We start from the raw sequence: 288358 nt of genomic DNA, 5'->3' as shown, positions 1-288358 counted from the left end.
TACCCTTCACCACTATGTGGGAGGGTATTAAAAGTTGGTTTTGGCCAAAAATGAATAACTCGACGATCTTCACCAAATTTTGGGTGTTGATGGTGGTCCCGTTTTTTCCAAAGCGAATATTTCAGCATCTATAATGGGTATACCAAAAGCAAAACCTGACAATGAAAGTAGTAGAACATATCGCCTTTCTAACGATGTAAAGTAGGTTGTCGTAAGTGTTCAAACCATAGTTTCGGAGTCGGAGTCTATAAAATTTTGTTGGAGTCGGAGTCGTGAAAAAAAGCTCGAGTCCGACTCCGGACAAAATTCTTTTTTTCTTCTAAATTTATCAAAAGAATTTTTGTTTTATTTTTATATGGTAAAGTGATGGGCATTAACAAATTTTGGGATTCGTTTATTAATTTTATAAGAAAAAAATATTATGTAAAGTTTTCAAGCACCTTATTGGAATTCCAAAAATTAAGCCGATAATATATTTTCCTTTTAGTAAGGACCTGTAACATGTATAGTATGGCAATCGCCTCTAAACTTCCTCCAAACTTTCTAACCAAAAGTCCGTCCGTCTGTCTGTGGTAATCACTCAAGCATCCACAAAAATGAAGATAGGACGTTGAAATTTTGGGAAGAAGTTCTTCACGGAAACTTGTCACCATTGAACAGTGGTCCCACTCGTATGAAAAGGAGGGCCAGATTTGAAATGCAATTTAAACAAAACACTGTTAAAACACTATAAAATGGGCCAATATTGGCTTTGAATCCATATTCATGTATTGTCATCTAAATCTGAAAAGTGTGCAAAGTTTCAGTTCGATTGGTCAACTGCAACTGTGTTAAAAATGAGTTACCAGATTTGAACTAAACTGCCCAATCAAGTTAAATAAAACACTGTAATAAAAATACTTACCTTTTTTACAATTTTTTTAACAATACATTGAATAATAATTTCGGAATGAAGTACAAGAAAATAAGAAAAATATTAATGTTCGCAAAATCTTTTTGGTATTGTTGTCCAAAATTTACTCGTGCGAAGAAAAAAAACCAAAACCGACAAAAACTTTCAAAATTGTAATTTATTGCTCGTTTGGAATGTAAGTTAGATATGAATGTTACTTCATAGTTATGTTCCGTAGTTGAGTACTAATGCCCTTTCTAAAGAATATGTTAAGAAAAGCCAACAAATTAGCAGATATGCGCCAAATATAGGAAAAAGTTAAACATTTGTGCAAATTTTATTAATTTTGGTGGTATAATTTACCCTCGGAGTCGACTCGGAGTCAGAGTCGGAGCCGGAGTCGTGAAAAACCGGTCCGAAATCGGAGTCGAGCCAAAAATACCGCGACTCCGAAACTGTGCTTGATCCTGCACAGAAATTCAGCACTGATATCTGGCTAGCTCTTTACAAAGTATGGTCCAAGTAGTTATTTTATTTTTTGTGTAATAACCGTTATAAATTGGGAAGTCATATTTCAATCGGCAACTTAAATCGCGTTTTTCTCGAAATTTGATTTTTCAAATATGTATGTGGTCTTAAACTATTATTTTAATAAGCCTCACTTTTGATAGTGAGAATGGCTTTATTCTCTCTGGAGCCATAATGCTGAAGATGTATCGAATTAGGAATTTTATTAAGTCTGGAGCATTTTACCCACATATTTTCCATTTTCAGACAAGAAATCTATTGAATATAAACATGTTTTGTTATTTGTTTTTAAATGTTTTTGTTCATAATAAAATTCTCAAATTTTTATTTCTGATTAAATGACATTAAATAACGGATTATCTTAATCCAATTATCATATCAGCAACAATCAAATTGTATTATTATGAACAAATCATTTGCATAATTACTCGCAATTAATAATTCATTTAAAAATTTAAGATTTGTTTTGAAGATTAGACTAAATTATCTGAATTTGATATTTTCAAATGCCTTTGTCGAAATGCACTGCCGATTTCTTAATAAATTGTTGTGTTTATTTGGCCCTTTATTGACCTCTAGCAGCAATAAAACTGTCATAACTCAACCTTTGATGTTTATCATTGCACGATTGTATGTATGTACGTACCTTCCATTCGAAGTCGTACATCATGATAAATATTTATGAAAAAATCTAAAATGCATAAATTTCCATCAGTCGAAATTATTGTTGACAGCTATAACATAAATAATTGATTAGAAGGCCCTACAACAAGAAGACGAGCAAACGTGATTGTGATGCAGACAGAGTCATATCTGTGATAAATGTGATATCGTTATTTGGTGTAGTTATGTATTTATGTTTCACATTAAATACGGTAGTTTTTGTGGTGGTGGGAAGCTTCCAGTGGTCTTTTAGGGCAAGATATATTCCATTAATTAAAAATAAAGTTTATTCTCAATTTTTTGAGAGAAATCTGACAAACAAATTGGAGCTTCTACATCAAAGATAACTTTATTTTATAAATTTTGCAATATTCTTTAAAGAACTTCATAAAGATTTCAACATCTTACCTATACCCTATTGCCCCTAGCCCCAACCCCATAAATGACTAATCCAAAATTATCTTATTACTACAACTATCAACAATAAATTGCGTATTATCTATTGCAAATTTAGTTATACTCATTTGCAGGGTTGATTGTGTGAAATCAATTTCTTAGTTCTGGCCAAACTTAACTCATAAATTTGACGTGACCAAAATCACAGTTTCACATTTTGTCTTTGAAATTAAACGGTCAGAAGCATTCAGCAATGATTGATGCCTTAAAGGTAATTTTTCATATCAATTTGGCATACATGATTTCTTATGTAAATCTATGATGATAACGATCACCTACACATCAAACAACATACATACATACATAAATCGTTTCTAAGATTGGATTTATAATTCTTGCAAATGCATACAAGTATATGTTCTTCATATATGGTGCTATTGTCTTGGAGTTTTTTTTTTTCTAAAATTAGTGGGTGTGTTTGAATACAGTCATTTCAAAATGGTACTCATATAAGAGATTTGTAAGCTATAATTTGGAAGTAAAACTATTTCGAACATTAATAATAAACAATGGGTTATAGGTGACTTTATATGAGATATTTAGATATTTTTTTAGTAAGTTATATAGTTAAATACAGAAATAAGCGTATTTTATTTTTATTTGTAATGTTAGTTACGGTAAATTGATTTGCCTTTGGGAAAGGCAGAGAAGACTATAGTTTCAGATTTCGCCACAAAATCCTCAAGATTTCTATTAGCTATATTCTAAAACACAATGTTGAAATATTATTATTAGATTTATTTGAACAATATTCATGCGATATGTGCGATATATTCTTCTTAGATCCACCCACCTTTCGGTACACAAATCTTCATATCGCCCACCAGACAAACAATGACTTCTGGAAGCAAAATGCTCAAAAGTGTATTAAAGATTTTCCTATCGTACGTTCTATAAGATATAGTTTTGAGAATATCAGAGAATCTCACTTAATTACGGTCTAGTTATTACCATCACAAGAAAAATCAATCGGCTTTACCGACAAAAAAAACTCGCATTCTATAACTGCACAAAAAAGAGTAGTAACAAGAGTTGTGGGCCTATTGCACTTGTATGGGGAGGTGCGGCAAAAATATTTCTAATCGTCGGATAGATCTGCTTTTTTCAGTAAATGCTTAAAATAACACTATGCAACACTGCAAATGCAAACAACTTCCAGTATGCATTTTTGAAAGTACATACTGAGACTACAAAAACCCTAGTAGGGTTTTGTCCTTTCAGATCCAGTTCAGATTTTATGGCCTCATCTAAATCGGGCTAAAACTACAGTTTTTTACATTAATCGGCCCTTTATCTCAGAAACGAATAGGAATTTGGCCTGTAGCACTTATCTTTTGAACAGACTACATAAGAAAAACTCCACCTAGGTCATCAAAATCGATAAAATATAGAAAATTTTACATAATAGCTAAAATTCTGGCCAGTATCAGCTAAACTGTTTGGAGTTGAACCAAGTAACCCTTTGCAAAAATCTTCCAAATAAAGTTCAAAACATTCTGAAACTCCAAAATGCTTACTTCATGTTGTATCAGTGGTATTTTGCACCATACATCATGTATTTCAAACATAGTTCACACCAACAGTTTATTCTTGCATTTCGGATTTCATCACATTACTGACATATTTATAAAAAAACTGAAACAATGTGATAGAGGCGTTTTACAACAATGACATGTTCTGAACAACAATGACATGTTCCCGGGATTTCCCGGGAAATTTTAAAATACGAGAGTGGATCAATATTATATCGATTAAAAACGAAAAAATATGGAAAAATGCACCATGTTGCCCGGATTTTGCCCACACTGACCATTTCCAACAAAAATTGCGCCGTCGTAACAGGGCAATCAAGTAGAACTTTTTGGACTTTTTCTAAATTTTGTGTTGGATGTACCCGAAGGGCTGGACCGATATAGTCCATATTCCAACCCTGAGTTGTTGCCGTCAAGGTTTCTTGGAGCTTCTAAGACATTATCTCAAGAAGTATAGACTTGCCCCCGACAAAATTTGTACCGTCGTAAAGGGGGACGTAAAGACAAATTGCTAAAAAAATTTCAAATCGATCCGAGGGGAGCTCTAAAACTTCACTTTTTCCGAATTTTGTGTGGAACCGGTTCTATGCCTGGAACTTATATTACCATATGCAAAATTATGACCGATTCGGTTATTCCCTTCGAGAGTTATTGTTCGCACCATTTGCTAGCGATAATTGTTGAACTTTTGTGGGGAAGGTACCGGAAGTAGTGGGCCACCGATATGGTCCATCTTCGAACTTAAACTAAGTTTGAAAAAAATCTCGAATGCCAAATTTTTGACCTGATCAGTGGCTTCGTTCGAAAGTTATCGTGCGCACCAGCCAGCAAGTCGGACCCTCTTTAGCCCAATGACTGAGGGTATAAAAATGGGACTTTAAAATAGAAAATATTCTTTCGCACTTAAAACAGAATAAAAATGTTTTTGTTATAACTTTTCCCTGAAAACACTTTTTTAGATGAAAGTTTTTTCCAAATCTTTTCTAATTTCTTGCTTCTGTAAAATCTAATCGAATTCTGATTCTATGGTATAAAAGTGATGGGCATAGTTTATTCATTCATTCAATATTAGTTGTGATAAATGTAAAAAGATATTTCCCGATTTCCCGGGAAATATGATTTTGATTCCCGGGAAAATACCGTAACCAAAAAGCCGAGAATTCCCAGGAATTACTGGTGAGGGATTTCCCTACACAAAACCCTAACAAGTAAGAAAAGCATTAAGTTCGGTCGGGCCGAACTTTTTATACCCTCCACCACAAATTTCAGCCATCTCGGTGTGATAATGAGGCCAAAACCTTTAAAATACCGAAAATCGGGAGATATCGTCCTATGGGGGTTATATCAACACGTGGGCCTATATAAACATTTTATGGTAGAAATGTTTCTTAGCCTCTAGAAACACAAAGTACCAAGTTACAACCGATTCTTTGGTCAAATTGGTCTAATACATTCAAAATATATTAAAATGACGCGTACTTTATAAGGGGCCTTATGTGGGGGCTATACCAAAACGTGGACCTATATAACCCAACTTTGGTACGAATGTTTTCTGGCCTCTGAAGACACAAAATACCAAATTACAACTAATTCTGTGGTCAAATGGATCTAATACATTCAAAATATATTAAAATGACGCGTACTTTATATGGGGCCTTATATGGGGGCTATACCAAAACGTGGACCTATATAACCCAACTTTGGTAGAAATATTTTTTGGCCTCTGGAGACACAAAGTACCAAATTACAACCAATTCGGTGGTAAAATGGGCCAAATATCTTAAAAATTCCTTAAAACGACGACGCGTCACGCGTCATTTTGTATGGGGGCTATACGAAAGCGTGGACCTACATAGCCCGCTTTCAATACCAAAAGTCCTACGTAAATATAACATATTTTCCCAAAATTTCATCAACCTACGTCAATCCGTTCGGACGCTAGAGTGATTTCCACAGACGGACAGACGGACAGACGGACAGACGGACGGACATGGCTATATCGATGTAGAATTGCACGCTGATCAAGAATATATATACTTTGTGGGGTCTACAATGAATATTTCGAGTAGTTACAAACGTAGTGACAAACTTAATATACCCCCATCCTATGGTGGAGGGTATAAAAAGAAGGCAATAAAGAAAAGTTAAAGTTTATAACATTTGAGGCAATAAATGTAGTTTTTCGAGTTCATTATTTCTACAAATATTTTATTACATCACCCATTGAGGGGTTTTTTCGTTTGGGTCTGTACTCTCAAAAAATCCTCAGCTTAAATTGTTTGCACAAGATTACCTTAAAAATGTTGCACAGTGTAAGTAAAAAATACTTCAGCTAAAAAAAGCATCAATATGGGTCCAGTTTTTCCTATAGCACCCATATAATTGTACCACCCAATTTTAGGTAGTTTGAAGATTTTATCTATATTTTCGGTCCGAATTGACTGTAATTTCGTACTTAGGGTTACCAGTAGTCAGAAACCTTCTGCACTAAAAATTGTGGACACATGTCCAGGTTTTGGTATTGCCCCCATATAGCGATAGATCCTGATTTCAGGTATTTTGAAGCTTCTATCTATACTTTCGACCCGAAATGGCTGTAATTTGATATTTAGCGTTCCCAGTAGTAGGGTTCCTAGTAGGTCTAGATTTTGGTATAGCCTCCATATAATGGTACCTCGCGATTTCAGTTGTTTTGAAGTTTTTATGTACATTTTCGGCCCGAATTGGCTGCAATTTAGTATTTTGAGTCTCATTGATAGGGAAACTTTCCTTAAACATAAGTTTTGGTATAGCCCCCATATAACGGTACCGTAAGATTTCAAGCTCTTTGAAGTTTTTATCTATATTTTCAGCCTAAATTTGCTGTTATTTGGTTATGGGGTTTTCGGTGGTCAGAAAACGTCTCCGGCTGATATTGTGGATAGGAAAATAAACTAATTACAGTATAATCTCGATAATCCGGACACCACATATTTCGGCGGTGTCCGGATTATCGAATTGTGCGGATTACCGAGTAATAACAAAAACAAATAATTTTGTACGTTTAAATCATTATTGACGGACTTTTACTAGATAATATCCATATATATATGGTAAACAAAATCATATTAAGCTAATATTATGGAAATTTACTAACTACAAATTTCCTCCAGCGAAATTTAGGTGAATTTTGCTGATAACTTTTGTTACCTAAAACTTATCTACAACTAGTGTATATTTATGCATAGTTTTTAAAGATATAAACTTTGTAGCCCATGTACACAAGGGAAATCAATACCCTTGTATACCGATAGAACTTTAGAATTCAAATGCACTCATCTCGTTATGGGGAATATTTAGTGGTTTCTATGAACATCACCAAATGACTTCATCAAAAGAAACATAGTTTTATATAAATTCTATAGCTTACGAATAAGACAAAATGTAATTTTAATCTATTGGTTGCATAATTACAAGAATGCAATACAACAGTTCTTATTAACGGTGATTTGAATGTCAAAGAAAGAAAATAAAGGGGGTTATACTTTTTATGCACTTTGTTTAAAATTCATATATTAGGACTCTACTCGTTTCCTCGTTTAGCTATAAATCGCAATGAAAACTCACCTTCTAATCACAACGCCTTAAGTTATTTAAAAATTTCTAGGTAAAATATCCTTGGAATATATTACATGCCCCAAGGGCCATTGTCACTAATAGGAGGGCTAATGAACTTATTCTTTTAGAGGAAAGACCACTCAAAATCGATTTTTCAGGGAACCAGGCTACCCAAGCCTAGGTTTTTAAATACTCTTGCTTATCATGGCCAGCCATCAATGTTTGAACTATAGGAAAATTATAATAATAATAATTGTTCCACAAACATCCCAGATGGGACAAGGGAGACTTCTCTCATATCAATGAGTGCACGCCGATTCATATTGGCTCAATGATATGGGACCTACTTTTTATTGCCGAGTCCGAACGGCGTGTCTTACGACACCACTTGTAGAGAAGTTTTTCATGGCTTAAATACTCAGGAAATGTCGCCAAGCATTACTGAGGGGGAATTTTGCCACCGTTGAAAATTTGATGTTGCTTGGCCTGGGATTCGAACCGCAGACCTTCTGAGTGCAAGGCGGACGTGCTAACCATTGCACCACGGTGGCCCCCAAATTTTTGACAAAATTTGACAAAAATTCAGATAGCTAATTCCATATTGACTGTATAACTGAGTGAATACCTAGTATGTCGAGATTTGGACTGAAAACTTTGAAAAACTTAAATTTTCTTATTTATACACCAACTGATATTGTGAAGAACGAAAATTTCAATGAAATAACAAAGAATATAACGCTCAAGGTAGGAAAAAATATTGATGTCAGGATTATCGAGGTAAGAAAAATATGTGATGTCCGCATTACCGAGTCTTCAATGTAAAAAATTCTAGTGCCCGGATTACCGCGTTGTCCGGATTATCGAGACTATACTGTATTCCATTTCAGGACAGAATATTTCATGTTCGGCGGTATAATAAATTTAGGTCCGACCGAACTTAACATTTTACTTGTTTTTCACTTTGTATAGAGAATCATATATCAAAAATATGTACACGTGTGAAAAAAGCCACTCATAAGTAGATATCTGAACTAAAATATGTAAATCTTGAACGAAAAAACCAAAACAAACAGTTAAAACACAAAACAAAACAGCACAACCATACAACATATTCACTAAAACGACCAGAGGTGTCATTTCACACACGGAAACGCAAATGTATGCAGCTGGAACCAATTTTTGTATACCCTCCACCATAATTTGTATACCCTCCACCATGGAAATATTCATCGGATACCCCATAAAATGTGTATATTCTTGATCAGGGTAAAATTCTAAGTCGATATAACATATAGCGGCCTTCATAAACGGTCGGAACGGGATGTGTTCAAAAGTATATATGGGCTGAAAGTACATATCAGACATCATTCTGCGAAAACGAAATTCTTTTCCATGCTGTTTTCTAAGTATTTCTAGTCCCCTAAATTTGGAATTACACTAAAAATTAGTACCTGAGAAAAAATAAAATAGCTCACTTTGTGTAAACGCTACGGTTATTTATTCAAACGGTTATTAAAGACAACAATCCTACCTACCTAACAAAAAAAAACAATGAACACAATATCTGTTATAGTTTCCGAGAAATATGTATATAGGGGACTAGAAAAGTTTCTGGCATAGCCATCACATTTTTCTGGAAAATTTGACAGTTTATAGGCCAAGCATACTCAGGACAGTTTGACATAAGACCATGTTTTGTGTAGTTTACAGTGACTTGAAAAAATCAATTTGCAAAGAATTGAATTTACTTGAGAACAATTTCGTCCTATAATTTTTCACAAATTTCGGCGTGGATAATCACGGCAAGAGTGCGTCGATCAAAGTCAATCTTTGTATGTCGATAAAGAACCATCCTATAGCACTATGAAAAACTGATTTAATGAATTTAATCGTGGCAGATACTCGCCAAAAAGACGAAGGCCATGAGGGTAGCCCAAAAGCGTCGTTGTGCAAAAAAATTAAGGCGTGCCTGAACAGGTAGTGCTGGATTGCCATGTTATAGACCATCCTTGGGCATATCTTCCACCAACTAACATTTGATATTGCATGAATATCTGGCCGCAAAAATGGGGTTTTCTCTTTAGATGCAGCACAATTTAAAAATTGTTCAAAAAAGGTTCTTGTCGATTGATGCAAAGAAATTCTGATTAAATACAATCGCGGTGCATAAAACAACGTTTATAAGATCGTCAAGGATGACGAATATTGGATATATGCGTATGAGCCCGGAAACAATAAAACTAATTTTGAAACTTTTCTAGTTCCCCTCGTAGGTATTTCTTTCTCCAGATATATGCAAAAATGACGTATTTTTGTAAAAAAAGTCAAATGTGAAAGGTCGATTTTCACCGTTCCTGTTGAGTGGACGGTCGTCTGTATATTCCACTGCCGTTAACATTCATTTTTACATACACTATACACATAAAGGGCTGTTTAAACGCTTACATGTGAACCATTAAAAAAAAATCTCGTTCCGACGGCCAGCGTTGAACACACATCCCTATGACTTGTAGTCCGACACACACGTTCTGTGCCACCGTACTCATTACTAAGTAAGTAGTGAAGTAACTTGTTTCACCTTAATGCATTACTTTGTAATGGGTTACATAATGACTATTGGATCCGAATTTTTGCTGGGACAGTTTTGCTTACATTAACATTGTCGCGAACTGAACTAAATGTCTTGCAATCAGCATGAATGCCTCATATACATTGTCATTGTTCTTTTATAAATATAACTTGGCAAATTATTATGCTCACCTTAGAAATTACATAAGAATCTGTCACTGATTAAATCTTTCATTGAAAACAAAAAAAAAAACGTCTACTTCATCATCTTCGATATGAAATATCTTTGGCGGTCAAATAGTATTTATATCCACATGCAGATTCATATGAACGTATGTATGTTGATGCATTTAATTGCCAGTTTATGGACATTTATTTTCACAACATAACGATTAAATGGCGACGATAATATAGTAATTTTGTAAGTTTAGTTCATTTTAAATGACTAATAATTTTCATACACAGGTCATATTCTATGTTCAAGATAACTATAAATTGCAACAAAAACAAACTTTACGAGTTGGTGCCGAAACTATAAATTGTGCCCAGACTCCGACATAGTTTTTTTTTTCACCTAAACTACAAACATTTAATTTAAATGCATTTTTAAAGGCCACATTTGTCGCCCTCCGTATGATGCTTGCAAAGCAATTAATTCCACAAATTTCATTTATATTAATGTGTGCAGACAAAACAACTATTAGCATAGTTTAATTTCATTATTTGCAAAATAATAAACCGAATCCGGTGGTGCTAATCATTATTCTAGTAGATCAACCTGCCACCGAAATTTATCTCAGATTTCAGCTTCTTGACGCCATCCATGTAAACAAAAAACGTCACGCATCATTGTTTGTTTGGTTGGCTGGGTGGCGTTGAAATTTATTTATCATCTGTTCGTGTTGGTTTTCAATAACCCGTGCCGAAAATTAATTAATGCTTGATTCTTTTCAATAATTAATGATCTTTTAATTAATACATTAAGCTACTTTTATGAATGGAAACAGGTGTCAACTCTTTCTAAAACAAAAAAAAAAACTGGGTTTTTTTCTGTTTCTAAATTTAGTCGATATTTGAAACAAACAAAAACAGCAGCTACACGAATTAGAAACCTATCATCTAAAGTATCATAAAAATGTCGATGATTAAATTTGTTTTTAAATTAATGCAAATATCTTTTGTCCATGATCAAACCAATAAAATCGGTTTCTGTGTTTTTCGAAATGTCACAATATTACTTTGAACAAAAGTAAACCTATTATCAATGGGGAGTTGCGTTTCAAGCCACACCCGCCTTTATCAGTTCTGTTCTAAAATCGCCCGACAGAAGGTTTAATACAAAATGTCTTCCTTCACGGACAGGTGAGATGTGTGCTAAGCGAATATTTAGCAAATTGTGGAAAATTTGCATTTTGTCATACACGGGTCAAAGCGATAATCATAAAAGTCAGAATTAGTTATAGAATTTGATTGTACGACTTTATATTTTATGTGAAAATTGTGTTTACGAAGTTTTAATGAAAAATTCTTGGTCTGGAGAGTTTCAAAGTAGCAGGTCAAATAAAATTTGTTCGATTGATATCAATTCAGTACAGTGATGAGACAAGAGATTACATGAAAATTCGTAAAATTAAATAAAATTGAAAATTTCTGAAGCAACATCAGAATACTTTGAATATATATTTATACCTAGATAAACAAGAGTTTTCGCAAATAATAGTAACAGATATTTTATTTTTCAAAAAAAAAAACCAAGTAAAAAATTTAAGTTCCACCATGAATTATTCTGAACTTTTATAGAATAATTCATTTGTACAATTTTATGTGGAGAATTTTTGAGTACTGGGAACCCCAATTACCTAATTTTAGCTAATACGATCGAGACGATAATATCTGGCGTCACCGTTATGTGGGGGCTATATCACAACGTGGGCCAATGTTCACAATTGTTGATAGTGAAGTTTTAACCACTGGAAAACAACTCTACCAAAGAACATACAATTTTGCCCGAAAAATTAGAAAAAACAAGTGAGCAAAGGCTATAGTCGGGACGGGACCAACCATTCGATACCCTACACCACCACCCCTGTGCATAAGCTTTTCACTGGTAAACATTTCTTTTAGGGAATATAATCCGACTACCACCAAACATAATATGCCTCTTTCTCTCTGGGAACCCCATAAGCAACCTAAATTTCGTGACCATCCGATCAAAATTACGACCTGTATCGTGATTGCAAAAAATGGAAGAATTGGATGCATTACCGACTATTGTGGTATCTCCCTTGTTTGACCGCCTTCGCGAACCTACTTTACACCAATGTAAAGGTAATATTTTCTTCTTCCTTTGACAGGCTTTGCCGTTGAAATACCCCTACTAGAAGCCGATATATTCACAAAGAATATAGCTTTGAGTTTGTCTCCACATGAGTTTTTCCCCATTCCGACCCTTAAATATTTTCCGACTATCACCAACATCAATAGGCTTCTTCCACGGTGAGGCCCACATCTACCCCCCAAACAAAATTTCAACCTGTAGCGTGATTACAAAAAACAGAAAAATTGGAAATATTTCTGACGTTTACGATATCTAGGTTGTTTGTCCACTTACGCCAACATACTTTGCATTAATATAAAGGAGATCTTTTCTTCTTCCATTGACGGACTTTCCTTTTGGAATACTCCTTCCAGAAGCGGAGACATTCGCATAGGACAAAACGTTGACTTTTCTCCACATAAGCGTTTTGCTTATTCCGACTCCTGAATATTATCCGACTATCACCAAACTTAATAGGCTTCTTTCTCTGAGGGACCCGCATCAACTCCCAAATACAAAAAAAATCGGAAAATGGGATGGTTTACCGACTATTGCGATATCTCTGTTGTTTGACCACATACGACAACCTACTTTACATCGTTGTAAAGGTGATATTTTCTACTTTCCTTTCCAGGTTTTTCTTTTGATATACCTCATAAAGAAACAGAGATGTTGGCTTTGAAATAAAACGTTGACCTTTTCAACAAATAAGTTTTTGCCCATTCCGACCCCTGAATTTTATCCGACCATCATCAAAGTCAAAAAGCTTCTTCCTCTGTGGGACTCCCATTAAATTGCGACCTGTAGCGCGATTTCGAAAACAAAATGAAAAATGAGATGTATTACCGACTATGGCGATATCTCCGTTATTTGGCCACCTACGCCAACCTACTTTGCATTATTGTAAAGATGGCATTTTCTACTTTCATAGTCAGACTTTGCTTTTGGAAAGTCGCCAACCAAAGCTGTGATATTCGTCATTATAACTAAAATCGCAAAAATGAAAAGTTAGATTTAATTTACGGCTATTGCGATATCTTCGTTGTTTGACCACCTACGAGCTCTTTTGCATCGTTAGAAAGGTGATATTTTCTACTTTCATTAGCAGGTTTTACTTTTGGTATACCCCTTATGGAAGCTTAGATATTTGCTTTAAAAAAGCGTTGCCTTTTCTTTAAATAAGTTTTTTGCCCATTCCGACCCCTAAATAGTATCCGATCATCACCAAAATAAATAGGCTTCTTCCCCTCCGGGACCCTCATCAACACCCAAAATTTGGTGACGATCCGATCAAAATTGCGACCTGTAGCGTTATTACAAGGTTTAGATGGACAGACGGACGGACACACATAGCCAGATCGACTCAGCTCGTCGAGACAATCATTTTGGTATATATAAGTATGGGTCTACGACCATTATTTCGATGCGTTAAAAATTTTTTGGCAAAACCAACTTATAATACCCTTCCCACATAGTGGTGTAGTGTATAAAAATAAAATTCTGAAATCGGTGCTACCGTTTTATGGGACCATATCAAAACGTTGACCTACATATGTTGACAATTCTTGAATTAATTTGTTTTTAAATTGCCTGATGATCGGACTTAACCTCCCGTGAAACGTAGCATAATGGTTAAATGTGCGGGACTTCGGTGGATTACTAATTTTTCAATGTACCTCTTAGGTCATAACAGCTCAACTCGAAAATTAATTAATTCAAATATCACTTTAAAATGAACTTTGTCTTAATAAGGCAAAACAAAAAAGTTGACAATTCTTGTTGGAGAAGTTTTGTGACCACTGGGAAACTCAAATGTCAAATTACAAGTAGTTCGATCAACAAATATAGCTAAAATACTAAATCGGGAAACATTAATTGGCAATTTTTGGAAAATTTTGGTGAATAATTTTCGTGTCTGCAGGGAACCTAAAATTTCAAATTACGGGTAGTTCAGTAAAAATTGGGAAGTAACGTTATATGGAGGCTATACCTAAACACGTTCAAAATTTTTTTTTTTTTTTGGTGGAGAAGTTTTCCGACTGCAAGAAATCTCAAATGTCAAGTTAAGGATAGTTCAGTCAACAACAATAGCTAAAACTCTCAAAATACCGAAAATTGAGAGGTACCCTTTTATATGGGGGCTTTACATAAACATGGGCCTATGTTGACAATTTTTGTTGGTGAAGAAGTCCAGTGACTCCTAAGAACCTCAAATACCGAAAATTGGGAGTTACCGTCATATCGAGGCTATACCTAAACATGAATCTATGTTGACATGTCTTGTGGACCGCTAAGAAACTCAAATGTCAAATAACAGCTAGTTTAGTTAAAAATTGTAGCTAAAATCGACAAAATACTTGAAAATCTGGAGGTACTCTTATATGGGGGCAATACCTAAATATGAATCTATGTGGAAAATTTTTGGTGAAGAATTGTTGTTACCTAACCTCACCTCAAATGTGAAATGACAGCAAGTTAGGTTAAAACTTGTTGCTAAAACCCTCAAAATACCAAATAACGGGAAGTTCTTGACCTGCCTACGGAAAATATACTGTGGTGCAAAATATAGCGCTCTAGATCAATTTTTGCGGACGCTAGAGTGATTACCCAGGTCCCCCGAGCCTCCCCCTGGCTACGTCGATGGCTACAGCTGCATCTTTAGGCGATGAAAATCATTGTCTATTTATTTTTTCTTCATGTGCGGGAATAAAATGAAGTCAGTCAGGGCTGTACGGCGAATGAACCAACAATTCCAAGTTATGACCGGTCCAAAAGGCGGTGGTTTGAGTCGATATGTCATGGATCGCAATGATTCGTCTTCTTTTGTTCGTTTTTCGAATTTATCTGAAAATTTCAGGCAAACAAATTGATGTTTACCACTCAGAATTGACCTCCTACGTTGCTCAAGCGAAATGGATTTGTCTCGCCTTGGAAGACCCAAACGACCAATTGCTGTTTTGTTTCCTGTTCACACGCATAGATCCATCATTCGTCAACTATCCTAGGAACATCTTATGAAGCAATGCGATCTTATGTTTTCGAAATTTATTTGCAGTAACGACACGAGCATTAGTTTGACCGATTTCAAATTGTGCAGGATTCAACGAGAACAAACATTTGACGGTCAGGGTTTCATGCAATATCTAATTTTAGCTGGTGAAATAAATGACCAAAGATGTCCCTATCTCACAGTATGTCGTATCTTGCATTATCGGTTTAGCGAGCGTCGACAACGAGTTAATTCGTTATACTAGTATACACAGTTCTATGGATGGTGTTTCAACGCCATAGACAGAGTTAAATTCATCGATGCAATCTTCTTGTGATAATCTACTCCAATTCAATCTTTTGAAGTCACTGTAAGCAGATACATATATATACCTGAACACATATTTTATGTAACATAACATCGAATCACAAACACACAAGATAGTTAAATATTCCGTTGTCATTTGAGAGCATGTATTCTTGCGACAGGATTTGTATACGCCTTGCATAACTTTAATCACACTCTCACATCACTAGTTGCTTCGGGCAATGCCACTTGGAGATTCATTTCTTTCATTTGAGAGTTTTTGGCTAGTCATTCAGAGCTATAGATAATTCTTCAATAATTTCAGCGTGAAACAATTGACTACTGAACCAATGATCGGCTCTTGAGTAAGAAATTAATGAACAAACCTGTTCCGATTTCAGGCATCGAATAAACGCAAGAAGAGCTAGAATGCCAAGAGAGTTCCAGCGTATTTTGCAAATGTTTGGGATCTGCTTAAATTTTACAAAAAGAATCTCACTCCTCTGAGAAAAGTTACAGAATAGAAACATCAAGCCGCCTGCGCAGCCGCTTGTTTCTTTTATCCCAATTTTACCATGGTTAAAGGAAGCATTATTGCTCATCAAATCCTGCACAAAGAAGTACTCTATGTTTGGTGATTTAGTCAACCCTTGGAGTTCATCTTCCATGACAACGCGAAGAACACGACCCTGCACATGATGCTGAACTTGGTGGGGTATGAAAAGCGACATTTTTCTTCGAACATTTGCTGGAGTCGAACTACAACGCCTGTCATTTAGCTGATATTCACGCATGTTGTAGCGGCAACAATCATCACAGGTTGAGCACATCTAACATATTCTGGAGTCCTTCTGCGACTTTTGAGCACAGCAAATTTAATATCTTTAGATTCATTCATGAGGACCACCGTCTGATTTTCAAACCTTCGAAGTTGTTTGTCGTCAAAGTACATGCTACATTTCTAAAGAGTGCATACTCCTTCACCCGAGCACCCTTGTGGATTCCTGACTGACATTGGGTTGCAACTTCAATGTCCTCAGCGAAAAGGTAATGCTACAGCGTTGCTGCTATAAGCTTATAACAAAGCGTCTTACAATTCCTGTTGGTTTATGCTTTCTTTTACTAATTGATGCTGCACTTTCATTTTCACTGACAGGTATCTCTGAGCTGATAAGCGGGGATAAAGTCGCTTCGATGGGCGAATGATATTGGCACCAGCAGGCTTGCCGCTGGAGTAACCAATATGACATTTGCTCTCAATTTGCAGTTTGCTGAAGATCTCTTCTTCTTTGCACATCCATTCACCTTTTATCTTGGGGATATTAAACAGTTCCTTCAATCAATCAACTTTTTTTAACCGCTCGTACATTTCCAGAAGTTTTTTAGTTTTGTACAAATCAAATATATGCGGCATGTTCAATGGTTTGCTTCATATGATTTTATGCTTTACGAGTGCATAATGCTTTAAGTAATGTCCGCTCATAAATGTAAAAAGTCTCATAATTCTGTAAAAAGTTATCCCTTACAGGTAGCAAACTGAAAAACGCATATCAGTAAAATTGCTCTTCCTTTCCCCCTGAAATCGAACAACTTTAGTATATTCCAGAAAGAAATGTCGATCCATTAAAAACTTATGCTCAGTGGTGGTGGTGTAGGACCGCGTGTAGCCGCGGCAAGACTATAGTCTTGTTCAAATGTTTCTAATATAATGTCGGTATAGGTCCATTATTCCAATAAGTTAAACACTGTTGAACGACAACTCACTTATAAAACTCTCCTTAGGGTAAAAAAATGTAATTACTGAATATTGCCCAAAGGATTGGCTACTTCCGTCCTTGGTGTAAACTTTTCCATTAAGATTTTTGTCTTTCATGTAAATATTTATTTACATTGCCGCCTCACACATCCTTCAACTTTACTGTGACTGTGAAACCAAATTTCGATGTTGTATTTAAATCGAAGGACAATAATATTTTTCGCAAAGTTTTCTTCGGTTCTTTCTGCGCAAATACATGCAGAGAATCAAAACAAAACAAGAAAACAAAAAATAGAGTTTTGTAACTTTGTTGTTTTTTTTTTTTTTTTTTTTTTTTTTTTTTTGTCTACCAGTATCGTGTTAAGGAAATGGCAAAATAAATAAATAGATCATGTTGTGTACCGACATAACGAACAATTGTCCAACGTTGTATGGTCAGACGTCTGTCTGTTTTGCTTATTATATTTCCCAACGCTCTGAAATGATGCGACTCGCAAAAATATTGCAAGCTTTGTAAAAGCCTTAAAGTCACGTGTTTTGTTTACGCTGGAGCGAGATAAATTCACTTGTCAGAGAACCACTTCTCTAAACAAACAAATGCAAACAAAATGCGCGCGCACCACGTGCATTCGTTGATATACGAAACTTACATTATAATAACAACAATAATAACAGCAGTAGCAACAACAACAAACAAAAAACATCAGTAGCCTCAGAAGTTCATATTCAAGTTGGAAGGATACACCTGGAAAAAATAAAGATGGATCTTGAGGAAAATTTGTGAATAAAATACAATTTATGTGAAAATATTTACATTGCAAAATTTAGGCCAAATGAATTCCTGACACAAATGTAAGATATTAGAATTATACATAAACAAATCTAAATGTTTCACACGAACATCTATCTTAGGGGCACAATAAGAACTACCACATAAGGCAAGGCCCATCCAAAACTAATTCATACATTAGTGGATTAGAACTACCAAAATCTAACAAAATGCCAAGCAGATTTGGTATACCCACCCGTATGTTTTTAATGTTTATGAAGTTACACAGTGTGAAAAATGCTTTTTCTCTTTTGTAGTTAGTTTTGGTCAAAATTTGTTTATATTGTTATAGGTTTTTTTCTAGCTATTTGACCTACGATGGTTTTAGCAAATAAAACAAAGAGAATTATTGCTTTTCATCCCTACGTTTCGTCACTTTTTTGGCGACTTCTCTTATTTTATATTACACGATTTTACAAACAAAGCAACATCTCATTCTCAGCGGTGGCATATCCCGACGACTACATTACTGGAGTGTATTCAGCCACGTAAACTTTTCTATCAGTGATGTCGTACTATATTCCAAACACAATTCGGGCCCTGCTATATTATTATGTTTTAATATGAGCCAGTCTGGACTCATTGATACAAGTGAAATAGTTAAATCGGATTATCGAGCATTCTAAGATGAGCTAAATGTAGGTCGGATAGAAAACGAGAAACATGGTTTTACGCCCTAGTCGTCCACATGGTATGTTGAATAAGATGTTATAATCGAGACTTCTACCCCTGTATTTGGAACATACAGTTTATTATCTCCTTTTTTGCGAACGGGGCAGAGAATGCTTAGATTCCAATAATCGGGTATGCGTTCCTCCTGTTAGATTGTACTATTTGAATGCGATCTCAATGAATCCGATCTCATGTTTCGAGGTCTGTCTAAAGTAGAAGACATCATAGGTCCACTTTTTTTATAGATATGTTCTGTATGGAAGAAAATTTCTGTGTAGAACGTGACCTCATTGGTCGATGTTTGTATGAAATGAGACTTCATTGATGGACTCCTGTATAAAAGACTACACCATAGGTAGAGTTCTGCATGGAATAGGAACTCATAGGTCAATTAGAAAACCTAATGAATACAATAAGAACGTTAAAAACTTGGGTTTGGGCGTCGGGTTAGTAACCCTCCCCTAGAAAAAGCAGCCTACTTTGAAAAAAAAACGAAAGTAAAGAAAAACAAATCCCTCAAAAGTTGACGACCCCCGCAAACGTTTAAGTACCATGATCTGCGAATCTGCACCTGGAATGTTCGCACTCTTTATAGAGAAGGTGCAGTTTACGCGTTGGCAGATGTACTTCAAAAGTACAAGGCCGACACTATTTCCATACAGGAAATACGATGGATTGGGAAAGGCGTCACAACAACACCTAAAGGTGACGCACTGTATTGTAGCTGCCATGACACAAAGCATGAGTTTGGTTGCGGTGTTGTAGTTAGTCGGAGGTTAAAACCTTTAGTCTCCAGCTTCACCCCAGTGAACGAAAGACTCGCTGCAATTCGATTAAAATCAAAATTGGTCAACATCAGCTTTATTTGAAGAATAAAGAAGACAAGGACGAACAGACCAAAGATATATTTTAAGAGCGCTTGAAAGAAACTTATGACCGTTGCCCTGTCCATAACATTAAAATTATTCTAGGGGATTTTAATGCCAAAGTTGGAAAGGAGAATATCTTTGACCCAACAGTCGGGAAATTCAGTCTTCGCAGTGAAACATCAGACAATGGTATGAGACTGATAGATTTTGCAGCTGCAAAAAACATGGTAGTTAGCAGTACCAGATTTAAGCATCTCGATATAAGGACATAAGGACACCTGGCTGTCTTCAGATCAAAGAACATGTTGTGATAGATGGAAGACATTCATCGAGCGTGTTCCGATGAGGAAGCATAGATTCGGACCACTACCTTGTTGCAGCGAAGGTACTTACCCGTCTAAACGTTGCAAATAAAGCACGAACAGATACAACGCGGAAGTTGGACATCGGTAATCTGCAAACACAACAGATAGCTACAGCATATTCCACTCAATTAGCCCGATTGCTTAATGAAAGCCCGATAACATATCAGCCCAATGGCAAAACATTGCCTACTCCATGCAAACAACCGCAAAATCCATACCTGAGACCTCCACCAAGGAATCCATGGTATGACCAGGAGTGTCATGCTGCTACCCAAGACAGAAATGCGGTATATAGGGCTACTCTACAATCAGTAGCAACGCGTAGCGCACGAGAGAGGTATTCGGAGAAAAGGAGAGAGAAGAAACGTCTTTTCCGCAGGAAAAAGAGAGAAATGGAAAGACGTGAGTGTCACAAAATCGACATCTACAGGAGTCAGAATGAAGTCTGAAAGTTCTACCAAAGACTGAAACATCAAACTGATGGCTATGGTACAGCGCAAGGTAATTTGGCAGCAATGTAATTTGGCAACTAATACAGATAGTGTGCTCAGGATATGGAAAGAACATTTTTCCAAACGGTTGGTATCCGATAGTAGCGAAAACGCCGAAGATATCACAGATCCAATCCCAGAAGATGGTATTGAATGTATACAGCCCAGCCAAGATCATGTAAAGACCAAAATAAACCGGCTGAAGAATAATAAGGCAGCAGGAGCCGATGGCTTACCAGCCGAGCTGTTCAAAACCGGAGGCGTCACGCTGATAAGGGTTATTCATCAGCTAGTTAGCACCATCTGGCAGGAAGAACGAGTACCCGACGATTGGAACCTGAGCATCCTGTGCCCTGTCCACAACAAAGGAGACAAGACTGTATGCTCTAACTATAGGGGCATAATTCTTCTCCCTATTGCATACGAGATAGTGTCAGGGATAATGTGCAAACGAAGCCTATTGTCAATCAAAAAGGTGGGCCATACCAATGGGGCTTTAGACCAGGCAAGTCAACCATTGACCAGATATTTACCCTGCGACAAATCCTGAAGAAGACCAAAGAGATGCAGATCGACACTTACCACCTTTTTGTCAATTACAAAGTAGCCTTCGACAGCCCCCTTCATTCAAAGGAATTTCAAGCCATGTCTGAATTTTGAATCCCTGCAAAGCTCATTCGGCTCTGTAGAATGACTTTAACTGATATTCGGTACTCAGTTAAAATAGGAAAAAACCTCTCCGAAGAGTTTAGCACCAGAAGGGTTTTTAGACAAGGTGACAACATTCTGCTGGAAAAGGTTATACGAGATGCGAAGGTCAAAAGAAGTGGTACACTACAAAGCTACATCTCTTCAAACAAAAACAAGGCTTTACAAAACCCTGATACTACCTGTGCTGATGTATGATTCCGAAGCCTGGGCACTTGCGCTAGGCAGTGCTTGGTGTGCTTGAGAGAAAAATACTTCGAAAGATCTATGGACCAATCTGCGTTGACGGTGAATATCGACGTCGTATGAATCACGAGCTGTATTTGATATACAACGAAATCAGTACAGATAAACATATCGAGATGAAACGTTTGCGTTGGCTAGGCCATGTTATAAGCGATGATGAACCCGCTAAAAAAGGCATATAAACTCGTGCCACATGGCGGTGCACGCAGAATTGGCAGGCCTAAGCTTAAATGGAGCAGTCAAGTGGACGAAGAGATGAAAAGGCGCGGTATTCCAGAAATCGAAGCAGTAAACAGAGAGAGTTGGAGATCTTTTCTTAGTTCGGCTTATGGAACAAATGTTCTGTAATGGGTCAGCTAAGTAAGGAAGTATTATTTTAGAAGATGTTATTACCTAGTGTTATTCAATGTAATATGGAATTTTTTAGTAGTTTTTTCAAAAGGTTCTTTATAGTCAGTTTGATAGTTGTGGGCATGAGGGTTAGGCCGTTTTGGCGCTGAGCGTCTCATATATCGCACATTTACTCAAAGAGTGACACATCTCAAAAATTTCAGTTTCGAGATAAACGTGTTTTAAGCAGGCGATTGAAATTTGATTTTCCAACTTAAAAATACCGTATTTTGCAAACAGCTAGGCAGGTGTCAGTGCTAAATTTTGAATGCAAAATCAAACATGATTTAAAGTCTTTAGGACTTCATAAACTCAAAAAAAAAAAAACTTTTTTGTTGAAACCGTAGTAAATGAGCCGTAACTTCTTGAGTTTAAGAGATATGAACATGCAAGTTTGGCACAAGATAAAGTAGAAGTCGCAGAAAAAATAGAAATTGCTGACTCAGAAAACGCATTTTTTGAGTTATCCCAATCTTTGAGTAAATGAGCGATACGTTGACTTTAGTATAGTAAACGACCTCTTAGGTGGTTCTTCAACGACCTACGGCATCGTCTTCTGTACAAATGATGACCTCATTGATCAGTTCCGTGTGGGAGACGACTCTATAGATCGACTGTCTGGGACAGTCAGCATAGAATGGTCAGAATAAATCTTGCTTTTCCTAATAAAACGGCAATAATTTTCACTTACATATATAGTCCATTAGAGAACATTATTCTTATATGCCGAACTAAATATAAATTTTCAAAAATTTTAAAATTTGTTTGTTTTGTTTATTGTTGTTGACATGTTGCAGAATATTTTGATTTTGGTGTTTCTTTGGAAAAGCCGAAAAGTGAGTGTGATTTTCATTCATATGGGAATACTAGACACGTAAAGAGTTCGGTTTTTGCTAAAAAGGCATCATTTCAAAAACTGAGAAGCCAATTGATAATTCCTTTCGCCGGGATGAAATCATGATATTGGTAGAGATCAGTAAAATTTTGCAAGACTGTCAGTTCGTTTTGAAAAACATTACTCTCTGTAATAGAGGGTAATAAATGAAGTTGAGCCATTGGGGGAATACTCCAACTCAAGCAATTCTAAAATTTTCTAAACTTAAATCATCATATTAAAAATCTGACCATCGAATATATATTTTTTTCTCCAGTGTACATACGCGAAACATATAAATGAACAAGTACTCCACCGACATTTGGCAATGGGTCAAAATACATAACGAACAACCTCAAAACTCAAACTACCTACCAATAACAACTAGCTGTCAGTTGAATGGAGTCGACGCTGACGTTGTTGATGTTGTTATAGTTGTTGGCAGGCTCCAAAAAGCACGAAACATCCATGCCGAAGAAGAAAAATTAAAAATAGGAAATTTAAGCAGTGTCCTTAGTCAAATCAGTAGTAAGGGTGCATGCAGAGTATTCATATCACATTCGGCTCGGTATATAATGACGAAACAAAGGAAGAAGCATAGCCCATAAAGTTAACGAAAAGTGCAAAACAAAAAAAAAACAAGCAAAATTAAAATAAAATATATATTTTTACTGGTCCAAAAGCAAACCAAAATGCAGGATTTAATTTGGTGACAAGAAAATCATAATTACCATAATCTTTTTACATTCGGAAGGCAAACAAATAAAACAAAAATTGCAGACAAACTCCATGTTGTGACGTAAATAGGAGAAATGTTTGTTTTTCGTTTTTAATTTCATGATTACGACCTCCTTCTGCACCATGTGCTGCCATGCACACAAGAATCATTTAATAATAATATAAAATCCTTTACGAGTGTATGTGTGCGTGTGTCTGTGTAAAAGTCCGTGTAAAAAAAGAGTGCACCATATCCCGTGTGTGAGTTAAAAGTCTGATAGTGTATAACATTTATTTTGTGGCATAATTGTTGTTGTGATTGGCGTCAACCTTAAAGCGATTGCCAAGGACCCTATCAACAGTAGTAATACGGCATGAGACAATAGGATCTGCTCCAACTCCAATAAATAAAGACACTAACGTGCTTCTGCTGCTACAACTTCCTTCCGTCCCTGCTGACAACCACAAATACAAACAAAGGCTGTGCCGTGGAGCCATCAACGTTACAACGTCTCGGCTGTGCCGCGTTTTGTTGTTCCTTAAGCAAATACAGCTTTAGTGGAGATTTTAGTTTATTGGCAAATCTCAAGTAAGTTTTTGCTCTTTATTTAGTGTGTGTGTTTGTTCATTTGTGTGTAATTGTGAGTTTGTTTTGATTTTTTTCGGGGTTTGACTTTAAGTTTTATGACTTGGCTAGACGTATGACTGTAATAAAGAAGTTTTAGTTGTCATCAATTTCGGTTAACGAAACAAAAACAATTATTTTTTTTATAAATAACACCCTCATCTGTGGGTTTTCAAATCAATGAACTAGTTGGCTATACACAAAAAGAAAAGGGTTAAAAAAGTTCAAGTGCATTGAAGAGGAAGACATTTCAGATTTGTTATGGCCCCAGTTGTCGCCATTGATATGATGATGGTGATTGTTGTCCATTCAAGGATGTTTTTAATTTAACTTCGTGAAAAATTGCTTTCAAATTTGGTAAGCAAAATTAAGACAAACTTCTTCTGCATGATTTAAAATTTTCGGTAAATACTATAACAAAATGGAAAACATCGATTTTTAATACAGTTTCATAATGTAGGAAGCAAAATGTTCAAAAAGTGTATGAAAAATATAAATTTTGAAAATCTACATTGCGTATGCCCCTCGAGAGTGAAAATCGCGCGAGTTCGAGCGGGAGTACTCCAGTATACTCCATTTTTACTCGTCAATCGAGAAACATATTTCAGACTCGATTTTACTCGCGAGTGAAAAGTGTTTGCGAGTACGAGTACTTGAAGAGTACGAGTTTTGCTGAAAAAATGGAATGCTCGAAATAGAGTACGAGTTTACTCGAAGAGTAAAATCTAGTATAATCGATTTAATTTATTTTTTGACCGTGTGTGTGTGGTAGCGAACAGGTTTTGATGTTGCTGTGGACTGAAGGTGAAAAGGGTGCTCGGAGGTTCGGAGGAACTTGTTTGGAGGTTCGAGGGAGGGTGGTCGGTCCAAACAACCTCCTCTGAACACCCTCCTCCGAACTTCCGAACAACATCTTCTGAACCTCCGAACACCTTCGAACAACATCCTTTGGACCTCAGAAAACCCCTCCTCCGAACGTTCAAACAACTCGCCCTTTCCATCTTCAGTCCACAGCAACACCAAAATCTGTTCCCTACCACACACACACGAGCACATAAATGGTAAAAAATAACTAAATTTTTCCTACTCGATTATACTCTTTGAGTAAACTTGTACCCTATTTCGACTATTTTCGCTCCCGAATAAAACAAGAGAGTGGAGAGTAAACTTCCCTCCCTTTAAGAGTTGTTGGTGGCGGTAAGGTTTTACAGCTTAAGGGTAATTATCTCTGTCTGTATGGACTTACACCGATAAAAATTATATTGTCGTAATATAGCCGCTAGAATTACCTTCTGCGAAAACGATCAGAAAACGGTCCGAGGCATGTCCTTAAATTGCACATCTGCGAAAAATCTTGAAATTTTGTGTCGGAGGTACTTGTAGTTGTTGGCCGATTAGTCCATATTCGAACATGAAGTATTACGATGTGCAAAGGTTGAACCAATGTCAATTACTTGCAACAGTTACTTTGGATTTTAGGGCTTTTGGACCATTATGTCGGTATGCATGGACTTGCCCATGAAAAACATGATATCCATTAAAACAAAGACAAGAAGACGAAGAATAAGTTTACAGGATATTGCTGTGTTACTGATCGATGGTTTGTACTAGATATACAGAAGAAATATGAGTAGTTATGTGTTTTTACATGATAGGTTATTGCCAAATATAACTAGGATAACGGAATCGATGTCTGTTAAAAATGTGAGAGTCTATCCAGTGTTCGGCGTCTTCATCTGCGGAACAAGGGACACCTGAGTAGATGTTCGACCGTCTCTATTTTTCTACATCTGCACATAAGCCACAGTAATCGATGCCACTGTCATCCCATCTTGTCCCACAGTGATTATCATTCCTAACATATTATGTCCTTTAACCAATTCTGCTGCTTCCCTGATAGCAAGGATCTCTGCTTGAAAACGCTACACATATCATTAGGCTGGGGAATGTTTTATTAATGGCTTTTCGAATAGACGTGGGTGTCAGTGCCTTACTCCACCTTGTATATTGCCAGACCGTCTAGAGGAGAGTTACCTTCCGCTAGAACATCCTCGATTAGAAAAATTATGAAGAGTGAGTCAAACCTGAAAGAGGTGAACTATCAATTAAGTTTAAGACCGTCGGTTGTCCCAAAGGTGAAACCCGCCACTGGACCAGGATATCGCTAGATTTCAGATGCAGGATCACGTTTAGAGCGGTGTGAGTGTTGCCTTTAATTGCCCTTTGCACACTTGATAGTTTGGACAGTAGTGTCTTATTTCCAAGTGCTTAACACCAAACGATTCCACGAGTTAACATGGGCAGAACCGCGTTTACATACTACCAGCGTATGACTTGTGGTTTGAATCCCCTAAAGGAGTTCTTGCAGGAGAAGGGATCGTATACTACTCGGTATTCCTTTCCATGATAATCGATGGTTCAGGAGGTATTTAGCATCGAAAGAAAATTCCAATGCAACTCAGTCCTGAGCTTATGGTTGGAATTCGTGAATTTTACGTCTTCTGGTGAAAAGTACGCGTTCCTTCTTCTCCGTGTTGACTCCACGACCATTTCCATGGGCCCACCTAGACATTCGTACCAGAGCATCTTGCATTAGGCCAGACAGCGTTGGTAAAATGTTTACACTTATCAACACTACTACATCATTAGCATAAGCCACCACATTCGTAGTCATCTGGTCAAAACACTCAAGAATTTAAGTTATCACCAGATACGAAAGTAGAGGTGAGTGAACCCCACTCTGTGGTGTACTTCGTTAACAGATTTCCTCACGAAACTCTCTCCCATGTGCGATCCAAACATTCAATATCTCATCAATTCATTCCACTAGCTTAGAGGAATTTCGAAAGATGTAGAGCGTGATGGTTGGATTCAAGCTTTGCATTCTTGAAAGTCCCTCTATATCGTAAACAGCAGACAAGGTATAGTTTGAATTTTACAAATTTTTCAACGTCCCCCATCACCTCATCTAAGGCGGTTTCTATTGATTTCCCATTTATGTAAGCGTGATCTACTGATACTTTTCAATTCTAATTATGCACTAATTTCATGATTCAATAATCTTTCCATCGCCCTTAAACAGAGAAAGAGGTCTGTAGTCTTTAGGCATACATATATCCCCAAAGACGTAACCCTCAACGTAACCCTTTGAGAGTTACGTCTTTTGGGCATTTCAAGATATATATGTAGGTTATAGAAGAATATAGAAGCGCAGACATGCCTTACTAATCTCAATTTCTGACATTTTACCATCCGGTCCTGGTGACCTATAAAGCTGAGAACTGTTAATCGCCCATTGAAGTCTTGGGATATTAGATAAACTATCTATCAGCTGTTTGTGCTCTTCTGTGCTGGTTTGATTATGGCTTGCTGATGGCAGAACACCATCTTACCCCCATTATTACAACTGGCCTTTTGTTATTTTTTCGATTTAACGAACAGATTTTTAGCTTTCTGTTTACCCTAAAATTAAAAGTGAACATTAAATTTGATGGATATTTGTATGATTAATGTTTAATGTGAAATTTGTATTTTAAAGCCACAAAATTCTCCATTTTTGCTTTTAAAATCTAACCTTTAGCAAAAGGAAAGATATAATAATGGCCCATAGTCTGCCCAACCAGGGAATTAAAAACCTGATAGCAGATTCAGAGTATCTAGTTTAGAGTTTGTCCACGAATCATCGCTCAGCTTGGTTTCCTTAGATAGGATCTTGCGAAACCTGACCGCTTCATTTATTACCCCTATAGACTCACTAAAACTGACCAAAGACTTCCGCTTAGATTTCTTAATTTTACTCTTGTACTTATTAAAATTATCCTTGTATCCATTCCATCTACTACAATTAGATTGAAGGATTAAATAAAGGTTATTCTTAGCTAATATACACTTTCTCACCTTGTCCTCATTTGAGACAAGGGACACTGCATAGGTCTTGTCGCTTCACGCAGCCACCTCATTTTTATGTTATGAGGTTCCTGGGCCACGGCAATGTCGACATCTAAGTTCGAGGGAGTTTTGCAGGAGTTCAGCAGCAGCAGCTTTACAATAATATACATTTGTCTGTACAAAGCTAAACTTTTCTGCTAAACTCGCGCTTCGGAGAGATTTGGAAGCATAACCTTTCCAATCCGAAGTTTTGCATCCCCCTCGACTTCTCACATGGTCTTCTGCTGTTACTATTCGGTAGCAAACTTTGTGACAAGCCCCATATTCTTTGGAATCCAATTTATAATCCTCCAACTTCCCATCCGAGGACCTACATTCTGTTCCTCGACTTACATCAGTATCCTTTCCAACTCCGTGGAAGGAGGAGGTACCCATGCTGAGGTTATCATAGCACACGGAAACTCAACAACAAGTTCAGTCGCAATGTTACTGCCTTTCCAAAGTGAGGCAATGCCAGTAACTACGTGCATAAAAATCCTACCAATTCCTTATACCCACGGCTAATGACCTTGACTTCTTTGTTCAGGGCTGACTTGCTGAGCCGTACGTTGCTCTAATCCACAACGTCTGAGATGAGGATGTCCCTGAAGCGACCCTCGACCAGCGACAAATGATGACCATTGAAATCAGTCGTGTCAATGATTGCCAACCTGAGATCACTCTCTCGGGACAATTGGACGCACAGAATTGTCAACATGCCTCAAGTTGTAGGAGCATGGTTTCTGAGCAGAACTAAGCTTCAACTGTCCTCTTCCACGATTATGTACCGTCCAACCTTATTCATCACCGAGGCATACAACATAGACGAATGGACAGACTGTGACAGTATCATCTCTTCATTCCCATCAATACCACCGGTTGTGATTTCGACATACAGAGGACTAGTGACCTTTAAAGTGTTTAAAGCTGTCACAGGTCCATCAGTGCTCCGTCTGTTAGCGTCTTCCATTTCCATCACTCTAGTGAGGGGTTTTGGAGTTAGGGCAGATGCGGAGAATTTAGTTACAGTCTTCATCTTTTTGACTGCTTTTCAGTCTTCTTAGAAGGCGAGGCCAAGGACGTACCCTATAACAACAAGGGTTTCCCCCGGACGACAACCCCTTAGAGGCTTCTTCCTGTTCTTGGAATTTCACTGCTAGGTAGTTACCTCTTACCTACAGTGCTGCTCAAAACATTTGCAACTGGAATGACTAGTTCATATTTTATATAGTTCTGAGGTAGTTTGTGGATTTGAAATGCCAATATTTTTGTATACTGACTGTTTATTGAATCCTTTTTAAAGATTTAAAAATTAATTTGCAAAAATTTCACTTATTTTAGAAAAAATATACAAAACAAAGCTCGAACTCACTTTTGGTTCTGCTCAAAACATTTGCAACTGAGAAAATTTTATTCAAAATCTGAAGAAATTATTTTTGTTTTGATAATATATTGTGAATTAAACATTTTATTTATTATCTGGAGACATCGTAAAGGAAACCAGTTAACTAAATAAATTAATATATCCTTTGGAATCCTGTGCTCTAAGGACAATTGTTAAATACCAATGTTTTATTCGATATTTAATAGTGTAGAGTCCAGATTAGAGTCCCGGATACTCCTATATGAATTTGGATTACTATAGATGATTGCGCCCGATAAGAACTTAAGCAGATTTTCAAAAAAATGACTACTTTTACGTGGTTATATATAGGATTAGAAGCGGTATTATGCCAAAACATTCTGTTATACGACAATTCTGGAGTGTACATGGTGAGATTTTGACATGCTACATGTCCTGTTTGTTCTTGGATCTGATAATTATCTCGACCTCATGTATCCTGTACCATTTTCGTCCATAAAAATACCTCCAGGACAATATAAAACAACTTCTACATTTTGGGTCAACTTTTTCGTATAAGGGGACTAATTCTATTATCTTTCGTTCTGGTGATCAATCAAATTTTTTTCAAGTCATATAACTTAGATATTGATTTATATCGAGGAGAAGTACTCGGTTTTACTACTCCAAGAATATAACCACACATTTTTTGAATAATTTCTATGAAAAATTCCATTTTTACTGGAAATTACTGTTTTCCCAAAATTTGTCTATTTTGGTATACCGGTGTCTTTGGTATGTATCGGAGGAGTTTGTATAGATTTATCGGTGTCAAGTCCTTTTTTAACATCTGTTGATGACCTCTGAAAGATCTGCTTAATAATTCGTATAATTTTTTGATCATCCCCTGCAGTAGATTTTGTTGTCCTTGCATCTCCTTCCCATTTTATGGCGATTTAGGTTCTTTTTACGCGGTATTCAGCTCTGTTTTTATATTGTGATGTTCATATGTTTATTTTTGGACCTCCTTGGATCCACAATTTTCAAAAATCACCATTTTAGCAAAGCGTTGATAAAAATTTCTCGTCATAATTTAAGTTTTTCTTAAAAAATTGGACATGTCTTGATTTGGGCATACTTGTCTATCAAAAGTAAATATATGTGGGATAAAATGTACTCCTCATGAAAGCTTTTTGCCCCCTTCTTCTGATTAAATTCAATTTGACGCCAATCAATACAAAATACTCGTCAAAAATGAACTAATAGATATTCGTAACACGGAGTTGCAAATGTTTTGAGCAGGCTAAAACATGTGTTCCTCCGATATTTCACACATTTTTTAAACATAAGTGTTCATAACTGAATAATGCTTTTTAAATCTTGAAAATATGTTCAATAATAAATCTAATAATAAAAACAAACATATTTCTAAACTCAAAATGTCCCTAAAAATAGCTTGAATGTGATATAGGCATCTGAGTTGCAAATGTTTTGAGCAGCACTGTATATTTCTCGAACTTTTTCACAAACATTAAGTTGAATCTTATCAGTGTAAATTCCATTTCGCTGATGGTATTCGGATCTTTCGGTATGTAACCGAATGTAATATGTAATAGCCTTTCGGTGCGCTTTCTTGCCGGTGCTTTTAATGGAGATGGCGACTTCAGCTGTGTTGCTTTACTTACCTGAGGTTACCATTTTTAACCTGCAAAGCGTTCTTTAACCCCAAAAAGTGGTAAAACTTCCTCTTCTACCACAGGCTACCAGACAATTTTCTGTAGGTAAAAGTCGGTAGATCTGATTTTTTGATATTTGTTTGACGATTATTTCACAATGAATAAAAAATTAATGAAAAGCAGAAGAAAAAGGCGAACGCCGACAAAACAAAATTAAAAACTGTGAAATAAATGAAGAAAATTGAATTTCTATGTTTCTTTTTGACATTTTTTCGTTCCTTTACTTTTCTGGTAAAAATGTTCATGAGAGAGCAATTTTGACAGTTTTCTCTTTTACCACTTTTACCATTAAAAAAGTAAAGGAACAAAGCTTTCACCTTGCTTTTCAAAACTTTCAGACTTAATGACATTCTCGTTAATCAATATTTTATTAAAATTACATTTATTTATTAATGGCATTTGCATCTACTATAAGGATTTGTAAAGCGTTAATTTATTTCCCATTTCATCACCAATAAATTTTATTTAATCTAATTTCAATTCATTTATTTTCCTATTTTTTTACATTTCCATTACAGAAAAGTTGCACAAAGTGTAGGAGATATTATTGTACAATTGGACGTATTCGACGAGCAGAGAGAATGCGACGAAGCCCAAAGCCTACAAGGCCCAAATGGCATCAATCTAAACTCACATCTTGACGTCTTCTATGCAATATTAAGACAGGTATGTAAAACAAGCCTTTCCCACCCGATTTCCCTTGTCTTGTCTGGCTAAATTCATTGCACTGTGTGTCAGCATGTATATCTCCCTCCTACCTTAACTTAATTACATCGTATGCAATAAATGCAACAAGTGTCACTGTTCTTGTTACTAGAAATTTTCGAACGTTTCGGTTGTTTGTTAGACATACAGAGAATCAAGCTTTTTTGCTGTTGATTGGCCATTTGTTGATTAATAGCAGATATAAAAAAGCAACTACAACAAAAGCAAATAGCTAGCAACAATTAAAGTGGTTTTGCAATTTATTTACCATATTTGTACATAATTTGTCAAGGTTGTTTGTAACAACAGTGTTGTTGTTGATATTTTTTGTTCGGTTGTTATTGGCGACCAACAGGCAGTTTAAACTTATGTGTCTAATGTGTAGTTGTTTTGTCTTTATATTTGAATGAAGTAAAAGTGTGTGTATCATGTGGAATAGAAGTGGTGTATAAAACAACCAGTATTGGTTATAAGAAAGTTTTCGAGAAGCCTAGAATTACCATTGGATAGCATACACAAATATCGAAGTATCATTATACCCTCCACCATAAGATGGAGAATATAATTATATTTGTCATTCAGTTTGTAACAAATTGAAATATTCGTCGGAGCCATATAAAGTACAATCGAATCTCGATTATCCGTAACGGTCGGGAGTGGAGGCATTACGGGTAATAGATTTTCCCGGATAATGGAGCATCACTGTTTCTCATGTATTTTCAATCCCAGAAATATGGGTTTTTGCAAATATTTACAAATAAGAGCAATTATGTATTTATTACTTACTTAGCTTGCCCATTACAGAACATTCGTTCCATAGACCGAACTAAGAAAAGATCTCCAATTCTCTCTGTTTAGTGCTTCGCTTTTTGGAATACCGCGCCTTGTCATCTTTTCATCCACTTGTTTGCGCCATCTATTCTTTGGCCTGCCAATTCTGCGCGCACCGCCATGTGGCACGAATTTATACGCCTTTTTAGCGGGTTCATCATCGCTCATTCTTATTATATGGCCTAGCCAACGCAATCGCTGCAATCACAGCTCGTAGTTCATATGACGTCGATATTCACCGTCGACGCAGATTAGTCCGTAGATCTTCCGAAAAATTTTCTCTCAAACACGCCAAGCGCTACCTTATCTGCTTGCGCAAGTACCCAGGCTTCGGAACCATACATCAGCACGGGTAGTATCAGCGTTTTGTAAAGCGTTATTTTTGTTTGACGAGTTGTGGCTTTGTTTTTAAAGTGCTTATTTAAGCCAAAGTAGCATCTGTTGACCAATATAATTCTTCTTTTTATTTCACAACTGATGTCGTTTGTTGTGTTTAAGGCGCTGCCGAGGTATACGAAGTCTTTTACTACCTCAAAATTATACCAACCAACTTCAACAGTTGGTCCGATGTCATGATGTCTATATCATAAGCAAGTAACATGTGGCTATTGGTGTAGATTGTGCCACTTCTTTTGACGTTTGCCTCTTGTATACCTTTTCTAGCGGGCTGTTGAAAAGATCACACGAAAGTCTGTCTCCTTGCCTGAAACCTCTTTTGGTACACAGCTCTTCGAACAGGTTCTTTCCTATTTTAACTGAAGATCTTGTGTCAGTTAGAGTCATTTTACAAAGCCGAATGAGCTTTGCGGGGATACCAAATTCAGACATGGCTCATGGCTGAACGTAGCGGGCTGTCGAAAGCTGCTTTATAATCGACAAAAAGGTGGTAGGTGTCGATCTGCATCTCTTGGGTCTTCTCCAGGATTTGCCGCAGGGTAAATATCTGGTCAATGGTGGACTTGCCAGGTCTAAAGCCGCATTGGTATGGTCCAATTATTTCGTTGACCATGGGCTTTAGTCCTTCGCACAATATCCCTGACACTATCTTGTAGGCGATAGGGAGAAGACTTATGCTCCTATAGTTAGAGCATACAATCTTATCTCCCTTTTTGTGGACGGGGCACAGGATACTCAGGTTCCAATCGTCGGGTACTCGTTCTTCCTGCCAGATGGTGCTAACTAGCTCATGAATACACCTTATCAGCGTGTCGCCTCCGGTTTTGAACAGCTCGGCTGGTAAGCCATGGGCTCCTGCTGCCTTATTATTCTTCAGCCGATTTATTGCTGTCTTTACCTCATCTTGGCTGGGTTGTATACTTTCAATACCATCTTCTGGGATTGGGACTGTGGTATCTTCGTCGTCTTCCCTGCTATTGGATACCAACAGTTTTGAAAAATGTTATTTCCATATTCTGAGTACACTATCCGTATCAGTTACCAAATTACCTTGCTGGTCTATACAGGAGGATGTGCGCTACGCGTTGCTACGGATTGTAAAGTAGCCCTATATGCCGAATTTTTCTCTTCGGTGGCAGCACGACATACCATGGATTCCTTGGTTGAGGTCTCTGGTATCCAAGTATGGATTTTGCGGCTGTTTGCATGGAGTGGGCAATGCTTTGCCATTGCGCTGATATGTTATCGGGATGAGGATGTTTTGATTAAGCAATTGGGCTAGTTGAGTGGAATATACTGTGGCTATCTGTTGTGATTGCAGCTTACCGATGTCTAACTTTCGTGTTGTGTCTGTTCGTACTTTGTTTGGTACGTTTAAGCGGGTGCGTACCTTTGCTGCAACAAGGTAGTGGTCCGAATCAATGTTTGCGCCTCGGAACGATCATACATCAAACACGCTGGATGAATGTCTTCCATCTATCACAACATGATCAATTTGATTTCTTGTTTTCTGATCTGGAGACAGCCAGGTGCCCTTATGAATATCGAGATGATTAAATCTGGTACTGCTAACTACCATGTTTCTTGCAGCTGCAAAGTCTGTCAGCCTCATACCATTGTCAGATGTTTCACTGTGGAGGCTGAATTTCCCGACTGTTAAGCCAAAGATATTCTCCTTTCCAATTTTGGCATTAAAATCGCCTAGAATGATTTTAATGTCATGGGCAGGGCAACCGTCATATGTTTCTTCTAAGCGCTCGTAAAATATATCTTTGGTCTGTTCGTTTTTGTCTTCAGTGGGAGCATGAACGCAAATAAAGCTGATGTTGAAGAATTTAGCTTTTATTCGAATTACAGCAAGTCTTTCATTCACTGGGGTGATGCTTGATACCAGATGTTTTAGCCTCCGACTAAATACGAATCCGCAACCATGCTTTACGTCATGGCAGCTACAATACAGTGCGTCACCTTTAGGTGTTGTTGTGATGCCTTTCCCAATCCATCGTATTTCTTGTATGGCAGTAATATCGGCCTTGTACTTTTCAAGTACATCTGCCAATGCAAAGACTGCACCTTCTCTATAAAGAGTGCGAAAATTCCAGGTGCAGATTCGCAGATCATGCGGTGTTCGTCAACTTTAGAGGGGTTTGTTTTTCTTTTCTTTCGTTTTTTCATAGTAGGCTGTTTTTTCTAGGGGAGGGTTACTAACCCGACGCCCAAACCCAAGTTTTTAACGTTCTTATGGGTGAAAACGCGGCACATGTTAGCTCACTACCTTTAACGGGTGTTAAAGGCAGTTCCCCAGGTGACACCACGGGGAGGTCAGTGTCCACTTGAGATGAAGGAGGAACCAAGATGAATCCTGGGCTTTGCCATGTTAAAACCGGTCAGACCGTTCCTTGGTATCTCGAATCCCCCACGTCAGGCTTTCCTAATCGAAAGAAAACTAATTGTTCCACAAACATCCCAGGCGGGACAGGGGAGTCTTCTCTCATATCAATGAGTGCACCCCGATTCAGATTAGCTCAATGATATGGGACCTACAGTTTATCGCCGAGTCCGAACGGCGTGTCCTAAGACACCACTTGTAGAGAAGTTTTACATGGCTGAAATACTCAGGAAATGTCGCCAACATTACTGAGGGGTATTTTGCCACCGTTGAAAATCTGATGTTGCCTAGCCGGGGAATCGAACCCACGACCTTCTGCATGCAAGGCGGGTGTGCATACCATTGCACCACGGTGGCACTAATTGTTCCTTTTTACTTCAATACGGTATGTTACGAAGGGTATAAAAATTTAGGCCAAACTTAACGCCATTCTTACTTATTTTCTTATAGCCTATAATACACGAAGGCAGAGATGAAATGGCCATAGAAATAGTCTACGAACATCCAGAGAAAGCATATGGAGCATACTTTGATACGATCAAAAATATGCCTCATCGAAATAATGGTTTTAGACCCCATGTATGTTTGGACGAATCCATCTCACAATTTGGAGTCGATTTAACCCTGTCCGTCCACAAGAATGTATATCTGGTTGCCTGGCGCCGTAAACTCCCCAACGGATCAATCGACTTGGTCCAAAATTAGCTACTCAATATTTTTTTTTTTAAAAATAGATCAAGTTCGAAGTTAGGCCACCTCGGTCTACTCCTACCGCAACTTCTCCTACAAAAGTTCAAAATTTTCGCTCTCACGAATCAACAAATTTTTTCCTCGTTATATTTCTTCTACACAGGTCAGGTTTGATAATGGATTATGCTGCGCATACACCCCACACTTTATGTCCCCCACTGTAATAGAATACACTGCACACCTTTGCACCTAATCGTACATGCATATACTTGTATATAATTTATGACGTACAATATATTTTCATGCATGACTTGTTAGTGGACATTATCTGCTTTGTAACATTACTCTATTCTAATAAAATCAACTCATATACATATTAAGAAGTTTTTTCTGCCCGAGTAATGTGTTTCTAAACAAAACTGGTTTTTCTATTTTCACCAAGCGTTCATGTTCCATAATACAAACAACAACAAAATGCTTTAGCCCCAAAAGCGTTACAAAGTAACAAAGAACAAACACATTCAATGACTTTCAACTTTCCATTTTTTTAGGTGGCCGATACACCACAGGAAGTGCCATTCCTTAGTATACTGCAACATTTGTTACGAATTGATCCAAAAGAACACGTTAGTGATGTTGTCTGGGATACAACCGAAAAACTAGTACACAGAGCTACTTTATTGGAAAGTCATGAAGATTCGGTGCGTCTGCTGCGCACAACGACCGCACAAAAATTTACCTGTCCCAATTGTCGCAGTGATGCAGTGAGTCCGACACGTAAACCAAATGCCACGACCATAGCTCCACCTCCGCCACCACCACCGGCTCCAGCTCCACCCCCACCACCGCCCGGCAGTGGTAAGGTGGGCGGATGTGTAGCAGGAGGAGCTCCACCGCCACCACCTCCCCCCATGACAATGTGCAATGGAGCACCAGCACCGCCACCCATACCAGGAGCACCGCCTGCTCCACCGCCTGTTGGAAATTTACTCTCTGCTAAAACAACAATGCCTGCCCGTTCACTAACGCCGGAACCACGTCTCCATGATGTGTTACTGCCGCAGCAAGACACACCGGCACCAAAGGCAAAAATGAAAACTCTTAACTGGGGCAAAATTCCGCCCCACAAAGTCATTGGCAAACAAAATCTCTGGACAATTGTGGCCCACAATCATCAGGACACAACAATGGAAGATATCGATTGGAATGAAATGGAAGGTCTTTTCTGTTTGCAATCAACCAGCGCACAGGGTTCGCCGAAATTGGGTAGAGCTGATGGTTCGACGGGGGCCAGCAGTAGTGGCTACGATACACTGGATCGTAAATCGAAGAAAGAAAGTACCGAGATCAATTTACTCGATGGCAAAAGGACGCTGAATGTCAATATCTTTCTTAAGCAGTTTAAGGGGTAGGTTTTTGTAGAAGGTTTTGTGAATGGTGATATATTGTAAATGATCCTGTTTTTTTCTTTCCCACAGCTATAATTCAAATGAAGATATTGTACAACTGATACAGGATGGAAATCATGAGGTGATAGGCGCTGAAAAACTTCGAGGCCTTTTAAAAATTCTTCCAGAAGTTGATGAAATTGATTTGTTAAAAACATTCAATGGTGATCGTCAACGTTTGGGGAGGGCTGAAAAGTTTCTCCTACTTCTCATGGAGGTTCCAAGGTAAGTGTACAACAAAAAATATTGTTTATTAGTAAAGAGAAAAACGGTGATAATAGAGCATTTTATAAAGAGACTGCAAAAATCGGGAAAATTACTATTACCTACAAAATATCTGGATTATATGAGCGTCCGAATGGAGTGCCAAATATAGCATGCGAACATACATTGAAAATAAAGTTAGGATTTCAGTGAGATATCTAACCACGTTTAAAAATGGGAAGACATCCTGTTGTATTTCGTAACAAAAATTCATTACAATAAAAAACTTTCATTGGTTTTTATTAAAGTAAAACTAATGAAAATGTTCATAAATTTGATAAAACTTTTCATTAAAATTACGAAACCGGGCCATTAATAAAATACAACTATTTCATTAATACTCTGAAACAGCAATAGAGTAAAAAAAAATTAAAAAAATACTTCCTATTTTTAAAATAGACACATAGCACGGTGGACGATTTGTTTGTTGTTATTTTCGACAAACTATCAACATGGTTATGATGAATGATTCTCTGTATTGTGGAGACGCATAATAGTGGGATTAGTTAATTTGGTTTGCATATGCGGCTACGAGAGTTTTTGAATGTTTCTGTTGAATTCGCATTTAAACGAATTCGTCGGTCACATTTATTCTTGAGCTCGAGTCGTCATAAAATTGTGGAAGAGTTCTTTGCTTCAATGCCCTTCCCTAAAGTAAATCAATTTTAACTACACCCACTTTAAAAACTTGTTGTTTTAAAAATTTTAAAACAACAAATATGTGATTAAGCGGGCTTACTTTAGAAATAAAAAGTAAACACACATCACAACAAAACTGCCAAAGTGAATCCAAAAAATAATTCCAATATCAGTGAGCTAATATTAAACTTCGCTTGTCCATTCTGGGATGTTTGTGGGAACTATTATATACATGTGGAACAGATTTATAAAGGCTATGAATCTGTTTCTCCAATGAAACAAAGCAACTATTATTCTCTATTATCTGATAATTCGGAGACCAACGGTTTGGAACATTCCTTCCACCTTCATGAATGAATTCGTACGTTATATCAATGAAATTTATCGTTGATTTTGATTCGTTAATGTAATGAAAGTATTTCGTTCAATGTAAGAAAGAGTGTCAGGTTTTCCTTTTTGGAAAGGCAGCATCATAAAATGAAACGCACATGACAAACTTTCATGGGAAACTTAGGTGACATTGAGAATATTTAAACGTTGTTGGAAGAGAGGAGTTAGTTTATTCATCAGTATAATTTAGGAAAGTACCCGAAAGATTTCTAAGATGAATCAAATTATTAAGGCAAGAATGCTAGAATTGACAGATTCGCATACACCACATATCAACATCGGTGAGATGTGATGTATTGTAGGGAACGGATGCACCTCAGAGGCTGCTCCGGTCTTCGCCGCCTACAGAATAACTGTGATATGAGTTAAGTTGTTGCTAGCTTCGCCAGACCTAAAATGCATCGTTCCTGCAATTCAATTGCAACGTCTCCGCAATAAAGTCAGCGAAAATATAGACTTTGTGAGTTGGAGGAACATCATTGCCGCCCCGATATAGGAAACAAAGCTCGCCGTCACCTGTAGCTTGCAACGTTGCGATGATTACAAATTTCTGCGAAAGGATCGTAGTAGATGGGAAGGAGGCGGACTTACCTTCCTTATAAACCAGTCTATCCAGTATCTCGAATTAGCTTATCTGTACATGGAACGTAGGGTGTAGCAGTAATGTGTGGAACAGTCGAGGTAGAGTTGCTCGCCGATGAATAGTTGTCTTATGTATTATATGCCTTATATTTTAGGCAATAACCGCTTTTGGAGGCAATAGACGTCTGGTGCTAGAGGAATTTCAATGCTCATTATGAGCTTTGGAATTTCTTCCTAGGCAATTACCAGAGCGGTATAGTACTAGTCGAGTAAGTTAATAGTTCCACATTTTGCCACAGCTCGCGAGACATTTTCCATTGCGGAACCCAGTCTGATAAATTACGTGCGGCTTATACCACCTACCTGCCAACCAACTTCATAACCACTGAGCGCCGAACTTGTCAGAACCATGGAAAGCTGATTTACAAGGGTGCAGAAAATTTACCAAACGTCGCTTTAGAGAGCTGTCCATTCCCTCATAGCCTTGGGTAGCTGAGAAAACTTTCCGGGACATCATCACAGCTGCAGACGCTCGTAAAATTCCTGCAGTTCAAATCCCCGAAATCAATCCGTATTTCGCATCAGAAGAGACGGGACTGGTCACTGAACCTGATCCCTGATAAGCCACGAGTTAGGGAATTTACTCTTGAAGTCAAAAGTGCCTAGACTTGACTTGAAGCAATACAACATTTCCTACTGGATTATGTAAATTGTGGTCAGCTGTTAAATCACTCTCGAATCGGGAAAGAAGGATGATACAATGGCTGTTACTTTCAATTACATGGCAATGGCATATCCGAAAAGGAGCGCATGTTATATTAACCGGTAGTTTATAAATCTCCCCGAAGAGGACTGTGATACGCCTTCTCAGTCGAGTAGGTACCACCACAATTTACAATGAGCGATGTTGCAGACGTTATCCGAAAGCCGAAATCATCTAAAGTGTTGGGCCCACACGGAATCTCAATGGTAATGTTTAAGCAACGGGAGGAACCCGAAGTTGAGTATTTGAAAAGTTTCCTCAATATCCCAGAAGCCAGGAATGTTGGCACTGCTAAAGCCAGACAAGTATGCCAGCAATGGTGAATCCTACAGACCGATCTCCCTCTTGTCTTCTGTGGCGAAGATCTGAGAGGCAATACTCAAATCCATAATGAGAAGGTGCTTCCCAGTTGCACAACATCAGCATGAACCAAAGCAGACCGTGTGACCAAACTGTTGTGGTGGCTCTTGACCTTTCAAAGCCAACCAGGCAGGCTTGAATATCATGCGGTTGCCCAGGCTGTACAAATGAACTGGAACTGTGTATTGACGTACTTGGAGACCACCCCCTCCATCGCAGGAGAAGGCAAACGATTAAGATAAGGACGATGCAATTCGTATTAAGCCAGAATAAATGGCATGATACCCAACACATACGCCAATCTTCATTTCTTTAATTGCCCAGTTAATTCTCCTCATCTGTCTCCTGATTCGTAATGAACACAGCCAGTCCAGGTTGCAGAATTTTTTTAATTTGTACACAGAGAAACGAGATATCTGGTTCATATATTTGTGTTGCTGCAACAACAACGTCAAGTTTGAGGTATATACACTTTCATACGGGTAAAATGTCCCTCATCGAAATAATGGTTTCAGACCCCAAGTATGTTTAGACGAAATCCGTTTCATACAATTTGGAATCGATTTAGCCATGTCCGTCCGTCTGTCTGGCTGGAGCGCAAGACAACTCTCGAACGGATCACCCGATTCGATCCAAAATTTGGCTTTCGTAATATTTTTGCAAACTTAGTTTAATTTCGAAGATGGGTTATATCGGTCCTCCTCCTTCCGGTACCTCTCCACATAAGTTCGTAAATATTCGGAAAATTTGTGGGCCCGATAACTTTTGAAGGGAGTAATCGATTTGGTCCATACTTTGCACATCGTGAAATTTCTACCTCACTTTGATGAGATTGCAATATGGACCTAATCGGTCCACTCCTTCGGTTATCTCCCACACAAAATTTCGGAAAAGTTCAGTTTAAGACCTGCTCTATAATCGCTTTGATTTTTGTTGTAACAACTTATATTCACTGCGCCCCATACGACGGTACAAATTTCATCAGGGTCAAGTCAATACTTATTGGGCAAACAGCCTGAACGTTGCAAAAAACAAACCCTATGACACCATGTGTAGTGGTTCGATCGTAAGATAACACTCGAACGGATCTACAGACTCGGTTCAAAATAGCCTGAAATGACACGGTGTGTAGTGGTTGGAGCGCAAGATAACTCTCGAATTGATCAACCAAATTGGTCCAAAATTTGGCCTTCGTCATATTTTTCCCAACTTAGTTTCAGTTCGAACATGGCTTATATCGGTCCACTCCTTCAGGTACCTCCCCCTTAAAAGTTCAAAAATGTTCGGAAAAATTGTGCGCACGATAACTCTTGAAAGGAGTGACGTATTTAGTCCATACTTTACATACCCTAATATATCTACCAGACTTAGATCAGTAGTGCGATTCTCTAACTCATTCTTTGAGTTACCGACAAAAATCGGTAAAATTAAAATGCTTATAATTACGGTAATTAACGATATTTTTCTGTAACGATCAATAAAAAGTAGTCGTAAAGTTCTACCGCTAGAAAGAGTGATGTCAACTTTTATTGATACTTTTCATTCATAATTTTGCGTTTTTCGTCGGTACCGATTTTACCGATTTTCGTCGGTAACTAAAAAAAATGAGTTACAGAATTCCACAACAGATTCGATTATGGACTATATTTGTCCACTGTAGAAGCAACTTGCATTCTCTGCCTCAATTACGACGGCAAAAGTTTTTTTCAGAGGCAAGTCCATACTTCTTGAGAAAATACCCCGAAAGATGTAAAAAACGCCTATGGCTTCATATGTAGTGGCTGGAGAGCACAGTAAATTTCGAACTGATCAACCGATTTGGCCAAACATAGTTTCAGTTCGAATATGGGCAATACCGGTCCACAACTTCCAGTAATCCCCCCACCCACTTTTTTTAAAAAAGGTAACTAAAATGATATGCACGATATCTCTTGAACGGGGCAACCAATTTGGTCAACATTTTTAATCTCCTAATATTTTGTTCAAATTTATGTAGTTTATCTTCTAAAATGGTCCTTGGGGTACCATATTTTGATATAGCCCTCATATGACGACAACAGCAGATTTCAGGATTTTAGCCAAATTTTTGACCGATCTATATGTAATTTGATATTTGAGGTTCCCAGTGGTCACAAAACTTCTCCGCCAAAAATGTTCATCCTAGGTCCATGTCCATATATATTATAAATATTCTCATGATAATCTTAAGGAAACAACCAGTATTGCCATATTTTAGAACTTGTGAAGATTCAAGGAATTTCCTTACATCTGATTTTAAATCATTCTCCATTTGTTTTAGCTACAAATTGCGTATTGAAAGTATGCTGCTAAAGGAAGAATTTGCTGCCAATGTTACATATCTAGATCCGTGCATTAACACCATGATCGAAGCAGCAGAAGGTAAGAGGAAGAAGAAGAAATCATTAATGTAATTTTAAATTTGCATTAAAATTTTACCTACTTTCAGATCTCATGAATTGTCGATCTCTACAAGAAGTTCTCTATTTAGTTGTGGTAGCTGGTAATTTCTTAAATTCCGGTGGTTATGCTGGTAATGCTGTGGGCGTCAAACTCTCCTCACTGACCAAACTAACCGACATTAGGGCGAATAAGCCTGGCATGAATCTAATACATTTTGTGGCTATACAAGCAGAAAAACGTGATGCCTCATTACTGAATTTTACCAATGAATTAAGTAATTTAGAAAGTGCTTCCAAGTAAGTTGTTTGACGAATAAATTAATTTTAATTTGTTGTTAACAATCGTTTATTGCCACCCGTTTAGGACCAATCTTGAACAAATTGGCATTGATATTAAGAATCTTGATTCTCAGTTGCAAAAAATTAAGCGACAAATTGAAATGCCCAATACCGATGAAGACATTAAAGATCAAATGTTGGAGTTTTTGCACAGTGCTGAAGGTGAAATGACAGTATTAAAGGCCGGCATGGATGCTGTGGATAGTATGCGTTTAAAACTGGCCGACTTCTTTTGCGAAGATCCGGCCACATTTAGATTGGAAGAATGCTTTAAAATATTGCAAACATTCTGTGATAAATTCAAGCAAGCGGTCAAAGAAAATGAACGTCGTCAACAGTTGGAGGAACAGGCTAGTCTGAGGCAAAAGCAGAGAGAAGAACAACTGGCCAGAAAGGCTAAATATGGTAAGTGTTTGTGAAATAGGGATATGGGTGTTTGTGCGTTTTTAATGTGTCACCTTTTATTTTCACAGCAACCCTCAATGGAACCCCCAGCTCAGATTTTGATAGTCAATTTTCATTGGATTCTCCCTTTGATCCTCGAGCTAGTCCAGCATTGTCACGCAAACGTTATGGTTCCTTTAACAATGGCAGCAACATGGAGGTGAATAATAGCTTTATACGTTCAGAGGCTGCAAATGGCCATTGTGATGGCCAATCGCCGGACATTACGCCCAATGGCAGTATGAGAAGACGTCGTAGTCGGGTACTAAACGAAGAAGATGATCTAATGGAATTTTTACGCACCTCAGGACATGAACGTAATAGTCGTGAACGGAAAGCAGCTTATGGTAGTTTAGGTATGAATAGTTGCATTGATTTCATGTTTTTTTAATACTATATTTATTTAAAAATTATTTGTTGTTTTAGACCGATCATGGGCCCGTCGTGCTCGTTCAGGAAGTTCTAGTCGCAAACGCCCGGATTTATTAAATATTGATTTTGGAGCAGATAGAGAGCGTGCCGCTTCTCCCCTACCCATTCAAGTGGCTGAGAAAAATTCTCCACTTTCGCCTAGCAATGGAGACATTGTGCAAACAAACAATGATGAAACAAAACCAAGGTAAGTAGTTTTCTTCTTCTTCCCCTCTGGCTAGACTTATTATTCGGATGATTGGTAAGACTCAGGCATTCGCCGTCAACGTAGATAAGTCAATCGAACATTCGTAGAATTAGGTATCGTATTACCTATTCGGGCCCAATCGGAATTGAAGTGGCTGCATCGGCCGGATGTTAATGAGCTCAAATCAATCGCGTTTGCCTTGGAAGCTGGCCTTCTTCTCCTGCGATGGACGGGGGTGGTCACCGAGAACGAATTCACATTGTATTTTTGTATTGTCTGCGCAACTGCAGCAGAATAGAACGTTACTCACAATATTTGTGGCCGGAACCAATTTCTTCAAGGGGAACCTGATTTATGCCGCCCAGGTGAAAGGACATTTAGCCGCGGATATTTTCATATTCTTCATATGCAATAACTGCACTAAGCCAGCTATGTAGATATTTAACGTACCAACTATCTCTATGCCGCCTGAAGGGTGCCCTGCTCTTCCTCTACGGGTCTAAGATTTCTTATTTCTGAATTCCAAAAACGACTGGCTTCCGCGCATATAATTGTTTATCCATCGTTCAAAACACAGCTATGTTCTCGAACAGTTTGGCATGGTTGGTCCTATCAAGCCGCCATGACTATTCGGTTGCACGGCCTGTTCTGGTTCAGTTTTCGGCTGATATGCGTGGATATGGCGTGTAATGCTGTTGTGGTGCTGTATGCATTTCCGAAATCAATGTTGATATTGAGCAACTGGGAAACTGCTTCTTATCATGGGGAGGAGTAGTGCCTCTAAGATCTCCGCTACTGGCAAAAGAAGGGAAATCGGCCAGTTCGATTCGCCTCTGCGGAGATCCTTGTCTAGCTTCAGTAGCGAGACTACCCTGTCAACATACCATGCATATGGGTAACATTCGCAATAAGGCTCATCCTCGACTGAGAGAGCTCTTATACGGCGTAGGATTCTCCTCTTCGCCATATCACTCACGGAGTGACCTACAAATTGTAGATTTAAATATCATGCGCATATCGGATCTGTCACAGTCACGGTTTTCATTGAAAGTAACTGGTGTTCTATTATCCTCCTTGCGCGGATTCGAGAGTGTTGAAACCATTGTTCACTATTTAATTGATCCTATATCAATGTTGCTTTGCCTCAGATGGTCTTGTCACTCTTTTTCCGCGTAAGCTCACCTTCTAGCCTGTTGACTTCAACACTAAGTTCCCTAACTGTTGGTCTTCAGGCATCGTACGACGAAGCCCATGACGCTCATTTCCTAGTCCCGTCACCTCTGCTGGGATATTTGGTATCAATTCGTGAATACAACTGACAGGTATGTAACGAGCGGATGCAGCTGTGATGATGCCCGTAAAATTCTCCCAGCTAGTCGAGGTTCTGTGAGAATGGACAGCTGTTTCAACTCTTGCCAATCAGGTTTTCCATGGTTCCGAAAAGTGCAGTAGTCAGACGTTATGAAGTTGCGTAATCCGTTAACGGAGACTATGATAGGGAGTTGGTCAGAGCCAAGGGATCTGACGGTTTGCCAGAACAAGTCATATGTCAGACCGGGTCAAAATTAGAATTTCTAGTGAGCTGTGTCAATCCCCTCTTATTCTCGTAGAAGCGTCTTCGTTCACCGTGCAAAATAAGGAGCTATTAATTTTCTCGACCAGCTCTGTACCCCTCTGCGTATTGCCTAGGACGGAATTTGAAAGCTCATGATGAGCACCAGACGGTTATTGCCGAACAAACGCGAACTAATACCAGGCAAACACATGTATGTGGAATTCAGGAACAAGAAATCCAAGCCCCGTAGAGTGAAACAGAGAGTTCCCCAAGGAGGGGTGATATCTCCGGAACTTTTAGACCTCTACCTTTCCTGTATTCTGCCCCCTCCAGACGACATTGAAATCGTAACGTATGCGGATGATTGTACGATCCTGGCGTCAGGTACCTACCCTGATGACATCTGTGAGAGACTGAACTCCTATTTAACCGATCTTACCACCTTTTTCCACGCGAGGAATATGCAGATATCCGCCACTAAATCGACGGCCACTCTGTCCTCCACATGGACGGCGCAGTATAGAAGAGAGTTGAATATCAGGGTCGATGGTAGCAGGATTCTGACCACAAACTGCCCCAAAATACTAGGGGTCACATTCGACACCACTTTCATGTAGAACGCGCATGCCACAGCTATCTGCGATAAACCGAAATGTAGGAACAAGGTCCTCAAGTCCCTAGCCGGCAGCACTTGGGGTGCAGATAAAGAAACCTTTTTTACCACGTATAAAGCGATAGGTCGGTCTGTGGTAAGCTAAGCGGCGCCAGTTTGGTTTGTCAGAACGCCAGCCTGTGAACAGCAACAGGGTGCCTCCTCAAATCTACAGTGGACCATCTACATGAGGAGGCAAAGATTCTTCCAGTACGACAACATAATGAGATGCTATCGTTGCAGTACTTGCTCGGGTGTTACCGTGCGAGCCATCCCAATCACCATCTGCTGGCCACCGATACACCCAGACATATCAAGAAGGATATTCATGCTCTAGAGACGACGGTCCAACAATATAGGAGAGAACCTCTAGATCAACAGGCATATCAGGCAGGTTTGAACAGCATTCACACGGACACAGTTGCTAAGACCATAAGCAATTATTGTGTGAATGCATTCATCGGAGCACATCCCCCATCTATCACAGCTAAAGAGCGTCAGTAGTTTTGGCTCAATTACGCTCGGGATATTGCAGTTGCCTAAATTCCTATTGGGCGGGAATCAATCGCACCGTGCAAGACATCTGCCGAGTATGCGGCATGGGCCCACACGATACTAAGCACCTATTCAACTGCCCCGCCAAGCCTACTTATCTGACTCCAGTGGATCTGTGATTACATCCCATCGACGTAGCCAACTTCTTGGAACTGGAGATGGACCCAGAGCCAGATTGAACAGGAGAACGAACATACAAACATAATAATAAAACACTGTTACAACAACAACAATACCAGGCAAAACTATTCATCCGCGCTATGTACAAATTAAACAACTCTACCTCGGCAGTATCGCATTTACTGTTCCACATTTCGTGTATAGGTGCCTAGAGTCAAGCTTAAGTGCGATAGGTCTGAACTGGAGAGACTGGTGTATAAGGAAGGCAAGTCCTCCTCCTCCGCTTGCTGTACGATCATTTCGCAAAAATTGTAAAAACGTTGCAAGCTACAGGAGACGGTGAGCATTGTTTCCTGGATCGCGACGACCATGACGTCCCTCCGACTCACAATTTCCCTGACTTTGCAGCGGAGACCGTTGCAATTGAATTGCAAGAACGATGCATTTCCGGGGCTCTGAACAACAATATGCGGTGTTAGATGCTGCGTTAGTGTTTGTTGGAGAGAATGCGGGGTTGGCTGGTATTCCTACTACGACCAAGTTGGAGCCACGCTGGGAGATGTTCTGGTGCAGCAAGCAACAATATAAAACCTAGCGCAATAGTCTTGGTAGCGGCTAAGACCAGAGTAGCCTCGGAAGTATGGAGAACTGGGAAACGGAACCGATCCATGATCCGGGGTTCCTCTCTATTCCGGTACGGACGAAAAGAGCTCTGAGCAGGTATTCTGGGATATATTACCGCTACCATAAAGCAAGAAGATATACGAACACAAACACATAACTACTGATGTGAGGGTCGCTGGTCAAATATTTCTTCGAGTCAATCCGGTGCATAGAATCGGCCACCTTTAGATTGGATAATGTAATTTTAATTTGAGCGGCGATAAAAAGTAGGTCCCATATGTATGGACATGTACACAGTGTCCTTGTGAAGTCTATCCTGTCCCTTCGGGTATGTTGTGGGGACATATCTATGTATGTGTATGTAGTAGGTTGACCTGAAAGTACTTGTGACGAGCTTTTGCTGGGGTATTTTACATCAGTAATCTAACTAACTTATATTTTGTTGTTATTGTTTTTTAGAATATCTCGTGAATGGCGTCAAAAAATCGAAAATTGGTTACAATCGAACGAAAACGATGAAAAACAAGACGAGGAATACAAACGTAAGCGACGTTTGGTTAACATAAATAGACGGTCGCTTGAAAACGAGTCAGGTGAGTTTAAAATATTAAACTGCTACTGAAGTTAACCGATTTTGAATTTACGCAATTTTTTGTTTGTGTACTGTGTTTTTTTCTAATTTTATAGAAAGCGAACGAAAATTGGATACATTACCCGAAGAGAAATTTGTACCAACAACACCGAACTCTTGTACTAAAACATCATCTAATCCACAACTAACCAATAATGCTACTAATTCTAATAATCGTGACAGCTATAAACGTGTCTACCCCGACTGGAAACCATCCAAGACATTGGAAACGGACGTTGTTGGTACCATAGAAGCCATTGCAAGTATGTATATATATCCATATGTTATGATGATTCAGATCAGTGGTGAACCTCACAAATGTTAAACTTAAACGCAGATGTGTGTGTTTTGTCACTATGAAGCATTAGAAAATCATTTGTCTTAGTCAGAGTATGCAAATAAACGAAAAATCGCAAACTTTTCATTTTTCAAATCGTATCTTATTTAAACCGAGTACGAGTACATTTCGGCAAAGCATACCACGGTAGAGCGTTTAATAAGTTTGCAATGAGTAGGGCAACACTGGTGCTCCTTCACCAGGGCCGAATTTATTGATGCTACATAAAGATTGTCCAAGGGAAAGTTTTGAGTTCATCGAAGATCTACAACTTTCCCTTCGACGATCTCCAATGAAATGGGTACTGATGAAGGCTAACCAGTGACGAATCTTATGAACACAACTGTTAAATTTTGAATGTGTGGGTGTTGTTTTTACTCACGAACAAAAACGATCGAAAGTACGACACAAACCAATGTAAATGCATAGTTTCGTTTATTTGCGTGCACTGGCCTTAGTACATGTGCTTTTGAGAATTGAAATACAAATACAATGCATTAGGCCAATTTGCTTGTGGCTATTTGAGCGATAAAAGGTTACCATTAGCCTCCTTCCACTAACAGGGAATTACAGCAAATTATTGTCTAATATAAATTGGGTCTACCTATACGCATTATTTTCATTATTTCTCTATAATTTCCAGATGTCAATGAAGGCCGGGAAAGTTGTAAAAAACAATTGGAAAAACCAAGCATATCGGAATCGGATTTATGCCCCACAAAGCCCCATACGCAACACAAATACTCTACACCCTATTCGAATACGGAAGAAGTTGTCTACCGAAGACAACGTTCAGTTGAGAATAATCCCATGCAATTAGATCCCATTGCCGAGGAGGATCGTCGTAAATCATTAATCGCCCAACAACAATTGGTTGAGAAAGAGGCCAACGAACGTTTACAAATCTATATACGTTCACCAGCGACGAAGACGACGGAACGAAATTCCTCTGTCGAAAGAACACACATACTCACTCAACCTGCAACAGTATCACAAAATCCGATGACTGTCATCGAAACAGCAGCTAGTAGTACCAAAGTTAATAATGTCGATAGACATAAATCCAAATCGCCATCGCCATCATTCCAAACAAATCGTTTACATTCTGATATCAATACCTCACTGAATTGCAGTAATGATATACACACCTCGAAACGCAAAGAAATCGATGCAGACAACATTGAAACTCCACCTGTATCGAGGAGAATTATTTCTAGTCCCACATCCACATTGGTAACGGTTAATAGACCGGAAGCCACACAAGCTCAGGTCGAAACAGGCACCACACATCAAAAGACGGAGAGAAATGTGACTGGCAATGATTTGGAATCTTCGGAGACACCCGGTCATTTTGATCGTTATTCGATTGCCAGACGCACACGACGCTATAAACGACCCACTGACTATAGCAGTGGAAATGAAGAACTAACTTCAGCCAAAGATTCCAGTGAAGAAAACTCCCTAAACCAAATAACGAAATCCGAAGAAATCGCCAAGGAAGTGGCACCCATAGTACCGGTGCCGCCAAAAGTCGAGGAGGCCACAACAAAACCGGAGAAACCAAAACGTGTCTCGGCCAGAACAATAACCAAATTGGAAAAAGTTGGACGTCACATTAGCTCCATTAATCAGGAGGATGTCCAAGAAGCATTGCGTAACCTAAAATCACCCACTGATGTACCCGAACGTCTGTGGAGTCCCCCGCGAGAAATACTCAGTCAAAGATCATCAAATCTGGCCACAACAACGGCCAATGGTAGCACCATCATAAAAGTATCGAATCATGAATTGAACGATGAAGGTTTCGAAGAAACACAAAGTCTAGTCTCAGATACACCATCTCAAGGTAAAGAGAGCATAAATTCCTCTTGTAATGAAACCAATGAAATTAATAAATTGTCACAAAAACCAGTATCACAAAAAGTCACACCGATACAGAAAATCTCCAGTCGCCTGGCCGATAGGTTGCAGATCTCTCGTTTACGTTCAACGTCATCCAAGTCACAAACAAATGCTTCAGGTTCGGCAACAACGACAGCTGGTACAGCTCGCAGAACCCCCTCGGCCTCAGTGGATCGGGCGCGATCAACACGTTTATCAAACGGTCCTGCCGTACATGGCCCAGCAAGTTCTACAGCGGCGGCCCACATGAGTAATTTCACCAATAATGCCATCAGAAGAGCCACTTCATTGCGCAAGACCCTGCCTCAAGCCGCTGAAGCTGCCGCAAATCCATCCATCAAACGTGATGTTGAACGCAGTAGTTCACGCAATAGTTTGCGTTCCTCACGTTCATCGATAAACAGTGCCACCTCTACGAATACCGTAAAACGTATGCCATTGGGAATTGGCAGCAGCAGTAAAAGTCCCCTACAAACGGTATCCGTAGATTCATCGCCCAGTAAACGACCATTAGGTGCACAAAATATGAGAACCGGTGTTAATCGTTTAGGCAGCACTGGTGTACCAGCTAGTCGTTCAAGTTCTAGTGGTTCAAGTGTAGGTCCTAGTGTTGTTGTTGTCAGAAATCGTATGACCCCAACAACACAACGTCAACCCTCACATTCCAGTCTTGGTAATAGTACAAGTTTCAAGGAGAATCAAACAAATATTGGTTCTGCGGCAAGGCAACAATCGGCTCGTTCGGCAATTTTGGTTAAGGCCACTCTTTCAAATCCATCACAATCTGCAGCGCAACAACAGCAGCAGCGTGGTGCATCGTCGCGCAGTAATTCAAGTGTACGATCATCGAGTAGTTTTATGCGTCCAACTGCATCCAGTGCTACAAAACGTTCAAAATAAGAGTTTGACATGTATAGAAGGAGCATCTTAGCGTTGCAGTGGGGCGAAAGGTAACTGGCTAACGACAGAATAATACAACAATAGTCGATAAGTGTATTTTTTTAATTTATATTTAACGAATATTGTTATCAATTTAGGCAAACTTGTGCCTAAGACCTAACATTAGCAACAGTGTTGCCAACTTTTTTAAACTATTAAATCAAAACGGTATTTCTAGCGATTTCTGTTGTTAACCCAAAAAAGAGTTGCGAAACTCCACTACAGCGATGAAATATTAAACAGGGAAAATATATGTAAGATATTGGTTTCCTATTAGACATTGATTGGATAATTTTATTTGCAAAGTAATTTTTAAAGATTTTATTTTCAATTGCGGTGTTTTTGTTGGCGAAGTATTTTGTCATTCTGTTAATCAGAAATCCACAATATGATTAGTTATGGTGTCACCAAACACTAGTAATGACTATGAATTTTATTTGTACCCAGAAACGAATAACACATTACAGAATAATATAAACAAGCTATTTTCTGCATTACCCGTATGTTAGAAAATAATGGGTTATTTCTTTAAAATTTTACAAGGCAACATTTATTATTTTACTCATTACTAAGTAGTGATTAACGCGGTACAGAGCGCGTGTATCTAACGACACGACTGAGAATTGTGAGTTTACCGCTTATCATTGCACTATGGTCTAAAATCCCATTTTCCTGGTCAAAACTATTTCTATGTAATTTTTGTATTGACATTTATTATGATTCATAATAATTGCCCGAAAATATTGATTCAGAGTTATTTTCAGCCAAAAAAACTAAAATTTTGAGCTATGTTGATAGTTCTTGGTACGATGTCAAAATGTAAAAGCAGAATCGGCTTAAAAATTTGGCAAAAATCTTCAAAATACCTTTAATTTAATTTGGGTTAACCTTGTGTGGGGGCTATATCCAAACGACTGTGTTTGGTAAAGAAGTTCTCTGGTCACAAAAATTACAAATTGCAAACTATCAGGAAAATCGGTTCAAAACTGTACCACCCAAACATCAAATAGTTCTGAATTTTATATACATATGTGCCTTGAGAAAAAAATTATGCTTCATTTGTGGCAAAGAATAGCAACTTGAAACCAGTTTTTTATTAAAGTACACACAACAAACTAATTTTGATTTTTTTAAACACCATTCACTGTCACTCAAAATTATTTCTGTCTAAAACAATTATTGAAATTAATCAAAAAATTAATAATTTAAGGATAATAGATAAATTCATTCTAAAAAATAGCTCAAAAGTCACCACCAGGCGATGTAAATCATCCTTGTCGATGTCACATTTTAAAGAATATAGCATAATTAACAACTCTTTGCCCATTGAGAATATCATCTTCATAATATTTGGAATCTACTAAGGCGACTATGTTTGAAGTAAGAAAAAAGTACCTTGGAATATCTAAAGCGTTGTATCAGAAAGTAACGATTCATTAATTTCTAATAGTTACCTCTTAAAAGATAATTCTTAGTCACAATTGTAAGTTACTAAGTTCACATTTGAAGCAACAAAAAGTGTCTTCTTAGTATGTCCAGTGAGTTTAGCCAGGTATGATCGCTTTAGAAAGTTCTAATAGGCACGAAAATGATAATTTCAAGAGGTAACGAATGTGTGGTTAATTCATCTCAAATGTTTTAAATTATTCTTCAAAAAAATGCGATGTTGCCGTAAAGGGGTTTTTAATTATGTCGGACGTGCCATTTTTATGTCGGACTTCGACACCAACCCATTTTCATTCCCTCAGCCTTTTGACTGATACGATAAAAATGTGCTTCATCGTAATAATGGTTTTAGAACCTGCACATGTTTGGACGAACTCCGTTTCAGAAATTTTCGATTCGATTTAGATAACCCCGTACGTCTATCTGTCTTGCTGGCTGGAGGGCTCGGTAATTCTCGAACGTATCATCCGATTAAGTTCAAAAGTTGGTCCTCATAATATTTTGTTCAAACTTAGATCAAGGTTGAATGTGGATTATATCGATCCACTCTTTACCTGCCACACAAAATTTCAATATTTTTCGAACAAGTGCAGTTTAAACCCAGTTTTCGAATCGTTTTGATTTTTTGCAGCAGCAGCTTGCCCTAGCATCTATTACGACGAAGCTAGCTTTTTCAGGGCAAGTCCATACTTCCTAAGAAAACAGCCCAAACGCCACGATAGCTCTCGATGGCATATACCATTTTGTTCAAAATTTGTTTCTCGTAATATTTCATCCAGACATGGATCAGTTTTGAATATTGACCATCCGTCATCTTCTTTGGGTACCACCCTTACAAAAGTTCGAATTTCTTCGCTGAAGTTGTGCGCACCATAAATCTCAAAGGGAGTAATCGTTTCTGTCCATACTTTGCACATCATTATATTTCTACGAGACATAGACCAGGTTTGAATATGGACTATATGGGTCCACTCCCTCGTGTACATCCCACACAAAATTTCACAATTTTTAGCACAAGTGCAGTTTTGGGACACTTCTCGGATCGTCATATAATTTTTTGCAGTAGGCTGTCATCTCGGACCCAATACGATGGCAATTTTTTTCTTTTAAAATTTTTCAAAATGTTCGCATTAATGCAGCCTTAGGCAGTTCGAGGACCGGTTTAAATTTTTTACCGCAGGTATTTCCTATAGTCCTGTTTACAGCGTATACTGTTTTTCGTTGGTAAGTCCATACGTCCTGATAAAATGGTATAAAAGCTTTAAAAAATCATTCGATGACCAACAAACATGTTTGGTGGCCGCGGTAATTATTATTAAAATTTAACAATTCGGAACTTCCGCCATATTTAAGATAAATTACCTAAAAGTTTTTGTCGGCAAGTTTATACACTATTATTGGAAGAAGGATTTTGGCCCACGGTCAATATATGAAAGCTTGAGGGTATATCTCCGTCGCCAAAGGCGTTTGATACCGTTTTTGAAGAATTTCGGTACACTAGTTTAGACTTAGCCACCAAAATCAGTTTTCAGTTTGTCCACGGAAAACATAATATCTCTGTAAAAGGACCACAACGAACAGCATCGGTATACGTTTCCAAAGGATCTTCGAAAGGACCTAAACTGCACTTCGACACAAATGTTGTTGTATGTGGAGGAAGTACCCTAAGGAGAGGACCGATATGGCCCAGTTTAGAAGTTAAACTAAATTTGAACAAAATATTGGGAGATCCAAAGTTTGGTATAAATGGTCCCTTTCAAGAGATATCGTGCATACCATTTTTAAAATACTGGGGAGAAGTTTCCATCTTCAACTGAAATTAAGTTTGGACAAAATATGACGAAGGCCAAATTTTTAACCAAATCTGTTGATCAGTTCGAGAGTTTTCGTGCTGTTCAGCCACTACATATGATGACATGGGGGGTTTCTAAACCTCTCAGGCTGTTTTCTCAAGAAGTATGGACTTGCCCCTAAAAAACTTTTACCGTCGTATTTGAAGCAGCGAATTCAAGTTGCTTCAACAAAAATCAAAGAGATCTGAGAGCAGGTCTTAAATTCAACTTATCCGAAATTTTGTGTGGGAGTTACCCGAAGGAGTGGACAAATATAGTCCATATTCGAACCTGATCTATATCTAGTAGATATATTAGGATGTGTAAAGTATGGACCAAATCGGTTACTCCCTTCAAGCGTTATCATGCGCACAATTTTTCCTAACATTTTTGAACTTTTGTAGGGGAAGTACCTGAAGGAGTGGACTGATATGGCTTTTCTTCGAACTTAAACTAAGTTTGGACCAAATATTACGAAAGCCATATTTTGGACCAAATCGGCAGATTCGTTCGACAGTTATCTTGAGCTCTAACCACTACACACGGTGTCATATGGTTTTTTTTAAGCAACTTTCAGGCTATTTTCTCAGGAAGTATGGACTTGCCCCTGCTGAAACTTACACCGTCGTATGGAGGGCAGTGAATACAAGTTGTTACAACAAAAATCAGAGTGATTCAAGAGCAGGTCCTAAACTGAACTTTTCCGAAATTGTGTGCGGGAGGTACACGAAAGAGTAGAGTCCATATTGGAACTTCGTCTAACTGGGCCAAATCGGTCACTCTCTTCAAGAGTTATCGTGCACACAAATTTTCCGAATATTTTGGAACTTTTGTGGGGGAGGTACCGCAAGGGTTGGAACGAGTTTGGACAAAATATTACGAAAGCCGAATTTTGAACCGAATCGGTTGATCTGTTCGAGAGCCAGCCAGACAGACGGACGGACAGTGCTCAATCAACTTAAAATTGTCTGAAACGGATTTTGTCCAAACATACTTGGGGTCTAAAACCATTATTTCGATGAGGCACATTTTGCCCGTGTGAAATAATAAAATTGCTTTGTAAATAAATTATCCAACAGAAACTTAATACAAAACTTACCTTATATAAAACAATTATTGAAACAATACCTTAAATAAAGCCAAATAATGAAAACGTCCTTTAATAATCCAAACCACAAATAAATCCGAATACAAATAAAACCGTCCAAAATTGTTAAAACTTGTTCAAATCAAAAAGCAAAAATTTCTTTAGATACATTATGTGAAAAAAAACAACTCCATCCCAATATTGTTGGCATTGGGCCATTGAAAATTTACACCATAGCGTTATATACAATGTGTGTTTTTATATAAAAAAAAAAATCTACAATTAACTGCAATAAGAGAACCCAAATGTGCAAAAAGAGTTATAGGACAATTTTTTCGATTACTGGAGAACATGATTTCCCCCTCAGTTTCCAATTTTACGATGTTATCACCTCTTTGTTTATGTTTATTTAGGAAGATAAAATAATCTCATTTTATTTCTTGAGAATTCGGTCGTTTTAGGAATTGTGTTCATAATATGCATGAATCTGAACATTGGCAACACTTTTTGATCATTTTTTTGTGTATAAAATATGTGGTCTGTTCCAGTACTGCAAGAATCTACTAATTTTTACTATTTTTGTCGATAACATAAAGGAAAAAATTTTATCGTAGTAAAAATAGTAGCTTCTTGCAGGTTCTGGAACAGAGCAATGGATTTAACATTATTCATTGTTTGAATGAAAAATTTTTTGTCTTTGTATAAAACATGGATTTAACGTTAGAATAGAATTTTTTTATGTCGAATTTGATAGCTGATGTATGCCTTCAATATCATCTTCGCCGTTGCTATATCCGATTAAAACATTATTTTTTTAGATACTTGCAAAATAGGCATTGAAAAAAACAAAAAGCAACACTTTTGAAAGTTCAAGACATTGTAACAAAATAATTATAAAATTAAAAATACAAAAAAAATCATGTAGACGAGGTTTAGACATATTTTCCTTTTTTCTTCTTAATTACATATGTATGTGTGATGATGATATATTAATTTACAAGACACACTGGGATAACTTTCCCCATGTTGTAGAATTGAACTACAAGTCCAACGTTAAAAAAAAGTATATTACTTAACTTCTATGCCATTTGGGTTTTCTTATTCCACTTAAGACAATTTTGAAACAAAAAAGAAGCAATAAACTTTAATGTTATAGAATTTTTGTATTTAGAAAGAAAAAAAAAACAACAGAAAAATCTACAATTATTATTAATTAAAAAAAATCTATGTGGTGCAACACGGGCAATCTCCTCCAAAGTCACAAATACCAATCAACCAATTGTTGTTAAACAGGAAGAAAATTTACAAAAAAATAGTTTATACAAAACAAAATAATTGTAATAATGAACATACTTTCCATATGTAAAAGACATTCTTATATTTATTATTATACAATTATTGTTTTCCATTTTTTAACAGAACGAAAAATAAAACTGATTTCAAACAGTCTATATTTAGATTAATATCTAACAAGTATTGATATTTTTTAGACTCTAAGAATACCATCATAGTAAAAGAAATTATTTCAAATACACAAATAGTTATAGGCAATCTAAACTAAAATATTTTTACAAAAAATATAATACCTATTTTGTAATTAAATAATTAAATAATTTGTTTTTATTTACATTTATTTTTAAGAGCTAATTTATATTCGTTTTTTAATAAATTTTTTTCAATATTGTTTTAACCAAACTTACACAATTTTTCAACTTATACTACTAAAAGAATCAAATAAGAAATAAGTTACAATTACAACAACTAATTAGAAATATTAAAAGCAATTAATTTTATAAGTAATTTTTAATATATTATAAATTGTAATTAGTATTAGCTCATCAAATGGAAACAAAATCAAACACTCACCTCTTTTTCAAACCATAACACCAATCGAAATTATTTTAGTGATAATTAAAAAAAACTAAAACTAATAAATTTAATCAACAACTAATTTAACAATTATAACCTAATTTTTAAACTAAAAACCAATTAATGCAATTGGTGTACGTTTTTTCTTAAATTATTATTTTCTTAATGTAATTAATTTTTGATACAATTTCCTTAATTTGTAAACCTGAACCTAATATTAATAACAAAGAAGCAAACAAACAAAAATTCTTTAAATCGTTAAAATATGTATGAAATATAATACAATAAATTTCAATTATACATAAAACCAAATAATAAAAAAAATTTGCATTTTTTCTGTAAAAATAATTAGATGTCTTTGCCGACAGCTATAATGCAAAGACACCGTCAAGATAATAAGTACCATTATAGTCAGATCCAATAAAAAAACATTAAGTTCGGCCGGTCCGAACTTTTTATACCTAAAACATTTTGAACTAAAATGGAATAATTAGTTTCCTGTTAGGTGCAAAAATTGTTCGACCACGGATACCCCAAATAAATTAGGACAAACAAGTAAAAAAAGCGTTAAGTTCGGCCAGACCGAACTTTTTATACTCTCCGCCATAAAATAGTCTTAATTAAAATGGATTAATTATTTTCCTTTCACAATTTTAGGTGGAAACATTTTTCGACCATGGATACCCCAAATGCCTAAATTATCTAATCTAAAACAAGTAAGAACGGCCGTGCCGAACTCGTTATACCCTCCACCTCAAGTTGTATTGAAGTAAAATGGAACAATTAGTTTCCTTTCGTGTATGAAGGAGACTTAATACTAAATTTCAGCAATTTCGGTAAAACAATGTGAGGCACCATTCTATGGGGGCTATTTCAAAACGTCGATCTATACCGACAAATTTCTGACGGAAAGTTTTTAGGCTCAAAGAAGACTAAATACCAAATTTCCTATATTTCGGTAAGAGAATGTGGCTAAAACTTAAAAAATACCGAAAATCAAGAAGTACGATTCTATAGGAAGACGTGGACCTATACTGATAATACTCTTCTGGAATATTTTATAACTCTTGGAAGACGAAATAACGAATTTCAGCCATTTCGGTTGGATATTGACGTCACAATCTTCAGTATTACGAAAATCGGAAGGTACCTTTCTATGGGGGCTATATCGAAACGTGGACCTATACCGACGAATTTTAGTCCGAAATGGGGTAATATGATAGCGTGGACCTCTACAGACATATTTCTGGCGAACAGTTTTATATCACATTGAAGACTAAATACCAAATTTCAGCTATTTTGGTGGAATATTGAAGACACAACCTTCAAAATACGAAAAATCGGGAGGTACCTTTCCATGGGGGCTATATGAAGGCGTGGACCTACATCGACAAATTTAAAGGGAAAGTTTGAGTACCCCTAACGAAATCTAAATACCAAATTTCAGCCATTTCGGTGGAATATTGAGGCCACAACGTTCAAAATACCGAAAATCGGGAGGTACCGTTCTATGGGGGGCTATATGAAGGCATGGACGGATACCGACAAAGTTCTGGGGAAAGTTTTATACCACCAACGTAGACTAAGTACCAAATTTCAGCCATTTCGGTGTGATAATTAAGCTAAAACCTTCAAAATACCGCAAATCGAGAGGTACCGTTCTATGGGGGCTATATGACAAAATTCTGGGGGAAAGTTTTATACCCGTAAAGAAGGCTACGTACCAAATTTCAGCCATTTTGGAAGGATAATGAAGCTAAAACCTTAAAAATACCGAAAATCGGGAGGTACCGTTCTATGGGGGCTATACGAAGGTGTGGACCGATACCGACAAAATTCTGGGGGAAATTTTATACCCACAAAGAAGACTACATACCAAATTTCAGCCATTTTGGTAGGATAATGAGGCTAAAACCTTAAAAATACCGAAAATCGGGAGGTACCGTCCTATGGGGGCTATATCAAAACGTGGACCGATATATCCCATTTTCAATACCAACCATCCTGCAAGTAATAAAAACTTCTGTACCAAATTTTGACTCTCTATCTTTAAAATTGCGAGCTGTATCTTGATTTCAACAGGCAGACAGACGGACATGGTCTAATCGACATAGAATTTTATGCTGATCAATAATATATATACTTTATAGAGTCTCCGACGAATATTTCAATGTGTTACAAACGGAATGACAAATTTAATTATACCCTCCATATGGTGGAGGGTATAAAAATGTGTTCAGCCATGGGGCTACATCAAAGTGTCTACCTATCCTTACAATTTTTGGTGGAAAAGTTTTATAACTGCAGGGAACCTCAAAAGTTAAATTACGGGTAGTTCCGTCAAACAATGTATGTAGGTAAGACCCTCAAAATACCGAAAATCGGGAGGTACCGTTATATGGGAGCTATAACAACACATGGGCATATGTTGACGATTTTTGGTGAAGTTTCGTAACCACTGAAAATTCAAATGTCAAATTACAGCTAGTTCGCATATTGGTGCTAAGTTTCATGACCACAGAGAACCTCAAATGTCAAGTTGCATCTATAATAATAATTGTTCCACAAACATCCCATAAGGGACAAGGGAGAATTCTCTCATATCAATGAGTGCACCCCGATTCATATTAGCTCAATGATATGGGACCTACAGTTTATCGCCGAGTCCGAACAGCGTGTCTAAGACACCACTTGTAGAGAAGTTTTACATGGCTGAAATACTCAGGAAATGTCGCCAACATTACTGAGGGGTATTTTGCCACCGTTGAAAAGTGTTTTGATGTTGCCTGGCCGGGGAATCGAACCCAAGGCGGGTGTGCATACCATTGCACCACGGTGGCGACCAATTACATCTAGTTCGGTTAAAAATTTTAGCTAAAATCCTCAAAATACCGAAAATCGGGAGGTACCGCTATATGGGGGCTAATACAAAACATGAACCTATGTTGACGATTTTTAGTGGAGAAGTTTCTTGACCACTGAATACCTCAAATATCAAATTACAGCTAATTCGGTTAAAAATTATAGCTAAAATTCTCAAAATACCCAAACTCGGGAAGTACCGTTATATGAGGGCTATACCAAAACGTGAAACTATGGTGACAATTTTTGGAGCAGATGTTTTGTGAACACTGGGAACCTCAACTGTCAAATTACAGGTAGTTCGCTTAAAAATTATAGCTAAAATTCTCAAAATACCAAAACTCGGGAGGTACCGTTATATGGGGGCTATACCAAAACGTGTACCTATGTTGACAATTTTTGGAGGAGATGTTTTGCGGGAACCTCAACTGTCAAATTACAGGCAGTTCGGTTAAAAATGTTAACTAAAATCCTTAAAATAACGAAAACCGGGAGGTACCGTTATATGGGAGCTATACCATAACATGGAGGTGGTGATCTTTTGTAACCACTGTGAACCTGAAAAATTAAATTACAGGTAGTTTAAAAAAATGTAGCTAAAATTCTCAAAATGCTGAAAATCGGGGTGTACATGGACCTATATTTATTTATATTTGGTGGAGAAGTTTTGTGGCCACTGAGATCCTTAAATGCCAAATTATAGAAAGTTCGGTTAAAAATTTTAGCTAAAATCCTCAAAATACCGAAAATCGGAAAGAACCGTTATATGGGGATATACCAAAACATGTACCTATATTGACGATTTTTAGTGGAGAGTTTCGTGGCCACTGGGAACCTTAACTGTCAAATTACATGCAGTTCGGTTAAAAATTGTAGCTAAAATCCTTAAAATAACGAAAATCGGGAGGTACCGTTATATGGGAGCTATACCATAACATGGACCTATGTTGATGGTTTTTTGGTGGAGATCTTGTGTAACCACTGTAAACCTGAAACATTAAATTACATGTAGTTTTGTAAACAAATGTAGCTAAAATCCTCAAAATCTGGAGGTGCCGTTATAAGGGGGCTATACCAAAACATGGACCTATATTGACGATTTTTGATATAGAAGTTTCGTGGCCACCCAGAACCTTAAATGCCAAATTACAGATAGTTCGGTTAAAAATTTTAGCTAAAGGCCACGGAAGGAACCGTTATGTGGGGGCTATACCAAAACATGGACTTATATTGACAATTTTTAATGGAGATGTTTTGTGACCACTGGGAACCTTAAATGTAAAATTACAGCTAGTTCGGTTAAAAATTGTAGCTAAAATCCTCAAAATACCGAAAATTGGGGGGTATTGTTATATAGGAGCTATACCATTATATGGACCTATGTTGACGGTTTTTGGTGGAGATGTTTTGTAACCACTGTAAACCTGAAACATTAAATTACATGTAGCTTTGTAAAAAGTTTAGCTAAAATCCTCAAAATACCGAATTTTAGAGGTACCGTTATATGGGGGCTATTCCGAAACCTGGACCTACCTTTAAAATTTTTAGTGAAGTAGTTTTCTGACCGCTGGGAATCCCAAACGTCAAATTACAGGTAGTTCGCTCAAAAAATATAGCTATAATCCCCAAAATACCGAAAATAGGGATGTGCCGTTATATGTGGGCTATAGCAAAAAGTGGGCCGATATAGCCCATCTTGAGCCTATGGAGAAAAGACACTCGGGTGCACAAATACAGCGCTCTAGCTCAATCATTGTAGATGCTAGAGTGATTACAACATACGGACATGGCTATATTGACTCAGAATTTTATTCTGATCAAAAATATATGTACTTTGTAGGGTCGAAATGTATATTTCAATGCGTTGGAGGGTATAAAAAATGTATCTAACAATGCCTTCACTCTGTTTCACCTTTATATGGGGGATATACCAAAACATGGGCCTATGTGCACGATTTTTGGTGGAGGAGTTTCGGGACCTTTGAGAACATCCACGGTCAAATTACAGCTAGATCGGTAAAAGAATTGTAGCTAAAATCCTCAAAATACCGAAATTTTGTAAAATGGTCTCAACCCGTGATATTTGCTTATTATGAATTAATTTACCTTTGATGTGAGGTTGTTGTAATAATAAACGTCAGTTATTAATTGTTTTAACTTACAAAATTACATGTTTTTGTAAGTACACGGTAATCCGGGAAAACATGTGGTGTGCAGATTATCGAGACCATACAGTATATTTTATGTAGTTGGTTGTTTCCTTGCATGGAGGTGCCACCGTAGTGCAATTGTATGCCCACCTGTATGCTTGCACGTAGAAGGCCGTGGGTTCGATTCCCCCGGCAGGCAAAACAAATTTTTTTCATTTTACGGTGGCAAAATACCCTTCACTAATGTAGGCGCCATTTCCTGAGTATTTCAGACATATAAAACTTTTTTACAAGTGGTCCCTTAAAACACGCCGTTCGGACTCGGCGATAAACAGTGATATGGGACCTCATTGGGCTTAATATGAATCAAGGTGCACTCATTTATGTGGGAGACGTCTACCTTGTCCCGTCTGGGATGCTTGTGGAACAAAAAAAAATATCTATATACCAACACAAGAGAAAAGATTGTAAAAGAAATGTGACCTTGATTGTTTTTATGTGTTAACAATATGACAATAGCAGCAACTTTGTCTTAGAGAGAAAATCCAAATTCTTAACGGTTTTCAGGAATGGTTAAATCTATGCGTTTTTCACTTACTGTCAATTTTCTGAAGTGACTTTAATTGTTTTAAGTGCAGTTTAATCAGATAAATATCTTCATTAAAGCAAGGGGTTTTACTTTATTTAAAGTACATTTATACTATCATCTAAGAAAATATAATATATCGAAAATAACATTGTAGTAAATGCTGATATAAATGTAATCTAACCCCGCTGTTGGTAAACTATTATAGTATGTTCACACTTACTCCAAATGGTTCTTGTACGTGCTAATGATTTGCCAATGTGTCGACTACCCCAATAAAGCAGTAGTGTTGCTGAACTGGCAGCATACTTTTAGGATGAAAGGAAAACAAAAATTAAATGAAATACAAAATCAGATTTAGATGTCGCTACACACAACCTTCAAACCTTAACACATTCAAGCTTTGTTCCTTTACTTTTTTAATGGTAAGAGTGGTAAAAGAGAAAAGTATCAAAATTGCTCTCTCATGAACATTTTTACCAGAAAAGTAAAGGAACGGAAAAACATAAAAAATCAATTTTCGTCTTTTATTTCACAGTTTTTAATTTAGTTTTGTTAGCGTTCGACTTTTTCTAGAGTTTTTCGTCCATTTTCTTCTTCATTGTGAAATAATCGTCAAACAAAAGTCGAAAAATCAGTTCTACCATTTTTTACCTGCAGAAATTTTGCTAGTAGCCTGTGGTAGAAGAGAAAGCCATTTTCGCTCTCTCCTCTCTCACTCTCTTAAAAATTGCTTCCAGTTTTGCCACTTTTCGGGGTTAAGGAACGCTTTGCAGGTTAAAAACGGAAACAAATGGTAAAAATGGTAACCTCAGGTAAGTAGAGGAACACAGCTACAATAAACATTTAGTAGAAGTATTTTCCTATACATACTTATTTCTTCTACATTTATGGGATTAATTCTTTTCTATTTTTAGTTGAATTCTATATTAAAATGGGACATTGAGGGAAATAAATAATTCTCCTACTCTACTGGCAATTTTCAAATATTAAGTTTTGTACCAAAAACTTAAAAATTCAAGGTACCACCACCAGGGGGCCTATTCTGTAACTTTTTAACAACTTTACTCATTGTTTATTTTACAACAATTTCATTTGTTTGTTTTGTAGTTGTTACAAAAACAAAAGAAATTTTAACAACTTTTCAATCGATAAAAGTTACAGAATTCCTATACAGAAGTGCCTAAAAGCAACTGAGTTTGAACTACTATGCCTCGCAGTGTTGCCGCAGTGGACAAAAATCGAAAAATGTGATGTTAACTTTTACATATGTTTACGTTTCTTTGCCAAATACCATGGTAGAATAAGAAAAGGTAGCAGCAATACACAGCTGACTGAACTGGGTTGTAACGTTAGTGTCAAATTTCATATGACATTTTATACATTTCTGCTATGCTTAAATACGACCGTATTCCAAAAACGTATGCGGTGAAAAAAGTAGAACACATGTATTCTTATGAGAACTACCGAAATACGTCGAGCGTCTACTTTTTTAAGTTGAACATTTCCAACTTTGACAGAACGTACGATATGTTATTGTATGTATGTACATATGTGTGTGTTTTGTATTTTGAAAACAAAAGCCCAACAAAACAAACAAAACATGAAATACAACTTATTGCAAAGGAAAAATGTTTGTTTTACGAATGAAAACATTTAATAATGTTTCTGTCGCGGTTTTTGTGTTTTAAGTGGGATTTCGGATTTAACGTATTTGGGTAATTCGGACGCTCAGAGAGCGTTGTTGTGGTAGGTAGGTGAATATTTTTTGTACGTCACGACTTAAATTAGGTATAGCTGTTTATGTCTATTTCTATGTACATTAGGGATATATATTTTTTGAAAAAAAAAAAATATATCATTCGGAAAAAACCATTTCCCAGAAAGACTTCTTCATATCAATGATATGTAACCTCCTCCAAGTTCGGACGATAAGCCGTAAGCACAAATCCCCGCTTGTAGAGGAGATACAACGTTTGTTAATATGTGAGCTATTTTGTTAAAATTTAAAAAAATAAAGCCCTAATAAACATGTTCTTCTTTGATTTCTAAAACAAAACATTGAAACAGCTTCTCCTTTTTCTATGAATTTCCAGCGACCCCAAGAATTCTACTTTCTGCGAGAATTTATGCATTTAGTGGAATAATGTGGAAACATGAAAATTAACAAGTAAGAAAAGCGTTAAGTTCGGTCGGGCCGAACTTTTTATACCCTCCACCACAAATTTCAGCCATTTCGGTGGACTAATGTGGCCACAACCTTCAAAATACCGAAATTCGGAACGTACCGTTCTATGGGGGCTACATGATGGCGTGGACCTATACCTAAAAATTTCTGGGGGAAAGTTTTATACGCCTAAAGAAGACTAATACCAAATTTCAGCCATCTCGGTGTGATAATGAGGCTAAAACGTTCAAAATATCGAAAATCGGTAGATATTGTATTATGGGGCCTATATCAACACGTGGACCTATATAAACATTTTATGGTAGAAATGTTTCTTAGCCTCTGGAAACACAAAATACAAAGTTACAACCGATTCTTTGGTCAAATGGGTCTAATACATTCAAAATATATTAAAATGACTCGTACTTTATAAGGGGCCTTATGTGGGGGCTATACCAAAACGTGGACCTATATAACCCAACTTTGGTAGGAATGTTTTCTGGCCTCTGAAGACACAAAATATTAACTTACAACCAGTTCTGTGGTCAAATGGGTCTTATACATTCAAAATATATTAAAATGACGCGTACTTTATATGGGGACTTATATGGGGACTATACCAAAACGTGGACCTATATAACCCAACTTTGGTAGGCCTCTTGAGACACAAAGTACCAAATTACAACCAATTTGGTGGTAAATTGGGCCAAATATCTTAAATATTCCTTAACACGACGACGCGTCACGCGTCATTTTGTATGGGGGCTATACGAAAGCGTGGACCTACATAGCCCGCTTTCAATACCAAAAGTCCTACGTAAATATAACTTATTTTCCCAAAATTTCATCAACATACGTCAATCCGTTCGGACGCTAGAGTGATTTCCACAGACGGACAGACGGACGGACATGGCTATATCGATGTAGAATTGCACGCTGATCAAGAATATATATACTTTGTGGGGTCTACAATGATTATTTCGAGTAGTTACAAACGTAGTGACAAACTTAATATACCCCCATCCTATGGTGGAGGGTATAAAAATGTAACGAATTTTCATTCATGTTTTCCAAAATATTCAACCAAATGTGAAAAATTATTAGTTTTTTAAATTCCAATAATTTATAGACATTTCCTTGTTTTGTTTACAAATACAACTGGCAGTAACGTTACAAACAAAAACAAATTCCTTTGTGGTTGTTGTTCGAGTTGTATTTGTTGTAGTATTAACTTTACCATATATTTGTTCTACCATGGCCAAATACGTAGAATCTGAAAGTATTTTGTCGATATGTACATCAATAATGAAGTTATAGTTCTTTAAATATAAAAAAATTTCCCAGGTAATCTAAAGCGATAATCAAATGAAAATTAGACGAAATTTAAAATAACTATTTCCGAAAATTTTGTTGATAGTATTGATAATATTGAATGAGGATTTGATGGGTGGGCTATAAATATACAATTTTAGTACAAAGAGTTGATATCAACTGGACATGGACAAAGTACCGTTATCAAGAATTAAGAATTTAAATTTAAAAAATAAACAATAAATGGCTCTTGGTTTCCGATAATTGGACATCTCTTTCGAAGCGAAATGTGTAAAAACTTACCGCCCATCACTGCAACCTTCTGAGATGTATCAATATTTTAATGAAGGGTCAATTTGATAGTAATGAAAAACTATGCCTTTTCTTTTATTTAATGACTGTGTTGCAGCTTCATTTTAACATAGAAAGAGTTAACCTAGGTTGACGAATTTGTGAACGGGAATGAAAAAATCAAATTTTGGTCCATATCGGTTCAGATTTGGATATAGCCCCCATTTATATCTTTCACAGCCTTTGCTATAACTTTGTCAATTTTAATTAAATATCCTTCAAATTAAATATGCGATATTTGCTGTTCAGGTTTGGAGCTATACCCTTATAAAATTTCGGCCGATGTCGCTCAATTACGAATAATTATGTCACATTTTCCAAATGTCATACATGCATCGAAAATATACAGTTAGGCAAGAAAAGTATTGCAAAAACCAAAATTGTAGAAAATTTCATATTAATTGTTCGTTTATGGCAACAAATTATGTAAAAACTATACGGGTTTTTGTGCAAATATCTTGCTATAGGTCCTTACAACAATATTCCGTCAAAACATGCAAAGGTTATTTGCGACTTATAACAAATACGGTCAAAAATAAGAATTAACTACTACTTGGGGGTGACAATAAAAGTATTGCAAAGGGAAAATCAGTACTATAAAACTATAAAATTTTTGCAAATTTTTGCGGTCATTATGCATTTTTATGACTTTTGCGGCTAATAATAGAATAACAGTATTGAATGTAATAAAGTTCAGTGATAAAAAATGCCGTCCTGGAGGGTCTTCAGACAGGTAAAAAACGCATGGGACCATATTAACAATTAACTATGACGAATAGGCCACAGGCAAGTAGGCAAAGAATGAATATTTGACTCAATATATATTGTAGGATAATGGAACAATGCAAAACAGTCCGATTTTGGCTTTGAGAAAATCGAAATACCTCTGGAAAGTATATGGAAAAAATTTACACCAGTGTAGTATTTTGGAACGACCTACGACAGAGCACTATTTCGTCTCCCAATGGTATTAATATGATTTAATTTTTGCTAAGTGGATAGATATTATCCTCTGCTATCATAATAAATCCAAAAAATTTCGTCAAATCCAATAAAACCCATCAAATATGGAAATTAAACCGCTACTGGAGAAGCTGGAATACCGAATATTTGCGTACTATATTCTTTAACATGGAAAATAGTATGCAAAATTGGGTTTACGGATATAATAATAATTGGGAAGGCATTCCTACTGACATTATTAAGAAATATTTAATATTCATTAGTCTGAAAGTCAGAAAAATCGATCCCGAATGATCAAACAAAGTCAACTACCACCATTCCAAAGACCAGATAATTACATGTTAATCTTATTTGTGTAAATTGCCGATGTAATATAACAACACAAAACTCTTAAATGCATCAGACCAACATCCTGATATCAACCCTCATAAAATGTTTGGGCCCAATTTAACAAAAAGCTCCAAAAACATCCTGCAACGTAGGATCAAGATTTACTAAAAATTGGGAACCAGTATCCTTAGAGTGGAACATACCGAGCCTTATTTTTTGGTTTAAATAAGCTCATTAATACTCAAATGAATGTCCAAAGTGGAAAGCAACTCATTAAAGAACACATCTTTGGTAATTCTCGAAGAAACCATCGATTTGGTAATTTTTGCAATACTTTTATTGTCACCCCCAAATAGTAGTTAATTCTTATTTTTGACCGTATTTGTTATAAATCGCAAATAACCTTTGCATGTTTTGACGGAATATTGTTGTAAGGACCTATAGCAAGAAATTTGCACAAAAAACCGTATAGTTTTTACATAACTTGTTGCCATAAACGAACAAGAAATATGAAATTTTCTACAATTTTGGTTTTTGCAATACATTTCTTGCCTAACTGTATATAGTAGCTATATCAAAATTCAAATGATTTTTTTTTTTCAAATCCCTTGTTAAATTTGAAGGGTTTTTAGCCTTTAGGCTAAAGAGGGTATATACACTACGACCAAAAATGTGCCTGATCGAAATAATGGTTTTAGACCCCAAGTATGTTTGTACGATATCCGTTTCAGACAATTTTGAGTCGATCTAGCAATGTCCGTCCGTCTGTCTGTCTGCTTGTCTGGCTGGCTAGTGCGCACGATAACTCTCGAACGGATCAATCGGTTCAAATTTTTGGTATAGAAATATTTTGTCCAGATTTGATTTAAGTTCGAAGATGGGCCATATCGATCCACTCCTTCAGTTACCTCCCACACAAAAGTTCAAAAATGTTCGGAATAATTTTCAGCACGATAACTCTTGAAGGGAGTAACCGAATTAGTCCATACTTTGCACATCGTGACATTTCTACCAGACATAGACGAGGTTCCAATATGGATCCTATTGGTCCACTCTTTCGGGTACCTCCCACACAAAATTTTGCTTAAGTGCAGTTTAAGGCCTGCTCTCGATCCGCTTTGATTTTTGTTGCAGCCACTTGTATTCACTACCCCCATTACGACGATATAATTTTTTTCAGGAGCAAGTCCATACTTCCTCAGAAATCAGCACGAAAACTGCAAACAACCCATATAATACCATGTGTCGTAATTGGAGCGCACGATAACTCTCGAACGGATCAACATATTTGGTTCAAATTTTGGGTCTTTCAATTTTGGTTCAAATATTGGTCCACTCCTTCCTGTACCTCCCCCACAAAGGTTCAAAATTTTTCGCCAAGATTATGGGCATTATAACTCTAGGAGGGAGTAACCGAATTGAGCCAAACTTCGCTATTGCTAATATTACTTTCAATATAATATTACTAATATTAACTATATCGGTCCACTCATTTGGGTACCTCCCACACAAAATTCGGAAAAAGTATAGTTTAACAACCCTCTCTGATCTTATTAATTTGTGATGCAGCAGGTTGTACTTGCGGCCCCTGTTACGACGTTGTAATTTTTTTCGTGGGTCTATAGTCTATATAGCCTATATTGTCTATACTTCCTGACATAATGACCCAAAAACGTCCAGAATATCCTACCGGCACCACCTAAACTGGCTAATGTGTAAAATTACCCTTCAAGAGAGAAAACGATTTAGCTCAAACTTTGTAAATTGAAAAGTAAAATTGTAATATACATATTAATATATTTAAATTAATAATATAGTCTGTAAGGAAAATATCCATAGACTACACCTTTTTCAGATGTAATTCGAATCATTTTAGTTGTAATTCGAGAATTCCATTTGTAATTCGTAACATTTTATTTGTAATTCGAGAATTCCATTTGTAATTCGCAACATTTCAATTGTAATTCGAATTATTCTATTTGTTATTCGAATTATTCCATCTGTAATTCGAATGATTCCATTTGTAATTCGAATTATTCCATTTGAAATTCGAATTATTCCATTCGTAATTCGAATTATTTCATTTTAAATTCGAATTATTCTATTTGTAATTCGAATAATTCTATTTGTAATTCGAATTATTCTATTTGTAATTCGAATTATTCTATTTGTAATTCGAATAATTCTATTTGTAATTCGAATTATTCTATTTGTAATATCAATTGGAATAATTCGAATTACAAATGGAATAATTCGAATTACAAATAAAACAATTCGAATTACAAATAGAATTATTCGAATTACAAATAGAATAATTCGAATTATAAATAGAATAATTCGAATTACAAATAGAATAATTCGAATTACAAATGGAATAATTCGAATTTCAAATGGAATAATTCGAATTACAAATGGAATAATTCGAATTACAAATAGAATAATTCGAATTACAAATGGAATAATTCGAATTACAAATGGAATAATTCGAATTACAAATGGAATAATTCGAATTACAAATGGAATTCTTGAATTACAAATAAAATGTTACGAATTACAAATAGAATAATCGAATTACAAATGAAATGTTACGAATTACAACTGGAATGTTTCGAATTACATGTGAAAAAGGTGTAATAAAGAAAAAAAATTATTTCCTACAGATTTGTATTAGGTCCGAATATGTACTACATTGGATCACTCCTAGGGGTACACCCTACCCAAAGTTTAAAAAAATGCACTCGCCGTGGATCATTCTGAATTTTGTTGCAACATGTAGTTTTTTGCGGCACTTTCCATCCTGGAAATTTTTCCCAACAGCTAAAAAATCTACAGAAGTATTGTGTTAACTTTTTTTCTCGGGTACGTGGCTGAGGGTATATCTCTGTCGGCTCAACTGACTGATACTTTCTTACTTGTTTTATCAACAATTGACCGATTTATAGCAAAATCGGTGAAAGATAGATATGGGGGCTATATCCAAATCTGAACCGATATGGACCAAAATTGAAATAATTCCTATGCCATCATAAGTACTTATGCAAAAATTCACCAATCTAGGTCAACTCCTTCTATTTTTGGTCACTTTTGTATGGAAGCGGCGACACTGTGCGCCGGCTAGGACATACCATGAAAATTAAAACTTCCAACTGAAAGAGGAAACAAAAACGAGTCATATAGAGGTCATAAAGTAAAGCAGGCTATAAACAGAAAAACACTGAACACATCAAACAAGTAAAAAAGAATTATGTATGTAGTTGGTTATGTCGAAAGCTAAATACCATCAGCCTTCGACTGTCTAAAAACAATCCGTAGAAATCGAAACGAAAATGTGTAAGCATGAAACACACCAAACCTTAGTTTTGGAAATATTATTTCCTTTGCGTTTGCTTCAAAACAAAAAGCAAATTAAAAAAAAACACATTCAAATGTGGTTGTATTTCTTACGCATTAATTTTCTTATCGAAATACATAAACTGTTTATGATAAACAGGCCCTTATACCCCACACCACGATTTGTATTGAAGTTAAATTGAACAATTAGTTTCCTTTTGTTCTGAGCTGTTTTCTTTAAGCAAGGTTTAATACCAATGAGATGTTTCTTTTTTGTCCATTCAGCATCCGAAATACTAATGTACATTCATTCCATTTGGACGATTGTACACACAATAGGGTTATGATGAATTATTTTGATGATTTTTTTCCTAAGATTGGATAAATTTTAATTATAAGGTGATTCGATCAAAAAAGGTCACGCACAAAGTCATTTATTATATGTGAGCTTTTTTGACAAACTTTTGAAATCACTATAAGCAGAGATATAACAGAGAAAAAGCTTCAAGATGCGCCTGAACCAACTTCAAATGGAAGGTGCTTACAACTGGAAAGTTTTGGCGGATTCTAAAACTTCAATATTCATAGATCGGAAAAATCAAATAACAAAAAATCGCCGCAGATTTTTTTAAATAAATCGCGATCAAAGTTCACATATTTAATTTTTTGTTTTTTAATTTGTTGATTTTGCTTGGAAACCGCAAGTCGCATCGAAATGGAACAAAAGAAAATGTTGTAGCAGTGACTTTTATGACTTTTTTCTAGGTTTTAGCAGTTTTGAGATATAGATGTTGAAATTGGGACAATGCACTGATCGCCTCTTTATAAAACCTTATATAAGGTCTGAAAATGTATCAAAAACTGTCTTCAATCGGGCGCCACCCTTATATGACTATATCAATGTGTGGACCTATGATGACAATTTTTGGTGGAAACATTTTGTGAACACTGGGAACAATGACAAATTACAGCTAGTTTGGTTTAAAATTATAGCTAAAACGCTTAAAATACCGAAAATCCCGAAGTACGATTACATGAGAGTGTACCAAAACATGGACATATGTTGACGATTTTCGGAGAAGAACTTTCGTGACCACTGAGAACCTCAAATGTCAAATTACAGCTAGTTCGTTTAACAATTGCAGCTAAAATCCCAAAATACCAAAAATCGGGAGGGTACCGTTATATGGGGGCTATAAAAAACATGGTCCAATGTTGACGATCTTTGGTGGAGAAGTTTCGAGGCCACAGATAACCTCAAGTGTGAAATTACAGCTAGTTTGGTTAAAAATTGTAGCTAAAACCCTCAAAATACCGAAAATCGGGAAGTACGATGTTGACGATTTTTAGAGACCACAGATATCATCAAATGTCAAATTACAGCTAGTTCGGTTAAAAATGTTAGCTAAAACCTCTAAAGTACTAAAAATCGGGATGTACCGTTATATGGAGGCTATACCAAAACATGGACTTATATTGACAATTTTTAGTGGAGATATTTTGTGACCACTGCGAACCTCAAATGTAAAATTTCAGCTAGTTCGGTTAAACATTTTAGCTAAAGTCATCAAAATACCGAAAATCGGGAGATACCGTTATATACCAAATGAAAATGGGACTAAAACCGTCAAAAGGCATGCAATCGGGAGGTACTGTTATATGGGACTATACCAAAACGTGGACCGATATAACCCATCACCATACTTGACCTGTGGATGCAAGATTGATTACCACAGATGGACGGACGGATCGGACATGCATAGATCAACTCAGAATTTTATCCTGAGAATAAGAATATATAGGGTCGCAAATAATTAATTCAATGCGTTACAAACGGATAAACAAAGTTAATATACCCTCCATACTATGGTGGAGGGTATAAAAAAACCAAAAATCGCCGGAGGGATTTTTAAATAAATCACGGTCAAATGTCACATTTTTAGGGGTTTTTTTAAATTTTCAGACGTTTGCTTGGAACTTGGACTAAAGAAAGTGTTGTGGAGACTTTTCACTGCTGCAACGTTTTCTTTAGTCCCATTTCGATAGGACTTGCCTTTCCAGAGCTAGAATTCTGAAGTTTGGAATTAGAGTCACTGATGGAGAGCTAGAAAGATGTACAAAAGGGTTTTTGGAAACTCGACCTCTAAGTGTACGAAAAGTACTAAAAGTTACTGAATTTAGTACCAGTTATATATTCTGAACGGATATAGTTAGAATTTCGAAATTTGGTATAGGAATCGAAAATGGTACTAAATTTGGTACAATTTGCATTTTGGTGAACGGATAGATCTGGAAACCTGAAATTTGGAATTAAGGTAGCTGTTAGAGTGTAGGATAGATGTATAAAGGAAAATTTGGAAATTCGTACTTATGTGTGCGAAAAGTATTAAATGGTACAATTTGGGTGAACGGATAAAGCTGGAAACTTGAAATTTGGAATAAGATTACTGTTGGACTGTAGGATTGATGGAGTTTTGCAAATTCATACTATGTACTAAATGGTTCTAAATTTGGTACAAATTGGTTTTGGACGAACGGATAGAGCTGGAATCATGAAATTTGGAATTGACATTACTGTTGAGGGAGTTTTGGAATTTCGTACTTATGGGTAAGAAAAGTACTAAGTGGAACCAAATTTGGTACAATTTGGATTTGGGTAAACAGATAGAGTGTGAATCTTGAGATATGGAATTAAAATTATTGTTGGAGTGTAGGATTGAGATGGTTTTAGAAATTCGTACATATGTTTACTAAATATGGTACAATTTGGATTTGGTTGAACGGATAGCGCTGGAATCCTGAAATTTGGAATTAATGCTAAGTTTACATTTACGAAATCCACTCGATTTCAACTGTCAAATCCATAGCTCAAACGTCAAATGAAATCTCATCTGAAATCCATTGGATTTCATTTGACATTTAACCTATGGATTTGACAGTTGAAATCGAGTGGATTTCGTAAATGTAAACCAAGCATAAGATTACTGTTGGAGTGCAGGATTGAGGTTTGGGATTGACTTTTGGAAATTCGAAATTATGGGCCCGGAAAGTACTAAATGGTACTAAATTGTGTTCAATTTGGATTTGGGTGAACATATAGATCAGGAATCCTGAGATGTGGAATAAATATTACTGTCGAAGTGTAGGATACAGGTAGTTTTGAAAATTCGTACTTGTGCCCAGCAAAATAAATTGGAAGCAGTGCAATGTAGACTACTTCTATCACGGCATGTTTTGATGCAGTTCAAACGGAGTCATGAAAAAGGCACTCCATTCCTCACATTTTAACCGCTTTTTGATGCAATCCAAAGAATCACATCCATTTGCAGTTAAAATGCAGTGCCAAGGGTCAGTTAAAATGCAGTGCCAAAGGGTTAGTTAAAATGCAGTGCTATGGAGTGCATCTTTCAGTAGTCACGCTCTTGTAAAAATCATGAGTGAAAATGCATAATTGGATGCACTTCCAGATTACTTGTACATATAATTTAAATGCTTCTTTGGAGGCAAACATTTTGCTGGTGGGTACTAGACTAGTACTAGATGGTACTAAATTAAGTATAAATTTTGTTATATTTGGTATAAATTTTCTTATAAAGTTTATAGTGTGAATATTGGTATATAATTTTTGAAACGTATACCTATTATAAGTATTAAATATTGTACCATTTTTGTATTTGTATAGCTGGAATTTCGTATTTTTGTATTAGGGTCAGTGTTTGGTTATGGTACTAAATTTGGTGTTGTAAAATTTGAGCTAAAGTCCTGGATTTGAAAAATTGTACTGAATAGTGTTTATTCATCAATTTTTTTATTCCGAACGTTTTAATAAGTTCGTTTGAAAACGTAGATCTATGCGACAATTGTTTTACATGAACAAAAAGGCCTACATTAAAATGTCTCAAACAAATTTACTTTGCATAAGAAAGGACCATGTCAAAGCGTGCACCTTAAGTAACATTTTTGAACAAAGTTTTTCTACACTTTGATATCAGAAATTCCGAAATTACAACTAATTCCGTTGGAAATGCGGAAAAAAACTTTAAAATATCCTTAACTGGGGTAAGGTTCTAATAAACAAGTAAAAAAAAGTATCAGTCGGCTTTGCCGACAGAGACATACACTCAGTCTGTGTGCTTTTATCACACTAGCCTACCAGAAAACATAATATCGCTGTAAACAGGGCCATTAGGAAAACCTTCGGTAAAAATGTCCAAATTATCCTCGAACCACACAAAAATGTTGAACATTTGTGTTGGTGGTACCACAAGGATTGGACAGATATGGCCCAAATTTGAACATAAACAATATTTAGAGATCCAAAGTTTGGACCAAATCGGTTTTTCGAAAATGTTTGTACTTTTGTGGGGGAGGTACCTGAAGGAGTGGACCGATATGGCTTATCTTCGAACATAAACTAAGTTTGCACAAAATATTACGAAGGCCACATTTCGCGAGTTATCTTGCGCTCCAACCACTACACACGGTGTCATAGGGTTTTTTGTACCTTTCATGCTATTTTCTCAGGAAGTATGGACAGCAGGACCTAAATTGAACTTTTCCGAAATTTGACTTTGATTGAATCCATATTGGAGCCTCATCGAAGTCTGGTAGAAATTTCACGATGTACAAAGTATGAAACAAATCGGTTACTTCCTTCAAGAGTTTCGTGCGCACAAATTTTCCGAACTTTTGTGGGGGAGGTACCGGAAGGACTGGACCGATATAACCCATCTTCGAACTTAAACTAAGTTTGGACAAAATATTACAAAAGCCAAATTTTGGACCGAATCGGTTGATCCGTTCGAGAGTTATCGTGGCTCCAGCCAGACAGACGGACGAGCATGACTAAATCAACTCCAAATTGTCTGAAACACATTTCTTCCAAACATACTTGGGGTCTAAAACGATTATTTCGATGAGGCACATTTTGCCCAAATGAAATTAAGTATCAATTAAAATAGGTATTAAGACAATATTCAGTACTCCCCATCCTGCAAGCAAAAACTATCGTGGAAGTGACTAGACGTGTCGCCCAGGGCGATGAAAACAGTCGCGGAAGTCACCCTGAAGTGACCTCCGTTGTGAAGAAATGAACCACGGCGGCGTGTCGTCTTGGAAATCACACCAGCGACACTTCTAGAAGATCATTTCCGCGATAATTCTTGGATATAAAAAAAGTATATTTTTATTTTTTTTATTAATTTTAATTTTTTATTAATTCTTTTTTTATTATTATTTTTTTATGTACCCTCTTTTAGATGAATTATTCTTTGGAATTTCCGCTTATAATGTTTTGTTGCCTGACTTGGGAAGCGAACCCGGGCCTTCAGAGTGCAAAGCGATTATGCTTACCATTGCACCACCGTCTCATACGAGTATAATCATCAGAAAGAAAAATGTTCTATATTTGTTCAAATGTGTTGAATTCTTAAATAAATGTAAACAATCGCCTTGGAAGTCATTCAGAAGGACCTCCGAAGTGTCGGCATACGTGATAAGAGGTAATGACAATGAGGCTTTAGAAATTGTTTGTGTAATTCACCAACGATCTTCCTTGGCGTGTCTCCGGAGTGACTTCCTAGGAAAGGGAGTGAGAAACTCACTTCCAAATGCTGGCAGGGCATTTCCATATTAAATATTGTTTGTATTTTATTTCTTTTTCGCATAGGAAGTAGCGGGCATTTTGCTCGTAGAATATAAATCGTATGATGGCGAGTATTTGGGGTTTACGAATCGACGAATTTACGAATCGGAGTAGATAATGAAACCAAAACCGCAGAAACGCTTGGTTTTTGCATCCGTCATTACAACCACATCTACATTTTTCGAAATGCCATTTCTTGAATAGGATCGTCATTTTTTAAATATTTAAATTGAATCGATGCTATTTTAGAGATTCATTCGTGCAACAGGAAATATTTTTTTGAGAAAAAAATAAACAATTTTTCACTTAATCGTATTTTTTCACAGAAATGTACTTGAAATAAACGTTATTTAAGTCATCAATAGACAGCGGAACTTTATGCAACTCATATTTTTGGTCCGATTCATGTCAAACTTTGGGACCGGGCATATTTTTGGCTCCTGAATAAATTGCAATCGAAACATATGACATATGCAAAATGCATAAAAATTTGCATATGCAAAATTTTTGCATTTTACATATTTTCTTATTCAACAAATATTTCAACTATAGGCACAAAAATGTTCAAAAAGTCATAATCCTAGTGCTGATATATGAAGAAAGGACAAAATTTTTTAGTTTTCCATAAAAAAAAATTAAAATTTTTTTTTTTAAGCTACATGAAAGATTTTTGGTACATAGATTGGGGAAAAAATGCCATTCTTAAATCTGTTCGTGATACTAATTTTGGTTGTTGCGCGCAAAAGTTATGGCGGTTTCAATTCTGATAAAAAGAAAAAATCTTTAAAAGACTCTAATCATTATATTGAGAAACTCTCTTAATTAGGGGCTCCCTACATACTATATGTTTACTGAGGTCCCATAACTTTAGTGAAAAAGTTGTGCATTTTCGCGGAAATTAGGAAAGAATTCCAAACAATTGGTAGTTTGCAACTTGTTTTAATAAAATTCAACTTGCTTATGCCTCTGAAAAATATATAAAAAATATGTACGTAATCTATACATCGCGAAGATTCAAATGAAACCAAAACTATACAAATCCGTTTAGTGGTTTTCATATTATAGCGAAAACAAAAAAATATATTGAGGAAATTTATAAAATTTTTGTAAGAGAAAATATTTATTAAAATTTATTTTGTGAGTTAGTTGAACAAAATGTAAGAAAAATATGTCGGAGTTTTTCTTCTATTTTAGTTAAATTTCACGCAATAAATCACATTTTTTATTCTAATCACATCTCGAAAACACGCTAACATCTAGCAGAAGATATGGATATCTTTCAAATAAATGTTGGGTTCCTTTAAATGGGGTATAATCTTGAAATAAAATTGTATCGGGTAATGTTCATTTTGAAATGTGTGTTAATCGCGAAATCCATAAAATCACTTGATGCGCATGCGGTTTACTACTACAGCGAATTCTTCTCTTTTAATTTGTACACATTTGCCAGGATTTACTTTGGCCGCTAAGATGTAGCATCGTCTGCAGTTTAGTGTGCAACAAACTGTATAACGCTTATATTTTGCACAAATTGCATACACTTTTTATGCGCATCAGATTTCACTATCAACCGTGAAAAAATACATCGATCTAAACATATTTCAATAAAATCCATCAAGAACCGTGGATGTAGCATCACACAGTATTTTTTGGATAAATCGGATACAGCTCCCACGCCACTAAATTTTTCAAACCGCTGTTTTCGCACAAACGCGAGTGATGATTCACTTTCTTCATTGAAATGGAAACGATCCACATAAAACGCGAATTAGTCAGCGATATTTTAAAAAACATTTTTCGCAAATTTTTCAATTTTTGCAGTAGCCATTTCCGCCGTTCTAGTAGATGGATTTTTATGATCTGTGATTCATATGATCCGGATCGTCGAAAAACAAAAATATCGCGGGGTACCAGCACACTCAAAACGATATTGTAAATACTGTACCCAAAAAATAGGTTTTTTTGAAAAAATATCACACTAAATTTTGGTCTTTGGCAGTAGATTACTCTGCTGCTGTTTAGGCTACATACTCAATATACATATCAGATTATGCGAAATCGCGAGTTCTTTAATCCTATAATTGGTTTTTCGAAATATCCGAATGCGCGTCCCAGTTACATAAAAAATACAAAAAACACCTGAAATCCGGCTTCAAAATGTCAGCATCCATAAAAGGTGGATGCAGGGGAAATTTTGGAAAGTGATACATTAGAAGTGTAATCTTCATTTTGTATTCTCCTACTTTTACTTTGGACAGATGTCCGTCATTTGAATGGTTTAATCAGAAATCGAATAGCAATGTAAAAAACCTGTTTAGCTTCAACGTGTTTTTACCTATGTTTTTTCCTTTACGCGGTCGTAACTACCACGTAAATTAAATTTTTTTGCTAAATTTTTGAGCTTTGTACAAAAACATCTAAATTAATCCAGCAATAGTCATAGTTACTGGCAAACTACAATAGTTCGCGTATTATAATAGTGCAAACCTTGGCTTCATGGAAACTAAAAAATTTTGACTTTTCCTCATATAGAGATGGGAAATGGGTAAATACCCGTAAATACCCATTAAAATGGGTATAAATGGGAAAATATCCAGATATTTACCCAATATGTGGGTATACGCTACTGAAACTAAAATCATTAAATCAGATGCGAAAACGCATTGTTTTATCAAATTTTAACTGACTATGAATATAATTACCTTTTTTGGATATGGGCAAGTTAAAATATGACCAATTTTGGTAAATCTCTCATATATTGTGAAGGCATAATTTTAATATTTGAGAGCTTTTAGAGCGGTTTGTTGTAGTTCTCTATGCAGAAAAACATAAGTGCTGGATCGAGAACCAAACTTTATCATATATCAGATGGATTAACCCACTATTTCAGTGGATAAACTTGAGATTTAAGTCCTCCTCGACAAACCTATAATTTTTGCATTCTTCGTTAACTTTTTCGCACAAGCAACTCCAACGAACGACTTACATAAAAAGTTTAGTCCGCGTGGATAAAACGGTTTTCTGGTATTCTTTTTGATTTTCTGTCTGACAGAAAAACAAAATTTTGATTTCAAAATAAAATTTTATTTACCCAAAAAAGAAATTTATCGGGTATATACCTGGTATTTACCCATGTTTTGGGTAAATACCGGGTAGAATCCCATCTATATTGATATATAAATATTCAAAAAAAAAAAAAAAAAAACAAGCATGTATTGTGTTTTATTTTATTTAATTTTTATTTGTTATATCAAATTATTACATAAATATAAATGTAGTTTATCGCATTAAAATTTCAAAACTGTATATTTGAAAATGTATAAATATTTTAATTGGATTAAAATAAATTTGGAGCAGTTGATGTTGTGGGTCCAAATAAAATTGAATTGATTTTCATTTTATATTTAATTTAAAACTTTAAGGCAAGTCTATTACACATCTCAACGAAAAATGTATTATACTAATAAATAGGGGTGGGGACAAAAAAGCGTCTTTCTTAAACAGAAACTGTGGATTCCTTGAAGTGTTAAAGCTTTGGGGCATTTCTTTATGGTGTTTTGTTCTTACAAATAAAAGAAATGATTAGGAACCACAAATTTTTGAACTTGTTTTTGTGTTTTTGTTTATTTCTTATGGATAACAGCCATAAGCTTGTAGATAATTCTAATAATTTGGAAAAAAGCTATTAAGGGGATAATAAAGAGGGAGGATTGTGTTGGTGTTGTCTCTGGTATTTAATTTTTATCCTGAACTATGTATAAAATAAAGGCTACTTAAAAAGCCAATAATAAGCCTTGCTGCTGTTAAAATTATTTTAAAATAAATAGCGTTAGTAAAAAAATGTAGGCCAAGTCAAAAAATAAATTTAAAATTCTTTTCGACTTAGCCCTTGTCTATATCAATTAGTTCTCGGGTTAGGGTTCTCATAAGTTAAACTACAATTTAATTAGCAAAAGGTACTACGTTTTTGTATGTGTGTGTGTTTCTTTTTTACTCTAAGGATACTTAATTCAATTCAATAAGATATCTGTGGCCTTAACTAGATGGCCATATTTGTAGTTTGAGCCAATTTTTTGTTTTATTATTTTAATATCTCTAAAAGAGTTGTCTTTTTTGTGAATATCTGCCCTGAAAAAAAGTGCACAGACATCACAGTCATTTTCAATTAGAACTTAAATTACTTATCAGCTAAGTGTAGACAACAAGAAAATCTCTCGATTTTATGGTCATTTGTATATTTTGGTTAGATTATTAAAAAAAAAACATCTGAGTTGGTTAGTTCTTGATGATCCCTGTGGTTTTGTTTTTAGTGTTTTTTGTTATATTTTATAGAATTACATAAATTATTAAAATTACAGTTTGTTTTGTTAACATTATCAACTTGCTACTTTACAAACTATTTAAAATCATAAAATATATCATAGAAAATATCATCTCATACAAAAACAATGAAACAAACAAACAAAATAAGAATGAACGAAAAAATACTCTAGAAGACTGCTCAATTACTGAATTCGGCATGGAACTCCAATATACTGACATAGGTACCGGTTACAAAACCAATAATACCGAAGCAAATCAAGAAGATATTTTTCCACAGGCGCCACTTGCAACGTCCATAACCGGGATCTTCGTGATAGACGGCCAATTCGATAATAGATGGTACTATCATACCCAAAGTACTTAGGCACACAGCACCAATGAGGGAAATGAATGGACCCAAGTTGGGTAGAGCAACGGCAATACCACCACAGAGGATCTGAAAGAAGACAAAAAAACACGGACAATGATAAATAAATGATTAGTAAAATTATATATATTTGTACACTAGGGTTATGACTTTTTTACAACCTCGTATCTCTGTATGATATTTTAATGAGTTATTCCCTAAGATTACATAAAATCTTAATTATAAAGTGATTCGATAAAAAGCTTCCGCACAAAAAGCTTTTATAGTTTTTACTTTTCAGTACTTTTGACAATATTTAGAAGTCACTGTAAGCGAATATTTATCTGAAAACTAGGTATGGAATTAAAAAATATCCATTTAAAAAAAATGGTGAACTGTCAATTTCTAAATTTCAATCTTAACTAAACACTTCATAGTTTTTTAGAAAAAGTCCCCCCCTTAAGGACGAGCTTTTTATGTGTATAATAATCCTACAAAACATATGAAGATCGTATCATCCATTTTCGATCTACAGTGGACATCGCTTTCAGAAATCCCATTTCGAGAAAACCGCGTTTAGAACTCCGATGTTACATACAAATCACAATGAATTTTTTCCTTTCACAGCGAAAATTCGGATCCTTTAGCCATTATGTAACCCATTACAAAGTAATGTATCAATATAAAACTACTTACTACACTTCTTAGTATGTAATGAATACGGTGGCACAGAGCGTGTGTGGTGGTGCGCATGTAACCGTTTAAAGCAGTGTTCACCAGCAACAACAAATTCAACAGCTGCGTTTGTGTTTGGCACACACACGATATTATCTTTCCCTCTCTCGGTAAACATCGTGTGCTTTAATTCATTGCTAAAACAAAGAAGATGATCGGTGGTGAGAGCAACGTTCAAACTCACCACAATTGAGATTGTGTGTGTTCACACAGACACGGCACGCGAGCCCAGTGGGGATTAACATTGGTTTAAAGCAGTGTTAATCACCACTGGGCACGCGAGCCGTGTCTGTGTGATCACACACAATCTCAATTGTGGTGAGTTTGAACGTTACTCTCACCACCGATCATCTTCTCTGTTTTAGCAATGAATTAACGCACACGATGTTTATCTAGAGAGGGATAGATAATCTCGTGTGTGTGTCTAACCCAAACAGAGCGGTTGCATTTGTAGTTGTTGGTGAACACTGGTTTAAAGAACACTTAATGCAGCGATCGGCAGCGTGCCCTTACTGAGAGCAAAAGAGCGTAATTTTCATGAATTTTACATTGAAATTTATGCTCTTTTGCTCTCAGCAAGGACACGCTGCCGATCGCTGACTTAATGTTCGTATGCTTGGCACAGTCTGTAGTGGTTCGGCTACAAATTAGAAGTTCGCTAATCAAATGCAGCAGACAGCAAATAAAATAAAAACATAAAGTGTGTTGAAATTGAAAACAAATTCCACCTCAACTGTTCTAAAAATAGAACATTTGTTTTTTAGCTGAGTTATTGCAGTGGTTATAGAAAAACTAGTTATTTAGAGCGACATGCCGTTGTTAAAATAATGGGTTAGTAGGGGGTTTTGTAAGTAGTTACGACTTCCAAAAACCCATTTTTTGGTAATAATTTTTTTGCTGGGTTCTAACGCTCATATCAACCAATTTTTGTCCGATCGACTCATATTCTGTCTATTCCATCTGTACTTTAAAATAAGCCAAACAATAAACAAGTGGTCATAACCCCTTAAGCGGTACCATTATGTGGGTAAACTAATTAAAATTAACCCAAAGAAGAAATAATACCAAATCCATATATTTCGGCGTGATATTGAGGCTACACCCTTAAAAATACTGAAAATCGGGATGTACCGTACTATGGGCTCCATATCAAAACGTAGGAGTAATAAAAGCTATGTAATAAATTATAAAAAAATATCAAGTTTCAGATATTTCGGTTAGATAATGTGGCCAACCCTTCTAGCACCAAATAAAATGAGTGACGAGTACTATAACATACGAATTGAGTATCCGATTTGGCCAAATTTCGTACAGCGTAACATTTCTTCCTAACCTAGATGAAATTCCAAGAAAATCTATATCGTACCATACCTTTAGGGAAGGACTGTTCGACAATTGTTTTTGTCCCCAATGCGTTTTTGTCAGTTCACCTACCGGATGCGTGCTCTGAACTATGGAAATCACTTGTGATATGAGGTGATTACAGTAGAGTACTATGATCACCTGCCTCTGGAAACCATCGAGTTTCCCGTGGACAAAAAAAGAAAAGGAACTTAAGGAATTAAAATTACAGTACATGGCCTAAATAACCCAGTACACACATCGTGATAATCCCGCGATCATGGGCAACTATATTCCCACAGATGTGGGTGTCTTGATATCTGTGGTCGAAGTTAGGAAGTTTGGAAGCGGTGAAGGGGATATGATGTCCTAAAGAACAGAAAACTGCTTAACCGTCGAAGAAGAGCTTCCCAGCTTCAAATATTCCGAGTAACCCCGTCTGCGAGTCACACCTCATCGTCATCATGGGATCGTGAGCAACAGTATCCCACAGATGTGGATGGCTTGATCTGTGTTCTAAGGGACGGAAGATTGAAAGCGATGAAGAGGATAAGAGCTCCTAAAGAATAGAACCCTGCTAAACTATTGAAGAAGAAATAGAGTTTCCTAACTTCAAATGTACCGAGTAAATCTGATCAAGACCCACGTAGAGGGGACTGTCCCGAATATCCTTTGGCAGAGGGCAACAAACTGAGTATGGACAAGATGAGGGTGTATCCAACCAATTAATATTCTGGAATGACTGGGGATTCGAAAAGGAAATGCCAGACCTTCCAGAAGACGAAGATGTCGTCAGGCGCCATCTATTTACGCCAGCTATGAACAAAGCAGTACTCTAGCGTCGATTCATGGCACAAATACTACAGTCACACATATTATTTTGTGCATCATTGATTTACGCCGAGGTAGTCAGGAAATCATTGAGAGAATGGTTAACGACAAATTGTTGAGCGAGGGTAAATAGCAAAAATCAGCACTGAGCTTAAGGGAGACCTACTAATGTACCACTTGGGCCCGCATGCGAAATCTGCAGCTCTCGGGGGGAATAGTTAGTATCCTTGGGAAGGTGGCAAATTGAAGTTAATGAGTAAGGACGAAATCCCTCTCCTGCGTCCGCATGCAAACTCTGCCGCTCTTGGGGAGAATTATTAGTAGCATAGCAATTATCCTTGGGAAGTTGGCAAATTTAAGCTGGTGAGAAAGGATTAAATCCCTCACCTTACCAATGTGATGGTGTACGTCAAAGAGTATAAATGCAAACTCGAGGCGGAACCCATGTTCCAGGTATTTGGCAACCAAAACTAAACCGAAGAGATTGGAAGTCTTTCAAAGCAAGAACAAAGAGTGTGACGCCCTCCTTGTTGTGGAACTACCCATTAAACCAATCGTAACGAAATCGGAACAAAATTCGGACGATACGTCTGATATCTGATCCGAAATCGTAACGATATCTTAACTAAAGTTGTATGAAGTGGTTGACATAATTTCGAAACGAAATGTCGGAGCGAAATCGGATCGATTTCGGTCCGATTTCGTATCGAAATCTGAAGAAAATTCTTGGAAAATTCGGAAAGGAAATTTTTTTCCGACATTCGTTCCGAAATCGGAACAAAATAGGTACAAAATCTGAACTATTTCCTCATCGAAAAATCGTTTAGAAATCGGAACGAAATCTGAACGACTTTGCTTCCGAAATTGTTCAGACATGTCGGACATCAGACATTTGGTTTGCTGGGTACCCGAACTCTCACTGGCCAATCTGACAAACACAAACGCATGGCGAACTACGTGTCAGACAATCTCCACTTCAAAATTGGGAGAGCAAGAATCCGTGAGCCAACCAGGAGGTCAAAATGCCGAGCGAAAAATGAGAATGACCCGAAACCAACAGTGACTTCCAAGAAGACATCCCGATAAACTTCCATCGGAGTGACCGCTGGGAATCCTAACTACCAAAACGTTAATCTATGTCCACGACTTTAGTGGACATATTGGCCAATAGGAACCCTTATTACCAAATTACAGGCCATGAATCTTAAAATGTGAATTACAACACAAAATACCTGAAATCGCATGAAATACGGGGGCTAATATACAACTTGGACCCACATGTATATGTCCAAATTTCTCGTAGATAAGTTTTCTGCCAAATTCCAGCTAATACGATCAGAAAATAAATATAAAGCCTTTAAAAAACGAAATCTGGCGGTGTATAAGTTTTTGGCCATTTTTAACTCTAAATGCCAAGTTACATCGAATTTCAGTCGAAAGGCTATACCAATACGTGGGTCGCTATAGCCCATCTTAGAACTTGGTCATCTGTGCAAACTTTTAGAGTCATATCTTCTCAATTTGTCTTTACGCTAGGGTGTTTAACTCAGACGGACGAATGGGTATGCTCAGATCGACTCACAATTAGGGATAGGTAAGTCTGATCGATTTTCGATTTTAGTTGACTTTGGCGGTTATATATGGTTTGTTCCCGAATGATATCGCAAAGGAAAAAATGTTATCGTAGTTAATACTAGTAGCTTCTTGCAGGTTCTGGAACGGACGTACAGTTTTCTGATGAGTAGTTACACATACAAATAGCGTTTTTGGAAATAGGGGTTAGGGAAGAGGGTAGAGGAGCTCTTTCCTTTCCGCTCTTTCCCAGAACTCAAGTTATTTTACCGAAAAATATGTACGTGTGACTACTGAGTTCATCTGTGCATAGCTTCCGCTTATTTGATTTTGTGACTGCCACAGAATTGCTTAAATGTTGGAATGAATAAATTAATTTATATCGGCTTAAGTTAATGTCCAAACGGACATTTCGCGATATTTTATGGCCATTATTTTCAAACTAACATAGCCATTCCTACAGCTACCTTATCCGCAAAGTTCATATCCTACTTTCCTTCGCGAAAGGCTGGGAAAAAGGTTTGAATTTTTTTTTTTCAAGATGTCCATAAACTTGTGCCGACAAACGTCTATATTTTATGTTAACTAAATTATATAACTTACCACCAAAACAACTCTCAAAGCATATTCCGACCAGTTTTGTTTTTCAGGAGCGATTTTATGTTGGATACCCTTCCAGATAATGCTCATGGGTACATAAAATTGTAGCGTGAAAGTGAAGAAAATTGCAATGGCAATCATCAGTTTCACAGATTGGGCCAATCTGAAAACAAACAACAAAATATTAATAATTTCAAATAAAGAATTTAAGAATTCGTATTAAGACTTACTTATCTTCAACGGGCAAATTCAATGTAATACTGCCAGCAGTGTCGGAGCCATATTTCAAATAGCCAAAGAAACCAACAAAAGTGTACAAGGTGATGACAACACCCATACCCAAATTCAATACCGAGGGGCAGCCAATGAAGTGAGTGGGATTTCTCATGTCATTTTCCAAGGACATAACTACACCGATGCCTTCCAAAGCGAAGATGACAGTACCGAAGAACAAGGGCCATTGTGCAACATCAGCCACTCCAACACGTTCAGTTGTAGCTGGTGTATCCGTGAAAAGATAGGTGCATGTTATAATAATACCAACAAACATCAGCAAATTGGCAACCATAGAGAATGGTGTCAAGAATTTCAAATTTCTAACCAAGCACATAAAGATCAATGGCACCGTTACAATGACAATCCATAATCTGATACCAATTTCAGTTTCTTCTTCCATATAGAAATCGACAACTTGCTTAACATTGGTACCAACGAACACCAAATAAATACAACAGCATCCAATCAAATCGATAACCAAGAATGTGTTCACAACAAAACGTATAAATCTGGACCAACGCTGTAGGCCAGGTGGTCCATCGAGGAATGCTTGTTCAGCGACATCAGCAAAACCCATCATGGGAATTTTACGCCTCCGACATAGAATGTGAGCGCACTTGACCAAAATATGTACACAATAGGTACACAGTGTACCAACCAAGAAGGTAGCGACCAGACCGAACCAAAGACCTGCATTGAGGAAGGCCATTGGCATGGCTAAGATGCCAGAACCCAGGGAGCCCTTAAGCAGATGTACAAATGTTTCCAAGTCACTGTGAATGAAATTAAAAAACAAAAGATAATTAAGAAATTTTGAAAAACAAAATGTTAAAATAAATTAAGGACCAGAATTGCGTAGCAAAAATGTGAATATTTTCTTTGGCCAAACTTTAAAGGAAAATATAATTTTATTTCTGATACCAAAAGAAGAGGACCGATACATATGTAGTATGTACATCGTGTGTTTGGCATATTGCGATGTGCAAAGTTCGTCCTAAATCCTGTACTCTCAACGACAGTTAAATTGCTTACCTGTTATATTAGTTGGTTAATGCAGGTGTTCTAACATTTAACCTGTTATATCAGGAAATTAAACCTGTTATATCAGGAATATAATCTCGATAATCCGTACACCACATGTTTCGGCGGTGTCCGGATTATCGAATTGTATCATTTAAAACCTGGCATCTAAGGTAAACGAATTAATTTTAAGCAAATAACACGAAATCCCCTTTCCTGGCTTTCACATTTTTGTTTATATTCATTAAAGTTAACAATTCATAGTTTTATATTATGCCTCAGCGCCAAATGGCTTTACAGAGGCTTGCTAGGCACATTTATTTCTTATATTCCTCCAGTGTAATTTAGGTGTCATTACCTATGTATTTTGTCGTCTTAAACCTCAATACAGATTTTCAAACATATAATCCCAACGCTTTAAATGTTTTAAAAATGTCTAGGTAAAATATGCTTGGAATACATTATTTGCTCCTAACACACATTCACAATAATCGGAAGGCTAATGAACTAATTCTTTTAGAGGAAAAGGACATTCAACATCGAGGTGTCAGGGAATAAGGCTACCCAACACTAGGTTGAACGGTAGAAAAATCATTCGAATCATTCAGACAATTATTTCCACATTGACTGTATAACGGAGTCAACTGTGGCTACCTAGAAAGTCGAGATTTGGACCGAAAACTTATTTTTTCTTATTTATATTCCAATTGCTATTGCTAAAACCGAAAACATTACTGAAATAAATAAGAATCTAATGCTCACGATGGGAAAACAATCTGATGTCCGCATTATAGAGGCAAGAAAAATATGTGCTGTGCGGATTACAGAGTTTACACTGTAAAAAATTCTAGTGTCCGGATTGCCGCGTTGTCCGGATCAACGAATGTCCGGATTATCGAGACTATACTGTGTGTAGAATATATGGCTTTGCTCACGAATAAGTATATCGTTGTTATCAAGACCTTAAGACTATCGGCGATAAAAAACCAAACCTATTCGTTATAAAGTTTAAACTAAGCATTGGACAATCCTAAAAAAATCCTGATCCTTCGACTTGAATTGAGAAATTGTGGATATTTCGTACCCTAAACACAGTTTTAATGGTAACGGAAACATGAATTGAACATCCAAACACGTTTAAGACTTTATTTTAGGTAGATTTTCTAGTTCTCAAAGTGTGGTGAATTTCCATAAAAACTCACCACACCTCCAAAAAAGTGTAAAATTCAAGATATGATGATTCAGTCAATGAAAATATATTACTTTTAAAATTTCCTCATAGCAAATCAAATTTATTGACCAAAAACCATTATAAAATGTGGTCCTTCGACTTGAATAGAGGAATTATGGAAAGTTCATAGCCTAAACTAAGTTCTTAGAATAACGAAAACTTTTTTGAAAGTTTAAACCTCTTTAAAGCTTTAGTTTTTGCAAAATCAGCAGTTTCCAAGGTGTGGTGAGTTTCGAATAAAATTCACCACACCTCAAAAAATGTGCCAAACTCATGGAATGATGAATTTTTGTGTGGGTGATACCGGACGGAATGCATAAATATTATTTTTTTTTTTCTAATTTTATCTATGTTGGGCAGAAATAACTCATAACCGTTAAGGCGTTTCTTTTATATCTAAAAATGTGAAAAAATCAGTTGGTTTTTGTCGACAGCTAAACACCATCAGCTCATGACTCTACAGAAACACAATAGCAGGAGTGGTGGACCCACAAAAAATCCATAATCCTTCATATATTACACAGAACCACTTGGATGGAGGTTTTTGGAATGTCCAGGCGGATGTTTTAAAGAATACACTTAAAGCGTTGTGATCCACAAACATCCCAGACAGGACAAGGGAGACTTCTTTCATATGAATGAGTGCGCCCCGAATTAGTATTAGCTAAACCACAAAAAAGATCGGTTGTAAAAACCCGTAGTGACCCTAAGGTTTCTCCTAGAAAGGAATTATGACGTTGTAGTCACACATTTTGGAACAAATCATTTGCTCCCTTCGAGGGATATAACCTTTTTACCTAACTATAAGGCTGAGGATATATCAGCAAAAATTTTTAAAATCGTCTTTTCCATTTCAAAAAAATCAAAAAACAATTTTGATACTACATCTATGATTTTTGGTACATAGATGAAGAAAAAAATCGTCATTCCAAATCTGTTTTCGTTACCAACTTTGATCGTTGCGCGCAAAAGATATGACCGTTTTAATTATGCTAATTAGAAAAAATTCTAAAAAAATCGCGGCTTAATATAGTAAGCAGTTATATCCTATTATCGTTAACTGAATTCGCACCCTTTGCGATGATGCAAAAAAAATCGAAAAGCTTCAATGGATTCGCGAAAAATAAAATTTGTTAAATATTTTCACGTATTTACAAACATATTTTTGAAACAATAGCGCTTATACTTACAAAAAAATATATAAAAAAATTATAGCAGCATCCAGACATTGTGAGGAATAAAATGAAACATAAGTCGTGAAGTTTGGAGCGATAGTATTCATGTTATTTGCAAAAATACAAATAAAATATGACGAAAAAATAAAAATCATGTTATTCTAATTTTATTTTTTTATGTTTTTATAGGAAAGGTTGAAGAAAAAATGTTTCAGTTCTTCGTCTTTTTCGTCAAGATTTCGCCCAATAGTGAAGATATTCCATTGCAAAAATTTTTTCGCTTATAGTTTTCCTATTGGCGAATATTTTTAGAACATTATATTAAATCACAAGGAATTCCAATTGTGGGATAACATTAAAATAATGTTATATTGAATATTACAACATTTGAAACGCATATTAACCGCGTAATAGTGAAAATGACATGATGCGCATCCGATTTTCCAACACAGCGAATCAATCCCTTTTATTTGGTGTACAGTTTGTGAAATTCCATTTGGCGACCACGATGTAGCATAAGTTGCATGTTAGGGTGCAAAAAACAGTAAAATGTCCATAATTTCCACGAAGTACATTTTCATTTTATGCGCATCCGATTTCAATGATCACCATTAAAAAATACATCATCCTATGTCATTTCAATGCGATCCATCAAGAACCGTGGATGTAGCATCGCACTCAGTTTTTAGAAGAAATCTATTATATCTCCGGATTCGCGAACGTTTTTCAATATCTGTTTTCGCACATTTTAAATATGCGTTTCGCTCTATTTATCTAAGTAGGAATAACACATCTAAAACGCGTCTAAATACGCGATATTTTCAAAAACATTTTTTGCAGATTTTCGAAATTTGAGGGGTATCATATCCGTCGATCTAGTGGATGGATTTAGACGCGCAAAGGCTTGTTAGATTCAGAACGTAAAAAAACTAAATTCACGCGGGTTTCCACTGAAATCGAATGGCATTTGTAAATTTTGAATCCAAAAAACTGGTTTTTTAGAAAAATTTACGCACAAAAATTTCGACTTTAAGCTGAGATTGTTGTGAACCTTTGAAGGCTACACGCCCGAGTTATACATCAAAAAATGCGTAATCGCGAGTACTACAATCTCATAATCAGTTTTTAAACGTGTACAGTTGCGCGTCCCGATTAGAGCAAAAATTCAAAAAACCCAATTTTTCAGTCTTCAAAATGTCAGCATCCGTTTGAGATTGATGCATTGGTTATATTAAAAAATCATACATTTGAAACTTCATCTCTGAAGTGTATTCTTTAACTTCTTCTTTGAACATTATACTCTACATTGTATTGTAAAGCCACTAATTGAAAATTGACTTAAAAAAAACTCGTTTCCTTCAACGATTTTTTCCTATTTTTTTACATTAAAACGACCACAGCTTCCGCTCAAATTACTATTTTAAGAAACCCATCGGTGAATCGGGCTAAAACAGTTTATTTTACCGAAATGCGTTCAAAAGTTATGGTATAGTACAACTGTTCGCGAGTTACAGTACCCCATACCTCAGTTTCAACAAAAGTTAATTTTCTACAAAAAGGTCGATATATAGACTGTTATAACCCGGTCCATTAAATATTCTTTTAGAAAATATGAATTGTGGTGGGGAAGTTTTTTAGCACTGAAGTTTTTGTCTATATTTTCGGTCTAAATTTGCCGTAATTGGCAATTAGGATATCAATTGCCAATTACGGCAAATTTAGACCGAAAATATAGACAAAAACTTCAAAATATCCGAAATTGAGCCTTACTACTATATAGGGGCTTCATCCTATGTCCACAATTATAGGTGGAGATGTTTTTAGACCTCTGTCAATACCTAATTGCAAATTTTAGAGAATGTAGGTAAAAAATTCTGAAATAAATATATCACTGGAAGCCATAAATGCCAAATTATGGCCAATTTAGGGCGAAAATGTAGATAAAAACTTAAAAATACCTCAAATGGACCCTTATACCCTTATTTGGGGGACACTGGGTTGACCGGTGTCCATGATTTTTGTTGGAAATTTTTCTTGAGCTTTGGGAACCTTATGTGTCAATTAATAGCTAATTGGTCAGAAAATATAGACTCAAAAATGACAATAGTTAAAATCGAGCTGTGCCGGTATTTGGGGCTACACTATAACGTAGAGTTATGTCCCCACATTTTAATTCAGAAGTAGATAAAATCGTTTAAATTTATTATATCGGGCAGTAATGAAGGCTATACCAAAACGTGATCCTATATCCACAATTTTTGGTGGGTTTTGAGCCACTGTGAATCTTAAATTCAAAATTACAGTTAAATTCGAAGGAAAATGTTGTTTAAAAAATGAAATCGGGCGGTACCGCTATATGGAGCTATATGGGCGCGATGCCAAATTTGCGGACTTACATACAAATCAAAGTCATTTTAGACTGGAAATGTATATTCAACATTCAAAATACCTGAAATCGGGCGGAATCGTATATGGGGCTATACCAAAACGTGGTCTTATGTCCACAATTTTTGGTGGAAAAATGTGGTCTTATATCCACAATTTTTTATTGGAAAATACGTGGTCTTAAGTTCACAACTTTTAGTGGAATATGTGGTCTCATGTCAAAGTTTTTTGAAAAATGTGGTCTTATGTCAACATTTTTTTGACGAAAAAATTAATAATTTCCCTAAAGAAAGCTAAATAGAAAATTTCAGCTATTTCTCTCGGAGGTACCGTGCTTTGAAAACACCGAAAATCGGGAGTTACCTTTCTATGGGGGTCATATCAACACAAATTTCCGAGGGGAAAGTGTTGTAGCCCCAACCAAGACTAAATATCAAATTTTAGCTGTATCGGTGGGATAATGAAGCAAAAAACCACAAAATACCGAAAATTGTGAGTTACCGTTGTATGAAGGTCATTTCAGAACATGGACCGTTATAAAAAGGGTTATATCGGTCCATGTTCTGATATGGCCAAACATTCTAGGAAAAATAGAAACTTTTGTATCAAATCGACAAAGCATTTTATGCTGTTCAAGAATATATGGGGAATTCTCTGTTAAATCGGACACTTTTGCAAATAGTGGTTTCCATTGATAAAAATTGATTGTATATATTAAATCGTAAAAAGTGCATTTAAGCCCACTGTGCATAATTTTTTATATTTTATTAGCTATAAAAAAACAAAAAAATCTATTTGGACCAATGTTAAACAAGTTATAAGTATTTCTTTGCATATAATTTTTACAGAATTCGAATTCTCGATATCTCCGGAAACTTTAGTCAAAAAAGGCTGAAAACAGATATACTGTATAAGGTCTCCGGCGTATATTTCGATGTGTTACAAGGTTAATATACGCTTCATCCTATGCGGGAGGGTATAAAAATATGTGCAAATATTTGAAGATGTCCCACGTTACATAATACTTGAATTTTATGCTGATCTAGAGTATATATACTCCAATGAATATTTCGATTTGTTACAAACGGAATGACAAAGTTAATGACTACGTATTTTTAATGACATGCCCTGTTAAAATATTGATTTGTAAATTTAGATTTGGCTCCGAAATTTCTCAACAACCAACCACAGTATTGATCCATAAAAATGAAATTGAAGGGGAACTTGAAGGAATGTTTCCCGTTGGTATACCACGCCCCCAACTCAGATAACATGGGAAGAATATTGCGAGATATATATCTATATCGGCATAGCGAAACGTATAGAGTTACATCGATTACTTAACTTATTATGGGATATATGAGTTGTTCATGCACACATCGATTAACCCATAAAACGAAAAGTTGAGAAACGCGATGATGTATATTTGCCATTTTATTCCGCTAAACTTTATTATTCAAGAATGTTATTATAAATATTAAAAGTTATGACTATATTAAGGCCTTTGACACTTAAATTTGTGCCCTGTGCGGCTCATATTATGATGACGGTTCACGCAAAATGGAAAGATCAAATCTGCCTTGGAATACCAGCCTAAAATAATGTCCCAAAACAAACTGTTCTAAATTGGAGCGAAAAATACCGAACAGTTTTGAAGTCTAGTCTATGTTTGATTAACTGAACAAACAGTTCGTCTTATAGTTTTATTTCATTTTTAATAACTTATCTAAGTCTAAAGATGAAAAAATATTGACAAATATTGACAAAAAATCGCCAGAATGCAATTGTATTAAATTAACTAAAAATGCACGATGAACAATGTAAAACATAGTATATGTAATATGTACATATCTATGTATGTACAAAATCATATAAACTACGCCACACACAAAAATAAGCGCCACATTTAACGCCACGTTGAAATGGACGGAACGTTGCGGTGACCGCCAACTCACACTGATGATCAGCTGCCAAATAAAAATATTTGTTTATAACAACAATTTTGTTAATTTCCTGTCTAAATGTCAAATGTGAACTAAAGAAAAAAAATCAAATATCCTACATATGCATATCCATTATCAGCAAAAAAATCATTACCAAATAATTTTTTTTTTATCATGGCAAAATTACCAAGGTAGTGGTATCGTTAAATTTTGAATATGTAATGTCAAAATTTTCTTTATGTTGTTGGGAAAATTACAAAAAAAAATATTTTTTATAAAGGGATTTGACATTTCATATTCGGACAGCTGGTGTCATATTCGTAATTGCCCATGGCTTTTATAGTACTCTTTGCTAGTCCTAACTACTTACAAAACACCATACTAACCCAAGTGTTTTAACAACCACATTTCACTTTGAATAACTAGTTATTTTAAGGCCACTAGAAGTTAAAACAATAAGATAAAAAAACATATGTTCTATTTTTAGAACAGCTGAGGTGAATTCGTTTTCAATTACGGGTTTTTGCTCTCTGCTGGATTTGATCATACGATGATTATCATGGCACAATTACCAAGGTAGTGGTATCGTAAAATTTTAAATATGTAATGTCAAAATTTTCTTTATGGTGTTGGGGAAATTACAAAAAAAAATATTTTTATTTTTTTATAAAGGGATTGGACATTTCATATTCGAACAGCTGGTGTGATACCACTACCTTCGTAATTGTGCCATGGCTTTTATAGTACTCTTTGCTAGTCCTAACTGCTTACAAAACACCCTACTAACCCAATTGTTTTAACAACCACATTTCACACTGAATAACTAGTTATTTTAAGGCCACTAGAAGTTAAAACAATAAGATAAAAAACATATGTTCTATTTTTAGAACAGCTGAGGTGAATTCGTTTTCAATTACGGGTTTTTGCTCTCTGCTGGATTTGATCATACGAATTTTTGATTAAGAATTGTTTGAATGTTTTTATGTACAATGAGTTATTCGGCTCATTCGGCTTCTTCCCAATAAAGAAAAAGAAATTCCTTATTTTAATACAATGCCCACTTTAATTTTAATTTTTAATTCTTTTAACCATTCATTTTTAATGTGAAAAATAAGTTTTCAACCAATAGCAAAAGATAACTTACAGTAATGGCCCATAAAGACTAAATGTAAAGGATTAAAATTATTTGTTACTGAGTAGTAAAAATTGTTTCTTTCACCTATAATTAATTAACACCCTAATGTACTGAATATATATGTATGTGAATAACACTACCATGAAATAATAAACGCCAATTTATTAATAGGAAAAAAAATTCAAATTGATTAACGTTTCATTTATATAGAATACAATTAATTGAAATTAAATCAAATCACTGTGAATCGAATCAATTTATTCTAAATGCACAAAGTGCAATAAAATGCATACACACAAATATTTGCATATACGTTTATTACACGAGTTCCTCTAAAGATAACATCGAAACATGTGAACGCGCTACAGGTTATTGGCCATGCTAATTTAGAATGATAAATGAAACTTTTTCTGGCACACTATATCCGACAGAGAAACAGACACATATTCCTTTCGCTTGAATGCACATTTTTTGTTTGAGTTTAAAAGTATGAATTTGTTAAATGTACAAAGTTCTAATTATTTTTATACACTCACACACACACACATAACAAACGTACATTTACTTGTAAATTTTTTGGCAACAGTTTCATGACCAAGGTCTCGGTTTCTTTGGGGCGTTGCATGTATTCATAGTTTTGACGTTATGTTCGTTCTTGTCTTTTTTTTTTTTTTTTTTTTTTTGTTTTACATATTTGTGTGCCAAGTGGAAAATTTCCGCTAAATCGTAAAATGCAGGATCCAAAAAAAAAACGACAGCGAAACTCCGGCATGCATACATACATATGTAGCTATATTTACGTAGGAGTATTAGGACGAAGTGTAAAATCTAAATTAACAAAATGATCTCATTAAGTGCCATTTATGCACATCACAAGAAAATGATCAATTGAGGAAACATCGAGATAAATGTCATGTAACAAGATAATGTAAATGTATATATTCGATCCTGTTCCTGATCGGTATATTTTAAAGGATTTAAACACATATGTATGTATTCCATAGATTTTGTAGTAATTTGTCATTTGTGATAAAGTGTCGTTCATATTTCCATTCACTGGACATTCACATCTTTTGTTGCTTTTATGGTTTTCTGATTTCAATGTAAAATTGTTCGAGTTTGAATGTTTTTACAGCCATTGGTCAAATTGAGTTTATTTAGTTTCCAGTTTACATTTACAATATCGCTTGATATATGATTTTGTTCCTGATTTTTGCGATGTTTTTGGTACATACAGAGAAATATAGCTCATATGTATATGCATTTAAAATTTCAGCACGACTGGACCATTGTTGGCAGCGACATTTAGGCCAACCCTGCAGTCAGTTGTGTCGCAAAGGGGCTATAGGGACGCATACGAGACAAGACAGTATGTGCAATATGGTTGTGACTATTAGGCCTATTCTAAAAAATGATTCCCTGTAGCGAAAATGAATAAACTTTTGCCTATTAATGCCTAAAATAACTTTATTTCAATTTAAATATTGAAAACGATCACGCAATATGTGGTTTTTAATTGATATGATATCACTGTGCAACATATTAAGGTGATCTTGTGCAAATAATTCGATGTGAGGATTTTTTGAAAGTACAGACACAAACGACAAGAAACCCTAGTTGGGTTTTGTTGTGTCAGATCCAGATCGGATTTTATGGCCCCATCTAAAGATGGTTAAACATTGAGTTTTTAAAGAAATTCGGGGCTATATCTCTGAAACCAATGCGAATCTTCTTCTGACCTCTGAAGCAAATTTGTAGATAAGGACCAGAATAAAATATATGGAGAAATAATGAACTCGAAAAACTACATTTATTGCCTCAAATTTCAAAATATATGCAAAAATTCCACAATTTTTATACAAATCGCACCGTATCTTCAAAACCGTTAATATTTTCTGAATATTTTTTTTTGGAAAAATATTCCCTGGAATGTAATACACAACCCTTCAGAGCATTTTATTGTTGTAAAATGCCTCTATGCCGTTGTTTTCAGTACATTTTTCAACGACGATTTAATAAAAATGTCAATAATGTAGTGAAATCCGAAATGCGATATGATGCAAAATACCGCTGAAACAACATCAAGTAAGCATTTTAGAGTTTCAAAATGGTCTAAAGAATTGTTGAGAACTTTATTTGGAAGATTTTTGCAAAAGATTACTTGGTTCAACTCCCAATAGTTTAGCCGATACTGACCAGGATTTCAGCAATTATGTAAACATTTTTATATTTTATAGATTCTGATGTCCTAGATGGAGTTTTTCTTATGTGTTTTTTTTTTTTTCAAAAGATAAGTTCAACTAGTTTAGGACTACAATATTGCTAAAGACAGCAAGGCCAAATTCCTATTCGTTTCTGAGATAAAGGCGTGATAAATGCATAAAAATGTAGATTTAGCCCGGTTTAGATGAGGCCATAAAATCCGATCTGTACAGGACAAAACCCTACTAGGGTTTTTGTAGTCTAAGTATGTACTTTCAAAAAATGCATACTAGAAGTTGTTTGCATTTTCAGTGTTGCATAGTGTTACGGAAATGTATAACATTCATGGGCGGCGGGCACATCTTTTTTTTAAATATCAGAAGGACAATTGTAGACAATTGTTAAATCTACAACTTTTCTTTAGCCGGTTTTTGCTAAGTCTTACCGTTTTTGAGAAAAATCAAAAAACTGAATAATGCCTCCAAAATTGATCTTTGACCCCGAATAACTATAACTTAATAACAATTTTTGCACACATAGTATCGATGGAGACTTTTGCGACATTGCTTCTAATGGTGAACTTTAGCTCTACACCAAAAGTCAGCATTGTGGGATTTTTTGCTACTTCCCCCACTTCGACTGGGCTATTGATTGCCGACGCACAATGCTTGCGATTTTCCTGGCCAAAATCCCTATTTTTTGTCATCACCGATTGTTAGTTTCAATTTTGGAAAATACGTAATTTTTTGCAAATTTCTGGAGAAAGAAATAGGTATTTCTCGAAAACTATAACAGGTATTGTGTTCATTACTAATTTTTTAGGTAGTTACGATTGTTGCCTTTTTAACCGTTTTAACAAATTACCGTAACGTTTACACGAAGTGGGATATTTTATTCTTCCCCATATACTACAAAATTTAGTGAACTAGAATTGTTAGGGAGCACCATGGGACTATGTTTCGTTTTCGCGAGTTTAAGATGTGTGTCCATCCGTCCGTCTATTAAAAAAACTCCAGGCCGCAATTATGAATCGTCACGAAATTGCCTTTGGAGATCGGGCTCCAATGATCTTAAAATATCTAGCGCCTCAAATGGACCAAAAATAAATTTTTTACACGATATTGTAGCTGCTCTGTAGGTCAATATAATAGTTTGAGTTTATGACAAAAAATTAGCTTGCAATGTAAGAAGGTGACCAGTTAACATTTAGCGGGTGAAATGGACGCAAAACTTGTGTGTGAAAATTGCAAAAATTTGTAATGTACAACTTGTAAATATATTCCTGGAAGACCCATTCCGGTCTATTAGGTAATATTTAGAGAAGGAAGCCTTGGCCTTTCCATTTGTGTCAATTATGTTGACGTACGTGGTCATATGGCAGAGTTACAGCCTAATATATACAGGAATACCACAGTATGTAGTCCATCATAATCAAGAAAATGTCGTCATGGGCGTAGCCAGGAATAGGTAGGGAGTGGCAGCTACCACCTTTTTTGTAATATTATCTTAGGTAATTTTAGTGTGTCGGGTTGTATTTGCAATATAACGAATTTGCGTTTTGAACATTTTGAAAACAAATGTTCTCTTTTTAAATTGCACCCTTTGAAAACCCTTGATAAAAATTATTTATATGTTGCCTGATAGCTTAGTTTTTCCAATATACTTTCACGTACCTTGAAAGGGTAGCATTATATTTACATAATTAATTCGTATCATCTAAAAATGTTTGTCAATGGATTGGAGTAGGGTATCACATGGTCGGCCCCCTCCGACTATAGTCTTTTATTACTTGTTTTTAACAAATTTTATATTTTTGGAAAATTTTTTTAAATTTTGTATTTTTATAGCTCAATCATTGGGGTTTGACCTTTTTATACCCTCAGCATTTATGCTAACGAAATTTACCATATACAGTTTCATACGAGCAAAATGTGCCTCATCGAAATAATGGTTTTAGACTCCAAGTATGTTTGGACGAAATGTGTTTCAGACAATTTGTCCGTCCGTCTGTCTGTCTGGCTGGAGCGCACGATAACTCTCGAACGGATCAAACAATTCGGTCCAAAATTTGGCTTTCTTAATATTTTGTACAAACTTAGTTTAAGTTCGAAGATGGGTTATATCAGTTTACTTCTTCCGGTACCTCCCCCACAAAAGTTCGGAAATGTTCGGAAAATTTGTGCGCGCCATAACTCTTGACGGGAGTAACCGATTAGGTCCATACATTGCACATCGTGAAATTTCTACCAGACTTAGAAGAAATTCTGGTGTGGACTCAATCGATCCACCCCTTCGGGTACCTCCTACACAAAATTTCGGAAAAGTTCAGTTTAGGACCTGTTTTCGAATCTCTTTGATTTTTGTTGTAAAAACTTGTATTCACTGCCCCCATACAACAGTACAAGTTTCATCTGGGGCAAGTCCATACTTCCTGAGCAAATAGCCAGAAAGTTGCAAAATACCTCTATGACACGCTGTGTAGTGGTTGGAGCGCAAGATAACTCTTGAACGGATCTGCCGATTCGGTCCAAAATTTGGCTTTCGTAATATTTTGCCCAAACTTAGTTTAAGTTCGAAGATGAGTTATATCGGTCCACTCCTTCCGGTACCTCCCCCACAAAAGTTCGAAAATGTTCGGAAAAATTGTGCGCACTATAACCCTTGAAGGGAGGAACCGATTTGATCCACACTTTACACATCCCAATATATCTACCAGATATAGATCAGGTTCGAATTTGAACTATATGTGTAAACTCCTTCAGGTACCTCTCACACAAAATATCAGATAAGTTCACTTTAAGACCTGCTCTCGAATCACTTTGATTTTTGTTGAAGCGATTTGCATTCGCTACCTCCATTACGACGGTAAACATTTTCTCAGATTCAAGTCCATACTTGTTGAGAAAGAAAAGACATCACTACCAGAATAAGATCCATTTCCATAATGGACTATGTGGGTCCATTCCTTCAAGTACCTCCTCCGCAACACTTTTGAACTTTAATCCTAATCCACATTTTTGTCGGCAAGTTCAAATGTTCAAAAAGGACCACAAAATTTTGAAAAACGATATAACCATACGTTCGTCCTGTCCGTATATGAAAATTTCAATTCACATAGGCTGAGGGTATATCTCTGTCGGCAAAGCCGACTGATACTTTTTTACTTGTTTTAAGTCCTGTACATGTATACGAGTATTGTAGTTGCACATATATGGTAATCAAATTGGCTATCTCTAAGTTTTCATATTTGAATACTAATGGATTTTTTAAGTAGGACGTAAGTTTTATCAATTCTGGTCCTTTAAAATAATTAAAATATTACAAAATAAAATGTCTAAAGAAATTAATTTTTATACTCACGATGTAGGATGTTCCACTTTCCGGTGCTCGAACGGATTATAATTAACATCATCGGAATCATCTGCACCACCGCCTTTCTTCTTCGATATCACTAAAGGCAGTGTAGAGCCTGCCGCTTGCTGTACTGGGACATCGGCCATTTCGGGACGTATGAATCTATCCGAAGAAGTATACATTTCAAACATTGATGTTGATGATTCATTTTCAATATTTTTATAGATGGGCATTATAAAGATGTTTGGTTTCTAATTATTATTATTGTTATTTATTTTTTACATTGACTTTTCCCGTTAAACGAGAAAAGCTGTTGAAAAGTTGGTAACAACTATTATCACTACTAGTATAAGTTCAATTGATATTAACCGAATTCTAGACGAACTTAAATAATGTTAGTTGTTTAAAACGAAAATGTTAATAGTTTTTGTTTTTTTCATAAATAAATAGTAGGAGAACCGTTTAAATAATTGTTTTGTTTTAAGATAAACTATAACAATATGAAGAAAAAAATTTAAAACATACTTTGTTTGATTTACGGACGCGTTATTACTCCTTGAGCCGTTATGCTTCTCGTTATCATAGCCCGCCGTAACTGTCGGTATTTTCTGCAAATAAATTTGAAAGGGGTTGAAAAAAAAGAATTCAAAATCAATTTCATTTGTTTTTTGATTTTGCCAAAAAAAAATCAACAAAATAAAAATACATAAAAAGCAAATACACATTGTAGAATAATAAAAGATGCATAATAGATTTTAATTGAATTTTGTGTTTTTTCTTTGTTTCTTTTCTTTTTTGTGGGTATTTTGTTGCCCGCCACCCAAATAAGAAGGTATCAACCAACCACTTAGACACGCACCATCTCGAAAATGTATTAATATCACATGCCAAAGAAAAATCAACGAGTCTCATACCCAAAAAAAAAACAACAATATTTAATTGAAAAAAAAAAAAAAATATTTCACTTTACGATGTACCAACATCACCATAGAACAATATATAAATACATTTATGTACATATGTATATGTATGTAAGAGTATGTTGTCGAAGAAAGCAAAACAAAATTTTCAAATCGACATTTTTACAAAAAGTTGTGTACATTTTAATTGGCGTAAAATGGTTTGGTTGTTTTTATTGTTGCTCTCAAGTAGTTCATCATAAAATTGCGTATTTGGAAATTTTTTACTGTTCAATTTTTTTCGGTGTTTACTTTTTTTCTGCAATATGTTAAACAAAGCAACTAATTGTTCTGTTGTAGGACTATCTGATACCCTACATGCCAAATTTTGTGAAATAGACATTTTGGAACTTTTTAACGCACCCCTTGCGGTATACCACTTCTCATAACACGAAGAGATAAAACAATCAAGCTATTTGTGTCCGTCCGATCGTCACGAAATGTTGAACATTTTGATGCTGCCTGGCCTGGGAATAGAATCGCAGACCTTCTGAGTGCAAGACGGGTGTGCATACCATTGCACCACGGTGGCACCCATTTTCATTAAAAATAACACTTTCAAAATATTAAAATTGGTATAGTTTACCGTCTGTTGCAATAACTTTTTATTGGGCTACCATCACTAAAACAGTTGGTATTGGTTCTCCCCTTGTGTGGAAATAAAATTCCTTTTTTTCTTTATTGGTAGTGTTTGACGATTCCAATATCCCCGTCATTACTATAAATGTGATTTTTCCTTCTTCCACTAAAAAGATTCGTTTTTGGATACACCTACTAAAAGCGGAGATATTCGCACATGAATAACACGTTAACTTTTCTCCACATAAGTTGTTTGCCCATTCCGACCCTTGAATATTATCCTAAGATCAACAAACCCCTGAATATTATCCTAAGATCTTCCCCTCTGGGGCCCCCATCATCTCCAAAAACTTCGTGATTACACGGCTTGTGCAACAGAAGCGGAGATATCTGCCATGGAAATAAAATTCCTTTTTTCTATATTGTTAGTGTTTGACCATTCCGATATCCCCGTCATCACTATAAAGGTGATCTTTTCTTCTTCCACTAAAAAACTTCGCTTTTGTTTACCCCTACTAGAAGCAGAGATATTCGCCTATGAATAAAACTTTGACTTTTCTTCACATAAGCTTTTTTCCCATTCCGACCCCTGAATATTATCCTAAGATCAACAAAATCAATAGGCTTCTTCCTCTCTGGGACCCCCATCAACCCCAAAAACGTCGTGCTTACAAGGTGTAGATAGACATACGGACGGACCAACATAGCCAGATCCATAGGTCTACGATCCATATTCTGATGTGTTAGAAATTTTTGGGCCAAAACCAACTTATAATACCCTCCGCACATGGTACTGTAGGTCATAACAAACCTCTGGAAAAGTAGATGGGGTGAAAAAAAAACAAAACTTTGATTCGTTGAAAGAACTATTTGACACCACAAAAGAAAAAGGCGAATAAATGTGCCAGGAGGATGACAATACAGAATCAACGAGCAAAAGGAAGCATAATCCAACAGGCATTTGTGATGCTTTATCATAAACTCAAAGCTGTCGTTCCACAAAGCTGTAACTGTGTGCCAACAGTCCAACTTCATGTCAGTCAGCAATGCAGAAAGAGAGGGTGCTTCCACGGGCCTTTAATGAGAGAAAGGGTGTTTCTATGGACCCTTTCGGAAAGAAAGGGTGCTTTCATGGACCCTTTCTGAAAGACAGGGTGCTTCTATGGACCCTTTCTGAAAGGGCGCTTCCACGGGCCTAAAGAAAGGGTGCACAAGGCCGTTGCTCGGGCGAAGGATTACTTGGTAAGCAAGCTTTAACTGTCACGTTAAGGACAAACACCTAGCGAGCGTTGAATATCAGTTCACATTCCTAACGAATGAATCTATAGAAATTAAGTTGACTCCACTCAAGTTAACAGAAGGAAAGTTCAAACAATCACAGAAGGACTCCAGAATCTGTTAGATATATTCAACTTGTGGGATCAATGGTGATGATTGTTGCCGATACAGGATTTTATGAGCAATTATTCTCAAAAGAAACCAGCCTTTACCAATGGTGAAACTAAGATTAAGGAAGGAAAGACGACATAAAGTTTCTCTTCCGTCACTTGACAAAAAGGAGTGGCATACCTTATGTAAAGTTTAAGCAGATCCCAAACATCTGCAATTAATCGTGGAACTCTCGTGCCATTGTGACTCTTTTTGCGTGAATTCTGATGCCTGAAATCCGGAACAGGTTGCGTAAAAATTGTTCATTTATTTCTTAGCTCTGAAGGACTACCCAAGAGCATGAAGAAGATCCTGAAGCAACCGTGCAAGTTATACAATACTTATACAACTCGTGCCACAGGACCCACTAGCAATGAAATTTTCAATTGTCGCAAATTATTTAGATCAGAACTAGTTCTGAGCCGTACTAACACAAAATCGAATTCTTAAAATTGCGAAGGGTACTAATTGTCAGATTTCTTACAAAAATAAGCGAAAAGGTTACAACTGCGATTATTAACTCCCAAATAAAAAAAAAAAAACTACTTTTCGTAACCCTGGAACTAGTATAAAAGCAGCTGCGGGTAATGCATAGAGAGAGTCAATTGGTTACCTTCCAACGAACCAAATGTTGGATGTCCGACACATCTGAACAATTTCGGAAGCAAAATCGTTCAGATTTTGTTCCGATTTCTAACGATTTTTCGAAGGGGAATTCGTTCAGATTTCATTCCGTATTCTGAGCGAATGTCGGTAGTAAATTTCACGTTTCGTTTTTGTTTTGCGATTTCAGTATGACTTCTCACAACAACCACCACTGACACTGCCGGTATACCGTTACTTTTGGCCTGTTCCCGTACTTTATAAAGTGGTAAAAGTCGTAAAAGTTGTAAAAGTCGTAAACGATTTCCATAAAAATTTTGTGTACGGAACGCAATATGTGTAAAAGTGGTAAAAATTGTAAAAACTTTTTAGTTCTGGAACAGAGCTTTTGTGTATGTATCTTACAACTAAGAACAAAGGGTGGGTTTCATTTTAGTTTGTTGTCGAAAAACAAAGGGTGGGTTTCATTTTAGTTTGTTGTCGAAATACAAAGTGATTGATTATAAAATTCGCATATACATTTTTTTAAAATATTTTATATATATGGTCTGTTCCAGTACTGCAAGAATCTACTAATTTTTACTATTTTTTTTTTCGACAACATAAAGGAAAATTTGTTATCGTAGTAAAAATATGTCGATTATTCAAGCTTGTGCTGATAGACTCAACATATTCGTACACAAAGTTTACATTGTTCTGCTATAACTGCGAAATGATAACAACAGTGAAAATCATTAGAACGTTCGAAATTAAAATTTTCCAAAAAAAAAAAACATAACAAAGAAAAATAGGTCAGAGAAAATTGTTTTCCTTAGATATTCCTACGACATTATTCCGAAATCGTTCAGAAATGGACGCTAAAATTTTGCAAATATTCGTGTTTTGTTTGCAGGCGGGTCAAGTTCGAATATGGGCTATACCGATCCACGTTTTGGTATAGGCCCCATTTAACGGTATCGCTCGATTAAACTACTTTTAAGTTTTATTTACATTTCCTGACCAAACTGGCATTTAGCGGCGGTCAAAAAAGTTTTCCTCCAAAATTGTGGACCGCCTGATTTTATATATTTTGAAGTTTTCTTTTCTACGTTTTCAGCCCAAATTGGATGTAGTTTGGCACTTGGAGTTTAATGTGGTAAAAAATACTACTGCACGGAGAAAAAAATTCAGCAATCAAAATATAAGTTTGGACCCAAACATATATTTGTTTGCAACAGTCCCTAACTTAACATAAGTTTGGATGCAAATATTAGGGTTATGACGTTTTTTACAAACTCATATCCCGGTATGATATTTTGATGAGCTTTTGCCTAAGACTACATAAAATTTTAATTATAAAGTGATTAGATAAAAAAGCTTCCACACAAAAAGCTTTTATTTTTCGGAAATTTTGACAATTTTTTGAAGTCACTGTAAGCAAGTTTTTAACTGAAAACGGGGTATAGGGGCACGCAACATAACCAAAATCATATAACCGTTTGTTTCTCACTAATGTTATAATCGTATTATAACATATGCATCATTTTATATTATATATAACTTAATTTCATATATCATAAAAATTAAAAGTGGTTTGTGCGGGACCTTTTTATACCCTACACCACCTTGTGGTAAGGAGTATTATGTCTTTGTGCTTTAGTTTGTAACATGCAAAAGAAAACGAGATAGACCCATAGTTCCTTTTGGGGATGTACATAGAATCACTTTCTGAGTCGATTTACGCATGTCCGTCTGTCTGTCCGCCTGTCCGTCTGTCCGTCTGTCCATGTATTTTTGTAAACAAAGTACAGGCCGCATTTATTGTCCGATTCGCATGAAAATTGGGGAAGATAGTTTTTTTGGCAAAAGGACGAGCGCTATTTATTTTGGTAAAAATCGGTACAGATTTGGATATAGTCCCCATATATATCTTCGCCCGATTTAAGGCATTCCGTGCACGAAACACACTGTATATGTCCGATTTCAATGAAATTTGGAATGTACAATGGTATTTAGTCTAGAAATAAGTGTGCCAAATTATATAGAAATCGGTTCAAATTTGGATATAGCTCCCATATATAATCTCGGTCGATTTTAGGTATTTGGTGCACGAAACACGCTATATATGTCCGATTTCAATTAAATTCGGAATGTACGACGGTATTTAGTCTAGAAATAAGTGTGCCAAATTATATAGAAATCGGTTCAAATGTGGATATAGCTCCCATATATTATCTCGGCCGATTTTAGGTATTTGATTCACGAAACGCGCTATATATTTCCGATTTCAATAAAATTGTGAATGTTGCCGGGATTTGGCCTAGAAATAAGTGTGCCAAATTATATCGAAATCGGTTCAGATTTGGATATAGCTCTCATATATATTTTAGGCAGTTTTTAGGTATTTGATACACGAAACACGCTAAATTTGTCCGATTTCAATGAAATTTGGTATGTGTGACGGTGGTTAGTCTAGAAATAACTGTGCCAAATCATATCGAAATCGGTTCAAATTTGAATATAGCTGCCATATATATTTTCGGCCGATTTGAGGTATTTGATGCACGAAACACGCTATATATGTCCAATTTTGATGAAATTTGGACTATGTGACGGAATTTAGTCTACAAATAAATGTGAAAATAATATCGAAATCTGTTCTGATTTGGATTTAGCTCCCATATATATTTTACATATTCACAGTGGTGTGGGGTATTATATATTTGATCCTTTCCTTCCTGGTTTAATATATAAATAGAATAAAAGTTATTTTAGTCATTAATTCTTTTTCATTCTTGCAAAAGGAAATAATTTTTTGAGATGTTTTTTTTTCATTTCATAGTATTTTTTTCAATTTTTTTTCCAAATGTTTTGTGCGGAACCTTTTTAAAAATAAAATGGAATGAATGTTATTTTAGGCATTAATAGGCAAAAGTTCATTCATTCATTTCATTTTTGAGAAAATATGTCAAAAAGTCATAACCCCAGCAAACATTATTTGTTTGCACCCAAACATATATTTTGTTTCTTGCATTTTTTTGTCCGTGTGCAATTTGGCATTTAGTGTTCGAAGATGTCCTTTTTTCTCCTACAATGTAAAGAATATCATCAGAATATAACCATAGAAATGTCATGACATTTTTTTCCAATTTGTTCCAAACTTAATTCCATAGCCTCCAAAATTACCGCCACTCCTTCAATTCCAAAACGAAACTTTCATGATTTGTTTATATTTTGAATGGGTAGCCATATATCATTTCAATGATACGATTTTGTTTAGGTACTATAAACAAATAATTGTTGATATTGTTTATGTACGTTGTTGGGTACTTACATATGTACATATATTTTTGCATGTGTTTAACAATTGTTTATATGCATACGTCACAATTTTCATATACCTTGTATCTTCAATTTTGTTTATTTGCCATTTACCTCCATTGAAATATTTGAAAATATTTATTTAGGCCAATTATGTATAACGTCATAATGTTATACAAATTTGATTTAATCGCAAAACAATTTTCTTTCATTCATACTGAACCGATTATTACCTTTTGCAAGGTGTGGATGTATGTGTGTGATTTCTTTTGTAGTGATTTTGAACTTGATCAACATCTGTTTCAAGTTCATTGAAAAAGGCATTTTTTGCAAACAAGCACACAAGCACATTGTGACAGTTTTTTTAGCAACAAACAATAAAAACGTTTTCTAACGAAAAATCAAACAAAAGAGCCAAAGAGGAAAAACGGAAATTGTGCGAATATATTAGATGCAGGCAAAACCATTTTCACGAGACTTGTTTGTCAAATACTGTTGCTGACATGGCAATTGTGTGAAAATAAAGGACTCAAGATAAAATTGATCACTTCAATGCATATTGGTAGTACATAGCTACATATGTATGTATGTATGTATGTATGTATGTATAGAAATTGTAACGAAAACTTTCGCTCAGCGAATATTCAGTTTCTTAAATTTTTTTTATTTAAAATGGAATTAACCATTGAGTCTATACTAAAAAAAATTAGTTCACTAAAATTCACCCAAACATTCAGTGGACAGTGACACATGCATTCATATAAGTTATTAATTCGAAATTCTTTCCGATTTTTCAAAAAAAACCTTTTTTTCGAATTTTCAATTTCTTGAACCTTGAATTCATTTGATTAAATTGCGTTTAATCGAATTCAATAAAATGTTATTTTTATATTAAATCAACACCACGAGCATCATTCGTACACAAAATATCCCAACACTTGAGAGCAAATTCAAAAAACAAAAAAACATCAAATGAAAATTTCACTTTGTTCATAGTCATCATAATGAAGAATGAAATATTTTTCTTTTCTTTGTGTTGTGAATTTTGTTACACTTCACCGTTATTTTTCTTTGTCGCAAATTTATTTTTTACACTAACATTTGTTGGTTGAGACAACATAGAAATTTGTACTCCCGATGCTCCTGCCGAGGGAGCCGGTGGTGGTCCACCCTTTTTCAAGGACATTTTCAATTGATGACGCCTAAGGGCAGCCGATGACAGCCTTGTTTCACGTGCCCGATTTATCGGTGTACTAAGGTTATGTTTTCGTATCGCATCCGCAAACGATTGCAATTCGCAATCTTCGTCCTGGAGATGTTTGGTGGTAACGTTGCCGGCGATATGTTGTTTCGCTAATGGAGGTAGAGGTGGTTTTGACGAGTTCAGCTTGAAGAATTTTCAGGGCACCTACGTTGCTTAAATAATGCTGTTGACTACTATGCGACATATATCCGCCTCTATAATATTTTTCCAGACAACCGATCACTTGATTTTAAACTAACGCCGTCGACGAGGGTTAGTAATCACCGCAAGATCAACGCGTATCGTATAAAATCAAAAAAACCACACAAATTGGCTAAACCAAGCAATTTGTCCGCGTACTGAATGAAATCACAACAGAGAACAAAACTATGCAAACGAATTATTAATTTTGATATTTCTTGTTTTTGTTGTTGGATTTTCCTGCTGGGCAAATTCTCATTGGGGAATATTTTGTGAAGTGGTTGTTGTTTTTGTTTTCACGTTTGCTTTTCGTTGTATTATTTTAGTTAGTAAAGCGTTTCAAAGATCTTGTCTTCCGGATCATCTGACCTCAACTGATCATTGAACGAGAGTGTAAAAACAAATTTTATTCACCGCCATCATCGTGCAATTTAGTGCACAACATTTTTGGTTTGCTTTCTTTTTTGGTCGTTCAGGAGATATAAACATCTAATAGAAGAGGGTACAAAATGTGACAACAAAAAAATGTGACAACAAAAACAATATAAAAAAAATTCATTTAAATTGTCCACCCCTGCAAAAGACTTACATGTATGTACATACATATATATGTATATCATAACTATCATCTGGGATTGGGTGGGATAGGTGAAGAGTTGCGCAAAAAAAAATCTCACCATACGGGCTACTATTTGGTTGAGCGGACCACATTTGTCTAATAACATTGCAAATTTTAAGTGAGCAATTTTAATATATTTTTTTTAAAAGGAAAAATTCATTTAAATCTTTTTTGAGAATTAGGAGAGCAAACAAAATGATTACATTGAATTTAATGTAATTGATGCGAAAATCTCGTTTAGTCCAAAATCCAATACGAGGTGTGGGTAAAAAAGTTTTTATACTTCTCAATGAATGTTCTAAATTTGTTTCCAAATATTAAAAAAACCAAAAATAAATGATTATTTTAAACTGGCGAAATATCGGTTTGTTCTGTCTTAGCCTATGACAGCAAAGCAAAAATCCCCTATCAACTTCAAGGAGATGTAATTATCTATAATTTTTTACATTTAAAATCTAAATGTAAGACTCGGCACAGGACTGGGCCCAAGCATTTCACGGAGAGATCACACTCCGGCCACTTGAATAAAAACCCTTTAAAACCCACCAATGTTGATAGGTAGCGGACTATTCCACGTCCTATTAAACTACTCCAAAACAAGAAACAAGTTGTATGTGTGCGTGTCTCTTTTTCATTTTCCTTATCGACATAAAAGGATTCCTCCCCCAAAACTATTTTCCTTTACAAAGGAATCAGTTAAGACAGACGTTGGCATCGCATTATGCATACGTGAATGAAGTGCAAAACTACCCAGCAAAAATTAGGATCCGTTAGTCATTATGTAACCCATTACAAAGTAATGTGAACAAAAATAACTACTTATATTACTCCTTACTAAAATATGTGTACGGTGGCACAGAGCGTGTGTGTCCGACTACAAATCCTAGGGTTGTGTGTGGTGTACTACATGTTAGCGTTTAAACAACCCTTAATGTTCGTACACGGGGCCGAGTGTGTTCGGCTACAAATCCGAAGTTAGCTTGATCAAATCCAGCAGAGAGCGAAAAAAATAAAATCAAATAAAAATATGAAGTGTGTTGACATTGAAAACAAATTCCACCTCAACTGTTTCAAAAGTAGATTTTTTAGCTTATTTTTCAACTTCTAGTGGTCGTAGAATAACTAATAATTCAGTGCGCCATGCCATTGTTAAAATAATGGGTTAGTAGGGGGTTTTGTAAGTAGTTACGACCCAACGCTCACCGTCGACACGTGAAGAACAGATAGTGGTGTACTACATGTTAGCGTTTAAACAACCCTTATTGTTCGTACACGGGGCCGAGTGTGTTCGCCTACAAATCCGAAGTTCACATGATCAAATCCAGCACAGAGCGAAATAAAATAAAATCAAATAAAAATATGAAGTGTGTTTACATTGAAAACAAAAACCACATCAACTGTTCTCAAAATAGAATTTTTTAGCTTATTTTTTAACTTCTAGTGGTCATAGAATAACTAGTAATTAGTGCGCCAAGCACTTGTTTAATAATGGGTTAGTAGGGAGTTTTGTAAGTAGTTCAGACTACCAAAAAGTACTATAAAACCCAATTATTTAGTAAGATTTGTTTATGCTGGGTAGATCGTTTGTTTTTCAATTGTTCCTTCGTTGATCTTTTAGTCGGTGCTCACTAAACTATAATCAGCCATATCGACAGCTCTTTTCACTAAATCGTTCAATTGAACTAGTATGTTCGTGAACTATTTAACTTTATTAGCTGTAATTATTATAGCTTTGTTCCTTTACTTGTTTAATGGTAAAAGTGGTAAAAGAGAAAAGAGTCAAAATTGGTCAAAATTTCTCTCTCACGAACATTTTTTCCAGAAAAGTAAACGAACGGAAAAATTGTAGATCTGGTAGCATTGTCAAAAAACTTAAAAAAAACCAAATGTTCGTCATTTATTTCACAGTTTTTAATTTAGTTTTGCCAACGTTCGACTTTTTCTTCTGTTTTTCGTCCATTTTTTCTTCATTGTGAAATAATCGTCAAACAATAGTCGAAAAATCAGTTCTACCATTTTTTACCTGCAGAAATTTGTCTGGTAGCCTGTGGTAGAAGAGAAAGGCATATATGCTCTCTCCTCTCTCACTCTCTTAAAAATTTCTGCCAGTTTTACCACTTTTTGGGGTTAAGAAACGCTTTGTAGGTTAAAAATGGTAACAAATGGTAAAAATGGTAACCTCAGGTAAGTAAAGGAACACAGCTTATACGTTGCATTTACACTGTGGAAATTTTGTATGCGAACTATACAATCATTTACTCTGTTTCTTCGACAACTGACACGTTAAAGGCGTTTGGTCCTTGTTGGTAGTCGTATGGTATAAAAATAAGTTTAAGGCTTATTATCTCAAGAAGTATCAACTTCCCAGCGAAACAACGCATCTTCATAGCAATCAGGACCACAAGAACTGACTGCGGTAAAAAATTAAAAAAGCATCTGCGAGCATTCTGTAACTTTTGAACAGATAAACTTATTTGCACAATAGGGTGTAAAGTTATGTATGTATGGGCTGAAAGAGGATAGTCTCTGACATATTTGTTCGAATAAAAAACCAGAAATTGAACATAAATGGAATATTTTTTCTTTTACGAACATTTTTACAGAAAAGTAAAGGAACGGAGAAATGGTAGATCTGGTAGCATTGTCAAAAAGAACTTTAAAAACAAACTTTCGTCTTTTATTTCACAGTTTTTAATTTAGTTTTGCCAACGTTCGACTTTTTCTTCTGTTTTTCGTCAATTTTTTCTTCATTGTGAAATAATCGTCAAACAAAAGTCGAAAATCAGTTCTACCATTTTTTTACCTGCAGAAATTTGTCTGGTAGCCTGTGGTAGAAGAGAAAGGCATATGTGCTCTCTCTCACTCTCTTAAAAATTTCTGCCAGTTTTACCACTTTTTGGGGTTAAAAAACGCTTGCAGGTTAAAAATGGTAACAAATGGTAAAAATGGTAACCTCAGGTAAGTAATGGAACACATCTTATATGTTGCATTTACACTGAAGTAATGTGGAAGTTTTGTATACGAACTACACAATCAATTACTCTGTTTCTTCGACAAATGACGCATTACAGGTGTTTGGTTCTTGGAAGTAGTATGGTATATACATATATAAGTTTAAGGCTTATTATCTCAAGAAGTATCAACTTCCCAGCGAGAAAACGCATCTTCATAGCAATCAGGACCACAAGAGCTGACTGCGGTAAAAAATTAAAAAAGCATCTGCGAACATTCTTCCAGCAAAATGTTCGATGCCAAAGATGCCATTCAATCATGGGTGTAAGTGATCTGGCATGTCATCTTTTTAGCATCTTCATCGATGAACTTTATATGAGCGTGGACCCCAAAAAATGCTATTCATTTTTGGATCCAAAGCATGTCATTTACACCAATGCTTTGACATGTCATTTTCACCAATGCTTTAGCATGTCATTTCCACCAATGCTATGGCATGTCATTTTCACCAACCCTTTGCAATGACATTATCATTACGACGAGTGTTTTAACAACGTTGGTTGTGATTTCGAGTCTTTGACAACATCAAACCTATTGTAAATAATTAATCGTATATATTTAGAAAAAAAATTATACATAAAAAACACAAAATTCATCTCTATTGGATCGGTGGAATGGGTTTAAATGCTGATGAAAAGATCGGATCGTTCACGATTTCCTTTTCATGGTTTCAAATGCTGATGAAAACATCGGATCTTTGACGACTTCCTTTGCATTGGTTTAAATGCTAATGACAAGATCGGATCTTTCACGACTTCGTATGAACCAATGCAAAAGATGCCATGAAATCACGTCACCGCATGGAACCCCTTCCTTCAAAATTTGCTGGGCTGTTACTTTTGAACAGATATATATTTTTTTCATAATAGGGTGTATAGATGTATATGTATGGGCTGAAAGAGGATAGTCTCTGACATATTTCTTCGAATAAAAACAGAAATTGACCATAATTGGAATATTTTTTCTATTACGAAAGTACAAATGCCCACAATTTCAGTGGATATGTTTTTTTTTTAAATTGGGAACCCCAAATACGTAATTAGGTCAGGTAAAAACTTTAAAATACCTGAAATCAGCTGTAGCGTTATATGGTAACACAACCTGGACCTATGTTCACAATTTCGGATGGAGACACTTTTAACCACTGGGAGCAACAAATGTCGAAGGACAATCTTGCCTTAAATAAAAAAAACTTAAAACTGAAATCGGTGGTACCATTTTAAGGGGCCTTATTTATTTATTTATTTATTTATTTATTTATTTATTTATTTATTTATTTATTTATTTATTTATTTATTTATTTATTTATTTATTTATTTAATTATTTATTTATTTATTTATTTATTTATTTATTTATTTATTTATTTATTTATTTATTTATTTATTTATTTATTTATTTATTTATTTATTTATTTATTTATTTATTTATTTATTTATTTATTTATTTATTTATTTATTTATTTATTTATTTATTTATTTATTTATTTATTTATTTATTTATTTATTTATTTATTTATTTATTTATTTATTTATTTATTTATTTATTTATTTATTTATTTATTTATTTATTTACTTATTTATTTATTTATTTATTTATTTATTTATTTATTTATTTATTTACTTATTTATTTATTTATTTATTTATTTATTTATTTATTTATTTATTTATTTATTTATTTATTTATTTATTTATTTATTTATTTATTTATTTATTTATTTATTTATTTATTTATTTATTTATTTATTTATTTATTTATTTATTTATTTATTTATTTATTTATTTATTTATTTATATTTTTTATTGTGAGGTTTTGTGACCACTAGTTCCGTCAAAAAAATAGCTAATATCTTAAAAAAACCTAAAATCTAGACGTTCCATTATTAGGCGGCTATTTAAAATATTCACACGTGTACTGCGTAGAAGTTTTGTTTTTAATTCGGATGTACAACGTTTGTATCAAATCGTGACCATACTGCATTACAAGAGCGACTTCATATTACCTCAAATGTATTACGATATTTCTAAAAGCGGCCCTCGTAACAAACAATATATTACATTGTACTACTTATTTAACTCAATAACAAATGAATTATATTTACTAAGTGGGACTAAAATATTCAATTATGTTCTTCCATATAAACACATAATGTATTTATGTGCATACTTCAGTGTTCGTAAAAATATTTTTTTTATTATACATAGGATAATTTAACGGATTCAAAGTGATTGAGTGAGTAGTGAGTGGAATATCCGTAAATTATTCAAGCAGACTAATTAAAAGTTATACTTCAAATTCAACAAATATCCCAATTGCGTTTTTTGTTTTTATTGTTAAAATATGTATATAATTTCTATTGAGAGACCTAAAAACCCTATACTATAGACATTTACTATCCTCCCTCATACATTTAAAATTTCTATTTTAAAACAAAATACCAAAAAATTTGGCAATCTTCTATGGAAATTCCCACTAAATCCTCGACAGCGGACGTCATCTAATAGTCATGATTATCACACTGCAATACATGATGATAACGTTGAAGAAATAAGTAACAAATGAAAACGTTAAATAACTGCATACATCAATACAATATATAATGTATATGTTCAATACAGAGTGTGGCAAAATAAATGCAAGATTTCGGTAAGTCCATATTTGTAATTTCATTTGTGTCAATTTACATTAAATTGATTCTTTAAGGCATGAACAATCAGAAAAAAGTACATTTTTATTTCGATACTTCATTGCAACCACCGAGTAGAGTCTGGATTTTTTTTTCTATGAAAATTGGACGATAGCCTTAGATGCTAGTGCTATTTTTTTATAAAATTTTATTGTAAATTTTTGTTAGAATAAAAATTTCAAATAAATAAAAAATAAAATAAATTTCTGTAAAAATGTAAAATAGTTTATGAAAATTTTCATTGAACATTTTTCTATAGGACTTAAGGAACTGAGAATCTGAAAAAAAATTACAAATTTATTTTGTTAAGTTACTTGACATCGTTCTCGATACACCCTGTTGAACGTTTAAATATGTGCTATGTAATTTTGTTTCTGCAATTTGTGTTTTGGCAATAAAATTTACAAAACAAAATAGATGTAAAAACAGATTATAAAATAAATAGGGAAAATGTTGAAAACAATAACAAAAGAGCAACAAACATGTTGTCATATTAACGTCAGTAATTGGCGTCTACAATCAATTTATCATTGCTTTTTAAAATAGTCTGAAACTAAACTAAAAACATTGACTAAAGATGTGACAACCCATTTGCATCAACAATGAAACAAAATAAAATGGTCTAACATCTACATTAAATTAAGCCAAAATAAATATAAATAGCTACATAGGTTAAAAGCGGAGGTTACAGACGTCATACAATTTGTTATTTTACATATGTATGTACATTAGAGTTATGGCTATTTGACTTTTTTTCAAATGATTTCCTGTAGCAAGAATGAATGAACTTTTTCCCATTAATTACTGAAATATTAAAAAAAGATAACACACGAACCACTTTTAATTGATATTATATATGAAATAATAATTACATATGATATTAAATGATATACATGATATGTATGTATATTTAATGATTATATCATATGGCTTTATATATCTGTTACTTCAAGAAATTTTCCAAAAAGCTGATAAATAAAGATTTTCAAATGATTTTGTGCGGAAGATTTTTTATCGAATCACCTTATAATTAAGATTTTATCTAATATTGGGTAAAAACTCATCAAAAATCATATTTAATAATCATACAGGGATATGAGGTTATAAAAAAGTCATAGCCCTAGTGTATATGCTTAGTGGGGGTGTTATTTATTTATTTATTTATTTATTTATTTATTTATTTATTTATTTATTTATTTATTTATTTATTTATTTATTTATTTATTTATTTATTTATTTATTTATTTATTTATTTATTTATTTATTTATTTATTTATTTATTTATTTATTTATTTATTTATTTATTTATTTATTTATTTATTTATTTATTTATTTATTTATTTATTTATTTATTTATTTATTTATTTATTTATTTATTTATTTATTTATTTATTTATTTATTTATTTATTTATTTATTTATTTATTTATTTATTTATTTATTTATTTATTTATTTATTTATTTATTTATTTATTTATTTATTTATTTATTTATTTATTTATTTATTTATTTATTTATTTATTTATTTATTTATTTATTTATTTATTTATTTATTTATTTATTTATTTTTTTATTTATTTATTTATTTATTTATTTATTTATTTATTTATTTATTTATTTATTTATTTATTTATTTATTTATTTATTTATTTATTTATTTATTTATTTATTTATTTATTTATTTATTTATTTATTTATTTATTTATTTATTTATTTATTTATTTATTTATTTATTTATTCATTTATTTATTTATTTATTTATTTATTTATTTATTTATTTATTTATTTATTTATTTATTTATTTATTTATTTATTTATTTATTTATTTATTTATTTATTTATTTATTTATTTATTTATTTATTTATTTATTTATTTATTTATTTATTTATTTATTTATTTATTTATTTATTTATTTATTTATTTATTTATTTATTTATTTATTTATTTATTTATTTATTTATTTATTTATTTGTTTATTTATTTATTTATTTGTTTATTTTTTTATTTATTTATTTTTTTCTTCTTCTATTCGTTTGGCTTGAGGTCATAAATAAAAAACAGATAAATTTTTGTTTTTTATTGTTTGTTTATTTTTCCAATATTTCGACTATCTTCGATAGTCATCATCAGGGAAATATATTGTTGTTTCTTATTTTATGATTCTAAAACCTTCTTCCATCCTCTTCTGTTGACAAGAATTTTCCAACTTATTTATTTATTTATTTTTTTTTTTTTTTTTTACTAAAAATTTTAACAAAAACTAAAAATAGAATTCTCTACGAGAAAATTCATCTCAATTCACTGACCTCCCCGTGGTGTCACCTGGGAAACTGCCTTTAACACCCGTTAAAGGTAGTGAGCTAACATGTGCCTCGCGTTCACCCTCCCCTAGAAAAAAACAGCCTACTATGAAAAAACGAAAGAAAAGAAAAACAAACCCCTCTAAAGTTGACGAACCCCGCAAACGTTTTAAGGACCATGATCTGCGAATCGCACTATTTATAGGGAAGGTGCAGTTTACGCATTGTAAAACATCTGGTTAAAACATCTGGTCTCCAGCTTCGCCCCAGTGAATGAAAGACTACCTGCAATTCGATTAAAAGCAAAATTTTTAAAATCAGCTTTATTTGCGCTCGTGCTAACACTGAAGACAAGGACGAAAAGACGACAGATATATTTTACGAGCGCTTAGAAGAAACTTATGACCGTTGCCCTGCCCATGACATTAAAATTATACTAGGCGATTTTAATGCCAAAATTGGAAAGGAGAATATCTTTGGCCCAACATTCGGGAAATACAGTCTCCACAGTGAAACATCTGACAATGGTATGAGGCTGATAGACTTTGCAGCTGCAAAAAACACGGTAGTTAGCAGTACCAGATTTAAGCATCTCGATATTCATAAGGGCAATTGGTTGTCACCAAAGAACAAGAATACAAATTGATCACGCTGTGATGGAAGTGCAAAGGTACGTACCCGTCTAAACGTTGCAAATAAAGCACGAACAGATACAACACGGATGTTGGACATCGGTAAGCTGCAATCACAACAGATAGCCAGAGCATAATCCACTCAACAGGCCCAACTGCTTAATCAAAGCACTCCTCGTCCCGATAACATATCAGGACAATGGCAAAGCATTGCCCACTCCATGCAAACAGCCGCAAAATCAGTACTTGGATACCAGAGACCTCCACCTAGGAATCCATGGTATGACCAGGAGTGTCGTGCTGTTACCGAAGAGAAAAATGCGGCATATAGGGCTAATTTACAATCAGTAGCAACGCGTAGCGCACGAGTGAGGTATCGTGAGAAAAGGAGAGAGGAGAAACGTCTTTTCCGCAGGAAAAAGAGAGAGATGGAAAAGTAGGAGTGTGAAAAAATCGAGATGTACAGGAACCAGAATGAAGTCCGAAAATTCTACCAAAGAGTGAAACATTAAACTGATGGCTTTGGAACTGGCACATCCTCCTGTAGAGACCAGCAAGGTAATCTGGTAACTGATACAGATAGTGTGCTAAAGATATGGAAAGAGCATTTTTCCAAACTGTTGGTATCCAATAGTAGCGAAATTGACTAAGATACCACAGATCCAATCCCAGAAGATGGTATTGAATGTATACCACCCGGCCAAGATGAGGTGAAGACAGCAATAAACCGGCTGAAGAATAATAAGGCAGCAGGAGCTGATGGCCTACCAGTAGAGCTGTTTAAAACCGGAGGCGACACGCTGATAAGGTGTATTCATCAGCTAGTTAGCTCCATCTGGCAGGAAGAACGCGTACCCGACGATTGGAACCTGAGCATTCTGTGTCCCGTCCATAAGAAAGGAGATAAGACTTTATGCTCCAACTATATCGGCATAAGTCTTCTCCCTATCGCCTATAAGATAGTGTCAGGAATATTGTACGAACGACTAAGGACCAAGGTCGACGAAATAATTGGACGATACCAATGCGGTTTTAGACCTGGCAAGTCCACCATTGACCAGATATTTACCCTGCGGTAAATCCTGGAGAAGACCCAAGAGATGCAGATCGACACCTACCGCCTTTTTGTCGATTATTAAGCAGTCTTCGACAGCCCGCTACGTTCAAAGGTATTCCAAGCCATGTCTCATTCGGCTTTGTAAAATGACTCTAACTGACACAAGATCTTCAGTTAAAATAGGAAAGAACCTCTCCGAAGAGTTTTGTACCAAAAGAGGTTTCAGGCAAGGAGACAGCCTTTCGTGTGATCTTTTTAACATCCTGTTAGAAAAGGTCAAAAGAAGTGGCACAATCTACACCAATAGCCACATGTTACTTGCTTATGCTGATGATATAGACATCATGGGACGATCAGTAAAAGAAGTAACCGATACCTTTATGAATGTCGAAGGAGAATCTGCTAAAGTGGGTCTGGCGGTAAGCGACGAGAAGACCAAATTGATGGTGTCGACGCGCAATGCTTCCATTGAGATCGGACCAACTGTTGAAGTTGGTTCCTATAATTTTGAGGTAGTAAAAGACTTCGTATACCTCAGCACCGCCGTAAACACAGCAAACGGCATCAGTTGTGAAATAAAAAGAAGAATTGTATTGGCCAACAGATGCTACTTTGGCTTAAGTAAACACTTCAAAAACAAAGCCACAACTCGTCAAACAAAAATAACGCTTTACAAAACACTTATACTACCCGTGCTGATGTATGGTTCTGAAGCCTGGATACTTGCGCAAGCAGATCAGGCAGTGTTTGGCGTGTTTGAGAGAAAAATTCTTCGGAAGATCTACGGACTAATCTGCGTCGGCGGTGAATATCGACGTCGTATGAACCATGAGCTGTGATTGCAGCGATTGCGTTGGCTAGGCCATATAATAAGTATGAGCGATGATGAACCCGCTAAAAAAGCGTATAAATTCGGGCCACATGGCGGTGTTCGCAGAATTGGCAGGCCAAAGAATAGATGGGGCAAACAAGTGGATGAAAAGATGACAAGGCGCGGTATTCCAGGAAGCGAAGCACTAAACAGAGAGAATTGTAGATCTTTTCTTAGTTCGGTCTATGGAACAAATGTGCTGTAATGGGCCAGCTAAGTAAGTAAGTAAGAAGTGACAATCAGCTGTATTTTTACTTTTTTTGTAAATTTGGTTTTCAAAATTTAATAGGGTCTACTCATGAAATTTGAAGCTTCGAAATTTGCTACCATAAAATACTTCTTTTCATCGTAAACGTGTAATAAAAATTACCTATTACAGTTCTGAATGCATTATATTTACATTTTTATTCAAATTTGTGATATTTTAGAGGATTTTCAAAATGTTTTTATCAGGCATGTCACAGAAACGAATTCCGATCGAAAGTGGAATTAATTCCGTATTTAGCTTCTTCAGAAAACGAAAAACGAAGAATTTTTCGGAATGAAACCATCTTTGATTTTGCAAACGGAATTGTATTTTTATTTTTTTTTACATTAGCCACTTTAAAACACTCTAAAAACACTCAGAAATAATAAGAATGTTGTTTTGTTAACAAATTTACATTTAATTTCCTATTTATACTAAATAATGAAGTTTTCCGATTTTACAAAATCGATCGGAATCTGAAGAAGCTAAAACAAAAACGATCGAAATGAAATTACGGAATTGAAACCATTCCGATCGGAATCTGTGACATGCCTGTATGTTTTTCCTGGGAATATTTTAGAACGATCCTATTATTCAGTATTTTCTTTGACATTCTTGTTTTTGTAAATTTATTTGTTGTTGTAATTCATGCATCTACCTTATATAAATATGACATTTCTAGCCATACGTTTTTGCAATATTTGTTGCTTTACGCAACTACTGTGCACCGTAGGTACCTTTTTAAAAAGGCTACTAACAAAGTCGCAAATGAGACATGAAATCCCATGGCACCCTTTTGTAACCTATCAAATAAATACCACACCAATTTCCACCCACGGTGAAAATACATCAAGCCAAACGATAACAAGAACACAATGGTCACAATGGTGCCTATTATGCTGGCGACATGGCGGTACATTGGGTACATGCACGATATACATGAACATGTGAAAAAAAACCGACTACCAACAACAAAAATGTCACAATGTAAATAATAACAAAGTGCCATATCTACCTACCACTGCATAGTGTGAGCGCAAGCAAAAGATTTCTATTTTGTTTTGTTCTGGGTCTGTTGCACTTTTTTGCGATTTAAATTGAGGAAATTCACAATTTGCAACGATAGCCAGAAATTAAATTTTTCAATCAAATGCAGTTTAACAATGAAGAAACTAAAATCTGATCCGATCAGCTGAATTAGCTTAAATTTACATTTGTTTAATAGAATTGTTGCAGTGGATGATGATATGTTATTGCAACATAAAATAAAATTTTATCAGTTATAAAGTACACACGTACATACTATAGGCTAAAGTGATGACTATAATGGTGACGACGATAAAGTGATCTGATAACCAATGAATGATAAGAATCTATATCGAATGACGTATTGTTAATAAATGGGAAATGCGTAATATTTCTAATTAAATTTATAAATATAGACAATATACATACATAATTGAATTATTTTTATCATAGATAAGTTAAAGGAAATGATTTCGTTTGCTTAAAAGGGTTACTCGCAAATGTACATACAGTTTTTTTTTCAATTTATATTTTTTAGTCAATTAGTCATTAAATTAACCGAAATATTTTGAGGTACAAAACAAAAAATACATGTGGGTTTACTTTAATAAAATCTTAAAGAAACCGATAATATATCAAGAAAAAAATACTTGTAAATTAGGAACTATCACAAATTTTTTTATTAAAAAAACAACATCCAGCAACATCTACTAACAATAGTTTCAAATGCATATCTTATAACCACACATAGCGTATAAGTATTATATTTTCCCCAATTGTCATACGTCAATCTTTATTCCACTAGACAATTAAATATTTTCTAATTAGACAAATATTTATCTAGCAGCCACATTGTTTATTTGTGTATTTGTTGCACTATTGTCATTTTACATAAACTTTTAACAATGATTTGTGTGAATGTTTATTTCTTTAGTTTACCCTCTGCTATTTACATTCAACCATTTAACCAACCCACACATTTCCAAATGCAAGAAAAAAAACGTTAAAACCAAACGTTTTACAAGCAAAGAAAAAGTAAAAATGAAAATAAAACGATCTGTGGCTGGTTGCGCTTTTTCTTTCTGGTTTGTGCATTTTTATGATGGCCTTGACATTTTTCTTCATTCTGAGTGATGGCGAATAATATTTTAATGACTTTAAGACTTGCAAGATTACTAAATGTCAGACAGAAAGAGAGAGGGAGAAAGATTTTATTTACATTTTTGTCTAAACATTTACACTAGCATACAAAATGAATGTAACAAAAGAGGAAATTGAAAGACAATTCTATTTTGGCATCGCCGACAAATAATAAATAAAAATCTGTACTCAGAAACTGGAATTATTACACTATATTTTTATAGTGTCACTGGAATTATGTTTTGAGGGCATAAAACAAACACATGTTATGCAAAATATGTATATGGTTATGACAACAATATTTGCTTTATAACATATTTTTTCTCTTCGAGTATATATAGTAGAGTATTGAGTTTTCGATTTTTTTTTTCTCAAAAATGTTTGTACTGTAGAAGGAATGAATTAAGTTTTTCTAATTAATGACTAAAAAAAGTTTACTTTTTAAATATTGAAAGAAGAGGTCACACACAAACCACTTTAAAATATTTTTGTGAACATTTTCATTTTTTTATACCCTCATCATACGTATATCACGGTGCTCTTGAATCAAATTTAAGTGGAAGGTGCTTACATCTAGGAAGTTTTTTCGCCGGAGCGCTTTTTAAATAAATCGCGATTCAAGTTGACATTTTTAGGGGTTGTTTAGGTTTTTGCGATTTTGGTTGGAAACCGCAGTCCTATCAAAATTGGAATAAAGAAAATGTTGTAGCTATCAAAATTCTCTACAAGCTTGACCTTAATGATATTTTCGTAGGTTTTACAACTTTTGAAATATAGAAGTTGAAATTGGGACAATTCAAATTCAATTCAATTATGTATCGTCTCCTTATAAAACAATGTCATGACTGCAATTTCCCAACTTAAACTTATATATCTAAAAAATGGTACAACCTAAGAAAAATTACATAAGCCAGTCTTGTAGAGAATTTTCACAGCTTTAAGATTTTCTCAGGACCCATGCCGATAAGACTTGCCGTATTCAAGCAAAATCGCGAAAACCTAACAAAAAACCTAAAAATGTAAACTGAGCTTCTTTATCTCAAAAATGGTACAGCCTGAGAACAAATCATAAACGTCAATCCTGTAGAGAATTTTCACAGCTACAACATTTTCTTTAGCTCCATTTCGATTGGACTTGCGGTTTCCAAGCAAAATCGTGAAAACCTAAAAAACACCTAAAAAAGTGAATTTTGATCGCGATCAGAATTTTCAAAAACTTCCCTGTGTAAGCGGTTTTCATTAAAAGGTAGTTAAGGCGCACACTTCATGACATTGTTTTATAAGGGGGCGATACAGTCAGTGAATTGTCCCAATTTGAACTTCAATATCTCAAAAATGGTAAAACCTATGACGATACCGTAAAGGTCAATCTTGTAGAGAATTTTCACAGCTACAACATTTTCTTCAGTCTCATTTTGATATGACTTGCGGTTTCTAAGCAAAATCGTGAAAACCTAAACAACCCCTTAAAATTTCAACTTGATTCGCGATTTATTTAAAAAGCGCTCCGGCGATGTTTTTTTTTTTATATTTCTCATCTATGAACATTGTAGTTTCAGAATCCGCAAAAACTTCCCAGGTGTAAGCACCTTCCATTTAAATTTGATTCAAGAGCGCCGTGATCTATACAGTTTCATACAAACAAAATGTGCCCCATCGAAATAATGATTTTAGACCCCAAGTATGTTCGGACGAAATCCGTTTCAGACAATTTGGAGTTTATTTAGCTATGTCCGTCCGTCTATCTGTCTGTGTGGCTGGAGCGCACGATAACTCTCGAACGGATCAACCGATTTAAGTTAGAAGATGGGTTATAACGGTCCACTCCTTCCGGTACCTCCCCCATAAAATTTCGGAAATGTTCGGAAAATTTGTACACACGATAACTCTTGAAGGGTGACCAAATCGGCTGGTCCATTATTTGCACATTGTGAAATTTCTACCAGCATTAGATGAGGTTCTAATATGGACTCAATCGGCCCACTCCTTCGGGTACCTCCCACACAAAATTTCGGAAATGTTCAGTTTAGGACCTGCTCTCGAATCGCTTTGATTTTTTTGTAGCAACTTGTATTCACTGTCCCCTATACGACTGTACAAGTTTCATCAGGGGCAAATCCACACTTCCTGAGAAAATAGCCTGAAAAGTTACAAGAAACCCCTATGACTCTCCTGACTAGTGGTTGGAGCGCAAGGTAACTCTCGAACGGATCTGCCGATTCGGTCCAAAATTTGGCCTTTGTAATAATTTGTCCAAACTTAGTTCAAAAACAAAAATTAAACAAAAGTTCAAATTTGTTCGAAAAAAAATTTTGCGCACGATAACTCTTGATGGCAGTGAACGATTTGGTTCATTCTTTACACATCCTAATATATCTACCAGGTATAGATCAGTGTCGAATATGGAGTATATTTGTCCACTCCTTCGGGTACAAACTTTCGGAGAAGTTCACTTTAAGACCTGCTTTCAAATATTTTTGACTTTTGTTGAAGCAACTTGCATTACACTATGCAACACTGAAAATGCAAACAACTTCTAGTATGCATTTTTCTAAAGTACATATTTAGTCTATAAAAACCCTAGTAGGGTTTTGTCCTGTCATCTAAACTGGGCTAAATCTACACTTTTTTGCATTTATCAGGCCTTTATCTCAAAAACGAATAGGAATTTGGCCTTGCTGTCTTTAGCGATATTGTAGCCCTAAATTGGCAGAACTTATCTTTTGAAAAAACCACATAAGAAAAACTCCATCTAGGGCATCAAAATCTATAAAATATAGAAAATTTTATATAATTGCTAAAATTCTGGGCCGTATCCGCTAAACTATTGGGAGTTGAACCAAGTAACCTTTTGCAAAAATCTTCCAAATAAAGTTCTCATTAATTCTTTAGAACGTTCTGAAACTCCAAAATGCTTACTTCACTTGTTTCAGCGGTATTGTGCATCATATCTTTCACAACACGTATTTCAAACACAGTTCACACCAACAGTTTATTCCCGTGTTTCGGATTCCACATACTCAAAACAACGTGATAAAGGCATTTTACAACAATGACATGTTCCGAAGAGTTGTGTATTACATTCCGAATATTTTTCCAAAAGAAACCATTAAGAGAAAATTAACGGTTTTGGAGATACGGTGCGAAATGTATACAAATTGTGGCATTTTTGCATATATTTTGAAATTAGAGGCAATAAATGTAGTTTTTCGTGTTCATTGATTCTCCAAATATTTTATTCTTGTCCTAACCTACAAATTTGCTTCAGAGGTCAGAAGAAGATTCGCATTGGTTTCAGAGATATAGCCCCGAATTTCTTTAAAAGCTCAATATTTAACCATGTTTAGATGGGGCCATAAAATCCGAGGTGGATCTGACACAACAAAACCCAACTAGGGTTTCTTGTCGTTTGGGTCTGTACTGTCAAAAAATCCTCAGTTCGAATTGTTTACATAAGATCACCCATAAAATGTTGCACAGTGTTATCTGCCTCAATTACGACAGCAAAGGTTTTTTCAGGGCCAAATACATACTACTTGAGAAAACAGCCCGAAAGGTGTAAAAAACCTCTATAGCACCACATCTAGTCGCTGGAGTGCACTATACCTCTCGACCAGATCAACTGATTTGGTCCAAAATTTCGTCATGTTTTGTTCAAACTTACTTTCAGTTCCAAGATGGGTAACAATTTCCGGTACTTCCCATAATATTTAAAAAATGTCCCTAAAATAGTATACACGAAATCTCTTGAACGGGGCAACAAATTTGGTCAAAACTTTGGATATCGATCTTCTCCTTAGGGTACCTTCCTCACAAAAATTCAACATTTTTGTTTAAGTGCAGTTTAGGGTCTGTCCGAAGATCCTTTGGAAATGTATACCGATTCTGTTCATTGTGGTCCTGTTTAAAGCGATATTCTCCATATTATTTTTCCTTAGGGTAGCTTCCTCACAAAAATTTAACGTTTTTGTTTAAGTGCATTTTAGGATCTCTTGGAAGATCCTTTGAAAGATTATACCGAAGCTACTCCTTTGAAATAAACGTACCAAATTATATCAAAGTCGAAATCGGTCCAAATTTGGATATAGCTCCCATATATATTTTCGCCCGAAAGACGCTTTTTATGTCGGATTTCGATGAACTTTGGAATGTGTGACTAACTTCAGTCTAGAAATAATTGGCCCATATTATATCGAAATCGGTTCAGATTTAGATATGTCTTCCATATATATTTTACAAACATCCATCTGTCTCAAGATACAGCTCGCAATATTGGTACTAAATATGGGCTATATCGGTCAATGCTTTGATATACCTGATATAGCCACAGCACCTCCCGATTTTCGGCATTTTCAAGGTTTTAGCCTCATTACCACACCAAAGTGGCTGAAATGTCCTATTAAGTCTTCATTGGAAATGCTGAACTTTCCCCCAGAAATTTGTTGCTGTAGGTCCATAGAACGGTAACTCCCTATTTTCGGTATTTTCAAGGGCTTATGCTCATTATCACACCTTCGACATTTTCATCCTCATTATCACATCGAAATGACTGAAATTGCACATCTAATCTTCATTGGGAGTGCTGAACTTTCCCCCAGAATTGCTGGCTATAGTGCACGTTTTTGTATAGACTCCACAGAACGGCACCGCCCGATTTTGGGTATTTCCAAGGTTTTAGCCTCATTATCGCACCGAAATGTCTGAAATTTCGTATGTAGTCTTCATTGGAAGAGCTGAACTTTTCTCCAAAAATTTGTTGCTATACGTCCACTTTTTGATACAGGCCGCATATAACGGAACCTCCCGATTTTTAACATTTTCAAGGGTTTAGCCTCATTATCACACCCAAATCGCTGAAATTTTCTATTTAGTCTTCATTGGGAGTGATGAACTTTCGGGCTCATATGTAGGAACAAAAGTTTTATTCGGAAAGTTGTTGTGTTTTGGTAGGGACACCGTGGCGAATGAGCTTTATACTTTCATAAACTAAAGGAAACTAATTATTAATAGGAATCCACAAGGCTGTTTACAAGGAAGCTGCTCGAATGAATGTGTACTCGATAAACACGCTTAATCTAGAGAAGTGGAACATGAACTTTGACGAAAGCTTAGAAAATTAGATAGTGGTAATCAATAATGAATTTAAGGAAATAAGGTTGGCAGGGCTCCAATTGAAAAAATGGGAAAGATAATCAAGTCGCAGATGAACACCATAATGTGTTAAACGAGTTCAACATGTGTGGATCAATTGTAGCGATTGTTGCCAATACAACTATCGTGAATACCAGCTACACTAAAGGTGTTGTAGTACACACGACTAAATAATATTGCATAAATGATGACACACATTTCCAATTGGGCTCTCATAAAATGCAAAAAAAAGTTTATTAAACTTTAAAATTCCGCAACATTGTTCGTATACATTTGCTGATAATATTCGCACGTTTTGTTCTCGCAGTCGTTTTTATGGCGCAAATGCTAGACAAGGTCGTTCAATTAATATGTATGTACATATGTATGTGGATGTGTTTGTGTGAGTATGGGAGCAATATGAGATAAAATAAAATCGGAACCAGAGGAAACAAAAACTGCAATCATTCTATGAATATGGACAAGCATACAGTGAATAATATGTAATAATTATAAGCAATAATTATAAAACGCTATAATTTTCTTTTAAAAAGCAACTGTCATTTGATTAATACGCTGTGGAAATATATAGCAAATAAAATATAAAACTTTTACTTTTAAGTGTCTATCTATCTGTCTATTTTTACTTAAGATGATTATCATTCTTGTCATCTAAATTAGTTAATAATTATGGCTGGGAAAATTGCATCAGTACAACAAAAACTAAACAAATGTTTGAGAGTAGCAAAAAAATGACCTGGACAAAGTCGATTTTATCGTTGTAATGATAGTTTTAGATCTTTAGTATAGAAAATTTCACTTTAACTACATCATTGAGAAAAAAACTCAACTGTTCCGCTTGAAATAGTTTCCAAATCTAATTTTACTTTAATACATTATTTCTAAGACGCAATAAGCTTTCTTTATGTAACTTTTACAATAGTATTCGGTACTCAGTTTTATAACCATTTAAGTTTGTAAGATTTTAACATAAATTATCTTTTGTGGCAGTTCATTGTCTAGAACACCTGGTTTGAGAACAAAAGACATCAAAAACGTATTTTAAATTTTGCCAAAGCGAATAATAGCAAGCCCACCGGATATTAATATTGGCGCCAAATATGGCACTAAGCACATGTGTCAATGCACCATGGGTTGGTTGTTGAAATAAATTGGGTGTTGACAGAATTGTATTACCTTGCCAAACCGGGTTAACAAAGAACGGCAATCAATTTGCATTGGAATAAAAACGGGTGGACAAAAAAAGGAAAATTCTTTGCTAACAAATAAAAGTTGTTGCCCATTACTATTGCCATTAATTGGAGAAGACGTTTTGCTTTCGGGAAGTCATATCTAATTGCTACCGGATGCCTCCAATGGGTGCGAATATTGGAATATCCAGCGTAGATGTGAATCGAATAAGTAGTCGTCGACAGTTCAGCGTAAATATCCGAGTCTTTGGCGTCCCTAGAATATCTAATACCACACTAACTTATGCGAACGTTAAAAGTAATGGACTAAGCCGTTAGGATAGAAAATACACTCGACTATGAAAACAAAAAGAAGGAAGTTATGAAAGAACAACCTCCCTTATATTGACTACCTCGGTAAACCTTCAAACCGTCACGATCAGCGAATCTACATATGGTATGTGCAGTTTCACCACTGACAGGTACACTTGCAAAGTACAGATCAAATAAACAACCAACCATGTTGAGATAGTGTGGAAGGAAGGCACTACCGTCTAGCATCGATTCTAGGAGTAAACATCGACTCGGAAGGTAACGAAACATAAAGCTGCATTTTCAACCAGCAGCGGTGGCATCCACACAACATAACCAACTGCTTGATCCGTGCAAACAGATGCAACCAGTAGCAACGTCTAAAAGATGAGAAAGGAATCGGAAGAGAAGGAATAAGTAGAACAGTCGTTTCAGTAGAAAAAATTGATACGTTCAAGAGCCTGGTATAGGAAACACCTCTTGTAGAAAAGAACAACGTATGAACAGCAGGTTATGATAGAGTCGACATTGCCACAGAACCAATCCCAGAAGATGGAGTAAAATGAGAAGTCAATATTAGATCAAGACAATAGTGAGGCTGTTGAAAAATAAAACAGTAGAACCCGATAAGTCGTGACATGTCATTATTTGCACGGACACCCACCCCTTATTTTTTGAATTTGATCTAAAAACTTTATATGTGAATTTTTTTGCGATCGGTTGTCAACCTGGCGATCCTTGTTTCCATAGTATGCGATCAAAGGTACACTTTAAGGAAAATTTACTAAAGGCCGCAACTACGGTTCAGTCGTTGAAAAAGACTTTACCAGTTCATGGAGAATCCTATAAAATTTGTGAAAATCGGATAGGATTGCAGCTATATATCCGATCCGACTTTCACAAATTTTATAGGATTCGCCATGAACTGGTAAAGTTTTTTTTTAACGACCGAACCGTAATTGCGGCCTTTAAAAAAATTTCGTTAAAATGTACCTTCGATCCCATACTATGGAAACAAGGTTCGCTAGGTAGGACCCAAAATAAATAAAATTGGGCAAAAGTTCATATTGGAGCTATATCAAAATCCAATCAGATTTTCACAAATTTTTGTAGGATTCGTTTATTAGGTACAACCATGACCTGGAAAGATTTTTCATCCATTGGAAATAAATAATTTAAAACAATCTCATGTTTGATGCATACTTTTAGGAACACAAACCAATCTAATCTCAATCACTTCTGCTGCTTTAGAACCATATTCACCATTGACTAAATCTTCGCCGAACCAACAATTCGAGATAGGACACTATTTCCTTATTCTGTTACAGATATGGTTGATATATTGGGCGCCACTGGCCTTGCACACTAAATGCACGGTTAGAATTCCCAGGCCACACAAAATACCCCTCAGCGTAATTTATGTGATATTTGCTGAGTATTTCAGCGATGTAAAAATTCCCTACAAGTGGTGCCGTAAGATACGCTGTTCGAACTCGGCCATAAATTGAGCGAATATAAATCAGGTTCCACTCATTGATATGAGAGAAGTTTCCCTTGTCACTTCGGGGATGGTCGACTACCGTACAAACTCAAAGGTGTTCCACCCAATGTCGGAAAAAGGTAGGCTACATTAACTGGAATGCAGTTCTCTGTTAGAACAGTTCGGTACAAAACTAGCTTTCAGACAAAGAGACACTCTATTGTGTGATCTTTTGAATATACTTCCGGAGAAGGTTATCAGATTTGCTGTACAATGTTACTCGCTTATATCGACCACAACATGAGACAAACTTTAAAGTCGAGAATGAATCTGCTATAGTCGATCTGGCAGTAAACGGCGATAATACCTAGAAAATGTTGTCCAATAACTCAGGTCAAATTTGGAAGTTACGAAGTATGTACAATGTTTAGGTCCAAAACAAACGTCATCTACCGAAGCTTCGACATTAATAAAACGAAGAAAATTAGTTTTGAAATATATTATTATTGTTTATATAATTATAATTGTTCCACAAGCATCCCAGACGGGACAAGGGAGACTTCTCTCATATCACCCCGATTCATATTTAGCTCAATGATATGGGACCTACTGTTTATCGCAGAGTCCGTCGTTGAAAAATGTTTGATGTTGCCTGGCCGGGGAATCGAACCCCCGACCTTCTGCTTGCAAGGCGGGCGTGCATACCGTTGCACCACGGTGGCACCCCACCATTTTAGTGACATTTTTATTAATATTGAGGGAAGAACCGGTAGTTGTTGCCCATCTTCGAACTGAAACTAAGTTTGAACAAAATATGACGAAATTTTGGACCAAATCGGTTGATCTGGTCGAGAGTTATAGTGCTCTCCAGCGAATACATGTGGTGCCATAGAGATTCTTTTACACCTTTCGGGCTGCTTTCTTAAGAAGTATGGAGTGGCCCATCTTCGAACTCAAACTAAGTTTGAACAAAATATGACGAAATTTTGGACCAAATCAGTTGATCTGGTCGAGAGTTATAGTGCTCTCAAGCGACTACATGTGGTGCCATAGAGGTTTTTATACTGTTCGGGCTGTTTTATCAAGAAGTATGGACTTGCCCCTGAAAAAACGTTTACCGTCGTAATTGAGGCAGTGAATGCAAGTAGCTTCAACAACAAGTAAAAAAGTATACCCTCAGCCTTTGTGGATTGAAATACTTTTTTTCAAAAAAAAACTACGTATTTAGGGGGTTTTCAAAACAATATGGATTGGATTAAAGCGCAAAAAATGAGTGCACCCCGATTCATATTAGGTCAATGATTTGAGACCTGTTTGTGCGGGACCTTTTTTAAAATTAAAATGGAATAAAAGTAATTTTGGTCATTCATAGCAAAATACCATTCATTCGTGCAACAGGAAATATTTTTTTTTTTTTTTTGAGAACATTTTTTTTTTTCTTTATTTCATAGAATTTTTCAAAAAAAAAAATTTCAAACCTTTTTTTATAATAATATGGAATGAATGTTATTTTAGGCATTCTCACTACAGGAAGTCATTTTTGCGAAAAAATTTCAAAATGTCATAGCCTTACTCTACAAAAAACCTACTATTAGTTCGCCATATGGACAAATACTCTGTGTCACAGGGACGTACGCAGGATTTCATTTCGGGGGGGGCCCAACTTGACCAAAAATCATGAAATTAAAAAATTTTGTGTAGCGTTACGTAAAGTCATTTTAATGGGTTATGGCCACTTATAAGAATCCATTTTCATGCATTTGTTTAAGAAATCTATTAAACATTGAGCTAGCTTCTATTTTTTTTTTTTTTTTTTTTTTTTGAAAAATCTTTCTGACAAATGCCCGCCTATAAAGCACTGTTTTTACGAAAGCAGTTCACGGTACCCACTGTAGTTTGAAAAGGAATAAAGCGATCAGCATATATTTTTGTGGGATCATTACGAACCTAATTATCTTGTCCATTATCGAAAAGGAATTTAAAAAAAATAAACAATTTTTAAAAATGTTGAAAAGTTAAAATCGAAATTTAGATTTTAACAAAAATAAAAAACTGTACAAATTTGATATTTTTGTTGGACTCCGTCAGCAGTTTTTTAAAGACTCTCTCGGTTAATCACATGCTTTATGTGTATAATAGTCCTACAAAAACATATAAAGACCGGAGCATCCGTTTTCGAGCTACAGTGGGCACCGCTTTCAAAAGTGCCTCTTCGAGGAAAAGACGTTTTTAGTTGCTATGCTAGATACAAAACACAATAAATGTTTCCCTCCGAAATCTCATATCTCTGTAAATTTTTGTCCGATGGACTGGAGATTTTAACCGATATTCTATTCTACATGTACTTTAAATTGAGCCAAAAAAATTAGATTTTTCGAATTTTATATGAAATATTGATACATAGCATATAAATTCAATAGAAAGAATTCATAATATTTAGGATACAATTTTAAATTTTTACAGAGTAGGATATTTAGAATTGAAAATAGAATATAATCATATAGGTCCAGAATTTTACAAACACAAAGAATTGCCGTTATCTCTGCTATAGCAAGATTTTCACTATTTCGATGATCTTAGCTTAATTTTGAAGAATATCGTCTGTCGTTGATATGTTTCCAAATGAAAACATTAAGAAAAATTTAACAGTTTTGGAGATATGGTGCGAAATGTATACAAATTATGGAATTTTTAGATATATTATAACATTTGAGGCAATAAATGTACTTCCAGTTCATTATTTCTCCAAATATTTTAGTCTGGCCCAAGGCATATTTATACAAGGTAGAAGTGACAACCTGCTGTATTCTTACTTTTTTTGTAAATTTAGTTTTCAAAATGTAATAGGGTCTACTCATTAAATTTGAAACTTCAAAATTTGCTACTATAAAATTATTCTTTTCACCGTAAACGTGTAATAAAAATGAATTACTACAGTTCTGTATGCTTTATATTTACATTTTGATTCAAATGTGTTCTATTTTAGAGGATTTTCAAAATGTATTTATGTCTTTCCTGAAAAAAATTTTGGAACGATATTTATTTTTAACAATTAATTTTCAATAACAACAATGTTGTTTTTGTAATTTTTTTAGTTGATGTAATTCTTGCATATACCTTATATAAATTTGCCTTGGTCTGGCCCTTATCTACAAATTTGCTTCAGAAGAAGATTTTCATTGGTTTCAGAGATATAGCCCCGAGTTGGTTTAAAAAGTCAATATTTAACAATATTTTGATAATCCGAGCTGGATCTGACTCAACAAAACGCAACTAGGGCTTTTATATTTTGGGTCTGTACTTTCACAAAATCCTCACTTCAAATTGTTTGCACAAGATTACCTTAAAAATGTTGCACAATGTTATTTACCGGAGGAGATAGAGTCTGATTCCAGGATTATTTTTACTTTTAATATAATGTTACAAAAGAAGCGTTATAATTTTTGTTCTTCTTAATTGTACGATTAGAAGTTTTTGGACTCGATGACAAATACTTTGATGGACTTAGTTCTATATAGTTTTGACAAATAACAATCGATCCTTATTGAACCCCACATAATTATTCGCTAATAATAAGATAATTAATTTTGGAAACGAATCTTATTTTGAGAGACACTCCTCTCGATAGTTACCGCGTCCATAAGCTATTTTAGTTGGCCACCGTAGTATTTACATTTTTGTCAGGAAGCATGAACTGTCCACGAAAAATAGGATATCGCTGTACACAAGACTACAAAATGTCCAAAGGATCCTCGAACAGTCTTTAAACTGCAATTATGTTAGACTTGTATGAGGCACCTGAAGATGTTGTCCAAAAAAATTCTCATGAAACTTGATGTAATTTTGGAAGTTAATTTGCGAGTGGAACTAGGTACTCCATACTAGGTTCGATTTTAGACTGAATCGGTTAGTCCCTTCGACCATTTTAGTTAACATTTTTTAACTTTTATGGCAGAGGTACCGATATAACTTAAATTTAATTTGGACAAAACATTACGAGATCCATATCTTGGACCAAATCGGTTGATCCGTTCGAGAGTTATCATGAGTTTCAACCTGCCAGACAAACAGAGATACAGACGGACGGACGGTGGGAAGTACTTCCATCTTGTCTGAAACGAATATCGCCCAAACATATGTGGAGTCTAAAATCATTATTTTGATGAGATCTATTTGTTTCGTATCCTAGTGTATATAATCTCGTAACCTTAAAGTCTGAGGCTACAATTATACTTCGGTGATGATAAAGAAAAAAATGAAGTGACGCACAAAAATTCATTTGTCTTCATTATTTTCTCATACTGTTTAGCAGCTAATTTGTCTAAAATAGGATAACAAAATTTTGGCGATGCTAGTAAAACAAATTTCTAAATGGCTTTCATGATGTAGTCCACGAAGGACCGACTCTTCATACATTTTATCCAATAGACATTTTTTCATACACTTCCATTCCCACAATACTCAACTCGTTATTTTTGTTGTTACAGAATGAGTTTTAAGCTTCGAGAGCTATATATAGTTCGAATATTACATAAAGTTGGAGTATATTCATTATGGAATTCGCATTTGATAGTGGAATGATATGACATGAAGAAGTAATTCAGATTTCATTGGAAGTTTCTCTTAAAAACAGCATACAAACAAAAAATTTTCAAATATTTTCTTACAAAACTGGTTAATAATAAACATTTTCTGTTCAGAAACTTAAGCAAATTATAAGTTTTAATTTGAAATCTTCAAACATACAAACATTTTTATGAGAAAACAATATAATAAGTAGTTACAGTAGCTTAACAAATTTTGTTCGACCAAACCATTTCGGGGGGGGCCCGGGCCCCCCGTGCCCCCCCCCCTGCGTACGTCCCTGCTGTGTCAGACCGCCTAGTAAAGGTAGGGGACAAATAGAATCGGTCCGTTGAGCTTCGTTTTACGCGTCAAATCAAGAACCACGTGAAAAAAGTCTAAGTGTTGCCAAGTTTGATATTGAAGTTTTCATGTGGTTGTTGTTTTTAACTCGTGACACGACTCACAACGCACCGATTGTATTTGGCCCCATAGTATGTTGTCTTTTTATAAATAAATGTTGCCATTACCCTCCATAATTACCCACTTTGTTGTTCTTTTGTGATAATAATTCCAAGTTCAGCCCATGACCGAGACAGTGAGCGAGTGAGAGAGAATGCCGGTTCATAACAATTGTAATGGATGGAATTTTTTTAAGCTCACTCTGTTTTTGTTGTAGTTTTTTTTCATTTTACTGCCATACCATGTAAACAATTGCATTTTGAAACAAATATTGTATTTCACATACATTTTGCTTTTTTTGTTATTATATAATTAAATAAATAAATATAACAAAACAGTAGCAGCAAAAAAGAACACAACGTTGTCTTTCATTAACAATAACAAAAAAAGCAAGCAATCGCGTGGCACATTTACGAAGTCGTTAAAAGTGAAATGTGTACTCGACAAATTATTGACTCGAGTTTCATCATCATCGTCAGCAATATTGTCATGATAATATTCAATAAAGTATTGAAGCTCCACATTCTATATGATCAGTGGTACTTAAGGGTAATTAGTTTTGGGCACAGTGGTTTGAAAAAAGGGAAAGTTATATCAGAAACTTTTCCAGACAATGACCATAGGCTAAGACAACATTTACACTGAAGTTTATGATCATGATATGTTATCATGATAGTAAGAGTTTGTGTAAAGACATCGTAGAATTAAATGGGGATAGAAGACATATTAAACTTCTAGTACTTCTTTGACGAAGATCGATTAACCATGTCCCGGTCCACACTAGCGTTGATTTCATTGAAAATTTCACGAAATAATGCGTTTCTAGATCGCGTTTCATAGTAGAGTAAAATCATGAATTTGCTGTATTTCATGAAATTTGTTAATGAAATGCACTCTAGTGTGGACCGGGACTAACTAGACGGCGTTTCCATTTGTGCCTTTGATAATTGTGTTTTCAAGTGTTTAGTTAAAAAAAATACTTGAAATTAAAAACTGTTGTGAATAATTAATCCATAGTGTGGTAATGTGTGCAATATTTACATATTGAATGCATGTCAAACCATATGAATTGCGTATTTTTTGTAATAGTGTAAAAGTCGCTTGAAGGTATGAAGGGGAATTTGTTTAGTAAACCACAAAATTCTTAGTAATGACGCATTCAATAAAAAGAAAATAACATTTCAAAACAAAATAGTGCAAAAGTATTTTCGAAGTAAAATGTTATATTTCATAGGAGATAAGTTATAGGAATTTCCATTTAGGTGAGTATATTGTGGTCAGATGAGAACAAAGCCATATCTTTATCTAAAGTAAAAGGGGGTGGCATCAAATTGCAAATATTCTCAACCACAAAGTCTTAACTTTTAATGGAATGTGTAATTGAATTTTGGTTTATTTCTATAGTAGAAAAATCTATAAAAGTTAACAGATTATAAGGGTTGAAAAGTTTCCACTAACTCCTCCCTTTTTTTACAAAAATTTGATGAGTTAAGTTATCTCACTAGGTGTAGTATTATTTTATATTAAAATTAAATTTATACCGATATGTTAACTAAAACGTGAATTTCCTAACTTTGTCATACCATTGTGGTGTATCATATTGCTCAGTTGAAATTGCAAATTATCTTGAAATTACTCATCATATTTTTAGTTTATTCAAAGTTGACAAAACAAATTAAAACTTTCTCATATTCATGTGTTTGCTTTTAGATAACTATTCAAATATATTGCTCTTTACTAAAACTGCGTTGTTACACAATTATCAGCTAGAAATATTCACAATTTATACGTTACCCGGCAAAACATTAGGAGAAAAATGAAAACCCATTACAACATAATGTAAGAAAGCTAGCCACCTCTTGCAAAACAAAAATCACACTCCACAAGATGCCCCAGTAAAAATTCTTACTAACTAATGGGTTTTTATAGTACTTTTTGATAGTCGTAACTACTTACAAAACCCCTACACGCGGCCACGCGTTCATACATTAAGGGTTGTTTAAACGCTAACATGTCCACCACCATCTGTTCTTTATTTTGTCAACAAAAAGGTCGCGTGCCGACGCTGAGCGTTGAATACACAACCCTAGGATTAGTAATCGGACACACATATTCTGTGTCACCGTACTCAAAACTTAGTAAGAGTAGTATAAGTAGTTATTATACCCTACACCACAGAGTGGTAAGGGGTATTATGTCTTTGTGCATTTGTATGTAACATACAAAAGGAAACGAAATAGACCCATAGTTCCATTTGGGGATATACATAGAATCACTTTCTGAGTCGATTTATGCATGTCCGTCCGTCTGTCTGTCTGCCCGTCTGTCCATGTATTTTTGTTCGCAACGTACAGGTCGCATTTTTTGTCCGATTCAGCTGAAAATTGGGGACTACAACTTTTTTGGCCATAGGAAGAACGCTATTGCTTTTGGTGAAAATCGGTTCAGATTTGGATATACCTCCCATATATATTTTCGCCCGATTTCACGTATTTGCTGCACCAAACACGCTACATACGTCCAATTTTGATGACATTTTGAATGTGTGACTGAATTCGGTCCACAAATAAGTGTGCCAAATTATATAGAAATCGGGTCAGATTTGGATATAGCTCCCATATATATTTTCGCCCGATTTCACGTATGTGCTGCACCAATCAGCACATATGGATATAGCTCCGATTTATATTTTACATATTCACAGTGGTGAATAGTAGTATAGTATAGTCGGCCTCACCCGACGTTGATCCTTTCCTTACTGGTTTTTATTTACATTACTTTGTAATGGCTTACATAATGACTAACAGATTCAAATTTTTGCTGGGTACTGTACTAATAACTACGGATTTGAGTACGATTTTAAGATAAAATTTTTTTTAAACGCCTTAAAGCGAGGCACGCACTATGGTTTTTGAATGACAGCTTTTACAGATTTCTCACTGTCGAACATACAAATTATTCATGAATATTTGAGAAACATAAACATTCACACTATCAAGCAAGCAATATTTGAGCAAAACTTTTGGTCAGAACTTATAGAGTGATGGTAAAACAAAAGCGGGTTTGAAAAGTGTATTCTTATATTACATTAATATTATACTATATTCAGTCAAAATTCAAAGACGATCTGGCCATGTCCGTTTTTCCGTCCGTCTGTTGTAATCACTCTATCGTCCGCAGTAATTGAAGTAGAGCACAAAACTTTTGCACCCGATTGCCTTTTTTCCATGGCCTATATAGGTCCACGTTTTGATATAACCCCCCCCCCCCCCCCCCCCCCCCTCCCACACCTATATACCTGTACCTCCCGATTTAAAGTATTTTAAGGCTTTTAGCTACATTTTTTGACCGAACTAGCTGAAATTTGACATTTGAGGTTCACAATGACCAAGAAATTTCTCCACCAAAATAACGGTACCTCCCAATTTAAGATAGTATTTTGAGGATTTTAGGTACATTTTCCGCCCAAATTGGTTCCATTTTGGCACTTGGAGTTTCAATGGTGGAGATAGGTCGTTTTGGTATAAGCGCCAAGTAATGGTACCTTGAGAGAAATATTACGATATGCAAAGGTTGGAGCAATGTCAGTCATTGCTTATAGCGCCCACCAGCCCTTTTTTGGTCACCATAGGACATTTTAAAGATTTTGGGCTATTATGTAGGAATCATGGATTTGCCCACCAAATATCGCTTTAAACCGGGCCACAAAGAGTAGGTAGCTTCGGTAAAAATTTTAAATGATCCTCCAAAACTGTTAAACACATAATAGAAAATTTTGAATTTTGAGGTATCCGAATGTTTTGTCCGATAAAGGTCTATATAAGAACATGATGTACGCTTGGAAGACATTTTATGATGCACAAAGTTTCGGCCAAATCGATTACTCAATTTTTAAGTTATTATGCTCATCAGTCATTTTAGTTGGTATCGGAAGGTTTTTTCAATTGTTTCGTGCCATTATCTCAGGAGGTAAGGAATTGTCCTGAATCAAAAGGATCGGACACATGTTCTTAAACAGCACTTTTGCGACAAATTTTGAAATGTTGTGTGAATGGGATCACATATTCGAACTTGATGTGTAATATAATTGTTCTACAAACATCCCAAAAGGGACAAGAGAAACGTCTATCATATCAATGAGTGCGCGCCGATTCATATTGCCTCAATGATATGGGGCCTAATGTTTATCGCCGAGTTCGTCTTAAGATACCACTTGTAGATAAGTTTTTCATGGCTAAAATATTCAGGATATGTCGCCAGCAATTATTACACTGAGGGGTATTTTGCCACCGTTGCACAGTGCGAAATATGAACACTTTAGCGGAACTTTACTTATAACTTTTAAAGGAAAAGGTGTAGGTTCCTAAAATTTTGCACAAATGTTTCTTATATTAGTGGAGAGTGTGGGACTCAAATTGGGCCACATAGACCCGAGGTTTCCTGTAGCGGTCATGTAACGGTGGCTGCCGTTTTTACGTTTAAATTCATTTTTCAATCGATTTTGATGCAAATTGGTATATTGAGTTTTCAGCGGATAGAAAACTTATGCACAAAATATTTTTAATATAGGTTCGCGTTTTGGAATAGCCCCACATGCCGGGTTCCCTCATACTGGGTATTTTAAAGGTTAAAGACAAAAATTGCAGCCGATTTTGATGCAAATGTTAATTTTAAGATGTTAGCGAATAAAAAACCTCCTCACACAAAAGCTGTCAACATAGGTCCACTTCTGGGTGAAGTCCCCACAACCCTACACATCTTTTAAGGAGTAAAATATTAATTTTTTTTGTTTTCATTTGTATCTATAATGTTTATTGGTCCATTCAGCAGGTCTGGTATTTGCACCGCAGCATCTAAAAATGTTGCACTATATGTATGTAAATCACCAACATTTAGAGGTCAAAACTATCAAAAATTGCGAGAGGTTTCTTAATTTTACAGAAATTATCACTGTTAGAATTAGTGAGTTCATTTCTTCAAAACACAGTCAACAATGGCGTTCATTGTCGCGTTTACCTTCCACTTTTGGAAAATGCAACTGAATGGAATTCCAGAAGTCTTTTTAGAAAATCTTGAATATCTCCAAAGACCGCGCGATACCGCACCAGTTTTATAGCTTTGTAAACAGAGGAGAATCCAAGCTTTCAGATTATATATATCTTAACACGTGAATGTACGTAATTCACTTTTGAAATGACCACGGAAAATAAAAAATTACAAATTTGAAAACTTCAAAAAATCACTTCTTTCCGACTAAAATTGCACGAAAACAATAAGGGTTTTTTGCGTTTTTTTTAAGTGTAAAATATCATAATTATTTTTTAAAATATTAAGAAAAATAAATCATGGCATACTGACTTACCATTTGTCCGCGCCACTCCATTTTTTTTAATGAATCAAAAATACATTTCTTACAAAAAATAAATCATTAAACAAAAGTGCAACTTTAATTGCATTTTTTAGCCGTTTCGTGGAGTAAATCGGCAAACTGAGTATGGACCATTTGCAGTGGAGTACTTAGCTAACGAATTCAATAATAGTTTAATAAATTTCATTACTTTGAAAATCCCTTAAAGTTCCACTAAACTTCCCAAATTTCGCACTGTGCGTTGAAAAGTTCATTCAGCATGCCAGGCAGATGTTCATACCAATGCACGAACTGAGAACCAAATATACCTTATTGCAGGTAATTCTCCAGAAAATGCTGATTAAATCTTACTAAGTACCGAAAAATGGTTGGTAACCCTATATGGAGGCTGTAGTCAAAGGTGGACCGATTTCACATTTCTTTATATGGTGGTGATCTGTACTCTGAGTTTATTGTTAAAACCTAAAGCACTCGACATCGGTATAGTAGATGCAGAGGGATTCAAGGCCAAAGTTAAAACATTTTTTTCATATTTTGCATCATAATATCGCCACCATAAATGCCCGAAGACGTAACCCACAAAACTAAAACTTTACAGGAGAAGCAAAACACGTTATAAAATTAAAAACTGTTTTACGGAATATTAATCTTATGAAGGCGAGTATATGGGATATTATCGATCATATACGAAGGGGAATAAGTAGTGAAACCAAAACCGCGGATTTTGTTGTAATGGAGGATCTCAAGACTAAGCAATTGAGATCCTCCATTACAACAAAATCTGCAATATTATCCCATTTTCCGAAATGCCATTTCTTGAATAGGATCGTTGTTTTTGAACGTAGAAGCTTGAAATTTTGCCAGAGCATGTATTTTAGCTTTATGTATCAGATTACGTCAAAAAACGAATTCGATCTTCATGTCGGTTACGTCTTCGGGCATTTACGGTGACGATATGAGTGTTTTTGAGTTTTTTCATATGTTCTAACTATTTAAAAAGGTCAAACACAAATACACAAACCATAAAAATACAAAAAAATTTGGAAAAACATTTTTTAATATTTTTCAAAAAATTTAAATTTTTTTTCCCAAGATTAAAAAAATACTCCTTGGGTTTTCATAAAACTCATATAATTCTTATAAAAACTAATATATTTAAAAAATTCCCATTTGTGAAAAAACGGTATGGAAAAACACAGATTTTAACCCATGTAATTTCAAACAATTTAAAAAAAGTGTTAAGCGGACGGAACTGGGCGTATACAATAGTATATATGGGCTGAGGACACTCTCCGGCATTATTCTGTGAAAACGGAATATTGTTCCAAGCGTGTTCCCTAAATGTTCTAGACCACCAAATTTGGAATTTCACTAAAATTTAGTACCTGAGGAAAAATAAAATAGATAACTTCGTGTAAACGCTATGGTAATTTATTGAAACGGTTCTTAAAGACAACAATCTTACCTACTTAACAAAAAAACAATGAGCACAATATCTGTTATAGTTTCTGATATAGCTTTTTCTTTCTCCAACAATTTACAAAAATTACGTGTTTTCCAAAATTGCGAAAAAAAATGGTTGTCTTTAGGAGCACGCCTAGCCCACACCTTCCAATATGTTGATATAATTTTTTGGTTTCCTTAGTTTCAATATGTTTACTATCGAATCCCATATAGAAATTAATAATCAGTTACAACAAAAAATAACTTTTTAGCCAGCAAAATCGATTTCTGAACCACTGTGTGTCAGTGGTAACAGTAAAGTACTTCAATTCAGGATGATTCCTTACATGGGAATGACGCGAAAACTTGGACCTAGGACTGCATTATTTTTGTTAGAGTGTTTATAGACCACTAGAACCCATTGATACAAATTTCAGTTCGGTATATTATATAGAAGTATTTTTGTCACACCTTCCCACGTAAGTAACACCATGTGTCAACCACGATATCCCGCAGAACCCCATCTGTGCTGGAAGAAATATTACGACATGCATGAAATATGGACCAAATAGGTTTCTCCAAAATTTTTAACTTTTGTAAGTAAACTGATATGACCCGGCCCATATTTGAACTTTATCTAATTTTGAATCAAATATTACGAAATGAAACATTTGGATCAAATCAGCAGGCTAGCACGCATGGCTAAATCGACTCCAGATGAAACGGATTTCGTCCAATCCGTTTAGTCTAAAGGCTGGTTAGTCTAAAGGCTGAGGTCATAACAATTTTAAAATAACACAAAATAATACTGTGTTGCATATATGTACGTTGTATTTCATATGCTCCTTGTAGTGAATCGCTAATTTGAACTAGTTCGTTTGTAAACTAAGCATTCAAGTGGTCCGCTAGCATTTATTACAAATTTTTGTTCATTAATGACTTCACCGAATTTTACGTGTTTTCTTCTGTTTCTTAACATTGTCCGAAGCTAAGAGAAAAATCACATTACAAAAGAAATGAGGCAATGAGGCATTTTAGGTCGGCTTGGACTTCAAATCCGTTTAATTTATGTAAACAAATCACTTTGGCATAATTGTTATTTTTCCGAAAGTAATAACCTTTTCGAAATGTATTGGGCATATGGCACAGTAATATCCTTAGAATATTAAGGATAATTATACACTTTTGGTCATCCTTTATTGCATACAATTTTATAATCCCAAACTTTTTGTCACAAATTGCTTCATTTGTTCCGGTTTTGTGCACAAAATGTAAATTTTTCGTTACGTTTAAAGATAAAACATGACATAAAACCCCTCAGCTGATGTAAGAAAAAAAAACGTGTTTTTTTGTTCTTAACAATTCATCTAATTTGCATAGAGGAACATTAGAATGACATTAACGCGATTTATATTTCTGGGAAAATAAGTCTACTTGAAACGAAGTGGAGAAAAAATTACAAAGACAAAACTGCGGGAAATTTTATATTTCATTAAAAATTACATTAAAAAAAAACAAACAATTATAAGCAATGTTTGGTTTAGACTATATACTTATACAATGATTAAGAGCATTATATCGGTTTATTTGATATACATATGTTGTATGAAAACGAAAAATTAAATCCACTGGATTCGCTAAATCAAGCCTAGTCTAAACGTACTTTAACGCTAATTCGATTTAACTTCATTCATGATGTGATTATTCCCTGACAAATCTTAACTTACAGCCGTCAATTTGCCACAGTTTACGTCACAAATGTGACATTTGTCGAACTTATCTTAAAATAACTTTTCTAAAGTAAAAAAAATTCTTCCGATATTTCCGTATCTGATTAAAAAAAAATCAAATAACAAATATTCTCTCAACTCACAGTTTACACTCATAATCGGAGTACTTAATTACAGTACAGTGGGTTGAAATACATACCAGAAACAATGTGCTGACACAGTAGGTAGCAAGCAGTAAGAACAAAAAAAAAATCTAACCCAACGAGTAATATGAAAGCGTAGTTTCTGTTTTTCTTTTTTTTTAATGTGAATTTTTATGCTGATCGTGGCAAACGTTTAAGCATGTATGCGTGTGCCCACATGACTGTGTGCAGGGTGCTATATTCCTCTGCAGTTATGATCGTTTTGCACAATGGAAATTTCCACTGTTAAATGCTTGCATTTTGAACATTAGGGCGTAGTGAATAAGATTTCGAACAAAAGAGACAGCTGCAAAACAAGAAAGTGTGGTCAGCTTGTCCAAAGAGGAAAGTGTTGTGTTGTTAATACGAACATAAACACAATGAAAAATGGATCAAACAGAAACAAAGAGCTTCAAAAGAGAAAATGAAGAATAAAATATGTACATGGATATATTTCACAAACATCTCGGAAGGGAGATCGAAAGACTTCTACGATATTAAAGAGTTATGTGTCATTCTCATTTTAGTTCAATAAGTTGTTAAGACTTATTGGTCTGTATTAGGATAAGTAAAATGGACCGCGGGAACAGCAACTGATTTATTTCGACCTCGCATTATATCGGCTTGAGAGGGAGAAAAGAATCCTTGTAAAGTTATCCAAAAATTTTGTTGCACTAGGATGCACAAATCTCAGTTCTTCACAAAGGGAACATAAGCCAACCGTCTTCTCACAAACGCGAGAGTAAAGCAGGAACCCCGTTTATCACGCCTACAGTTCCAAATTATACTGAATTAAATACTGAATGAAGACAGCTCTCAGAGGAAAGGCATAACATAAAGTCTCTCACAACTCGAAGACTTCGATTATGAGGATGATATTCTCTTATAAGATATCTAACATGCAGTTAAAATTAGAAGACAGGCTTGCAATGTTGGACTTGAGATAAACAGCAAGAAAACTAAAGCCATGAGAACTAAAAACACCAGCATACCTGTATTATACTACAATTGAATATGTCGTTAACTCCAGCTGTCTAGTAGTGCGTTTCTCTAACTCATTTTTGAGTTAATGAAAAATGTCGGTAATATGGATGGATGGATTGGCCATACCTTAAGAAAAACATTTTTTATAGCATAACTAGAATGGCCCAAGGATCACGAAATCGAGGACAAGCAAGAAACACTTGGCGCAGCAAAAAAAATCATTACCAAATAAATAATGGGTTTTTATATTATTTTTTGGTAGTCGTAACTACTTACAAAACACCCTATTAACCCATTATTTTAACAGGAGCACTAAAATAACTAATTGTTTTATGGCTACTAAAAAGTTGAAAAATAAAATAAAAAAATATATTTTATATTTTTATAAGAGTTTATGTGGAGTTTGTTTTCAATTTCAATACACATCATATTTGTATTTTATTTTGCTCTCTGCTGGATTTGCTCATGCGAACTTCTGATTTGTAGCCGTATACACTGTGCCACGCGTTCGAACATTAAGTGTTGTATGAACGCTTACCGGCAACCGTTCTTTATTATACCCTCAGCATTGATGCTAACGAGGGTATATACACTTTCATACGGGCCAAATGTGCCTCATCGAAATAACGGTTTTAGACCCCAAGACAATTTGGTGTCGATTTAGAAATGTCCGTCCGTCTGTCTGTCTGGCTGGTGCGCACGATAACTCTCGAACGGATCAACCGATTCGGTCCAAAATTTGGCTTTCGTAACTTAGTTTAAGTTCGAAGATGGGTTATATCGCTTCACTCCTTCCGGTACCTACCCCACAAAAATGCGAAAATTTTCGGAAAATTTGAGCACATGATAAATCTTGAAGGGAGTAACCGATTTAGTCCATACTTTGCATATGGTGAAATTTCTACCATACTTAGATGAAGTTCCAATATTCTCTCAATCGGTCAACTCCTTCGGGTACCTCCCACACAAAATGTTGGAAAAGTTCAGTTTAGGACCCATTCTCGAACTACTCTGATTTTTGTTGTAGCAACTTGTATTCACTGCCCTCCATACGACGGCAAAAGAGAAAATAGCCTGAAATTTGCAAAAAAAACCCTATGGCACCGTGTGTAGTGGTTAGAGCGCAAGATAACGCTCGGACATGCCCATTCGGTCCAAAATTTGGCCTTCCTAATATTTAGTTTAAACTTAGATTAAGTTCGAAGATAAGCCATATCGGTCCACTCCTTCAGGTTCCTCTCCCACAAAAGTTTAAAAATGTTCGGAAAATTGTGCGCACGATAACTCTCGAACGGATCAACCGATTCGGTCCAAAATGTGGCCTTCGTAATATTTTGTCAAACTTAGTTTAAGTTCGAAGATGGGATACATCGGTCCACTCCTTCAGGTACCTCCCCCACAAAATTTCAAAAATGTTCGAAAAAATTGTGCGCACGATAACTCTTGAAGGGAGTGACCGATTTTGTCCATACATTTCACATCTCAATATATCTACCAGATATAGATCAGGTTCGAATATGGACTAAATTAGTCCACTCTTTTTTGGTATCTCCCACACAAAATTTCGGATATGTTCACTTTAAGACCTGCTCTCGAATCGCTTTGATTTTTTTGAAGCTATAGCTGTTGCAAACATATATATGTTTGCTGCAAAATATGTTTGGGACATATGTTAGAGAGGCCTTTTTTTTGCGTGTACTTGCATTCGCTATCTCAATTACGACGGTAAAAGTTTTTTCAGGGGCAAGTCCATACTTCTTGTGAAAACAGCCCGAAAGGTGTAAAAACCCGCTATGGTACCATGTGTAGTTGGCTGGAGAGCACGATAACTCTCGAACTAAACCACTGATATGGTCCAACATTTGACCTCCGTCATATTTTGTCCAAACTTAGTTTTAGTTAGAAGATGTGCAGTTCCTATCAACAACTTCCGGTACTTCCCCCTATTATTTAAAAAGTGTCATTAAATATATATTTTGAACGGGCCAACCAATACTGTCCAAACTTTGGATCTTCTAACATTTTGTCCAAATTTAGTTTAACTTCTAAAATGGTACATAATGGTCCAAAAGCTATACGATGGCCCACTGAAATAACTAGTGGGTGCGATATCTAACGAAAATATATGACTCCCAAAATAAAATCCATTTCCATAATGACTATATAGGTCCATTACTTTAAGTACCTCCTCTGCAACACTTTTGAACTTTAACACTAATCGACATTTTTGACGACAAGTTCAAATGTTCTACAAAATTCTGAAAACACCCTAAAGCGGAGCGGACACACACGCTCTGTGCCACTGTAGAGGTACATTTATTTATGAAATAACACAATATTTTTCAGCTTACTGCTAATGCAGAAAGTAGGTTCTTTACATTACTTTGTAAAGGGTTTCATAATGCCTAACGGAATCAAATTTTTGTTGGGGTGATAAGTTAAAAAGGCAACTAATTGTGTAAGTTGTAAGATGCTTTTGGAAGCCCTATGCTCCCTAGAGGAAAAAATAGGAAAACAATTATTTGCGATCTACACCAGTTATTCATCGACATTTGGCTAATACGTGACATAAAAATTATGCATATTAAGACAAATTAATTATTCAGTTATTCAATTTTCCCCAATCACCATTCTATCTACCCTATTATCACTCACAAATGTGTATGACTACACATTAGAAGTTTAGTTTAATGTTAGAGTTACTGCCCTGTGTACTCTTACGACTTTTATGAATCATGAAATTCGAAGCACGCTATATGTATGTATGTATGTACATACAATGAAAAAAGTATTCAAACGTCATTATTTAACGATCTCTCTGTAATAAATATACATATATGAATATAAAAATGATATAAATGACTTGACCTAATATTCTTTATTTTTGTTAACCTAAATGATACAGCAGTCAAGTGTCAGATATTATTGGGCAACCTGAGCTGCAGTCTGGTCCATCTCCGGTCTCTTCAATTCACGAACAAGGGGCACACCTGGCTTTGCAGGAGGCAGATTCTGGTTCGTCTTTGGAAAGAAGGAAGATATCTAGGATATTACACAAATTTTTCCACAACATTCGTGCCACAAATATCAGTAAGTCAGTAGTTACAAATACACATTTATCGGTAAAGTAAATTGAGTTTTTGTGAAATAGGGGATAGGAAAGAGTATAGAAAAGCTCTTTATTCTCCCTCTCGCTAAAGCTCAATTTACTTTACCGAAAAAAAAATTGTACATGTGACTACAGACTAAAAATATTTGATTTACATTACATACGGATATCATCACAGTCTCTTTGCACAAAGGAATGCCTCTGATTATCTTTCACTTTAGCTCTATATATCTATACTGATACTCATTTGAACACTGGCTATGGAAAAAAGTCTTCCTTAAGGCTTGGACAGACCAGTTAATCTACACCAGAGATGATCAAGATAGTAAATTTAAGGGGTTATAGCCACTTATTGAGCACAAAAAACATTTTTCATGATATTTTACAAGAAATCTACCAAACTTTTTTAGAAGGTTTTTTTCGTCTGAAAGGTCACAGCTTGATCTACTTTCGGAAATTTTTTATTGACACATATTTCATAGTTTTCTTACGAATGGCCGCATACCAAGCACTGTTTTTACAGTTTGCGGCGCCCAATGTAGCTCGAAAACAAATAAACCGATCAGCGCCAAAACGGGCTAACCAACAAGTTCAAAAAAATCAAAATGACTGTAAAGATCTAACCGGAACCTTTTGAAATAAATTGCATTGCATCCATATTGCATTGTTTTACCAGGTAATATAGTCTAGTGTTACACAATGCAATAGGGATTTTTTTAGTATTAATTTCAAAAGGTTCCGGTTAGATCTTTATAGTCAATTTGATTTTTTGAACATGTGGGATAGGCCGTTTTGGCGCTGAGCGTCGCATATTTGTGTGGGATCATTAAGAACCTAATAATCTTGTCCTTAAGCGAACCGGAATTATAAAATAATCATTAAAAAATGGTGAAGTGTCAAAATCAAAATTTCGATTTTAACGAAAAAATTGTTAGTTTTCGAAAGAAACTTAAAATAATCATTTTGTCTTAAATTCTCTTAAATTACTCTCTCTCAAAAAAATATAGATATACATATATGAATATTAATAATAATGTACCTACATTTTGTTTTTTTTTAAGTCATGAATCTCTTATTCCAATCATTAACAACAATACTATTTTCAATCAGTGAGCCCTAATAACGCCCTATTAACATTTAATTCCACTGAATTTCCTGCCGCAGTGTTTATCTATGTTAGAGTACTTAAATGTTGCTGCTAAAAATATAAACAAAATGCATATCTATAGACTTGTTACTAATAAAGGGGAGGTTTTTTTAGCCCGTAGTTATAACAACAGACTCAATTGTTTTTTGTAAAATAATAATTATTTTATAAATTACATCAATCATAAATATTTATTTATCACTCAATAACAACTAATTTAAAAATAAAAAAATAATTTACAGTGGAGAAAAAATGACATTTGAACTTACGGTATATTCAGTTGGCGCCAAAGGCGTTCGTGAGTTACTTTTGTGAAAACTCATAGTGACGTTCCAGTTGAAATTTCCCAAATAAAACTGAAAATTATTTGGCTATTCCTTTCGTAATCCAATAATCCTTCAAACTAATAAGACCAATGAATGGCTTGTTGTTGAATTGTTGTTTTTAAAATCGGCGCCAAATGCCGATAAACACGTTGTCGGTCGACAATCAAGAAGAGGAAGCACTTATGTATGCTTGTAAGTACTTATGTACCGGCAGCTGGTTGGCAAAGCGTTTCAAACTGTATGTAAGTCGGCAATACAACACTTCTAGAAACTTCTCAACACAAAGAATGTTTACACACAACGAATAATTAAGTCTTGTGATACGTTTACAACTAATTTTACCGTCGGCTTAATACTATTTTAAACCGTAAATAAAGTAAATTTTCTAATAAAATTCTTTACTTATTTACGGAACTTTACTTAAAAAAACTATTAAGTACAAATTTGAACGATTTTATATCACAAAATTGAAGCAAATCAGAAAAATATTGACAATCGATTCTAATTTGATGATCGAAAATAACTGTAATAATACAGACAAAAAAATTTATTTCTCTCTAGACCGTTTACAGAAAAGAGACAACCGCACAGTTTGCAATACAAAATAAGAATGCTGGCATTGCCATTTCATTACACACTGCTCTACCCGCCACTGTCATACAGTAAGCAGTACTTTCGAATCAGCAAAATACTGACAATAACAACAACAACAATAACATAGACGGCAAATTTCGATGCCTTCTACCCATTAAATATGAAATGGAGTTTTACATTACTGCAGTCCAACAACAACAATACACGTGTACACACACATTGTCACCAATACACCCTTAGCTAAATTAATTGTATTTTTCGGCATTTTCAAGAAAATAGTTTGACGAACATAGATTAACAAAAGGCAAATTTAGGGGATGAGTTTGCACCCTTTTGTAAGTTAACAATAATCCACACACACACAAACACATACGGACACGAACCAAAAAAAAAGGTCGATAGATATGTACTAAATACAAAGCTGAAGATCGGCCTTACCGCTGTACAGTGTTTTACCTAAGGTAATTTTACCAATTTTGGTGAGGAGATAATTGAATAATAGGAAAAATTAAATAGATAAACGAAAAATAATTACCAAAACAAAAACTAACCTAAAAATAAACCTTTGTTCAAAGAATTTCCTAAAATTTTCGGTATATTTTTTTCAAATCGGGGTCTTTGTGGCAGTGACCCAGGACCTTGGAGAGTCCGGGAGGACTGTTCAACGGGCGGAGCCCATAAAACCAGTCTCCAGAAACAGAAGAATACTGACAATGGAACTTCCACCAGAACTATGGACGAAAAGGCTCCCACTGCCCCAGATAGCTTTGTAAACAGTCTGGCTAGGAAGAGGAAAGCATTCCGTAGGTCGATCCACTACCTCGTCCACCTCGACGAGAGAGTACAAACTGATCAAGATCAATCTCAAGGTGGTGGAGAAGTTTGAAAGGAAACATCATCACCTGCCCAAGAGAAACCCTGAAATTGAAAGGCTCTCTGGGCACCCCTCAAAGAAGGGGAGTTAAGTACAATAGAAGTGAATCCATCTCATGGGAAACCATGGAAGCAGAGGTCTGGGAAGCTGGAAGGCCAGCACTGGCCTCTGCACCTGGATGTGCGAATCCTTTTAACATCCACCCTACCTTTTTCGATGAAGAAGGACAGATCAATGGAGGTACCGCACCCTAAGGCCAAGAGATCAAACCTGAGTCAGGACTCCAAACAAATCACTTCCTCTGCCCGCTAGCAAAAAAAAAATAAATCGGGAAGGATACCACCGCGAAGGCAATCTCCCAGACCCACTTAAGCCACAAGGTGACGTACCGATTTCATCTTACGGGTAGCGGAGCTGCTAAGAAAACTAGTAGACCGCTGATACCGGATGAACTTCGAGTAGCGGTCATCGATAGATCTGACCCCTCTGGCAGTGTCAGTCGATGGCTGCTAATTAAAGACACCGAGTTCGCTGGCGAAGAGGAACCTCCCAAACATTCTCAATTCGGCAGTGCTGCTCCATACAGGAGTATCAGGCAGAACTCCGATTTTTGAGGTGGGACGGGGCAAATTATCCCCCTCAACTTGCTCGAATTCGAAAAGAGTTTCACTCGCGAGTGAAATTCGAGCGAGTATTCGGAGCTCTGGTATCATGGTAGTCTGATGTGAGAACAGGGAATCTCTGGACAATAGATGGCCTTGCCGACCACTGGGAGAATTGTCAATTGTCGGCTGTAAGTATGAAGGAAATACTCAGCAGATGGGTATTGCCACCGCCCGATAAGAATAAATACCAAATGTCATCCATTTGTGTTTGACTTTGAGGACACAACCTTCAAAACACCAAAAATGGGGTGGTACCCGTTATATGGGGGCTATATTATGACAAATTTTTACTGGAATGTTTAATACCCCCACAAAGACTCAATACCAAATTCCAACCATTTCGTTGAGATATTCAGGCCACATCCTTCAAAGCACCGAAATACGGGTGGTACCTTTCCATGGGGGGTAGACCTATACCGACAAATTTTTGGTGAAAAGTTTAATACCACCAACAAAGACTGAGTACCAAATATCCACCATTACCGTGGCATATTGAGACCACAACCTTCAAAATACCTAAAAATCGGGAGGTATCGCTCTATGGGGGCTATACCAAAACATGGACTTATATTGACAATTTTTTGTGGAGATGTTTTGTGGCCACCCAAAAATATCAAATTACAGGTAGTTTGGTCAATAAATGTACCTAAAATTCTCAAAATGACGAACATCGGTAGGAACCGTTATATGGGGTCTATACCTAAACATGGACCTATTTAGACAATTTTTGGGCTAGATGTTTTTTTGACAACTGGGAACATCAAATGGCTAATTATAGGTAGTCCGGTCAGAAGATACTAAAATCGAGGGGTACCGTTATATGGGGGCTAAAGCAAAACATCCTCAAATGTCAAATAACAGGTAGTTTGGTCAGAAACTGCAGCAGGGCCTATGTTGACAATTTTTAATGGAGAGGTATTCTTACCACTGAGTACCTGAAGTGTAAAATTACAGGTAATAATAATTATAATAATAATAATTGGTCTGTTCCTTTACTTTTAAAAATGGTAACAGTGAGAAAATATGGTAAATGGTATATAATAATAATAATAATAATAATAATAATAATAATAATAATAATAATAATAATAATAATAATAATAATAATAATAATAATAATAATAATAATAATAATAATAATAATAATAATAATAATAATAATAATAATAATAATAATAATAATAATAATAATAATAACACTGTACAACACAAAAAATAATTACAAGATAATTCGGCCAGATTATGAAAGCGGACCGAAAAAAGAAGGCACGTGAATCTGCGTTTTGAAAGTTTACGTCGGGAAGTAACCTAAATAGGAGTGGCAATTTCCGCCCATTTCTACAGGTTTTGAAATATTCGACATCAGATTCCTTGGAATCATTCCATTTTAGGTATAAAGTGTCTTTGGCAATATTACTCACAACAATGCGGGCTATCTTTTTATAAAAAAAAAAAAACTAACCCTCATGCGAGTCACTAAAAGGGTCTTTTTGGTCCCTTTTTTCAAAAACGTTTAAAAACTTTTTTAAAATGTGATCGTGTCGGATCAAAATATTCTACAAAATTATTTGTCATAAAATTTTACTGTAAGTCCCCGAATACACCAAAACTCTAAATCGTACATAAACGCCAGGAATCTGCCAAAAGAAAAATCACGTTTTAGGGTTAATGTTGTACTTTATCGGAGTTTATTATGTTTGGTCCCACAAAACTTCATTCTAGATAGAAGACGTCAAAGACAAAAATATTCTCCATCAAATTTCAATATAATTCGCCGAATAAATGAAATATGTATTTATAATATATATCAAGAAAATATATACATAAATTTTGCCAACAAAACACCGAAATATTTTTTTAATAAATTTGTTTTGTTCTTTTTTCGAGTTGATGCATGAAAGTAACATGAAATTTAGTTTTAGAAGAAAGGTGTTAAAAGAAGAAATGTTCTACACAAAATTTCACTATAAGTTCCAGAACAAAATATATATCCAAGTAAAACACTTTGTTAAAAAATGACGTTACAAAATTAGATATTATTGGTAGAAATTATTTATTACACTTTTAGACTCTTAATTAAAATTTATTCCATACTGAGTCAAAATCTCCTAAAATATTTCACTTTTTGGGGATTGTGTCAAAAGAAGAAATGTTTCAAATCAAATTTCGTTATGAGTCTCTGAACAAAAGAAATTTGTAGCTATAATATTTAACATCTCCAGGAGCTTTCGCTTTTTATATATGATTTAGGACTATATTCTACCGTTTTTATTCACATTTTCGTTATCTGCAGTCACACAATATATTTTGTTGATGTATTTTTCATAATAAATTCTTTCAGAAGATTATGTGTGCTCGATCCAAACTGTTTTCGAAATATCTATGGTGAATATATATAGGGAGAATATAGATAACCCAGATCGGACTTTGAAAAATTACGTATTTTAGTACTATAAACTTAAATAAACTTGATTTGGAACGGGATGGAGTGGACAAATATAGTCCATATTCTAACCTGATCTATATTGGTAGATATTATGAGAATGTGCAAAGTATGGACCAAATCGGTCACTCCCATCAAGAGTTATCGTGCGCACAATTTTTCCGAAAATTTTTGAACTTTTGTGGAGTAGGTACCTGAAGGAGTGGACCGATATGGCTTATCTATGAACTTAAACTAAGTTTGGAAACAATATTACGAAGGCCAAATTTTGGCCGGAATCGACATTTCCGTTCGAGAATTATCTTGCGCTTCCACCAATAAACATGGTGTCATAGGGTTTGTTTTTCAACTTTCAGGCTATTTTTCAGGAAGTATGGACTTGCCCCTGAGGAAACTTGTACCTTCGTATAGGGGACAGGGAATACAAGATGTTACAACAAAAACCAAGGCGATTCGAGAGCAGGTCCTAAACTGAACTTTTCCGAAATTTTGTGTGGGAGGTACTCGAAGGAGTTTACCGATTGAGTCCATATTGGAACCTCATCTAAGTCTGGTAGAAATTTCATAATGTGCAAAGTATGGACCAAATCGGTTACTCCCTTCAAGAGTTATCGTACGCACAAATTTTCCGAACATTTTCGAACTTTTGTGGGGGAGGTACAGGAAGGAGTGGACCGATCTTTGAACTTGAACTAAGTTTGGACAAAATATTACGAAAGCCAAATTTTGGATCGAATCGGCAGATCCGTTCGAGAGTTATCTTGCGCTTCAACCACTACACACGGTGTCATAGGGTTTTTGTAACTTTCGGGCTATTTTCTTAGGAAGTATGGACTTGCCCCTAATGAAACTTACAGCGTCGTATAGAGGACAGCGAATACAACTTGCGTAAACAAAAATCAAAGCGATTCGAGACCAGGTCCTAAACTGAACTTTTCCGATATTTTGTGTGGGAGGTAACCGAAGGAGTGGACCGATTGAGTCCATATTGGAACCTCATCTAAGTTTGGTAGAAATTACACGATGTGCAAAGTATGGACCAAATCGGTTATTCCCTTCAAGAGTTATCGTGCGCACAAGTTTTGCGACAATTTTTGAACATTTGTGGGGGAGGTACCTGAAGGAGTGCACCAATATGGCCCATCTTCGAACTTAAATCGAATCTGGACAAAATATTTCGATACTCAAAATTTGAACCGAATCGATTGATCCGTTCGAGAGTTATCGTGCGCACCAGCCTGCCAGACAGACAGACGGACGGACATTGCTAGATCTACTCAAAATTGTCTGAAACGGATATCGTACAAACATACTTGGGGTCTAAAACCATTATTTCGATGAGGCACATTTTTGGTCGTATCAAAGTGTAAATACCCTCTTTAGGCTAAAGGCTGAGGGTATAAAAACCTAATTACCAAAAAAATTTAAAGTACAGCTGATTGTCACTTCTATCATCTTTAATATACCTTGGTATAGTCTAAATGCGCCTTTATATAAATTTGGATTATATCACCATACATATTTTGTTTAAATCCATGTTTAAAACACTGTGCTCTCTTATATAACCAATTTGGTAGCAATTGTTTTATGAGTGTGAGTGAGTGCACATTTATTTTATTCTGCGTTTCAAATAACTGTGCCAGTGTCAGTTTGTTTGTATGCAGATTCAATTTACAGCCCCTATTGACCCTTACCCACCAGCCCCTATACAAATAAACAACAATACATTCTGCACTATCTACACGGGATGTATTGCAGTGTAGGTAAAATTCAAATTCATTAGTAGATAATGACGAATCCATTGCCGGTATTAATGTTCAGTTTCGTTTCGTTTGGTTTCGTTTTTTTGTTTTCTATAAATGTGGAAAAAATGCATTTCTGAACTTTTTTATTGGCCAAAGGTGCAATATTATCGACAACCGTTGGATATTTTATTCAAACAAGCAGTGATTTTTTTATTGACTAGCAAACACAATGCATATCAGTGATGGAACATTTCATTGGATTTGAGAATGTTAAAAACAGGGTTTTGGAGTCGAAGTCGAGCAATTTTGCTGGAGTCGGAATCTGAGTCGAAAAAATAACTCGACTCCGGCCAAAATTTTTTCCAAAATTTGTACACGGTTTATTTTATTCTTACATGAAAAATATTCGAACCAAAAATGTTGTTGGCCTGTTTATTCATATTATAAGAAAACTATGAAAACATTTTTGCAAAAACTATATTATACTCAGTTAGAGCTTCTTGTATAGGTCAGTGTTTAATAGCCCTTTCAAGCTGGCAATGTTCAAAGCTTAAAGATTTTCTCATGGGGATGAGTGCCGGTCGAACTTAACTTCGGTTTAATTGAGCTTTCATGTCGATGGGATAAGTTCAAGATTTATATCCAAGTTTTCTCTCAAGGAATATTTTATGAAATATTATATGAAAACATAAAAAAAAATTGGAAAATTGTACGAAGTCGACTCCGGAGTCTGGAGTCGTGCAAAAGGTCGACTACAGAGTGGGAGTCGAACTAAAAATGGCTCGACTCCGAAACCCTAGTTAAAAAGGTACATAAACATATGAACAATGAATGTTGGTATGGTCGGAATCTCGGATAGGTATTTTGGTATTTTTCTTTCACAAAAATTATCTCTGTTTTTTCGATGCATTTTGCAGGATAACTCCCTCCAAAATCTTAATGAAATCACTTGTTATTTTGCTGACAAATGTTTTACTATTAAAATTATATTTGCACATAAATTTATTTGGTATATTTATGTACAAAGAAACTTAAATCACAATAATGAAAAATCTATTATCTTTTTTGTCAAAATTAGTGTAACTGGTCGACCTTGTATAGACATTGGTATTGTACATGGAAAATGTATTTCTTTACGACATGTCGAAAATTTCATGGTTTTCGACAAACCATATTTTGCAGACATTAGAACCACCAAACTGAACACAATCAATGCATTTATTATTCTTTCACCCAGATTTAGTTGACTGTTTTATCAACATCGACGACATTGCTTTACGTTATCTCTCGGAAATATGAATGCAACCTTTTCGTATCTTTGTTGTTGTTGCTGTTTTTTGCCACTGTCAACACTATTGTTGGTATCTAATTCAATTTAATTCTCTTAAATGTCCAATGGTAGATATCGGATACCTATAAGCTATTGCAAAGAAATTTATGCAGACAACATTTATGGAATTTGTTTGAAACGTAATAACATTTTTATGGGTACGGTTGCAGTTGAAATATGTTTGAATATTTTTTTGTTTTAAGTACAGAATGTAGGATGTATTGCAAATACTAGTTGTTGGCCTTCATGGGAGAAAGATAATTTTGATTGTGGTTTGATTGTGATTATACACACACAAATTCTACACATACACGACTTTCATCTTTTAAGATTTTCAACATCAGGAAATCGTGTTTCATATTAAAAATTTGTCTACCCAGATAAGAGCAAACAAGTGATTGAGGTCATTAAAGTCATCATACACGAATGAAAACAAATTATGCTTGATATACCTATCGTATGAAAGGACTATAGCCTAGCAAAGTCGGAGAAATTATACCCTACAAAAATGTCGCCTCATATATTTGGTTTCGTTCAGTAACGGACCGTCTAAAAGGAAATAATCCGTGAAATGAACAAACGAAACCATATCCAGCTTATTCGTTTATATCGTTCTTTAGCTCTTCTCGTTCATATAACTCTCATTAGACATTACATATGTAGGACCCAAAATCGGCCAAATATGTATATAGGAGCTATATCAAAATCCGTGGAAAAGTTTTGTAACTGCAGGGAACAAATGTCAAATTACGGGCAGTTCCGTCAAACAATGTAATTAAGACCCTAAAAATACTGAAAATCGGGAGATAGCGTTATATAGCGTCTATACCAAAATATGGACCTACAGCTGTGTTCAAAATAATAGGAGTTCCCATACACACCGAGGAAATGGTCAAATAAACATGGTTACACTTCTACATTTTGGCCTATTGGCCTAATTTTAATTCATTAACAGAAATGTGACAATTTGTTTTAAATTATTTACTGTTTACACCAACGTTATAAATCGCCTTCAAAAGTTTTGTTCAAAACAATATGAGTGTGGAACAAAAAGGACAATAAAAATATTTTTTTTTGAGTTAAGGATCAAAATTGTCAATATTTTGGTTTTTAGTAGTGAATCCAATAGATTTGAAGGCTATTTGAAAAAAAAGTCCTTTGTAGTTGACCACAAACAGGCAATTGTCCTTGCAGCGATTTTTCCCATAATTTGATCACTCATTGGGCATTTAAAGGGATTTTATAAACAAAACCTTTATTGATAAGAGTTGTTTAACAGTCTGGCTGTTACCACGAACAATATATGATGATTGGTGCTCCATAAATTTTGAGAATTTTGATCCTTGACCCAATTTTAAGCCAGTTTGCATTAGACCGGCCAAATATGCGTATCTATAAGACATTTATTCCTCGATGGGGTCTATATCAAAACATGGACCTATGCATAGCTATGTTAACAATTTTTGGTGGAGTAGTTTCGGCTAAAAATTGTAACTGAATATGCTCAAAATACTGAAAGTCGGGAGGTAGCTATACCAAAACAAGCACCTATGTTGACAATTTTTAGTAAAGAAGTTTCGTGACCTCCGAGAACCTCAAATGTCAAATTACAAGTAGTTTGGTTAAAATTTTTACCTAAAATTACCGAAAATTGGGAGGTACCGTTACCACTGAGAATGTCAAATTACAACTAGTTGGATTCAAAATTTTAGCTAAAATCCACAAAATACCAAAAATCCGAAGGTAACGTTTTATGGGAGCTATTAAAAACCCTATGCTGACGATTTTAGGTGGAGAACTTTCATGTCCACTGAAAACCTCAAATGTAAAATTACAGCTAGTTACAGCTAGAAGCTACCACTGAGAACCTTAAAAGTCCAATTACAACAAGATCGCTTAAAAATTGTGACTAAAACCCCCCAACATAGAGAAAAATCGGGAGGTAATGTTTTATGGGGGATATACCAAAACATGGACCTCAAATGTCAAATTACAGGTAGTTCGGTTAAAAATTGTAGCTAAATCTTCTAAATACCGAAAATCGGTAAGTATCGTTATATGGGACTTGTGTTGACGATTTTCAGTTAAGAAGTTTCGTGACCACTGAGAATCTCAAATGTCAAATTACAGATAGTTCGGTTACAAATCGTAAAATCCTCAAAATACCGAAAATCGGAAGGAACTTTAAATGGTAGCTATACCAAAACAATGACCTATGTTGACGATTTTAGATGGAGAACATTCGTGTTCACTGAGAACCTTAAATGTTGAAGTACAGGTAGATCGGTTAAAATGTTTAACTAAAATCCTCAAAATACCGAAAATCGGCAGGTACCGGTATATGGGGGCTATACCAAAACATGGACCTTTTTTTTAACGGTTTCTAGTGAAGAAGTTTCATGACCACTAAGAACCTCAAATGTCAAATTATGGACGAAAATCCGTAGGTACTGTTATATGGGGGCTATTCGAAAACAAGCACCTATGTTGAAGATTTTTAATGAAGAACTTTCGTGATCACTGAGAACCTCAAATGTCAGTTAGTTCTATTAAAAATTGTAGCTAAAATTCTCAAATACCGAAAATTGGGAGGTACCGTTATGCGGGGGCTATACCAAAACAATAAACTATGTCCATAATTTTTGAAATATACATTTTTAGGTCGCTAGAAACCCTAAACGTCCGTCTGAAAATGTGACTAACAAAGGTCAAAATACCTGAAAGGTCAAAATACCTGGTACCTTTATATAGAGGCTACACCAAAACGTGGACCGATACAGCCCTTCATCGACCTGGGTATACACACTTTGATACGAACAAAAATGTGCCTCATGAAAATAATGGGTTTAGACTAGGCCTGTGCACACAACTACATACATATTTTGAGATTGTGCTTGTTTGAAAATACAAATATTTCCCATAGTATCCCAACATACCATTTTGTGTAATTTTATAAAATACCAAAAAAATGTTCTGCTTATACAGGAGAAGCCTACAATAAGCGCACATATTAAATATTTTCCATGGGATAACGTTTAGATCATTTTCTAGTTATTACACATGCCGTTTAAAACTTGTAATATTATCTCAAGTAGTTTTAGTATGCTGGGTTGTCTTTTAAAATAGAAAAAATAAAAAATGTGTATTGAAAATTCTCATTTCAAAAACAAAACCTCTCTCTTTTGTTTGAGTGAGCAAATTGACACACACCGACAGCAGAAGGGCGCCCTTTGGACAGCCCTATTTTAGACACCAAGTATGTTTGGACGAAATTCGTTTCAGACAATTTGTAGTCGATTTAGCCCTGCCTGTCTGGCTAGCTAGAGCGCACGATATCTCTCGAACGGATCGGCCGATTTGGTCCAAAATTTGACCTTTGTAATATTTTGTCTAAACTTAGTTTATGTTCGAAAATAAAAAATACACCCCAAAAAAAGTTCAAAAATATTCGCTATATTGATGTGAGCAGTAACCGATTCGGTCCATTATTTGGACATCGTAGTATTTCTGCGAGGCATAGGTCAAGTTCAAATATGAACTATATCGAATCACTCCTTCGGGTATCTCCCACACAAAATTTCGGAAAAGTGCAGTTTAGGAGCTGTTCTTTAATCACTTTGATTTTTGTTGTAGCAACTTGTGTTCGCTGCCCCCATTACAATGGTACAAGAATTTCCCGGAGCAAGTCCACACTTCCTGAAAAAATTGGCTGAAAGGTGTAAAAAAAACTCCAAGGCACCATGTTTAGTGGCTGGAGCGCACGCTAGTTCTCGAACAGATGTACCGATTCGGACCAATATTTGGCTTTCGTAATATTTTGTTCAAAGTTAGTTTAAGTTCGAAGATGAGCCATATCAATTCACTCCTTCAGGTACCTCCCCCACAAAAGTCGAAAACATTTCCTTAAAATGGTGCGCACGAAAACTCTCGAAGGCAGTAACTGAGTTCATCCATTCTTTGCACATTTATTTCTGTGAATCTTAGATAAAGTTCGAATATGGACTCGCTCCCCCCACAAAAGTTAAACATTTTTTAAGTGCAGTTTAGGTTCTGTTGGAAGATCCTTTGGAAATGTATACCGATGCTACTCTTTGTGGTCCTGTTAACAGCAATATAATTTTTTCGTGGGCAAGTCTATACTACCTAACATGGTGGTCCAAAACCTCTAAGTTATACGGTCATCGAAAAGAAATGGCCCCCAAAATAACATCCATTTACAAAAGTGGATTATACCAATGCATTCCTTTAGGTACCTTCTCCGCAACCCTTTGAGCTTTAAACGTCCAAAAAGGGCCATAAAACCGGAAACCCCCTAATAAATTATTATTGGGGAAAATTATTTCGGTTGCGTAGGGGGTATTTAATTCGATATTGCCAATAGATGAAAGTTTCCCCAACATAGACGGAGGGTGTAGCTCTGTTTTAATCATATAAATCCTGAACGCAAAAATGTGTCAAGTCTTAAATGGACTTAGAATTCTATGCTGGTCAAGGGACTATTTCAAAACGTGGGACTATTCCAAATTTAGACCGAAAATGTAAACACAAACTTAAAAACAACTGAAATCGAACTGTTCCGGTATGTGGGTGCTGTACCAAAACGAGTCCATAATGTTTTATTGGATAAATTTGTTTAGCAAACTTTAGTTACAAATGCCAAATTACAGACAATTTAGGTCGAAAATGTAAGTAATATCTTCCAAATACCTGACATCGGGTGGTACCTTTTTAATGTGGCTATTCTAAAACGTATACATATATTCAAATTTTTTACTGGAGAAGTTGTTTGACCTCTTCAAACCTTAAATGCCAAATTATAGCTAATTCGATATGAAAGTGTAGGTAAAAACGTCAAAAGAACTAAAATTGGTAGGCACCGTTTATGGGGACTATTCTAAAATATGGACTTACGTCCAAAATATTTCATAGATAAGTTTTTTGACCACTTCGAATCTTAAGTGCCAAATTGTAGCTAATTCGATCTGAAAGTGTAACTAAATGCGTCAAAATACCTGAAATCGGATGGTATGCTGATATGGAGACTTCTCCAAAACATGCACCTATGTCCACAATTTTTGGTAGAGCACTATTCCAAAATATGAACCTATGTTCACAATTTTTGTTAAAAAAGTTTTTTGATACAGTGATTGATTACAACAGTCGGACGGACATTAATAGATCGACTCGGATTTTTATCCTGATCAAGAATATATATTTAATTAAATTCCAGTCTTTTTTGATCCGACTGCACGATTAAAAAGCTGGAATATGAGCTCATTTTCTGATCATAAATGACTCCTATGTCGGGAGGAAACCCTAACCTCAGGCGACTCTTCTAAACAAATCACAAATAAGTCTTCCTCTGCATTAGTTTCGAGTCATTTTTGCTCATTTTCTGACGGTATATAAAGTATTTTTCGAGTCATATTTTAATCATTTACGGGTGATTTGTTGATTAATTTGTGACTCTTTTTAGAGTCTTTTTTTAATTTATAATCGTTTATAAGTCTTTATTGAGTCATTTATGAGTCTTTTTATCAGACGAAAAAATTAAAAGAATGTTCTTTATTTGAAAATGTTGCGTTTTTTAGGCGAAGATCTTTTTAGTATTAATTTTTTAATTAATTTCTTGTTGGAATCCAGCTTAATGATGAATAATGTAAGTGAAAAAGGAAAGCCGATTTTCTTTATTATTCTTCTCTGTTTTTTGTTTCTTTTCTTTGTTTTGTTTTCTTTTCTGCTTTGTTGTGACTTTTAAGTATCTCTTTAGTATACTGTTTCTTCATTCACTTGCTTCATTTCACTTGGCAAAACATGGACATTTGTTGTCTTTGTAATATTCATAATATTATACGTGATATTTATATCAAAGTTTTGTAGAAAGTGTATATGAGAATTATATACAACCAAATCGCTATGTTTGGAAAACAAAGAAGACAATCAGTATTTAATTACCTAGCTGTTCAAAATATGATCAGAAGATACATAATTCTAATCAATTTTCAAACACCTGCATGCCCCTTTTTTGATTAAGGATTTTTCAATCTTCAGATGATCAAAATGTGACAATAAATAACAAAAAAATGATCACATTTTAAACGCCTCAATGATTTATTTGTAATTGCTACACATTTGTTCTTGTATTTTAAATTGAACTCTTTTTAATCATTACAGGGAGTCACTTTCGAGTCCCTTTCTGATCATACAAGCGACTTAATCAGTTTTTGATCACCAACACAATCTTCCAAATGCTACCTGGGCATCTATACTATGGCGGAGTGTAGTAAAATATACGAAGTTTTTATTTGCTTTATTTCGGAAGTATGAACGGGTTTTATCTCTAAAAACGTAATGTATTCCCCTTTATATTCCCCTTTCTGTCATGGCTCGGGATTCTATTTATTATTCATCTAAATAAATATTGCACATACATAGATCAGCAGACATTATTTTCAAATTAATTTCATGAATAAAACGACAACAACGCCCACTTTTTCTGCAGCAGCCACAGAGTTATTCATCATCAATTTTATTGAATAAATTATATTTCGACAGCACGTGATCTGAGCTGTGAATATACATTTTTTGTTTGGGAATCATACTGACTGACTGATCAGACAAAATGTTTGAAAACAAAACGAAATGAAAACGTTGATGACGAAATTTGATGCAAAGTTCAACATTTTAATAAATTGTATTGAAAACGCCACACATTGTGGCTAAAATGGAAAAAATTCCATTCAACTGTAAATTGGCATTCGTATGGATTGTTGGAAATTTACCAAAAGTCGGAAGTCAATAACAACAGAAACAAAAGAAGATGGTAAGTGGGGTATCTCTTTAAAAGCTACACTACGAAACAGGCGATTTACGGAGAAAGTAATGAATGAAAATATTAGGGAGATTTATTTTAAAAAATCTGATTTATTCTCATAATATTCCTCGGTGACACATCGCATTATTTCGGCAGTGGCAAAATACTAGCCATATTTTTTGATTATTTCGACTATGATTATTTTTCGAAAGGTGGTGTCGTATTAAGTTCTACGTTTGGACTCGACAAAAAAGTAGCTCCTATAACACTCAGCTAAAAATATATCAGGTCCGAAGTGTTCATGGATAAAATTAAATATAGTCAGTAATATTGATTTGATCAGTTGGTTTCTTTTGTTGCCCTGTGTAAATATGCAATTGTTTCATGCTCATATGTTCTGTTATACATCTTTTTGTATGGCATACAAATCGTTCAGATGTTTAATCATTTTTAATTGATTTTTGGCCAGTGCTTGTCATTCTCCCTCTGTGCCTTTTTCAATATAAATATGACGTTTCGATTTTTTGGCTTTATAACAAGAATGTGAAGTGTTGATACATTCAGATGTGTATGTATTAATAAAATTGAAATCAATTTACGCCTCGATTGCGATTTATTGATGGAATGCACGACGTAATATAATACGTAAGGTTTTTATTTTCATTTGGACTTTTGTTCTTTAACATGTTTCTTTTTATACCCTCCGCCATAGTATGGAGGGTATATTAAATTCGTTATTCCGTTTGTAACGCATTGAAATTATAATTTGTGTCCCTATAAAATATACATACATATTTTTGATCAGGCTAAACTTCTGACGTAGGGATAGAAGATACAAAGGAACGGTCCTGACCGGCTTTAACATGGCGAAGCCCAGGATTTATCTTGGTCCCTCTTTCATCTCAAGTGGACACTGACCTCCCCGAGGTGTCACCTGGGGAACTGCCTTTAACACCCGTTATGGTAGTGAGCTAAGATTTGCCGCGTGTTCACCCATAAGAACGTTAAAAACTTGTGTTTGGGCGTCGGGTTAGTAACGCTCCCCTAGAAAAAACAGCCTACTATGAAAAACGAAAGGAAAGAAAACCAAACCCCTCTAAAGTTGACGAACCCCCCAAAACGTTTTAAGGACCATGATCTGCGAATCTGCACCTGGAATGTTCGCACTCTTTATAGAGAAGGTGCAGTTTTCGCATTGGCAGGTGTACTTGAAAATTACAAGGCCGACATTACTGCCATACAGGAAATACAATGGAACGGGAAAGGCGTTACAACAACACCTAAAAGTGACGCACTGTATTATAGCTGCCATGACACAAAGCATGAGTTTGGTTGCGGATTTGTAGTTGGTCGGAGGTTAAAACATCTGGTCTCCAGCTTCACCCCGGTGAATGAAAGACTCGCTGCAATTCGATTAAAAGCAAAATTCTTCAACATCAGCTTTATTTGCGCTCATGCTCCCACTGAAGACAAGGACGAACAGACCAAAGATATATTTTACGAGCGCTTAGAAGAAACTTATGACCGTTGCCCTGCCCATGACATTAAAATTATTCTAGGCGATTTGAATGCCCAAATTGGAAAGGAGAATATCTTTGGCCCAACAGTCGGGAAATTCAGTCTCCACAGTGAAACATCTGACAATGGTATGAGGCTGATTGACTTTGCAGCTGCAAGAAACATGGTAGTTAGCAGTACCAGATTTAAGCATCTCGATATTCATAAGGGCACCTGGCTGTCACCAGATCAAAGATGTGAAAACATAGACTCGGACCACTACCTTGTTGCAGCAAAGGTACGTACCAAATTAAACGTAGCAAACAAAGTGCGAACACACACAACACGGAAGTTGGACATCGGAAAACTGCAATCACAACAGATAGCCACAGCATATTCCACTCAACTGGCCCAACTGCTTAATCAAAGCACTCTCCGTCCCGATAACATATCAGGACAATGGCAAAACATTGCCCACTCCATGCAAACAGCCGAAAAATCAGTACTTGGATACCAGAGACCTCCACCAAGGAATCCATGTTATGACCAGGAGTGTCGTGCTGCTACCGATGAGAAAAATACGGCATATAGGGCTACCTTACAATCAGTAGCAATGCGTAGCGCACGAAGCATCTTTTCCGCATGAAAAAGAGAGAGATGGAAAAGCGGGAGCGTGAACAAATCGATATGTACAGGAGACAGAATGAAGACAGAAAATTCTACCAAAGAGTGAAACATCAAACTGATGGCTATGGAACTGGCACATCCTCCTGTAGAGACCAACAAGGTAATCTGGTAACTGATACAGATAGTGTGCTAAGGATATGGAAAGAGCGTTTTGCCAAACTGTTGGTATCCAATAGTAGCGAAATCGACGAAGATACCACAGATCCAATTCCAGAAGATGGTATTGAATGTATACCAGCCGGCCAAGATGAGGTAAAGACAGCAATAAACCGGCTGAAGAATAATAAGGCAGCAGGAGCTGATGGCCTACCAGCCGAGCTGTTTAAAACCGGAGGCGACACGCTGATAAGGTGTATTCATCAGCTAGTTAGCACCATTTGGCAGGATGGACGAGTACCCTACGATTGGAACCAGAGTATCCTGTGTCCCGTCCATAAGAAAGGAGATAAGACTTTATGCTCCTACTATAGGGGCATAAGCCTTCTCCCTATCGCCTACAAGATAGTGTCAGGGATATTGTGCGAACGACTAAAGTCCATGGTCAACGAAATAATTGGACCATACCAATGCGGCTTTAGACCTGGCAAGTCCACCAGATATTTACCCTGCGCAAATCCTGGAGAAGACCCAAGAGATGCAAATCTTCACCTTCCACCTTTTTGTCGATTATAAAGCAGCCTTCGACAGCCCGCTACGTTCAAAGGTATTCCAAGCAATATGTGTGTTCGTTTACTCAAAATTTTTACGAATTTTTACTGGATGCTGTTCGTTTACAGTACAATGCAAAAGACCTTAGTCGTTTACAAGAAGTTACTGGACTTGTACAAATTATTGAGTAAACGAACACACCTAATGTCCGAATTTGGTATCCCCGCAAAGCTCATTCGGCTTTGTAAAATGACTCTGACTGACACAAGATCTTCAGTTAAAATAGGAAAGAACCTCTCCGAAGATTTTTGTACCAAAAGAGGTTTCAGGCAAGGAGACAGCCTTTCGTGTGATCTTTTCAACATCCTGCTAGAAAAGGTTATACGAGAGACAAACGTCAAAAGAAGTGGCACAATCTACACCAATAGCCACATGTTACTTGCTTATGCTGATGATATAGACATCATGGGACGATCAGTAAAAGAAGTAACCGATACCTTTATAAAGGTCGAAGGAGAATTTGCTAAAGTGGGTCTGGCGTTAAGCGGCGAGAAGACCAAGCTGATGATGTCAATGCGTCCATTGAGATCGGACCAACTGTTGATGTTGCTTCCTATAATTTTGAGGTAGTAAAAAGAATATATGGCGCAAACAAGTGGATGAAGAGATGACAAGGCGCGGTATTCCAAAAAGCGAAGCACTAAACAGAGAGAATTGGAGATCTTTTCTTAGTTCGGTCTATGGAACAAATGTTCTGTAATGGGCCAGCTAAGTTAGTAAGTAAGTATAGTTCTGAATCGATCTATGCATGTAGGTCCGTCCATTCGTCTATGCTAAAATTTTGGAAAGATGCACCTTTTGTTTGAAAGCAGGTCAAGCTTGAAAATGAAAAAAAAAAACTTGACGAGTTACAGTTCATTTACTACGAGTTTCGCATAATTCAACACAAAAGTTTTTTCAGTTTATGAAGCACTAAAAAACTTCAAATCATGCTTGATCTTGCACAGAAATTTAGCACTAAAATCTAGCTGTTTGTTTTTGTGTAAAAATCTTATTTAGTGGAGAAGTCAAATTTCAATTGCTAACTTAAAACGCGTTTTTCTCGAAACTGGATTTTTTTGAGATGTGTCACTCTTTGAGTATTTTAACCAAATTTTTTATTTATTTTTAAGAAAAAAATTCTTTTTTTGGTAATTAAGAACCACTAATGTCAAAAATCTACATAAAAAAATTCTTATTTTATTTTTTATTTATTTATTAATAAAATTTATTAATAAAATTTATTAATAAATTTATTTATTAATAAAATTTTACCTTTTTCATCCATAAATATTTTTATACCCTCAGCCTTTAGGTTAAGGAGGGTATATACACTTTGATACGATGAAAATGTGCCTCATCGAAATAATGGTTTTAAACCACAAGTATGTTTGGACGAAATGTGTTTCAGACAATTTGGAGTCGATCTTTTGATCTTTAATCCTAATCAAAATTTTTGTCGGTTCAAATGCCCAAAATTTTTAAACCCCCCTAAATACATATGTACGTATTTTGAGAAAAAAAAATTTTCAATATACACAGGCTGAGGGTATATCTCTGTCGGCAAAGCCGACTGATACTTTTTTACTTGTTTTGAAGAAAATTGATTGTACGAAATGGGTTAACGTTTTTGCTATAATTGTTGGACTGAAATATCTATATATGTATGTATGTATGTATATAACACAAAACTTATTTACCAAAATTGGTGGACATCGGTCTATGTTTTGGTATAAACCCCATAAAACTGTACTACCTGATTTCAGGTATTTTAAAATGTTTAGCTAACCGAATTAACTAACATTAGGTTAGGTATTTGGTTGGGGTTTCGGTAACGGTCAAAAACTTCTGCTTCTAAATTGCGCCTTGGTACTTTCATATGAGGGAGTTCATTCAATCTCAAAAAATATCTTCTAATGCGACAGGATTGCAAATACATATCTGTGGTAATTTTCCATTACTTTGTTTTGTTTATGAACGAACATGCTCCCAAAAAATCCGAAACACACACAAAGGCAACCATTGTTATCCGTAAACAAAAGAAAAAACAACTCTCTGATTCCTCTGCAATTCCATTTGTTACCTGATTATTAGAGCTGGCAAACAATCGATGGTACTATCGATAATATCGATACTTTATTTTGAATGCCACTATCGATTGATAGTTTTTTCAATCGATATTATCGGACAAAACTGAATTGGCTAAATTTCCAATGTATTTTTGGGTATTTATCATTCCGCCATGGTATTTATTTAGAATTCATGGAGTATCCATGATGTAAACCAAAATGTTAGTATACAATTGTTTTCTAATAGTGCGTTAATAAACCCACTGTGTTTCAAATTTTCATAAAGAAGGTAAACCCGGCAAAAACCTATAATATAAACATGCTATAAGACAACATCAGAAGGCATATCAGTAGCTTTGTTCCAGAACTAAAAAGTATTTAAAATTTTTACGACTTTTACACATTTTACCCGAAAACTGTTCCCGTACACAAAAAAGTTGTAAAATGTTCTCTTTAAACAAAAATGGCGCTGAATGACGCTCTCTTTAAAAACTTTTTACTCGACAAATTTGAGCGTGTAAAAAAATAGTAACTTGGATGCCGGCGTCTGATTGGCTGGTACGCCGACTTTGACATTTGTTCCAGCTTTTTTTGACGTTTTTTCCATTTTTGCGTTCCCGAACTTTTTGAAAAAACTTTTGTGTGACAACAATTTTTCTCTCCTTCTCTCTTTTACAAGTTTTACTATTAAAAAGTACGGGAACAAAGCTAGTGTTAAGTAGTAGAGCAGACGAGGAATGGTTAATTTTAACTACGATAAAATTTTTGTTCTTTATAATTTGAAAAAATAGTACAAATTAATAGATTCTTGAATTTCTGGAACAGACATATTTTTAGAAATTGCAAATGTGTCTAAACAGCTAAAAATACCCTATAGCATGCGGAACCTTTATATGGGAACTATAACCAAAATCGGACCTTCAAAGTTGACTTTTGCGGTTTTAAGGATTTTCTTCACCAGTAGTGGGATTCCCTAACGCATTTTTTGGTTACCGATAAAAATCTGTCAAATTAAAATGCTTGCAATTTCGATAATTAACGAAATTTGTCGGTAAGTTAGCAACCATAATAAATTTGTCGCTAAGTCCTACCGATAGCAACTGTGTTGCCAACTTTTATTCATACTTTTCATTCATTATTTTGCGTTTTAATTTTACCGATTTTTGTTGGTATTCAAAAAATGCGTTAGAGAATCCCACTACAGGAACCAATACTGGAAATTTAAGATCTACAAATATTTTTGTCACCTCTTTCCACTGTGTGTTGATACGAAAGTGCGATAGTATCGATACTATCGATATTTTGAAGTGGAAATATCGAAACTATCAAATGTTGCGGATATCGATAGTTTGCCAGCTCTACTGATTATAATAAGCAAGGGTTGATTCCCTTGTTCCCTTGTTGCTCATGAGTGTTTATACGACTGGGCAACACACATATCTTTTAACAGGTAAAATGTGTTTTGTTGTCGTTGGCAACAATGTTTATAAACATCTCTAAAGCACACCCCATAATTATTGTTAGCTTAGACATAAACCCAAGAATATTAAATACAGCATTGCCACATTGTGGGATTTGCACTACTGCATGGGATTTAAGAAAGAATTTGCGATTTCCACATATCTGAGAAATAAGCAAAAGTCGACTTACCACGGGGATGTACTAATAAATTTAATTAAAGCAATTTATGTTCATAAAAAAATAAACATATGTATGATGTCGTATACAGTTAAAAAAATTTCAATTCATTTTCAGATTTACATGAAATACTGAAATAATCATGTGTTTGATGCACCAAAACCGATATATCCAATTTCAATCAAATTCGGAATGTATGACGGAATTTTGTCGGGAAATAAATTTACTAAATTACACTGTACAATACAAAAAATAATTACAAGATAATTCGACCAGATTATGAAAGAGGACCACAAAAAGAAGACACGTGTATCGGCGTTTTGAAAGTTTACGTCGGGAAGTAACGTAAATAGGCGTGGCAAGTTCCGCCCATTTCTACAGGTTTTGAAATATTCGACATCAGATTCGTTGGAATCCTTGCATTTTAGGTATGAAGTCTCTTTGGCAATATTGCTGACAACAATGCGGGGTATCTTTTTATGAAAAAAATTAACCTTCATGCGAGTCACTAAAGGGGTCTTTTTGTTTTTTTTTTTTCAAAAACTTTTAAAAGCTCCTTTAAAATGTGATTGTATCAGATCAAAATATTCTACAAAATTATTTGTCATAAAATTTTACTATAGGTCCCCGAATACACCAAAACTGTAAATCGTACCTAAACGCCAGGAATCTGCCAAAAGTAAAATCACGTTTTAGGGTTATTGTTCTACTTTATCTGAATTTATTAAATTTTTTTCCCACAAAACGTCATTCTAGATAGAAGACGTCAAAGACAAAAATGATTTCCTTCAAATATCAATATAAGTCGCCGAATAAATGAAATATGTATTTGCAATATATATCAAGAAAATATACACATCAAGTTTGCCAACAAATCACCCAAATATTTTTTTTGAATAAATTTGTTTTGTTCTTTTTTCGAGTTGATGCATGAAAGTAACATGAAATTTAGTTCTAGACGAATGGTGTTAAAAGAAGAAATATTCTACATAAAATTTTATTGTAAGTCATAGAACAAACCAGTTATCTGAGTAAAGTACTTTGTTAAGAAAATGAAAATAAAAAAATGAAAATTTCCTAAAAACCCTCACTTTTTGGGGTTTATGTCAAAAGAAGAAATGTTTCAAATCAAGTTTCATTAGATCTGTTCCTTTACGTGCAAGAATCTTCAAGTTTTACCACTTTTTACTCGAAAAGCCTTCCTTTACTTCAGACACTATACAATTCATATGGGAGCCGTTTACAACTTTTGCTACTTTTGCCATTTTCAAAAGTAAAGGAACAGACCAATTATGAGTCTCTGAACAAACGAAATTTGTTGTCATATATGTATAATTGAAACCGTGGGGTTGTATTTGGGGGGTATCATATATACGCCCGCTACTGGCTTTTATTTGTTATTACTAACTAATTTCATTATCAAGTAATGCCAAAATAAAAATATTTTTGAATACCATATTTGTGGAGATTTTTATAAAGAAATTGAATAAATATATTCCGGCAACACTGTATTCCTCCGCTAACAAGTGCTTTTGTGATTTTATGCAAACAATACGAATCAAGTTCAAGTATCTAATTGTTGTAAAAGCTTGTTGTATGAAAGCTATTCATTCATTCATAAATACAAAAGCTTAATTATTTCGATACATACATATGTACATATGTTTGGTGTTGTGATATGAATAAGTAAGATTTGTATTAAGTTTAATAATTTATGGACATTAGCATACATATGGTCTGTTCCTTTACTTTTGAAAGTGGTAAAACCGGCAATAGTAGCAAAAGTTGTAAACTGCTACCATATGAATTGTATGGTGTCTGAAGTAAAGGAACGCTTTTCGAGTAAAAAGTGGTAAAACTTGAAGATTCTTGCACGTAAAGGAACAGGGCTATATTTAACGTAAAATATATGAAAACATTTGTCAACAAATTCAATATAACTGTGTGTAATTTTTTGAGTCATGGTTTATTAACCATATTCTGCCACCGCAGCGTGATAGAAGACCAAAAATAAGAAGATATGTACGTGTCCCGGCCTTTTTCCCTATCACTTCAACTTTCTCGGTTATGGGCCCCAAAGACTTGAGGCCTTGATGTCAAAAGGTATCATTTTATCAGGCACATATCTTCTAAACCGCTAAGAATTTGGGTTTACTCGTAGAAGAAAAGTTGTAGCTCTAGCCTTAAAGAATAATAATTGTGAACACATAAAACCCATTCAAACTCTCCTTCACGGTCAAAATCGTCAAGGTCAAATTTCCCCTTTAATTTTTTCTCGAATTTTAGTCTACAGATATCAAATCGATCGAAATTAAAGCAAACAACCAACCAGAAAAATGTATCTTAGATCTTAGTAAAAAACTTTCTAGAACATACGAACTCTGTAGAAACGGTTATTAATGGTCAAAATCACAAATCAAATGTTATCCTCTTTTCTCAATTCCTGTTCCATAGATACTAAACCGTTCAAAATTCAAGAAAACAATGGACCACAATAATGTAGCAAAGATATCAGCAAACAACCTTCTGAAACATACGAAATGTCTATCAAAACCTTTTGAAAATATTCGATTTTTATACTTTTTTCTCCGATTCCGATCCAAAGATACCGAACGGCCCAAAAATTAAGGATACAGTCAACTACAAAAATGTTCCTAAGATTTCAATAAACAACTTTCTAGAACATAAAAAGATTCCAGGAACGGTTCTTCAAGTTCAAAATTCGATTATATTAGATCATTCTTTCCTGTTCAGGTCCGTAAGTAACAAACCTTTCAAATTTCCTTGAGTTTTTAACAATATGTTATTTCCAGACCTGAGCTGGAGGAAATGTTAAAAATAATTAAAATTTTGGTGAATTTCAGCTTGAAGGACCGTTCCTAGAATCTTTTTATATTCTAGAATAACAACAATGTGTTTTTTTAATTTGTTAGTTGTTGTAACTCATGCATATACCTTATATAAATGTGCCTTGATATGGAACAAAGTTTCTTATTCGCAAAAAGATGCTTGAGAGTGTTCTCTTTGATTTTTATACCCTCAGCATTTATGCTAAAGAAGGTATACGCACTTTCATACGGGCACAATGTGCCTCATCGAAATAATTGTTTTAGACCCCAAGTATGTTTGGACGAAATCCGTTTCAGGCAATTTGGAGTCGATTTAGCAATGTCCGTCTGTCTGTCTGTATAGCTGGTGCGCACGATAACTTCCGAACGGACCAACGTATTCAAACCAAATTTTGGGTATCGCCATATTTTGCCTAAACTTAGTTTAAGTTCGAAGATGGGTTATATCGGTCCTTCCGGTACCGCCGCCACAAAAGTTCGGAAAATTTGTGCGCACGATAACTTTTAAAGGGAGCAACCGATTTGGTCCATACTTTGCACATCGTAAAATTTCTATCAGATTTAGATGAGGTTCCAATATTAACCCAATCGGGCCACTCCTTCGGGTACCTCCCACACAAAATTTCGGAAATGTTCATTTTAGGACCAGATCTTAAATCACTTTGATTTTTGTTTGGCCAATTTGTATTTACGGCCCCCATACGACGGTACAAGTTCCATTGGGGGCAGGTCCATACTTCCTGAGTAAATAACCTGAAAGGTGCAAAAACCCCTATGACACGGTGTGTAGTGGTTAGAGCGCAAGATAACTTTCGAACGGATTTGCCGATTCGGTCCAAAATTAGGCCTTCGTAATATTTTGTCCAAACTTAGTTTAAGTTCGAAGATGGACCATATCGGTCCAATCCCTCAGGTACCTCTCTCACAAAAGTTCATAAATATCCGGAAAGTTTTTTGAAAATTCGCCTTGGGTGTCCATACAACGTACTATGGAAATAAAGATGGGTCAGAGGACACGGGTTATCGTTAACGGATCATCATACATTCCTGTAGGATTCGGTTTTTAGCCACAACAATGAACTGGTAAAGTGTCTTCTTCGATTGGACCATAACTACGGCCTTTAGAGAATTCTCGTGAAATGCATCTTTGGCTCCACACAAATTACTATGGAAACAAAGATCTCTAGGTTGGCATTGGTATTTTTGCGTCACTCTAGTCTAGATATATTACGTTGTAACACATTCTAAAGGAAATTTCTTTACACTAGACAAATTGGTTTAGGGTATACAAATAATATAATTTATTTATATTTTTATGTTGCCCAAGCCATTGTGTGAACAGCACATTGTCGTTTTTATACCCTACACCACTATGTGGTAAGGGGTATTATGTGTTAGTGCATTTGTATGTAACATACAAAAGGAAGCGAGATAGACCCATAGTTCCTTCTAGGGATATACATAGAATCACTTTCTGAGTCGATTTATGCATGTCCGTCCGTCCGTCCGTCCGTCCGTCCGTTCGCAACATACAGGTCGCATTTGTTGACCGATTTCGCTGAAAATTGGGGAATACCATTTTTTTAGCCGTCGGAAGATCAAGTTCGAAGATGGGATATATCGGTCCACGTTTTGGTATAGCCCCCATATAACGGTACCCCCCGATTTACGGTTTTTTGACGTTTTCAGCTACATTTTCAGACCGATTTAGCTATAACTTGACATTTAGGGTTCTTAAGTAACAATAAACTTATATAACGAAAGTTGTGGACATAGGTCCACGTTTTGGTATATCCCCCATATAACGGTACCCCCCAATTTACGGTATTTTGACGTTTTTAGCTACATTTTCAGACCGATGTAGCTATAATTTAACATTTAGGGTTCTTAAGAGTCAGTAAACTTATATAACAAAAGTTGTGGACATAGGTCCACGTTTTGGTATATCCCCCATATAACGGTACCCCCCAATTTACGGTATTTTGACGTTTTTAGCTACATTTTCAGACCGATGTAGCTATAATTTAACATTTAGGGTTCTTAAGTGTCAGTAAACTTATATAACAAAAGTTGTGGACATAGGTCCACGTTTTGGTATAGCCCCCATATAACGGTACCCTCCGATTTGCGGTATTTTGACGTTTTTAGCTACATTCTCAGACCGATGTAGCTATAATTTGACATTTAGGGTTCTTAAATGTTAATAAACTTATATAACAAAAGTTGTGGACATAGGTCCACGTTTCGGTATAGCCCCCATATAACGGTACCCCCCGATTTACGGTATTTTGACAGTTTTAGCTACATTTTCAGACCGATTTAGCTATATTTTGACACTTAGGGTTCTTAAGTGTCAATAAACTTATATAACAAAATTTGTGGACATAGGTCCACGTTTTGGTATAGCCCCCATATAACGGTACCCCCGATTTGCGGTGTTTTGACGTTTTTAGCTACATTTTCAGACCGATGTAGCTATAATTTGACATTTAAAGTTCTTAAATGTCAATAAACTTATATGACAAAACTTGTGGACATAGGCCCACGTTTTGGTATAGCCCCCATATAACGGTTCATTTAAGTTCATTTTTTCGTATAGCCTAGATACCTCCGAATTAGCTGTTAATGGCATTTGAGGTTCCCACGTTATGTACCGATTTTCGATATTTTGAAGATTCTATCTAAATTTTTAACCGTATTAGGAGTTATTTGACATTAAAGGCTCCCATCAAAAACTGTCAACATAGGCCCATGTTTTATTATAACCCCTATATAACAGTACCTCCCAATTTCTAGCCCACCAAAAATTGTCAACATACATAATTAGATATAGGCACCATAAAAAAGGGCCTCCCGAATGAAGCATAAATGTACATAAACATTATCTGACATTTTAACGTACCCGCTTAAAGTTGGGGACAGGAATGAAAAGTAATTATTCCATTTTATTTCAGAATATTTTATGGTGTAGGGTATGAAAAGTTCGGCCCGGCCGAACTTAATGCTTTTTTACTTGTTACTATAATAAATCTGATTTGTTTTAAAAAATCCTATGCAATTTAGTTTTCTTTGTTTTGTAAACACAACCACAACAAATATAGCATGCAGTAAATAAAGCTATAATTACACTTTAGAAAAATCTGTGGAAATACTCAAACCAGATTTGAAATGCAACAAAAAATCTAAATGAAATAATTACTCTGTTCAATTTAAATCTGCCACATCCAAACAGATATTGCAATTAACAAAAAAACAAATGCGGAAAATATTTTAAAGATTTGATCTTCGTGCAAAATTACAATGATCTTTGTAATGGTTTAAATGAAGGTCAGACACTTTAGGTGTGTCAATTCCTATACTGAATAATTTGTACTAGAACAAGTAAATGAACAGACCATGTCACAATTACCAAGGTAGTGGTATCGTACAATTTTGAATATTTTATGCCAAATTTTCTTTATGTTGTTGGGGAAATTACAACAAAATATTTTTTTATAAAAGAATTTGACTTTTCATATACAAACGGCTGATGTGACACCACTACCTTGGTAATTGTGCATTGGAACAGACATAATGTTTGTAATATTATTTGCAACTGCTCAAAATATGTAATAACATTCAAATATTTTAAATTCAAATGTTTTATTTTTTATAAACGTAACATGATGTTATGTCACCCCTAAACATATGTATGTAGTTGGGTTCCAGAATCTGCAAGAATCAACAATTTTAACCAGTTTTGCAAGTGTAAAACGTTCTCAAATTTGTGATCCACATTGCATGCTATTGTAATTCAATAGCATGAAGACTGTGTTAAAAGTTATTATTTTTTGTATAAATGAAGCACTTTACTTTTTTATTTGCTTATTAGTATACAAATAAATAAACTCCTTCAATAATCTAATCATAGGTAGCCTCTTAAATATCTCGAAAATCCAACTGCATTTAATATATTTTACTAAAGAAAAAGATTTAAAGTGTTCAATTAAACAATAAATTGATATTTAAAGCACTTTTAATTATCTATGTGGGAAATAAATAAATTGAAATATTAAAAAAAAAACCGTTTTAATCTTATCTGTTAAACTTTCAATATGTTATGCTAACTTTGTACTACTGTGCAAATTTTATGACCCCAAAGAGATTTGATAATTTATTTGTATGGAAAATCATAATTGCCCAGCAAAAATAATCCTCCCAAAATAATGGGTTTCTTAAGGGATTTTTGGCAGCCGTAACTACATACAAATCCCCTTACTAACCCATTATTTTAAAAAGGGCATGTCGCACTGAATTACTAGTTATTATATGACCACTAGAATAACTAGTTATTCTATGGCCACTGAAAGTTGAAAAATAATAACATTTTTTTCTATTTTTAGAACAGTTAAGGTGGAATTTGTTTTCAATTTCAACTTACTTAGCTGGCCCATTACAGAACATTTGTTCCATAGACCGAACTAAGAAAATATCTCCAATCCTCTCTGTTTCGTGCTTCGCTTTTGGAATACCGCGCCTTGTCATCTCTTCATCCACCTGTTTGCACCATCTATTCTTTGGTCTGCCAATTCTGCGTGCACCGCCATGTGACTCGAATTTATACGCCTTTTTAGCGGGTTCGTCAACGCTCATTCTTATTATATGGCCTAGCCAACGCAATCGCTGCATCTCGATACGTTTAACTTTATTGATGTCGTTGTATAGCGATACAGCTCGTGGTTCATACGACGTCGATATTCACCGTCAACGTAGATCGGTCTGTACATCTTTCGAAGAATTTTTCTCTCAAACACGCCAAGCACTGCCTTATCTGCTTGCGCAAGTACCCAGGCTTCGGAACCATACATCAGCACGGGTAGTATCAGTGTTTTGTAAAGCGTGATTTTTGTTTGACGAGTTGTGGCTTTGTTTTTGAAGTGCTTACTTAAGCCAACGTATCATCTGTTGGCCAATACAATTCTTCTTTTTATTTCACAACTGATGTCGTTTGTTGTGTTTACGACGGTGCCGAGGTATACGAAGTCTTTCACTACCTCAAAATTATAGGAACCAACTTCAACAGTAGGTCCGATCTCAATGGACGCATTGCACGTCGACACCATCAACTAGGTCTTCTCGCCGTTTACCGCCAGACCCACTTTAGCAGATCCTCCTTCGACCTTCATAAAGGTATAGGTTACTTCTTTTACTGATCGTTCCATGATGTCTATATCATCAGCATAAGCAAGTAACATGTGGCTATTAGTGTAGATTGTGCCACTTCTTTTGACGTTTGCCTCTCGTATAACCTTTTCCAGCAGGATGTTGAAGAGATCACACGAAAGGCTGTCTCCTTGCCTGAAACCTATTTTGGTACAAAACTCTTCGAGAGGTTCTTGTGCCAGTTAGAGTCATTTTACAAAGCCGAATGAGCTTTGCGGGTATACCAAATTCAGACATTGCTTGGAATACCTTTGAACGTAGCGGGCTGTCGAAGGCTGCTTTATAATCGACAAAAAGGTGGTAGGTGTCGATCTGCATCTCTTGGGTCTTCTCCATTTGCCGCAGGGTAAATATCTGGCCAATGGTGGACTTGCCAGGTCTAAAGCCGCATTGGTATGGTCCAATTATTTCGTTGACCACGGGCTTTAGTCGTTCGCACAATCTCCCTGACACTATCTTGTAGGCAATAGGGAGAAGACTTATGTCCCTATAGTTGGAGCATAAAGTCTTATATCCTCACAATTTCAACACACCTCTTTTTATTTCATGTTTTTATTTCGCCCCCTGCTGGATTCGATCTTGCGAACTTCTGATTTGTAGCCGAACACACTACACACTAGGCCACTCACACGAACATTAAGGGTTGCTTAAGCGCTTACATGTGCCCCACCAAATGTTCTTTGTTTTTTTGTTTTTAACAAAAAGTGCCCGGCCGGCAGGGAGCGTTGAACACTGATTTGTTGTCGGACACACACGCTCTGTTCCACCGTACTCATAACTTAGTGAGGAGTAATATAAGTAGTTACTTTTCTGTACATTACTTTGTAATGGGCTACATACTGTAACCACGGCCACAAGATATATCTTGTGTAAAAAATTACAAAGGATCATTGAGCAGACCTCAAACGGAGATATTCCCTCAGCGTCTGAGCAAAAAAAGAAGCAAACACAATAATTTGGGTGCCACCGTGGTGCAATGGTATGCACGCCCGCCTTGTACGCAGAAGGTCAGTGGTTCGATTCCCCGGCCAGGCAACATCAAACAATTTTCAACGTTGGCAAAATACCCCTCAGTAATGTTGGCGACATTTCCTGAGTATTTCAGCCTTGAAAAACTTCTCTACAAGTGGTGTCTTAAGACACGCCATTCGGACTCGGCGATAAACAGTAGGTCCCATATCATTGAGCTTAATATGAATCGGGGTGCACTCATTGATATAAGAGAAGTCTCCCTTATCCCGTATGGGATGTTGTGGAACAATGTTTTTTTTTAACACAATAATTATGCCGTATGTAAAATATGTTGATGTTGTATCTCGAGTAACGTAATATGGAGCGGGGCTATTCCACATCAATTATTCTCAATTCTGATTCATAGAGAGCTCGAAATATTAAATAAATTTGAACTATGTTTGGAAGATATTTTAATACATACTATACATACTTGGATACGACCAGATACATATGTGCCTTATCGAAATAACGGTTTTAAACTCCCAGTATGTTTGGACGGAATTCGTGTCAGACAATTCTGTCTGTCTATCTGTCCTCCTGGCTGGTGCCCACGATAACTCTCGAACGGATCTACCGATTCGAACCAAAATTTGGCTTTCGTAATATTTTACCCAAGCATAGTTTAATTTCGAAGATGTGCCATATCTGTCCACTCATTCGGGTTTCTCCCGCACAAATGTTCAACGTTTTCTGTAAAATGGTGTGAACGATAACTCTCGAAGGAAGAAATCGATTTAGTCCAAACTTGGCATATCATATTTATTACTTCCCCAGTTGTAGGTCTGCTTCGAATATCAAAAATGCCGGTCCACTCCTTCGGGTACCTCTCACACAAAATTCGGAAAAAGTGAAGCTTATGAGCTCCTCTCCGATCGTTCTGAAATTTGTTCCCAGATTTACAAGGTTTCCAAAAGCTAGTTCAGATCGGTTTGTCAATTCGAGTGTTATCGTGCGCACCGGCCACACAGACTGACGGACATGGCTAAATCGACTCAAAATTGTCTAAAACGAATTTCGCCCAAACATACTTGGGGTCTAAAACAATTATTTCGATGAGGCTCATTTTTGGTCGTATCAAATTATATGTATATACCCTCGTTAACATAAATGCTGAGGGTATAAATAAGAAGAAAAAACTAAAATAGGAGGACAAATTTCTACCATTTCTATACTTTTGAAAATACAGTATGTACATATGTATAGTATATTTAAAAACTGTTATTATGTTGTTTTCTAAACGACTAACGTTGCGAGTAAATTCAATTCAAATTACATACAAAAATATATTCTATTTTTCTATCATAAATACACGCAGTGGACTCTTTTTTGAACAACATATAAATGTGTAAATTTAAATTTTTTAGATTTTTGACCAGGTTTGTAGTGAAATAGGTCACAGTGCACTGGTTCTAGGCCACATATTTCCGAGAATCAATAAGTATTATATTCAGTTCTGTATTATATTCAAGTGACTATGTTTTATTTTAATAATATTGAAAGAAATAAGGTGATGGGGTGCAAATGTAAAGAAAAGGTTGAAAAGGTTATTATTTTGAATGGTATTATAAATTATTCTTAGAGTACACTCCGGCTTCGAAGCCTAACCCCTGGATACCACAACCAGATACCGTACAAATCAAGGTTCTTATGATATAAAAATTCTTTCTTTAAAATCTTATAGCAACAAATTTTATAATAATTTTTTTATATTTACAAATTATTTAAACTTTCCCATGAAAATATGACATAATTTTCATGTTTAATGCGCAAATTAAATAGTGATTTTAAGTAATCACATTACATACAAACATATATTTTTATATTTCCACATTACCGGTCTCTGTCACTATTGTAATCCAAATGTTGCTTATATAAAGTGAGTTATGTCATCTCACATTGTCTGCTTTAAATATGCAATTAAAAAATTCCATACCAAAAACAATTGAAATGTACAGGTTTAACTTGCCAAACAAAACATTAATGTGTGTTGTTTGAACTCGACAGCATTAGATCATTAACAATATTATTCATTAGATTGTTTGCCTATTTCAATATTTAAAAAAATTAACTCCAGTTGCAGTTAATTTGTATTAATAATTAATAATAATTTGTGTTCATATATTTTGTATTATCCAATGTGGTTTATATTCAGATCACCTATCAATGTGTGCTATAGATCTGAATTTTTATGATGTCTCACCGTAGATACATTTAAATGAATTTCAAGGAGCTACGTGATGGGTAACTGTTGTGTATTTTTTATTGGCCATACACTAATGTTTGTTTATTTCAATTATTTTATTATAGCCATAGAATTACACATTGCCAATTTCCATAGAAATGATCTTCAAACAATTTAACGGGGAATGTGCTCTGATTTTATAATTAGGGGAGTATTCCAAAGAACCGCAAAACGAATTAAAATATGTGTGTATTTGACGTAACCGAGGAAATGACGTCTCAAATAAGAGTCTTTAATATGAAAAAGACAAAATGAGAAAAAAAAATCCCCCAAAGTTGTTGAATCAGCACCGGTAGTGCGATTCTCTAACTCATTTTTTTGAATTACAAACAAACATCCGTAAAATAAAAACTCAATATTATGAATGAAAAGTTAACAGCACACTTGCTATCCGTAGAACTAACTATACGACTATGTTTTATATAAGGGGATTTCTGGGTGAAATCGGACATTTTTTAAAATTAGGTTTTTGATTTCCTTTATTTTTTGCTGTGTTGATGCTGCTCACCAAACATTTCAGTATATATTCAGATCTTTTTTGACTAACGGTTCCAGAGGTATGGCGCCTTGAAAAAGTCGAATTCTATAAAAACTATATGCAAAGAAATATTCATAACTTTTTTAATATTGTTCCAATTTGAAAAAAAAAACATGTTTAAGATAAATTCCTAAATAAAAGAACAAAACAAATGTTAAAAAATTTAATTTTGTATTTTTTTGGTAAAATAAAAAATGTTTCAAACTGGTGCAGACGAAAAATTGTATTGAAAAATTTTAAAAAATTAAGAAAAAAATAGTTATCATTCGAATCCCACTACCAAATAGGACTTAAAATGTTTGTAATTGATCGTAGTTTAATACAAACAAATTCAAAAAATCGAAGAGTGTTAAAAAAATTATTTTAAATATTAAATTGCATCCAACCCACTGTGCCCATTTTTTTCTATTTCTTATAAAATATCTGATAAACCATACAAAAATGTTTTTTTTTTAAATTTGACCAATATTAAAGAAGTTATGAGTATTTCTTTGCATATAGGTTTTACGGAAGTCGGCTTTTTAAGGCGCGATATCTCTGGAACCGTCAGTCACAAAAATCTGAAAATATACTGAATTGTTTTGCTCGCATTCCAAATTAAATCATTTTTCACGGTAGTTCAAGAGTTCAGTCACCAGACGGCCGAAAACTCCAAGAAACACTACGAAGAAGGAAATATCCTAAAACATGGTGGTCCAAATTGAAGAGCCAAATTAAAAAAAATCTTTTCGTCGTATTTACTTGTTGTAGGACAAATTTTCACTCAAAATACACCTCATTAAGTAATGTTTCTGTTGTTATTGTTTAATGAATGTTTTTTAACGACCTACTTTTTAATTATTTATAAATTATTTTATTAATTACGAATGCTTTAAACACTCGTATTTACACATGTGGTTTCATATATTCTGTTAAAGTAACAAAGGGTGGGAAAAACGTTATTCTCATGGTGCGGAATACATCATTCAATCGATAAGATAAATCTAGCAAAACGCTAAATTTAGTGGCAATGTGTAATGCTTTTTCGTTATTGACCGACAAATATCGGTAGAAATTATAAAACTGAATTTTGAATTAAAGAAGTAAAATAGTATCAGTCGGCTATGCCGACAGATATATACTCTCGACCTGCGTGAATTGAAACACTTTTTAAAAAAAAAAAAACTTATGTATTCGGGAGGTTTTCAGAATGTTGGGTGTATAAACTTCCCGACAAAAATAAGGATTAGGATAAAAGCTCAACAATTTTGCGGAAGAGCTACCTAAAGGAATGGTCAGACATAGTCCATTTTGGAAGTGTGTCTTATTTTGGCAGTCATTCCTCTGGATAGATATCGCGCCCACCAGCCATTTCAGTTGGTAACCATATAATTTAGAGCTTTTGGACGATCAGGAAGCACGGAAAAACATAATATCGGTGTAAATAGGGCCAGTAAGAATAGCTTCGATAAACATTTCCAAAGGATCATCGAACAGACCCTTAACCACAATTAAACCAAAATGTGGTGGTGGTACCCCAAGGAATGGATCGAAAGGGCCCACTTTTGATTCTAATCCAAGTTTGGACAAAATATATCGGTTTACCCCTTCGAGAGTTATCGTGCGCTTCATCCACTACACATGGTGCCATAGCGGGGTTTTGCTGCTTTCAGACCATTTTTTCAGGAAGTATGGACTTGCCCCCGAAAAATCTTGTACCGTCGTAATGGGGGTAGCGAATACAAGTTGTTACAACAAAAATTAAAACTATTCGAGAGGAGGTCTTAAACTGCACTTTTCCGAAATTGTGTGTGGGAGGTACCCGAAGGAGTGGAGGGATATAGTCCATACTCGAACTTGATCTATGTCTGGTGGAAATATTACGACGTGCAAAATTTGGACCAACTGGATTGTTCGAGAGTTATCGTTCATAACATTTTTCAGAAAATTTTTGAATATATGTGGGGGAGGTACGCGACGGTGTGGACCGATATTGGCCCATCTTCCAACTTAAACTAAGTTTGGACAAAATATTACGATACCCAACATTAGCATCACTGCTAGTAACGGTAAGTCATAGCAACAGCTTTAGTTTAATTGCTATCTTACTGAAAAATTTGCCTACTTCAGTCATCGGCATCATCTTTACTCGCGAGCAAACAACGAGTGTTTCTCTCTCCATTCACCTGGTCTACTTTCCGACAATTATCGGATTCTAACGACTGAATACAGATAATTGTCGGAAAGTATACAGAATCTGTAACGTGACCGTTTCATATACCGCTACTCGCATTAATTTCCATCAACTACAACTGCACAGTTAGAATAGTGGATACATTTAACTTCAGTGTAATTAACTACAATCACTGCTACACAACAATTCTCATTCACTCCGCATAACTACCCGAATATGTATTCTGGTTTTATTCACCAGCCGACAAAGTACGACAAGACGTGTGGCTCGTCCGCAGTCTCGTTAGCTACGATTCGAACACGCTCTTAGCAAGCTCCAGTCTCTTATAAACACGTGCAATGGTATAACTGTTTATATCAACAAAACAGATATATCATATACATAACAGATATAATATGATATGAATGTGGGAATGAGTGTAACAGTTATGATATTGTTTGGGTTGTGTATACTCACAATAACATAACTGTTAGAAACAGTTCTGTGTTGTATATGAACGAGTGAGAACTTTATTTGTTTTTTCGTTCTCAAGTATCTGTTGTACAACAGATATTTTTCAAATACTACAGATACCAACAGATACTATAGTTGTAACAGGCTTGTGTGAATAACTTCTAAGGAAAATTTCATATTAAATAACATTTTTGAACATTTTTATTATTTAAGGGATAAATAAATATTAAAGACATGAACTTTTATAACTGAACGCATCAATTCGAATGTTTTTCTGGGTTCAGTGAGTGGAATGTACGAGGGCTACTAGAAAAGTTTCCGACCAAATAATGAAAACGCGAATATTTATCAAAAATAGTTTTATTATATTCCAAATATTTATTGCAAATAGTTTTGTTATATTGAAGCGTTTTTGTGGTTATTTTAAAACTAGGTTTAAAATACCTTCAAACCAATTTATTTCCCGCAGGCAAGTTTTAGCTTGTTACATTTTTAAATTGGTGTGGTACTGATTAAAAAGAGAGGGAGATAGAGAGAGTAACATATTTGCTTTCCTATGGTTAGTTTAAACAAATACTTACATATTATATGTTCCTACAACATCCCGGAAGGGAGAAGGCATACTTCTTCCTTATCAATGAGTGCACAGCGATTCATATTGGCACAATGGGACCTACTTTTATCGTCGAGTCCGAACGGAGTATCTTACGACACAACTTGTAAATAAGTTTTCATGGCTGAAATACTCAGGCCACCACCGCCGAAAATGTTGTTGTTCTGGTCCTGGATTGACCTTAAGGTAGGGGTTGTTCCCAGCGGAATAGACCTACAATACATTAACCGAAGTATTATCCACCTACTTACTTCGGACATTAAAGTCATTTCCACAAAAGTACAGTCATGGGGCTATATCGGTGTAGAAGCGGGCTGATAAAGAACATATACACTTTATATGATCTTAAATAATTATTTCGAGGAGTTACAAACAAAATGACAAACATAATATACCCTCCATAACAAATTAAACGGTTTTGTTATTCCTAATGGTTTTCATAATGCAGAATTTGTTATTGGTCCATGGAATGATTCTGAAGAAATTCGAAATTCACATTTTTGATTTGGTTTGTAGTACTCGGTCCAGTAGCACCATGTCTAACCAGATTTTGTATCCTGACTTTCGGGTCAAATAAGTTATAGGTGCTTTATATGTGCACATCATTATTATGTGACTTTTAGGAACGCGATATCTTATAGAGAATTTTACGGTCGTTGTCTTTTGCTTTAGTCACTTTTTGGTAAGGCTTACAGTTTTTGAGATATATAAAAAATTCAAAAATATGACCTATGACCATGAATGGCATGGGATCAACAGAGATTTTTAGGACCTCATTTGTAATGACAAATCCTACATTTCCACCAAAATTCAGCTCTGTGGGAATTTTTCTATTTCAATTCCTATTTTGTTTGGGCTACATACAATAAATACTTATTGTATCACACCAATATCCATTTATATCAGTTTGTACAAACCAGATATAAACAAATATGTTCCTTTTTTTCTGTCTATACCAACTCATATCATACCTGTTTGAAAAAGTATCAGTATCAACTTGTAACTGAAACTACATTCTACATATCCATACTCACTCAATGTTGAAAAATGTCGGAACTGATATATTCAGTTGTATCCATGCAGGTGTTTAGTCTCTTAGCAAGTTCCAAGCTCTTAGCAAGCTCCAAGTCTCTTAGCAAGCTCCAGACTCTTAGCAAGCTTCAAGCTCTTAGCAAGCTCCAAGTCTCTTAGCAAGCTCCAGACTCTTAGCAAGCTCCAAGCTCTTAGTCAGCTTAGTAAAACCAGACGATTACCGAGCCACTGCCGATAATAATAACTAATATTGCATCCACTTTCCACACACATATATTATTCGTTTATCAAACACCAAGAGTTTACAATAAAGATTAAACTTTTAAACACTCGTGTTTTACTTAAGGTTTGTGGGACCTTAGGCCGACCCTGGCAGCGACTGAGCTTACCGCGGCCCTAGAGAAAACCACTCGTTATAAATCTCACTCTACTATAATAATAATTTTTCCACAAACATAACTGAAGGTACAAGGGAGACTTCTCGTATATCAATGAGTGCACCTCGATTCATGTTAGCTCAATGATATGGGACCTACTGTTTATCGCCGACTCCGAACGACTTGTCTTAAGACAGGGAAGCGTGTAAAACTTCCCTTCCCTTCCTGAAATACTCAGAAAATGTCACCAACCTTATTGAGAGGTATTTAGCCACAGTTGCAAATTTGATGTTGCCTGGCCTGGTATTCGAACCCGGATATTCAGCGTGCAAGGCAGCTGTGCATACCATTGCACCACGGTGGCACTCAACTCACTCTACTATAAATAAACAAATATGACCTGTCAAAAAGACGTAAATGACATACATTTTTGGAGTAACGTCAATCGCCCATATGTTTTTGACAAAAGTAATATGGCACAAGATTAGGTGTTTTTGGACTAAAGGGCGCTCGGACATACGGTCCGTAGAGTGACGCGTTACAACAACCGCATGAACACTTCAAGAACAAACTTGGCATCACTTACATATTTTTCATGTGGTTGTTGTTTTGACGCATAACGCGACTCAGAACGGTCCGTATGTGCCGAGGCCATTACCTTCCACACAAAACTTGAAATTTTTTCGCACAATTGCAGTTGAAGGACATGCCTTGGATTGACTCGGAACAATCATCGATTAGGGACCGTTACCTCAACAATTATGTTTTTGGATTCTTATATATTTTTCACCATTGGTGCACTTTCAAGGCTGCTCTGGTCTTAGCCGCATCCAGGACAACTGCGGTAGCAGTTATGTTGCTGCCAGATCATCTGAGGCGTGTCTCCAACTTTGTCGATGCTATACGAGACTCCGCCGCAGTCTCCTCAAAAACAACAAACGCTGCATCTAACACCACAATTTGTTGTTCGGTGTCCCGAAAATGCATTACTCCTGAAATTAAATTGCAACGATCTCTGCAACTGCGACAATTGTGGTAAAACTTCAAAATTGTTTCATAAGTAAACCGATGTAGTTGCCAAAAACGGACTTGAGTGTAAATCCCATATCTATATCAAAATGAGTTTGTGTTTGTACTGGTTATAATTAAAATTTCTATTGAAATGGTTTGATATCAATGAAATATATAGCCCGTTATATGTATATCCAATTAATTCGAATTCGATATAACTACAAAGTTCGAATAGAAAATGGTTCGTTCTGATTACACTTCGACGTTGCTGTAAGAGAACATGTCAAGCACTACATGTGAATTTGTGATGTTTCAGGCTACATTGGGACCGATTTCTTTTCGAACTCAAAAGTTTGAGGACTGGATGACAACCACAACATTAATTGATGGCTATTTCCAATATATAATCCTCATATCTGCTCTCTGTAGTTTTAAAACAATTCTTTAATTACATACACAGATATGTGATAAAAGTCTTTAGTTTTTTACTTGTCCTTAGTTTCCATTTGATGTATTTGATAATTGATATTGAAAATATTTTTCACTGCAATTTTGTTTGCGCCCAGTGTAAATACTAAAACCGGATTTCAACTTTGCACTCATACCTTGTATAGAAATTGCAAAGATTCACTCGTTTCACAATAACATATTTTCACAATGTCACAATTTATTATAAGTACGTATTTCTTGCTGTAGATGATGAAGTAAACAGTCCCTCTAACACATCAAATACCCACTTTTTTGTTATTTCTTGGCAAGACTAGTTTAGAAAAAACGTTGATATTAAAAAAAAAAACAAAGAAATAAACTTAATTGTCTTTTCACTTTTCTTGGTGTATACTTATGCAACTTTTTATTATTTAAATTTATTATAAAATTTTAGCCTAAATGGCTTATAACTTCTTTTTTTTTTTAATTCTTAAAGGGTTATTACCTCTGGTTCGGCCAACACACTACTAAAATGTCCACCTGACACTGACTATAAAAGTGAACTCGTTTACAGAAGCTAAACGTGCAAATATTTCCAATTCCAAGTAAATGCTGATATGGATATTTATGTATATTTTATTATATCTCTAAATTCTTAACTCTAAATATATACATATAGTCGCCTATAGATAATGCAACATTTATCCAGCTTAGGCTAGCAGCCGCCATCAACATGAGTCAAGGTTCAATTTTATTTAAAAAAACGTTTTTGCCGATTTTCCCCTTTTTGGTTCTAATATGGCGCAATGTCTTTATGTTACTTTATTTAATTAAAATAAATTTGATATATTTGTTGTTATCTTAATATACCTACATACCTAGCCAACACACCTCCATTGTGGAGTATTTTGTTATTATCAGTTTCTATTTTTTGTTATTTTGAATAATATAATTAATTTAGAATTTCCATTACCATTTTTTTGATAACTATGTAGAAAGGTTTTCAAATTTAAATGTTTACTGGTCGTCATGTAATTTACGTCAGAGGTGAATTATTTTTACCTTGCCAAACCGATTCTTTTTTATTTTACCGCTATTTATGTTTATAAATATACGAACGATACGACACCAGTCACGAGTCATCGAGATTATGTGGTGATGCTACGTGAATGTGACTTTCATACGAACATACGGTTTTAGTGAAAATGTAAATCTGAATTCTTCGACCATCGATCACAACATTGAACTCTCTTCCCATCTACGCCGTCATTTGGTAAACAGAGAATCTACGGCCAAATCATGCAAGCATCCGCATACGTTACGATCTCGATGCAATCTGGAGGGAGCGGAATACAAGAGAGGTAGAGGTTAAACAGTTCCGGAGATATCAACCCACCTTGGAGAACTTCCTATTTCACTCTACGGGGTTTGGACTTCTTGTTCCTGAATTCCACGTACGACTGGCGTCCGCATATATAATTGATTATCCAACGTTTCAGAGGTGACCGGAGGGTTGTCTGTTCAATGTCCTCAAACAGCGTGGAGTGCCTGACAGTATCAAAGGTTGCTTACGGAAACCATGTTTATGATCGTCAACTGGATAGCTATTTCTAATGCAGGGGAGAATTAAGGCTTCAAGGGTCTTTGCTACTGGGGACAAAAGCGAAATCGGACTGTACGATTCACTTTTGCTGGCATCCTTGACTGGCTAGCATCCTTGACTGGCTTCAGCCTGCCCATTTCCCAGACTTCGGACTTCAGGCTAGCGAAAGGTGGATAACTTTAGTGAGATACTCTACTTCCGGCTCATCCAGCTGTTTCAGCATTATCATAGAGATTCCATCAGTGCTCAACGCTTTGGATGATTTAGCATTCCTGAGGGCATTAGCAACATCATCCATTGTAAACTGCGGTGGTTCATCTTCGGCAGGCTTTTCGCCCTATCACTCCAGGGGTGCTCGACAAACTGTCGATTAAAATGACTTGCGTGACAAATGTGATTGAGGTCCTATTCTTTCCAGGGTTCGAGAGTGATTTAAACGTTGCCCCCAATTCACTTATACCGGTTCCAATGTTGCAACTCTTCAGATGATTTAACCACTTGTTCCGCTTATGCTCGCTGACCAATCTGTTAATTTTCAGTGTCAGCTCCATGACTCTGGGGGTTGGTTCGACGAAGCTCATCACGCTCATTTCTTAATCCCGTCGCCTCTGCTGGGAAGTTTGGTCTCACTTCGGGTATTCAATGTGCGGCGAGATTGGCGAATGTGCGGCGTTCAAAGGTGAGGAAATCGGGCGTCTGCTAATGAAGACAATAATGGGGAGATGGTCTGATCCAAGTGAAATAACGCGTAATGTCATTTGTCATACCAGGTGACACGATGGTTATGTCTGGCCAACTGTGACACTCTCCTCTAATTCTAGTAGGGTCGTCCTCATCGACAGTGCAAAACGTAAAGCTATCAATCTGCTCAGCCAGCGCTGTACCCCTTTGGATCGAGGACCGAATGCCACAACTCATGATGCCCATTAAAGTCCCCCAAGACCAGACGCTTATAACCTACCAACAGCGGTCTTATGCTAGGCTTGTAACCTGATATACAGCTATTTACCGGCGGGATGTATACGTTCAGCTACTCTACCTCGCGAGTTCCACACCTAACTGCTACCCCCATACATTCCATGTACGGGTCATTAGAGTCCGGCTCAAGCGAGATAGGTCTGTATTGAACAGACTGGTGTAATATAAAAACTTATCCCCCACCTTCACTTCTGGTGCGATCCTTCCTCAGTACGATGTACCCACCAAAACGCTGTAAGCTGCTGTTGTTTTTGAGTTTGGTTTTCTCCACCGCCTCTATTTTGATCTTCTTACGACTCATGAAGTCCATATTTCCTCGATCTTACCACGGAGTCCATTGAAATTAAATTGCAAAAAGTATGCATTTTCTGGGATTGGAACAACAACGGCTGGTGTTAAATGCTGCGTGTGTGGCTGCTGTTGGGGGGCTGCGGGGGAGTTTCGTAGTCAGACGACGACTTGCTGTCGACTGGGTTCACGCAACATGCAGCAACATAGTCCCTCCCTCACATTGACAGAAGAATTCAATGTTTGCTGATTTAGTCGACCCATGAAGCTCATCTTACATGACAACGCGTAGAACGTACATCATGCTGAATTTCGAACATCCATATCGCGTCACTATACGATTTGGTGTATTCTACCATCTCGTGATACGATCACTGATAGTTGTCATGATTTACCAGAATAATAATAACAATAAGTTAAACAATGCAATAGCGATTACTGTTATAAAAATGTTGCATTTTAAATTGCAAACAAATTAATTGCAATATTTATATCATGTCAATATTTCTTAATTATGTGTCAATCAAATTCAGTGTAATAATTTTATATTTATTAATTCATTACTTCAATGTTTTATGCCTTCTAACGTAAGACACTTTGTAAACATGTGGGTGAGTGTGTATGATTACGTATTAATGGTTTTGAGTTGTAATAATATTTAATTGAACAATTTACGATTTAAGAGAGATTAACATTTTAGTTTTTGCGGGAACTGAAAGAAATCTGATTTGAGTGATACCGTCAAAATAAGAAGATCTATACACCAAAATGAATGTCTGAAACCAATATTTAGAGGTGTTAAATGATTTTTGGCTAAAACAAATCTATAACACCTTCACTACAGTGTGGTGTAGTGGGGCATGGAAAAATATTAAACAAGTAAGCACGGCGTTAAGTTCGACCAGGCCGGACTTGTTATACCCTCCACCACGAGTTGTATTGAAGTAAACTGGAACAATTAGTCTACTTTCGTTTATGAAGAAGACTAAATACCTAATTTCAGCAAGTTCGGTAAAAGAATGTGGCTAACCTTCAAAATTACGAAATTCGGGAGGTACCGTTCAAAACGTCGATCTATACCTACAAATTTCTGGCGGAACATTTTTAGACTCAAAGAAGACGAAATACCAAATTTTCGATATTTCGGTAAAATCTTCAAAATACTGAACATCAAAAGGTACGCTTCTACGGGGGATATAGGAACCCGTGGACGTATTCTGATAATTCTCATCTGGAATATTTTATAACCCCATGGGAGACTAAATAACTAATATCAGTCTTTGGTGGGATATTGACGTCACAACGTACATAATTACGAAAATCGGGATGTACCGTTCAATGGGGGCTATATCGAAACGTGGATCAATACCGAATAATTTTCATCAGAAACTCTTTTACATCCAACAAAGACTAAATACCAAATTTCAGCCATTTCAGTGGGTAGACGAAAATCGGGATGTACCGTTCTATTGGGGCTATACCAACAACTTTCTGAGAGAATGTTGTATACCCCGAATGAAGACTAAGTACCAAATTTCAGCCATTTCGGTGTGATAATGAGGCTAAAACCTTCAAAATACCGAAAATCGGGTGCTACCGTTCTATGAGGGCTAAATGAAGGCGTGGACGTTTCATATAGAACGTTAAAAACTCCAAATGAAGACCAAATACCAAATTTCAGCCATTTCGGTGGATTATGGTAGCCACAACCTTCAAAATACCGAAAATCGGAAGGTACCGTTTATGGGGGCTATATGAATCTATACCGACAAATTTCTGGGGAAATGTTTTATATCCCCAACAAAGACTTAGTACCAAAATTCAGCCAGCCAATTCGGTGTGTTTATGAAGCTAAAACCTTGAAAATACCGAAAATCGGGTGGTACCATTCTATATCAAAACGTGGACCGATATAGCCCATTTGCAATACCAAACATCCTAGGAGTAATATAAACTTCTATACCAAATTACAAAGCTCTATATTGAAAATTGTGAGCTATATCTTGATTTTAACAGACAGACATACATGGTCATATTGACATAGAATTTTACCCTGATCAAGAATATATATATACTCTATATGGTGTCCGACGAATATTTCGATGTATTACAAACGGAATGAAAAATTTAATTATATTCTCCATATTATGATGTAGGGTATAAAAATTGACATCAAATCGGCAGTCAATTTCAGGTCTGAAAAGTTTCAAATGAGTTTTGTCTATGTGTGACAATCGTAAGCAATTTAGATTGATAAATATTTTATCTACTCGAGGCAGTAATATCGGCGCACCGAATTATCAGTACAATTGAATTGCAATTATTTAGGAAATGCTTCTGTCATTTAGCTTAAGTTTAACTATGATTATACCCTACACCACTATGTGGGGAGGGTAGTATACACTCCCGATCATCTGAATAGGTTTGAAATTTTTTTCTTTTAATATGTTAAGGTATCTTCTGATGTGTTCGTATTACAGATCCATACTACTTAGTTTTTGAGGGTCCTATACTATGCCAACATTCACAAGAAAAAACTTAGCGGGGTTGCCATATTTTCGGAAAATATCCCAATTATAATAAAAAATTTACAAAAAAGTGTCCAATTTTTGCGATCATCAGAATAGGTTTAAATCAAATAAAATTGAAAAATTGTACTACCCATGCAAATATTGCGCAGTTTTTCGGTTTAGTTTAGTAAAATGTAACATTCTGATAAATCCTACAACTAATTTGAACCGCTTTATTAGGAACGTGGGTTCAATACTCAACCTGGAAAAGTTACCAAGAACTTTTGGATAAAATCAAGAAATATTCCAACAGAAACGTTTTATAAACATGCTTTAAATGACTTTTTGATTTCGTTAGATCTCTTCTGAACTTCGAAAATTGTCAGAAAGCAAATACCAAGTGTTAGCCATATTACTAGGATCGATAAATTAGAAATGCCATTGAACATATTTGGTATTTGAGTTCAAGTTTAATTTTTTAACTATACTTGCAGTACAAATTTAAGTATTATCATGGTCCCAAATCCACTATAGTTGACCACATGTATCGTAAATGTTCGAAGATTGGTCTGGAAGAATGTCTCTTCGACGACATTAACGTAGAAAATATATACCAAAATAAATGTCTCGACGAGCTGAGTCGATCTGGCTATGTGTGTCCGTCCGTCTGTCCATCTAAACCTTGTAATTACGCTACAGGTCGCAATTTTAATCCGATCGTCACCAAATTTTGGGTGTTGATGAAGGTTCCGGAGGGGAAGAAGCCTATTGAGTTTGGTGATGGTCGGATAATATTCAGAGGTCGGAATGGGCAAAAAACTTATTTGGAGAAAATATCAAGGTGTTATTTCAAAGCGAATATCTCCGCTTCTATATGGGGTATATCAAAAGCTTGTGAAAGTAGAAAATATCACCTTTGCAACGATGTAGCGCACGTTGTCATAGGTGGCCAAACAACGAAGATATCGCAATAGCCGCTAATAGAAACCAACTTTTTATTTTCGCGATTTTAATAATAATGAAAAATATCACAGCTTTGGTTGGGGAACTTCCAAAAGCAAAGTCTGATTATGAAAGTAGAAAATCCCATCTTTACAATGATGCAAAGTACGTTGGCGTAGGTGGCCAAATAACGGAGATATCGCAATAGTCGGTATTTTTCCATTTTTCTGTAATCACGCTACAGATCGCAATTTTATGGATCGTCACGAAATTTTGGGGGTTAACGGGGGTCCCACAGGAGAAGAAACCAATTGATTTTGGTAATGGTCGGATATTATTCAGGGGTCGGAATGGGAAAAAACTTTTTTGGAGAAAAGGTCAAAGCGAATATCTCTGCGTCTGTAAGAGGTATATCGAAAGCAAAACCCGCCAAGGAAAGTATAAAATATTACCTTTACAGCGGTGTAGGTGATTAAACAATAGAGATATCGCAATAGTCGTCAATGCATCCCATTCTCCATTTTTTGTGCAATCACACTACAGGTCGGAATTTCGATCGGGGTCTCACAGAGAAATAATCCTATTGATGTTGGTGATGGTCGGATAATATTCACGGGTCGGAATGGGCAAAAACATATGTGGAGAAAATTCAAAGTTGTATTCTTTTTGCGAATATCACGGCTATGTCGGGGTATTCCAAAGGCAAAGCCTGTCAATGGAGGAAGAAAAGATAACCTTTACATGGATGCACAGTAGGTTGGCGTAGGTGGTCAAAGAACAGAGAAATCGCAATAGTCAGTAATGCATTCCATTTTTCCATTTTTTTTTTAATCCAGCTAGAGGTCACAGTTTTGATCCGATCGTCACGAATAGGGGTACCAGAGAGGAAGATGCTCATTGTGTTGGGTGATATTTTAGCTACATTTTTGTGGTTGACTGTATCTTGCAATTTTGACGGTTTGGTATAATATATGGACCAGAATCAGTGAAAAAAGTATAAAAGTCGAATATTTTTTAAAAAATCGTATTTGTTATGCTATTTTGATCTTTAAGAACCGCTTAAATTTTGATCGGATTGATATCTGTTGACGTAAAAATTTAAAAAAAAAATTAACAAGAGATGTACCCTCAGCCTGTGTGGATTGAAATACATTTTTCCCAAAAAAAATTATGTATTTAGAGGGGTTTTCAAAATTTTGGGCGTATAAACCAAAAAAAGTATGGGCAGGATTAAAGCTAAAAAAATTGCGGGGATAACGATAGATAGGGCTTTTTTATCACACTAGCCTACGTAAAACATTATATCGCTGTAAACAGGGTCACTAGGAAACCCTTCGGTAAAAATGTCCAAAGGATCCTCTAACAGACCCTTAACCACACAAAAATGTTGAACATTTGTGTGGTTGGTACCACAAGGATTGGACAGATAGGGCCCAAATTTGAACATAAACTAAGTTTCGACAATATTTAGAGATCCAAAGTTTGGACCAAATCGGTTGCTACGCCTTTGAAAAATCGGGCGTACCATTTCAGCGAAAATCTTCGAACTTTTGTGGGGGAGGTACCGGAAGGAGCTCGGTTCGAGCTCTCCAGCCACTACATATGGTGCCATAGGGGGTTTTAGAACTTTCGGGTTGTTTTCTCAAGAAGTATGGACTGGTCCCTGAAAAAACTTTTACTGTCGTAATTGAGACAGCGAATGCAAATTGCTTCAACAAAAATCAAAGTGATTCGAGAGCAGGTCTTGAAGTGAATTTGTCTAAAATTTTGTGTGAAAGGTACCCGAAGGAGTGGACAAATATAGTCCATATTCGAACCTGATCTATATCTAGTAGATATATTAGGATGTGTAAAGTATGGACCAAATTGGGCACTCCCATAAAGAGTTATCGTGTGCACAATTTTCCCGAACATTTTAGAACTTTTGTGGGGAGGTACCTGAAGGAGTGGACCGATATGGATTATATTCGAACTTAAACTAATTTTGCACAAAATATTACGAAGACCAAATTGTGGACCAAATCGGCAGATCCGTTCGAGAGATATCTTTCGCTCCAACCCTACACACGGTGTCATAGGGTTTTTTTTTGTACCTTTCAGTCTATTTTCTCAGGAAGTATGGACTTGCCCCTGATGAAACTTATACCGTCGTATGAGGGCAGTGAATACAAGTTGCTACAACAAAATTCAAAGCGATTCGAGAGCAGGTCCTAAACTGAACTTTTCCGAAATTTTGTGTGGAAAGTACCCGAAGGAGTGGACCGATTGAGTCCATATTGGAACATCATCTAAGTCTGGTAGAAATTTCACGATGTGTAAAGTATGGACCAAATCGGTTAATTCCTTCAAGAGTTATCTTGCGCACAAATTTTCCGAAGATTTCCGAACTTTTGTGGGGAGGTACCGGAAGGAGTGGACCTATACAACCCATCTTCGAACTTAAACTAAGTTTGGACAAAATATTACGAAAGCCAAATTTTGGACCGATTCGGTTGATCCGTTCGAGAGTTATCGTGCCCTCCAGCCAGACAGACAGACGGACGGACATGGCTAAATAAACTCCAAATTGTCTGAAACACATTTCGTCCAAACATACTTGGGGTCTAAAACCATTATTTCGATGAGGCACATTTTGCCCGTATGAAAGTGTATAAATGCTGAGGGTATAAAAAAAATTGACATTGACAATTTTCACCTTGAATACGAAGTTTAATGGATTTTATGCGTTCACAATTTTTGTTCTCTATGGGAACTTTGCCCCCGAGAGAAAAAATCGAATTTCTCAACGGTTTCGAAGTTATGACCTAAAAAAATAGGGAAAAACGGAGAGATACGTGTCTTCTCTTTTTTGGTCTTCTATCACACTGCAGTGTAAAAAATGTGGTTAATAAACAATGACTCAAAAAATTACACACAGTGTAATAATTGAATGAAAAGACGCCCTTGAAAAAGTTGGAAACAAGCCAACGAAACGCTGAGCAAACTTGGAATAAATTAATTTATTTTCATTTAATAATCCGAGCAGAAAAGTCCAATAAAAACATCCATACATTCGATAATTAGCATGATAATGGCACACTACTTTAAAAACTATGTGATCCTGTATTAACATAAAGGAAAGTTCAAGAGTTTCTCTTCCAATTACAATATAACATGCATGGCCTGAATGTTTTTTTGCAAAAATAACATGTTAGTTCATTTTGGTCCATTTAACCTGCTTAATATTATCTGATCATCATATAAAATTATTGCTTTGTCATACACTTACGCGAATTTTATTGAGACCTATAGAACAACTTGGTAAATATTATGAATTTTGTCCACTAACTATAGGTGTCTATTGTTTTTAGGTCAGAACCTGACCCCCATACAGATTTTCCTGACGATCAGTCAGGACGAACGGACACACAAAGAGTGATCACTTTCTCTTATCGAGATTGGTATATCAAAAGGGGATCTAAAGTAAATATTTCGCTATGTTACATGTGTTACATGACTTATTGAACACTGTGTTATACGGTATGCATTTTTTGTGGTTTAAATATTCATAAATATAAATGATTATAATTATTAATAAAAATAAATTCTCGGAAAATAAATATTTTCTTAGTATAACGGAACACAAAGTCACTTTTACTTTTATTCATCATACATATGGAAATGTGGTTTGTGTTTAAAACGTTAGTGGTTTCAAGTTAATCATAGTGAATATACAGTAAACATAGAATGAAGAAGCCTAAAATGATATTTTGTTCTCCACAATAGAGTACTTCACTGTAAGTATCTATCAAAATTGTGTTTAACCGGATTGTGGTAGTATATATCAATCCGGTAGGTCTTACAACCAAATCACGAATAGAAATTACTTTATATCTTCAACACTTTTTCATTTATAATAATTTTGGATCTTCCCAACATGAACACATTAAAACAAAGTATTTTATCTACATGTTATGACAGTCAATAGAATTTTTATTATTATTAGATTATAAACCAGTTGAATACTTATCATCTTGACGTTGCAAAATATTTACAATTGTCTCGAAACCCAATATAAAAATCTTTATACAGTGAAGTGTCAATATAATGAATATAAATATTTATGTATTGTTGCATTATTAGATAAGGGCAAGAATAAAATATTTGGAGAAAAAAATGAACTCAAAAAACTACATTTATTACCTCAAATATTAAAATATATCTAAAAATTCCATAATTTGTATACGCTTCGCACCATATCTCCAAAACTGTTAAATGTTTCTTAATGTTTATACCTTACACCATCCTGTGGTAAGGGTATTATGTGTTAGTGCATTTGTATGTAACATGCCTAAGGAAAAGAGATAGACCCATAGTTCCCTCTAGGGATATGCATAGAATCACTCTCTGAGTCGATTTATGCATGTCCGTCCGTCCGTCCATTCGCAACGTACAAGTTGCATTTATTGTTCGATTTGGCTGAAAATTGGTGAAGATCATTTTTTTAGCCTAATGAAGAACGCTATTGCTTTTGGTGAAAATCGGTTCAGATTTGGATATAGCTTCCATATATATTTTCGGCTGATTTGAGGTATTTGATGCACGAAATGTGTTACGGAAGTAGGTCTATAGATAAATGTGCCAAATTATATCCTAATCGGTTCAGATTTGGATATAGCTCACATATAAATTTTCGGCCGATTTTTGGTATTTCGTGCAAGAAAGACGTTATATATATCCGATCTCAATGAAATTTGGAATGCGTAACGGAATTTGGTCTAGAAATAAGTATGCCAAATTATATCAAAATGGGTTCAGATTTGGATATAGCTCCCACATATATTTTTGGCCGATTTTTGGTATTTGGTGCACGAAAAACGTTATATATGTCCGATCTCAATGAAATATGGAATGTGTGACGGAATTTGGTCTAGAAATAAGAAGGCCAAATTTTATCGAAGTCGGTTCGGATTTGGATATAGCTCCCATATATATTTTCGCCCGATTTAAGGTATTTGTTGCACCAAACACGCTGTATCTGTTCAATTTTGATGAAATTTGGAATGTGTGATGGAATTAGGTCTATAGATAAATGTGCCAAATTATATCGAAATCGGTTCAGATTTGGTTATAGCTCCCATATATATTTTCGGCCGATTTGAAGTATTTGATGCACCAATGACGCTATGTATGTCTAATTTTGATGAAATATGGAATGTGTGACGGTGTTTGGTCTAGAAATATATGTGCCAAATTATATCGTAATCTGTTCACATTTGGATTTAGCTCCCATATATATTTTACCTATTCACAGTGGTGTAGGGTATCATATAGTCGGCCCCGCCTTTGATCCTTTCCTTACTGGTTTCTTTTGGAAAAATATTCGCTGGAATGTAATACACAACTCTTCAGAACATGCTTCTGTCACCTTGTTTTTAGTATATTTTTCAAAGACAATTTAATAAATATATCAATAATGTGGTGAAATCCGAAATGCGAGAATAAACTGCTTGTGTAAACAGCGTTTGAACTACGTGTTGTAAAGGGTATTGTTGAATCAACGACAGCTGATTCAACATGACCATAAATTGCAGCTGATCGTTATTAGCATAAACTGATGGTAACATCATCAACATAAAAACAAAGTAAAACCTGATGGCAACGTCATTGTTGTCATAAGAAAAAACAAATAAAGTACAAAAGACAGTCTGTCACAAATAAACGTTTTTGCAGTGTTTTTCTTTTATTTAATATTAGCAAATTATATTTGCCAATATTAAACATGGTCCTTCGAAGCCAACCTTGGTTCGGCGAGTGGTTTCATCGGTTCTTACTGCTAATAACAAATATAAAGTGTAAAAATAAAGATCGTGAATATAGGATCAACTTGGATTGCCGGCATAGTTACATCTCGCTACTTGGGATTATGCTTTACGAGCCTATGACCGCAGGAAGTGATTAACGATTCGACAATATACTTCACGAGTGGGTTGGAATCATAATAATATCTCGTCCTTGGGATTGCTTTACGAGCTTATGGAGCCAATTCATAATGAACACCAAAGAACAACAACACCAAAACATACATATTTGCATCGCCATAATGACTTGCATTTCTGCAACAGAGGGGAGAATGTTGAATCAACGACAGCTGATTCAACATGACCATAAATTGCAGCTGATCGTTATTAGCATAAACTGATGGTAACATCATCAACATAAAAACAAAGTAAAACCTGATGGCAACGTCATTGTTGTCATAAGAAAAAAACAAATAAAGTACAAAAGACAGTCTGTCACAAATAAACGTTTTTGCAGTGTTTTTCTTTTATTAAATATTAGCAAATTATATTTGCCAATATTAAACAGGTATGATACAAAATACCGCTGAATCAACATGAAATAAGCATTTTAAAGTTTCAGAATGTTCTGAAGAATTTCTGTGAACATTATTTGGAAGATTTTTGTTCAACTCCCAATAGTTCAGCTGATACCGACAAGAATTCTACAAATTATGTAAAATTGTCTATATGATCGATTTTGATGCCCTAGATGGAGTTTTTCTTATGTGGTCTGTTCAACAGATACGAGGGCGGTTCGGAAACTTCTTAGTCTATCAATAAAAGAGAATAGTTAGTTTTTCAAAAATATTTTTATTTTTCAATATAATCTCCTGAAACTTCAATACACTTAGTCCAACGCTTTTCTAGCAATTCTATCCCTTGATTAAAATAGTTTTCCTCAAGGTCTTCAAAATAGTGGTTTACAACAGTAATTGCATCTTCATTTGAGGTTAAACGCTTGCCAGCAATGAATTTTTTTAGATTTGGGAACAAGTAAAAGTCACTGGGAGCTAAATCAGGAGAATAAGGGGGTGGTCAAGCAACTCGTACTTTAATTCGTTGATTTTAGCCATTGTTAAAACACTCTTGTGCGCTGGTGCGTTGTCTTGATGAAAAAATATTTTTTTTGTGTTGTAAGCCAGGACGTTTTTCTTGAATTTGTACATTTTACTGATCCAAAATGTTGCAATAGTACTCTGAATTTATTGTTTTACCCTTTTGCAGATAGTCAATCAATAAAATACCTTTGAAGTCCCAAAAACCCGTTTCCATAACCTTACCAGCCGATTGAATTGTTTTTGCCTTCTTTGGGACAATTCCTCCAGCTTCAGTCCGTTGTTTGGATTGTTCTTTTGTCTCTGGAGTATAGTGGTGGATCCATGTCTCATCAACAGTTATGAAACGACGCTTAAAATCCATTTTATTTCGCTTAAAACGATCCAAACAAGCTTGAGAAATGTTCATTCTTATGCGTTTTTGATCGACTATTAACACCCATCTTGCAGAAAGCTTTTTCATCTGTAGTTCTTCATGCAAAATTAAATGGACTCGATCATTTGAGATGCCCATGATATTAGCAATTTCACGCACTTTTATTCGTCGATCATTTAATACCATATCATGCACTTTGGCTACAATTTCTGTTGTTGTTGTTGTTTTCGGACGTCCACTACGTGGTTCATCTTCAATGCTTGTACGACCACGTTTAAATTCAGCAACCCAATTTTTTACTGTTGCATATGAAGGAGCACTTTCACCTAACAGATTCACCATATCATTATGAATTTCTTGTACCAATAAACCTTTTTTATGTAAATATTTAATGTCAGCACGCATTTCTAATTTTTCCATTGTAAAAAAATTGCGGATGCGTCTTTTTTGAACACCTGTTTCTATATGAAGGAGTTGCCAGATCGAAACAAAGTTTAACATGTGTTCATAACAGAGATGGAAGTTTCCAAAATACTTAAGTTTTTTCTGTTTATACCGCGCTTTTTGTGCTAGGCTTAATAGTTTCCGAACTGCCCTCGTAAGTTCCAGTTTAGGGCTACAATATTGCTAAAGACAGCAATGCCAAATTCCTACTCGCTTCTGAGAAAAAGTCCCGGTTTAGATGAGGCCATAAAATCCGAACTGGATCTGACAGAACAAAACCCAACTATGTACATTAAACAAGTAAAAAAGTATCAGTCGGCTTTGCCGACAGAGAGAGAGAGATATTGAAACAATTTTTTCCCAAAAAACGTATGTATTTAGGAGTTTTTAAAAATGTTGGGCATTTGAACCGACAAAAATGTTCATTGGGATTAGAGATCAAAAGTTTTGCGGAGGAGATACTAAAATGAATGAATCTACATTGACCATTATGGAAGTGGATATCCACTACATATGGTGCCATAGGGGGTTTTTACACACATCGGGATGTTTGTTCAAGAAGTATGGACTTGCCCCTGAAAAAATGTTTACCAACGTAATTGAGGCAGCGAATGCAAGTTGCTTCAACAAAAATCAAAGTAATTCGATAGCAGGTCTTAAAGTGAACTTATCAAAAATTTTGTGTGGGAGGTACCGGATGGAGTAGACAAGTATAGTCCATATTTGAACCTGATCTATATCTAGTAGATATATTAGGATGTGTAAAGTGTGGACCAATTCGGTCACTACCTTCAATAGTTACCGTATGAACAAATTTTCCGAGCATTTTTGAACTTTTCTGGGGGAGGTACCTGAAAAAGTGGACCGATGTGGCTTATCTTCAAACTTAAACTATATTTGGACAAAATATTACTTAGGCAAAATTTTGGACCGAATCGGCAGCTCCGTTCGAGAGTTATCTTGCGCTCCAACCACCTCACATGGTGTCATAGGGGTTTTTTGCAACTTTCGAGCTATTTTCTCAGGAAGTATGGACATGCCCCTAATGAAACTTATACCGTCGTATGGAGGGCAGTGAATACAAGTTGCTAAAACAAAACTGAGAGCGATTCGAGAGATGGCCCTAAACTGAACTTTTCCGAAATTTTGTGTGGGAATTACCCGAAAGAGTGGACCGATTGAGTCTATATTGAAACATTACCTAAGTCTGTAACACATTTTATTATGGGCAAAGTATGGACCAAATCGGTTACTTCCTTCAAGAGTTATCGTGCGCACAAATTTTCCGAACATTTTCGATGTTTTGTGGGGGAGGCACCGGAAGGAGCGGACCGACATAGCCCATCTTCGAACTTAAACTAAGTTTGGGCAAAATATTACGAAAGCCAAAATTTTAACCGAATCGGTTCATCCGTTTGAGAGTTATCGTGCGATCCAGCCAGCCATACAGACAGACGGACGGACGGACATTGCTCAATCGACTCCAAATTGTCTGAAACACATTTCGTCCAAACATACTTGGGGTCTAAAACCATTACTTCGATGAGGTACATTTTGCCCGTATGAAAGTGTATATACCCTCGTTAGCATAAATGCTGAGGGTATAAAAAATCCATATTAGAAGTTGCTGCTTTTTCAGTGTAAAAAATGTGTTATATACATTGGTCTACTGCGTAAGTGAACTACATCCAGTAATAATTTGTAAAAAAAATAAATTAGTAAACGAATACTCCTAATCCCCTGAAAATCCGAAATACAATATAGGAAGTATTTACAAAACTTCCAAAATGGAAATTTCCGACCTGAACCCACTAAGTACCGGAATACAAATTACCAAAATTTTGGTCCTTAAATATGATAAAAATCCCCAGAAGTATATGAAATCGGGCTATACAGTTATATGAGGGCTATGTTATATCGTTGGCCTATAATATTATATAATAAAAGCTTTGTTCCAGAATTGAAACGTTTTTTCAACTTTTACAAATTTTACCCGAAAAACTGTTCCCGTACACAAAAAAAATTGTAAAATGTTCACTTCTCTTTAAACAAAAATGGCGCTGAATGACGCTCTCTTCAAAAAATTTTTACTCGACAAATTTAAGCGTGTAAAAAATAGTAACATGGATGCCGGCGTCCGATTGGCTGGTACGCAGACTTTGACATTTGTTCCAGTTTTTTTTGGCGATTTCCATTTTTCCGTTCCCGAACTATTTCAAAAAACTTTTGTGTGAAAGAAAAAATTTTACAGTTCTCTCTTTTACGAGTTTTACTATTAAAAAGTACGGGAACGAAGCTAATATAATACGGTATCTGTACGAATGTTTTACACCTTTCGGTTCGATAATGTGTAAAATCCTTCAAAATATCAAAAATCTATGGATAACGTCCTAAGAAACAATATCAAAACGTGGGTCTATACCGACAATTCTAGGAAGAAATGTTTTATACCCCCCAAAAAGATTAAATATCAAATTTCAGCTATTTCGTTTGGATAATTTGGCTAAAACCTTCAAAATTTTCAAAATCGGGATGAACCCGTCCTATGCTGGCAGTATCAAAACTGGACCTACTGCGACAACTCTGTGCAAAAATGTTTTATAACCCCAATTTTACCAAAACGTTAACCCGTGCCAACCTAGTGATATTTGTTTTTAAAGTAATTTGTATGGTGCCAAAGGCAAATTTTCCGAAAAGGCCACAACAGATGCATTTTCACCAAAATTCTCTAAAGACCGCAGTTATGGTTCAGGTGATGAAAAAACTTTGCCAGTTCATCGATGTGGCTAAAAACCGATTTCCAAAAAAATTTATGACGATCCGTTAACGATAACCAGTGACCCCTGACAGATTTTTATTTTATAGTACTTTGTACACTGAAAAAAATTTTAGCCAGTTGATAATTCAAAGATTCAATCAAAAATTTATAAATTTTCCGGCGATAAAAAAATTTTCATATTGACAAAATTGGATAAAATTATTTGATCACAAAGTACAAATACAACTGATAAAATATTTCACATATTGACAAAAATATTTATCAAAATATTCCACATTGTGCTTGATAAAAACAAAATATTTTCTTGATGAAAAAAATTGTTGAATACAGTTTTTTTCAATCGATAAAAAATGTTCATATTTACAATTATTTTGTTGTTTTTTGTTAAATACAAACCCAAAAGCCACAAAAAAAGATACATACACACATTTATAAATGGTGGTGGTTATTTATTTAATTGAAATGCCAAGTACAAAAGCAACAACAGACGCATAGGTACATAAAAAATAACAGATGAAAGAAAGAAACACGGAATGGAATAATTAATAACAGAAGTAAATAATTATTTAGTGCCACACATTAATTTTGATAAAAGAAAACAAATAAATCACTTTTAAATATAAAATACGGGGAATATCGTTGAACGCTTCTTGTTGTGAAATAAAACACATTCTTCTGCCACAGTGAAAGTCATCGGCGGAAAATGGGCATCTGTAATGTGAGAAATACTACATCCATACATATTCAAATATATAAAATGTTTTGATGTTATTACCAATATCACATGCGTTTGCTTCTTTGTCCAATAAAATATTCTTATTATCCTTTTTCATATTCGTGAATTCTATTAAAACATGTATTATTGAAAAGCACCTTTATTTTAAGAAAACACACAAACACAGATTTATTTCTGCACTACCGATCCACATACAACGACTGCTTTAAAGAAACTGCCAAAATAAACCAAACTGATGGTTAAAAAATGTTATCTGCCTTCCTTAACCACCAAACAGAAAAAAACATGAAAACTCGTACCGTTTTTTTCTTTCCCTCTTCGTTTGTTAGGTTCATAAAAATCAGCAACAAAAAAACAGTAACAAACTTATTATATACATACAAGCCTTCACCCGAGCACAAATAAATAAACAAGTCAAATGCCACACAAACGCACCATCCCCCTCCATGCCGCAAAAGATCCAACACCATGCTTTGAAATAAACATAGCAACGACACTCACATCTCAAGAAAAAAAACACAGCACATTGTTGTAGCGCTCTCTTTATGCTCTAACCCTCCAAACATTTTTTATCGCCTGCTTGACGCAAAAGTCACTGTAAGGCGATTGTTGTGTCTACTGCAGGGTCGAGCTTCTTTGCTTAGATCGTATAGTGAGGGCGCCCACTGAGTTGTTTTTGCATTTGCTTCTCTCTCTCACGTACAGTGTAAATTAATGAAAACAAACAAAAACATAATGTGGTTGTTGCTTTTTTCACTCATACGTTCATACATGTCTTCGCTTTGGTTGTATTTCTGTGGTCGTCGCTGGTCTACTGCGACAGTCGCATTTGTATCCGAAAAGACAAAAATGACTAAAGAAACTGTTCCACTTATGCGGCACAAACTCTATTATCGCTTTCGTCACTGCTGTATGTTTCTTATGCGATTCTGTTGGAGTGTCGGAACCGGGGCACTTTGAGTGTGCATTAGGTACTCATGCAGGTACCGCTTACGAAACTTTCAGTAGTCACGGAAGCGACAGTATCTGTAAAAGGCTATTTATTTTTTTATTGTTTATTCAAACGTATTAATATTCATTTGAATTTATTGAATTCATTGAATTTTTGCACTCAATGTAAATGCGGTTATAAAAGAAGCATTTTATTATAAAATTGATCAAAAAAGAAACAATTTGTATAATACAATGCACCTTTTATAACCGCATTAACATTGAATTCAAATGAATAATAATACGTTTGATTTACTTTTTTATAAAAGTTGTAAAAAAAAGTTTTATAAAAGTTGTATAAAAAAGTTGTTGTACAATGAAGAAACTAAACAGCTTTATTTTCATTTAAACTTTTGTATCAAGTTTGTACCGATTGCTAACAGAACGTCACAAGAACTGAAGAAATCATGTTTTATTCTACTTATTTGCTTTCATTACAATTCGCTTAACTGTTTGCAAGATAAATTGTTTTTGTAATGCCGCCACTATTGTTTTGAAAACATTACTCTCTATAATAGAGAGTAGTATCAATACTCCAGACTTTAAGCATTTGTTTTTGTACAACATAAAGTGTCGCTTTTTATAATACCGTAAGTCGCGCAGTTGTGACCACATACGGATAAAAAAGCGATAACAACATATTTGTTCCTGTAAATTGACAACATTCGCATTTTTAACTGAATGCAGGCACTTTACGGAAACGCATTTACTGAGAGAAGATATATTTAACTTCCAAATGTTTGGAGGGAAAACAGTTGTTTTTCTCGCTCTTGAGAGCGAGAACATGCGACAAATGTTGAAAACCATTTTAACTACAGAAATTTATTAATAACCATAAACAAATTTCAATAAATTATTTGTTTGAAATCGTTTATTGATCGCTTTCTAGTAACATTTTCCTGTTTGATAAACATTTTGCCATTATGTTCGTAATATTTTATCGCCATTCGACAAAAATATGGTGATAAAGCTTTTAATCAAAATTTCCGGGGTGGCTTTTTTCTGTGCACTGAATTCTGATACAAAACTTGGAATATTTTGATACATATTTTTGTCAATATGTGAAATATTTTATCAGTTCAATACAAAAAAATCGATAAATATTTTAGTCAATATGTGAAATATTTTATCAGTTGTATTTTTACTTTGTGATCAAATAATTTTATCGAATTTCATCAATATGAAAATTTTTTATCGCCGGAAAATCGATAATTTTTTTTCTGTGTACGGTGGCCAAAGGCAAATTTTCCGAAAATCGCTCTACAGGCCATAATTTTTTCCAATCGATGAAAAAGTTTACCAGTTCATTATTGTGTCTACAAAACGAATCCCACATAAATTTTGAAAAAATACCAGTTGTTGCAACAAAAAATCAGAGCGATTCGAGTTCGCATCATTTTAGCGAAACAGGCTGGATTTTTGGAAATTCGAACTAGAACTGTACTAAAAGTACTAAAAGGTACTAAATATGGTACCCTTTGTATTAGGCAAACGCGAAGAGCTAGAATTCTGAAATTTGGAATGAGGTTCATTGATGGAGAGTTAGAAAGGTGTACCAAATGGTTTTTTGAAATTCGAACTATAAGTGTACGAAAAGTACTAAAAGTTACTAAATTTAGTACTATTTGGTATTACGTGAACAGATAGAGCTAAAATCTTGAAATTTGGAATGAAAATCAAGGTTTAGAAGATGAGTTGATATAAGGATGTGGTTTTGAAAATGTGTACGAATAGTACTAAATTTGGTACAATTTGAATTTGGGCGAACCGATAAAGTTGGAATTCTGAAATTTGGAATTACTATTACTGTTGGAGCGTAGGTTTGAGATATGGAGGTAGTTTTCGAAATTCGTACATATGGGTACGAAAGGTACTAAATAGTACCAAATAAGGTACAATTTGGATTTGGGGGAACGGATGGAGCTGGAATCCTGAAATTAAAATTAGGATTACAGTCGGGGTTTAGGATAGAGGTATTTTGGAAATTCGTACTTTTGGGTACGAAAAGTACTAAATGGTACCAAATTTGGTACAATATGAATTTAAGTGATCGGATAGAGCTGGAATATTGAAATTTGGAATTAAGATTACTATTGGAGCGTGGGATTGGGATACTTTTGGAAATTCGTACTTATGGCAACGAAAAGTACCAAATGGTACCAAATTTGGTACAATTTGGATTTGGGTGATCAGATACATTTGGAATCCTGAAATTCGAAATTAAGATTACTTTTGGAGTGCTGGATAGAGGTAGGTTTGCAAATTTGTAGTTTGGATACGAAAAGTACTAAATGGTATAAAATTTGGTACAATTTGGATTACGGTGATCGGATGCAGCTGTAATCCTGAAATTTGGAATTAAGATTACTGTTGGCGTGTAGGATTGAGGTAGTTGTAGAAAATCGCACTCATGGGTACGAAAGTACTAAATGGTACCAAATTTGGTACAGTTTGCATTTGGGTGAACGGATATAGCTGGAAACCCGAGATTTGGAATAAGGAGTACTGTTGGAGTGTAGGATTGATAAAGTTTTGGAAATTTGTAGTTATGGGTAGGAAAAGTACTAAATAGTACTAAATTTGGTACAATTTGGATTTCAGTGATAGGATACATTTGGAATTGTGAAATTCGGAACTAAAATTGATGTTGGAGTGTTGATAGAGGTAGGTTTAGAAATTTGTACTATGGATACGAATAGTACTAAATGGTACCAAATTTGGATTTGAGTTATCGGATATATATGGAATCCTGAAATTCGGAATTAAGCTTATTGTTTGAACATAGCACTGAGTGAGTTTTGAAAATTTGTACTTATGGGTACGAAAAGTACTAAATAGTACTAAATTTGGTGCAATTTGGATTTCGGTGATCTGATGTAGCTGCCATCCTCAAGTTTGGAATTAAAATACCTGTTGAATTGTAGGATTGATAAAATTTTGGAAATTTTTAGTTATGAGTAGGAAAAGTACTTAATAGTACTAAATTTGGTACAACTTGGATTTGTGCGAACGGGTAGAGCTGGAATCAAGAAATTTGGAATTAATATTACTGTTGGAGTGTAGGATTGAGATATGAAAGTAGTTTTGGAAATTCGTACTTTTGAGTACGAAAAGTACTAAATTTGGTTCAATTTGTATTTGAGCGAACGGCTAGAGCTGGAATCTTGATGTTTGGAATTAAGATTACTGTTGGGGTGTAGGATTGAGGAAGTTTTGGAAATTAGTACTTATATGTACGAAAAGTACTAAACGGTACTATATTTGGTACAACTTGGATTTGAGCGAACGGTTAGAGCTGGAATCTTGATTTTTGGAGTTAATATTACTGTTGGGGTTAGTTTTGGAAATGCGTACTTATGCTTACAAAAAGTACTACATTTTGTACAATTAGGAATTGGGTGAAATTATAGCGCTCGAATCCTAATCCTGGAATTAGGTACACTTAGGGGTACGAGATGGTTCCATGTATGGTACAATTTTGTATTGGATGGATTCGTAAGATTTTGAATTAAGATTACTGTTATCATTTGCTTATAACGTCCGATTTAAGAAATATGTGCCATAAATATACGAAAAGTTGTAAATGGCACAGAATTTGGTACAATTTGTTATTGTGTAAAGGGAATTTTGAAATAATAGGAAGAGGTTCGTATTTATGTATTTACATGTAAAGTGCTAAATACAGTTGAACCTCGATTATCCGTGAATCGATTATCCGGGAACCTCCATTATCCGGGATATAAAAGAAATGTTGGTATTTTTTCCATTTCCAATATTTCAAAAACGTTATTATCCGGCTGTAAAATCACACTTTCCAATAAATTTTATTAAGCAAACAAAAGGTAAACAAAAGAAAACTGGAAATTCTCCCATATTACACAATTTGTATATTAATGGTACCACAAAAACCATGGGACAAAGTCAGTTCAGATGAATCTGATGGTGGTATTATGTAACCTTCTAAAATGTTGTAGATTACCTTTAGAAATATAACAAAATATACTGATTCTATTATTATTGTACAATATGTACTATGCCATTTTTACTTAAAAATATTTTCAAAAACTGCATAAAAACATTGCCTCCGTTATCCGTGAAAATCGATTATCCGTAGTGCCTCCGGTCCCGACCATCACGGATAATCGAGGTCTGACTGTAGTTCTATAATTGGTTTTGGGGGAACAGATAGAGCTGGAAATGATGATGGCGGTTGCGCTGAGAACCTCAATTAAAATGTCTCAAAAAATGTGGATTGCTCTTGATGTGTAGGCGTAACGAAAATCGATCTAAAGTGGTACGTATTTGTACACAACATGTTTCCACCATTCTATAGTATATATTGTTTATTTGTTTTGTATATTTAACGCATACGAAGTAGCGGGCACTTTGCTAGTATAATTTATATTTGATTTAAATTTTTAAGAAAAATAAGTAGTATATATTCAAAATTTGCCTTCAACCCTATTTTAAATATTATAAATTTGGTTTTTAGTAGCCATTAAGATAAATGGAAATGGAAAAACCAGTAAAAATAAAACTCTGTCAGTGGAAAAATTCCGCTAGCGAAAATTTTTTTGAAAAATCGCTCGATTTAAAAAAAAAAATATTTTCTCATTTTAAGAAAATGCTAAGTTAGAATAACTGTATGTAAAAATATGTATGTAATAACCATTCCTAAACCGCGCGATTTTTTACAAAAAAATTTTATTATTTAAGAAAATAAAAAAAGTTTATCGATACAGAGTCGGCGAAAAAGGGAACTGATGAAGTTGTTTGGTGACAACTGAAACTATAGTATTCCCTACCCTTCGCCCGCAACTAATCAATTTCATATCCACTTTAAAATATTTTGTTGTTATTCAAACAATTGAATTACAACAAAATATGGACTAAAGCTGAAATAAACACAAAGATGTAAAATTCTGCAGTCCAACAATAAAAAACGCCAACAACAATAATAGGCATCAGCACGGCCTTGTTGACCAATGCGTAATGCAAAAACAACTTTCTTGTTGTTTTTACCCCCGCTTATTGAAGCAACACTCCTATGTTCGTATTCTTTGCGAAGCAAAGACGACATAAAAACAGTGGTGGATATGAAATTCTTTAGTTCGACTCAAATTGTAGGGTAAACAGCTTTAGGGCCATACAGCAAATTTCTCATTTTATTTAATTTGCTAGATGGCTTTATTGACCTGTTTATCGATACAGAGTCGGCGAAAAAGGGAACTGATGAAGTTGTTTGGTGACAACTGAAACTATAGTATTCCCTACACTTCGCCCGCAACTAATCAATTTCATATCCACTTTGTTGTAATTCAATTGTTTGAATAACAACAAAATATGGAATAAAGCTGAAATAAACACAAAGATGTAAAATTCTGCAGTCCAACAATAAAAAACGCCAACAACAATAATAGGCATCAGCACGGCCTTGTTGACCAATGCGTAATGCAAAAACAACTTTCTTGTTGTTTTTACCCCCGCTTATTGATGCAACACTCCTATGTTCGTATTCTTTGCGAAGCAAAGACGACATAAAAACAGTGGTGGATATGAAATTCTTTAGTTCGACTCAAATTGTAGGGTAAACAGCTTTAGGGCCATACAGCAAATTTCTCATTTTATTTAATTTGCTAGATGGCTTTATTGACCTGTTTATCGATACAGAGTCGGCGAAAAAGGGAACTAATGAAGTTGTTTGGTGACAACTGAAACTATAGTATTCCCTACACTTCGCCCGCAACTAATCAATTTCATATCCACTTTAAAATATTTTGTTGTTATTCAAACAATTGAATTACAACAAAATATGGACTAAAGCTGAAATAAACACAAAGATGTAAAATTCTGCAGTCCAACAATAAAAAACGCCAACAACAATAATAGGCATCAGCACGGCCTTGTTGACCAATGCGTAATGCAAAAACAACTTTCTTGTTGTTTTTACCCCCGCTTATTGAAGCAACACTCCTATGTTCGTATTCTTTGCGAAGCAAAGACGACATAAAAACAGTGGTGGATATGAAATTCTTTAGTTCGACTCAAATTTATTTAATTTGCTAGATGGCTTTATTGACCTGTTTATCGATACAGAGTCGGCGAAAAAGGGAACTGATGAAGTTGTTTGGTGACAACTGAAACTATAGTATTCCCTACACTTCGCCCGCAACTAATCAATTTCATATCCACTTTAAAATATTTTGTTGTTATTCAAACAATTGAATTACAACAAAATATGGACTAAAGCTGAAATAAACACAAAGATGTAAAATTCTGCAGTCCAACAATAAAAAACGCCAACAACAAAAAAAGTTTTTGGTAAAATTTACAAATATATTTAGAAATCGCGCGATTTTTTGCAAACATCTTTTCACTATTGATAAAAATAAAAAGTTTTTTTTTTAAATTTACAAACACTTCTTGAAAAAAACTATTTCTGATTTGTTTAAATATTTGCACAATTAAAGAAAATACAAATTGTTTATAAAAATATGCAAATACTTTAAAAAACGCTCGGAATTTATATTTACATGTCTATATTGAGACATTATATTTACATGTCTATATTGAGAAATTTAAATAACGAAATGTCTCCGTCGAATACCGTAGTTTGGTAAAACTTCTCCAAAATACTCTTGACATAAATAATTTTATAAAATCAGGAGGAATCAGCTTAAATTCCAATTTCTTTTCTAAAATTTATAACAATTTCAAAATTAAGCAAAGAAATCATTTTGATATTAAGAACAAAATTCGTTAGGAGTTATGACTGCGTTTCTTTTGGGAGTTATGTCCGCAACGCAACGCGGTTTTAGTTTTATAATACACAAGAAATTTTGTTGCATATTTCTAAATAGTACAGTATGGAATATATGCATATAAAAAAACAAATATTGAACTCAGAATTGTTCACACATTTCTCATTAAATTTTTTGTTTGTTTCTACATTTGTTGCTTTATAACCGGTTAGCAAAATTCCGGCCTTTAATACCAAAAAAAAGCAATGCAGTAATTAAAATTCACTTGTGGTAATAACCTTTACTTATTTTTATTTCATTTGTTTTTTGTTTCTTCTTTTTAAGGTTCGCAGCCAAAATACGCTGTCGCTCACTTACATGATCCACAGATCCATTTGTTGTTCCTCCATTGCCCACTGATCCATTGCGTTGTGTTATCGTAGACACGGTCATCTTATCGCCTAATCTTTTTATGGTCTTTGCTGTGTGGTTTTGTTGTCTTTACCCCCTTTTTTGGTGGGGCATGCGAATTAAAACTTATTATTATAATTATTATTATAAAACAAAATGTTGAAGAAATTACAAACTTCCGATTCTTGCAACCACGACGACGACACAACGTTCAAAGGTTATGGGAAATTTGTTTTGTTTTATTTTCAAACAGCCGTTTCGTTTCTATTATTTAAAATACAATTAAAGACACAAAAAAAATAAAACTCGTTATACGAACTAACGACACAGATGAACTTTTTGGGTACAACACAAATGTTGTTGCTTGAAACAGCAAATGTTAAATAAATTCAAAATTCTTTGAAAAAATGTTTTAAAACAAAAAAGAAACATAAACAAACTCGATTTATTTGCAATTCACTTGGCTATGGAGATCTGTAATCGACATTCGAATTTACACTCAAATCCATTTTTAATGTCAGTCGTGTGCACAATGGGTTTGTTGCTTTATTTAAGTCCATTAACGTTGTTTGATAACGAAAAAGTGCAAATAAAAGAGTTGGAAAATTTAGTTCCTAGTTCACTGTCCTAGTTCCTAAACGTATGAGTGACTTCATACAAATGAACGTATAGAATCACTCATATGTAGTACAAATGTACAAATGATGTCATCGATTAAAACTTCATAGTGAACTAGATCATTTAATTGAATTAGATCGGTGTACGTCCCTGAAAGCTATATCCAATCTGAATCGATTTCAATATAATTTTGCAAAAATTTTTAAATAACAAAATCCGTCACTTCTTCAAAATTTTATCGAAACTGAAAGGAATAAAGTGTTTGTTGGACAAAATACACGAAATCGGGCGAATATATCCAAATTTGAACCGATTTCAATATAATTTGGCATACTTGTTCCTATTATAATTCCGCCACACGTTACAAATTTCATCGTAATTGGATAGACTGGGCGAACTTGATGCATGAAATACATAAATCGTACTAAAATATACATATATGGGAGCTACACTAAAACCTCGATTTGCGTTAATGATTGGTGCCGTCGCAAATCTAAACGCATGTTTCCAAATGTTTTGAATAATCTCTTCACGAAATTCAAAGCCACAAATATTAGTTTTTAATAATGCAAATCGATCCAGCAGCGCAAATAAAAAATGTATTATTTTTTGCTTAACAAAAATCGAAACAACGCAAATCGAGGCAACGCAAATCGTGGTATTAGTGTATATCCAAATCTGAGCCGATTCTCTATAGGAGTTTTCCTATGGGTAAAAATTTTCTTCCGGACAATAAATCGACTCGTAATGTATTTCTATGCATATCCGTAAAAGGAACTATAGGTTTATCTCTTTGCCTTTTGTATGTTACATTATAATGCACAAATACATAATACCCCTTACCATAGTGTGGTGTAGGATATAACGATATAAACGTTAACCTATGAATGCATTTTTTTACCTCTATCCCACCCACTGTGCAATGAGTACCTAATCAGTAGTTATAAAGTGTAATACAACTGGGCAAGGAGAAGTGGTAATAAAAAAACTCACTCACTTACTCAAGCTAAATATCTCATCATCAGTATCTCTGCTCCGACCAGAGTGCGATTTTATACTCCATAGCTGGTGGGTTAACCGCACAACTCTTAAGTTTTGTTAACTCATTCGTTTGAATGTTGTTGCCATAATCGTAGCATTGAATTTGACTTTTATAACATTATTTCGTATTCGGACGATGTTGTTTATTGCTTTACGGAGTTCTGTTGTGTTTTTTTGCTGCGGCAGCCAGCCAGCCAACAAGCGATAATACATTTGACGTTTGGACAAAAAATCAGTTAATAAAGAAATTGAATATTTAGATTTATGATTTTATCGCAGGCCAATTCTAAAGATTTCAAAATTGGTTTCCATAGGCAAATGCCAATAAAATAGCCATTGGAAAACAATTGAAGCAGAACCTTTTATCAGCAAACCTATTGCCATTTTCTATAATTTATATTTGTATGATGGACATAAATAATGGTGTTAATTTCTTTTGGTGATAATGTTAGGACTGTGATTTTATAGAAAATAATTTTTTAATTTATATACATTCGTATTTACACTGATTCCAAGCAAAATTGGCGGCTTTTGCATTAGATTAATAATTTATCTATTAAAAATTATGTATGCAAGAGGTTGGGCCAATGATAACCATCTTGTTATTATCCCAATTTAAAGCCACTTTCAGCAAATAGACCAACGAGACCAAATGGCTTGTCTGGATCGTGCATGTTTTTCCTAACAACATGTATTACCATCCCAGCAAAATAAATTGGAAGTAGTGCAATGTGGACTAGTTCTTTCACGGCATGTTTAGATGTAGTCCAAACGGAGTTGTGAAAAAGGCACTCCATTCCTCACATTTTAACTGCATTTGGATTTAAACCAAAGAATCACATCCACTTGTCACATTTTAACAACATCCGGATGCAGTTCAACGGAGTCGTGAAAAAGGCACTCCAATTCCTCACAAATTAACAGCATCCGGATGCAGTCCAAACGGAGTCGTGAAAAAGGCACTCCGTTCGCTACATTTTATTAGCAGTTGTTAGAGTTCCCTACAAGTACATACATCAGTTTGTACATCTCTACAGGCAGCGGCATACATTTTCCAAAAAGAGATAACATTTCCAAAAAATTGTTAATAAAAAATATTTAAATTACGAAAATTTTTTCGGTAAGAAAATTTCCCAATGGAGTGCTGTTGGAGTACATGTCGAAATCTTAACTGATGATGGGAAGACAATATCAAACCCATTTTAATTTTCAGATGAAGGAAGAACAGTTCAGCTTGGATTAAATGGAGAGCGGAGGAAACACGCATGGTTGCGATTGAATTCAATGGAGAATTTTCATAATTTGTGTTAATGTAATACAGTTGTGTTAATGTAATACAGCCAGGGAGCATGGCAGACCACTACCCGATAGCCTTTCCATCTTTAATGATGGTTCGAAGATGGATGTAGGTACTGGAGCGGGGGTGTACTGCGAAGAGCTAAACATTAAACGCTCGTTCAAGCTTAATGCAAATTGCAGTGTTTTCCAGGCTGAAGTCTTCGCAGTATTGAAGGCCTTAGAATTAGTAGCAGGAATGACGGACAACGCAGGCAGGACAGTTACAGTCTATGTAGATAGTCAGGCTGCCCTTAAGGCGTTAGGATCCTACACTATTAAATCTAAGATCGTTCAAAAATGTAGGTCCACCTTAAAAACTTGCAATTTAAGCGTCAACCTTTGTTGGGTTCCAGGGCACTGCAATGTTGAAGGGAATGAGATTGTTGATGAATTAGCAAGCCACCGCTCTGCTACTTCCTCGGCAAACTCTGCCAGTTCTATGCAGAGAAAACCGTAAGAATTTGGCAAGACGTACCTGGTTGCAAGGTATCGAAGTCAATCTGGCCGGCAATCTCAGGGCGTAGAACTGCGTCCCTTCTCTCACTTTGCAAGTCGGAAATCAGAATCGCTACAGGGGTCATAACTGACCACTGTAGAATAAGATCTCTGACATGTAAGTGGGATGATAACAACATTGAGTACTGTAGGCTATGTGAGGATGAGGAGGAAACGGAGACAATCGAGCACCTTTTATGTAGATGTCCTAGACTGATGATCAAAAGGCATAGACTATTTGGTGTACACGTGATTGACTCTCTGTCTTACTTCTCCTCTATTGACCCTACTATCCTGGTGGTTTACTGCAAGAGTCTAAAGTGGCTCTGGGGCGGGTCAGAATAGGCTTAGCACAGTCTAGAAAAATAATCTCTCTTTCTTCTTAAAACAATCTGTTACTCTCCTTCACAATTACTCATTCTTCTTATACTTGTCTCTTTTGTCTTATCACTTTCCCCTTCCCTCCTTTCCATCTTTCCAACCTAATCCACAATTTCCTCCCACTTAGCTCACCATATCATCATAAACAGCCTTGCATCATCATCTGTAGGCCCACAGCACCATTCAGAATACAATCTGCAGTCTCGCAACATCATACAGCATCGCCCATAGCAAAAAACACATCACACCATCAGCACTCACACACCACCGTATACCGTATGCACAAATCACCATATTCCCATCAGTCACACATCACCACAATCTGTAGTCATGCAACATAATACAGCCCCGCACATAGAAAGAAACACATCACACTTTCCGCTACACATCTACAGTGAATCTTCTTTTCAACACCATCCATCATCTATCCATAAAATCCACAACCGCACGCTTCATCATCATCAATAGCCCTATATCATCATATTCAGACAAAAGGCACCATTCAGAGTATACATCATAGCTCATGACTCCTGTACACCATCATCACCACACGTAACATCATACAACCTCATCCATTTCACACAACATATCACACTTCCACTTCACATCATCACCATCTACATTCACACTTCACCATATAGCCGCATCTATAATCACTTCATCAATAGCCGACTTAAACCCCCATCATATCACAACAACATCATCACATACAACACATATACTTCAATAGTCAGGATGATCACAATGGACCTCAAGGTCTCCGAGTGGAGTGGCTGCCAGCACGGCAGCTGCGCATCCTAAACCTAACCTAACCTAATACAGTTATTAATATTTATACCCTACACCACTATGTGGAAAGGGTATTATAAGTTTGTTTTGGTAAAAATTCATGTAACACCGCGAAATATTCGTCGGAGACCCCCAATGTGGTATACCAATCTTCATATCTCGACGAGATAAAGCGATTTTGATATGTGTGTCCGTCCGTCCTTCCGTCCGTCTGTCCATTATAAATTGTAAACAAACTTCAGGCCGAAATTATGGACCGATCATCACGAAATTTTGTATGGAGGTCGGGTTCAGACCAGAATAGATCCCTATTTTTATTGGTGAGGATCGTGAAATATTTAGCAGCTGAAATTGACCAAAAACATAATATTTGTCCAACTTTGTAGCGGCTCTGTAGGTCGCAATAATAGTCCGATCAACGAAATTTTAAATAAGGTAAGGGTATATGACGAAGAAGAAGCTTGCAATTTGAGATGATGATCAGATAATATTTAGAGGGTTAAATGGACCACAACTTTTGTGTAAAAATTGTTAATATACGGCTTATATCTTTATTCTTGGAAGACATATTCCGGGTAAGTAAGCTATACTTGGAAAATAAACTTTTGACCGTTCTATTGATGCCAATTGTACATGATAAGATAACAGAGTTACAGCCTTATATATCCAATTATTTGTTTGTAGTATAATAATAAACACGTTAGATGCCGCAATTATAACTCAATAGTCACGAAATTTTGCACGAGGTAAGACTTAAGGTCGAAGATGGTGCCTACAATTTTGGATGATGATCTGATATTATTTAGCGGGTGAAATGGACCATTACTTTTGTATGAAGAATATAATCATTTCATATTTGGTCCATATTTTAATTTCTGGAGGGCATATACCGCCAAAGTAACCTATATATGAAAAAAGAACGACTGACCTTTCCACTGATACAAATTGCAATAATGGGTTTGGTAGATAACGGGGCTACTGCCTAATATAAAGTAGGTTTTCTGTAGAGAACCACATTTTCCTCCCATGCTATAGTTGTGTCAATCATGACAGAGAAATTCCCAGTTTGTGCATTATTGCGAATTACGTGGAGCCCAGGCCTATTAATTGTCCAATCGAATTTTTTATACATATCGCACCTGTTCAACAGAAGGGAAGTAACTAAAAATTTTAACTTTTTATTAAGAAAATGAATTATCCTACCCACTGTAAAAATCTGCAATTTTTTTGTCTATTCTTTCGTCAAAAATACCGGTATTTCACTTTTCATACTACTGCTTACGTACCAACAGTCGCTTCGCCAAGTTTTTTTTTTCTTTGTCTATTCTTACGTCAAAAATACCGGTATTTTACTTTTCATACTACTACTTATGTACCAACAGTTTTTGTCTCTACTGAAAAAAAAAAAATTGAGTTACTACCTTTTTGTTGAACAGGTGCGATATATTGCAGCATGGGGACGCTTCGGCACGTTTTTTTTTCAAAATGTAATCCGTGTTACTACCGTTAAAGTTTTTTTTGAAATATTAATTTTGGTGAAGGTGAAGGCACCCACTGACCTCCTCCAGGCGTACAATTTTGGGATTTATACATACAACAATTTACCGTCAAGTCTGAACGGCGTGCCCTAAGACACCACTTGTAGAAAAATGTTTCTTGGCTGAAATACTCAGGAAATGTCGTCAACATTATAATAAGAACACTGTGCTACAGTGAAAATTTGCAGGGGTTCTGATGCATAAATTCGGTATTGTGGGAGTCCATGGAAGATGAAAATACCTTTGGTTTCTCTGGGTAACTTCGTTTTTTTTTATAACGGTAAATGTAGTGAAAAACGGGGTTTCTTGGATTTTCAATTTAAATGGACATAACTTCTTTTTTCCGCAATGGAAATTTACAGCTTATTTTTTATTTAAAAGGTGAAAATCATGGCTTTCGAAAATTTTTAATAATTTTTAAAAATCGGGTAACAAATGGTTGAGTTATAGTGATTTAAGTGTGACAAGAACGCATTAAAAAACAGGAAAATGCTTTTCCTGGTGTACTGTTATCAAGAAGGAAATTTAGTTAGCTTTACAAAATGGGGAATACCAATAAAATCGGTTGAAAAATACGTGAGTTATGGCATTTTTTGTGTTTTAACTTTTTGGGTTTTCCTTTATAAAAGTTGGTATCTTGGTGCGTATGATTGTAGTTTGAATTTTGTCTAGTTAACAATTACGCAGAAGGTACCAATCTTTTATAAAGGAAAAACCAAAAAGTTAACACGCTAAAGATGGCATAACTCACGCATTTTTCACCCGATTTCATTGCTTTTCCCCATTTTGTAAAGCTAACTAAATTTCCTCCTTGATAAAAGTAAATAATTACGCCGTTTTGCGTCTTCTACGCAGCCTAGAGCACGAGGAAAAGCATTTTCCTGTTTTTTAAAGCTTTTTTGTCACACTTAAATCACTATAGCTTAACCATTTGTTACCCGAATTTTAAAAAGATTGTTCGAAAGACATGATTCTCACCTTTTATATAAAAAATAAGCTGTAAATGTCCGTTGTGGAAAAAAGAAGTTATGTCCGTTTTAAGTTGAAAATCCAAGAAACTCCGTTTTTCACTACATTTTCCGTTATAAAATCAATTAACGAAGTGACCCAAAGAAATCAAAGGAATTTTCGTCTTCCATGGACTCCGACAATACCGAATTTATGCATCAGAACACCTGCAAAAAAATTTTGTCCACTTTTGTATCACAGTGTAATTGTTCCACAAACATCCCATACGGGACAAGGGAGACTTCTCTCATATCAATGAGTGCACCCCGATTCATATTAGCTCAATGATATGGGACCTACTGTTTATCGCCGAGTCCGAACGGCGTGTCTTAAGACACCACTTTGTAGAGAAGTTTTACATGGCTGAAATACTCAGGAAATGTCGCCAACATTACTGAGGGGTATTTTGCCACCGTTTAAAATTTTGATGTTGACTGGCCGGGGAATCGAACCCACGACCTTCAGGGTGCAAGGCGGGTGTGCATACTAGAGTTGTGCCAAAGGAACTATATGGAACTATCTAGTTCACTTCGCAGTTCCAATGGCCCACTTTTTTTCTTTGAACAAACTGCGTATACTTACTATCATACGTTATATTTCATCATGTTACTCATACGTTTTGGAACTAGTACAAGGAACTAGGAGATAGATTACCCAACTCTAGTGCATACCATTGCACCACGGTGGCACCCAAACGTCGTCAACATTACTAAGAGGTATTTTGCCACCGTTGAACGATTCCTCAGCCAGGTAACTTCAAACGGTGGGAAAATACCCCTCAGTAATGTTGACGACATTTTCTGAGTATTTCAGCCATGTAAAACTTCTCTACAAGTGGTGGCTTAGAGCACGCCGTTCGGACTCGGCGATAAACTGTAGGTCCCCATATCAGGAAATATGAATCGGGGTGTACTCATTGATATGAGAGAAGTCTCCTTTGTCCCTTTTGGGATGTTTGTGGAACAATTATTATATTATTATTTAAGTTTGATGTGATAAGGTGGTAGAATCCAGTAAGTTATTTCTTACAATAAGTTTATTGTTCCATAAATGAATTTTGATTTGCTGAAATCGAATTTCCAGGGGTAGTGGTGTAGGGTATCATATGGTCGGCCCCGTCCGACTATAGCCTTTGCTTACTTGTTTTCTTGATGTGCTGGAATGGAATGAAGTCATTGGATACCCAGTCAGGGCTGTACGACGGATGATTCATCAATTCCACGTTTTGTCCGGTCAAGCAGGCGCTAGTTTGAATCGATGTGTGAGAGCCCACATTGTCATGATGCAGAATGATTTGTCATCTCTTGTTCGTTTTTCGAACTTCTCAGGAGACTTCAGGCAAACAAATTATAGTGTATCATCAGAATTAACCGTCCTATATTTCTCACGGTCAGTTTTTCTGAAGAGGCAGGCAACCTTTTGCATCGAAGTGCTTCTTACATGAACAACTTTCGTTTGGATTGGCTCGCTTTCGAAGATCCTGATTTTGTTTCAGGCTCCTAAGCATAGATCTTAGATTCCTCGTCTGTGACGATCTTATAAACATCGTTTGAAGCACCGCGATCGATTTTATACTCAATTTCCAATTCACAGGAGCCATTTTTTGAGCGATTGTCAAATTTTGCTGGATCTAACGAGAAAAATCCATTTTCGCAACCAGGGGTTTATGCAATATCAAATGTTAGTTGGTGGAAGAAATGCCCAAGGATGCCTCTTTCTCACGGTGTTTAACATTGCGATCTCGCATTATCCGCTTATGCACGGCATATTTTTTTCTGGCACAACGACCGATTATAGGCGACCCTCACGTCGCTACCAAAGCACATTGCACAGTGTCCGATTTTCCGAAAAACCTGGCCAAAACTCTAAAAATGAATGGATTTTGACCTAACCTTTGGTTCTTATGTTTTTCGGGCCGCTGATTACGTTTTTGATATTATTTAACCCTCAGGCGGTCATTTAAGGGGTCTTTTTGGTCCCTCCTCCTATAAAATGTGATCCTATCGGATCAAAATATTCTACAAATGTTTTCGCCATCAATTTTTACTATAGGTCCTAGAATACACCAAAACTCTATATCTTACCTTAACTACAGAAATATGCAAATTAGAAAAACATTTTAGGTTTAATGCCGTACTTCATCAAAGTTTTGGCAAAATTGTCATACAAAGCATCATTTTAGAAGATGCTAAATTTCACTATAAGTCACCAAAGAAATGAAATCTCTATTTGCATTACATACCAAGGAAATATCGGTATCATATTGCCAAAAAACCAAGAAACTAAAATAGGGGTGCTGGCTTCCACAATTTCTACAGTTTTGGAAATATTTGAGTTAAGATCACTTGGAATCCTTGTACTTTAGGTGTATAATGTCTTTGGCAACTTTACTGACAAGAATGCAAGGAATATTTGTCTTAAAAAAATTAACCCTCGTGCGAGTCATAAAAGGGGCCCTTTTGGTCCCTTTTTCCACAAATCTTTAAAATCTCGTATCAAATGTGGTCGGATCAGACCAAATATTCTAGAAATTTGTTCGCCATAAAATTTTACTATAGGTCTTAAAATATATCAAAACTCTAAATTATGCCCAACGCCAGAAAGTGACCCTATACTATATTCTGACATTCTGAATGAAAGAAAATCTGTATATACCTGCAAGACAAAATATCACATAAAAACGAAAAGTGCAAATATGTGCAGGATGTTTCGATGGAAATTGGTAAAAAACCCTTCCTTTTTTATGAAATGATAAATTACGCGGCCCAACTCGATCTTACTCACAACTATTTTCATAATTTATTGTGAAAATTGATCTTGCAAAAACTTAACAAGTACGGACATCAATTATTAAAGAACGCACAATTCATTGGCGACACTGAACATCTCAAATACGTTTCACATACCTTTCATTACAATTACAAAAAGAAAATATTTAAAAACCGTTGTTTATTTTGCATATTATCATAGATTTGTAAACAACTTAAATATTAAAAAATAAATAAAATTCCAAATAGGGTCACTTCGACCTGCTTTTATACCCACTTATTAAACAAGAAATGTATATATTTTTTCATAACTACACGCACTGGGATCCTATAAACAATATCTGACCCTTTTTAGTGTAAATCGATAATTTTTTTTTTCGATTTTTGGCCAGGTTTTTTGGAAAATCGGACACTGTGCATTGGTCGCAAATGCGAACTTTTTTGGTCAAAAGTCGATTTTTTGACATTCTCCTTTTGCTTTTTTTTCGCAATATGGATGTTAACATTCCCAAACAACAATAACAAGGATTGGTTATTCCAAATTTTTATTTACCGTTAGACGAGAAGGTGTCAAAGTTTGTTTACTGTGTTTTATTAATCGAGTTGAGTGCGCAATACTTTGTGATAATTTGTGGGTTATATAATCGCAATAAAAAATGTAAAGGTAAAACTCAAACATGGAAAAGAAAGATGCATGTAAATAGTAGAGTTGGGCAATCTCGTTCAATTGAACGATACGGATCACTGTCTTCGTTCAAAGACGAATGAGTAACATCATAAAAACCAACGTGTGAAATTAAGTATACACAGTTTGTTCAAAGAAATTACCGGTGTACATTGAACGAGATTGTGATCCGGATCTTTCAATTGAACAAGATTGTCCAACTCCAGTAAATAGGTTCATTTTCCAAAAAGAACAGATGAAACATTCGGTCTGAGAACAAAGTTATCAACATTAGGGTTATAACTTTTTTGCAATTTTTGCAAATATTAAAAATACCACCGCATAGCCGCGTAGAGCATGAAAAACTACTGTGTAATGCTGTGTAATTTTTTCTCTATCGCGAAAAAAGTTTCCGCACCAAATGCATTGAAGTTCAGTAGTGCAATATTTAATTTTATTTGTTATAATGATACATACGCTTTTCGTATTAAAGTATTAATTGTTTTAATATAATTTAAAATCAATGTCGAACCATTCTGGACGAATTAGTTATCAAATCGCTATATTTCCGAGCATTCAATGCACCTTTGGCAATATTGAAATTTTTTGTTTTTCTTTATAAACTCGCGAATTTTATGTTTATATTTTGTGCCTATCGGACAAGAGAATATGTGGTCATTTGCAATGAATTCGCGAAAGTTACAGACTGTTTTAATGAATTTGCCTGTGAGAATCGTATTTCTTTTCTATAAAAATTTATTCAAACGTAGCAAATTTAAATTTTTAAATGAAAAAAATATCAAAAGGGCTTTAGTAATCGCAGTCGGGGCGGAAACTTTTTTCACCGAATCGAACTAAAACACGGGTTGTCGTTATCAGGACAATATTACGCACATGGTATTGGCGTGGTATTTTTTTGGTTATACCCCTAATCAACATATTTCTGAAACCCTCTTAAATTATTACTTTTTTATGAATATTTCGATGTGTTACAAACGGAATGACAAATTTAATTATACCTTCCATATTATGGTGGAGGGTATAATTAAATTTGTCAGTCAGTTTGTAACACATCGAAATATTCATCGGAGTCCCTATAAAGTATATATATTATTGATCAGGGTAAAATTCTAAGTCGATATAACCATTTCCGTCAGTCCGTCCGTCTCTTGAAATCAAGATACAGTATTGCAAGTGGGCTATATCGGTCCACGCCTTCATATAGCCCCCCTAGAACAATACCCCCCATATTCGGTATTTTGAAGGTTCTGGCCTCAATATTCCTCCGAAATAGCTGAAATTTTGTACTTAGCCTTCGTTGGTGGTATACAACTTTCTCCCCGAATTTTGTTGGTATAGGTCCACGCCTTCATATAGCCCCCATAGAACGGTACCTCCTTATTTCCGGTATTTTGAAGGTTGTGGCCTCAATATTCCACCGAAATTTGGCATTTGGTCTTCATTTGTCGGTATAGGTCCACGCCTTAGTATAGCCGTCGTAGAACGGTACCTCCTTATTTCCGGTATTTTGAAGGTTGTGGCCTCAATATTCCACTGAAATTGTTGAAATGTTGTATTTAGTCTTCATTTGGGGTATAAAACTTTCCATATGAAATTTGTCGGTAAAGGCCCACTCCTTCATATAGCCCCCATAGAAAAATACCTCCCGATTTACGGTATTTTGAAGGTTTTAGCCTCATTATCACACCGGAATCGCTGAAATTTAGTACTTAGTCTTCGTTGGGGGTATAAAATTTTCCCCCAGAGATTGTCGGCAGAAATTTGGTACTTAGTCTTCGTTAGGGGTATAAAACTTTCTCCCTTAAATTTGTCTGTATAGGTCCACGCCTTAGTATAGCCCTCATAGAACGGTACCTCCCCATTTCCGGTATTTTGGAGGTTGAGATCTCAATATTCCACAGAAATGGCTGAAATTTGATATTTGGTCTTCATTTGTCGGCATAGAACGATACCTCCTTATTTCCGGTATTTTGAAGGTTGTGGGCTCAATACTCGTATTCCACCGAAATGGCTGAAATTGGTATATGGTCTTAATTTAGGGTATTAAACGTTTCATATGAAATTTGTCGGTAAAGGTCCTCGCCTTCATATAGCCGGTAACGGTACCTCCCGATTTTCGGTATTTTGAAGGTTTTGGCGACAGCAACCCACCGAAATGGCTGACATTTGGTATTTAGTCTTTGTTGGAAGCAAAAGCCTGTCTGACTGAAATTCTTCGGTATAGGTCCACGTTCCGATATAACCCCCATAGAAGGGTACCTCCAGATTTTCGTAATTCTGAAGGTTCTGACGTCAATATCCCACCGAAAGACTGAAATTTGTTATTTATTCTCCCATGGAGTTATAAAATATTCCAGAAGAAAATTATCAGTATAGGTCCGCAGGTTCCTATATCCCCCATAGAAGCGTTCATCTTGAAATTTGGAATTTGGTCGTTGAGTCTAAAAACTTTCCTCAAGAAATGTATAGGTACAGATCGACGTTTTGATATAGCCCCCATAGAACGGTACCTCCCCAATTTCGGTATTATGACGGTTAGCCACATTGTTTTACCGAACTTGCTGAAATGTGATATTTAGTCTTCTACATAAATGAAAGAAACTAATTGTTCTATTTTACTTCAACACAACTAGTGGTGGAGGGTATAACAAGTTCGGCCTGGTCGAACTTGACGCCTTTCTTACTTGTTTCTATTAAAATATTTTATTTCAGGAACGATCTAGCGATATGTGTCCTTCCATCAGTTCATCTGACAATTATAAATTTTAAACAAACTACATACCGCTCAAGCATCTCGACACCACTTCGTGGGAGGCCCAACGGACAACATTTTATGTTTTGTGAGTGAAACAAAAATATTGTAGAAATGATACACAATGTGAAAACTTCACCAAATTTTTAATGATTGAAATTTAGTTCGAATAATCTTATTATATCGAAATATTCGCCGGAGACCTTATAAAAAATATATATTTTTGATCAGCATAAAATTCTATGTAGATGTAACCACGTCCATAAACTCGCAACATTTAAGATAGAACTTCAGAATTTTCTATTACTCCTAGAATGGTTGTTATTAAAAATGGGATATGTCGTTCCATTTTCGGTATTTTAAAGGTTGCTATTATCTCACCGAAATAGCTGAAATTTGGTATGTAGCCGTCATTGGAGCTACAAAACTTTCCTCCAGAAATTTCTCAGTATAGGTCTACGTTTTTTTATGTAGCCTCCATAGAACGGTAACTCCCGATTTTCGGTATGTAAAGGTTTTTGGTCACATTTTATCAGTGAAAAGGCTGAGAATTGGTATTTAGTTCATAGATGGTCTTCATTTATATTTTCGTCAATCCTAACCTATCTCATAATGAAAACAAAAACACTCGACAAATTTTTACAAAACGCATAAGAAAAGCCATAAAAATAATCAATTACAACATTTTGTGTAATGATAAGATGATGACGATAAGACAGCTTACCATTACCAAATCGTTTTAGTGTCTACCCTCAAACAAAACTAATCTTATCTTTGGTGCATTTCTGCCTAACAATTAACCTTTTTAACACCTTAAGAGCCCACTACAAAAACGTGGGAAGTATTATATCTTGCACATTGTTGATACTAATTTTTATGGCATAAGTAAATATTTAAAATTTTTTTATAGACGATTCTTCATATTTCTCGAGTTTTCATTTAAATAGTCCAATCAATAGCCATGTGCTATAATATCGATTACCAATAATCGAATTATTGCCAATAAACGCATAAAGCGTATGGAATGTGAATCGAATCACAAACACAAAAACACAGTATAGATAAATAACAATAATGATTGACCGACCATTTAATCAGTGAAAAGTTGAATAACCAAGAAATCTATTAAGGTGGCTCTAGGAGCTTGGAATTTGTTTTTCATAAAAAAATAAAATAAACAAATATAGAAAAACATATTTTTGAAGTTGTACCGACTTATCAATTGAAGTATAGGTCTTAGTTTTCATTTCAGAAACATGTCACAGTGGTCACTTAACAAGTAGCACTTAAGACTGTCAATTATATTTAATCTATAATTTATTATATTGACATGTTTCTTTGCGTTCTATGACGACTTTCAAACGACTGTCACAAAAGTACATCTGCCTACAAACAAATAATAAGTAAGCACTTCTGATTACATTATTATTAAAGTGGTATATTTTGGACAAAAACATTTAAATACAAGATATCAAACTGAAATGTTTACTTAACAATAGTTAAAAAATTGCCTAATTGTTAGGAGGCTATTACAAATTAACACAAGTAAGAACGGTGTTAGGTTCGAACGGGCCGAACTTTATATACCCTCCACCACAAGTTGTATTGAAGTAAAATGGAACAACAACAACATACACGTTTATGAAATTTCTAAGCTCTTCCACATCGTCAAGGATTATTCCTAAAAGAAGTGGAGTATTCGAAGTGAAGAATATTACATTATTTTTATTAAGCTTTAATACCACTAAGACATCAATATTTTCTACCCATTCAGAATCCGAAATACCATCTTACAATCATTCTAATCAAATCCCTTTAACGGATTTCGTGCGGCACCGTTGTATCGTCTAATCTGAAAACCCACAATAACCCGCCATTGAAGGTTATATTTGAACTTGCATCTATAACCACCATTCTCTGTAGCATGTTTTGTACCCCATGACGAATACTAAATGCCGAATTTAGAACAACGTGGCTAAAACCTTTAAAATGCCGTAAATCGGGAGGTACCGTTCTATGGCGGCTATATTTAAACGTGGACCAATACTGACAGATTTGATGATGAAATGAAATGATGAAATAATGGTGGTGAAAACCTTAAAATACCTAAAGTCGTTAAGTACCGGTATATTGGAAATATATCAAAACGTAGACCTATACTGGTAGATATTTTGGTAAATTTTTTTCAACACCAATGAAGGCTAAATACCAAATTTTAGCCATTTCGGTGTGGTAATGAGGCTAAATCCTTGAAAATACCGAAAATCGGGATGTTCGGTTCAATTGGAGCTACATATATCAAAACAAGCAAATTTCTGCGGTAAAATGTTGTAGCCCCACAAATTTCAATTATTCTAAAAGCTTCAAAATACAAAAAATCGGGCCCCTTCTTTGGGGCTATATCAAAACGAGAATTCTTTACAGGAATACCGTATATCCCAAACGCAGACTTTATACCGATTTTTACTCATCCCAGCACGATACTACGACTATAACATTGAAAACACCGTTCTAAATGCCAAATTTCAGCCATGTCGGTAAGATAATGTCGCTAAAACATTCAAAATACCGAAAATCGGAAGGTACTATGGAGGCTATATCAAAACGTGGACCCATACTGGCAGACTTGTTTGGGAAAGTATTTAACCCAAAGACAGACTAAATACATACAAAATTTCAGACATGCCGGAAAATCGGAAGGTATAATTAAATTTGTCAGGTGGGTATAATTAAATTTGTCATTCCGTTTGTAGCACATCGAAATATATATCGGAGACCCTATAAAGTATATACAGCTGCGAAAAAAATAACAGCACCACCTCCTAAAAATGGTTACTTACTTACTTAGCTGGCCCATTACAGAGCATTTTTTCTATAGGCCGAACTAAGAAGAGATCTCCATTCCTCTCTATTTGTTGCTTTGCACTCTGGAATACCGCGCCTTTTCATCTCATCATCCACTTGTTTGCGCCATCTATTCCTTGGCCTGCCAATTCTGCGTGCACCGCCATGTGGCATGTATTCATACGCCTTTTTACCGGGTTCATCATCGCTCATTCTTATGATATGGCCTAGCCAACGCAATCGCTGCATCTCGATAGGTTTAACTATATTGATGTCGTTGTATAGCAGATACAGCTCGTGGTTCATGCGACGTCGATATTCACCGTCAACGCAGATTGGTCCGTAGATATTTCGAAGAATTTTTCTCTCAAACACACCAAGCACTGCCATGTCTGCTTGCGCAAGTACCCAGGCTTCGGAGCCATACATCAGCACGGGTAGTATCAGTGTTTTGTAGAGCGTTATTTTTGTTTGACGAGATGTGGCTTTGTTTTTAAACTGCTTACTTAAACCAAAGTAGCATCTGTTGGCCAATACAATTCTTCTTTTTATTTCACAACTGATGTCGTTTGTTGTGTTTACGGAGGTGCCGAGGTATACGAAGTCTTTTACTACCTCAAAATTATAGGAACCAACTTCAACAGTTGGTCCGATCTCAATGGACGCATTGCGCGTCGACACCATCAACTTGGTCTTCTCACCGTTTACCGCCAGACCCACCTTAGCAGATTCTCCTTCGACCTTTATAAAGGTATCAGTTACTTCTTTTACTGATCGGCCCATGATGTCTATATCATCAGCATAAGCAAGTAACATGTGACTATTGGTGTAGATTGTGCCACTTCTTTTGACGTTTGCCTCTCGTATAACCTTTTCTAGCAGGATGTTGAAGAGGTCACACGAAAGGCTGTCTCCTTGTCTGAAACCTCTTTTGGTACCAAACTCTTCGGAGAGGTTCTTTCCTATTTTAACTGAGGATCTCGTGTTAGTTAAAATCATTTTACAAAGCCGGATGAGCTTTGCGGGGATAGCAAATTCAGACATGGCTTGGAATACCTTGGAACGCAGCGGGCTGTCTAAGGCTGCTTTATAATCAACAAAAAGGTGGTAGGTGTCGATCTGCATCTCTTGGGTCTTCTCCAGGATTTGCCGCAGGGTAAATATCTGGTCAATGGTGGACTTGCCAGGTCTAAAGCCGCATTGGTATGGTCCAATTGGTATGGTTCCAATCGTCGGGTACTCGTTCTTCCTGCCAGATGGTGCTAACTAGCTAATGAATACACCTTATCAGCGTGTCGCCTCCGGTTTTGAACAGCTCGGCTGGAAAGTCATCGGCCCCTGCTGCCTTATTATTCTTCAGCCGATTTATTGCTGTCTTTACCTCATCTTGGATGGGCGGTATACATTCAATACCATCTTCTGGGATTGGGACTGTGGTATCTTCGTCGTCTTCGCTGCTATTGGATACCAACAGATTTGAAAAATGTTCTTTCCATATCCTGAGTACACTATCTGTATCAGTTACCAAATTACCTTGCTGGTCTCTACAGGAGGATGTGCCTGTACCAAAGCCATCAGTTTGATGCTTGACTCTTTGGTAGAATTTTCGGACTTCATTCTGGCTCCTGTACATCTCGATTTTTTCACACTCCCGCTTTTCCATCTCTCTCTTTTTCCTGCGGAAAAGACGTTTCTCCTCTCTCCTTTTCTCCCTGTATCTCTCTCGTGCGCTACGCGATTGTAAAGTAGCCCTATATGCCGCATTTTTCTCTTCGGTGGCAGCACGACACTCCTCATTATACCATGGATTCCTTGGTGGAGGTCTCTGGTATCCAAGAATGGATTTTGCGGCTGTTTGCATGGAGTGGGCAATGTTTTGCCATGGCGCTGATATGTTATCGGGATGAGGAGTGCTTTGATTAAGCAATTGGGCTAGTTGAGTGGAATATGCTGTGGCTATCTGTTGTGATTGCAGCTTACCGATGTCTAACTTTCGTGTTGTGTCTGTTCGTACTTTGTTTGCTACGTTTAAGCGGGTGCGTACCTTTGCTGCAACAAGGTAGTGGTCCGAATCAATGTTTGCGCCTCTGAACGATCGTACATCCAACACGCTTGATGAATGTCTTCCATCTATCACAACATGATCAATTTGGTTTCTTGTTTTCTGATCTGGAGACAGCCAGGTGCCCTTATGAATATCGAGATGATTAAATCTGGTACTGCTAACTACCATGTTTTTTGCAGCTGCAAAGTCTATCAGCCTCATACCATTGTCAGATGTTTCACTGTGGAGACTGAATTTCCCGACTGTTGGGCCAAAGATATTCTCCTTTCCAATTTTGGCATTAAAATCGCCTAGAATGATTTTAATGTCATGGGCAGGGCAACGGTCATATGTTTCTTCTAAGCGCTCGTAAAATATATCTTTGGTCTGTTCGTCCTTTTCTTCAGTGGGAGCATGAGCGCAAATAAAGCTGATGTTGAAGAATTTAGCTTTTATCCGAATTGCAGCAAGTCTTTCATTCACTGGAGTGAAGCTGGATACCAGATGTTTTAGTCTCCGACTAACTACGAATCCACAACCAAATTCATGCTTTACGTCATGGCAGCTATAGTACAGTGCGTCACCTTTAGGTGTTGTTGCGACGCCTTTCCCAATCCATCGTATTTCCTGTATGGCAGTAATATCAGTCTTGTACTTTTCAAGTACGTCTGCCAATGCGAAGACTGCACCTTCTCTATAAAGAGTGCGAACATTCCAGGTGCAGATTCGCAGATCATGGTCCTTAAAACGTTTGCGGGGTTCGTCAACTTTAGAGGGGTTTGTTTTTCTTTTCTTTCGTTTTTTCATAGTAGGCTGTGTTTTCTAGGGGAGGGTTACTAACCCGACGCCCAAACCCAAGTTTTTAACGTTCTTATGGGTGAACGCGCGGCACATGTTAGCTCACTACCTTTAACGGGTGTTAAAGGCAGTTCCCCAGGTAACACCACGGGGAGGTCAGTGTCCACTTGGGATGAAAGAGGGACCAAGATAAATCCTGGGCTTTGCCATGTTAAAACCGGTCAGGACCGTTGCTTGGTATCTTCCATCCCCTACGTCACCCTAAAAATGGTTAGGAGGCATTTTTATTTACATGTGCAAATTTTTCTGACCGTTTCATGCGTTTTAGAACAAAAATCTCTAAGGAATATAAAAGTAACAACAATCGCAATTATTTTCGACACTTTTTTTAAAAAAATAAACCAAATTTAACAAAAACTCCAAAAAGTGGTCAAAAAAAATAATAGCACCACCATTAAAATTTTTTCCTAAAATTATATAAATTTGACAAATGTTTCCATTTTATTACTCAAGAATAGTAGTACATCAAGAGAAAGTCTTCTGATATATTGTTTAGTTGAATTCGATAGTAACGCCTCGGGATAGGCTTGGTATCGAACAAGTGGATTATGGTATTGTTCTCAGGATTATTCTTAAAGGACCTCTAAATAACTATCCAAAATGATTTTCTGGTCTTTGGTTTCGATGCTGTAGTTGCCTTATTGACCTTAGCTAATACTTTGTTGATTTGTCATAATCTAGGGACATCCCACAACCCTAGAGAATGGCCACAGAACTTCTATAAGACAATTTCTTTGACTTTCTTCCAGATTATAACCCAGTTTATTACTGTTCATATCCTTTTGGATAGAACAAGTTAGTGTCATCTTATTTTATAAATGAAATAGAGCCATATTTTCTAGGATTTTAAAGATAATAAGTTAATTCTTTACAGTTTTGTTGTCATGTATAGGGCTTAGGCTCTAACGACAAAATCAGCTCTATACTATTGCGGTTAAACACTCCTTTCATAATGGTTTTTGCTATATATTTTTGGTTCTATTCAGAGTTTTTTGAGAACATGTAACTGAGAAATGAAATTATTTTTCTCCAAACATAAATATTTAATACCACAACTACATAAAATATTGCCCCACAGTTGGTCTTGCAAATGTAAAATTTCATTGTGACTCTGTGTCATGTAATCCGTTAAAATTATGGAACTGTGTGCTTGTAAATAATGTTTCCTGAGATCTTTGCGAACTTTTTGTACTGTTTCCGATACAATATGGTCCTTTTATAGCCTATGGTATATGGTCCTATGGTCCTTTTTTTGACCTGATGTTGTGTCAGGGATCAAATAATTCCACTACTTTACGCATTTGATGAATCATTTTCATTGATTTTCAAACAAATATGCCAACTTATCTGTAAAACTTTGCTATCAAGAGAGGGCTTCTCTGCACTGTAGGCCCTTTAATGACCTATTTTAATTTAAAACGTCGCATTTTTGAAGGTTGTATGTCAAAAAATGTAAATAATGTTTTATAGGTCAAACAAGTGTTTAAATGCAAGAAAATGTCCCAAAAGTAAAATATTTTCTATTAAAATTGTAGGTGGTGCTATTATTTTTTCGCCTCTTTTTTGATATTTTTTTGGTAAAATGTGTCAAAAACAAATATTTAAAATAATGTGAATATAAATTTTACTTTTTTATACCCTCAGCATTTATGCCAACGATGGTATATACACTTTCATACGGGCAAAATTTGCCTCATCGAAATAATGATTTTAGAGCCCAAGTATGTTTGGACGAAATGTGTTTCAGACAATTTGGAGTTGATTTAGCCATGTCCGTCCGTCTATCTGGCTGGCTGGAGCGCACTCTCGAACTGATCAAACGATTTGGTCCAAAATTTGGCTTTCGTAATATTTTGTCCAAACTAAGTTTAAGTCCCGGTACCTCCCCCACAAAAGTTCGAAAATGTTCGGAAAATTTGTGCGCACGATAAGACTTTAATGGAGTTACGTACTTGGTCCATACTTTGCGCATCGTAAAATTCCTACCAGACTTAGGTGAGGTTCCAATATGGACTCAATCGGTCCGCTCCTTCGGGTGCCTCCCACACAAATTTTCGGAAAATGTTTGTTGTAGCAACTTGTATTCACTGCCCCCCATACGACGGTACAAGTTTCATCAGGGGCAAGTCCATACTTCCTGAGAAAATAGCCTTAAAGGTGCAATAAACCCCTATGACACCGTGTGTAGTGGTTGGAGCGCAAGATAACTCTCGAACGGATCTGCCGATTTGGTCCAAAATTTGGCCTTCGTCATATTTTGTCCAAACATAGTTTAAGTTCGAAGATAAGCCATATCGGTCCACTCCTTCAGGTACCTCCCCCACAAAAAATTCAAAAATGTTCGGAAAAATTGTTCGCACGATACCTATTTAAGGGAGTGAGCGATTTGGTCCATACTTTACACATTCTAATATATTTACCAGATATAGATCAGGTTCCTTCGGGTAACTCCCACACAAAATTTTGGATAAAATTACTTTAAGACCTGCTCTCGAATCACGTTGATTTTTATTGAAGCATCTTGCATTCTCTGCCTCAATTAAGTCAGTAAACGTTTTTCCAGGGGCAAGTCCATACTTCTTGAAAAAACAGCCCGAAAGGAGTAAAAAACCCATATGGCACCATATGTAGTGGCTGTAGAGTTCGAACCGAATACTGCGTTCCTCCACACTTTGGATATCTGCGAATATTAGATGAAATTCGAAGCTTATAGGTCCACTGCTCGGTACCTCTCCCACAAAAGTATCGGTCCAATCCTTGGGGTATCACCCATAGAAATGTTCAACATATTTGTGTAGTTAAGGGTCTGTTCGAGGATCCTTTGGACATTTTTACCGACAGTTTTCCTGGTTGCCCGATATTATGCTTTTCTTAGGCTAGTGTGGTACAAAAGCCATATCCATCGATATGCCCCGCAAATTTGTCAGCTTTAATCCAATCCATATTTCTGTCCGTTCATACGCCCATAAATTTATTTATTTATTTAATTTTTTTTTTTTTTTTCGTAATTCTGAAGGTTGTGACGTCAATATTGCACCGAAATGACTGAATTTTTTTATTTAGTCTTACATTGGGTTATAAAATATTCCAGAAGATAATTATCAGTATAGGTCCATAAAAGCGTACCTCTTGATTTTCGTTATTTTGAAGGTTTAGCCTTTATCTTACCGATACATCGGAAATTTGGTATTTAGTGTTCTTTCCGCCAGAAATGTTTAAGTATATATCGACGTTGTGATATAGCCCCGTAGAATGATACCTCCCGATTTTGATATTTTGAAGGTTGGTCACATTGTTTTATCGTAATTGCTGAAATTTGTTATTCTTCTTTATAACGAAAGGCAACTAATTGTTCCATTTTACTGCAATACAACTCGTGGTGGAGGGTATAACAAGTTCGGCCCGGCCGAACTTAACGCCGTTCTTATTTGTTTTTGGTTTTATTTTTTTTCTTTTATGAACATTCTAGTTTCAGAATCGGCGAAAATTTTTCAGATGTAAGCACTTTTCATTTGAAGATAGTTAATGCGCACCGTGCCCTATGGACATAAGTCCCGGTTTTGGTATAGCCACATATAACGGTACCGCTCCATTACAGGTATTTAGATGTTTTTAGCTACATTTTCTGGTTTTCTGGTTGTTCGAATATACAGAATATACAGAACATTTTGAAGCTGATGTGCGTCATCTTGTTGCACCTTTAAAGCGGCTCATAAAATAAGGGACGAACAGGACATTAAAGGAAGCGAGTTAGAAGGTCGAAATGGTCTACGAAAATGATCCTCACTCGATTTGACTGAAGATATGACATCTCATAAATAAGCTAACATAACAGTTAACAAGATATAACGCTAATTTCAGATGCCTTACAGGGTCTTCAGCAGAGACTTCATCATGCCATTACTCGGAAGTTCGACTCACGGCAGATCTGTCCTTCGGGATTCTTAATATACTCACCAAGTGCTTTTAACCCCAAAAGAAATTATCTCGCCCCAAAATTTCGGTTCACAGTGTTACCTGCAACCTGCATTGTTTCTGTTAAAGGTAATGTTTCTATACATTGTTTCATAAACATTGTTTGTTGCATGCAATTGGTCTAGTCTTATTTCTTCTATGTCTTTGATATAAATACCAAACACAAAAGCAACAACAGAAGCATGGATATATAAGAATTTCCAAAGAAATACATAACAGAGTTTAATACAAGAAAAACGGAATTGAATACTTTATAAAAAGTCAAACTTTTAAAAAGAAAAATAATTTTAGACACATCGTTGAACGCTTCTCGTTAGTTGTGAAATAGAACACATTCTCCCCAAAATTTAAATCACCAACGGGAACTCGGCATCTGGAATCAAATGATTATATAATGTAATAAATAGGTACATCCATATTTCAAATATATGCATGTATTTATATGAAAACTGTATTAATGTCATTACCAATATTAAATGCGATTTTTTCTGTGTGGATTAAAATATTACCATTAACCTTTTCGATTCAATTATAAGACGTCTAATTATCAAATGTATTGGACATTTAATTTACCAAAAAGCACCATTACTTTAAGAAAACACTGATTTATTTAGAAAACTGAAGAAAAAAATACAAAAATTCATACCATTTTTTTCTTTTCCTCTTCACTTGCCAGGTTGGTTAACTGTAAGAAACAGAAACATATAGGAACGGTCTTAAGTTCGGCAGGGCCGAACTTGTTATACCCTCCACCACGAGTTGTATTGAAGTAAAATGGAAAAATTAGTTTCCTTTAGTTTATAAAGAAGACTATACCAAATTTCAGCAATTTCAAAATAACGAAATTAGGGTGGTACCGATCCATCTGTACCGACTAATTTCTGGCGGAAAGGTTTTAGACTCAAAGAAGACTAAATACCACACTTCCTATGTTTCGATAAGATAATGTGGCTTAAACCTCTAAAATACCGAAAATCAAGAGCCACGCTTTTATAGGGAATATAGGAAGACGTGGACCTATGCTGATAATTCTTTTATGGAATATTTTATAATCCCATGGAAGACTAAATAACAAATTTCAGTCGATAGGATATTGACGTCATAATCCTCAAAATTATGAAAATCGGAAGGTACCGTTCTAGACTAAATACCAAATTTCAGCCATTTCAGTGGCCGATTTTCGGTATTTTGAAGGGTTTGGCCACAAACCTTCAAAATACCGAAAATCGGGATGTACCGTTCTATAAGGGTAATATGAGGCGTGGACCTATACCTACAAATTTCAGGTGGAAGACTAAATACCAAATTTCAGCCATTTCGATGGAATATTGAGACCACAACATTCAAAATATCGAAAATTGGGATGTACCGATCTACGGGGACTATATATAGGTGTGAACCGGTACCGAAAGATTTCTGGAGAAAAGTTTTATACCCCGAACAAATACTAAATACCAAATTTCAGTCATTTCGGAGGAGAATTGAGGCCACAACCTGCAAAATACCGAAAATCGGAAGGTATTGTTCAATGGTGGCTATATGAAGGCGACAAATTTCATATGGAAAGTTTTGTACCCCAAATGAAGACTATATACCAAATTTCAACAATTTCGCTTGAATATTGATGCCACAAACCCAAAAATAATGGAAATCCAGAGGTACCGTTCTATGAGGGCTATATGAAAGCGTGGACCTATACCGACAAATTTCATATGAAAAGTTTTATACCCTTAATGAAGACTATACACCAAATTTCAGCCTTCTCAGAGGATTATTGTGTTTACTACCTTAAAAATACCGAAAATCGGTAGATACCGTTATATGGGGGCTATATGAAGGCGTGTACCTATATCAACAACATTCCTTGGGAATGTTTTATACCCCCCACCAAGACTAAGTACCAAATTTCAGCCATTTTGGTGTGATAACAAAAACATTGTTCCACAACATCCCATACGGGACAAGGGAGACTTCTCTCATATCAATGAGTGCACCCCGATTCATATTTAGCTCAATGATATGGGACCTACTGTTTATCGCCGAGTCCGAACGGCGTGTCTTAAGACACCACTTATGGAGAAGTTTTTCAAGGCTGAAATACTCAGGAAATGTCGCCAACATTACTGAGGGGTATTTTGCCACCGTTGAAAAATGTTTGATGTTGCTTGGCCGGGGAATCGAACCCCCGACCTTCTGTGTGCAAGGCGGGCGTGCATACCATTGCACCACGGTGGCACCCAACAACAATTTTGGTGTGATAATGAAGCTAAAACCTTCAAAATACCGAAAATCGGGCGGTACCGTTGTATGTGGGCTATATCAAAACGTGGACCGATATATCCCATTTGCAATGCCAAACATCCTAGGAGTAATAGAAACTTCTATACCAAATTACAACGTTCTATCTTTAAATTGCGAGCAGTATCTTGATTTCAACAGACGGACGACGGGCAGACGGACATGGTTATATCGACTTAAAATTTTACCCTGATCAAGATGTATATCTACAGGGTCTCCGAAGAATATTTCGATGTGATACAAACGGAATGACAAATTTAGTTATCTATATATATAAAAGAGCTTAGTGATGACTGAGTGAGTGAGTGAGTGACTGACTGGCATATCATCGCCCAGACGAAACCGCTGAAGCTAGAAAGCTGAAATTTTGACTGTGCGTTGCTGTTGGTGTGTAGGCGTGAGATAAGGCTGGGTTTTTGGAAATTCGACCTAGAAGGGTACGAAAAGTACTAAAAGGTACTAAATATGGTACCCTTTGTATTAGGCAAACGGGAAGAGCTAGAATTCTGAAATTTGGAATGAGGGTAACTGATGGAGAGTTAGAAAGATGTACCAAAGGGTTTTTGGAAATTCAACCTCTAAGTGTACGAAAATGTCCAAAAGTTACAAAATTTAGTACCAGTTGTATATTTTGGATTTGGGTGAAATTTGGATTTGGGTGAAAAGATAGAGCTGGAAACCTGAAATTTGGAATTAAGATTACAAACGGAGTATAGGATTGAGATATGGGGGTAGTTTTGGGAATTTGTACTTATGTGTACGAAAAGTACTAAATGGTACTAAATTTACTACAACTTGGATTTGGGTGAACGGATAAAGTTCGACACTTGAAATTTGGAATTAAGATTACTGTTGGAGTGTAAAATTGAGATAGGTTCGGAAATTCGTAAATTATGTGAACGAAAAGTACCAAATGGTACTATATTTAGTACAACTTAGATTTGTGTTAACGGAAATAGCTGGAAACCTGAAATTTGGAATTAAGATTACTGACGGGGTATAGGATTGGAGATATGGTGGTAGTTTTGGAAATTCGTACTTATGTGTACGAAAAGTACTAAATGGTACTAAAATTACTACAACTTGGATTTGGGTGAACGGATAGAGTTCGAAACCTGAAATTTGGAATTAAGATTACTGTTGGAGTGTAGGATTGACATAGGTTTGGATATTCGTACTTATGTGTATCAAAAGTACTAAATGGTACTAAATTTGGTACAATGGGGATTTGGGTGAACGGATAGAGATAGAACCTCGAAATTTGGAATTGAGATTACTGGTGGAGTGTGATTGAGGTAGTTTTGAAAATTCGTACTTATGGACAGAGCTGGAATCCTGAAATTTGGAATTGAGATTACTGTTGGAGTATAGGATTGGGGTAGTTTTGGAAATTCGTACTTATGTGTATGAAAAGTACTAAATGGTACTAAATTTTGTACAATGGGGATTTGGGTGAACGGATAGAGCTGGAATCTCGAAATTTGGAATTGAGATTACTGGTGGAGTATCGGATTGTGGAAGTTATGGAAATTCGTACTTATGGGTACGAAAAGTACTAAATAGTACTAAATTTAGACAGTTTGGATTTGGGTGAACGAATAGACTTGATTCCTCAAATTTTGATTGAGGGTCACTGATGAAGACTAAGAAAGATGTACCAAAGGGGTATTTGGAAACTATGAGTGTACGAAAAGTACAAAATTTAGTACAATTTGGATTTGGGTGAACGGATAGAGCTGGAATCCTGAAATTTGGAATTGATATTACTGTTGGAGTGTAGGACTAAGGTAGTTTTGTAAATTCGTATTTATGGATATGAAAAGTACTAAATGGTACTAAATGTGGTACAACTTAGATTTGGAGGACGGATAGCGCTTGAGTCTTGAAATTTGAAATTAGGATTACTTTTGGGGTGTAGGAGTGAGGTGGTTTTGGAAATCCGTAGTTATGGGTACGAAAAGTACTACGTGTTACTACCTTTTGTACAATTTGGATTTGGGGGAACGGATAGAGCTGGAATCCCGGAATTTGGTCAGACTATTGTTGGAGTGTAGGATTGAGATGGATGAAATGAAATTCGGATATCGCTGGAATCCTGATATTTGGAATTACGGTTACTGTTGAGGTGAAGGATTGAGGTAGTTTTGGAAAATCTTACTTATGGTTACGAAGTGTACTTATTGGTACAAAGTTTGGTAAAATTTGTTATTGGACGAACGGATAGAGATGGAATTCTAAAATTTTGAAATTAATATTACTGTTAGTATTTGGTATTAATGTCAGTGTAGGGTTGATATATGTGGTTATCGAAATACGTACCATATGTATACGAAAATTACGAAATGACACTCAATTTGTTATTGGAGTCAGGGAGAGTGTTAGTGTGTAGCGTTGGTATATGGAGGTGGTTTAAAAAATACGTGCATACCATAAATATAAGAAAAGTACTAAATCATTTTAAATTTGGTATCGGGTGTAGAGCTGAAATTCTACAATTTGTTCTTGGGAAGTGGCGTTGAAATTAGGAAATGGTTTTGGAAGTTCGTATTTATGAGTACGAGCAGTACTAAATTTGGATTTGGGTGAACGGATAGAGCTGGAATCCTGAAATTTGGAATTAATATTATTGTATAAGTGTAGGATTCAGGTAGTTTCGGAAAGTCGTACTTATGGGTACGAAAAGTACTAAATGGTACTAAATTTGGTACAATTTGGATTTGGTGAATTGATAGCGCTGGAATTTTGAAATTTGGAATTACGATTACAGTCGAAGAGTAGGATTCAGGTAGTTTTCCAAAATCATACTTATGGGCACGAAAAGTACTAAATTTAGTACAATTTGGATCTGGTTTAACGTATAGAGCTGAAATACTGAAATTTGTAATTAAGATTTAACAGTAATTGAGGATTGAGGTAGTTTAGGAAAATCTTACTTATGGGTACGAATAGTACGAAATGATACTAAGTTTGGTACAATTTGGAATTGGACGAACGGATACATTTGGAATCTTGAGATTTGGTATTACGATTACTGTATTTATTTTGTATTAATGTCAGTGTACGGTTGAGATATGTTTTGGGTGTAGGGACAGTGCTGGAATCTGTATTTTTTGGAGTTAGGCTGAGTATTGCTGTTGAACGTTGATTTCGCTGTTAATGTGTAAGGGTGAGCTACGGCTTGAAAATCGAAATAAAGGGGTACGTACAGTACTAAAATAAAAACAAGTAGGAAAAGCGTTAAGTTCGGTCGGGCCGAACTTTTTATACCCTCCACCACAAATTTCAGCCATTTCGGTGGATTATTGTGGCCACAACCTTCAAAATACCGAAAATCGGAAGGTACCGTTCTATGGGGGCTATATGATGACGTGGACATATACCTAAAAATTTCTGGAGGAAAGTTTTATACCCCCAACGAAGACTTAATACCAAATTTCAGCCATCTCGGTGTGATAATGAGGCCTAAACCTCCAAAATACCGAAAATCGGGAGATATCGTCCTATGGGGCTATATCAAAACGTGGACCTATATAAATATTTTATGGTAGAAATGTTTCTTAGCCTCTGGAAACACAAAATACAAAGTCAAGCGTCATTTTGTATGGGGGCTATACGAAAACGTGGACCTACATAGCCCGCTTTCAATACCAAAAGTCATACGTACATATAATAGATTTTCCCAAAATTTATTTCGAGTAGTTACAAACGGAATGACAAATCCTATGGTGGAGGGTATAATAAATGTTGATCAAAATTGGTATAAGTGCAACAAAATTTTCAGTATTTGACATTTCCATATTATATATTATTTATTTTATTATATCCTTTCCGCATACGAAGTAGCGGGCATTTTGCTAGTACCCTCCATATTTTGGTGGTGTGTATAAAAATATTGCTTCTGGATAAAAAAATCCCGTATACGCCTTTGCGTCTTCTATTACACCATACACACAGCACTTTATTATAAAACAGCATTCCGCAGCCACGAGAGCCCTAACTAGCTAACATAAAAAATATGTTGGTACCCAAACAAATAAAATTGAAATATGTTACAAAATGTTGCAAACATATATTTGTTTGGACCCAAAAATATTATGTTTGGATCCAAATATATATTTCTGTGCAACCAGCCCCAAACAAAAATTTGTTTGGATCCAAACATATTTCTACCATATATTTTTCTGCGTGTATAAATAAATGTGTCAAATTATATCGAAATCGGTTTAGATTTGGATATACATAGCTCCCATATATATTTTTTTGGGCCAATTTGAGATATTTGATGCACCAAACAGCCTATATCCGTCCAATTTTAATGCAATTTGGAATGTATGAAAGAATTTGGTCGAGATATAAGTGTGCCATATTATTTCGAAAACGGTTCAGATTAAGGTATAGATCCCATATATATTTTATATATACACAGTGGTGTTGGGTATCATATAGTCAGCCCGCCCGACTTTGATTCATTCCTTACTGTTTTTTTTGTCAAATTTTCGAATCTAGCTTGCTTTAATTTAGTATAGTGTGTTGTCAGAGTACACAAAACTCAATTTAGGATAATTGTAAAAATTGTGTTGGAAAGAACAACGATGACGGCCCATTTGAGATCTTTTAAAGGGTTTTGGTACACGTAGAAAAAAAAATAATTGATCCAACAATATTCGAAGAGCAAAAAATGTATTGTAAAGATATTGTTAGATTCCGTATTTAGTATTGTGACTCCAAGTTTTTCTCAATTTCAACAATTGTTTTTGTCACATCGAACAATAGTTTTTGTCCACTGGACAATATTAGTCTCTTTTCTTTTTTATTCTCTTCTCTCGGTATTTGATGCCATGTTGAATAAAAAACAGTTTTGGTGAGTTTTGTTTTTTGTATGTACTCCAACAATGGTACTCTTTGTTTGTTTTCTTGTTCGTCCTCTGTGAGTTTTGATGGTTAAGTTAAACCGGCACAATCTGAGAAGTGTTTTTGGGAGGTAACATTGGTCGTAATTAGTTTTTTTCTCTCATATTTGTTATGGTTTCTTATTCCTAATGTTGGAGTGGGTGGGTGCTTGGTTCATTCTCTTTGTTGTTTTTTTAGTTAAATCAGGCAAAATCTGTACATGTGTTGTTTTTGTCAATACGTGTACGTATACGTGTCATTAATACCAATATTATGTGGAAAGTGTATATGAGAATTATATACAATCAAATCAAAAATTTCAGTAACAGGTTTTCTGGGCTGACAATAGTTTTTGTAAAAATTCTTATGATATTTCCTACCATCGGTATTGTCAATTATTTTTAACAATATGGCGGAATTTCGCAAGTTGTTTTTATTTTTTATGTTTGAAGCAAAATATTGTATTTTTGGATTTCCAATTACAAGCTTGAACATACAAACACAAACATTGTTCCACAACATCCCATACGGGACAAGGGGAACTTCTCTCATATCAATGATTGCAGCCCGATTCATATTTAGCTCAATGATATGGGACCTACCGTTTATCGCCGAGTCCGAACGGCGTGTCTTACGACACCACTTGTGGAGAAGTTTTTCAAGGCTGAAATACTCAGGAAATGTCGCCAACATTACTGAGGGGTATTTTGCCACCGTTGAAAAATGTTCGATGTTGCTTGGCCGGGGAATCGAACCCCTGACCTTCTGCGTGCAAGGCGGGCTTGCATACCATTGCACCACGGTGAACAAAACAAATAAATTGTTGAAACCAAAATAGATATTGTTGTTCCAACAAAACCGAAAAATATTTTTCTCTGCGTCTACAGTAACCTTCTTTTGGAGTCTCAAAAAAATCTCCACGTAAAAAATGATCAATATAAGTGATTATCATCATATAAGATATTCTGCTCCTCCAAGGAATAAGCGTTTTATATATCTCATATTTAATTCGAAGGCTATTCAATTAAAATTGACAGAGTTTTAGCGAGATCGGGAAAGATATGAAAGGGGTTCAGATTTGGATGTAAATCTGAACCGATATAAACCAAAGTTGGATTTTTTCATTCATATGCCCTCACAAGTACTTGTAAAAAAATCATCAGCCTAGGTCAACTACTTCTATTTTTGTCTACGTTTATAAAGAGCCGGCACCACTGTGGTACGTGGTATTTTTTTGGTTGTAGCCCTAACATACATGTTTGATAAGATGTATCATTTATAGGTCAGAGTATTAGTACTTTATTTTGCTGGACTCTGTAAAAATCTCAGCTAGATAATATTTAATTTTACACTGTTTCTACTTTCAATTATTGTATGTATTACTACAAGTGCGTACTTATACCGTATCTGTCAGCTTACATTAAATAATACACATCAGAATTTTAATAAATAAATTACACCTAAATCTAAATGTTGAACCTCTACCATGTATCACTAACACAATGCACAATACTCATGTGAAGTCAATAAACTCTAAAGTAAACTCAAAGGTTAATAATATTAAATAATAAAATTATGATGTCTCTCTCTTTTTGCTGTCATCGTGTAATAAACAAATCATGTGAAAATGTTAAAATTTCACTGGCGTAGCAACACAATGTTCCTGGATGGAATTCTTTTTGCGTTAGGTACAAGAACTTAATATCACATATGATTAAAATCGCGAGAAGTTCATATCTGGTGGCTTAATATGACACAATTAGCATTCCCCTTTCTTTGTTTGTTACCCCTAACGACGTCAATGCGTCAGTAGGAGAAACTATTTTAGTTGTAAAATTTCATATCAATGAAAAACGTTTTGAGATAAACATTACAAATAAACATAGCCAATATAAGCCGGAGTGCTATCAAACTAAATACGATATAAAAAATCAGTTTGCTTTTTTTTCAATAAATCATTTCCAATGATATGTATTTTCCCGGTCCGAAGTCTTGATCATAACTGTGTTCCATATTATTGTTTCTACGTTTTTTTATTATTTTGATTATTTGATTACCCTGAATATGATGGAGTATGTTGTCGGGGGATGATCATGAAGGTCGTACGTGTGTTGAGTAAAGATAATGTTTTGATGATTACTGTTGATTTTTTCTGTAAATGTTGAATGGTGTCGCACACGGTTAATTAAATTTAATTATGTCATTTAAAATTAAAATTTACATAGCCGCACAAAACGGTGAATGAGCACAGTCATTTGTGTAAAATTATAAGTTACAATACTGTGGCATTTGGGAAGTGTTTGTTCCGCATTTTTTTTCCTAGAAGTTTGTCACATAAAAAATTCATATCGTTTCAGTACAATGCCAGATGGGAAATTTGAGATACGTCATATGCGTTGTTCTTTGAATTTATAATTTGAATAGAAAATGTGTGTTGAGTTAGAATATTTTAATTCAAATCGAACGATAACGTAAGAATAAATTAATTAAATGTATCATCCTAAATGGATGATACTTTGGACTTTGTTCGAAATTACTTTCTCAGTTTTCCCTCTACAGAACATTTGCCCCATAAGCCGAACTAAGAGAAGATTTCCCTCACTCCATTTGTTGCTTTACTTCTTCAATTTGTTATACGTGTTTTTCGATCTCGTCTTCCACTTGTTTACTCCATCGAAGCCATTGCCGTATAGTTCGGCATGTACCGCCATGCGGCCCTTAACTGTACCCCTATTTAGTGGGTTCATCATCGCTCATTCTCATGAAATGACCTAGCCAACGCAATTGTTGTAACTCGATACATTTCACTTGGTGATGTTATTGTATTGCCGATAAAGATGGTGGTTCATAGGACGCACTTTGGTTGAGAATCTTTTTCCCTGGTCAAAACTCTGTAACTTTTGAACGGATAGAGATATTTTCATATTTCTATATTTTCTTTTGTCCGACAGATAACACAATCAGATTTCCGATGCATCAAAAACGATAACGGTCTAGTAGTTGCGGAGGAATTCAGGGTCAAAAGTCAAAGTGTTGAGTTGCTGTCATATTTTGCATCAAAATATTAGTATTTTTGAGTTTTTCATACGTTCCAATGTATTAAAAAAGGTCAAAACACCAGTAAACAAAACCTAAAAATATAAAAAAAAAAATTGTAGAAAATTGTTTTAAAAAACATTTAAACAAATTTTAAAATTTTCAAAAATTAAAAAATACTCCTTGCGTTTTTTGTACGACTCATAACTCATATAAAAGGTCATATACAGTTAACCAACTAAATTATTGCGAAACTAAAATTATTACAAAATTTTAAATAAAACAAGTAAAAAATTATCAGTCGGCTTTGCCGACAGAGACATACCCTCTGTGTAAATTGAAACACTTTTTCCCAAAAATCTTATGTATTTAGAGGGTTTCAAAATTTTGGATGTATGAACCGACACAAATTTTGATTAGGATTAAAGTTCAAAAGTTTTGCGGAGGAGGTACTAAAAGGAATGGACCGACATAGACCATGGGGGTGTCATAGGGGGTTTTTACACCCTTCGGGCTGTTTTTAAAGAAGTATGGGCTTGCCCCTGAAAAAACTTTTACCATCGTAATTGAAGCAGCGAATGCAAGTTGCTTCAACAAACATCAAAGTAATTCGAGAGCGGGTCTTAAAGTGAATTTATCCGAAATTTTGTGCTGGAGGTACCGGATGGAGTGGACAAATATAGTCCATATTTGAACCTGATCTATATCTGGTGAATATGTTAGGATGTGTAAATTATGGACTAAATCGGCCACTCCCTTCAAGAGTTATCGTGCGCACAATTTTCCGAACATTTTTGAACTTTTGTGGGGGAGCTACCTGAAGGAGTGGACCGATATGGCTTATCTTCGAACTTAAACTAAGTTTGGACACAATATTACGAAGCCCAAACTTTGGACGGAGTCGGCATATCCGTTCGAGAATTATCTTGAGCTCGAATCACTACACATGGTGTCATAGGGGTTTTTTCAACTTTTAGGCTATTTTCTCAGGAAGTTATAACGAGTGGTTTTATCTAGGGCTGAGGTAAGCTCAGCCGCTGCCAGGGTTGACCTAATTACCCACAAAATAAGTAAAACAAGAGTGTTTACAATTTCAATATCTATATATATATAAAAGAATGATGTTAGTTACTACGCTTATAACTCAAGAACCGCTGAACATATTTTGACAATTCGCACCAATTCGGAATGGTCTCATGGCAGAAAAGGATAAAAATTAAAAAAATCGCGAAAACCTGCGAAAAAATTGCAAAAATATTTTTTGAAGAATGTAAATTTTTCCACACATTTCTCCCGAGCTTTTGCGTTCGGAGTATATCGTGTCACTTTTTTACAGTTTTTTTGGCGAAAATGGCGTATGCACCACATGCTATTGACTTTTTAAAAGATCTCTATGTCAATTTTTAAAAGTTATTTAATAAATGTCAGTTTTCATTTTATTCAAACAATCTTTGTACAAAATAATTGCGAAAAATGATTTAAAAGACGTGAGTTTGGTCTTAATTTTAAGAGGTTGGATTGTTATTTTTGGAAAATCTAATAGGAAGTACGCTGGAACGCTGGCAGAATATAACGGATGTTTTCAAATAACTTCGAAGTTAGTATTATTGAAGACCGCGGATTGAACCTGACATTAACTGACTATTGATGTGGTTATTATTATTTATGAACCCAAAATTGATTGTTGTGTTCGTTGTCATCGACCCCACATACCCATGACCAAATTCATTGCATTATTCACATCATTGCATAGAGTTCGTAATCAAGAAATCCATATTTAATATGAATAACGAGATGCGAAACCGAGGTGGTTATGAAGACAGATAATAAATGCAAAAGGTTGGTTGAAGGTATGTCGATTCTGTGATCGAATCTTTTTGAGAAAATTCAAATTCTCTTCATTGTGGTACTTTAAACCAAAAGAAGCAAATTCGGCTGGGCCGTATTTTTTATACCCACCACCACGAGTTGTATCTTAGTAAAACGGAACCATTAGTTTCTGTTCGATTTTCAAAATACTAAACTCTACGGCTTATTCCCAGAAGCCGTGGAATATGCTAACTGCTAACTTTCTTTTAAACCAGGTTTAACACGAATGAGACATCAACACATTCTGAATCCAAAATACCATGTTACGTTCATTCCATTTGGACGATGCGAGTACAACCTTCACAGGTCATAAAAACTGGAGGATACTGCAATTGGGATATATACAAAAATATGAACCTATATTGATCATTTTCAGTGTCGATGTTTTCTACCCATTGAGAATCCGAAATACCAATTTACTGTCGCTACAGGAGAAAAATCTTTTAAAAAATTTCACATCGACTGGCATAGTTGTACCTTCCAATCTGACAACCCACAATACCAAAATACTGCACTTTCGATCAGAAGAAAATATGGACCAATGTCAAAAATTTTTGCCGATAAGTTTTTTAAACATTTGCCTCCTTAAATAACAAATTAGATCAGGATGCACTGTTATGTTTGGGGTATACCAAAATGGAGATGTATGTCAAAATTTGTTCGTGGAGTTTTCTGACCACTGGAAACTTTAAATGTGAGATTAAAGCTAATTCAGTTAGAAAATTATCTTAGGCTTGCAACAAATTACTAAATAAAATTTAATTCATTGTGAGTTCTATGTCCATTTCATCAGACCGACAGACGGACATAGTTAAATCGATCAATAATATACATACACTAAATAAAGACCGTGTGTGTCCATTGCCAACAAATATTTGACAAAAAATTGTATTAGGGTCTTGGAATATGATGAAAATCGATCTCCTATCTTTAGATATAACGGTATTTGTAGGCAAAATTGGTTGGTTCTATACAGATTAACCGGAGTGTATGTATATACTTTATTCCCAGACAAAAAGTAGTGTTGTAATCAATGAATGAATGAAATTGCAAACATCTTATGATGGAGGGTATTAAAATGAATAATGTTTGCAAAAGCTTCAAAATCGAATGTATCTCTTCAATGGGGCCTATATTAAAGAGTACACTACCTATACCCACAATTCTCGGTATAAATTATTACCCATATCGAATACTAAATACCAAACTTCAGTCATTTCGGTAGGATAATACGGCTAAAATCTTCAAAATACTGTAAATCGGGAGGTACCTTCTATGGGGGGCTCTATCAAAACGTGGATCTATACTGAAAAATGTATGGGGAAACATTATGTAGCTCCAAAGCAAAATAATACGACATTTTTGAGCCAGCTCGGTGAGAAAATGTGACTAAACCCCTTAAAAACACTTAAAATCGGGAGGTGGCGTTCTATGATGGCTATACCAAAACATGGATCAATATAGCCGTGAAAATGGGTTGTATCAACATTTTAGGAGTAATATAAACTTCTGTGCCAAAATAAAAGCTCTGCGAGCTATTTCTTTATTTGAACAGGCTATATCGACTAAGAATTTTATGCTGATCAATAATATATACTTTATATGGTCTCCGAAGAATATTTCGAAGTGTTACAAACGGAATATAACTTTAATTATACCCTCTACACTTGAAAAAAAAGGTATTCGAATTTAAGTAAATTCATTTCAAATTCGCCTCGAAATACCTATGACAATAAATGAATTGCAAGGCAAATAATCAACTTCAATGTACCTTTAATGACTGCGAGACGAAGTTCGCCGGGTCCACTAGTTTATTATAAAAACTCTTAGTTTGGATATACGAACAATATGTGTGAGGAATATAGATGAGATGTGTGTGTTGATAACCGGTGCCAGCTGGCTATGAGCGTTGAGCTTGCTAAGAGCTTGGAGCTTGCTAAGAGCTTGGAGCTTACTAAGAGCTTGGAGCTTACTAAGAGACTGGAGCTGGCTAAGAGACTAGAAGCTTACTAGGAGCGTGTTCGAATCGTAGCAAACGAATAACGAGACTGCGGACGAGCCACACGTCTTGTCGTACTTTGTCGGCTGGTGATCGACGACTTCGGTGAATAAACCCAGAATACATATTCGGGTAGTTACACGAAGTGAATGAGAATTATTATAAAACGGTGTTGTCGTTGACAGCATTGAATCCAACATATGCTATATGAAGGATGATAGACCACTATTGAGTATGGGGTAAGTTTGTAAGTTTGATACTGACGGTATAATGAAAATATTAAGGTGGGATGGATATCAATGCGGGTCGAATGAGATGTAAGAATTATATGAAACGGGCACGTTACAAAGTATGGACTTGCCCCTGATGAAACTTGTACCTTTGTATGGGGGACAGTGAATACAAGTTATTACAACAAAAACCAAGGCAATTCGAGAGCAGCTCCTTAACTGAACTTTTCCGAAAGTTTGTGTGGGAGGTGCCGGAAGGAGTTAACCGATTGAGTCCATATTGGAACCTCATCTAACTTTGGAAGAAATTTCACGATGTGCAAAGTATGAACCAAATCGGTTACTCCCTTCAAGAGTTATAGTGCGTACAAATTTTCCGAACATTTTCGAACTTTTGTGGGGAGGTACCGGAAGGAGTGGACCGATATAACCCATCTTCGAACTTTAACTAAGTTTGAACAAAATATTGCGAAAGCCAAATTTTGGAACAAATCGGTTCATCCGTTCGAGAGTTATCGTGCGCACCAGCCAGACAGACAGACGGACGGACATTGCTAAATCGACTCCAAATTGTCTGAAAGACATTTCGTCCAAACATACTTGGGGTCTAAAACCATTATTTCGATGAGGCACATTTTGCCCGTATGAAAGTGTATATACCCTCGTTAGCATAAATGCTGAGGGTATAAAAATGGAACAAATGTCAAAGTCGGCGTGTCAGCCAATCGGAAGCCGGCAAACATGTTGCACATTTTTGCTCGCTCAAATTTGTCGCGTAAAAAGTTTCTAAAGAGAAAGCCATTCAGTGCCATTTTTGTTCAAAGAGAAGTGAACATTTTGCTACTTTTTTGGTGTACGGGAACGCATTTTGGGGAAAAATGTGCAAAATGTGTTAAATGTGTAAAAACTTTTTAGTTCTGGAACGAAGCTTAAATAAAATTTCTAAAAAACCTCTGCATTTTTTAACACAAAATAACAAGAAAAATTGAAAAAAGTCCTTTGCACTCGTTTGAGACATAGTAATAAAATTAGAATTAAAAAAAATATACACAACTTTTTTTTCATTTTTTTAAGAGAGAGAACTATCAAGATAGATGTATTATTAATCTTACAACAATTTCAGAAAGGTTTTGTAAACATAAATCATTTCCTTATTTTCTTAGCACTTCATTTCGAAATTATTATGCAACAAATTCCAAAAAAATATTTACATTTTGTTCATTCATAATTTTGGTTTCTAGTTGTTGTTTTAAAATAAACACATTTTTGGCGTCTACCTTCATAACATTCCCTGAAGATCGATCAGGTGATCGATTACCAGTTACTATCGAAAAAATCGATAACTTTGCTTGAACGTTTTCGATCGAGTTTTTTCATGCCGTATTTTTATCGTGTCGAAAACTTATTCACGAGCAAATTCTCGATCGAATCGAATCACGTAATTAGGCCTCTGGTCAGTATCAGCTAAACTATTGGGAGTTGAAACAAATAACCATTTGCAAAAATCTTCCAAATAATGTTCTCAGCAATTCTTTAGAACTCTAAAATGCTTACTTCATGTTGTTTCAGCGGTAGTTCGCATCATATCTTTTACAGTTTATTCTCGCATTTCGGATTTCACCACATTACTCGTATTGGCATATTTATTAAATCGTCGTTGAAAAATGTATTGTAAACAACGGGATAGAGACAATTTACAACAATGACATTTTCTGAAGAGTTGTGTATTACATTTCGCAAATATTTTTCAATTTATTGGCTTGATGTCATTAACAGGTAAATCAACAGATATGTATGAAAGAATTTCTTGTTGAAACTCCTAATTAAAAATCTAAATTTTTAAAAATTCATCGTTGGCAATAATTTAGTTGACTAACTGTATGTATAATATAATATCCATTTGTGTAAAACAGTGGGAAACGATAGGGAAAAACCAGTAAGGAAAGGATCAAAGACAAGCGGGCCGACTTTATGATACCCTACAGCATTGTAAATATGTAAAATATATATTGGAGTTATATCTAAATCTAAACCGATTTCAATATGATTTGGCAAACTTTTTTGTAGACCAAAGTTGCTTGTTTGGTGCATCAAATACCTCAAATCGGGCGAAAATATATATGGGAGCTATATACAAAACTGAACCAATTTTTTCCAAAATAAACAACGTTCGTTCTTTGGCCAAAAAATGATCTTCCCCATTTTTTATTTGAATGCCACCTGCACTTTGATTGCAAAAATACATGGACAAATACAGAAATACATAATGCCCCTAATCACAATGTAGTGTAGGGTATAACGTTTATACGGAACTGGTACAAAAGTACCAGTGGGCAGAAAGAGGACACTTTCAGGCATCCTTCTGTGGAAACGCAACTTTGTTCTAAGCTGTTCCCTAAAAGTTCTAGTCCACTAAAGTTGGAATTTCCCTCCAATTTAGTACTTGCCAAAAAATAAAATAGTTCACTTCGTGTAAACGCCACGGTAATCTATTAAAACGGTTCTTAAAGACAACAATTTTACCTACATAATAAAAAACAATGAACACAATATCTGTTACAGTTTCCGAGAAATAGCTATTTCATTTCCAGAAATGTTCAAACATTGCGCATTTTCCAACATTAGGAAAAATTGACATTTTACGCCCATGCCTTCCAATATTTTGACCTAATTATACCCTATATCACAATGTGGAAAAGGGTATAATAAGTTTGTTTTGGTAAAAATGCATGTAACACCGCGAAATATTCGTCGGAGACCCCCAATGTGGTATACCAATCTTCATATCTCGACGAGATAAAGCGATTTTGAGATGTGTGTCCGTCCGTCCGTCTGTCCATTATAAATTGTAAACACGCTCCAGGCCGCAATTATGGACCGATCGTCTCGAAATTTTGTATGGAGGTCGGGTTCAGATCAGAATAGATCCCTATTCTTATTGGTGATGATCGTGAAATATTTAGCGGGTGAAATGGACCAATAATAGTCCGATCAACGCGTAATTTTAAATAAGGTAAGAGTATATCACAAAGGAGAAGCTTGCAATTTGAGATGGCGATCGGATAATATTTAAAGGACAAAAACTTTTGTGTGAAAATTGTGAAAATTTTTAATATACAGCTTATATCTTAATTCCTGGAAGTGACATTCCGGACAAGTGAGATATACTTGAAAGTGGAACGCTTGACCTTTCAATTGATGCCAATTATGTTGGTGTGCATGATCAGATAACAGAGTTACAGCCTAATATATTCCGCTATTTGTTTGTAGTGTAATAATAAACTCGTTAGAAGTCGCAATTATACATCAATAGTCACGAAATTTTGCACCGGGTAAGAGTTTAGGTCGAAAAAGATGCCTACAATTTTGAATGATGATCTGAAATTCTTTAGCGGGTGAAATAGACCATTACTTTTGTATGAAAAATATAACAATTTTATTTTTGGTCGATATTTTAATTCCTTGAGGACATATGTATATATTTCGCAAAGTAGCCTACAATGGAAAAAAAACTACTGACCTTTCCTCGGATGTAAATTGCAATAAAGTGTTTGCTAGATAACGGGCCTAATGGGTTCTGTGTAGATAACCACATTTTTATCCCATGCTACATATCGTCTCTCCAAAAGTTTATGTAACACCATGAAATATTCGTCCGAGACCCCTTATTTGGTATGCCAAAATAAATATCTCGACGAGATAAAGCGAATTAGCGATGTGTGTCCGTCCATTAAAATTGTAAACAAGCTTACGGCCGCAATTATGGACCGATTGTAACGAATTTTTTAAGAAGGTTGGGTTCGGGCCAGAATAGAAATGATTAGTTTTTGCTGATGATCGTGAAATGTTCAGGGAATAAAATGGAACAAAAACTAAATTTTAACCAATTTTGTAGCGGCCCTGTAGGTCAAAATAATAACCCGCAAAATTTTAAACAAAGTTTGAGTTTATGATGATGAAGAAGCGTACAAACCAACGTGAAGATCAGATAATACTTAGCGGGTCAAATGGACTGAAACTTTTGTGTGAAATTGGTAAAAATTTCAATAATGTAGCGGTTAAACAACGGAAGTAGTAGTACTACATAAGTGGGTTTCATTACATTTTAGTTTGTGTGAACTAAATTTTCCTTTCCTGCTACAAAAATGTCTTTGTCATGCTAGATAACTTTTTGGTTTCGGTCATAAGTATTATACATTACATCTCTGATATTTGATAATTAAATTTTCACAATCATTGAAAAGAAGTTCCGTGGAGAGCGATTGTCCAGGGATAGTGGTATAGGGTATCCCATGGTCGGCTCCGTCCGACTATAGACTTTTCTTACTTGTTTTTTGGTTTCCTTGGTTTCAATATGCTTATTATCGAATCTCATATAGAAATTAGCAATTGATGACGACAAAAAATTAGGCTTTTGGCCAGGAAAATCGATATCTAAACCACAGACGAGATTTGCCTTTGTTTTTATACTGGTTACACTGTGTAACAAAATTAATTGTTTTTTTCAAAATGATGGGAAAAACCAAGTGGATTATGAAAGAAGAGCTAAAAATATGAGAAACGTGTTTCGGCGTTTTTAAAGTTTACATCGGAAAGTAACCAAAGTAGGCGGGGCAAATTCCGCCCATTTCTAGTTTTTTTTTTTCGAAATATTCGAGTTAAGATATCTTGGGACCCTTGCATTTCAGGTATATTTTAGTTGAAAACTTTAACCCTCATCAAAGGGGTCTTTTTGGTCCTTTTTTCGAAAATCATTGAAAAACTCCTTTAAAATGTGATCATATCAAATCCAAATATTCTAGAAAATTGTTCGTCATAAATTGTTACTCAGAATACACAATTGTATGTATGCCGAATTTTTCTCTTCCATACTGCACCATTCATAACATTGGTTTATTGGTGGAGGCCTCTGGTATCCATGAATGGAATTTGCGGCTGTTTCCATTGAGTGGGCAATACTTTGCCACTGTGCTGACATGTTATAGGGATGAGGAGTGCTTTGATTAAGCAATTTGGCCAGTTGATGATGTAGGTCTATAGAAGGTCTATAGAAGGGTACCTCCCGATTTTCGGTATTTTGAAGGTTGTGACCTAAATATCCCACCAAAACGACTAAAATTTGGTATTAAGTTTTGGTTAAAGGGTATGAAACTTTCCACCAGAAAATTATCGGTATAGATCCACATCTTCATATAGCCCCGATTCTTGAAATTTTGAAGGTTTTAGCCACATTATCAAACTCTTATGTCCGAAATTTTGTATTTAGTCATCGATGGCGGTATAAAACATTCTAGTTAAACATATCAGGTTTCTACGATTGTATTTGCCGAATCATGTTATGGATATTGTGATCCCGCTATAAAGGCGTATGACTACGAGCCTCTTGTCGATATAAACCCCTGATTGGATGACCAAGTGATGGGAAATATATACAAAATTGGAGAATAGAGTAGAAGTCCAGCTTACGAAATGAATAACCCTATTTCATAACCCTATTATAAAAATAATTTGTAACAGTTGAAAACATTAAGACATCCGATCAAATTTGAACTCACACATCAACGACACTATGTCACCAAAGTCTTAAGTGGAAAATTACCTCAACAAACTTGTAAACTAAGGGTGGTTGGTTGTCATTCAAATAACCATTCATTTGAATAATATCTTATAAATAATTGTGGGTCATTCACACAATTCACCTTCCTTGCAAGAGTATGGGGCCACTTAATTCCGCTGGTACTCTGAGTGAATTCAAATGCGTCTACGCATGCAGTAGTGAATGGCAGATGCGATTATCTTCATCTTCTCACCACATGAATGAACAAATTATTATTATCATTTTCATTCGCTATTTTTTATGCAAAATATTTGAATTGTATCCCCAATTGAAAATAATTTCAATGCAGACAATTCGGTGCAGTGTAAATTATTCTAAAGTGATGACAAATTGAATTTATGGGATTGCTTTCAATTAGGTAGACATCGCGTGAGATTTCGTTAAGAATACCAAAGAAGAAATCTGCCAAAGGGGCAGATTACTTTTGCAAAAAAGAAATGCTGAAGTGGGGATTTGCACGCGCTCGCCGCTCTTTTGCAGACTGAACAATTGCAACGTGTTAACGAACTGCTTTATCACTTTTTGTGATGTAAAGAATGTTATTTATGAGGATAATTGAAAATTTTTTATGGATATTGCAAGCCTGTGAAATTGTTTTGAATTTTAAAATTTGTTTTGGAAAAAAAAAAACTGAACAAAAAAATCAGAGGAGACAGCTCTCAGTCACCAATACCTATCTTTGTCTATTACATTATTGTATGCTATATTGACCAGAAGGTTTACATGTGGGTGGAGGACACAAACCAACATTATCAGGATCGTGATAGTGGATGACACGAGCTCAGGTTATTAAGGGTATTTTACCAAGGAGGAGGGTTATTGTCGTGAACCAATGACTGATCACTCCACAGTACACCTCTGGGATGAGGGACATATATATGTATATCAGGTAGTGATCGCCTATTCAAAAAGAGATCCCCTAACACCATGATGTTAAGCGATCACCTGCTCATCGGTGTTTCAGGTTTGCAATAAAGGTACCAACTGCATTTGTACGGAGCCTCGTTGATACCTTTGCGCTTCAACGAGTTGCATTCTTAGTTGTCGAGTCCTAACCTTGGTAGTGGAGCCAAGACCGTCCTCATCTCATCCATTAAAAAATACTTTCTATAGATATTAATACAAAAATAAAAACAACACGTACAAACATTTAGTTCGCCCGTCCGAATTATACCCTTCACCATAAAATATTCGGAACTAAAATCGAATAATTAGTTTCCTGTTAGGTACAAAAATTGTTCGACACGCATACCGCAAATGCTTAAATTAGGTAAAAACAACTAAAAAAGTATCAGCCTATGTGAATTGAAACTTTCATATACGGACAGATCGAATGTATTTAGGGTCTTTTCAGAATTTTGTGGTCCTTTTTGGACATTTGAACTTGCCGACAAAAATGTGGATTAGGATTAAAGTTCAAAAGTGTTGCGGATGAGGTACTTAAAGCAATGGACCGACATAGTCCATTATGGAAGTGGATCTTATTTTGGGAGTCATATCTTTTCACTTTCACTTGTCATTTCAGTGGGTCATCGTATAACTTTTGGACCAGTATGCCAGGAAGCATGAACTTGTCCACGGAAAACATAATATCGCAGTAAAGAGGACCACAACGAACAGCATCGGTATACATTTCCAAAGGATCTTCGAACATACCCTAAACTGGACTAAGACACAAATGTTGAACATTCCATTTGGACGAAATACTAGGAAATCCAAGTTTGGACCAAATTGGTTGCCCTGTTCAAGATATAACGCTTAAGTGACATTTTTTTAAATATTGGGGGAAGTACCGGCAACAAGATCAGGAAAAGAAAAGTTAAGCCGGTTCAATACTGCACAATTTTTATTGGAAGGAACCCGAGCAAGATCACCCAGGTGGAATTCCGGGAGACCGTGCTGAAATTCGATTGCTGTGGCGTTTCGAAAGGAAATACCGTCACGCTAAAAAACGTTTCCTCCAGCATGATCGGATTCCTACTACTGGTACAGTAGCAGCCTCTAGCCGACCGATCGGAGATGACTGAACCGACACCAGTTAAAAACGGAAATCTGGTGGTTTCTAGCAGCGGACACCAGTGGTGCCTGCAGCTGGGTCGGGCAACGTGTCTCCATCGGCCTCCAGGACAACGTGGGAACCTATCAAGATTGGGCTGAGTGACAGGCGGGTGAAATCGACAACATTTCGCCAATCCTAGACTTTGACTCAGCTGAGGTATTAATTCTGATAGGAGAGACAGGACGCAGAGCAGGTCACTTCCTGATATAGTATTTAATTGTTCCTCAAACATCCCAGGCGGGACAAGGGAGACTTCTCTCATATTAATAAGTGCGTACCGATTTATATTAACTCAATGATATGGGACCTACAGTTTATAGCCGAGTCCAAACGGCGTGTCCTAAGACACCACTTGTAGAGAAGTTTTACATGGCTGAAATACTCAGGAAATGTCGCCAACAGTACTGAGGGGTATTTTACCACCGTTGAAAATTTGGTGGTGCCTAGCCGGGAAATCAAACCCACGACCTACTGCGTGCCAAACGGGTGTGCCTACCATTGCACCACGGTGGTCACTTAAACATAATTACATTTGTATTGCTTTTTCAGGTATAAGCTTTTGCAGTGCTGATAGCCTCAGAACTACCATAGGGAATGACAGACTTTGCAGAGAAGATAGTCGCGGAAAGCGTCGATAGCCAGGCTGATCTAAAGGTGTTATGATCCTACATGACTGTGTCAAGCCACCACATTGCTTCTTCCTCAGAAAACTCGGTAAGCTCTGCACAGAGAAAATCGTAGGGATTTGGCAAGACGTACCTGATTATAAGGTATGGAAGCTAATTTGGCCTGCAATCTCAGGCCGTAGAACTGCTTGCCTCCCCTTCATCCATCATTAGATCTATGACAAGTAAGTGGGAGGACAACAACATCGAGTACTGCAGGCTATATGGGAATGTGGAAGAAACTGAAACAATCGGCTGTGATGGTGTCCAAGTCTGACAGTCAAAAAATAGGGGCTGTTTGAGGTGTATGAGATAGTACATATTGCTGAAGCCTTATGTAAGTGGATATGGAGCGGGTTATCCTGGACTCAACAAGTTCAATTAACTCCCCTTTTTCTTACCTATCTCTCTGTTATATCTACTCACCTCCTACATCTTTCCTGCCTCCCCTCCTACCCTCTTTCTATTTCTTTGGAATCCTATTTCCGTTGAGGAAGCCTAATGATTTATCTCAACAACCCGATAATTTTCCTCAATAGGAAACCATCCATACGAATGTAGATAAAGCAAAATCCGCACATTTCCTTAAGAGTTTCAAGGAAAATAAAAGAAGTACTCCTATAGATTTTTTCCAATGTTTTCAACTCTACAATGCATGTGAAAACTATTTATTCAAACCCAAATATGTGTTTATTTTGGCTGTAACGTCCAAATTATTATCCCGATCATTTGATTCCCCGTGAAGTTTGCATTTAAAACTATTTTTTTTGTAATTTTTGACGGGTAAATGACTGGTATATTTTGAAAAAATGGATTATGTTTAAAATTTTGTCAATTTTTTGCAAATTTCGCGAATCTGAGTATTATTTTACAAATATTATGAAATCTACTCACTGACTTCACTTCGTGATAACTTTTTAGTGACGATTGTGCTCATTAAAATAATTATCGTTTTTATAATAATTTATTAAAGCAGAAGTAAAACCGCTATAACTTTTGTCCGCAAAAACCAAAAATTTACTCACCAGCGGATTTGTACTGGGCGTTTTTTTCTTAATCTATGTACACAAAAATCGTTGGTGTTGCACGAAAAGAAAAACATAAATTTTTTGAAAATGAAATAGCCTGAAGGCTGAGGGTATAAAAACTCATTTTCCATGAATTTTTTTACAGAAACTACCAACATTTTTACCTATTATTTTCTTTCATCTGAAAGAGGACATCTTATACTACTTTTGGAATTTTTGTTGTTGGAAAATGTTGCCTAGTTTTGTGGTTTCGAAATCCTCTTTTTTGTAAAAGCATTTTGCGGTGCCAACAATTAATCGAAAACGAATGGACAGATCGTCGCATATTTTCGTAGGCGTTTTAAGAACCTAATAATCTTGTCTATAAGCGAAGAGAATATAAAAAAATGCGATTTAAAAATTGTGAACTGTCAAAGTAAATTCGATTTAAATGAAAAATTGACCGTCAAAAAAAAATTAAAAAAATCTGTCTCACCAAAATGTATGAAGTTCGGTCCAATCGTTTTCTAGCTATCGTTGGCACCGACTTCAAAGGGTTCTTCACTTTGAACGGTCGTATCTCAGCCAATTTGTATCCTACTTCAAAATAAGCCAATAATTTTTTTTCCCATTTTTTGAAAGTGATAAGTAAAGATAACCCCTTAAATCCTCATATATTTGGGGAATTGTATGTTCCAAATTTGTTTGTTCTCAATATGTTCAAAACTATTAATTGTTTGCCATAAACTTTCAGCATAAACTTTCTTCCAGACATGTGTCGCTATAGGCCTACTTTTTGATGAAATAGTCCCCATAGAACGGTACCTCCTGATTTTCGTTATTATACCCTCAGCATTTATGTTAACGAGGGTATATACACTTTCATACGGGCAAAATGTGCCTCATCGAAATAATGGTTTTAGACCCCAAGTATGTTTGGACGAAATGTGTTTCATACAAATTGAAGTCGATTGAGCAATGTCCATCCGTCGGTCTGTCTGGCTGGCTGGAACGCACGATAACTCTCGAACGGATCGACCGATTCGATCCAAAATTTGGCTTTCGCAATATTTTGTCCAAACTTAGTTTAAGTTCGAAGATGGGTTATATCGGTCCGCTCCTTCCGGTACCTCCCCCACAAAAGTTCGAAAATGTTCGGAAAATTTGTACTTACGATAACTCTCGAAGGGAGTAACCGATTTGGTTCATACTTTGCAAATCGTGAAATGTCCACCAGACTTAGATGAGGTTCCAATATGGACTCAATCGGTCCACTCCTTCGGGTACCTCCCACACAAAATTTGGGATATGTTCAGTTTAGGACCTGCTCTCGAAACGCTCCGATTTTGGTTTTAGCAACTTGTATTCTCTGCTCTCCATACGACGGTATAAGTTTCATTAGGGGCAAGTCCATACTTCCTGAGCAAATAGCCTGAAAGTTGCAAAAAAGGCCTATTACATCGTGTAAGGTGGTTGGAACGCAAGATAACTCTCGAACGGATCTGCCGTTTCGGTCCAAAATTTGGACTTAGTAATATGTTGTTCAAACATAGTTTAAGTGTGAAGATAAGCCATATCGGTCCACTCCTTCAGGTACCTCCCCCACAAAAGTTCAAAAATGTTCGGAAAATTTGTTCATACGGTAACTCTTGAAAGGAGTGGCCGAATTGGTCCATACTTTACACATCCTAATATATCTACTAGATATAGATCAAGTTCAAATATGGACTATATTTGTCCACTCCATCCGGTACCTCCCACACAAAATTTCGGATAAGTTCACTTTAAGACCTGCTATCGAATCACTTTCATTTTTGTTGAAGCAACTTGCATTCGCTGCCTCAATTACGATAATAAACGTTTTTTTCAGGGGCAAGTCCATACTTCTTGAGCAAACATCCCGAAAGGTGCAAAAACCCCCTATGGCACCATATGTAGTGGCTGAAGATCCACTTCTATTGATCTCTAATCCTAATGATTATGCCCAAAATTTTTAAAACGTTTTTTGGGAAAAATTTTTTCAATATATACAGGCTGAGGGTATATCTCTTTAGTCTTCAATGGGAGCATGTACATTTTACCCCAGATTTTTTTTTCTATAGGTCCACGTTTTGATATAGCACCCATCTCCGTTTTTTTGGCATTTCAAAGTTTTAGATGGATGAATATGAACAATATCGGCTAATGTTTTGGTATAGCCCCCTTATAGCGGTACCTTCCGATCTTCGGTATTTCGGATATTTAAGCCACATTTTCCTACTAAATTAGCTGCAATTTGGAACTTAGGTGGACCTGGGTCCACGTTTGGGTATAGCCTCCATATAACGGTACTTTCCGATTTTCAGTATTTTGAGGATTTAAGCTAAATTTTCCGAAAATCAATTATTTCGCCTGCAGTAATTAATAATTTAGTATCTTCCATACCAAAAACAGGTGATTGTGTCATTCAGAATAGAGGATACGCAACGAAATATTGATTTCAATAGTTTTTGTTGTACCTCAAATTGGGGGGTGTTTTAGTTTTGTCCGCTTATATTTGCGACCTAAAATATTTTTTGAATTTTAACTTTTGTTTATTAAATTCTGAATTCCTTATGTTTGTATTTCCAATTATAAATAAATAAAATATACATTTATAATTTAGTTTTCATAAAAAAAGTATCATTTCAAAAAAAATACTGAGGGGGTGCTTTAGTTTTGGCCGATACTGTAGATATGATTCCGTTCGTTAATTTCACGGAATCATTCCTTTGACCTATCACGTTATTGAACGACACAGCTCTATAAAATACGTTTTAACTCCACTTCTTCCGTTTCGTTTATCTCCCTAACTTGGTACTGCTCTTTTTCTCGTACCATGGAATGATTATAAGGTGTCTGTCTTTGAATTTGTATTGGATTATAGATTCTCAGCTTGCAAGGGTTACCGTCAAATGAGCTACGTTTCCAACAAATTTCTACTTTAATTATCTTTTCACTAACTCTTTTAATAACCATATCCATCCATATTCATTGTATGCTGCACTTGACCTTGATCCCTGATTTACTTAAATATGTACAGAATTACCCTACTGATAATATTTAAATCACACACACTTTAATATATGTATAATTATTCAGTTAGGCGCCATTGCTCAATTTAACTCAGTTAGCTTTACATTTTTAAAGGTGCAAACTTTCGTGTTGATTAATTTTACGTTTCCGTACACCAAATATAAACAAACATACATAAATATATTTGTATTTACCCTGCAGCTACACATGCCAGTAAATTGGTGCCAGTTGAGTACATGTATTATACTCGAAAATGCCGAAAAAGTGTCGACTGGCATGCAGTTTTCTTGAGTGTCTATACATGCCATTGCAAGTTCAACTTCAAAATTATTTTAAGCCGTATATAACACAAAAAATTGCATTATATTTCAGATTTAAAACGCAATCCACAACATATTTCATTATTTTTATTGAATTTTTGGTCTGTTCCAGTACTGCAAGAATCTACTAATTTTTACTATTTTTTCCGATAACATAAAGGAAAAATTGTTATCGTAGTAAAAAATAGAAGATTCTTGCAGGTTCAGGAACAGAACAATAGTTTTAAAAATATTGTTTTCAATCATAAACATAATAAATCTGGGCCCTATTCCTCGAAACAACTTATCGCTTTTCATTTTGCATTTATCAAAAAGTAGTTATTTTGAAAAGTGATAACCTTTTTTTGTTCCACAAAATTACTTTTCAATTTCCCTTGCACTTAGCAAATTTGTCTATCACTGTTCTTTTAGCACAGTTGTTGTGCTCTGTTGCTCAATTTTTCCGCCATATTGGTAAGTCTCTCAGTTCTTTTGCAAAGTGTGAATGATATTTGTTCCACAGAATGTTTTATCATCTTTGCATTATTTTTTACTTGGCAATAATAATTAAGACATGTAAAATTGAGACGAGCGAAAAAATGAAATGAAACTGATATTATTAAAAGTAAATAAAATAAAATAAAATAAAAAAAATAAAATAAAAAAAATAAAATAAAATAAAATAATATAAAATAAAATAAAATAAAATAAAATAAAATAAAATAAAATGAAATAAAATAAAATAAAATAAAATAAAATAAAATAAAATAAGATAAAATAAAATAAAATAAAATAAAATAAAATAAAATAAAATAAAATAAAATAAAATAAAATAAAATAAAATAAAATAAAATAAAATAAAATAAAATAAAATAAAATAAAATAAAATAAAATAAAATAAAATAAAATAAAATAAAATAAAATAAAATTATATAAATTAAATTAAATTAAATTAAACTGAAATAAAATGAAACATAATAAAATAAAATAAAATAAAATAAAATTAAATAATAAAAATAAAATAAAATAAAATAATATAAAATAAAATTAAACGAAATAAATTAAATTAAATTAAAATAAAGTAAAAAAAGATCAAATCAAATAAAATGAAGTAAAATAAAATAAAATAGAATAAAATAAAATAAATTAAAATAGAACAAAATAAAATAAAAAATAAAATGAAATGAAATAAAATAAAAAAATAAAACAATATAAAATGAAGTGAAATAAAATAAAATAAAATTAAGTGAAATAAAGTAAAGTAGTTTCAAATAAAGTTAAAAAATAAATAAAATAAAGTAAAATAACATTAAGTGCAATAAAATAATCTAAAATAAAATGAAGGGAAATACAAATAAAATAAAATACAATAAAATTAAGCGAAATCAAACAAGTAAAAAGCGTTATGTTCGGCATAGAGTAATTAGTTTTCTTTCTCCACAAAGTGGAGAAGTTACTTGTCAAATTATAACTAATTCGTTCTAGAAATGTATCTAAAAACCTTAAAATAGCTGAAATCGGACGGTACTGCTATATGGAGGCTATATACATAATTTTTTGTGGAGACGTTTCTTGGTGATTGACTGAATTATACCTAATTCGGCCTGGAAATGTAGCTAATAACCACAAATTAGCTGAAATAGGGCGGTATATGGGGGCTATAATAAAAGATGGGCCTATGTCGGTAAGTTTTGGAAGCATATTAAAACTAATTCGTTCTGAAAATGTAGCTAAAAGCCTTAAAATAGCTGAAATCGACGGCACTGCTATATGGGGGCTATAACAAAGCTCAACTTCCAACTTGATTTAAGACACGTGTGAACAGCATTTCATCCCCCTATCTCAACTCGTTCGGAAGATAGCGTGATTACAACAGACTGACGGATGTGGTTAAATCAACTTAGAATTTTACGCTGATCAAAAATATAGGTATATACCTTATAGAGTCGCAAATGATTATTTCGATGAGTTACAAATGAAATATTATGGTGGAGGGTATAGTAATAAATAAAAATAGTCTCTCAAATAGAGTTTAGTCTAAATGTAAAATCGAGAAACATCGATTTGTGAGGTTGTTCGCAGGGTGGAAGTTCGGAATGGGTTTGTTCGTAGGATGGAATTTCGGATAGTGAGTGTTCGAAGTAGGATAATTGATTCAGAGGGTAGAAGTTCGGAAAAATCTTTACAATTTCTTGTCATAGCCGTGTTTTCAGTATTTCCGAACAAAATCTCTCTTTAACAATGTACATTGGCAAAGAGAACGTTTACCTCGCAAATTTAAGGCAAACTTATCAAAATTTGATCTGCAAAATCAAAATGCAGAGTTTTCTGTGGAACGAAAGAGCAAATTTTTTGCAAAATCTTAGCAAAATACGCTTTGCCGTTCCAACTTTTCACTTAGCAGAAATAACGTTTGTGGAACAGAAATCAAAAAAGAGCTACATTATTTTGAAAAGTAAGCAAACTCACTTTATAATTAGCAACTTATCACTTATCAAAAAATAATGGTTCTGTGGAACACTTAACTTTGAGCATTGTCAAAAATATTGATAAGTGCAAAATGAAAAGTTGATAAGTTGTTTCGTGGAATAGGGCCCTGGTATTACCGTCTTTTCAATATTGTCTAATCCCAGAGGGGAAATTATTTTTCAGCATGTATTTTCATGAAAAACATCAAAATTATGTCTTTATTTACCACTAATATATGACAGCTACCGCTATGTATTATTTGTATTTCATAACCTTTTTGAAAATATTCATTAAATCTTTGCATTCACAAAAGAAACAAAAATGTACATGGATTAAAAACAAGTAAAAAAGTATCAGTCGGCTTTGCCGACAGAGATATACCCTCAGCCTGTGCAAATTGAAACACTTTTTTCACAAAAAAAACGTATGTATTTAGGGGGTTTCAAAATTTTGGTCGTATGAACCGATTAAAGTTCAAAAACTTTGCGGAAAAGGTACTTAAAGGAATGGACCGACATAAACCATGGGGTGCCATAGGGGGTTTTTACACCTTCGGGCTGTTTTCTCATGAAGTATGGACTTGCCCCTGAAACAACTTTTACAATCGTAATTGAGGCAGCGAATGTAAGTTGCTTCAACAAAAATCAAAGTGATTCAATAGCAGGTCTTAGAGTGAACTTATCCAAAATTTTGTGTGGGAGGTACGGGATGGAGTGGGCAAATATAGTCCATATTCGAACCTGATCTATATCTGGTAGATATTATGAGAATGTGTAAAGTATGGACCAAATCGGTCACTCCCATCAAGAGTTATCGTGCGCACAATTTTTCCGAATATTTTTGAAATTTTGTGGGGTAGGTTTCTGTAGGAGTGGACCGATATAGATTATCTACGAACTTAAACTATGTTTGGAAACAATATTACGAAGGCCAAATTTTGGCCAGAATCGGCATTTCCGTTCGAGAATTATCTTGCGCTTCCACCATCCATGGTGTCATACGGTTTGTTTTTCAACCTTTATGCTATTTTTCAGGAAGTATGGACTTGCCCCTGAGGAAACTTGTTCCTTCGTATAGGGGACAGTGAATACAAGATGTTACAACAAAAACCAAGGCGAATCGAGAGCAGGTCCTAAACTGAACTTTTCCGAAATTTTGTGTGGGGGGTACTCGAAGCAGTTTACCGATTGAGTCCATATTGAAACCTCATCTAAGTCTGGTAGAAATTTTATAATGTGCAAAGTATGGACCAAATCGGTTACTTCCCTCAAGAGTTATCGTGCGCAGAAATTTTCCGAACATTTTCGAACTATTGTGGGGGAGGTACCGGAAGGAGTGGGCCGATATAATCCATCTTTGAACTTGAACTAAGTTTGGACAAAATATTACGAAAGCCAAATTTTGGACGGAATCGGCAGATCCGTTCGAGAGCTATCTTTCGCTCCAACCACTACACACGTTATCATAGGGTTTTTTGTAACTTTCAGGCTATTTTCTCATGAAGTATGGACTTACCCCTAATGAAACTTACAGCGTCGTAAAGAGGACAGCGAATACAACTTGCGTAAACAAAAATCAAAGCGATTCGAGACCAGGTCCTAAACTGAACTTTTCCGAAATTTTGTGTGGGAGGTACCCGAAGGAGTGGACCGATTGAGTCCATATTAGAACCTAATCTAAGTTTGGTAGAAATTACACGATGTGCAAAGTATGGACCAATTCGGTTATTCCCTACAAGAGTTATCGTGCGCACAAGTTTTGCGACAATTTTTGAACATTTGTGGGGGAGGTACCTGAAGGAGTGGACCTATATGGCCCATCTTCGAACTTAAATCGAATCTGGACAAAATATTTCGATACCCAAAATTTGAACCGAATCGATTGATCCGTTCGAGGGTTATCGTGCGCACCAGCCAGCCAGACAGACAGACGGACGGACATTGCTAGATCTACTCAAAATTGTCTGAAACGGATATCGTACAAACATACTTGGGGTCTAAAACCATTATTTCGATAAGGCACATTTTTGGTCGTATCAAAGTGTAAATACCCTCTTTAGCCTAAAGGCTGAGGGTATAAATAGTCTGGGCAACTCTTTTTTTCATTTTCAACATATCACTGGCAGCCAGTTCAAAATTTTACTGGCATGAAAACTCCAGTGCCAATGGAATCGACAATTCAAAAAATGTAATTTTGATAGTAAAAAATTGTGTATGTATTGAATTTTTCGAACTGTCACTGGCATGTGTAAACGCTAGTTTATTTACTTATGTCATTGCAGACAGGGGTAAAATAATTAGATCTGCATGTTCATATGAATATCTATATGTACAACATACGTACATTTTTGAAAATCACACATAGTGAGTTATCTTGATATGATCACATCATATCTACACTTTTATGTAGATATCTGTGACAACAATTGTAACTATGACAGCTTATACGTCATTGGGTAAAAGAGGTAAAGAGCTAGTGTTGCCAAATGTCAAAATTTTCACAGATTTTGAAGACTTATTTACAAATTTTTGGACTTATTTCACAAAATAATTTTAAAATATTTATTTAATTTTTTTATCCTCTCGACAGCTTTTTGGCTAAAGAGGGTACTTACTTACTTAGCTGGCCCATTACAGAAAATTTGTTCCATGGACCGAACTAAGAAAAAATCTCCAATTCTCTCCGTTTAGTGCTTCGCTTTTTGGAATACCGCGCCTTGTCATCTCTTCATCCACTTGTTTGCGCCTTCTATTCTTTGTCCTGCCAATTCTGCGTGCACCGCCAGGTGGCTCGAATTTATACGCCTTTTTAGCGGGTTCATCATCGCTCATTCTTATTATATAGCGTAGCCATCGCAATCGCTGCATCTCGATACGTTTAACTATATTGATTTTGTTGTATAGCAGATACAGCTCGTGGTTCATACGACGTCGATATTCACCGTCAATGCAGATCGGTCCGTAGATCTTTCGAAGAACTTTTCTCTCAAACACACCAAGCACTGCCTCATCTGCTTGCGCAAGTACCCAGGCTTCGGAACCATACATCAGCACGGGTAGTATCAGTGTTTTGTAAAGCGTTATTTTTGTTTGACGAGTTGTGGCTTTGTTTTGAAGTGCTTACTTAAGCCAAAGTAGCATCTGTTGGCCAATACAATTCTTCTTTTTATTTCACAACTGATGTCGTTTGTTGTGTTTACGGCGGTCCCGAGGTATACGAAGTCTTTTACTACCTCAAAATTATAGGAACCAACTTCAACAATTGGTCCGATCTCAATGGCGCGTCGACACCATCAGATTGGTCTTCTCGCCGTTTACCGCCAGACCCACTTCAGCAGATTCTCCTTCGACCTTTATAAAGGTATCGGTTACTTCTTTTACTGATCGTCTCATGATGTCTATATCATCAGCATAAGCAAGTAACATGTGGCTATTGGTGTAGATTGTGCCACTTCTTTTGACGTTTGCCTTTCGTATAACCTTTTCTAGCAACATGCTGAAAAGATCACACGAAAGGCTGTCTCCTTGTCTGAAACCTCTTTTGGTACCAAACTCTTCGGAGAGGTTCTTTCCTATTTTAACTGAGGACCTCGTGTCAGTCAAAGTCATTTTACAAAGCCGGATGAGCTTTGCGGGGATACCAAATTCAGACATGGCTTCGAATACCTTTGAACGCAGCGGGCTGCCGAAGGCTGCTTTATAATCGACAAAAAAGTGGTAGGTGTCGATCTGCATCTCTTGGTTCTTCTCTAGGATTTGCCGCAGGATAAATAGCTGGTCAATGGTGGACTTGACAGTTCTAAAGCAGCATTAGTATGGTCCAATTATTTCGTTGTCCATGGGCTTTAGTCGTTCGCATAATATCCCTGACACTATCTCGTAGGCAATAGGGGGAAGACTATAGTTGAAGCATAAAGTCTTATCTCCTTTCTTATAGACGGGACACAGGATGCTCAGGTTCCAATCGTCGGGTACGCGTTCTTCCTGCCAGATGGAGCTAACTAGCTGATGCATACACCTTATCAGCGTGTCGCCTCTGGTTTTAAACAGCTCGGCTGGTAGGCCATCAGCTCCTGCTGCCTTATTATTCTTCAGCCGGTTTATTGCTGTCTTTACCTCATCTTGGCCGGGCGGTATACATTCAATACCATCTTCTGGGATTGGATCTGTGGTATCTTCGTCGACTTCGCTACTATTGGATACCAACAGTTTGGAAAAATGATCTTTCCATATCCTTAGCACACTATCTGTATCAGTTACCAGATTACCTTGCTGGTCTCTACAGGAGGATGTGCCAGTTCCGAAGCCATCAGTTTGATGTTTCACTCTTTGGTAGAATTTTCGGACTTCATTCTGACTTCTGTACATCTCGATTTGTTCACACTCCCGCTTTTCCATCTCTCTCTTTTTCCTGCTGAAAAGACGTTTCTCCTCTCTCCTTTTCTCCCGATATCTCCCTCGTGCGCTACGCGTTGCTACTGATTGTAGAGTAGCCCTATATGCCGCATTTTTCTCTTCGGTAGCAGCACGACACTCCTGATCATACCATGGATTCCTTGGTGGAGGTCTCTGGTATCCAAGTACTGATTTTGCGGCTGTTTGCATGGAGTGGGCAATGGTTTGCCATTGTCCTGATATGTTATCGGGACGAGGATTGCTTTGATTAAGCAATTGGGCCAGTTGAGTGGAATATGCTGTGGCTATCTGTTGTGATTGCAGCTTACCGATGCCCAAGTTCCGTGTTGCGTCTGTTCGAACTTTCTTTGCTATGTTTAATCTGGTACGTACCTTTGCTGCAACAATGTAGTGGTCATAGTCTATGTTCGCACCTCGGAACGATCGTACATCCAACACACTTGATGCATGTCTTCCATCTATCACAACGTGATCAATTTGATTGCTTGTTCTTTGATCTGGCGACAGCCAGGTGCCCTTATGAATATCGAGATGCTTAAATCTGGTACTGCGAACTACCATGTTTCTTGCAGCTGCAAAGTCTAGCAGCCTCATACCATTGTCAGATGTTTCACTGTGGAGACTGAATTTCCCGACTGCTGGGCTAAAGATATTCTCCTTTCCAATTTTGGCATTAAAATCGCCTAGAATAATTTTAATGTCATGGGCAACGGTCATAAGTTTCTTCTTAGCGCTCGTAAAATACATCTTTGGTCTGTTCGTCCTTGTCTTCAGTGGGAGCATGAGCGCAAATAAAGCTGATGTTAAAGAATTTTGCTTTTAATCGAATTGCAGCGAGTCTTTCATTCACTGGGGTGAAGCTGGAGGCCAGATGTTTCAACCTCCGATCAACTACAAATCCGCAACCAAACTCTTGCTTTGTCTCATGGCAGCAATAATACAGTGCGTCACCTTTAGGTGTTGTTGTGACGCCTTTCCCGTTCCATCATATTTCCTGTATGGCATTAATGTCGGCCTTGTACTTATCAAGTACACCTGCCAATGCGTAAACTGCACCTTCTCTATATAGAGTGTGAACATTCCAGGTGCAGATCAGAGGTCCGCAAAATGCATATAAAAGGCACACTCTATTGCCTTTTCCCAAAAGCGAATAGTGCAGTGCCTTGCATATAAAAAATATGAATGTGCAAAAAGCAGATTCACCCCAAAAAATGATTCACTGCTTTAGTGCATGCTTGCTTGCTTTTACATTTGTATTCACACGATTCGCAAATGCAGTATGCACAATACTCATACCACCACACAGTATCGTACCATCTTCTGTTTGAATAAATGAATACATTTGCCAAATTTCGCTTTTTCTTTAAGTTTCTTTAATAATAGGATAAACTCAACTAGTAATTGTTTTTATTGTCTCAACATTAATTTTTTTATTTATTATTGTCTTTTTAGGACGAAGGCCATTATTTATGAAAGTTTTTAATTAATTAATTGGATTAATCGAGCTAATATGGCCTAAGGAGTTTTGTATTGAAAAATGAATTCTAGCGAAATACCACACACTCAACCATTACGCTACGATCGTTTCGCCTGGTGGTTTTAAGCCAGGCTCATCAGGCGTATTTGAATGTAAATGGCTAGAAGACTGAAAGGCTGATTTTGATAACTTCTATTTATACAACCATTTTTACAAATTTGTAGATATGAAGTATTTTTTGAAGTCTTTTTCTGTATCAAGTCACCCTAGTGTCTTGTCTAGGAATCATTTTCTCAATACATAAACAATCGAAGGGGGGTTTCCTTCATGAATTGTAATGCCTTCAGTTTTTTGAAGTTTTGGATATCATGTCGACTAGTTTTGTTGATATGATACATTGGCATCATGTCGACTAGTTTGTTGATATGATACATTGGCAGTGGCTTAGAACGCTGAGATCTCGACAACATTGTCTGTTTGTTGGAGAGGACCCAGGTTCAAACCTCAGCCGGGGCAGCCGGGCTCTGCTGTGAAGATTTTTTATTTATTATTGTCTTTTTAGGACGAAGGCCATTATTTATGAAAGTTTTTAATTAATTAATTGGATTAATCGAGCTAATATGGCCTAAGGAGTTTTGTATTGAAAAATGAATTCTAGCGAAATACCACACACTCAACCATTACGCTACGATCGTTTATTAACATGTAAATTTGACTAGAAATATCTACTGCTTTTTGTAATGCAACGTGCTTTTTCGAAGGCAGCGTGCAAAAAAAAAAGGCAACGAGATCTTGTAGTGTGTTGTGTGTGTGCAATTGGTACACACTCATGAAAGTAAAGGCAAAGCAAGCAATAGCATTTAACAGAGATGGCAATAGCAAGCAATGAAAAAAGCACGAAATCGCGAATATGCATTAAAAGCGAGTGGCATTTTGCGGACCTCTGGTGCAGATTGGTCCTTAAAACGTTTTCGGGGTTCGTCAACTTTAGAGCAAGCGTGGTCACATTTGGCACGGCGCACAGTGGTCGAAACCACTGATCTAGCGGCGCGAAATTAATAACTTGGAAACGAATGAAGATATCTTTCTGAAATTTTGCACAAACTCAATCTGTGTCTGTGGGTAATTATGGACTAAATATGAACAACATAGGCAAATATTTTGGTATAGCCCCCATATAATGGTACCTCCTGATATTCGATATTTTGAGGATTTAAGCCACCTTTTCCTTCCAAATTAGTTGTAATTTGGTACTTAGGGTTCCTAGTGATCACTAAACCTTTCCATCAAAAATTGTGGACATAGGTCCACGTTTGGGTATAGGCCCCTTTTAAGGTACCTCCCGACTTTCAGTAGTTTGGGGATTTAAAGCTACATTTTCCTACCAAATTAGGTGTAATTTGGTATTTGGGGTTCCCAGTGGACACAAAAATTCTCCACCAAAAATTGCGAACATAGGTCTACATTTTGATATAGCCCTCATATAACCGTACCGACAGATTTTAGGTTTTTTGAGGATTTAAGCTATTTTTCAAGACCATTTATCAGCAAGATTTGCAGCTAAATTTTGGTTATTCGGAATCTAGGGAGTCCAATTTAATTATTAAAAAAATAACTGGACCGAACCTCGGTGGACCTTTGTAGTTACGCTCCATCCAACAAAAGTATATTGCACTAAAAACATACAAAAAATAATAATTTTTGAAAATTTATTGCTTTATAACTATGTAACTTTAGGCCCCAAACATTTTATTTTAATTTAACTTAAACCCTCCCCTATCAATAAAAAATAAACTTTGTTTAGTTTTATTACGAATTTATTTAACAATTAAACAAATATGAGATCAGGTTTTTAGCAACAATTTTATTAAAATCTGATCCTTCAAAATTTCTTGCACTTGACACTGAATAACTGAGTGAATATTTACAACAACAAAAAAGTAAAAACAAAATCTTAGTATCTGTAATCGATATAATGGAAAACATTTCGCAATTTTATACTTTGATTTTTTGACTTTCGCGCCGCTAGATCAATGATTTCGTCCTCTGTGCGGCGGTGCCGATGATTTTCGGCAATTTACACGCCCACGACCCGAATGCACAGAACGAGCGTACAAAAGAGAACAAATGTTTTGATTTGTTATTGTTTTACAGCTTGCGTGAATACAAACTTACTAACACACTGTTATAAGTTGCCAATATTTTGAATACATTCACATTTTCTCCTTTCTCTTTTTGGTCATGTCTGCTTTAGAGGGGTTTGTTTTTTTTTCTTTCGTTTTTTCATAGTAGGCTGTTTTTTCTAGGTGAGGTTTACTAACACGACACCCAAACCCAAGTTTTTAACGTTCTTATGGGTGAACGCTCGGCACATGTTAGCTCACTACCTTTAACGGGTGTTAAAGGCAGTTCCCCAGGTGACACCACGGGGAAGTCAGTGTCCACTTGAGATGAAAGAGGGACCAAGATAAATCCTGGGCTTTGCCATGTTAAAGCCGGTCAGGACCCTTCCTCGGTATCTTCCATCCCCTACGTCATCGACAACAATCATCACAATTAATTCCAACAGATTTAACACATTCTGAAGTCCTCCTGTGATTGTTTAAGCTTTCCCATCTATCAATTCGAGCGCGATCTGATATTCAAAGCTCACATGGTGTTTGTCGCCAAAGTCCATGATCCACTTCTACAGATACAGCGTACTTACCAGCTTTCTTGTAAATAGTCTTGTGGACTCCTACATAATATGGTTTTCGGCTCTCACGGGTCAGTTGGTGGCATATATTTCCTGCTTTTTGGAACGACAGCTGTGAGTTTGAAACAAACCTCCTTAATTTGATTGCCAAAATAAAAAAAAAAAACATGTAAGAAGGGCGAACTTGTTACACCCTCCACCACGAGTTGTATTCAAGTAAAATGGAACAATTAGTTTCCTTTCGTTTACAAAGAAGACTAAATACCAAATTTCAGCAAAGTTCGGTAAAACAATGTGTCTAACCTTCAAGATACCGAAATTCGGGAGGTACCCTTCCTTATGGCAATATCAAAACGTCGATCTATACCAGGGTCAGGCACCATACTTTTCTATTGCATACTTTACGGGGTGTCATTATGTGAGTGCATGCTTTTTCAATGGGTTGAATTGTGTGTGTAGAGAGAGCAACGGTAAATTAGCGCACACGGGCGCCTAATCGCCTGACGCTGATCTATACCAGCGTTGCCCATAATCTTTCCATCAATACTAAAGCATGTGTATATGCATGGGTGAAAAAAAGAACAACAAAAAACAAAATGTTCATCATTTGTTTATGTGCACGTACACTGTACGTGAGAGAGAAGCAAATGCAAGAACAACTCAGTGGGCGCCCTCACTATACTGTCATGCAAAGAAGCGCGTCCCTGATCTATACCTACGAATTTCTGCGGAAAGTTTTTAGACTCAAAGAAGACTAATTACCAAACTCCCTATATTCCGGTAAAACTTTCAAAATACCAAAAATCCAAACCTACGCTTCTATAGGGGATATATGAACCCGTGGACCTATACTGATAATTCTCTTCTGCAATATTTGATAACCCCATGGAAAACTGAATAAGAAATTTCAGTCTTTCGGTGTGATATTGACGTCAAACCTTCAGAATTATGAAAATCAGGAGGAACCATGGGGGCTATATCGAAACGTGGACCTATACCGACGAATTATAATCAGAAAGGCTTTTACCTCCAACAAAGGCTTTTACCTCCAACAAAGTCTTTCGGTGTGATATTGACGTCAAACCTTCAGAATTATGAAAATCAGCAGGAACCATGGGGGCTATATCGAAACGTGGACCTATACCGACGAATTATAGTCAGAAAGGCTTTTACCTCCAACAAAGGCTAAGTACCAAATTTCAGCAGTTTCGGTGGGTTGCTGCGACCGACAAATTTCTGGGAGAAGTTCCAAATTTCAGCCATTTCGGTGTGATAATGATGCTGAAACCTTTAAAATACCGAAAATCGGGTGGTATCGGGTGGGGGCTATATGAAGGCGTTAACCTATACCGACTATTTTTATATGGAACGTTTAATACCCTAAATGAAGACCAAATACCAAATTTCAGCAGTTTCAGTGGAATATTGAGGGAGGTACCGTTCTATAGGGACTATACTAAGGCGTAGACCTATACCAACAAATTTCATATGGAACGTTTAATGAAGACCAAATACCAAATTTCAGCCATTACGGTGTAATATTGAGGCCATATCCTACAAAATACCGGAAATAGGGAGGTACCGTTCTATGTGGGCTATACTAAGGCGTGGACCTGTACCAACAAACGTTTTATACCCCCAACGAAGACTAAGTACCCAATTTCAGACATTTCGGTGCGATAATGAGGCTAAAACCTTCAAAATACCTTAAATCGATTGGTAACGTTCTATGGGGGCTATACTAAGGCATGAACCTTTACCGCCAAATTTCATATGGAACGTTTAATAGCCTAAATGAAGATCAAATACCAGTTTCGGCAGTTTCGGTGGAATATTGAGGCCACAACCTTCAAAATACCGGAAATAGGGAGGTACCGTTGTATGGGGACTATACTAAGGCGTGGACCTATACCGATAAGCTGCTGAAGGAAAGTTTTATACCCTCCACGAAGACTTAATACCAAATTTCAGCCATTTCGGTGGATTATTGAGGTCACAACCTTCAAAATACTAAAAATCGGGAGGCACCGTTCTATGGGGACTATATGAAAGCGTGGACATATACCTACAAATTTCGGGGGAAAGTTGTATACCCCGACGAAGACTAAGTTCCAAATTTCAGGCATTTCGGCTAAAACGTTCAAAATACCGAAAATTGGGTGGTACCGTTCTATGGGGGCTATATCAAAACGTGGACCGATACAGCCCATTTGCAATTGCAATTTCAACAGACGGACGGACTGACGACGGACAGACGGACTTAAAATTTTACCCTGATCAAGATGTATATTCCATAGGGTCTCCGATGAATATTTCGATGTGTTACAAACGGAATGACAAATTTAATTATACCCTCCATATTATGGTGGAGGGTATAAAAATACTGCTTGTGGAAGTAAAGAAAAAAAATATTTTCGGTGATAAAAAATGAGGAGAAAATGAGGAGAAAGATAGAATGGATTGCGGAAATCCTATCATCATAGACTAATGAACAATATAATCCAAATGTCGTACTAAGGCTATGAAAAGAGCATATTGTTACGAGATTATGTTCATCTTAATCCCGTATAGACGTTGTTTTATTCCCCTATACGATTTACTTCAATACTGAAGTGAGGATATCCTCTTATTCACCCAAAACTTTACTTCGTTACTAAGTAGGCACACAGATTGACCTATGTAGGTTACTCTTTACATAGATGGCACTGACGGTTTTATATCGCAGTCTGAATTACAACTCCAATCGCCCACCTGCTACTCTTTCGCATTCTCAATGTAAATTTTTCCACAATGATCACGAGACGCGCTAGTCGGTGCGCAAAGCAAACACAAACAGACGGATGAATGTAAACAACAAATGTTATAGAGGTAATAAATAATAGATATTATAAGGGTAATAAATAATAGATATTGTATGACGTCACAATGTAGAAAGGTTATTACACTAAAACAAAATAATGAAAACAGATATGAAACAGAAAAAGAATAAAACAAAACAAATAGCAAAATAAACGTGAAAGATGGTGAATTTAATTCTATACAGTAGTTTTTGTTGTAATACTGATTCGAATAAAGTAAATGCTTAATAAAAATGTAGGTTACAATTTATTTTTAAAATTAATGCATTTTCATCTAAGTTAAAATAAATCTACTTGTTATATTGTGGACGAGTTCTTACAGGGAATTCTGGAAAAAACGCATATCTAACCTTGGCATGTCTCAATGAGACATCGTGCCAGAGTTTGGTTGTTCAGTACAGAATGCGAATTTCCAGCAGTCTGGAGAAACAAACTGTTCTTTGACATAAAGTTTATATCTGACGATGTAAACTTAAGGTTGTACAGACCAATCTGAAGCATTCTAGAGTCCCATCAGATAACCTGGGGATCCTTCTGGTCGAGGAGGAAGTAGACATGGGCATCATTGTTCAAGAACCTTACGCTTACGAAAAAGTTGTAAACTGGATAACAGAGGCTACAAAATCATAAACTTAAGCAAAGATCGTGCCTTATTGTCTAGAATGCCATATACACATTTTAGGTCCCCAGTTTAGCACAGCAGATTTAAACGTGACAAGAGCATGGAAAGCTACACCAAGTGGGGACTGGAGTACCATCAGTACCGCATTTAACATACAATATTAAGACCCCATGGTTTATTTTAAATTTTAGTTTAAAGTACTAAAAATAGGTAATTTTACAAAGTCCAATCTAGGTTTTCAGGAAAATCTGGGCAAAATTCGTAAAACATGTCAAATACTAGGGCTAGTAATTATATTATATGTTATGGTTACAGATTACATTTGTTCAGAGACTCATAGAAAAATTTGATTTAGAACATTTCTTCTTTAAAAACATTCCCCTAGAAGTGAAGTATTTTGGAAGTTTTTGACTCTGTATGGAAGCTTTCAAAATTAACAGTAAACAAATAATTTATACGTCACGGTGCTCTTGAAAAAATTTTAAATAGAAGGTGCTTACACCTTGGAAGTTTTTGCGGATTCTGAAACCACAACGTTCGTAGATGAGAAAAATCAAAAAAACAAAAAAATTGCCGGGGCGCTTTTTAAATAAATCGCGATTTAAGTTGACATTTTTAGGGGTTGTTTAGGTTTTCACGATTTTGCTTAGAAACCGCAAGTCCTATCAAAATGGGACTAAAGAAAATGTTGTAGCTATGAAAATTCCCTACAAGATCGACCTTTACGGTATTTTCGTAGTTTTTACAATTTTTGAGATATAGAAATTCAAATTGGGACAATGCACTGACTGTATCGGCCCCTTATGAAACAATGTCATGAAGGGTGCGCCTTAACTAACTTTTGATAAAAACCTCTTACACAAGGAAAGTTTTTGTGAATTCTGAAACAGCTGTGTTCATAGATGAGAAAAATCCAAAAACAAAAAAAATCGCTGTAGGGATTTTTAAATAAATCGCGGTCAAAATTCACATTGTTACGTGTTTTTTAGGATTTCACGATTTTGCTTAGAAACCGCAAGTCCAATCGAAATGGAGCTAAAGAAAATGTTGTAGCTGTGAAAATTCTCTACAGGATTGACCGTTTATGATTTGTTCTCAGGCTGTACCATTTTTAAGATAAAGAAGATCAGTTTACATTTTTAGGTTTTTTTGTTAGGGTTTCGCGATTTTGCTTGAATTCGGCAAGTCTTATCGGCATGGGACCTGAGAAAATCTTATAGCTGTGAAAATTCTCTGCAAGACTCGCTTATGTAATTTTTCCTAGGTTGTACCATTTTTATACCCTATACCACAATGTGGAAAAGGGTATTATAAGTGTGTTTTGGTAAAAATTCATGTAACACCGCGAAATATTCGCCGGAGACCCCCAAAGTGGTATACTAATCTTCATATCTCGACGAGATAAAGCGATTTTGAGATGTGTGTCCGTCCGTCCCTCCGTCCGTCCGTCCGTCTGTCCATTATAAATTGTAAACACGCTCCAGGCCGCAATTATGGACCGATCGTCACGAAATTTTGTATGGATGTCGGGTTCAGATCAGAATAGATCCCTATTCTTAATGGTGATGATCGTGAAATATTAAGCGGGTGAAATGGACCAAAAACATAATATTTATCCAATTTTCTAGCGGCTCTGTAGGTCTCAATAATAGTCCGATCAACGCGTAATTTTAAATAAGGTAAGAGTATATCACAAAGGAGAAGCTTGCAATATGAGATGGCGATCGGATAATATTTAGAGGGTTAAATGGACCAAAACTTTTGTGTGAAAATTGTGAAAATTTTTAATATACAGCTTATATCTTAATTCCTAGGAGTGACATTCCGGACAAATGAGATATACTTGAAAGTGGAACGCTTGACCTTTCAATTGATGCCAATTATGTTGGTGTGCATGTTCCGATAACAGAGTTACAGCCTAATATATTCCGTTATTTGTTTGTAGTGTAATAATAAACTCACTAGAAGCCGCAATTATACATCAATAGTCACGAAATTTTGCACCGGGTAAGAGTATAGGTCGAAAAAGATGCCTACAATTTTGAATGATGATCTGATATTCTTTAGCGGGTGAAATGGACCATTACTTTTGTATGAAAAATATAAACATTTTATTTTTGGTCGATATTTTAATTCCTTGAGCACATATGTATATACATATTTCGCAAAGTAGCCTACATATGGAAAAAACTACTGACCTTTCCTCTGATGTAAATTGCAATAAAGTGTTTGCTAGATAACGGGCCTACTACCTAATATATAATGGGTTCTGTGTAGAGAACCACATTTTTATACCATGCTACATATTGTCTCTCCAAACGTTTATGTAACACCACGAAATATTCGTCCTAGCTACCTTATTTGGTATGCCAAAATTCATATCTCGACGAGATAGAGCGATTTAGCGATGTGTGTCCGTCCATTAAAAATTGTAAACAAGCTTAAGGCTGCAATTATGGACCGATTGTAACGAAATTTTAAGGAGGTTGGGTTTGGGCCAGAATAGAAATGATAAGTTTTTGGTGATGATCGTGAAATGTTCAGGGGATGAAATGGACCAAAAACAAAATTTTAACCAATTTTGTAGCGGCTCTGTAAGTCAAAATAATAACCCGCAAAATTTTAAACAAAGTTTGAGTTTATGATGAAGAAGAAGCGTACAAACCAACGTGAAGATCAGATAATACTTAGCGGGTTAAATGGACTGAAACTTTTGTGTGAAATTGGTAAAAATTTCAATAACGTAGCGGTTAAACAACGGAAGTAGTAGTACTAAATAAGTGGGTTTCATTACATTTTAGTTTGTGTGAACTAAATTTTCCTTTCCTGCTACAAAAATGTCTTTGTCATGCTAGATAACTTTTTGGTTTTGGTCATAAGTGTTTGTACATTACATCTCTGATATTTGATAATTAAATTTTCACAATCATTGAACAGAAGTTCCGTGGATAGTGATTGTCCAGGGATAGTGGTATAGGGTATCCCATGGTCGGTTCCGTCCGACTATAGACTTTTCTTACTTGTTTTAGATATATAAGTTTAAGTTGGGAAATTGCAGTCATGACATTGTTTTATAAGGAGACGATACAGAATTGAATTGAATTTGAATATTCCCAATTTCAACTTCTATATCTCAAAAGTTATAAAACCGACGAGAATACCATAAAGGTCAATCTTGTAGAGAATTTTTATAGCTACAACATTTGTTTTAGTCCCATTTTGATTGAACTTGCGGTTTTTTTTTCGTTCGTTCCCACGCCACTCACACCCGCCCCTGCCGGCCGAGGGGGCCACCTCCCCTTACGTAGGGAGCACGTACGCACCATGGACCGGTCAATGGCGGGTTAGTTGGGAATAAACCTACCGGCTACAAATTATATCAGCCGATATAAAAATTTAATTACAAACAAAATTACAACAACATAATTTAATTAGGGAAATTAATATGTATTTACATTAAAGGCTCTTTAGGCTGAATACTACTGGTTCCGCTGAGGGAGATGTAGTTTGCCGTTAAACAGAGCTCAATTTTTTAGAATGAACGACGGTGATAGATATAAATTAAAAATAGTTTCTGCTCATTAGCTGTGTTCTACTGTTCCGCAGAGGGAGTTTTAGATATACATATGCTGAGCTGAAGGGTTCCTAACAGGCACAAGTAGATTCTAAACTAAGTTACTAAAAATGTTAATACTACATTAAAGAGGATTGGCAACCTGCTTGTTTATACATTATGAATGCAATATTAATTTTTTTAAAGTATGTAATGGTTTAGTTAAAGGTATCGTATTATAGATGTTATTGTATATATCACACAATGAACGTAATGGGTTATTATCTTCATAATTAGTTTTCACAGTAGGCAAATTAATTGGCAAGAAATTACGGGTTATACGTGAAGGAACATTAAATCTTATTTCTCCTATCAAGTACGGACAGTCAATTAAGCCGCGTAACAGTTTAATAAAAAATAGCGCTTTTAGTGTAAATCTTCTTTTTTCAAGAGTAGGAAGATCAATTAACATTAAACGGCTTTCATAAGGTGGGAGTAGCGCGGTCGTGTCCCAGTGCAGACCACGCAAGGCAAACAGTAGGAATTGGATTTGAACCGACTCAATCTTATCAGAGTATGATTTGTAATAAGGGCTCCATAGAATGCAACCATATTCCAGAACTGGGCGGACGAGGCTAACAAACAAACGTTTCGTAACGTATGGGTCATCAAATTCTTTAGACCAACGTTTTATATAACCCAATAACGATTTAGCTTTATTAACACAAGAATCAATGTGCAAATTGAAGCGCAATTTATGATCTAATAAAACACCTGGTCTAGGAAAGAGACAACATTTTCCAATTGATGTGAACCAACATAATAATTGGAGAAAAACGGAAGTGATCTAGATAAGGAAAATTTTTTACACTTTTTGAGGTTCAAAGTTATCCCATTTGCGTAACACCAATTAGTAAGAGAGTGCAGATCATATTGTAGATATATTGAATTACTTAATGAATTCAGTTGAAAGAATAGCTTTACATCATCAGTTTCTAAGCAAAATCGCGAAAACCTAAACAACCCCTAAAAATTTCAATTTAAATCGCGATTTATTCAAACAGCGGTCCGGCGATTTTTTTTGTTTTTTGATTTTTCTCATCTATAAACATTGTAGTTTCAGAATCCGCAAAAACTTCCGAGGTGTAAGCACCTTCCATTTAAAATTGTTTTAAGAGCACCGTGACGTTTAATATATAAATTTCTAGTATTATTTTCATAAAAAGTATTAATAGATAGGTAGTTTATTCTGAGCGTTGCAGTAAAATTTTGTGTAGAATTTTTCTTTTTTGGCAGTATTTGTCTAAAACTAAGTTTCATATTCAGCAATATTGTCAAAGACACTGTACACCTAAAATGCAAGAAAACATTCCTCGTATTGTTGGCGGCAATATTGTCAAAGACAATTACACCTAAAATGCAAGGACTCCAATGTACCTTCACTCAAATATTTCCAAAAATGTTGAAATGGGAGAAATTTCCCCCACCTATTACCCGACGAACACTTTCGAAACGCCGATACGCTTGTCTTCTATTTTTCGATCCTCTTTCATAATCTGCTCGATTTTACCAGCAATTATTTTTTGTATTGTACAGTGTTATAGGTATTTTGTATACCCTAAGTTTCATACGGGACCGCAAGTATGTTTGGACGAAATCCGTTTCAGACAATTTGGTGTCGACTTAGCAGTGTCCGTCTGTCTGGCTGGCTGGAGCGCAAAATTTGGCTTTCGTAATATTTTGTCCAAACTTATTTTAAGTTCGAAAATAAGCCATATCGGTCAAATCTTTTGGGTACCTCCCACAAAAAATTTCGGAAAAGTTCAGTTTAAGACCTGATGTTTGTTGTAGCGACTTGTATTCGATGTTCCTACTACGACAGTATAAAAAACTTATAGTAAAAAACTACAGAGAAAGTCCATACATCCTGAGAAAAAACCGAAGGTTTTAAAAAAATGGTAACTCTCGATTTGTTTCAAAATTTGGCCTTCGTAATATTTTGTACAAACTTAGTTTAAGTTCAAAGATGGACAATATCGGTCCACAAATTCCGATATTTATCGAAAAAAATAACTCCCAAATTAAGACCCACTCCTTTAAGTACCTCCTACGCAACACTTTTGACCTTTAATCCTAATCTACATTTTTGTCGGCAAGTTTAAATATCCAAAATATAATAATAATTGTTCCACAAACATCTTAGGGGGACTTTTCTTATATCAATGAGTGAACCCCGATTCATATTATCTCAATTATATGGGACCTACTGATTATTGGCGAGTCCGAACGGCGTGTCTTAAGACACCACTCGTAGAGAAGTTTTACATGGCTGGAATTCTCAGGAAATGTCGCCAACATTACTGAGGGGTATTTTCCCAGCAAAAATTCGGATCCATTAGTCATTACGTAACCCATTACAAAGTAATGTAAACAAGCATCTTTTCCCATTACAAGTAAACTGAAAAGTAATGGGATACTTCTTAAAAAAATTACAAGGCAAACCTACTTACTGTGCTCCTCACTAAGTAATGAGGACGGTGGCACAGTGAGTGTGTGTCCGACTATAAATCCTAGGGTTGTGTGTTCAACGCTCACTATCGGCACGCGAGTTTTTTTTAATTAAAAAATAATTGTTCGTGGTGCACATGTGCACTGCACATTTAAGTTCTTAAGCAACCCTTAATGTTCGTGTGCGTGGCATAGTATGTAGTGTATTTGGCTAGAAATCAGAGGGTTCGTGTGTTCAACTCGCACAGCGAGCGAAATAAAATAAAGTAAAATAAAAGTAAGAAGTGTGATGAAATTAAAAAAAAAATCTCTACATCAACTGTTCTAAAAATAGAATTTTTTCAACTTACTTTTCAACTTCTAGTGGCCGCAGAATAACTAGTTATTCTAGTGATCATAAAATAACTACAAACTGAGTGCGACATGGCCTTGTAAAAATAATGGGGAAGAAAGGGGGTTTGCAAGTAGTTACGGCTGCCAAAAATCCCTTACAAAACCCATGATTTTGAGAGGACTTTTTTTGCTGGGTTGCCACAGTTGAAAATTGTTGATGTTGCATTGCCGGGGAATCGAACCCACGACCTTCAGAGTGCAAGGCGGGTATGCATACCAATGCATACCAAATATCCAAAAAGAGCCACAAAATTCCGAAAAACCCCTTCAAAATACAATTTTTGGGGCAAAGAATTTTGGTTGTGTAGCCGGTATTCGATGTGTCCGTAAATGAACTTTCAATTCACATATAAAAAAAACATTGTTCCACAACATCCCATACGGGACAAGGGAGACTTCTCTCTTATCAATGAGTGCACCCCGATTCATATTTAGCGCAATGATATGGGACCTACTGTTTATCGCCGAGTCCGAACGGCGTGTCCTAAGACACCACTTATAGAGAAGTTTTTCAAGGCTGAAATACTCAGGAAATGTCGCCAACATTACTGAGGGGTATTTTGCCACCGTTGAAAAATGTTTGGTGTTGCCTGGCCGGGGAATCGAACCACCGACCTTCTGCGTGCAAGGCGGGCGTGTATACCATTGCACCACGGTGGCACCCAATTCACATATGCTGAGGTATATGTCCGTCGACAAGTCAGCCTTGACTTTTTTACTTGTTAAGGGATTAGATCACATTTCCCCACAGAATTATGTACGGCTACGATTTAGACGATTTTTTTCCATACCAAAATACCGATTTTATACGAAATATGAATTTGTGACAACCCTGAAAAGATCTCGG

General features: G+C 35.5%; 2 protein-coding genes across 7 annotated transcripts in view; one reads left to right on the top strand and one right to left on the bottom strand.

Annotated features, from left to right (window-relative positions):
- The window catches only part of LOC141403708 (uncharacterized), a 254034-nt gene extending 202062 nt beyond the window's left edge, over positions 1 to 51972 (top strand). For 2 of the 3 annotated variants that reach the window (XM_073986531.1, XM_073986532.1), the window contains 11 exons: positions 31914 to 32061; positions 36958 to 37814; positions 37885 to 38079; positions 43152 to 43252; positions 43320 to 43569; positions 43637 to 44016; positions 44085 to 44411; positions 44482 to 44674; positions 48640 to 48773; positions 48868 to 49074; positions 49792 to 51972. In XM_073986531.1, coding sequence (XP_073842632.1) covers positions 31914 to 32061; positions 36958 to 37814; positions 37885 to 38079; positions 43152 to 43252; positions 43320 to 43569; positions 43637 to 44016; positions 44085 to 44411; positions 44482 to 44674; positions 48640 to 48773; positions 48868 to 49074; positions 49792 to 51950 — 4951 coding nt within the window. In that variant the 3' untranslated portion in view covers positions 51951 to 51972. The remainder of the gene's footprint in view (positions 1 to 31913; positions 32062 to 36957; positions 37815 to 37884; positions 38080 to 43151; positions 43253 to 43319; positions 43570 to 43636; positions 44017 to 44084; positions 44412 to 44481; positions 44675 to 48639; positions 48774 to 48867; positions 49075 to 49791) is intronic. The other variant, XM_073986533.1, reaches the window with a different exon arrangement.
- A 29160-nt stretch (positions 51973 to 81132) lies between these two features.
- On the bottom strand, positions 81133 to 216884 carry LOC141403710 (proton-coupled amino acid transporter-like protein acs). Of its 4 annotated transcripts, none has more exons than XM_073986535.1 (6): positions 216332 to 216884; positions 102912 to 102994; positions 102393 to 102548; positions 87896 to 88714; positions 87669 to 87828; positions 81133 to 82676 (listed from the first exon to the last, which is right to left on the bottom strand). In XM_073986535.1, the coding sequence occupies exons 1-6, from the start codon at positions 216404 to 216406 to the stop codon at positions 82419 to 82421; spliced, it is 1551 nt and encodes a 516-aa protein (XP_073842636.1). In that variant the 5' UTR covers positions 216407 to 216884; the 3' UTR covers positions 81133 to 82418. The 4 variants fall into 4 exon arrangements, with proteins under 4 accessions (XP_073842636.1, XP_073842638.1, XP_073842635.1 ...); XM_073986537.1 differs by lacking the exon at positions 216332 to 216884 and adding an exon at positions 151658 to 152692; XM_073986534.1 differs by lacking the exon at positions 216332 to 216884 and adding an exon at positions 110355 to 111218.
- Positions 216885 to 288358: the final 71474 nt, after the last annotated feature.

This window comes from Musca autumnalis, unplaced genomic scaffold (genome assembly GCF_047663935.1).
Source record: "Musca autumnalis isolate F117 unplaced genomic scaffold, ASM4766393v1 scaffold_4, whole genome shotgun sequence".
Taxonomy (NCBI): domain Eukaryota; kingdom Metazoa; phylum Arthropoda; class Insecta; order Diptera; family Muscidae; genus Musca; species Musca autumnalis.
The sequence above is the reverse complement of the archived record's forward strand: the minus strand, read 5'-3'. Positions and strand labels throughout refer to the sequence as shown.

Excerpts from the sequence above, each read along its gene's own strand:
- LOC141403710 (XM_073986534.1), bottom strand. The coding sequence starts at position 110,441 with ATGTCCTTGAAAAAGGGTGGACCACCACCGGCTCCCTCGGCAGGAGCA. Across the intron at positions 102,995-110,354 it reads TGTTGTCTCAACCAACAAAT|AAAATACCGACAGTTACGGC; the intron begins GTTAGTGTAAAA and ends ATTTATTTGCAG. Across the intron at positions 88,715-102,392 it reads AAAGTGGAACATCCTACATC|TGACTTGGAAACATTTGTAC; the intron begins GTGAGTATAAAA and ends TTTCATTCACAG.